This window comes from Plecotus auritus (genome assembly GCF_963455305.1).
Source record: "Plecotus auritus genome assembly, chromosome: 6".
NCBI classification, from domain to species: Eukaryota; Metazoa; Chordata; class Mammalia; order Chiroptera; family Vespertilionidae; genus Plecotus; species Plecotus auritus.
The window spans coordinates 5,318,171-5,601,375 of record NC_137773.1 but is presented as its reverse complement, the minus strand read 5'-3'; the positions used below and the strand labels follow the sequence as shown (position 1 = coordinate 5,601,375).

Here is a 283,205-nt window from a genome sequence, read left to right as displayed (position 1 = left end):
GGCGCTGACTCAGCCAGGCGCTCTGGGAGTCTGAGAAGCTGGGTGCGAACGCCGTGCATGGATCCGGCCCCGTACCCGGCAGGAAGAACTCGCTGTGTGGCCAGGGCCGAGTGCCCCAGGTCCCTGAAGCGGATGGGGTTCTGCCCATTGTGCAGATGAAGAAACTGAGGCTTCGCACACCACCCAACCAGAGCAGGCAGGGCTGGGTGAGGGGACCAGCCGGAGGACCCTGACTTTGTTTAGTGTGCCCTCTGCCGGAACGGCTCCAGGGGCGTTCGCTGTAGCATCTTCGCCGTAGGGAGTTTTGCCGCATAACTAACTGGCCAAGACAATATGTTCCAAAAAGAAGATACCATAACTGGCTGGCTGTTGGTTGGTTGGTTGATTTCATTTCTCCATTGACGGGAACCCATCCACCACCTCCGGCAGACGGGATGTGTCTAAGCTGGCTGTAAGTTTGGTTTCCTTTCTCCATGGGCAAAGTTCTCGCAGTTACCCCCATTTTTTATTATCTATAAATCTCGCCCTAGGCGGTGTGGCTCAGTGGATAGAGTGTCGGCCTGCAGACCAAAGGTCCCGGGTTCGAGTCCAGGTCAAGAGTACATCCCTTGGTTGCAGGCTCCTCCTCGGCCCGGGCCCTGGTCAGGGCTCGTGCAGGAGGCAACCAATCAATGTGTTTCTCTCACATCGATGTTTCTTTCTGTCTTTCCCTCTCTCTCCCACTCTCCCTAAAAAAAAAAAAAATCAATGGAAAAATATCCTTGGGTGAGAATTAACCAAAAAAAATTTTTTTAAATATATAAATATAAATCTCTGCCCTCAGGATGGTCTGCACAGTGACAAGTAGGCGTGGTGGCAGGGATGGCCTTGAAATCGTTCGCATTTCTTCCAACAGCTGGTTTCTGGTTTTGAAAACCAATTGGGAGGAGAAAGAGAAGCTAAGGGTCTCTTTGAGGGCACAGAGTGGAACCCACATTTCCCGTAGAAGGTACAATCCACAAAACAAAATCAGTTCTTTGCACAGTGTTACCATAAACCCACACACATTTTTAAAATGTATTCATGTAGTTTGCATTTTGCAATAAAGTCTTTTTAATTTTGTTACGGCCTTTTTAATGTCCCTCTTTTATTTTGTGTGATTTTTTTTTCCTTTCTTCTTTCTTTCTTTCTTTTTTTTTTTTTGGCACAATTGCATTACCTGTTAGTTACATGGCGAAAACGTTTGCAGCAACAGTGCTTGCGACAGAGCTGTTCACGGCAAAGATGCCACGGCGACGGGAGGGGACACTACCCACTGGGTCTTCAAGATGCAGCTCTGGCCTCGGGAACAGCACAGGCCCCTCCCAGCGGCACCCCCGCTGCTGTGGGAGGCCGCCCCGCTCCCCTCCGCTCCAATTACATGCTAAGCCGCTCCCCTCCGCTCCAATTACATGCTAAGCCGAGCTCCATCGTCAGAGCAATTACCACAGGTAGTAATTACCTGGTCACTGGTCGGCCTCCCCGACTAGACTGAGTTCCAGGAGGAAGGCTTCCTGGCATTCTCCCCCGGGCTGCAGTGCCAGGCACAGCACCTCGCTGGGTCCTTGCTATTGGCGGAAGGAGGGCAGAGGGAGGGACACAGGATGCAATGTTTACATCATTTTGTCGAAAAGCTGGGGCAGCAAGGAAGCCTGGAGGGAAGGACCCACACCTCACTCCGTGGTGCGTTGACCAGTTTTGCTAAATCCGCGGAATACTTGTGTTTAAACTTAATCTTCGTTTTCCACCGGCGCGCTGAACTCAGTGAATCTTAAAAGGAAATGTTGTGTCCGTATCCTGAATGGAAAACTTCCCATCAACAGAAGCTTGTCATAAAAATGGATATCACTAGCCCTGGCCAGAGCCGAAAGGTCACAGGTTCAATCCCCGGTCAGGGCATGTACAGCAGGCAACAGATCGATGTGTCTCGCTCACATCATTGCTTCTCTCTCTCTCTCTCTCTCTCTCTCTCTCTCTCTCTCTCTCTCCCCCTTCCTCTCTCTGAAATCCATTTAAAAAACATATAAACATATTTTTTAAAAAAGAAAGGACCTGGCTGGCACGGCTCAGTGTGTGTCAAACTATGAACCAGGTCATAGTCCCAGTCAGGGCACAGGCCCAGGTTGCAGGCTCAATCCCCAGTGTGGGGCGTGCCAGAGGCAGCCAATCAATGATTCTCTCTCATCATTGATGTTTCTCCTTTTCCCTTCCTCTCTGAAATCAATAAAAATATTTTTAAAAAAAGAAGAAGAAAGGAGGGAGGGAGGGAGAAAGGAAGAGAAGAAATGATGAGGGAGAGAAAGCTCTTCCTTACAGAAGAATGCCAGGAAGATGATGGGGAAGTGATGAATTTATTAAATCCTTTGACAACCATCATAGTGAACACTAATTCATTTGTCACCAGTGGATGCTGGGGAGTCACCCTCCAGGGATGACGGAGTTCGAGAACCCTTGGGCTCCACAGCGTGCACATTGATTTAGGTAAGAATCACCAGTGCGGGGAGGCTTGCTGGGGGTGGCAGCATTTTCACACAGTCTCACAAGGTCAGCCTCCCTGCTCCCGTTAGTCCCCCTTTACAGCAGAGAGATCTGGCTGACACCAGCTCAGCCAAGAGGTCATTTGGGACCGTCTGAGGTCACGTGTCTCCTGCTGTGATGCGCCGAGGACTCGCAGCGCCACGGGGCCATCCCAGCCAAAAACCCAGGACCTGACTCTGATCGTGAGCAAACGGCCTGGCAGACCCGCCAAAGGATGAGGATGGTCTACAAAACAGTGGGCCCGTGTCCCGCCGAAAGGTCAAGGTCATGGGAGACAAAGGGGGCTGAGGAACTAACTGTTCCATATTAAAGGGGAGAATAAAGACGGGGCAACTGGATCCAGGCCCAATACTGGGCTGGATTCCAGATGGGAAAAGAAATGGTCTCAAGGGTTACATCAGAACAATTGGCAACATCTTACGGAATGCATATATTCCATAAGTAAGCTGTATTGTAGCAATACGGTATATAAGATAATCGTATGAACTGTACATAAGATAATCGTGTTACGTCAAATGCAGATTATGATTATGTGGGGTGGGTACTGAATATTTAGGGGCAAAGAGTCATAATAGCTACAATATACTCTCAAAGGTAAACAAAAGAGAGGAAGAGAGGGGGAGGGAAAGAGGGGGAGAGAGGGAGGGAGGGAGGGAGGAAAGAGAGGGTGGCGATGAGCAATGGGGTAGAGCCAGAGGGAGGAAGGTGTCATGATTCTAGAGTAGTGGTTCCCAACCTTCTACCAGGCATCCTCAAACTACAGCCCGCGGGCCACATGCGGCCCGCCGAGGACATTTATCCGGCCCGCCGGGTGCCGCTGCCTGTCCTACTTAGCAGCTGACTCGTCCCGGGCCCGCAGTGCTCATAGGAATTTGTTCATAGTTTTTTTTTTTAAACTATAGTCCGGCCCTCCAACGGTCTGAGGGACAGTGAACTGGCCCCCTGTTTAAAAAGTTTGAGGACCCCTGGCTAAAACCCGGATGCCCCCCTGTGACATAGAATTCTTATCATTCAAAAAGTGAACGGCTATTCACATGGAGGAAGCCTGAAAGGCCATTCACTTGGCCTAAACAAGCTTCCAAAGAACATGGCATCCGTGAAAGAGAAAAATAAACCAACGAAGGGACAGTTGAAGTACCGAGGAAGAAATCACTAAGAAATAGTTAAAAAATAATAATAATAATATGAAGTGATACGAAAAAATAGCAAATAACGTTTCAAAACATGTAACAGAGAACGGAAATGCATAAATATGTCACAATATATATTTATATGCTGTATATGAGGCCCCTAGGACCATAAGAAATGTGAAATATTCACTGTTAATAACTCACTCTCCAATGGGCCCCCCCCCCATGGGCCGTGGGCCCCACGCTGGGAACCACTGGGCTAGATGTATTTGAAGGGGGAGCCGACCCGGTTTCCTGGGAGTCGGGTGTTGGGGTGAGAGGAAAAGCAGAGTCAAGGATGCCCCTGAGGATTTGATCTGAGCCCCTAGAACAGCCGTGGGCAAACTAAACAAAAGTTTGCCCACGGCTGTTCTATCCGGCCCGCGGAGCAGAAAGAGCGGAGCTCCTTTACTTTGAATTTATATTAGTTCACACAAACACTCCATCCATGCTTTTGTTCCGGCCCTCCGGTCCAGTTTAAGAACCCATCGTGGCCCTCGAGTCAAAAAGTTTGCCCACCCCTGCCCTAGAAGAACGGAGGTGTCCCCTTCTCTACAGACAGGAAAGGAAGGCGCAGCGAACCGTGTAGGCTGCCCGCGCTCACACAGCCGGCCATGGACTGAGCTGAGAGCTGAACCCCGGCCTCTGGCTTTGGAACCTTTGGGCTCAGTCTGCTGTGCCGCTCAGCAAAGGCCACTGTGAAGGAAACATTTGGAGAGAAAGCGGGAGAGAGACGGCGCCTGGATTGGCGTGGAAGGCGTAGCTGCGGAGCACCCAGGCCGGGCTCCGCGGGCACCCGTTCGCTGGGCCCTGGGAAGGCCGGTGTGCAGAGGCCCAGCTGCTGTGGTTTCCGGTGGGTGGCATTGGCCGTGCCAGCCGGGGTGAGCGGCCTGCTTCCTGTCGTGTCCCAGGGACAGCACCTGCGGGTGCCTGGCACAGGCACTCCCTCACCCCCGTCCCGCTCAGGGTGCTGTCGCCATGGAGAAGCACCCACAGGCCTCCGCAGTGTTTGGGCAACACGGGCTGGAAGGCCTCCTCCGGGGCCCAGGCCCAGGCCCAGGCCCAGGCAGGTCGGTGTGTGGGCCGGGGTGGGGCCTGGGGAATTCTGGCGCTGGCTGAGCCGGAACCAGGCAGGGCTGCACCTCCCCAGGACCCAGCACCTTTGTCTCAGCGCTCCCTCCTCCAACCCTGCCAACGAGCAGCTGCTAATCCCAATGTGCAGACGGGGAAACTGAGGCTCAGGGAGGCAAGGTCACTTGGTCAGAGTGAAACAATCAGAAGTGGCGGACAGGCTTGAATCCCGAAGCTTACGTTCTCTCTTTCTGTCCCGGGCCTCTCTCTGGGCCCAGCCGGAGCGCAGTTCATCCCCGGAAACGAAAAGGTTTGTTATAAATTGGATCCCAAAACTCACTTGGCAAGTCCCAACCCCACCACTTGGCTGTGAGGTCCTAGGCAGGTGATTTCATCACCCTGAGCCTCAGTGTTCTGTAAAACGTTCTGTAAAATGGGCGAGTGACCACGCCCTCCATGGGCCGGAGCCGCCGTGTGAGGAGCCCAGTGGCCCGTGTTTACCCAGCCCGCCCGGGGATGCTGATGTCCGCTCACAGGGGGCACCACTTTCTTTGGGCGTCAACCTGACCGTGTCACTTTCCTGCTCTGGAGCCTTCGATGGCTCCCCATTACCTCCTGGAAAAGTCCAAGAGCCTTCGCGTGACCTGCACTAATGGGAAACTCTCTGTGAATAGTCTTTATTATCTGTACGGACTTTGCGTATGCATACACTTCGATGAGAAGCATCAGTGTGCTTGTTTCTAGAAGATCCCCTTGTGGGAGATGTTGTGTGATAAACGGTGTAATTCCTTTTGAAAATCTTTCAGAATCCCAAAACCTCCAGCCCCAAGAGTTCGGGGTCAGGAACTGTGGACTCTTGCTTGAAGGCCATTGCCAGGCAGCAGGCTGAGCGTTTGCACGGGTGACTGTGTTTAACCCTCTCGGTTACTCAGCAGACAGTGTTACTGTACCCATTTGACGGGTGAGGACACTAAGGCTCTACCAGGGGTCCTCAAACTACGGCCCGCGGGCCACATGCGGCCCGCCGAGGACATGGATCCGGCCCGCCGGGTGCCGCTGCCTGTCCTGCTTAGCAGCCGACGCGTCCCGGGCCCGCAGTGTGCATAGGAATTTGTTCATAGTTTTTTTTTTTAAACTATAGTCCGGCCCTCCAACGGTCTGAGGGACAGGGAACTGGCCCCCTGTTTAAAAAGTTTGAGGACCCCTGCAACGGTGAAGCGACTTGCCCGGTTTACAGTAGAAGAGTGAGGGCCAGTACGTGAACCCCAGACTGCCACTGGGAGCCACACCCGTAGTCAACGCGTGGCATCGTTTCTCCTGCCCTCTGCCCCGTCCACCAGCTGCTGGGGGCCAGGCACACAGGCCCCAGGCCCGAGTCATCCCACCGGGAAACAGGCTGGGCCCCTCCCGACACTCAGGGCCACCTGGGGCGGGCAATGAACCCAGCAGAGCCCTTAGGCTGGATCCAGAAGCCATGGGGAGCCATGGGAGGGTGTAGCACAGGAAAGTGATACAGGCGGGTTGATGCCCTCAGAGAATGATGCCCAAACCTGAGTGATTGGGCACCCCCCAGAGGGCTTGTTAAAACGGGGACCGCTGGGCCCCACCCCAGAGTCCCTGGTTCTAGGTTGGGGGGGGGTGTGGGGGGCTTGGGAATGTTCATCTCTAACAGGTTCCCCAGTCATGCAGCGGCTGGTGGTGTGGGGACCCCACTTGGAGAACTGCTGCTTTAGAATGACCCCGTGGTGTAGAGGGTGGCAGGAGCAGCCGGGATTTGCCGTGTGTGGGTACCAGGAACGTGCCGCCTGGGTCACTCACTCCGCGCAGCTCTCAGGTGATGAGGCACTGAGACTCGGGAAAGGGATGACCTGCTGGGCCACACAGCTGCTCGGTGGTGGTACAGGGACTCCATCCTGGGTGCTTGGGGTTCCCCAGGGACCCCCACTTGGAGAACAGGGTGGGTCCTCCGTAAGCTGCTCTGACAGTCACTACGTCAGAGTCCGTGGTCAGCAGACCAGACTGGGGGTTGCGGCGTCCGCAGGCCCTGCCAGCCGCCTCACGTCTACCCTAACCTCCTGCCCCTGCGGCTGGGCAACCAGTCCTCCAGGCCAGGTCCTACCGGGCTGCTGCGGAGAGACGGGAAGGGGCACCTTGGCGAGCCCAGAGCCCCCTCCCTGGGAAACCTCTGCCTCAATTGCCCCAAATGACTGCATCAGGGAAAGCAGGGCGACTCCCTCACCGCCCCTGTTGGCCAGGGGGTTCTTGTCTTCAGCACCTGTTGGAGGGGCCCAGCCTGGTGATGGCCCTTCCTCCTGCACCCCCAAAAGGGACGGCACTGGGGGACCAGTGGCTGTCCTCTCTCTGCTCCCAACGAGACTCGTCGTCCTGGTCTCTTTCCTGGACAAGTGGCCTCGAGCCCCATCTGGCCTTCTCTGTCCTCAAGCCTCAGACAGCCTGCCTCTTAGGGTGGAGATGGGGATGCAACCATATCAGGGGAGCCACTGCCTCCTGGGCACCTACTATGTGCAGGACTGTCACCGCCACCTGCCATGGCTGTGCTCACACAGCGGGGACACCCGTCTTATTCTGAGAGGAAGTGAAAGTTCAGAAGCAAGCGAAGCAGAAGGGGCTCCACAGACAGGAGTGGGCCAGGGTTTGCAGTGTGAGTTTCTGGACCTTTCCACGCCGGAGACATCTTGCTAGGATCCCGCTGGCCCAGCGAGTGTGAGGCTGGCCTGGAAGGAGGGAGGCGGGATGGAGGAGCTGGGGCAGGAGCGGGCCAGGCTCCTGCCGTCCAGATGTGATGGTGGAGAAGCCCAGAGGCCGTGACGCACCCAGAAATGCCGGGATCGTTGGAATGTTTCTACACCTCTGAGGTCCCCCGTCCCCTGGCCAGCTCCTGCTGAGTGGGCCAGGAGGCCCGAGGCGGCTGAGCTTGGGGTTGCCCATCAGTGGTTCTTTCTCGGGCTCCCCGCAGAGAACACAGGGGGAAGAGGGGGGAACTCAGGCCATTCTTGGGGACCCATGTGGTTCCACACCCAGCGTGAGCACACCAGTCTCATCCTGACTGCCAGTGGGGTGACTTTGGGCCCTGCAGACCCGCCAGGCAGCAGAGCCCATTCCCAGCTCCCAGCTCCCAGCCCCCAGCCTCCAGGTCCCAGTTCCCAGCCCCCAGCTCCCAGCCCCCAGCCCCCAGCTCCCAGCCCCCAGCCCCCAGTCCCCAGCCTCCAGGTCCCAGCCCCCAGCCCCCAGCCCCCAGCCCCCAGTTCCCAGCCCCAGCCCCCAGCCCCCAGCCCCCAGCCCCCAGCCCCCAGCTCCCAGCTCCCAGCCCCCAGCCCCCAGCTCCCAGCCCCCAGCCCCCAGTCCCCAGCCTCCAGGTCCCAGCCCCCAGTCCCCAGCCTCCAGGTCCCAGCCCCCAGCCCCCAGCCCCCAGCCCCCAGCCCCAGCCCCCAGCCCCAGCCCCCAGCCCCCAGCCCCAGCCCCCAGCCCCCAGCCCCCAGCTCCCAGCCCCCAGCCCCCAGCCCCCAGCTCCCCTGCGGAAACCACCGGCTGCAGAAGTGGGCTGGCGATGGCTTGTTGTGCTGTTGCTAAGTTCTGAGCGGATCAGTGTGGGCCTCGGGTTTTTCCTCTGGTTTCATGTTCTGACGGGAACTGTGCAAATCCGGAGGGAGTTCATGGAGCCACAGCATTCCAGGGCGGGTGACGCGAGCGCTGGCCCCGGATCCGAGTCCACGCCCGCCCGCTGCCTAGGAGGGTGGTCGGAGGGCGGCTCAGAGGACCAGGCCCTCGCTGGCCTTTCTAGAAGCACTTGCCTCCAGGGAGAAGGAAGAGGTTTTAGGGGCCAACCTGAATTCTGCTTCTGGTTTTCACACTTCCCTTTTCTGGTTTTGTTAGTTCTTTTTCCCAGAATTATTCCCCAGCCCCAGTGGCCACAGTGCCTTGTTTCATCTCTCTGAGCCAGACCTGCCGTCCGAACATCCTCACACCTGAGCTCACCTGTCCCTCCCTCCTGCCTCAAATCAGCAGATCCAACCCTGAGTCTTTCTCCCTCCCTCCCTCCCTCCCTCCCTCCTTTCCTTACTTCCTTTCTTCCTTCTTCCTTCCCTTCCTCTTTTCCTCAGGCAATGATTGTGCTCCTGGTGCTTGCACTTTAGAGACACAGATGATATTGTAGAAATGTAAAATTATTATACACTAGAGGCCCGGTGCACGGATTCGTGCACTGGTGGGGTCCCTCAGCCTGGCCTGCGCCCTCTCGCAATCCGGGACCCCTTGGGGGATGTTGGACTGCTGGTTTCAGCCCAATCCCCCTGAGGAGTGCACGAAGCGGCAGGCGGCCAGGGAGGAGCTCAAGCCTGGGCAGGGCACCACGCCGCTTCCGCTCATCCAGGCCCCGCTGCGCCTGCTGCCGCTGTCCCGGTAGCACTGCCCCGGTAGCACTGCTGTGGGGGTGGGAGAGGCTCAGCTCACACTGCTGCAGCTGCCCTCGCCAGCCGTGAGCCCAGCACCTGGCGCCGGTCGGTCAGCAGAGCGGCTCTCCCGCTGTGGGAGCTCACTGACCACCAGGAGGCAGCTCCTGCATTGAGCGTCTGCCTCCTGGTGGTCAGTGCACATCATAGCGACCGGTCGACCGGTCATTCGGTCACTTGGGCTTTTCTATATATAGATTTCATAAATAAAATTAAAATGTCATTTCAGGTAGAAATACACACTATGAAAAAATAAGGCGGGAAGGGGTGAAGAGGAGGCCAGGTGTACTGTCTGACAGAGCTGGGGCTGCAGGTGGGGCCAGGGGCGGCTCGAGGAGGCGACATCTGGGCAGAGACCTGGAAGGGGCAGCGTTGCCGTGGAAACTTGTGGAGAAGGACATGGGGAGGGGAGGCGGGTGTGCAGGCTCTGAGGGAACCACGAGGAGGCCTGTGTGGCTAAAGCAGGTGAGTGCCACCGTGGAGGGGCAGACAGGAGGTGGGTGGGGCCCTGGCTGGTGGTCTGGGGCTCGGGGCTGTAAGGATTTGGGGTTTCCTTGCAAGTGTGATGAGGAAGCCACTGGGGCGGGCAACACCAAGAGGCGCCCTATCAGAGAGTGTGGCTGGGCCAAGGGTGCACACAGAAGCAGGGGCCCAAGGGTGGAGGCTCTCACCCCAGAGACAGCAACGGGCCCGGCTGGGGAGGGGCCGAGGCAGGCCTCGGAGGTGGTGGGGTGAAGGACACATTTTGGAGGGGCCCCAGGGATGCAGGCTGTGAGTATGAGGGAGCCAGCCACAGCGCCAGGGTGTGGGGCTGAGCCGCTGCGGGGGGCCTGGGGTGGTGGGGCCGGGGTGGGGAAGACGTGAGCGGAGCAGGTTTGTGGGACAAAATCGAGTGGGTAGCTCGGGTCCCAGACGACGTGGAGCCTCGTGAGCCATGGAAACAATAAACAAGCCCGCGCTGGTCGGCTCTGAGCGGCCGGAGAATCCCGGAGCAGCCGGATGCCGCCTCGGAGGAGCCGCCCTGCGAGTGGCCCCCCCCCCCCCCCCCCCCCCCCCGGTCATCCAGTTTCCTCCTCTTACAGCCCTGACTCGGTGTCCCTGGTGTTGTGCGTCACCCTGAAATCCGTGGCTGTGTGCTGGGCTCTGGGCGGGCTGCTGCCTCAGCTGGGAGGGGGAGGAGGAGCCGGCACAGAGAGGCCGGGAACCGGGCCGCGGTCACACAGCTCCCAGCCCCCAGCCTCCAGGTCCCAGTTCCCAGCCCCCAGCTCCCAGCCCCCAGCCCCCAGCCCCCAGCGGAACGGCTGGGACTCAGACTCCGGAGTCTGCGTGTGAAGCCGCTGCGCCCACCATCCGACCTCCTGTTGCCCACCCCCCACCCCACCCCACGGACCGCGCAGCCACGCACGTCCAGGCCGGACCTCCAGGAGTACCTGCGGCGGCGGTGGCCCCGGCCCGGCCCGCTCTTCGTGTTTATGAATTCCCTCCATAAATATTTACACGTGGAGGCCAGGCTGGGCCTCTGGGAAGCCGGTGAGGAGCCTGCGGTCCAGCCAGCGCAGTGGTGGAGGGAGGCGGGGAGCGAGGAGGGGAGGGCGGAGGGGGCTGGGATGCAAGTAATGTATCCTGCAGGGATGCTCAGGGCCTGGAAAGCCGGCCAGGAGGGCAGGAGGGCAGAGGGGTGCACAGAGCCTGTCCTACAGTCACCCCAACCCTGTGGGACCGCGGACAAGCCACCTGTTCCCGCCTGGCTGGAAGGGGGGCAGTGATACCCACGTCCCAGTGCTGTCACGAGGGTCTGAGACTATTCACAGCGCCAAGCCTCTCCTGGTGGCGCCTTCACGTCGAGCGTGTGCAAACTGGCCACGGCCGCGCCGTCGGGAGAATCGGCCCACGTGGCCCAGGCGGGGGCAGTGCTCCGCGTGTCCGCGTCCTTTCTCGGGGAAGGTCCTTGCTCAGAGAGGCTGCAGGGTGGCGAAGGCTGGGGGTGGGTCTCGGCTGTCCAGGGCCCTCCCCCATGTCCCTCTGGGGCCTGTGGCAGAGGACACTGGGCCGCGGGATTCTCAGCTGTCACTTGACACAGCAGATTCCAGGGCCTGATTTAGAACCCTTGCTGGGGTGGGGGCCCACTCCCCCCACAATAATTCACCTGCCTCCACCCCCCACCCACCCCGGTGAGCAAGGGCTCAGGTTCTGGAGCCAGCCGACTCCCCGACCTTGGGCACCGTCTCAGAGACCTACTCCCAGGCTTCCAGAACCCTCCCCGCCACCGGGCTGGCAGGCTGCGCCCCAGGCACCCGGGGTCAGTGCCCACGATGGGGTGAGCTCGAGACCGGAGAGGAAGAGCATCAAGGCCTCCCCCTGGGGAGAAAGGTGTGGAGACTTCATCCTCCGAAATCCCCAGGCCCCTACACTAGCATCCGAATCACATACGGGTAAGGCTATGTGTGACTTAACAAGAACATGCGTGCTATTGCATAGCGCCGGGAGAAAGACCAGCAGGAAAGAGCAACAGGCAGACAATTCCTGTCTCTGGGCAGCGAGATTGTGAGCAATTTCTACTTATGTGCTTCTTCCTTCCATTGTTTCTAAATAGTCTCCGTGGAAAGCCCACTGCCATTCAAATCATGAGGGGAAAAGGCTTTTTAAAAAAAGATAAAATGTACTTAAAAAATGAAACTTGCCTGGCCAGTGTGCCCAGTGGTGAAGCACGGACCCACGAACCAGCAGGTCAGGGCTCCATTCCCGGCGGGGCGCATGCCCGAGTTGCAGACTGGAGCCCTAGTTGGGGGGCGTGCAGGAGGCAGCCGATCAATGATTCTCTCTCATCATTGAGGTTTCTCTCTCTCCCCCTCTTCTCTCCTCTCTCTGAAATTAATAAAAACATGTTCTAACAGAAAAAAAAAGAAACTCAACAATATAGTAAAAAGCCATGAAATATCTTTTTTTTTTTTTTTTTGATGAGCCAAGTCCAAGTGTAGCATTGTAAAGCAAAAATAACATATAAAATCACATATAACCCAGACAAGAGCAGAATGTAGGTAAGATGTGTGACTAAAATAATCAATGTGTGTGTTTATTATGTATTCTACATGAGAAAATCGTATGAGGTAATAAAAGGCATGCACTCCTTGTCCAGCCCCCATTCCAGCACACGCCCGGGGCTCTGTCACTTCCTTGTCTTTCTCTTGCTGGATTTCGAGGCACTCAGGGCGGACACAAACTTGTACTTGTCTCTGAGTCCCTCTGAGGACCTGGCACATAGTAGGTACTCAGTAAATGTTTACGAACGAACAAATATAAAATAAGGATACACATTAACACTCTAAGAACATAAGGAGCCCTGGCTGGTTGGGCTCAGTGGATAGAGCGTCAGCCTGAAGACTGAGTTTGATTCCGGTCAAGGACACATGCCTGGGTTGCCGACTCGATCCCCAGTGTGAGGCATGCAGGAGGCAGCCGATCAATGATTCTCTCTCATCATTGATGTTTCTATCTCTCGCTCCCTCTCCCTTCCTCTCTGAAATCAATAAAAAATATTTTTAAAAAAGACAAAAGGGAAGTATACCAGGAAAGGGTATGGGAACGTGTCTGACAGTGGTAACACACAGAAGGTTGTAGCTTCTCAGACAGGAGCGCCAGGCCAGTTCCCATGCCAGAGGCCCCTCTGAGTGCTCGCCTCCCTCTGGGACCCTGTATCTTGCAGACCCGGCGCCCAGCACAGCCTGGACTGGACTCAGGAGTCCAGGGGAAATATGTCAGATCAACAATCAGAAAAGGGCAACAGGCGAGATGCTCTTTATTCCAGAAAAGGTTCTCAATATCAGACAAGGAGACAGGAGCAGGGATGCCCCAAGGACGGGGCCTTAGAGGCAGGTCACAGTCAAGGTCCTCCTGCAGGCGGAGCCTCCTAGGCCCACGCTGCCTCTGCCCTGGGGGCCAGGGGAATCCCACACCTGGAGTTTGGGGGACGTGCCGTTGGCTCCGGGAGGAAGCCCGGCGGTGACAGGGGACAGAAGAGTCCTTTCTCTCTTCCTGTGCCATGAGCGGCATCCTCCCTTCTCGGCGGAGCTCCACAGCAGGGCTCGGAGCTTCTCCGTTTTGTCCAGGAAACTGGAAACAGTTGGTTAAACTCACCCTGGCCGGTTCGGCTCAGCTGATCGAGTGTCGGTCTCAGGACTGAAGGGTCAAGGGCACCCACCTCAGTCATAGGCTGGATCCTGGGCTCGTGTGGGAGGCAGCCAATCGATATGTCTCTCTCACATCAATGTTTCTCTCTCTCTCTCTCTCTCTCTCTCTCTCTCTCTCTCTCTCTCTCTCTCTCTCTCTCCCGATTAATGGGAAAATATCCTCGGGTGAGGATTAACAACCAGAAATAATTTAAACTCAAGCGACATTTAACTGCTATGTGCTACTATATTTACTGAATGTACGACTAGCTCGAAACCCATTTTTGTCCCATTCCCACCCCTGAGCCTTCTCGCCGAGGACACCAGAATGAGTAAGGATTTGGCATTCATTCAAACATATTCACCGGCTCCACGGACGTGCCCGGCACAGCTGTGCTCATGGAGTTACTCGCTCTGCAACAGCCACGGGGGACATTTTAAACCCCCTCCACGCTGTATGTATCTTGACCTGGGGAGTTTTTCCTTCGAGAAGAAAGCAGATTCTGCTCCTAGCTATCTACCCAAGTAAAACGAAAACATATGTGCACACAACACTTGTCCATGTGTGTTCGCAGCAGCATCATTCATAAGACCCGCCCCCCGCCCCCCCCCCCCGCCAATGGAAACCACCCGAGCCCATGAACCGAGGAATGAATAAGTAAAATGTGGTACTATAGCCACACGGTGGAATGTTATTCAGCCGTAAAGAGCGATGAAGGACAGATACACCCTGTAGCAGGCACACATCATGAACCTGGAAAGCGTCATGTTACAGGGAAGATCACAGATAATTCATGTATGTTGTGTCCCAAGGAGATAAATCAATACCAATAGAAAATAGATTCGTGGCTGCCTAGTGCTGGTGGGGAGGGTGAATAGGGGGTGTCTGCTAATGGGGAGGGGGTTTCTTTTGGGGTGAAGACAATGTTCTCAAACTGATTGTGGCGATGGTTGCCCAACTGAGACTATATGAGAACCACTGAGTCGGACATCTTACCCCGGCCGGCGTGGCTCTGTGGTTGAGCATCGACCTATGAATCAGGAGGTCACAGTTCGATTCCCGGTCAGGGCACATGCCCGGGTTTTGGGCTCGATCCCCAGTGTGGGTGGGGCGTGTAGGAGGCAGCAGATCAATGATTCTCTCTCATCATTGATATTTCTCTCTCTCTCTCTCCCTTCCTCTCTGAAATCAATAAAAATATATTCCTTAAAAAAAAGAGTCTGTACATTTTAAATGGGTGAATTGGCATGTGAATTGTATCTCAATAAAGCCGTTATAAAACTGAAAAGAAAGGAGAGAATTTCCCCTTTCAAGCGTGCAGAGTGTCATGCAAGGGATTGCACAATCGAGTGGTCTGCTTTGGTTTATGAGTGGAATTTTTCTTTTTCAACAGCTTTCAGCTCATTTTTTTAAGGCAACTTTTCTCAACATTTGTGCTCAGAAGTCCCCGCTCCACCCCGCCCCCAGCCCTGACCACTGCCTGTCCCCAGGCCAGGAGACCCTCTCCACCCCGTCCGTGGCCCTTGGCCTAGCTCATGCCACACTCCTCCCCGCCCGCTGCGCCCTCTGCGCCCGCAGCGCTCGGCTGCTGCCAGCTCCCAAATGCCAGAGCTGCCACCGGGGGCCCTGGCGACGCGGGCCGCAGTGTTGTGATGTGTTTGGATGGGGCGTGTGCTCGCTGCCAGCGTTGCCAGGCCCCGGGGTGACTCATCCCATCTGCATTTCTGCTTTCAGATGCCTGGGCTGTTCAGCCGGAGCGCCTCAGACCGCTCAGCTGTTTCTGGAGACGCTCGCCTCCCCTTCGGCAGCCCCCTCAGCCACGCTCGCACACGTATGTGTCCAACGACTCTTTATTGAGCACCTACTGTGTACTGGACACCATTCTGGGGACACAGCAGTGACAAGACAGAGTTCTTGCTCGAATGGAACAACAAACAATACGCAGTTTTTTTAAAAGGAAAGAAAAAATTTTAGATCATGTTAGAGGTGCCGTTCAGACACATGAATGGGCGTGACGTGGTTGTGAGTCCTCAGAACCGCTCCTTCTGGTTGTGGGGGGTGGGGAGAGGGCTCCTCTGGGGAGGTGGCTGAGAAAGAGGCATATGTGTGAGGAACTGGAAAAAGAATGGCCTAAGCAAAGAGACAGCATGTGCAAAGGCCCTGGGGCAGCAATAGCAAGGAGGCCAAGGTGAATAGAAAGAACCCAGACTATAGAGTAGATGGCGTGGGCCGGAAACCTTTCTGCCTGTGGGAGCTAGGGCCATGGCTTCCCTCCTCGGTGACATGGGAATAAGGTACCCGCGGGTGAGAGTGAAGGGAGACGCTGTGACTGGACGGCTGGGCACAGGCCTAGCTCACAGTAGGCACTCAATGCCAGGCTTCCTGGCTCTGGCTCCCCCACCCCCACAGCAGTGACGGTAGGAAGGATCTCCCAGTTGGCATGCCCGGCCCAGCCGGTACCCAGACGAGACCGGGTGAGCCAGCCTGCCCTTCCCCTGCCCCGCTCTGCCTTTCTCCACACCCAGGACTGACTGGCCAGGCCTGACCCAGGGAGGGAGGCCATGGCACATGAGGTGATACACACTGCCCAGGACAGCCGGGTGCCCGTGCGCTCAGGGCTCAGTGCACACAACCCCCTTTCCCTCCTGAACATGCAGACGAGAGGCCCAAGGTCGCGAGGTCGCACAGCAAGATCAGATTCCATAGTCCTTTCTCTGCCCCCTGGGCACACATTGCCTGTGTCTGTGCGTTTTAGTTCCCTCTAAGGGGCCCCCACCTGCTCCCCACTTCCTCCCACACTCCCTGCACCCAAGTCATAGGAACCACTTTCAGTTCCTTAGAGGGCCTGCTTATTGCACACCGTGTGCTTTCTGCTGCTGTTCCCTCGGCTTGAAATATCCTTCCTCCCCCCTCCCCCTTCTCCTACCTGGCAAACTCCTACTCCTCCTCTGAGGCCCAGCCAGCTGCCTCCTCCTCCAAGAAGCCTTCCCTGATCCTCAGCCCAACAGGGTCAGTGCAATCCTCCTCCTTGATCACAAGGTGCCTCTCAGTCCCAGTGACTGAGAGCCCTGGGAAGGGGGAAGACAGCCTCTCTCTCAGCTTTAATAATAGTTTCCACTAATCACTTCTTTTTGTTGTTGTTAATCCTCACCTGAGGATATTTCCCATTAATTTTTTTGGGGGGGAGGGGGGAAGACAGACCCAGAGAAACATCGTTGTGAGAGAGACACATTGATTGGTTGCCTCCCACACGCATCCCAACCGGGGTCGGGGATTGAGCCTGCAACCGAGCTATATGCCCTTGACCGGAATTGAACCCCACGACCCTTCAGTCCAAGGGTCGATGCTCTATCCACTGAGCCAAACCAGCTAGGGCTACTAATCACTTCTTAATGAACACACGAGGGAAAGAATCCCTGAACCCTGGCTTGCCGGTACGTGCTCTTCAAGGCCGCAATTGTGGTCAGTGATCTTGTTGTTGGGAGCAGAGCGTGGGCATCCCAACAGGGTTGCCACGTGCGGCTTCACGGGCTGTGCGTGCACAATGCTGGGATGCCGCGCACACCGACGGCGGTGAGAGTGGAACCCTCTGGCGGTGCAACACGCCGGCCTGAGCCTTGGCTGTTCTGGAAACATCTGCAGCCTTTCAGGTGGTGGGGAGGAAAAGACACAGGCTTTGGATTCAGGCTCATTTGGTTCCAATCCCAGGTTTGCTGTTTACCCACTGTGTGTCCCCAGGCAAGTGACTTAACCTCTCTGAGCTTCTGCAGTGACATGGGACTCGGTATCCCCACCCCCAGGGCTGCTGGGAGAATTAAACAAGGCAACATGGAGATGCCTGACCTAGTGAGTCCTTGAACACCTGGAATTCTTGTTCCCCTCATCTCACTTCCGAACGGTTTGCACCTCCGGCCGGGATTCTCCCCCACTGGCTGCAGACCCTTTCTGTCTCTGTCCCAGAAGCCGGGACACTAGGACCAGCTCTGACACAAACCAGGAAGGTCCCTTCTCCCGGGAATTAGCTCCCATGCTTTCATGGGGACGCACCCTGAAGCATCAGGGATAGAAGCAATGACTGGAGACCTGTGTGCTCATCCGAGAGGCAGATTCGTGAATTCCGCGTATCCACATGGCGGGGTACCAGCCAGAGCAAAGAGGTAGCTCTCAGCATCCTAACAGCCGAGCCACCTCCATGATAAAGCAAGGGGGGGAGAAAGTATCGAACAGGTCATTAACTGGCCTGCGGGGGGTCAGGATCTGAACCACAGGGCACAGAAAATGACACGAGGGACAAATTCTCAGTTCGCCCAAGGATGGTGCATAGCTGGTTCCACTGGGGATGCAGGGGAGAAAGACTGATTCGTGATACACAGTGACCCGGGGTCGGGGGGCGGAGGAGGGGAGGGCGCACAACCTAGGGGAACCACTGGGAATGGCTCCAGCCCGTCTCTGATAGGACACATATCCGTTCCTCACGTGGAGACTTGGGAGACCGGGGGTGGGTTTGGAAGGAGACACTTATCACCGTTCAGATCTCGGTGCTCTGTAACTTTCGCCATGGACACGACCTACCGAGTTAAAATGACAGCAAGCCCTTTGAAGAGTCTCGTGCTCCACCCACTGAGCAGCCGGGCCCCTGTAGCAAGCCATTCTGAGTCAGAACGTTGAAAGCCGATCTGCATGAATTAACAGTCGTGATGACTAGTTGTTTGACCTTGGGCAAGGCCCCTGGTGACTCCATGCCCCTGTCTTTAAACTGGAAAGACCATCCGGGGAAGGGAACAGGGCCCAGCACGGCGATCCAGGCCGAGGGCCACCCCTGGGTCTCCGTGGGACTGTCCTCAGAAGTGTGGGACCTCACCGTCCTGGGCCCCCCAGATCTGGGCTCACACCCTACGTCCTGACAACTGGAGTTTGCTGTTTATGCCACTTCCCCGGGAGCAGGCTCCCAGCGTCCCTGGCTCAAGGGGTCTAATTTTAAACACGGGGCTCTGGGCGGACAGATCCTGGCTCCCTCCGAGATGGGTGCACTAAAAAAAGATGCCCCTGAGGACAGAGGACAGAGAGGGAAACCTCTCTCCCACCTCCCTCTCTCTCTCCTGCCACCGAGTCCAGTGAGTGGCTGTCCCGGGAGGCGGCAGGATCAGGGCCCTGGGCAGGTCCACGTGACCCTGTGTCAGTGGTCTCCACGCTGTCTGACCCCGGGAATCGCATTGGGAGCACGGGTTCAAGATAGATCACCCGTGCCCAGCCCGTTGATCCCTAGGGATCTAGTCAGATCTCTCCTTTCATCCATGGTTTTCATTTATTTGGAATTTTCTGTTCGTTTTACTATTTGTTTATATCAGAATCCCAAATGAGATCTCTATCTGGCGGCTGGTTGTTATATCTCCAAACCTCCTTTACTCCATGGATTTCCCTTCGTCTGTTTATTTATTTATTGACGTACTTCGTTGATTTTCTCTCTCTCTCTCTCTCTCTCTCTCTGAATTTATTTGCAGAAGAAATCAAGTTGTTTTATCAACAGTTTCCCGCGTCTGACGTTGGCTGGCTGCATCCCGAGATGCCCTGCACCTGTTCCTCTGGCCCCTGTCCTTCTGCCAGTGGTGGTGGGATGAGGCGCTTGATCAGGTTCAGGTCTGCTTTTGGGGTGAGATGGCTCCCTGGCGCCTCTTCCCTCAGGGGCTCGACCCGCGGCCTCTGTGTGACGTGAGCAGCTGGCTGTCCGTCCATTCATGGGCAGCTGGGGGTGGGGGCCGGGATGAGTCGCTGCCTCTAACATTCCTACAGCTTCAAGCAGGTAGGCTCTATAAAGAGGACCTTCCCCTCACCGCCCGTCTGATGCCCCCGTACCGTTGGCAGAGGCAAGGTGGACTTAATTATGACCCTTCCCCTCCCTCTATGAGCTGAATCCGTTTGGTACAGTACCGAGCGCCAGGTCCTCCGCGCACGGCACAACCTGGGCACCCGCAGGCCTCTCAGCCTCTCCCGCAGCCTCAGCCCCATCCCCTGCTGGAACCGCCCTGGGCTTCCCTAAGCAACGCCCGGACGCCTGGCCCTGCGCCGCCTCCTGGACCCGAGGGTGCCAGTGCCGCCCTGCAGGCTGGCTGTGGGCACGAAGTAGGCGAGTTTGGCCATGGGCCTGACACGCCCATAAACCAGGTTCTCCCTGCTCTCTCTGCCTCACAGCTCCCCCCGAGTGTACACACACACACACACACACACACACACACACACACACACACACATGCTGGGTATACACACGCTGGGTACACACACACACACTGGGTACACACACATATACACACACGCTGGGTACACACACACACTGGGTACACACACACGCTGGGTACACACACACACATATACACACACACGCTGGGTTACACACACACATGCTGGGTATATACACACGCTGGGTACACACACACACATACACACATGCTGGGTATACACACACGCTGGGTACACACACACACACTGGGTACACACACATACACACACATGCTGGGTACACACACATACATACGCTGGGTACACACACACACACTGGGTACACACATACACACGCTGGGTACACACACACACACACTGGGTACACACACACGCTGGGTACACACACACATATACACACACACACGCTGGGTTACACACACGCGCTGGGTACACACACACGCTGGGTATACACATGTGCTGGGTACACACACATGCTGGGTACACACACACATATACACACACACGCTGGGTACACACACACACACACGCTGGGTACACACACACGCTGGGTACACACACACACATATACACACACACACGCTGGGTTACACACACGCGCTGGGTACACACACACGCTGGGTATACACATGTGCTGGGTACACACACATGCTGGGTACACACACACATATACACACACACGCTGGGTACATACACACACACACATGCTGGGTATACACACACGCTGGGTACACACACACACACTGGGTACACACATACACACGCTGGGTACACACACACACACTGGGTACACACATACACACGCTGGGTACACACACACACACATATACACACACATGCTGGGTTACACACGCGCGCTGGGTACACACGCGCGCTGGGTACACACACACACACACACGCTGGGTACAAACACATACATACACACACGCTGGGTACACGCATGTGCTGGGTACACACACATGCTGGGTACACACACACATACACACACGCTGGGTACACACACACATGCTGGGTACACACACACACACACACACACACACACACACACACACACGCTGGGTACAGGCTCCAGCAGCTCTATTGTTCGGCCACTTCCCCAGCCCCAGGGGATGGCTGGGAACCAGGCCGCCCTTCCTGCGGGGCTGGCTGACGTGAGGGCTGCGGAAGGGACAGCGTGTCTCCCAGGCCCCACTTGGGGCTGCGCATTCCATTCGTGCCCGGGGGGCTGCACGCACGTCAGCACCTCCTCGCCCCCTCCCCCGCCTCCCCCAGCCTCCCCCAGCCGCCCACCCCCGCGGGTGCCATGGGCTCCGCACCTGAGCGGGGAGGAGGCAGGTCCCAGGTGATCACCCCCGGAGAGAAGAGCGGACTCCTTCGCTCATTCTACAGCGAGGAAAGTGAAGGCCAGAGCTCAGCAAGGACACTAGAGGCAACGGCAGAACTGGGCTGGCGGCTCCAGGCCTGTTCTCTCCCCCACACCGCGTTGCCCCCTCCCTCCCTGCCCGCCAGGGGGCCAGGGGGCCAGGGGGCCAGGAGGGCAGCAATCTGGCCACCAGGAGCCAGGGCGATGCCTATGAACAGGGCTTGCGTCCCCAAAGGGCCGGCCGGAGCAGTGGGGATCTGAGCCAATGCTAAGCACCTGCTAGTCTAGTGTCAGGCCTGTGCAAGGACACTTGCTCATTTAACCCTCGGGCCATTTGGGCCAAATAGGCATTACTTACCCCAAGTGAAGCGGCTGGCTAGAAAGTGACTGACCCAAGTTTCCCTGGGTCCAAAGCCACCCTTTTCGTCCCAGCACCATAAAAGGGGGGGCTCTCCCCCAGAACCACCAGGTTCAGATCTGGCCCCAGCACTCAGCCAGCTGTCCCACAATAGGCAAGTCACTCCACCTCTGAGCCTCAGTTTCCTCACCTGTAAACTAGCGGGGGGAGCAGTACCTGCTGTGCAGGCCGATGAGGAGCAACCTGAACGATAATGCACGTGGCTCAGCTCTGATTCTTCTTACTAATTTCACTTCTGGAACTAAAAGGCGCTGACATGGGGCTCGGGGACCAGGCCTCCCCATTAGCCTGGGCCTAAAGGGTGCCCTGGCTGCCAGACTTTTGTTGCTAAAAACGGAGACACCTCAGGCAAACTGAGAGGGATCGCCACCGGCAGGGATGCTGGTGTTTTCAGAAGCCGATGCTCGTCTCCGAAGGGCAGGCACAGGGCCATGTCCTGCTCCCGGTGCTGGTGAATTTTCCCAGAAGCCCTCGGGCCCCACGCCCTTTGTCCCCGTCTCCCTGCTCTGCCCTTGCATAGCCAAAGGGAAACCAGACATTCCTAACATGAAAATTTTCCACATCCTTCAGGGCGATCTGGTGCCAGAAATAGTCAGCAGGATTTGGGAGTCAGCCCGGGCCACTAAAAATAGCTCCCCGGGCCCCCCTGGAAGGCCTGCGCCATCTCTGCCCCGGGTGGCCTGCCACCCAATAAGCTGCCCGCCGTGGCCAGCACCTTAAATGACCATGCACTCCGCTGGGCTGGCCGACCGAGGCCAGGGGACACGGAAAAGGCTGCTCCACTCGGCCTCCAGGCCAGCTGTCCGGCCTGCCACCCAAAGATGTCCCTTCCCCTGCCCCATGGCAGCCTGCCCCTCCATCCAGACGGGACACGGGCGCTCACACCTGGCCAATCCCGCGAGGGCTGCGCAGGGCTCCCGCAGCTGGGGCACAGCTGCTCCGTCCTGCCCACCTACACCTGCGCCCCCAGAGCAGCCGCACCCACTCTCATGTCAGACTTCCCATCTTCACAACCCGAATGTCTCCACGTTCTGAAGGCAGTGCTTCCAAACCTTTAATACCTTCGCCTCCGTTTCTCACAACCCCACCCCACCCCCAAGACGATTCTTGTCCAACTTGCTTTGTGCTGTTGTACCTGTCGGGGGACGGGGGGAGGAGGGGGGGGTGGGAGATAGAGGTTGAATATGTACGTTCAAACTACTTCCAAGGCCTGATAGCTGGCCCCTATCTGCCTCCCATCAAGTGGGTGCGAACGCAGGGCCGACAGACAGGGAGGGCACCTGGGGAGCAGTTGGGGGCTCCCGATGCCGGCCCCGCCTCCTGGCCAGAGCCTCACAGGCCTGGTCTAAGGTAGGAACAGGCATAATGGTGCTTTGCCCGGGGAGAGGGCTCAGGGCTGGGGCCAGGACCCCCCGGGGGTTATCACCACACGACATGTGTCCCCGATGCCCGCATCCCAGACTAGCCCGCCACCGGCCTGCTCTCTGTGGGGAAATGGAAGCGGAAGAGGGAGTGTGTTTCAGAACCAGCCACCAAGGAGCAGAGGCCACATCCTTGTCCCACCTGCTGGGGTCTGACTAGACCCGAGCACCGAGGCAGGAAGTGGGGTCCCAGGCAGGCACCCTCATTAACACTCGGACCCGGGCCAGGTCCATGCCCCTCGCTCACCCTCAGCTCCACTGGTGGTGGTGTGCCCAGGGTGCCTTCCCGACCAGACAACCTGTGGTCTGTTCACTCATTCATCCCCCCAAATATTTCTTGAGCACCTACTACGCGGCAGACCTGTGCTGGAGCTGGGGGTGTGAAGAAGATCGGCAGGGCCCCTGCCCAACAACAGGTGTTTTCAATGTGTGTGGGGGGGGAGGGGCGGCCTGGGGAGCAGCAATAAACCACTGTTCCCCTAGAGCAGAAGCCAGGACCACCCTGGTGGTCTCGCTGCTCAATGAATGGAGCGTGGTGTGGCCTCAGTGAGCAAGATGCCAGGGAGGAGAAAAGGCAGGCGGGCAGGCCCTCTGGAGGGGGGGAGCCAGCCTCACAAGGGAGTGAGTGTTGGGGGGGCCGGGGTGGGTACGGGTGTGACGGGGGATTTGAGTTCCAGGCAGAGGGAAAGCTCCGTTTACTGAAATAAGAGAAATCTGTGTGGTTCGTTGCGGAGGCTGGGGGAGAGGCGGATGCCGGTGGCGGTGTGTACTGAGCACTGCCCCGCGCTCAGCACCGTGTTTACCGGAGTCACTCACGTGACCCTCACACGCAGGAAGGTAGTCCTTCCGTTGGCCCATGGCACAGACGAGGGGCCTGAGTTAAACAGCTCCCCCCGCTCACAGACACAGGCAGCAACCGCCAGAAGTTGAACCCCAGGGGCCTTGCTCTTAACATGCTCCCCCATCAGGGACGCGACCAGCTGGGCCCATAGAGGCCACACAAAGGGCTGACGTCCATTCTGGGTGTGAAGGGAAGACACTGGAAGGTTCTAAGCAGAGGTGTGACTTCATGTATTAGTGAAAACTGGGTTCCGTTACTGTAAGGTCTGGGGCTGGGAAAGCAGGAACTTTACAAACTTTGCTTTCTAGCCTGCTTTAGCCTGCTTGAATAATGAGGAAGATAAACTTAAGCTGTCTGACCTTGTAGGCCAGAGACTAGATATGCCCATAATTTCAATGCCATGCCAGGTGCATTTTTTAATTGGATAGAACTGTGTTGTTTTCAAGGCCAGCAGCGAGATAACCACTAAGTGCACATAGGGCTGGCTCTTTAATAAAAAGGGAAGTTCTGCTTGTAGCCTTGCTTAGAATTTGAATTCATTTTCTCTAAGCCCACCGGTGAAGCCCACCGGTGAATAAAGTGTGACTCCCCCGGCCTGTGCTCTCGGACCGCGGGACCTCACCCGAGAGCTTTCAATAAACGCGATTTTTCGCTTTACCCTGCTTGTCTTGGTCAACTTATTGGCTTCGGTCAGATTAAGTCTTACATCTCTGATTAAACCTTACAGTTACAAGAAATGCCCAGCGTTCACAGTGGTTTAAACAACATGGGAATATAGAAATATAGCTTTTCCTCGCCCCAAAATGCCCACCAGATTCCAGAGAAAGAGGAGGCAAACCACAGACGGGGAGACAATCGTGACAAAAGGCATATGTGAAAAAGGACTGTTATCCAACGTATACCAAGAACTCGTAAAACTCAATGATAAGAAAACAGACGGCCTGATTTTAAAAACGGGCGAAGGATCGGAACAGACACCTCACTAAAGAAGATGTAAAGAACAAACAAGCACATGAACCGATACTCAGCCTCGTAGTCATCAGGGAAATGCAAATGAAAGCAGCAATGAGCTATTGTTCTGTACCTATTAACACGGCCAGAACCCAAACCCGACCCCACCCGGTGAATGAGGATGTGGAGCGACAGGAACTCCCATTCATTGCTGGTGAGAACGGGACGCCACTCTGGAAGAGTTTGTCAGTTTCTAACAAAAGTAAACACGCTCCTACAATACCATCCAGCAATTGTACTCCCTGTTACTTACCCAGAGAAGCTGAAAACGTACGTTCACACAAAAACCTGCGCCTGGATGTTTATGGCAGCTTTATTCATAATCGCCAACATTTGGAAGCAACCAACGTGTCCGTGGGTAGGTGAATGGAGAAATAATACCCTTGGCACATCCAGACAGGAATAACATTCAGCACTGAAAAGAAAAGAGCCCGGCCTGGGTGGCCCAGTGGTTGAGCAGTGACCTAGGATCCAGGAGGTCATGGTTTGATTCCCCATCGGGGCACATGCCTGGGTTCCGGGCACCATCCCCAGTAGGGGGTGTGCAGAAGGCAGCCAAATCAGTGATTCTCTCGCATCATGGATGTTTCTATCTCTCTCTCCCTTCCCCTTCCTCTGTGAAATCAATAAAACATTAAAAGAAGAAAGAAATGAGCTCAGGTCATGGAAAGACAACGAGGAACGTTAGATGCATCATAGTACGTGAAAGAAGCCAATCTGAAGAGGCGACACATTGTATGTGTCCAAGTTTATGACAAGCTAGTGTCTCCCAGTCTTCCTTCCCTGGGAGTCATGTCCTGGCCTCAGGGCACCACAGTGCCCACACTCTGAAATGCCCACGCGGGAGGCACAGGGCTCTGGTCCATTTGCATATGAGTAGGACACCTGCAGGGACTCCCAGGAGGCCTCTGGGAAATTCAGTTCTAGAGCAAATAGGTCTGGCCTCCAACAAGTCCTGGGGCCTTTCTTCCTTCTGTAAAATCTACTGAACAATAAATTGGCTTCAGAACATCGCTCATCACCTTGGGAGCAGGAGTCCTGGCTGTGCCACACTTCTAGGGACCCAGGGCCACCTTCCCCAGAAGGCCTTTCCACCTGTCCTCCCCTCTACTCGCTCCTCCCTGCATCTCCCCATCCCCTGGCCCTGCCCACACCTCGCAGGCTCCCAGATCACCACACTAAACGCATGGATCAACCCATCAGTCTCCACCACTTGCCAGGTTTACCACCACTGTCCTTTCCAGAATCTCAGCCAAGGTCAGGGGCCGTGTCTTCTCTATCCCTTTGTGTCCGGCGCAGGGCCTGGCACCAGTTAGAGCTCGGTAGGAGCTGGTTTCACGACTGGGCTGTGGGCTAGGGCACCCATCTCGACCAGGACCATCTGCCTTAGCCTCTCTAGTGTCATCCACAGTGGATGCCAAACCCCAAACCAGCTGGCTCTGACAACACACACACACACCACCACCACCACCACCACCACCACCACCTCCACCACCTTGAGACTCTATCAGGCTGGCATTATCCTAGAATGAGGTCTCAAGATAACCTCCAAGAATTTCATTTATTCAACCATTCAGTTCCCAAACTACACTGAGTGGCCAGATTATTATGATCTCTGAACGCATAATAATCTGGCCACTCAGTGTATATGCCAAGCTGTGCATTGGAGATTGGGGACCCAGACATTGAAAAGGCATGAACCTGCCCTCAGGGGTTCACAGTCTGATGTCCTCTCTATCCCCTCCCTCCCTCCTTCCTCCCCACCCCTCACTTCTAGCCTCCCTGCCTCTGCCCTTTCCATACATACTTATTGGGCAACGACAGACATACAATGACACAGAGTGATGAGCGCCAGGAAGGTGCTGTTGAGCACTCCGAGGGAGAGAACCCCCAACACTCACTAGAGACTGTGGCCTAGGACATTTCCAGGAGATTCAGCACGGATAGCTAGGCCTCCTCTAGAGGAGAAGCTGTGAGTCATGGGCCCCAAGCGGCCCCACAGACTTCCCCATGAATCACCCACTGCCCCATTCTTCTCATTAGAGGCACACGCCATGAGGAATTCTCCTTCGGGTGGGAGGGGGAAGTATGGGGGGAAGTGGTAGGAAAAGGGGGGTCAGAGTGGAGTCCCTGAGCAGGTTTACCACCACTGTCCTTTCCAGAATCTCAGCCCTGACCCCAAGAACGGAGCCCCAGGATGGCAGGCCTTGGGCCGCCAGGACCCTCATGTTGCTTCCTGCTTACAAAGTGTATTTATACACTTTACTTGCACACGACTGTGTGTTACGGGAATGTGTCCAAGGGAAATTGCCTCATGTGGAAGGGAAAGAAGTTGGTTAAGCAGAAAAGAATCACTTCCCCCTTGCTGGAGTACAGGACCTACCCAAGAAAGGGGGAAATTGTTCCACATCTTCAAAGTGTTTTCATGGATTCATCACATTTCTTGAGTACCCACTACATGCCAGGCACTGTACTAAGAGCATGAGATCCGCCCCCGTGAACAGGACAGACAAGGTTCCTGCCCTCAAGTCTTATATTCGAGTGGGGATATAGACCACACACAAATAACGTCAGTGGTGAGCAGTGCCATGTTGAGAAATAAAGCAGGAAGAAATGTGGGACAGCCACGGCTGGGGCAGGGTGGTCGCTATTTTAAGTGGTTGGTGGTCAGGGAATGGCCCACTGATGAGATGACCTTTGAACAGAGAGCAGAAGGAAGGTCAGTCCAGGCAGAGGGGAGAGCATGGGTCCCTGAAGCTAGAGGGAACTTTGCCTGGGCTAGAAAGAGCAATGGGGCCAGCTTGGCTGGAAGAGGTGCATGAGGGGGAAGAGTGGCAGAAGATGTGGTCAGCGACATATCAGCAAGACAAGTCATGTCAGGTCTTACAGCCTCTGCGAGGACATGGCCTTCTTTTCTGGGTGAGGTGGGAGCCATGGGAGGGTTTTGAGTAGAGGAGAAAATGATCTGATGCGTTAGACGTTTCCCTCCGGGTTTTTAAAAGCCAAGCTCCCTTTCAGTCATGGCTGACCACATAATTCAGAACCACCTACTGATGAGGACTAGGAAAGTTGGACCAACTATTTAACAAATATTTCCGTTTGAAGGCATTCAAGCACGGAAAAGGCAGTGGCGAATTATAAAATCAAGACCTGGAAGAAGAAAACCCAGAGCGAGCGCACAGTAGGTGGGGCCTCTTTTCCCCAAAGGGCGTCTGCCTTTTGGATACCTGAAGGGCAACTGAAATAGGAGACTGGACGGCTAAGAGGTGGAGCAGAGCTTTTAATAGACTCATGAGTCTAATGGGACAGAAAGTAGAGTTCAGGCACACCAAGGGGATCTACTACATCTCTAGGATTTTATGCATAATACCCAAATAAGTAATCCAGACTGAGGTGGTGGCGGGGCGGAGGGCTGGTAAATTCCCAAGCTTTTAGTTGAACCTCCTTAAAGGATACAGCCAAAGCAGTCATCACAGGGCCTAAAGCCCACCTTCAAGTCCCCTTAAACCAACTCAGTATCTGGTTGGATTAAGGTGACCTGGGATTCCCAGGCCCCCTTGCCACCTGCAATAAAGAAAACCCTCTTTAGAGAGGATAACGCCACCTTAAGGTAAATGATCTCTAAAATTTTTTATATGCGGCGCCTGACAACCAAAAATAACCAGGCATATGAAGGAATATGTTTTGTTTTATTACTAGTAAATCATCTTTTAATTTTTAAAAGCAACAGAAACAATGGGCAATAAATATACACACAAGAGGATCCAGATAGCTATTGGTCACAGGCATTAAAATAACTGTTTAAAATAAAAAGGATAGAAATGGAGAAATAACTGAGGATTTTCTAATGAAAGACATCAAGCCACAGATTTAAAAGCACCACAACTCACAAGCAATATAAAGATGAATAAAACTACAGACACATTCATAACGGCTAAAGAAAAAAATAAAAGACAAAGCAAAAATTCAAAACAGCCAGAAAATAAAAAATATTACCCTCACAGGGAGAGCACTAAGATAGTCAGCTGACTTCTCAAAAGACACAACAGAAGTCAGAAGACCTTGGAATGCATCTTCCACGTGGTTTTAAAAAAATTAGGTTGAAACTAGAATACTTTGCCCAGTGAAAACATTTTTTAATAATAAAAGTAAATGCCGAAACCAGTTTGGCTCAGTGGATAGAGCGTCAGCCTGCGGACTGAGGTGTCCCGGGTTCAATTCCGGTCAGGGGCATGTGACCTTGGTTGCGGTCACGTCCCCGGTGGGGGGTGTGCAGGAGGCAGCTGATCGATGTTTCTCTCTCATCGATGTTTCTAGCTCTCTATCCCTCTCCCTTCCTCTCTGTAAAAAATCAATAAAATATATTTTAAAAAAAATAAAATAAAAGTAAATAAAAACGTGTGTAGGGAAGCAGAAACAGAGACTTTGTCCTAGATGCAGTGGCAAAATGACAGCTTTGGCCTCTGAGGTGGCGGGTGCAAGAACAGAGAGGAGGACGGCCATGGGACTGCTGTAAGCGACACGTGATGGTAGCTGGAGCAGAGATGCAGTTCCAGAAGGGATGAGAAGTAGGTATATTCTGAAAATGAACCTGCCTCAGTTTGCAACTAAGTTAAATATAGGTTATGAGAAAATGGGAAGAGTGAAGGATGTCTCCAAAGTTTTGTGCCTGAGTTAATGGAAGGATGAAATAGCTGTTAACAACGGTGGGAAGACCGCAGGAGGTGGTTTGGGGGTAAATGAAAGGGTTTTGGAATTGCCAAATTTGGAAGTTTATTGGAACAACAAATCGATATGTCAAGGAGGCTATTTGGATATACAAGCCTGCAGTTAGGGGAGAGGTCTGGGCTAGAGAATAAAATTTGATAGCTTCAATATACATATGTCCTTTTTGGCATTTTTCCCTTAGAATGGTGCTGATGATAAAAATCATTAACATTTATTGTTTGCTGTGTGTGGGATACTGTGCAAAAACACTTATGTACATTATTTCATTTAATCTTTTTATTTTTAATTTAAATTCTTTATCGTTTAGAGTATCACAGGAGTCTCCTTTTTCCGCCATTGACCTCTCCCCGGACCCTCCCACCGCAGCACATGCCCTCACCCCCCTACTGTCTGTGTCCATGGGTTCTGCTCATTATTTCATTTAATCTTGACTGCTATCTAAAGCAAATACTTTCATCACTCTCTTTTGAAAGCTGTGAAAATGGAGGCTTTGAAAGGAGAAGTGATCCATCCAGATCACACGGATCTTAGTTGTCTATCAGTTTTGTCCCAGGCCCTTGGAACAAGATCTCAGAATTGCCTTTGTGTGACTTGAACATCCACCGAGCACCTTCTAGGGCAGTGGTCGGCAAACTCCTCAGTCAACAGAGCCAAATATCAACAGCACGACAATTGAAATTTCTTTTGAGAGCCACATTTTTTAAACTTAAACTTCTTCTAAGGCCACTTCTTCAAAATAGACTCGCCCAGGCCATGGTATTTTGTGGAAGAGCCACACTCAAGGGGCCAAAGAGCCGCATGTGGCTCGCGAGCCGCAGTTTGCCGACCACGGATCTAGGGGATTAGGACTTGACTTTTCTTCAGAAGGCATAAGCACCTGCTGCTCACTAAGCCCTGGGCGGGGTCCCAGGGGCTCAGAGATGCCGAAGGGTGGATCCTGACCTTGAGATACTCACAAACAGGTGGCCAGCAGCAGTCACACACTCACAGTCACCCGGCTGGATCACAGCCAGGCTGCGGATCTTTTGTTTGGCCCGCACAAACTTTCTGAAATCAGGCGATTTTAAATAAAAACACAAATTCCCAGCTTCTTTTAAAAATAGGAAGGACGGGCAACCCTGGGCTTACATTTCCACCTTGAATGGCAGCTTCCCTGGGGTGGACTTCCTTGGTCTCCAGTGGCCCAGTTCTCAATGAGGTGACCTGTTAGTCCAGGAGGTGGCTGACTTTCATTCCCTTGGGTTCGGCAGTGGGATGTCGCTACATGCACAGACAAGGAAGTCTTCATGGTCAAAGCAGGCTTCACTGATTGGCTCATATTTAAGCCACAGGAATAGCACGTACAAAAGGAAGGGTAGCCAGAGAGAGCGTATTGTACTCTGACAACTGCGAGTCTCGACGTGCATGAAGGACAGCAGTGGTGACAGGGAGAGTGATGCTGGAAATGATGGCAGTGGTCATATCCTGGAGGGCCTTGGATTAAGTGCCTGAGTGGGTCTGGTCTGGAGAGTATAACAAGTTCACAGAAACACACACACACACACACACACACACAGAGGCTGGAAGAGGTAGATATTGAGTGTTTTGCAAATCAAAGGTACGCATTTGTTGAATGAGTGAATATATGAATACATGAATGAATACACAAAGAATGAAGAAGGAGGCAGCCAACCACAAGTGTCCATTGGTGGCAGCCTTGATGAAGCTTTTAAACCTGAATGTGGCAGTGTGGTACACAGCAAAGGACTTCCAGAGATGGGGTGAAGGGTGGGTGGGTGTCTGTGACGGGCCATTTGTGGAGGGAGCAGTCACATCTCCATTACACCAACCCGCCTTCCAAAGGTCCAGGACCCCTGGCTGCCCTTCCCCAGAAAGTGTCTTATTTCCTCTCCCTTCTGTCTCCCTGAACCAGCCCTGATGAAGTGCAGACATTCCAGAGCCTTCCCAGGCGTGGGTGAGGAGGGGGCTTAACGCTGACCGTGGGCAGGAGAGGCCAGATGGTCACTTCTGGTGCTTCTTGCAGAAAACTGAGGCCGAGACAGGAGCACACTTTGCAGTCGATGGGGCAGGGCTGGTGGTCTCCAAACAAAGGCTACTACCCAGCACAGCTCGGCCCCACAGCGGCGCAGGCCTGGCGTGTGTGCCTGGGGTGTGTGTCAGGATGGAGCAAGACAACCCACTTCTCCAGGGGGGAAGGGCGCTGTTGCTCAAGGGACCAGCTGAGTCACAAGAGGACAATGAGCCTTTCCAAGCCTCTCTGAAGTGCTCAGAGGTGACCTCCTTTCATTTAATCCTTCAAGAGCCTTTAAAGGTCAGAGGTTACGGACCCATGTTTAAACGGAGGTTTAAAGAGTTTGGTAGCTTCCAGTAAGTCACACAGCTAAGAAGTGGTAGTGGCAAGACTTGAACTAAGGAGGACTTGAACTCAGGTCTAGCTGACCCCGAGTCAAGTGCTCTACCCACCAATCCACAAAGATCCCTCCCACACCCCAGGTCTTTGCTGCCTGCCTCGCCTGGATCCCTCTTCCCAGGCCCCCCCCTTGGCCCGGGAGGGTGGCTCAGCAGGTCGGACCGTCCTCCCTATAGGCCAAGCTTGGGGATTTGATTCTAGTCAGGGCACATACAACGAATACAGAAATAGGTGGAACAACAACTCGATGTCTCTCTCTCCCCCTTCCTCTCTCAGATCCATCCATCAATCAATAAACTTTAAAAATAAAGAGCCCCCCCCTTTTTATTATCCCACCTTTAGAGTCTTCACCCTTATTTCTTGACTTATTTACATGCCCTCCCCCACCCCCAAGGTTAGCTACTAGAGTAGGAACTTTGCATTGCACTTAAGCATCCCTGGGCCTATGGAGAGTCAGAAAATATTGGATGAATGAATGTATGAGTGAATGAATGGGCCTGATGTTCAGCTGCAAAAGCCACAGTCTGGCCCTACTTGGTTTGGCTCAGTGGATAGAGTGTTGGCCTGCAGACTGAAGGGTCCCAGGTTCAATTCCGGTCAAGGGCACATGCCCAGGTGGGATGTGAAGGGGGCAGCCAATCAATGATTCTCTCTCATCATTGATGTTGTGTCTCTCTCTCTCTCTCTCTCTCTCTCTCTCTCTCTCTCTCTCTCTCTCTCTCTTCCCCCTTCCTCTCTGAAATCAATAAAAATATAAAAAAAAAAAAAAAAGCCACAGTCCGGTAAAGGGTGGGGGCTTCAAAGTATGTTCCTTAGCAGAGCAGTTGTGGTTCACTGCGGAGCCAACAACGTGGGTTACCCTTTGTTCTCAGAAGAGAGGGGCGCAGATGCGGGTCTGGCCCCAGAGGCTGTTCTCCCACAGGCCTGCCCCGCAGAGTCCCAGGGAAGTCCCCAGAGGTGGGCAGCCCTCCCACCTGCTCCCCAGAAGGCGACCTGCAGAGAAAACCAGCGCGGGATGACCTGGACCCACGGGCGGGGGGCAGGTGTGGGGGGGGTGGCCAGCCTGGAGCGCTGGGCGGGGCTGCCGCTCGGCTTTGTTTGCCTCTGTGTATGGCAACCAGAAACCACCAGCCAGCCCTTCTGCAGAACCCGTCCTCCCCACCACCTCCCTCCCGGCATTTTAATCTCCTAAACTGATTTGTCAGCAGCAGGAAGTGACATGACAGCTTTCCTCACAGAAGGGAAACTCCTCCGAGTTACCATGGGGATGGAACCCACTGTATAATCACAGATTTATATCATCTTAAAGGTGTACACACAAGGATGGTATCCTCCGTGGGCGGGGGCGGGAGGGAGGGAAATGGACGCTGGAGGCTGGAAGTTCAAGGCAAATTAGCCCCGATTTGCAAAATTCCAAGGAAAGGAGAGGATGCTGTGGAGGCGTTTGGGGTTGGAGGTATCCTAATGGGATAATGGGTGCCTGGAAACCACAGAAAAGCATTTTGCATTGATGCATTTTCCATGTCCTCGAATTTGAGGGCTGAGAGGAGCTTTACCTATTAGACCCAGGGCATCCTGGTCATTTTATGGGGAGGAAAACTGAGACCCGAGCTCGCAGCAGGTCGCTAGGAGCCGGGCAAGGGATCTAGGTGTCTCTCCAGGGCCCACTCCTTGCCAGGGACTTACATTCATAAGGCCTACTCCTCCTCTCGAGGGAGCTGGTTTTATTATCTTCATTTTACAGGTGAGAAAACTGAGGCCCAAACGCATAAATAGATTTCCCACCCCAAAGTTACACGTGAAGACCAGGGTGATGTCTGGTTGGCTACAAAGCTCATCTTTCCCCTCTCCCTTCAGCTGTCTTCTGGACTGAACTAGGACGTGGGTCCCCATTCCTCTCACAGACCCACGTTCCAGCCTCTGCAATACCCTGTACTTGCTGTACGGCCTTGAACTAGAATCCAAAGGCTGTCCTCGCCCGCTCCGGGCCTTAGCTTCCTCCTCTGCACAATGGGTGCTGCTGTGAAAGGTTTGATGGAAAGCTGTGCAAAGCAGTTAGCCCAGGGGCTGGCACACAGCGCCAGCTCTAAAATCGACAGCTGTTGCCGAAACCGGTGTGGCTCAGTGGATAGAGCGTCGGCCTGCGGACTGAAAGGTCCCGGGTTCGATTCCGGTCAAGGGCATGTACCTTGGTTGCGGGCACATCCCCAGTGGGAGGTGTGCAGGAGGCAGCTGATCGATGTTTCTCTCTCATCGATGTTTCTAGCTCTCTATCTCTCTCCCTTCCTCTCTGTGAAATATCAATAAAATATATTAAAAAATAAAAATAAAAATAAATAAATAAAATAAAATCGACAGCTGTTATCGCCACATTATCAATATTAAATGATTGAATTGTCTCAAATGTTTTAATAATATAAGCATCTTTTTCTTCTTTTCTTTTTTTTTTCCACTGAGGTACATTTGCCCCCTAAGAAAAGCAGTTTCAGGCCCAAAGTGACATTTTCTGGAGGGCCTGAAGACGGGGAATCAGATCTACCCGGAAGGAGGTTGTCACCCCGGCTCTCCTGGGGTGGTGGGAGGTGGGGTGGCTTGTGCTGGGAGAAGTGAGTGAACTGTTTTCACTGGAGGATCCCTGAGGCAGCCGCTGTATTTTTCCACTGCATGGATCACAGTGGAGATTCATTTTGGTTTAACCAGTGCCTGCCAAGCAGAAAGTGATGGCCCGAGCCCACGGGGACGTCAGCCACGGCATCTGCCACAGACTCGGAGCCGCTGGTATATTTCCACGAAGGGACATATTGGCAACAGCCAATTTCTAGAGTTTGATAAAAACACTGGGTAAGGTTTGTTTTGAAAGGCGTGAACACGCTTGAAATCGGAAGCCCAGCCGAGGAAATGAGCTTGCCAGCCCAGAGTAAGTTCTTAGAACTTCAGGGAACACAGGGATCTCTGGGGCCCTGGGAATCGGGTGGCAGGTAGTAAACTGATGAGGAAAGGTCTGGGGGTGGGGGGGGGAGGGCGGGGGGCGGGGCAGGGGGAGAGGGTGCGGCTGCACCAGCCACTGCACAGGGGGCTACTGGACAAGTCGAGGAGGAGGTTTCCTTTCCTGCTTCCTACAACGCTTGGTCTAGAAACAAGTGGTGGGGGCGGGAGCTAAGGGGTCAGTGAGCCAGGAAGTTCGCTGCTATTTAATTCAACATTATAGACTGGATCATGGGTTAGTGGTTGATTACACCTTCTCTGTTTTGGCCTGTTTGGCAAGAGAGAGTAAAAATCCAGAATGTTGCCCTAGAGCAAGTTGGATTTAATAGCCTGGCTTCTTCAACACAATTATGAAATCCGAGCAAGTGACCTGGAAGCAGCCACCGAACATGCTATGTACCCAGGCTGGGGTTCCGGGGTGGATAAGCTCCAAAGCCTTCATGATGTCAGGGGGCGGGGAGGCGGGGGGAGGCTTCAGGTCATTTGTTTATGTTGTATTTGCTTATAGTGCTTGGGTTTTGAACCATCTGAGGTATTATTTTCACAATAAATGTCTTTTCAAAGGCAAAAGCGAGAGCACGTGAGAGAGGCAAGTGCAAAGCACAGGGAATTAGAAAACAAAACAGATGCAGGCCCAATTCCCTGGCTCCCCGCCTCTTAGCTGGCTGGGCTGGGTCTCGGCGTCTTTGCAAACGATTTGGCTGGTTTGTTTTGCAGGGGGCACACGCTGACCTGCGTGTAGCAGGAACACATTTCTTTACGTGAAGTGTTTGGAAAACCATCCCCCTCCTAACCAGCACAGCTCGGAGAGAAGGGAGGCCTCTTCTATGATCTTGGAGAAGGCAGTAAATGAGAAAGCAACGCAAGCAAATGGCCATCTCCTATTAGCGCTGGCTTCTGGGGACACGGGCCCCCTGGGTGGCGTGGTAGGGGATCTATGGACACTGGAACCCAGCAGTTCAGCTACAGCACCTGGTTTTTCATGATCGATCCCACTTCTCTACCTACCTTACAACTCCCGTATCTCGTGGGACCGAGGCCACCAAGGAGTGTGGCATCAGATCCCAACGTGCATTCCGGAGGCCCCTGCTGATTCGCCCCTATTTCTTCACTAGCGGGACAGGGGGCGGGGGCTGCCCAAGAAAGCAAGCATGTGAGAGTTCCATAGAAATGCCATAATTTATTCTGTCGTATAAAAAAAAAAGTCATCCTTATGTAACAAAATGTCTTCTTAGAAGAAGAAATATATTATTTCAGGTCATAAATAATCAGCAAACAGACAACTGTTGGCAACTGAAAACAACACCACCGGCGCCTTCTTCCCGCCAGCGCCGAGGACAAACCTGCTCAGGCTGTATTTACAGGACGTGACAGTACTCAACACAAAAACTGAGGTATTTGGTTCTTCTAGGAGGCGACACTGACCTCTGTGACGGCGGGCCGCCCACACAAAAATAAATAAGGTATATTCGCATATGCATGTGTCGTCAGGAATGGTAACACTGGTACGTATGTCAAGCATGAAGTGTCTACAGAAAAACGGGGGCAAGCGAAAAGAAATCGGCTCGCACGCGGAGTCCTTTCTCTTCGGCCCCTCTGTGTCAGGGGGACTCGATGTCCCCACTCTACGTTGGTCCCGAACGTGCCGAGTCCAGCAAACGCCTTGATGCTCAGCCATCGCTGCGACTGCTTGGAAACCCAGTGGAACTCGGGGGAAATTAATAAATAAATAAGGACCAGCCCTCAGGAGCCCCTCCCTGGAGTTACTGCCTTTTCTCTGCAGGAGGAGCCCGGAGTCCCGCTGGGTGGTGGAGATCGCCTCCCGTGGCCTTTCAGCAGCTGGGAGAGGTCGTAATGGGGCTCTGAAGGTAGCTCAGCGCACTGTTCGTGGAGTGGACGGGGATGGAGACGGGGAAGTTGAAGACGGTGGTGGTGGAGGTGCCCCGGTCCAGCACGGACATGGCGGGGCTCCCCGCCTCTGCCGAGCAGTGGGGGGCCAGGACCTGGGACTCAAACTGCAGCAGCTGGCCCATGAAGCTGAAGTTGGGGGAGATGATGCTTCTCCGCTGCTTCACAAACTCAAAGGCCTCGTCCAGCTTGACCCGGTTAGTCCGCATGAGGTACGCGAGGCAGATGGTGGCCGAGCGGGAAATGCCCGCCTGGCAGTGGACAAACACCCTCCCTCCGGCGTTCTTGATGGAGTCTGCAAAACAAAGGGGGGGCTGGTTACCCGAGAGCTCCGGAGCACGGCCCTGGCCCCAGGCACCGGGTGTCTAAGAAACAGCATGCGTGTCCCGTGCAGAGATGCTCAACATGGACTCCTGCATCACTAAGACACTGTCCGTGGACCAAGACACTGTCCGTGGAGGCCATGAAGCCAACTGTGCAAAGCACAGGGTTTAAACCGAGACTGGCCATCCACCAATCAAATGGATGCTGGGCAAATCAATTCAACTTTCTAAGCCTCGGGCTTGCTCATTTGAAAAGTGGGACGTCAAACCCGTAAGTTTGCAGGGATGTTACCCACACCGGACTGCTATTTAATGTCCGGAGGAGGAAGGAGTAGAAGAATGTCACTCAGGCCCTGCCGTAGTGTCTGGGCTCAGTGGCTAAGCTGGGGGGAGTGAGGCAGAAGTCTCAGGCATCGGCTCCATTTACCTATGAAGTCAATGGCCTCGTTGAACCAGGAGCTGATGTCCGCCTTGTGGTTGTCTTCCACTGGGATGCTTTTGTATTGGTAGTGACCCTCGAAATGGTTGGGACAATTGGCGGAGACGTTGATCAAGGCAGTGATGCCCAAGGCATCCAGCATGTCCTTGCGGGAAGCATGGTAGGCACTGCCCAGGTACAGAAAGGGCAGGATCTCCACTGGGCCACCCTGGAATGCAAAAACATCCAACACTTGTCAAGCTTTGCTCCAAGTCAATGCCGGTGCCCACACCCACAAAACTCCCTGCTGGAAGTCAGTTTCAGATACCGGGTGAACTTTCTCAGCACTGTTGTTGGGGTATAAATAGGTAGGGAACTAATCCCATTTGCCTGGGCATCCCATTTGCCTGGGCACGGCCAGTGGTCATTTCTGTGGTGCCAGTCTTAGAGGCTCAGCTCATCGGAGCACTTGACCGTGGAAGAAATAATACCCCCTCCGTCCTAAACAACAGTGCAGGTCACTTTCTATATTCTCTAGCACTGCTCTCCCAGGCCTGTCAGCTGTCCCTTCTCCCCTGTGGCACGGCCCCCTACTAACCTGATCGTAGAGTGGGGTGCTGCAGGAACTGCACCCCGACTCGGCGCTGTCAGGGACGTTAGTACTCAGGGGAAGGCTGAGCCCCATGGGGGTCGACTGTTTGCTGCACAGCTCCGGGCAGGAAGCTGAAAACGCTTCATATCCTCCTGGGAATACAGAGACATTTTTCCCATTAGTACCGCTGGGATAGGGCCCTTCACACAACCCCACACCCACCAGGGCTGGAAGTGTACCCCGAACCATTGTTCTGGCGCCCAGAATACTGCTCCAGCTGAGGCAGGAGCTGAGGGCCAGTCCTCCTCCCACCACCTCCCGCCCCGGCAGGGCCCCGAGTTTCCCTGAGGCCGTACCTTTGAGGAAGAAGACTTGCGCGGCCGCGCGCGCCTCGCGGCTGAGCGCGCCCGCGGCCAGGGCCAGGGTGCCGTCGCGCTTGGCGGCGTCCAGGGCGGCGCTGCGCTCGTCCAGCAGCACCACGGCGTGGTAGGCGCCGGCCAGCAGGCGGCCGCGCAGCTCGGCGTTGGGCACGATGTGCTCCAGGCCCATGGCGCCCTTGGCGCGGCGCCGCACGATGGTGCTGAAGCGCACGTTGACCGAGCCGGCGATGTGGCCGGCGTTGAAGGCGAAGAAGGAGCGGCAGTCCAGCAGCAGGCACTGCGCCGCGCGCTCCCGCAGCAGCGCCCGCAGGTCCCCGGCGTCCAGCGAGCCCACCTCCATGACCATGGCCGGCCCCAGCGCCCCCAGCGTGCGGGTCTTCCTGTGCTCTTTGTCCTCGGGAGCAAAGGGCGGGGAGGCGGTGGCTTTCGGGGTGAAGTCCGACCCTGGTGGCTTTCTTGGCGCGGAACCCAAAACTGCCTTTGGACTGAGCGCGGGGCTGTGGCGCGGGTTTTGTGGGTGCTGCCCCTAGTCACTAGGGCCTAGTTCCTGCCCCTCTAGCCCCGGTCGTACCTCCTGCACCGGCGTCCGCAGCGAGCTGGGCCCGCGGGAGAGCTTTTATAACTCGCAGCTCCTGGGAGGAGCCGAGCGAGCGCGGAGGGGGAGGGGGTTTGTTTATTTGAATGGGCATCACGTGGCCTGGTGGTGACGTCACCGCCCTGCCCAGCTTGGCGCCGGCGGAGCCAGAGGCGAAGACGTCATCGGCCTCGGAGCGAGATCCGCTGGCTGCGCGCTGGCTCGGACCCCGGCCCCCGGCCCCCCGCCCCCCGCCCGCCGGCCGGCTCGCTCCTGGCGGGTCCCCGGGGACCTGGCCCGCGCCGCTCCGGGCGCAGCGGCGAGGAGAGGAGGAGGGCGTGCTGCCAGCCAAGGGCAGGCAGGGAAGCGAGCGGCTAGGAGAGGGAGGGTGAGGGGGGGCGTGCCACTGGCCCCCTCCCGCGGCCCCTCCCTCCTCCTCTCTCCCCTCCCCCCTCTTCCTCCCCTCTCTCCCCTCTCCCCTCTCCCCTCCCCTCGCCCAGCCGCGATCCGGAGCGGCAAGGGGCTTCCTGCGCTGTTGCATACGCGTTGCCCCTTTCTCGCAGTTCCTCGTCCCCAGCGGGGGGTAGAGGCCCAAGGAGAAGCGTTTTACTTGCCCGGCATCACAGTGGGGGGGGGGGGGGAATGAACTTGTCCATAGTGTTCCCACCAAGAACAAGGGAGTTGAGTTGGGGTGGAGGAGTTCAAGAAAATGTTTTCCTGTTTCCCAGACTTTCCTGTGACTTAAAAAAAAAAAAAAGAAGTACATTTAATAAGTTCAATGCCTTCCAATCAGACCCCTGGTGGGGAAAATGTCCTTCACGGTGAGGGGTCGCAAGGCGCTCCTGCGGATTGAGGGGTTCGGCGGTTTAGGGGGAGGTGATAGCGCCCCCCAGGGGCCACCAGGCACTGCCTGTCGCGTTTGCTCTGTCGAAAACCAATGGAGCTGCCCCCTCTCCATTCCGTGAATGTGCGCTGATTGGGAGCCTGCTGTGCTCTGGGCTTGGGGGCTCCACCTAGGCACAGGAGCCCACCCCGACCCCCTCGCCCTGGCTCTCGCCATCTGTGTGGGCTGAATTCGAAATCCAACCCTAAGGCGCTTAAGGAGGAACCCCAGGACCTGGACGAACATTTGGGAAGACCCCACTGGGTCACCGTGCCCTGAGCCCCTCGCTAGACGCCCCCCCCCCCCCCCCGCCGGGGCTGTGGAGTCCCTTGCGGTGGCACCGACTTGCTAGGTACACAAACATAAACATTGCGCCACCGGGGCCGGGGCCGAGTCAGGAACGTTCTGCGGTTTGGTTTCTTCCCGTCTCCTCCGGGGAGGGGGCATTTCACGGCACCCTGTGTCCCCTATGTCGTTGATCTGTGATTGTAGCACAGAGGCGACTTCTGCATTTGCCTCGCTTAACTTGTGTTTACGCATGCTCACCCTTTCTGCCTAAGTTCTAGAAAGATTCAGGGCTGAGTGCCTTTTTTTTTATCGGCGTTTTCTACCTTCAGATGAATATTGGCCAAGGGCAGCAAAGAGGTCCTCAGAAAATGGCAACACCCACCCTGTATCTTAAAAAAAAAAAGGAAAGAAAGAAAAAAATTGTTTTGTTTATACTACTTATTCAGCTGGGGAACTGTGCATATTTTTTGCATTGAATCATAAAATGTTACAGCTGCTGACCTTTCACAGCATACCAATTGGATGTGCCCCGTTTTCTTTTACCAAGAGCATTTATTATACCTCCCCCTACCTACATTTTTAAAAAAGAAAACGTTTGAAAATTAAAAAAGAAAATTGTCTGCTCAGCACTGTGGGTTTCCCCTCTTTATCCCTTTCTGGAAAGAGCATAGATTGAACCCCATGTGGTCATTTTGCTGCTGGCTGATCCTACGCGAATCTCTTTCCCCAGCTGAGCCTCTGAGTGCACATCTGTACAATGGGCTCACAACTGCCTGCTTTGTGGATGGTTTGAGGCCCAGGTGGGAGATGGTGGGTGTAAGGAGCCCAGGCCATTCTACCCCCCTTTCTCCTGTGAGTCACTAAATGCCTTCCAGCAGAGCAGGCCTTACATTTTCATGCCTCTGTGTGTTTTAGGCTCTGGCACCAGGACCTGGAGAGAAGGTCCCCTGAAGACACCAGAACGTGTGGTAGGGACAGAGGCTCAGCTCCGGGAAAGGTCCCTCCTTCAGACCAACTAACACACAATGGCTTGGGTCAGGGAGTCTGGTGGCAAAGGTGTAGCCACCGAGTGCAGGCATCGGAGATGCTGCTTCTTGCTGGAGGTGGAGTCAAAGAGGGGCCCCACACATCTCCTCTGCGGTGACTGCAGAAGGAGCGCGAGGGGCCGGAGTCGTGGGCCCCCAAGGAGGGTGAGTCAGTGGACATTGCCTCGGGAAAGAACTGGACTCTCCAATTTTAGATATGGTAGGAATAAACCTGGGGGCAGTGTGGGGTCGGGGGACGGGCTTGAACGCAGAAGGCCTGGCCTGGACTCCCCACCTCAGTGTGGGGTCTTGAGGAAGTCACTCGCCCCACTGAGCCTCCACTCCCTCTCTCCAGAGATGGCGATAATAACGCGCCCCTCTGGCGCCTGTGGGAAGACCCAGTGTACCGGGGGTTGGCATTACTAGACAGTTGCTGTCCCAATCCCGCCCTTCAAGCCAACTCTGGATCTGTCCCGGGGTCACAGGAGGAGGAAGGGTGGCACTCTCACAGGTGACAGGACGTGGCCCCAGCTCACTGCTCTGTGACCTTGGGCAGGAGGCTTTGCGATTCTGAGCCTTGGTTTCCCCCATGTGTGACCTGGGAGTACGATCCGTGTTGGACTGAGACCCCCTGTGAAGAAGGGCCTGGCGGGGGGTGCTCTGGAGAGGGCTCTGGCTCCCACAGTCGTGTTCTTTCAGAACCCCCAGCTCTTTCACTGCCCCCCACTCCCCCGTGCTGTGTGGGGGTGCCTCCCTCTGCTCAGGACCCTCCATGACTTCCCTTTCCCACAGCCCACCACCGCTCGGCCTCGCCCAGCCAGCCAGCCCAACCCCCCACTATGGCCATCGACGCTCTGCTGCTTGCGAGGCGCACTCTGTGGGCCCGAGTTCCCAGTCTGCTTCTCACCCTTTCCCCACGCACACCTTTGCTCACGCTGCTCCCTCTCTCCCCTCTCAGGGTGCCGTCCCCGCTGAGCCTGGTCAGGGTCTGTCCTCATCCTCGCCGACCCACCCAAAGCAGTCCTCACCCGCAGCCTTTCCGGCTCCAGCTTCTCTGCCCCCGGGCGGGCCCTGGAGACTTCATCCCAACATTCCGATGGTATCAGCTCTCTCAGGTCCTGTCTTCCCCTCCCTGAGTTGCTTGAGGGCAGGGTGAGGTTTTCACCTCGTGGACCACCCCACCCTCCTACCTTGGGTGCAGCCCTGGCACACAGTAGGCCCATAATTTGCCCACATGGTGGGAGAATTTTTTCAAAGTGCCCTGTTGGAAAGTACCAGAAGAGAAGAGGACAGAAAAGGCCATCTCTGCCTCCTCTCTGCCTTGCAGGCATCATCTCAGGAATGGGAGTCACAATGGGATTATGGACAATCCTGGTGGGATTATGAACAATCCTGGGAGGGGGTCCTTATCCCCATTCCCCAGGCAAGGAGGCGGGCTCAGGGAGGGGACGGTCACACAGCTGGTACTGGTCAGATGCAGGTCCAGCCCCGGGCCTGTCTGACAGGGAGATGGAGTGGACCCAGCCATCCTGCTGTAACAGCCTTAGCCAGCCGAGGCCTCTGCACCCCAGGCAGTCTCTGACCCCCAGCCTGTCCAGAGCTCTGCTCTCAGGGCAGAGTGGCCCCTGGCATCAGCCTTGGAAGGCGCCTGAGCTTCCTGGGACCCCCCCTCAGAGAGTCAGGAAGGACAGCAGGCCCTAGTGTCCCTGCTGCCTCTCCGAAGTCGCTCGGTGCTTGGGATTTGGGAGAGCCACAGGCAGGGAGACTCGGCAGCCACTGGCGCATCCTGAGGGGCTGGCAAGGGTGACTTCACCTCCACACCCAGGCAGTTAGGCCAAAGCCAGCGGTGGTTGCACAATCCTTCCAAACAGATCTCCTGGGAGGGCCTGTGTCATCTTGGCAGGCCCCGCATTTGAGACGAGGGCCCAGAGAGGTTAGGCAACCTATCCAAAGTCACACAGTGTTCAGAACTTTCGGATTCTAGCCAGGGTTGTGGTGAGCTGTTTGTTTGAACCCTTAAGCATTCATCTCTAGAGGGTGGGGTTACTTTCATTTTCTTCCTTATAACTGTATGGTTTGAATTTTTCAACACAAATGTGGGTCGTTTGTAATCAGGAACAGAAGTTTGAAATATGAACAGGCAACCACATTCAAGCTAAAACATATTTATGTTTAGGGTAACTTAAGTTACAGCGTCAGACTGTGTGGGTTAGAATCCCCGCTCCAGCACGCGCCTGCTGTGTGTCCTCTGGCCAGTGACTTTATCTCTCTGACACTCGTTACAGGCACATTTTTTTCGTATTTTAACATTCCTCAAAGTGGAATATCATGGTTCATGGTCAGCTTTTTTCTTTCTTAATGGTGCCTATGTTAATGAGGGGCCTTAGAATTGCTGCCATCTGCAGTCCAGTAGAATATAGGAATGTAAAAAAGTTTAAGATGGACAGGAATTAAAACACTGCAGTCGTTCAATTAAACATTCTGGCAGGGGACAGATTGGTAATAGACAGGTACATCCCAGGTGCTGAGGGCCACCGTAGATATTGGGGAGGTCAGAGAAGGGGCCCTCACTCAGCTGGGAGGGGGTTATGAGGAGGGGATGTCTGCCTGGAGACCAGGACTGACGGAGAAGAGAAATGTGTGTACGAAGTACATCTGAGAAACAGGCCTCTGTTATCAACCGCTTTCCCCCTGGAAGCTTTCACTTTCTCCCCTATCAAGTGGGACAGTAATAACCGAAGAGACCAACTCTCAGATTCGCTGTGGGACACGAAGCTCAGCAGGCCACATGAGCGTCCCTGTGGCTGACCGTCCCTGTCCGTCCCACTAGCCTGGGAACAGAGGCTTGGTTCCTGGCCTCCCTTGGTCCCCAGCACAAATCTCTAAGCAGGTTTGTTGGACAGACGCTGAGGAGCCCAGGAGAGGGACCAGGAAGTAGCAGGGCCCCCATGACTCAGGCCTGTCCCTGAACCCAGGACACAGCCTGCCAAGGGGCCTCAGGCCACGCCCCTGCTGCCCGGGGCACGGACTCCCGGAGGGAAGTGACAGCTTTCTGTTGATGGTTCATTTTTTCTTTTTTATATAGCCAGAGTATAAATTGAGAAATAATTGCATTGTCATCATTAGGGAACACTAATCAGTGTTGGAGGGAAAAAGTGAGGTCATTGTGTGTCTATTCCCAGCTCCTTCCCTGAAGGGAGGAGGAGGAAACGGTATTGGGGAGGGGGGCGTTGGGAATTGTGGTTGAAGACTCAGAAGTTGCGCATCCCAATTTCGCTTTTGTGGGTATGTTGCTTGGGGGGCAGATCTTACTACTAATAATTGAGCACGTGCTCTGAGCCTGGCACTTTGCCAAGCGCTTTATGGCCATGTCCTCTGGTGTGATCATGACAGCGACCCCCATGTGAAGCGATGAGGTGAACTGAAGCCCAGAGAAGTTAACGAACCTGCCCCAAAGCCAGTAACAGGCTCAGCTGGGTGCCCGGTGGTCCCTGCCTCTGTTCGCCAAGTCCTTTGTGCTAATCTCTCCACAGCACACAGTGGGTGTGGCACGAGCGTTGCCCCGTGAAACGATTTCTTGGGATATGCTGGCTTCTAGGGGGCTGCTTCTCCGTCCAAAAGGAAAGGGAAAAGGAAATAGGCCCCTCACTCCTGCTCTCCGCCTCGCGCTCCCTGACTCACGGAGCTATACTGCACAAGTGATTCATTCACTGGCCGGACCTCAAAAGCTTTGGCCACCCATTGAGAGTGTAGTCACACCTCCAGCTTTCAAATGCATTCATTGGCTCACTCATCCAACCTCAGGCAGGCCAGAAACAGGCCTGGCTGTGCTTGCGGGGTGGGGGTGGGGGCTTGTCAGAGACAGGATGGCACACAGATGCCGCTGGCTGTCCCAGAGTCGTGGCTGACTGCTCACTCCTAGCCCACGAGACCCTCTCTGGGGCTGCCGCACCAAAGTACCACCAACCGAGTGTTTCAGCCACAGAAATGTGCTGTCCCGCAGGCTGAGTCTGAGACAGAGGTGTCTCCAGGGCTGGCCCGGGAGGACTGGGAGGGAGAGTCTGACCCAGGCACCGCCCCCCCCCCCCCCCCCCACTTCGGGGGCTTCGCTGGCGATCTCTGGGTTCCTCGGCTTGTAGGGTCTCACCCAGCCTCTGCCTCCACCTTGTGTGTGTGTCCAAATTTCCTCTTTGTATAATGACACTAGTCATATTGGAGTAGGTTCCACCCTGATGACCTCATTCTAACTTTATTACCTCCGCAAAGACCCTATTTCCAAATATGGTCACACTCTGAGCTGCTGGTGGTTAGGACTTAAGCATATCTTTCTGGGGGGACATAATTCAGCCTTTAACGGGGCCCATAAGTCAAAGATGGCCCCCTGATAATGACGAATATGCTCAGTGCCACAAAGATGTCCATTTGGCCCAGGTAAATACGCCCATTTAACATGATTCTCATGAAAGTGCTGTTTTTCTGGAGTTAAACAAATTGATTCTGAAGTTGATAGGATATAATAAATAATCAACAATAGTCAGAAAAATGTAAAAAGAAGGGCAGTGAGGTGGGCAGGAGGGGGTGCGAGGCGGAGAGGAAGCCCTACCAGACATTAAAACATGCCACAAAGCCTCGATGACTTAAAGTGGTGTTAGCTGGGAGCGTGAATAGCCCCAGAGACCAATGGAACAGAATAGAAAGTCCAGAAATTTGCCCAGGTACACATGGCGATTTGGTGTATGATGAAGATGGCACCTCAAATCACTGGGGCATGAGGGACTTTTTAATAAGTGACCTTGGGCCCTGGCCAGGTAGCTAAGTTGGTTGGAGCATCGCCCTGATACGCCACCGTTGCGGGTTTGATCCCCAGTCATGGCATATACAAGAGTCAACCAAGACATGCATAGATGGGTTGAACAACAAATCCATGTTTTTCTCTCTCTCCCTTTCTCTCTCTAAAATCAATAGATTTTAAAAACTTTAAATAAATAAAAAATAAGTGGTCTTGGGACAATTGGACAGCCATGGGGTGGTGGTGGGGGATTAAAAGTGGACCCACGCCATACTCCAAACACCTAAGTAAATACCGAATGGGCCAGAGATCTAGATTTTAAAAACGAACCTTACAACCTGTAGAAGAAAACGTGAGGGGACCCCTTTATTATCAGGAGGGAGGAAAGCCTTTCCATGTAGGACTGAATATGCAGAAATGATAAAAGCTTGATAAATTCAACTTAGAGACAAAGCTAATTTCACCAATATTTAAGAGGTTCTTAAAAATAGAGATAAAAAAAAAATGATTCTAAAATGGACAAAAGCCACGGGCAGATAGTTCACAGAAGAGGAGCTGCGGAAGGACCGTGATCATGGACAAAGATATTCATTTGTGCCCTAGCCGGGTTGGCTTAGTGGATGGAGCATGGACCCGGGTTCGATTCCCGTCAAGGGCCTGTACCTCAGTTGCAGGCTTGGTCCCCGGCCCTGAAACTCACTGGGAAAATATCCTCGGGTGAAGATGAGCCACCACCACCACAACAAAAAGATGCTCATTTGTAATCACAGCAAGAGAAACACATTTAACTGCGTCTGACTGGCAAAAATGCCAAAATTTGACAGCACCCTCTGGCGAGACAAGGGCTGTGTGAATGTGGACCGGATGTTAGATGATATGATGGACCTGTTAGCTTTGGTGGTGACTTAGGAGACTGTCTTGTTCGTAGAAGATGCACGCAGAAGAATTTAGCAATGAAAAGTCAGGATGCACACAAAGTTAGTCAATTAAATATGGCAGAACATTAACAATTGCTGTCTATGTGGTGGCCGTAAAGGTGCTCTGGGATGGTATTCTTCTTTCAGCCTGTCTCGATGCCTGAAATGGTTCATCATAAAATGTGGTTCAGTCACGTGGCCTCAAGGTGAAGCCTGGGTGAAAGAGAAGCTGTCGGCAAACGCAGCTGGCTCAGCTGAGGTGGCCACTGTGAACACCATCCAGTGCTTCCTGGGGGTGCCGCGCACCATCTCCACAGCCCATTCATTCACCTGCATGCTGTCCCCACGAGGCGGGCCCCAGCCACAGACAAGGTAACCGCGGCCCCAGCAACCTGCCAGATCCACGGAGATTTGTCCTCTCCCAGCTCTGCTGACTGGTTTTAAGCAGCTATGGGAGCCAGTCCCTGGGAACCAAGCATCTAGAGAAACAGCCTTACATTGGACTAAGTTATTAAATTGGACCAAGTTCTTTTTCTTAATGATCCACCCAAAAGATGAACAGGGATCTCTCTGATACATCTTGTAAGCACGAGCCATTTATAAGGGCTATCATTCTGTGCTCTCATTTGCACTCAATCATTTCAGACCCTACTTAAGGCTAGAGAACAAGAAGATTGTAATGGAGCCCTTGTGCATTCGATCTAATGATATAGCTAGCAACTGGGCAATGGAAAGTTATGGTATTCTTTATTTCTTAAAATTAATTTATTGTCCAATTACAGTTGACGTACAGTATTAGTTTCAGGCGTACAACGTAAGTGATTAGACATTTATATACTTTATGAAGTCATCACCCAATAAGTCTAGTCCCCATCTGACACCATACATAGTTACTACAATATTGACTGCATTCATGGTCAGTTGGTTTTTAACAAAAGTGCCAAGGCAGCTCATTAAAGGAAAGAATAATCTGTTTAGCAAAACAGTGCTGGGACAGTTGGCCACCCATCTACATGCAAAAGGAAGACTTAGACCCTTACCTCACACCATACATAAAAATTAACTCAAAAATGGTCATTGATTTCAATGTAAGAGCTAAGACAATAAAACTATTAGAAGAATTCATAGCGGGGGAGAGTCTTCAAGACCTTAGGTTAGGCCAAAATTTGAAAACATGGTTTATAATAGAAAAAATAATCAATTGAAATTAATCAGGATTCAAAACTTTTGTGCTTAAGGGCTACCATTAAGACAATGAAAAGATAAGCAATAGACTAGGACAAAATATTCGCAAACCAAATCTCATAAAGGACTTCTACCCAGTATTTAACAAGAACTTCTACAACTCAATAGTTGGACAAACAACCCAATCAAAAAATGATATGAACAGCCCTGGCTGGTTTGGCTCAGTGGATAGAGCATCAGCCTGTGAACTGAAGGGTCCCAGGTTCAAATTCCGGTCAAGGGCACAATGCCCAAGTTATGGGCTTCTGGGTACCTGCAGGAGGTAGCCAATCAATGATTCTCTCTCATCATCGATGTTTCTATCTCTCTATACCTCTCCCTTCCTCTCTGAAATAAATAAAAATATCTTTTAAAAAAATGATATGAACAGATATTCCTCCAAAGAAGACATACCAACCGCCACCCAGCATGTGAGCAGATTGCTCAACGTCATTAGTCATGCCAGAAATGGAAACGTGCAGTGTGATTTATGTCATACTCATGAGAATGACTATGCTCAGAAAGCCAGATAATAACAAATATTGGCTAAGATGCGGAGAAACAAAACGGGGAATATAAAACAGGGCAACATCTTTGGAAAATAGTTCAGTGGCTCCCCAGAAAGTTAAACATAAACTTAACCATGAGGTCCAGCAATTCCACATGGAGGTATCAACCCTAGAGAAAGGAAAACATATGTCAACACACAGATTTGTGAGTCAGTGTTCTTAGCAGCGTTATTCATATTAGCAAAAAAATCAAAACAAAACTGGAAACAACCTAAATGCCCTCCAACTGATGAACAGATAGGTGAAATGTGGTAGATCCATACACGGGAACACCATTCAGCAACGCAAAGGAGCAAACGTGAATCACAGGGGCTGACTTACGGATGACTCTCAGAGATGCTATGATATTGCTAGAAGTCAGACACAGGAGACCACACAGTGTGTGATTCCAGTCATATGAAGTGCCCAGAAAGGGCAGATGGGTAGAGACACTAAGGAGATTGGTGCTTGTCTAGGGCTGGAGTGGGGACAGGACGTCCTGTAAATGGGCGTAAGGGAGAGTTCGACTAGGGGACCAAGTGCATGTTCTAAAGTTGATTTATGGTGATGGTTGCACCACTTGGTAAAGTTACCCCCCCCAAAAAAGTGGGGGAGGCCTTGTATTGTATACTGATAGGGGGTAAACTTTGTGATATTAAAACTATCTATACTAATAAAAGGGTAATATGCTAATTAGACTGGGAGACCTTCCAGATGTCCTTCCAGACAAAGCCATGATGGTGGGGCTGAGGCAGAGGTGGTTAGGGGCGATCAGGCCAGGAGGGGAGGGCAGTTGGGGGTGATCAGGCTGGTAAGTGGGGGGGGGGGCGTCAGTTGGGGATGAGCAGGCCAGCAGTGGGGAGCAGTTGGGGGCAAGCAGGCTGGCAGGCAGAGTGGTTAGGGGCAATCAGGCAGACAGGCAGGTGAGGGGTTAGGAGCCAGCAGTCCCAGATTGTGAGAGGGATGTCCCAGATTGGAGAGGGTGCAGGCCGGGCTGAGGGACACCCCACACCCCCCATGCACAAATTTCATGGACCAGGCCACTAGTACCTCAATCAAACTATTAGAAAAGACCCAGGTTCGGGTGGAGATTCCTTTTACATCTGGCCCAGGAGACCTTCCTGGGTTGTCATAGCTGAAATAGACGCCACCCTTTTCTAGCCACAGAGCGCCGTGGGTCACAGTACCCCGCAGGGCCTTGGTGGAGGGTCAGGACTGGCTCACATATTGGGCGCTCCACTCAATAGAAGCTTCCCAAGGACAATACCTAGTGTTTATTCGGGGAACCCTAGGAAAAAGCCCCGTTCGCGTGGGACTCCACCAAGGCTCGCCGAGTGGATGAATGAGGGGGCGGAAAGGCAGAGCCCAGCCGGCAGAGAACCTGAGCTCGTTGGTGAGAGCTGGGATGGAGGCCCACACGAGGGTGAGAATAACAAAGAAGAAAGTGACAGTGTGACCAAGCAAAGCACAACTTATTTAACGTGTTGCGATTTTATCCTGTGAATAAGAATGCCGGTCCAAAGCGGGGAAAGCCCACCTGCCTGTGAATGAAGTGCGGAGGCAAGTTAATCTTTCTTGTAAAAGGTTGACCAGGAATAGGAAGTAAGAAGAGAGGAAACAGAGGCAAAGGAAGCCTCAGTCCTGGAGTCTTTAGAGAGAGCAGGCTGACACTCTGAGTCTAGATTTCCAGCCTCCAAAACTCGGAGAGAATCCATTTCTATAGTTTTAAGACAAAAATAATCAAATCAATGAAAACCTCGGGTGGGGACATGGAATGTACTGATGGTAAAGATATGGCCGATAGAAAGGAGAGGTGGGGAGGAGGGAGGAAGGAAGAAGGAGGAAAAGGAGGGAGGAGGGGGAAGAGAGAGGGAGAAAAGGGAGGGAGGAGAAGGAGGGAGAGAAAGCGGGCATAGCCGAAGCTGCCAGACTCCTGGGGCCTCAGGCACTGGGCGGACCGGGCTCCTGTGAGTGGGGCAGGGGCAGGGAGGATGTGTGTCAGCAGCATAAGAATAGGACTCGCTTCACTCGGGAGGAGTGAGGAAGAGATGAGTTCACAGCGCAAAGCTGAAGCACAATGACACCTGGTAAGCTCCAAACCCACCAGGGAGTCCCGATCACGTTTCTCGCCTGGTCCTGCCGGCCTCAAGGTCGCAGCTGGCCGGCTGGTAGCCCGTGGGAGGCTCCTGGAGGACGAGGGTGTGGGCAGTGAAGGACAGGCGGAGTACAGGGTGACCGTGCCACCCACCACCTCGGCTCCCTTGGCCTCAGAACCTCCGTTCCTCACCTGGGGACGGAGAGCCAGGGACCTCCAAGCCCAGGGCCTGAGCCCGTGTCTCCCATGCCGTGCTGCCTCCTCGGCTGCCTTCCCGTGGAGATGTTTACTGACACGCGTCACGGTGTTGCCGGGGACAGGAGGAGAGGAGGCCAGGAGGCCTCGGCTCTTGTCTTCGTGAGGGAAAGATTCCAATCAAGAGACAAAGTGTAGAAAAACAAGCAAGAATTGACTGAGGGCAGAGAAAATACCTTCCAGAGAGGGAAACAGGGAAGGGGACAGAAGCAGCCGCAGGAGAGGCCAGGCTGGGCTGCCCCCGCTCACCGGGAAGCCAGAGAGTGGGACCCTGGAGACAGGTCAGGGGTGAGCCCCGGAGGAGCTGTCACTGCCCACTGCTCCCCTGGTGGCAAGCCTCCCGGGGTCCCTTAGAGGCGAGGGGATACACGCCTGTGGGGGAAGGGGAGGGGGGAGGGGAGGGCACAGGCGTGCTCCCTGGAGGGAGAACGCCCTGGATCAACAGCATAGTCACCAGCTTTACGCGGATGCACCAACCTGAGATTTATTCTCTTGATGTGTCTGTCCTTGGGTGTGGGCGCAAACGGCGCTCACTGGATTCCTGTTATCTGTCTCCCTGAGTAGAGTGATGTAAGCTTTTCACCCGCTGTTTGGGGAGGAGAAGTACAAACCATTTTTACTCTAAGTGTCCCTGGTTTAGGGAAGATGGGATTTACTAGGCGGTTGCAAACTGCTGTTTAACCACCTCAGTTTCCCTATTCTGCTCCTCCTGGACTTCTCCTGGCTTCTGGCTGTTCTAGAACAACGGGCCACATCAGTATAGGACACAAGATGAACAAGAGAGACCCCTCCAGACCATACACACACACACACACACCCCATTGGTAAGCTACCTGTCAAAACCCCCAATTCCAGCATGGGGGTGAGCGCTTATAAGATTCTTGCTGCAGCAATGAACACGGTAGGAGACACGTGGCCTTATTTGCTCCAGGGTAAGCCTCTTCTGTGCCCTTCCATGTTTCACTCTCCTAAGTGTGCTTTTGCTGCGGTCAGTAACTTCTTGCTTGCTTCTCTACACGCTGTCTCTCTTTTTTTTTTCAATTGATTTTTTTACAGAGAGGAGGGGAGAGGGATAGAGAGTTAGAAACATCGATAAGAGAGAAACATCAATCAGCTGCCTCCTACACACCCCCAACTGGGGATGTGCCCGCAACCAAGGTACATGCCCTTGACCCGAACCTGGGACCTTTGATTCCGCAGGCCAACGCTCTATCCACTGAACCACACCGGTCAGGGCTACACTCTGTCTCTTGATTGAAACGTTTCGCTCAAGAAGACAGACTCCTCACAGGACAGACCATCGGTCCCTTCTTGACAGCTTTCTTTGACTCACAGGAGCGGGGAACCTCCAACCCCCGCAGGTCCGGGCCCTGGCAAAGTCACCTTCCCAAAGAGAAAGAGAGAATGGCCGAAACCGGTTTGGCTCAGTGGATAGAGCGTCAGCCTGCCTACTGAAGGGTCCCAGGTTCGATTCCGGTCAAGGGCATGTACCCTGGTTGCGGGCACATCCCCAGTAGGAGGTGTGCAGGAGGCAGCTGATCGATGTTTCTAACTCTCTATCCCTCTCCCTTCCTCTTTGTAAAAAAATCAATAAAATGTATTTAAAAAAAAAAAGAATTAAAAAAAAAGAGAGAGAGAGAGAATGGCTGCCTTAGCTCCAGCCCCCGGACCACGTGGCTGCCGCTCCCAGCAGCTGGCAGGCGGCCAGGGCAGCCAGAGCGAGGCTCTCTCAGAACCAAGCCACCTGGGCCCCACCCCCAGAGCTGATGCAACTCACCTGGGGTGGGGGTGGGGGGGCCTGGACACGGGGACTTTCAACCTCTTCCCAAGGTGCAATGTCCCGCCAGGGCTGAAAGCGACCTCTGACAGGTTATCTGAAATGTCCAGCGTATGTTGTGGAGGGAGAAAAGCGAGTTGAGGGATCCGCCCAATGCTTGGCACATAGTAGGTGCTCAGTAGATGTTCGTGGCAAGACTGCTGTGTGTGGAGTGGCTTCCTGGCCGTTTCTAAAGGCTGTGAGTGGGCCTGGGGTCCGTCAGCGGGACAGAGCGGGCGGGGGCGCTGACCCTGTCCAAGGCCTCCGCTCCTCCAGCGTGGCCACTGGTCACACCAGCGCGGAGCATTTTAACAACGAATAACGAAGACAATGACTGGCCAGCTGGTAAAGAAGCCACACATTGAGCTTCTTTCGCTTCCTTTTCCTTACCTATTCAGGGGACAGGAAACGCCCAAAAATAGCCCCGTGGGAAGGAAAGGTCAAGGTGGAGGCCGAGCCAGTGAGGCGAAGCCAAGGGGGGTGAGTGGCACCGCTCAGCCCACCAAAGTCCCTTCAAAAGTCCCTGGGCCCCTTCTGAACACCCAGAGGCAGCCTGGCCCCCGCGGGCTGGGGTGACTGAGAAGCAGGAACAGGAGCAGGCTCTGGGGGTGCAGGTGGGGCTGGGGGGTCCTGGATTCCCAAGCAGCTGCCCTCAGGAGTCCAGACTCGGAGCTCCAATGGGTCACGGTCCTGGGTGAGTCATCCAGTGACCTCACTCTGACACAGACAACGGCCTGCCTCTGGGTGTTTCAGAGAAAATTCCAGGCTTCTGGGTAGAGAGCTCACTTACCCAACATAACCTCTGCACGGGACTCCGAGGGCTGTGTCAGGGGCCCTGCTGCTCGGAGGACTCTGGGGCCCCGCTCAGGGCCCCGCGCTGCTCCTGCGCACCCCGCGGCCTGCAGAGCCGGCGGTGCTCAGGGACTCTGCCCCGTGGCGCCCTGCTGGACCCAGAGTGGGGCCCTGGCCATGTCTGTGACTTCAAGGAGACATGAAACCCCCTAAAGCACAGAGCAGCACTGAGAACCCCCCACCCCAGCCCTAAGGAGGCCGAGTCCCAGCACCTGTTTCCCACCCGCGAGAGCAGGGACTGACCGTCAGTGGGACACCTGCGTCATGCCAGGTGCTCAGAGAGTGAAGGCGGGCGCCACCTGCCCCCAGGTGGCATTACCATCATTTCCCCCATTTGCAGACAGGAACGCCGGAGCTCAGAGTCATGGGGCACATGACCAGGGTTCCCACAAAAGAAAGCAGAGCCAGGCTGACCCCAAAGCGCAGGCCCTCCAGTGCTCTCGAGGGACCTGAGGGGTACAGGGGACAGAGGGCTTCCTACCTGGCCCGGCCAGCCCTCTCTGGGCATCTCCCGAGGAAGGCCGGGAGAGGCCAGCCTGGAGAAGGCTCTGCATGGAGGCAGATCTAACCTCACAGGCTTGCCCTTGGAGGCCGGTCTTGACCACGTGCGTGGGCTGAGCCACACTGGGCCGCAGGCTGGGCCACCTTGAAGGCCAGCCTCTGGGCCAGCAACCAGGCTGACCTCTGGAGCTCAGGCTGGGCCAAGTGCATCCCTTCCCGCCTCCCTCTTTCTTAGAAGTCCTCTCACTGCTTCCTGAAGTTTCTGCTACAGCGCCAGCAACCTAGGGCCTCTCCCTCCCTCTTCCTCCAGGTGGGGATGTGGGGGCACTGGTTCCTGCCAGGCTGGCCCAGGACCAGAAAGGAAGGGTCCCAGGAATGCAGGTGCCCCGGGGTGTGAGGGGACGAGAACGCGTGCCTGGGACCCTGGAGGGTCCGTTTCGGCTTTCCCTGTTACTCTGCGGCCTTAGAGACAGGGCCCCTCAGAGCCTCAGTCTCTTCCTCTGTCCAGTGAGGTGACCATGACCACAGCTTTGCAGAGCATGCTCCGGTGGGAAGTGGACGGACTCTGACAGCGGCCGGAGCACCTTCTCTGGGCCGGGCACTTCCTGATTACTCCTTCACAGCAAGCCAATGAGGCAGAAATGAGTATCTGCCCTTCCCCAGCCATGGACAGAGGGAAGGTCGGTGCCTTAGGTCACACAGCTGGTCGGTGGTAGAGCTGCGGGAGTTGAGCCGAGGCAGAGAGATCTTTCATTTTGCCTCTGATGAGTGCTAATGCCACCGTATGGGCTTTTTACGGACTGTGACCCATGCAGGGAGCAGGCCTGGCCTGTTCACTGTGTGCCCCAGTGCTTAGTAGGGGGCTTGGAACAGAGTAGGTGCTCTGGATGAAAGGAGAGCCAGCAGTACGGATGCCGGAGAGGAAATTACCTGGGCTCATATGAGACAGCCCCGGCTGTGTCATTCCCAGTCGTGGCCTTACGTAACTGCCTGGCCACATGCCCGGGAGTGGCCAGCCCCAACCCTGATCTTACTCGCCCTCTTGCCTGCCCCAGCTCAGCTCTGGCACGTGGAAAGGTTCCAAAGTACCTGCTGAGTGAATGACACCCTCCTTGGTGTGGAGCCGAGGCTGGGACCCTTGGAGCCTCAGCGGGCTGTGCGGGAGTTGCCCTTGAGTTCCTAGACATGAAAAAGGTGTGAGGCAGTGAGGAGGGTGATACGGGCAGGAGGCATGCCCATCGGGGCAGCAGCGAGGTCGTGGAGGGTCACAGGCCCTGGGCCACACAGCCTAGGTTCAGGTGGACTCGCTGGGGGCCTGGACTCGCTGGGGGCCTGGAGCAGCTCCTTCGCCTCCCCGTGCCTCGGTTTACTGGATGGAGAGCGCTCACCCCGCAGGGCGCTGCGAAGACTCCCGAGATGCACACACTTGGCCCAGGGCTGGCCCACAGTCTGTGCTCACCAGCGGTGGTCATTGTCATCGTCCGGAATGGCCATCTCTGAGCCACACGCTGCGCCCGCTCGCCCGTGGGCTGCTTCCGAAAGCAGGGCCGCCCCCTTGACTCACCAGGGCATCCCCCTGCTGCTACCCTTCGGTTCTTTCTGGATGAGTCCAGTTTGCCTGCAGCCCCGTGTCCCCACCCTGGGCAGCCACACAGCGACTCCTCGGGAGGGACGGAGGCCTGTGAGTGGGGCTTCACTCTAAATGGCCCCAGTCTGCTGGGTGGAGCAGGGTCGGCTGAGAGCACTGGCCGGGCAAGGTTGAGCTTGTGGTGACCTTGGGCTGGGCACGGGCCCCTGTGGGCCTCCACATCCCCTGAGGGAAAATCAGGGGGTGATCTAAAATGAGGTGGGTTTCTCCCTCCACTGGCCCTCCCACGGCTAATGCCCCGAGATTCTATTTTTGTGTTTTCTGATCCCGGCATCAGCATCACCACAGTGACCAACACGGATGGGACACCTACTGTGTGCCAGGAACCCAGTCAGTGATCGCTGCGATAGCAGCTATCAGTTATCGGATGTGACGATCCGCCCGCCGCCAACTCTTCACTGATTATCTCGTTTAATCCTCACAGTGACCATCTCACCATAAGGATGAGCAACAAGGTTCCACGTGGCAAGATAGCCTCCTGCTGCTGGGATCGGGCCCCTAAGCCAGGCTCACCTTCGCTGGGTCATACCCCAGTCCCTGCAGCGCTGGGAGGTGGAATTATTATCTCTATTTTACTGATAAACACACACACACACACACACACACACACACACACACACACACACAACCTGCAGCCCAGAGCGGGGACGTGACTCAGCCCACGTCACACTGTGTGAGAGGAGGCCTCCGAGGAGATCCCGCTTCACCTCCCTGTATTCCCATGGTCTCATCCGGTGGGACCGATGGGACCGATGGGACCGATGGGACCAAGAAACGCGCTCGGGCTTGGTGACTCTCCATCACCACCCAGCATTCCCGTCGGCTACTCAGGGACACCGCTGAGCTCCAGAGAGCCGAGGGGCCAGCCTTCGGCAGGTCTGGCTTCCCGAAAAGCAGAGCCCCCACGTGGGGACACAGACACGAGTCACAGACGGTCCCACGGGTTCCGCGCGGCGAGGGGCTCCTGCGTCACAAGCGCTGGCGTCTTTGTGGCCCAGGACGACATTGCCGGCTCCGTTCCGCGACCTTCGCTTTGCAGGAAATCCAGGTCTGCGGTGGATCTCAGATACCATCTGAGGGAGCCAGTGCCTGGTGCCCCGGCCAGTCATAGCATCGAGGACACCTTTAAAAATTCCAGTAGCCGCCGAAACCGGTGTGGCTCAGTGGATAGAGTGTCGGCCTGCGGACTGAAGGGTCCCGGGTTCGATTCCTGTCAAGGGCATGTGCCTTGGTTGCGGGCACATCCCCAGTGGGGGGTGTGCAGGAGGCAGCTGATCGATGTTTCTCTCTCATCGATGTTTCTAACTCTCTATCCCTCTCCCTTCCTCTCTGTGAAGTATCAATAAAATATATTTAAAAAAAAAATTCCAGTAGCCTGTGGAGGGTGGGTTGCATTTACACTTTGGGGGAGGAAATTCGGAGGGGCAGCCAGGCAGAGACCCAGCTGGTGATGAGGGATGCTCCTTGGCGGAGAAGTCTGTCCCCTTGGGGTGGCCACCGTGGAATGAATGGGGTTTAATTCCTCCTCGTGGTCTCCCCTTGATACACTGCCCTTCCCCATCCCCGCCACCAGGAGCAAAAAGAAGGGGAAGCTGTTTGACTTCTGAGGGCCCAAGCAGAGCAAAACGGGAGCATCTTTGGGAGCGGGGCGGGCGGGGGAGAGGGGGTGACTCATTCCCCCAGGGGCGGGGCCTCGGGAAGACCTGTGCTTTTGTTCCCTTTGGGACCAAAATGAATCATCAAGTCACATTGGCCAGTCCCAAACTTTCCCAGGTAGAACCGGCACAAGCATCGAGAATGAGTCAGGTGGGGCCCCATCCCGGGGCGGGAGAGGGCAAAAGGCTGAGCTCATCCCTCGTGTGCAGTTGGGCGCGTGGAAGGGGCCGGACGGGTCCTGGTTCCCCTTGGGGGCCAGTGGAAACTGGAACCAGGAAAGGAAGGGCAGGCACGATGCCTCCACCCAGGGAGGTGGCAGCCACCGCTGCACCTAGCACCGTGCAGGACGCCTTTCAACACGGCCGCTGGCTCGGTCATCGGCTCGGTCATCGGCTCGGTCATTGGCTCGGTCATTGGCTCGGTCATCGGCTCGGTCATCGGTTCAGGTGGTAGGAGCGTTGCCTGGATGCCCACCAAGTGCAGGCATTCTGCCTGCTGTCCATCCTCCAGAGTCGGCGAAGGAGGAGGACACCGGGGCGCTGGTCGGGGTGGCCCAGCCAGGAGCCCACCCCAGGGCCTTGCTTCTTTTGACCCCGTGTCTGCGGGGCCTGGTCTTCATCGCTGGGTGAAGAACGCCCGCCCCACGCTTCACTGCCTAAGCCAGTCCAGGGGAGCCTCGACGGCCCGAGACGTTTCCCCACGGACCTGCCTGGGTTGTTTCGGAAAGGAGCCCTCTGCAAGGAGCCGCAGAACTCGGGCCTGTCCTCTGGGGCCTCAGCATTCCAGAGGCCAGATGTGTGAGCCTGACGTCACCCCCGCGTCGTGGCCCCGGTCCAGGCTGCGCTCGGCTGGCTGTGACCCCTGCTCCGCCTGCTCTCCGCCTCCCTTCTCAGCATGAAGGAGGCTGCGTGGTGCTGGCAGCTGTTCCTCTGCATCTGGCAGGACATTCTGCCCCGGAGCTGGGCCCCTCTCACTCCCCAGCCATCCCCGGGGACAACCAGTGACTCATATTTCCATTTTCAGGGCAGTGCCAGGCGCCAGATCTTTCCATGGCCTCCAAGACGGGCCATATTGGAATTGGGATTAGGGACACAAGCCATGACATCGGACAGGTCTGGTTTCAAATCCTCTTGCAGTTTATTGGCTGTGTGATTTCAGGCAACTGGCTTACCCTCTCTGAGCCTCTGTTTCCCCATTTGCAAATGCAGATCACGCCTATCAATGCCGATGTCTTCTTTATTGGGAAAGTTTCTTCCCTTTCTTTGGCTTGCAGCTCTGAACAATGAATCATTCTCTTCTATCGGTTTTCTTTTTCGTGTACTCACCGTTCGTAAGCCAAAGAAAGAGGAAGCTGATGTTAGATTTCTCAAACCGGAACAGTCATATTTAGATACCGTTTACCATGTGCTGGGATCTATTACAAGGTGCTGTCACCAGCCCCCTTTGAAAGATGGGAAAACAGAGGCCCAGAGAGGTAAAGTAACTTGCCTAAGGTCACACAGCCAGTCAGTGTCGGAGCTGAGATTCACAGCCAGGCTGTCCGGCTTCAGAGCACACGGCGTGTCTTCCTTATTGGGAAAGTTTACTAGGCACGCGATGAATTCTGAACAGGTGTTTGCTGCCGGTATTGTCACGACTGTATGATTGCTTTGCCATCAACAGGTCTGAGTGTCATCCTTGAGCTTGAGAAGAAACGGGTCAGGGCTCCTTGCCCTTCTGGCCAAATCCAAGAGTCAAGAAGCTCTCGCGTTAAAGAGGGTCCACCGATCTATCCAAATGTGTGGTTCCCTTGGCATGCCAACTAAACGTTCCTTCACGGTGCCCTTGAGCAGCTGGCTTCATGTGCCTGGGCCTCAATTTCCCCATCGTCTCTGCCTATGTTTGGGGAACAGCAGGGAAAGTGCCACGTGTGCGCTGAGCATCCCGTCAAATATTGGCAGGGTAGCAGCGGACCCCCTGGCCCACGCAGGCAGCCGGCACTGGAGGCCTGTGTTAACCACTGGGCCCCACTGCTTCCCCGACAGAGTGCTCCTGCCCCAAGGCAAAGCGTGCAATTGGGGCCCCACACCCCAAACCGAAGAGCCAATGGGATGCTGAAAACAGAAGACCCACCCGAGACAAAGAAGCGTCTCCGTGAGGCTGTAAGAGAGAGGCTGTGCACAGGAATGTCCGGGGACGACAAACAGCCAGAAAGGAGAGGATTTGAGGGCAAAGCCCTGAACTGAGTGATAAGGGCCCAGGGAAGGATCATGTAATTGGCATGCCAGGGGACCACACATGTGGGTAGAGCAATGGGCCCTCGTTAACTCGCTTTGCCTCCAGGTGCCATCCCTGATTGGCTTCTTGTTTTCATTAGCCTCCCCGGACCTTCCCACTCGTCTCTTCTTCCACGGCCACCTCACGGTCCGGAGGGCTGTCTTCCACTTCTTTTCTTTTCTTTTTTTAAAATATGTTTTTATTGATTTCAGAGAGGAAGGAAAAGGAAGAGAAAGATAAAAACATCAACGATGAGAGAGAATCATTGATCAGCTGCCTCCTGCACGCCCCACACTGGGGATCGAGCCCACACCCCAGGCATGCGCCCTGACCGGGAATCAACTGTGACTTCCTGGTTCATAGGTCGAGGCTCAACCACTGAGCCACACCGGCCGGGTTCCAAGGCCCTACTCTTGCCTGCTCTCAGGGTGATAGGAGCTTGTCTCCCCGGAGTGGAGGAAGGTGGGCACCCACAGGAAGCCACCTCCAGCCTTAGCCTGTGAGCGCAGGCCTGGCCCACACCCATCAGAGCGGTGTTGAGTGAACTTACAGGGCACCCTTCTGTAAGATTTTGTTAGTTCAGCCCGAAGAAAAGTGACGAGGGGGTCTTGCCTGGCAGCATCGCTCCTGAGCTACAGAAAGGATTTTTATTATTTTTTTAAATTTCCTATAGAAGTTTTCAGCTAGGAAATCTGCCCACTGGAATCTTCCAGGACCGGACGGTCCCTTACGTCCTTCATTCGATGTGCATTGAGTGCGTTTGCTACCAAGCTCCTGATGTTGTAAGAATGCAAAGTTGTGTAAAGCTTCGAGCGGCGAGCACTGAGGAAGGGACAGGAAGTCCTCCAGCCACGGATCAGCGTCTATGGAACAGCAGCTCCTCCGTGCACATGTTGATTGCGTACCGTGCGACAGGGAACAAACACTTCGCGGGCCTTACGGTCGGGGAGTGGAGGGGGGGGGGATGGACATTAACACCTTCATCACAGCAGAGCCAGGCCGCCCCATGTAAAAAGCTACCTTTCAAGACACTCACTGTGTCCATATTCACATTCCTGATTGTCTAAAATGTCTTTTATAACTTTTCTTTTTTTTTTTTTTTTTTTTTTTTTTTTAAATATATTTTATTGATATTTTACAGAGAGGAAGGGAGAGGGATAGAGAGCCAGAAACATCAATGAGAGAGAAACATCGATCAGCTGCCTCCTGCACACCTCCCACTGGGGATGTGCCCGCAACCAAGGTACACGCCCTTGACCGGAATCGAACCCGGGACCCTTCAGTCCGCAGGCCGACGCTCTATCCACTGAGCCAAACCGGTTTCGGCCTTTTATAACTTTTCTTAACCGGTAAATAAAATATTCAACTTTCATGCATTTAAAAAAAAAAAAGACGCCCACTCTGGAGTTCAGCCAGACTGGCTTAGCACCTCAGCTTCTTCACTTACTTCGTGTGATCTTGAGCAAGAGGTGAAGGCTCCTGGAAGCTCCGTTTCACTATCTGTAAAATGGACATAATAACAGTAATAACTACTTTCTCCCAGGGTCATCATGAGCATTACAGGAAACAACTCACGTGGGCGGCACGTCCTTTCTATCGTTATGCTAATGATGATGACAATAGAATAACTCCAGATGAGTGGTGAGGGGAGTGAGGGGCATACTTCTTCCTGGAGGGGGCGGTGTGAGGAGGATCATTTTCAGAAGGTGGTTACTGGTGCCGAGTCTTAAAAGGAGGAGTTGGATTTTTTTTATACAAGGAAGTGGCCGGGAGTGAATCAGCTCAGAAGTAGAAAAATGAATGATTCAGAAGGTCATTAAAATAAAACGAAGAATCTAAACCAAATGACTGGCTTCCTTAAAAATAGCCTATGGCATGGCCAGGCTAAGAAAGCATTCGTCAGGCGAGGGAGGGGGTTACTGGGAAATTTCCCCCAGTTCAGCATTATTGAGAAGTGGCGGGTTCCTGGAGCCTTCAGTGGGTGTTGCACAACCCCGTGGGGTCAAGATTGGTCCGGGGACTCAGAGGGAAGCATTCAGGATGGGATCAATACTAGAAAAAAAGAAGCGACTGGAAAAGCAGAGCTGTCTCCAGAGGAAGTGGCTAAATGTGTTGGAGGGGTCTGGGATGGGTCTACAGGCCAGCAAACCTCTGCCCTGGGGAAGGATGACATGAGACAGGTGGGAGGCAGGGTCGATGCAAGCCCAGGGGCTGGGTCTGATCTGAAGGGCAGACATACCTTCTCCCCCACTTTCCCGCAGCCCCTCCTCACTTTTCCCCACACCCCCACACCACTGGGACCCCTAGCCTTCTCCATCTAACGGATGGAGGTAGGCAGGTGGGGCTCAAATCCCTCCTCAGCCACTTGCTTGCTGTGTGACCTCAGGCAAGACACTTCACCTCTCTGTGCCTTCATTTTTCTGGTCCCTAAAAAGGGGATCATCATATTTACTGCACTGGATTATGGTAGGGAGTTCATGAAACAGACACCTGGCACACACAGGGGCTCAGGAAATGTAAGTTCCAGCACCTTCTCCCATTCGGTCCCTTCTTCGGACTTCTTCCTTCCCTACTTTTCGGATGATTTCTTGCTGGGGGTGACCATCGATTCTACAGGCAAAGGAAGCGAACACCTCCTGTCTGTGTGTCAGGTCCTGGATCCACTGGTATCACACAACTTACATGTGTAACCATCTATAATACAACGCACATTGCTCTTGGCATAAAGGCAAATATCACATAAAGACAAAGGGATGAGGGGCGTACAAGAGACCAAGTGCCACAGTGCCAAGGAATTGAGAGGGAGAGCCTGACGTTTATAGTGGTCCTACTATGTGCTGGGCATGGAGGCGGACATGCAGGATAAGGAGGTCAAAATTCACAGCCTGGGCCTTGGATGGGCCACAGCTCAGGGGCAGACAAACACACAAACCCCAAAGGATAGCTGTGAGGGCCCACAGAAGGCAGCAATTTCATTGTCTCAGGCAAGATAAGGTAGGCTTCTGAGAGGGAGTGACAGAGGAGCTGGGTGCTGAAGGGTGTGTATTCACCAACAGGGCACTCTATTTTTTGTTTATTTTAATTTTAATAGAGTTTATTGGGGTGTCAGTGGTTAATAAAATTACATAGGGTCCAGGTATACAATTCTACAATACGTCGCCTGTATATTTTATTGTGGGTTCACCACCCCCAAGCCAACCAGCAAGGGCATTTTAAACTGAGGAACAGCTTGTGCAAAGACGCAGCCACATCAAAGGACAGCGTGTGGGGGACAACTGGGTGGTACTTCTTTCAAGGAAGTGAAATAAAATATTTTCATTTGGCACAGGTGCTGGAACGGAGTAAGGGCTCAATAAAAGGACTTTATTGCCGTCAGATGGTCCATGAACTTGACCCCCAGCAATGAGCTGATCCTGCTCAGACTCACCACAGAGAGCCTGATCACCCCTCAGGATGAAGGCAGGCTCAAGGTCAGAGGTGGAGAGAGGTGACCTTCAGACCAGCAGAGGCTGTGGCGTGGGGCAGCCCAGGGCCCACTTCCTACGTTAGGGGGCCGGGAAGTGTCCCTCCTCCCTGGAGCTGCGTGTTCTGTTCCCTTCCCCAAACAGAACCTCAGAGTCCGGCCAGCTGCTGGTCAGTGCTCTGCTAACGGGAAGGGGGGCCGTGCTGGGCCCCGAGTTATCTGCTCAAGCTGATGAGCCAGGCGCTGGGGATTCCATCGGCCTCAGAGCATTTAGAGAAGTACCCAGGGAGTCATCTTCCCGTGTGGTCACTGCCTGTCAGGGCTGCGTGGGGCAGGCGGGGAAAGGAGCGGATTGCGGCACCCTGTGTGGGAACCAGGCGCTGGATCCCCGAGCCGCCTCCCCGGGCCTGTGGGCAGGTTATGTCATGGGTGCGCTCATGCCCTCAGCGTGTGTGCGTGGAGTGCCAACTGTGTGCCAGGCGCTGCTTCAGGCTCTGGGGATACTGCGGGGACAGACACAGCGTCCCTGCTTCAGCGAGTTGACCCTCTGGGGGAGGCATATGTCCCCCTAATGATGTCCTCTGCGTTTATTGAGGGTGGTGAGACCTGTACCATGCACTTGCCAGCAAGATCTCGCTTCATCTCCACAGTCGCTCATGGCTCATCATTTTTATTCCATTTTCCAGCCCACATTCTCCCACTTTGAAAGCCGGCCTGGAGGGCCCCCTGCCCCAGATCCACCCATCACTGCCTCTCCAAAGGGGGTGAGCTGAGGTGAGGTGCAAAAATGGCACGGAGCCCTGCTCTGGGCTGGCCACAGTGACTCAATGGGGCAGGAATGAGGGGCCTGGCATGTTCTGATAACAGCGGCCCCGCCCGCCCTGGCCACTCTCCCCAAGCTTTCGGATGCTTTCAGAGCCTCGTAATACTCCCCTTTCCCACCATTCCTGAATCATCATTACTCCGGGCTCAGGCATTTACTTGCTCATCTGTTTCTTCATTCTTTCGTGAATGGAGGATTTATTTCACGATTGGATCAGCCAAGAGCAGCCTTGGGCCAAGTCGTGCCGTGGATGAGTCCCCAAAGCCCTCCTCCCCCAGGGATTGCCCTTCTGCCCTTCACTCACTCTGCACCCGAGAGCGAGCCCTGCCGGGTGGGGGGCCGGGGCAGGAGCCCCGGGGGCAGCAGAGGCAGAAGCAGGCCTCTGGGTGAGGGTGGCAGATGGAGGCTGCTGCCAGAACCCAGTCAATGCACCTGTGAAAAGGTGACTGGGTGCTGGCAGCCCCTTCCGGCCCCTGACGCCGCCCATGGACGCGAGATCTCGTCCACCTTCAAGAATGTGCCTCCTTCCCGGCTGGTGTAGCTCACTTGTTGAGCTTCGACCCAGGAACCCAGAGGCTGCCGGTTCAATTCCCGGTCAGGGCACAGGCCCGATTGAGGACTCAGTCCCCTGTGTGTGTGGGGGGGGGGGGGGCGGGGGGGGGCGGGCATGCAGCAGGCAGCCAATCGATGATGTTTCTCTCTCATCGAAGTTTCTATCTCTATTTCCTCTTCCTTCCTCTCCCTCTAAAAAAAATCAATAAAAACATTTTAAAAAAGAAAGAATATGCCTCCTAACACTCTCGGCCTTGGATAAGGTGTGATGGGTGATCGTGGCTGGCAGCTGTCGGAGAGATAGTGTTGAAGTTAAAAATTAGGTTGCTTGCCCTGGCTCATTTTCTCAGTGGTTAGAGCGTTGGTCTGCAGACCGAAGGGTCTCAGGTTCCATTCCCAGTCAAGGGCACCGATCTCGGTTGCAGGTTCGATCCCCACCCTGGTCAGGACATGTGCACGAAGGCAACCGATCTCTGTGTTTCTTTCACATCAGTGATTCTCTCTCTCTCTCTCTCTCTCTCTCTCTCTCTCTCTCTCTCTCTCTCTTTTCCTTCCTCCCTCCCTTCCACTTTCTCAAAATCAATGGAAAAAATATCCTCTGGTGAGGATTAAAAAAAAAATTAGGTTGCAGAAAAGTATAATCCATTTTGTGCAGGAAAAGTGAGTAGAGATAGATAGATAGATAGATGGATGATAGATAGATAAAAAGGAAGGGAGGAAAGGAAGGAGGGAGGGAGGGAGGGAGAGAGGAAGGAATAGGGGAAGGAAGGAGGGAGGGAGGCCATTGTAAATAACTCTGCAATGAGCATATGAATGCACAGGTCTTTTCTATTTGAGACTATGACATTTCCCACTCTTTTGAACAATTCATTGCTTCCCTGGATGTTTATTAACTTTGCATTTAAAAAGCAATTATACCCGCATCAGGCCTGTCCCTAATGTGGCAGCGCCCAGAGAAAGAACTACTACCTGCCCCTCCCCTTCCTGCCCCTGACCCAGCCCCTGGGCAGCTGTGGGGGCAGCCCAGCCTGCATTTGCTCTGCCCACTGCCCCACACCCCAGCAGACACTTGGTCATGCCCAGCCTACGTCCCCACAGGTGGGCCCTGGAAGAGGCCTGTGTAGGCGCTGGAAGTGGGCTGGGAACCGCGAGGCCGGGGGCGCAGGGCCCGGGTGCCCTAGCGTGGAGAGGGCTGTCACTACGCATCCAGCCGCGGCAGGATTGCCAATGTCCTTCTCCTAACCCGTGGCTGGAATATTCCACTCTAGCAGGCCAGTTAGGATCTTTATGGGGCCCCCAAGTTACTCGGCTACAGTTGGAGGAACCAAAGTGATCGCAGAATGACGCCCTGTGAGGGCCCGGCAAGGGGGAGGGGGCACCAGGCAGACCTGGCACACATTTTGGATTTTGGCACGTCTTAGCTGAGAGTCCTTGAGCAAGCCCCCTTAGCTGTCGGAGCTTCGGTTTTTTTCTCTATCAAACAGGACCTGTAACAACCACTTTCCAGGGTTATTGGCATGACCAAAAGGCCAGGCAAGCGCGTGGCACAGAGAATTCTAAAATGCAATTATTATTACTATTTGTAAAATGTTAATCGATGCCAGGAATATTTTGATGATCCTCCTGGGGTGGTTTCAGCATCTTATTTCCTGGTCCTACTCACTTCCTCCATCACCCCTTCGGTCATCTTCAGCCCTTACCTCACCACCCTCCACGCTCCGCCCCTCCCATTAGCCACCTCACTGGTTACCCCTGCCCCGAGGCTCCCCACCTCCCCCAACACACACACACACACACACACACACACACACACACACACACTCACACTCACACATACACACATATACACACTCACACATACACACACACTCACACACATACACACTCTCACATGCACACACACATACACGCACACACACATGCAAACACACACACACACACACAGGGCGCAGCCTTAGATGTAAAGGGTGAGGGGACACACTTTCTCTTTTATCTTTATCTCAGGCTGTTCTTTGACCTTCGCCCTCTCCCTGATCTATTTCAGGCCCCTTTATCACCTGTGTAGAATGAGCTCATTTGCATGTTACACACATTAGGCTGAGACTTTGGCTCTTGGTGAGAGGCGGGGATGGGGCGGGGAGTGCGGAGTGGTACAGGGGGAAATAAACTGGCCCGGGAGCCAGAGGCCTGGCTTCAGCTCCTGTGTCTGTACCTCCCAACGGTGGCTCTGGGTGGAGTCATTGCTCTCTCTGGGCCTCAGCGTCCTCATCTATAGGAGGGAAGAATGATTTTTAAAAAACATGTGTTTTTATTGATTTTTTTATAGACAGAGAAAGTGAGAGGGATAGAGAGATAGAAACCAATGACAGAGAAACATCATGGACCTCCTGTCTCCTGCACTCCCCTACTGGGGATCAGGCCCACAACCTGGGCATTTGTCCTGGCCGGGAATTGAACCAGTGACCTCCTGGTACATGGGTTGAGGCTCAACCACTGAGTCACACCAGCCTGGCGGGAGAATGATTTTTACCCAGCAATTCTGTACCGCAGGTCACCGACAACGTGTGTAAGTCACAGAATAGGAGTTTGGTCAGTGATGGCGATTAGGCGGCAAAGCAGACCAATGAGCCTGGGCTTCATCCTGAGGGCAGTGGGGAGCCGTGGAAGGCTCTAGGCGGGGGGTGGCACTACCAGGTGGTGAAGGTACAAAGTGGAAAGGCTTGCTCAGGTGGCAAGATCGGGGAAGGCAAGTGGCAGAGAGACCAGGGAGCAGCCATGTGACCTGAACTCAGGCAGCGGGGGGAGAATGGGGAGGAGGATCAGGTTGGAGAGCTAGCCTGGACTTGGCATCCTCAAGGGAGGAGGTGTCCTCGTTCTCCACTCTGCTGTCAACTACAGGGTCTGAGAGCCTCTGGCCAACACTGACCACCTGGATTCAGCCCTTGAGGGCGGAGCAGTAGGGTAGGAATAGGATCAGTGTGAGAGGGACAGAAGGTGACATGGACATCCTGATCCTTGCCCCTCCCCCTAATCTTTCAAACACCAATTTCAACTAGAGTCATCAATACCTAGCAAAATGGAAGGAAAGTAAAAACTTGTGTTGGGGGGGGGGGGAAAGCTATTTTTCATTGTGTTCTTACCATGTCCGGCTTCGTTCCAGGCACCTGTCCTGGCCAGGTGGCTCAGTTGGCTAGATACCACGGTTGCGAGTCTGATTCCCGGTCAGGGTACATACAAGAATCAACCAATAAATGCATCAATACGTGAAACAGCAAATCGAAGTTTCTCTCTCTCTCACTCTCTCCCTTTCTCAAAGCAATTGTGTTTTTTTTTCTTTTTAAGAAAAAATATCTTTAAAAGTAAATAAAAGAAACACCTTATAATTCTTAAGTGCATTATTTAGCCATAAAAAAAGGAGGAAATGCTGCCATTTATGACACATGGGTGGATTTTGAGGGTCCGATGCCAAGTAAAATGAGTCAGACAGAGAAAGGCAAATGCTGCATGATCTCATTTATATGCAGAATCTGAAAAATACCGAACTCATAGAAACAGAGAGGAGAATGGTGGTTGACAGGGTTTGGGGGTGGGGGTGGGGGAAATAGGGGGAGGTTGGTCAAAAAGCACTAATTTCAGACAAAGGGAAATAAATTGTGAGGGTCTAATGTACAGCATGAAGACTGTATTTACAATATTGTATTCTATACCTGAAATTTGCTAAGAGAATAGGTTTTCAATGTTCTCACCACACACACACACACACACACACACACACACAGTAACTATGTGAGATAATGACTGTGTTAACTAAACTTCGTGTGTTAATTAGTTCACAATATGTATGCATATTAAATCACCATGTGGTACATGTTAAACTTACACAATGGTATTTGTCAATTACATTTCAACAAGCCTGGGGGGAAACTCTAAGAAGAAAATAGAGACTATCTTTATGATCTCAGCGAGAGACAGAGTTCTTAAGCAAAATACAGAACGTACAACCACAAAGAAAAAGATGGACACATTTGATTAAATTCAAATGATTTCTGTTCATCAGCAGAGATGAAATGACACACCATGAATCTGGAAAAGATATTTGTAATGTGTAATCAGGAAATGATTAGAATCCAGGATAAATAAAGAAATCCCACAAATTCGTACAATAAAGGCAAACAATCTAACTGGAAAATGGGCAAAAGACTTAGGGCAGATAGTTTACATAAGAGGAGACAAATATGAGCAAGAAGCCCATGACAAGATGCTTAATCTTGTAATTACTCATAAAAACGCCAAATAAAACCACAGTGAAATATCATCTCCCACCCACCAAACTGGTGAAAATTACAAGACTGGTAATAATAAGTGTTTCGATGTGGAACAACTAGAAGGATCATCTACTCTTGATGACGATGTACATGGGTAATATTACATTGGAAATTAACACACGCACATAGCTTCTGACCCAGCAATTCCATTCTTAATTATATAACTGGAAAAACTCTTGCACATCAACACCAGGATATATGAACTAGAAAGGTCATAGCTGTTTCGTTGGTGAAAAACCCGGGAATAATTTCACACACACACATTAGGATGCCTATTACTTAGAACAAACAAAAACACCAGGAAATAACAGTGTTGGTGAGCGTGGAGGAACTGGGCCCCTTGTGCACTGCTGGTGGGAACAGAAATGGTGCAGCTGCTGTGGAAAACAATATGGTGGTTCCTCGAAAATCTAAAACAGAATGACTCCATGATCCAATGATTTCACTTCCGGGTACAGACCCCCCAAATAACTGAAAGTAGGGCGTCTAACAAATATTTGCACACCCATGTTCGTAGCAGCATTATGCACAAGAGCCAAAAGGTATGAACAACCCAAGTGTTCATCAGCAGATGCATGGATGATGTTGGGGAAGAAAAATGGTCATCTCTTCTTCAAGGCTCTCTTGCTGGCCTAATAATCAAAACGACAGGAGACAGATTAGCAGGAGAAAAACAAATGGAGGTTTAATAACGCGTGAGGGGGTTCAGGCCAGGCCTCCCTAACATGTGACACTTTGGCGTGTGGATTATTTTGAGATGAAGGCAATTGAGACCCTGTGGGCTCACAAGAATTTTTTACCTCTCCCTTAAAGGCTTTAAATTGGAGGCCTTGCCCATAATTAGAGTTATCACTAGAGATAACTTTTTATGACCTAGCTCTAGGGCAGGGCACACTTCTATCCACAGAACATCTGCTCTTCTCATCCTCCTGCAATGGCCTCCTCCCCTCGGAAGCCCCGAGGTGCCTGACCTCATCCTTAGCTCAGAATGCCATGTACACCCCATTTTCCCTGTCCGTCTCTGAACCTCTCACGTATGGGGTGGCCTCTGGCTCGCTCATGTATGTGGGGTTCCATACATACATATGTAATTAAATTGGGTTATTTTCTCTTGTTTGCCTCCTGTAGATTTCATTATTAGACCAGCAGAAAGAACCTAGAAGGGTAGAGGGAAGATTTTCCTCCCCCACACATGTACGCCTCCTCTGTACACGGGGGAGAGAGACCCAGGAACACTGAGGAACTTGCCAAAAGGGCAGAGGCCATTTCCTAAAATATTACCTGCAGCTAAAGACAAAAGATGGCCCTAACCGGTTTGGCTCAGTGGATAGAGCATCAGCCTGTGGACTGAAGGGTCCCAGGTTCAATTCCGGTCAAGGGCATGTACCTGGGTTGCGGGCACATCCTCAGTACGGGGCGTGCAGGAGGCAGCTGATCGATGTCTCTCTCTCATCGATGTTTCTAACTTTATCCCTCTCCCTTCCTCTCTGTAAAAAATCAATAAAATATATTAAAAAAAAAAAAGACAAAAGATGTTGGGGCAGGGGAGTCAGCTATGGGAGGTGACCAGTAAGAGCTCAGCAAACAAGAGTAGGGTTGTTCTGCAGATTTAGGTTCATGCCATCGATAACCTACCTCTTCATGTGGGTCACCCCCTCTTCCCGGGACAGTGAGGGAAACCCCCTTACAGATGGAGGTTTCCCTTGCAAAGTAAATGCCTTTTACAAAGGGAAGCGTCTCCTTGGTTTTCAGAGCATCTCCCATGTCTCCCACTTCTTAAAATCACCCAGCCTAGAACAATCAAGTTCTCAAAGAGGCATGTTTTGGGGTAGCGAACTCTGCTCCCCTTCCATAAACAAAGTGTGGTAGATATACACGATGGACTATTATTCAGCCTTAAAAAGGAAGGAGGTTTTGACACATGCTACAACATGGATGAACCTTGAGGACATTATGCTAAATGAAATAAGCCAGTCACAAAAAGATAAATACTGGCTCTGGCTGGGTAGCTCAGCTGGTTAGAGCAGTGGTCGGCAAACTTCGGCTCGCGAGCCACATGCGGCTCTTTGGCCCCTTGAGTGTGGCTCTTCCACAAAATACCACGGGCGCGCACGTACAGTGCGATTGAAACTTCGTGGCCCACGCGCAGAAGTCGGTTTTCGGCTCTCAAAAGAAATTTCAATCGTTGTCCTGTTGATATTTGGCTCTGTTGACTAATGAATTTGCTGACCACTGGGTTAGAGCATCATCACGATACGCCAAGGTTGCCAGTTCGATCCCCAGCCAGGGCACATACAAAGAGCAACCAATGAATGCTTGAATAAGTGGAACAACAAATCAGTCTCTCTCTCTCTCTCTCTCTCTCTCTCTCTCTCAAGTCAATAAATACATAGCTAAATTTAAAAGATAAATACTATATGATTCCACTTATCTGAGGTACCTAGATAATCAAATTCATAGAGACAAAGATTAGAATGGTGGTTGGGGGAGGAAAGAGTGGGGAGTTATGTTTAATTGGTGCAGAGTTTCAGTTTGGGAAGGTGAAAAGAAGTTCTGGAAATGATGGTGGTGATGGTTGCCCAACAATGTAAATGAACTATATACTTAAAAATGCTAAAAATGGTAACTTTTATGTTTACATATATATTTTTTTAAAAATATGTTTTTACTGATTTCAGAGAGGAAGGGGGAGGGAGAGAGAGAGATAACAATGATGAGAGAGAGTCATTGATTGGCTGTCTCTTGCATGCTCTACACTGGGGATCAAACCTGCAACCCGGGCATGTGCCCTGACCAGGAATCGAACCATGACCTTCTGGTTCATAGATTGATGCTCAACCACTGAGCCATGCCAGCTGGGCATGTTTACATATATTTTATCACAATAAAATTATATATCCTTAATCATTTTATTTAATAAAATGTTTTAAAGATGAAGAAAATCCTGGAAGCCATCCATCCACCTGCCCATCAGGAGAAGAATGGCCAGATGCAGGGCGGAGAGTATTCCCACACCACGGACTACTGTAGAGCAGTGGGAATCAATGGCCTATCCCAGCTCAGGCCAATACAGACGAATCTCACAGGCATAGTAAGGGAAAGGGACGCATTGCAAAATAATGCTCTCCAATTATATAAAGGTCAAACACAGTGTTTGGGGATTATATATAGTAAAACTATTAAGAAACACCAGGGGAATGACTCACACAAAGTTCAAGGTCATGGCTACCTCTGGCTGGTTGGGCGGAAAGGACAAATGGGAGCTTCTAAGGTATTGGTGACGGTCTATTTTCTTAAGCTAGGTGATGGATACATGGGTATTCCTGCCATAATTCTTTAAATTATACATATGTGTTATATACACTTTTTGGTATATATGTCATGTAATTAAAAAAGACACCTCTATGTAGAACAAAGGCTGGAAGAACTCTAAATGAGATGGTGTCTCAGTAGTGGGATTCTTTTATTTTCTATTTTTCTGTGTTTTTTTTTTAAAGATCCCTTTGTACTTTTATAGTAAACGCAGTATTACATTATATTAAGAGGAAAAAAATGAAGAGAGATTTCCCTGAAATTTGTTCAGGGAAAAAGGAAGTGAGAGGAAAGGGTGAAAGCTCTGGGCACCCCCTCATTCCAGTAATAACAGAAGATGACACTGGGATTTTGAGCAGCATGCTAATTAAGAGAGAACCAGTCTTCACTGCTGTCCTGAAGCGGGGAACAGTTCCTCCCAAGAGTGAGCTCCAGGCGCTCTCCTCAGGAAATCCCTGCCAGGGTCAAGCGTGGGCGGAGGGTTTTGATTCTCTTTTGAGACAAGGATGTAACCACGGAGATGAAGCCCTTGGCGGGATTGATTTCAGCTGAAGACCTTGGCTCGCATCTCTTTCACCAGCTTCCAAGACCAGATGGAAGAGAAGAAAAAGGGGAGCATCATGTAGCTGAGAGAACTGGTTGAGCCAGGAGCTGGTGAGAGTAATTAGGACCCACGGGTCACCATGCCTTTGGATAGTACGGTTGCTGTTTGGGTGAGTTAGCGCAGAGATCTTGGGTCTCTCTTCCCAGTACCGTCATGCTATCTGTCTAGTGCAGCCTTGGGCAAACTACGGATCCGGCTGTTCTATCCGGTTCTCTTGCTCTCCCCTCTGCTCCTTTACTTTGAATTTATATTAGTTCACACAAACACTCCATCCATGCTTTTGTTCCGGCCCTCCGGTCCAGTTTAAGAACCCATTGTGGCCCTTGAGTCAAAAAGTTTGCCCACCCCTGCCTCTCCCATCATCACGGCAATGCCCACCTCCGGTGGATGCAGTGGTTCACGCTCTGGAAGAAGTATTCGTTGTGTTCACAATCATGGAAGCCACCCACCGGTGTGTGCAGGGTTTGTTTGGGGCCTGGAGTCACAGGTGAAGGAGACAGCAGCCTCCCCTCAAGGAGCTCACCCTCAAAAGTAGGAGGCAGATATAATGGCAATGAAAATGGGATGAGAGACTGGATGGTGTGGCTCAGTGGTTGAGCCTCAGTCCAGGAACCAAGACGTCATGGTTCCATTCCAGTCAGGGCACATGCGGGTGGGGGGCATGCAGGAGGCAGCCAATTGATGATGTTTCTCTCTCTCTAAAAATCAATAAAAACTTATTTTATTTATTTTTATTTTTTATTTTAAATATAGTTTATTGATTTTTTACAGAGAGGAAGGGAGAGGGATAGAGAGTTAGAAACATCGATGAGAGAGAAACATTGATCAGCTGCCTCCTGTACACTCCCTACTGGGGATGTGCCCGCAACCAAGGTACATGCCTTTGACCGGAATTGAACCTGGGACCCTTCAGTCCGCAGGCCGACGCTCTATCCACTGAGCCAAACCGGTTATGGCAATAAAAACTTATTTTAAAAAAATAAAAGTAAAATGGGACAAGAAATGCCTTGGTAAGAATACGAGTACAAGGCCTTGTGGGCCAATGGAGAGACATCTAACCCAGCCTGTGGGTGACAGGAAGGACAGCCAAGAGGGGATGGCCCATGTGTCAAGTCCTAAAGGATGATTTGCAGTTACCAAGGCAACGAGTAAGGATGAGGAGCTGTCCTCCAGGCAGGAAGGAGGTGTGGGCAGGAAGGAAAGACATGGAGGAGGAAAACGTTGGCATGAAGGCAGCCATAAGTGGCTTGTCTTTTCTGAAGTGTGCTACTGTGATTTATGATAAGAAATATATATATCCGGTCTTCCTCCCACTTCCGGCACAGAGCTTCTAAAACCCTTGGAATTGTCTAAGTGATGAAAGCCGTGTCTTTAACTACACCTGAGTTTATGTGAATGAGATGACTTTTGGAAGGGGGATGGTTGCCAGGGGAACCAATCAGGCGATGAGAGAATTGGACGTTAGTCCCGCCCTCACCTCCAGCGGGTGGAGAGGAGCTGGAGATTGCCTTTAATCAATCACCACTGGCCAATGACGCAATCCATCAGGCCTACGTAAATGAGGTCTCCATACAATTCCAAAAGGGCAGGGTTCGGGGAGCTTCCAGTTGATGAACCCGAGGAGATGTGAGGAAAGCCGCTGCCCATACCTGTGATATGTTCTTCTGGTTCTTCACCCTTCATCACAAGTTGGTTAAACACAAGTAAACGTCTCTCCGAGTTCCCCGAGCTGCTCGAGCAAATTAGTTGACCCCTAGGAGAGGGTCCCAGGGACTTCCCATTTAGAGCTGGTCGCTCAGAAGCGCAAGTGACAACCTGGATTTGAGAATGGCCTGTGGAGGGTGGGCTGGGGGGTGGGGGTCTCGTAGTACTGAGCCCCTAACCTGTGGATCTGACGCTCTCTCCAGGTAGGAAGTGTCAGAACTGAGTTAATTGCCTGGAAAACACAGGCTGGATGGAGCTTTGACCACGAGGCAGGGCCTGGCCAGGGGAGGCTGGAGAAGTGACAAGGAGCCCTGTCTAAAAGATCTTTATAGAAATATATATATATTGATTGATTTCAGAGAGGAAGGGAGAGGGAGAGATAGAAACATCAATGATGAGAAACACAACCTCCTGCGTGCCCCCTCCTGGGGATCGAGCCTGCAACCTGGGCATGGGCCCTTGACCAGAATCAAACCAGGGAGCCTTCAGTCCGCAGGCTGATGCTCTATCCACTGAGCCAAACCGGCTGGGGCTAGAAGATCTTTTCTTACGGGCTTGAGGACTTAGACCGGTCCCTTGGGTATGGGGAGCCATGGAGGTATTTTAACAGGGAAGGGAGGTGGCCAATTTGTCCTTTGCTTTATGATGAACGTGCTGCCATTTAAATGGCACATTTGATGATATCATAAGCCAAAGGACACGTAGGGCACAAACCAAAGGCAGATTAGGTAAAGGGCAGGTACAGTTCAAAAGTGGAGAGAGGAATCCACGTCTGAACCCTGCTCCACGCTCCCTGGGCCTCTGCTCGCTCCTCGCCGAAAGAGAAATCTCCCAGAGACGCTCCTCACCCAGAGTCAGTGGCCGAGTAATCTGCCTGCGCTATTCCTCTTACCAGACAAACACAAACAAAACATATATATGCACGAGAAATGCAGACAACCAGGTGGGAATGACTCACACCGGCTTGAACATGGGACGTAGCTCTGGCGAAGTGGAAGGAGGCCAAGAGTGGAGCCAGAGATCCGAAGGGCTTCAGGCCAATCTGCAAAGATTTTGTGTTTTTTTTCACACGGAAAATGGATTTTTAGACTCATCGTGTATTTCAACGTTACTTTTAAAATAACCTGACAACAGCCCTTGGCAGACAGTGGGTGTTCGGTGATCTCTCCCTTCCGCTCGCTGACAGTGGGGTGCGGGGTCTCCCAGGGTCCATTTCCTCATCCGCCCTAATTCCAAGGCCAGGCCAAGGCCAGAGTTATTTCTGGCCCTTCGTAGTCACGCAGTAAGTATGTGTAGAGGACCTTCCTGACAGGGTCAGCGGGTCTCTCGGAAGTGGGTTAAAGGTCTTTGTCGGACCCCTGACCCCAAGGCCACCCCTGTAGTGTTCTGGCGGAACCTCAACTCTCTGGGAAGCGCCCACTCTCCTCCCTCCCTTCCGGCCTCAGGGCTCCTGGCAGGAAAGGTGGAGAGATGCCGGCCCCCCCTGCCTTCCCAAGGAAAGGCTGGCTCCCCCCGCCCGGCCCACCCAAATGCCCATTCCCATGGAAAAACCTTCAGTGGTGGTCGCCTTTGCTGGAGGTGCGGGGGCAAGAGAGAGTTCGGTCTCCATTGTGGACCCCAGTCCCCGTCTGAATGTCTTTTTAATGTTACATTTTAAATTAAATAATGACTATGGCTTTAATGAAGAAGTTCGTTCATGAAAACAAAAAAACTAAGTTTCACAGGAGCTAATCCTGTTTTAATGACTGATTACCTAGGCCAGGTTAGAGCTCTTACTGAGCGGGTGATCTGGGGGAGGGGCGGGGCAAAGAGAGCATTGGTCTTGTGATGACTAAACACAAGATTGGGCGGCGACTCTGGAGGGGAGGGTACCGCTGATGTCTGTCCATAACACCGAAATGCTTCCTGGATTCCGGGAGGATTTGAATCTAAGTCACATAGGAAGCCATGTCTAGGGTCTGCTAAAAATGCAGTTGTTTTGTCACGGAGGAAAACAAAAGTAAAAATGGAATGGAATGAACTCCCAGAGCGAGGGTGGGCTGTTCTGACAGATCTCACTTTACCAATATGACCCTGAGACCAGAGGGCGTGGGATGTGAGATCCAGCTAGAACTAGATCCAAAGCAGTGGCGGGGGGGCTCCCATAGGACCATGGAATAAACGTCTGGCCCTTCAACTACCCCGTGAACTGCGCATGACCTCCGTGTTGCAGAGAGGAAACTGAGGCTGCTGTGGGGAGGGGACATCCCCAAGGTGACACAGACAGAAATCGACTGAGCTTGGCTTAGGACCCCAATCTCTGACCCCAGAGTTTTCTCTCTTATACCCTTGACCTCACTTCTTGGGCATTTCTTGGGGTTACAGTGAGCCAGGTTTTCATTGGCCTTTCTCCATCTGCAGGCACCTAGGCCACGTGGATCTAGCCAGAGATACCTAGAACATATTGTTAGTAGGCTTATCTATACTTACTAGAGGTCTGATGCACTAAGATTCGTGCAAGAATGATCCTTCTTTCCCTGGCTGCCGGCACTGCCTTCGCTCTGGCCAGAGCCACCTTTTTGCTGCGGCCCGGAGCCACCTTTCTACCTTTCCATGCTGCCCAGAGGCCTGGAGCAGCTGGGGCAGTGTGGAATGCCTGCGCCATCTCCATGGCAACAACGCAAGCATCTTGCCCTGCCCCTGGCTGCTCTGCACCTGTGTATGCAAATTAACCCACCATCTTTGTTGGGTTAATTTGCATACTCACTACTGATGGGCTGGTGGGCATCGTGAAGGTATGGTCAATTTGCATCTTACTCTTTTATTAGTGTAGATCATTATTTATGTATGCGAAGGGAGTTGCTGTCCTGTTCACTGGTGTATCATCAACTTGCAAATGAATGAATGAATGAGTGAATGGCCTCTCATTCCTGCCAATGACCAATTTCCAGAGGAAGAGGTTGTGGCTCAGGGAAGTGAAGGGACTTACTTCGGTGACACAGGAGTCACACCCAGTGCCACCCAGGTCTCCCTTTTCTGTTTCCTCCTGGGAGTCAAGGTGGGTTTGACACCCAGCCAGTCCCAGCCGACTCTGAGGAAGCCCAGCACAGTCATCAGCAGGAGGACAGGCTCACTGCCCCTGGATGTCAGTGCTGTCACCCCTCGGCGACACCCATGCACCATGACACAGGCTCAGGCTGAAGCCCCAGGAAGACCTGGCCACGCACCCCAGGTCTAGCCCAGGAGCAGGAGGGGAGGGAGGAGCCGGTGGAGAAGGGGCCGCTGCAGAGCCTGCTCAGGAGGAACCGGGTGCAGGCCCTGCCCAACCCCAAGCCACACCACAGACAAGGGAGGAACAGGTCCAGGTGAGCTCCAGGTCGGAGAGAAGGTGAGCGGGAGGCACTGAGTCACCCAGCCTGTGACGCTGACTGCTGGAGGCAGCAGTTCGCACTGTCTGGGTGAGAGACCTCACACTCATGAGCTTCACAGCTCTTAGAAAGCATGGATAAGCGGCCAGACCCTACGCAGGGCACAGGTGCACTAGCTAAGACAAAGGCCCCCTTCCTGTGTGGGCCACATGCCACTGCTTTTGCATTAACCTTCCCTGGTGTTCTCCCCAGACTGGGAGGGTGTGGACAAACTGCCATTTAATTGAGCAGATACTATGTGCCCCATTCCATGCTGAGCTCTGGAAATACATCAAGTCACTTAATATGACACAAGCATTACGAATCCCAGCTTAGCAATAAGCAAACCAAGGCACAGAGTGGTTCAGTAACTTGGCCAGGGTCACACAGCCAGGAGAATGGAGGAGCCAGGATGGAAACACACCTCCACATGTTCACCGACCTGGAAGCTCTCCGAACCCTGTCCCTTTGAGTTTTTGTGGGTTTTAATTTTAGGGTAATTTCTTTTGCAGCAATCGATAACCAAGGCCCCCGCCTGCCTTCCTCCCCCTGACTGATACCTACTTGTACTTCAGGTCTCAGCTCACACTCTTCCTCCTCCCGGAAGCCTTTCCTGACTCCCTGTTGTAGATACCTGATGGGTTAGCCTCCCAACATCCTCTCCACCTTTGGCAATGTTGCCCTAACTCTCTCTCTCTCTCTTTTTTTTTTTTTGGAAATCACCCTTCTCCCATCTGAATCCCTGTGTGTAGAATGAGGCTGATTCCACTCCAGGCTCTAGGGCAGTGGTCGGCAAACTCATTAGTCAACAGAGCCAAATATCAACAGTACAACGATTGAAATTTCTTTTGAGAGCCAAATTTTTTAAACTTCTTCTAACGCCACTTCTTCAAAATAGACTCGCCCAGGCCGTGGTATTTTGTGGAAGAGCCACACTCAAGGGGCCAAAGAGCCGCATGTGGCTCGCGAGCCGCGGTTTGCCAACCACTGCTCTAGGGCAAGCATGTCAAACTCAAAGGCTAACACGGGCCAAATAAACAAGGTTTACGTTGATGTGGGCCGCAAAAAAACAAAAGCTTCCATTTTCATAGAAACGTAGGTTTGTTTCGATAGAGACGTGCTGAATACAAAGGGCTGAAATAAATGAGTAATCGTTAACATAAAATAATAGAACATTTTAATAACAATATTTTTCCTTCAACATTCACTTGCCAGACACTGAATAACTGCACAAATTAATAAGCATAACGCAAATAAACCTATTTTTCTTATTCTCCGAAAGCGAAATATTTCCTGTTGTGCACACCAAACAAGTCAGTCCAAGACTAATGACGTGGCCATCGGCTGCTAGAATATTCGCTGCTGGTATTAGTGGGGGGAAATGGTGCACCTGCGCGTAAGGGAAATGAATGCAACACGATTATAGTCATCAGTCCTTAGCAAACGTTGTAGTTCGTTATTAATGATTATGCATAACAGGATGTTGTAAAAATTAAGTTACACAATTTTTATTAAAACGTTTCTTACATACCGTTAGATTGGCTAGGCCGCAAAAATATATGTTGTGGGCCATATGCGGCCCGCTAGCTGCGAGTTTGACATGCTTGCTCTAGGCCTGGCCAACCAGCAGGTCCCATTCTCCTGGAGGCTACCATTCAGGGCTGTGACCTAAGCCAGGCCCCTGAGGGTCATCCCAGGAGCCTTTGCTGGAGGTATCAGGACACAGTCGACTAGACGAGCCTCGAGATGGTGAGAGAGATTCCACACACAACTGTGGGCTGCCTGGATTCAACTGTGCCTGAAGCCGGAGTCCACCTCTGGACTTTTCTCTTTTTTTTTGCCTCAGACAGTGTGTGTTGATTTGAGATGCTTTCTGTCACCTTCAACTGAAAGAGTTCAGACTGACTTATCCCCATGGGTAGAATTAAGGGTTACCCCCCCACCCCTCCGGCCTCCTAGAACCTCTGGTGCTGCCCTCACCACTGCACTCACCACCCAAAACTACAGGTGCACAAGGAATTGGCCCTGCCCGTTTTTTAACGGCACCACACTTCTGCTCACCACCTTTTTGCGAACAGGGAGGTATCATGTTTATTTCTACATCCAGAGGACCTGTCATAAAGAGGTGTTGGGTGAATAACTGAATGAATGAATGAACGGACGAATGAATGTCTTCTGGCTGGTCATGAGACTTTATTAGAACAAGAAAAGAGACTTGTTTGGTCAGAGGCCTACCTTTTACGAGGCTCAAGTTACCCTCAAGACCTCTCTGAACTAACAAAGAATTATTATTTCTTAATCTCTCTCTTCATCCAGACCACAGTGGAAGCAGCCACACCCATGGAACACAAACCCGTTTCCTATTACAGAAAAACAAATCTGACCCGGCCATTCCCTGCTTAAAACAACTCCCTGTGACGTGTTTGCAGGAGGGGGTGAAGGGGAGTGAGCATTTGGATCCAGGGAACATTCTACCCTATAGAACATCGCATTGTTTATTGATTGGTTGATTCAGCAAGCATTTCATTATAGCACCTACTATGCGCTGGGCACTCTACTTCATCTTCTCAGCAAGCTTTGAGGACCATGTTTTTGTTTCTGCAGGACTGCAGACACCTCAAGGCTGAACTGGGCCTGACGGGTCCATTTCTAAGCTCATTCAAACAGTTGTTGTCAGGCCTGCGAAGAACCACTGGCAAGCTGGCCCACATGGACCTCTCGGGAGGGCCGCTGGCTTGCCCAGGACCATTGATCTGAGCGATAGAAAGAGCATCCGAGACAGAAGCCACATCTTTTCATACATCGTCTTAGCAGCGACATGCCATCACTTCCGCCGTCTTCTGTTTTTTAGAAGTGAGTCAACACGTCCAACCTACACTCTAAGGCAGAGGATTACACAAGGGTATGGATGCCAAGAGGCGGACTAATTGGGGCGGCGATTTTAGAGGCTCCCTGCAACAGGTAAGGTGTTCTTGTCCTTCCTTTTATCCTCAGACACCCAGCTAGTTAAGCGGCGTGTCCAGGTCGCCCAGCTAGTTTTCCACTTCACTAGCCTGGCTGGGAGACAGAGGCTGTATAAACTGTCTCCCGCCCTGAAATGATTACCCACAATTTAGCGGCTTAAGATCGATGTGTGTTATCTCACATCGTTTACGAGCCTTGGGAATTCAGAGGCGGCTCAGCTGGGGCCGTTCTTGCCACACATGCCCCTTGTAAGGGTGTTTGAGTTCTTTTTTTTTTTTTTTTTAATATATTTTTATTGATTTCAGAGAGGAAGGGAGAGGGAGAGAGAGAAACATCAATGACGAGAGAGAATCGTTGATCGGCTGCCTCCTGCATGTGCCACACTGGGAATAATCAAGCTTGCCACCCAGGCATGTGCCCTGACCGGGAATCCAACCATAATCTTCTGGTTCATAGGTCGACACTCGACCACTGAGCCACACTGGCCGGGCGCTTGAGTTCATGATGCAGAAGGTGGCTTCTTCTAGAGCAAGCGAGTAGGCAGTGTAAGCAGAAGCCTCAATGCCCTTTACGAGCGGCCCTCAGGGGTCAGACACTGTCAATTCTACAATGACCTCTCGGCTCCCCAGGCCAGCCCTAGTCACTGTGGGAGGTGACCGCACGAGGACATGAGAATCTCAGGAAGCTGGCCAACACAGGGAGCCACAGCTGTGATGCAGTCTCTCCCCTGGCCAAAGAGATCCAGAACTTTCCTACTTACGCCTTAGCTCCATCTCCCACTGTCTTTTGCGAGGAGGGACCGTTGGGACTGGTTGAGTACAGTCCCCACAGAGATCCTCATTGGTGTGCCCCACTCGCCACCCTCTGTTCTATGGGAAGACCTGCCTCCCTGAGAAGCCTCCATTCAGCCTCCCACACCCAGTTCTTACACCCCCTCCACATGCAGGCTCTGCTGGGACGCGGGGATACGAGACACCCACCCACCCTGGAGAGCTTCCAGCCAAGATGGAGGGGTAGACATTAGCAATGGCAATAACCTAACCACAGAAGGTGACAAGCTCTCCCGAGGAAAACTGGAGGGTGCCCTGAGAGCATATAATGGGGCCCCTGACCTATACGGCATGTAGTATTTGAGCCGAGGCTGGGAAGGTGCTCTAGCACCTGGTTCAGGTGTAAGTGTCTGAAGCTACAAAGTAACAGTAGCTGAAGCAGGATAGGTGTTTACTTTTCTTTTGCTAAGACGTCTGGATAGGTGTTTGAGAACAGGTACTGTGCCACTCAGTGACAGGGACCCAGTCTCCTCTATCTTATAGTTGCTCTGCACCGTGTGGCCTTCACCGCAGGGTCCAGGATGGTGGCATCCATACTTTGGGCATCTAGATCAGGGGTCCTCAGACTTTTTAAACAGGGGGCCAGTTCACTGTCCCTCAGACCGTTGGAGGGCCGGACTATAGTTTTAAGAAAAAACTATGAACAAATTCCTATGTGCACTGCGGGCCCGGGGCCAGTCGGCTGCTAAGCAGGACAGGCAGCGGCACCCAGCGGGCCGGATAAATGTCCTCGGCGGGCCGCATGTGGCCCGCGGGCCGTAGTTTGAGGACGCCTGAGATGGAGAAAGGGACACAGAGAGTAATATACACCAACTCTCCCAGAAGCTGCCACAAGCCACTTCCCCTGACATATCAATGGCCAGAACTTAGTCACCTGGCCACACTTAGCTGCAAGGGAAGCTGAGAAAGGAAACTTTCATTGCGAGCATCCACAGACCCAGCCAAAAATTGGGAGCTCCATCATCATACAAAAATAGCAACTACAGTCAACCATTGCACTGTGCCAGGCACGCACCTAAGCCCTTGACATACTCCAACACATTTCATCCTCACAACAGATCTATGACACAGGTATTCGTATTGCTCCCATTTTCCAGATGAGAAGACTGAGGGAAAGAGGTAAAATAGGTTGGTGGATAAGCTGGACCGTGTACCCATGTCGTTTGGCTCCGGTCTGGGCTCTGTTCACAGTTATGAAGGAAGGGAGAGTGGCTATCGGGAGACATGGCGTCCTCTGCCCATATGGCTGAGCGGAAGAAGGAAGGAATGCCCTCCAGGTAAAAGGATCAGGAAATGCAAAAGCTCCCCCTGCACCCCCACCTCCAGAAGCCAGGTCGTTTAGCACAATGCCTCTCATACTTCAGTGTGCCAAGGAATCTCCTGGAGGTGACGTGAAATGCACACTCGATTCCATAGGTCTGCGCTGGGGCCAGGAATCTGCCCCATGACCCCCCAGCAGCTGGCACGGGGACCACGTGTGGTCAAAGGCCCACCACGGCATGGCTCCCTCCTGCGAAGCGCCAACCAACAGTCCTTTGGGCCCAATGGCTGCTCAAGGCCCCTTCACCCTTCCTGCTGCCCTCAGGTTTCCCGTTCAGTCTGAGATTCCTTTCTCTCTCCCAAATACCAGCCCCTCGTTGAATGAATGAATGAATGAATGAATGAGTGAATGAATGAGAATGCCAGAGGTCAGAGGGTAGGAGAGGCAACTGTGAGGTCCTGTGTATGCTCCAGGGGGGAGAGTTTGGTTTTCAGCCCCACCCTATCCCAGCCCCTCCGCACCCCACCCCCTACACCAGCTCCTACGCACCCCACCCCCTGCTGAAACGGCATTCGGAACCCTCCCAGAGGAAGAAGTACCACCATTTCCCTCTATTTATAGACAAAGAAACCGCCTGCAGGCCCTGCTTTTAGACATGAGCCTCTATCTCCCTCCCCCCTGGGATGTTCAAGTTCCCTGTCACCTCGTCCCTTGTCCCTGGTCCTTGGCGGTGGGGCAACGACAGAAACCCGGGGGCGGGGCGGGGGGGGGCGGGGGCGGAGTTCAGAATGGGTCTTGTGTCACCTCAACTATCATCTCCTCTAGACCAGGGAGATGCTGATTACCTGTGAGTTTCCCAGAAGGAAACTGCGGCTCAGAGAGGCCTCCGGGGCCAAGGCACAGACCAGGCCACCGTCTGCCTCCGAGACAGCCTGCATGTCCCGAATGCAGCTGGGATGAAAGCGGAGCCCGCTACCAGGCCGACCACAACAGCTTCAGGGCCTGAGCCCTTCCTAGGAGCCAGGCACAGCACGCAGCCAGTCGCCAACCAACTTTCTCATTTGATCCCCAGGAAAAAGCCCTCCAGGAAGAGTCCACCTCCTCCGTGCAGACTGTGGAAAGGGGTGAGGCTCAGCGAGGCCAAGTGCCTTCCCCTGAGAGGCACAGCAGGGAAATGCCTTTTTCTAAAAATGTGCCCCTTGCAAACCTAGGGCTGCCTGACCGCCCTTCTCACACAGACGCTGTGCAGGGCCCAAATCTGGACCATTTCATGGAGTCGTCACACGCAAGGAGTCTGTTTTACAAACCCAAAGGCAGACGCTCAGAGAGGCAGAGGGGTGTGCCCAGAGCCGCACAGAGAAAGAGAAAGAAGGAAAACACCGTGGGGGGCTGGCGAAGGAAGAAGGCCTCTTTGGGGGCTCCCTTCTCCTCCGAGAGCCTATACCCCAAAAGGCCCGCCTCTCCCCCTCCCCTTCCCGGCCCGCGGCGTCCAATGGGCTGCGCGGAGCGTCACTTCCCGGCGGCGGAGGCGAGCGGCGAGCGCCCGGGTGGGGGGCGGCCGGCGGGGGCGGGGCGGCCGGAGGAGGCGTTGGCAGCCGGTAGGGACCCACGCGGCGCCGCGGCCCGCCTGGCCTGCAGCGCTCCCACCCCCGGCGGCGACGGCACGATGCCCTTTGACTTCAGGAGGTGAGTGAGGCGACCCCGGCCCCCGGGAAGCCCCCTCCGCGGGCGCACGGGTGCCTGGCGCGCCGCGGATTCCTCCTGCCTGGCACGCAAAGCGGCTCCCGCCCCGTGCATGCCTCGGCAGGCCCTCGGGACCCCGGGCCGGGCCGCCCGCTGCACACAAAGCCTGCCCGAGCCGCGGAGGCCCCCCCTCGTGCAGCCCTCACCTCTGTGGGCAAAGCTACCCACCTCGGACCGCCCCCTCCTTTCCTCCCTGGAGCCCCCTCCCCAGCCTGCCCGCTCCCAGGCCTGTCCTCACACTTCACAAACATGCATCCTCCTCCCCCATCTGGGACACAGATTTGCCCCCCTCCCCGCCCCCAGTTGGGAGCACACAGCCTGCCCCTTCCTCCCTCTACAGAGCCTCTTGCGTGGACCCCACCCCAGCTGGCAGGTGCGTCCTGGGCACCTTGAAGGAACCCCCAGGGACCCTCAGGGTATGCAGCGCATGCATCCCGCCAGCGGGGCAGCTGGGGGGTTTTAGGTTACCACAGGCTCAGGCTGCCCCCGCTGGGCAGAGCAGGAGACCTGACCCCCAGCCAGTCCTGGTCCTGGGCTCTGGGTATGGGGGCGCCATGGCGAGGGGCAGAGGCCCTGGAGCCTGGGGCAGTGCTGTGCAGAGGGCCCAGAGCCTGTGGCCTTGGCTTCCTCCAGACATCACAATGGACCCTTTGTGGGTCCAGCGCCTCCTGGTCCACGTTGTGCAGGGTTAGGCCTTCTGAAAGCCTGCCTGGGCAGGGGTCTCCACCAGACTTCCCCTTGGGCCATGGAGCCCCAGGGGAGGCCCTGGCCTGAGGCAGCCACACCATGGGTGTCAGGCCAGGAACACAGAGGGCTAGTGTGGGCAGGAGCTGAGTTAGAGGCCGGCTCTGCCCCCTCCGCTGAGAACCTGGGCGCATTCTGGAAGTTAGGGAGCAGGCTTCGGAGTGCAGACCTCCCCTGGCTGCTCAGCTGGATGACCCGGGCTAGTGTCAGCCTCTCAGCATCTCTGTCACTACCTGCGGTTTGGGGTTAAGCACAAAGTCCCCCCTGTGAGGACGGAGGGCCTGGGAAGCTCATACTGAGCCTGTACTGTTTAGGGCCCAGAAGTGGGGGTTGGTGGGTGAGAAGCTTCTCCACCAGCCCATTTCCTTGTCCACAAAACAGGGGTTCCGCTGCCCACTTCCCAGGAGGGAGCCCTCCCTCCCCGACTGCCCCGTCCCGCCCCTCCCTGCAGGTGTGAACGAAGTCAGGGCCAAGTAGACAGCCTTCTCTGGAAGACAAACCTGGCAGTGACCCCCATGGCAGGTGGCACGGTGGTGGTTCGGCCTGGAGAGGTGGTTGGCCTTGGACCTCTCGCACTGGCTGAGGTGGTACCCCAGCCTGTCCTGGGCACCGATGCCATCTTGCAAGCATCTGCCAGCTTCCTGGCCCTTCCATGCAGCCCTGAGGCTGGCACTAGGGTCTCAGGCAAACGCTTGCAGACGCAGGGCCGTTCGGAACAAGGAAAGCCCCCCTCATGGAACCCAGGGTCAGTCCTCATGCTGACATGAAATCCGGGGTGTACGATCTGGGATTGGCATGTGGATTCCTGGCCCCACAGAGCCTCCCCTTACCCAGGCTGATAATTCCTGGCCCTCCTCCATCCCCATGTGATTTGGTGATGTTTGACCTTGACAGCATCACTGCATTTGATCATTTAATCTCTTCTCTCTGCGCCTACTGCCCCCATCTGCAGATGAGAAAGTTGCGGTTCCAGGGCTGAGGGTCTTGCTCTGCACCTCACGGGTGCTAGACTGAAAGGTGGGCCTGGGGTCCCAGGTCGCACCCAGCTCCTGACCTGGTGTGGCCCTTGAGATGCACGGTTCAGGGCCAAGGGGGCGGTCCCAGCTTAATGCAGAGCTTCAATCGATTCCTTGAGAGCGTGGGCTCACCACCTAACGGGGAAAGTGGGCTCAACACTTTACATTCCCACCTCGGAGGATGAGCATTTGGGCCCAGGAACCTGCAGTTTTTAAGATCTGTTACCTCCAGGGCTCGGGTTCTAAAGAAGGTCCCAGTATCCCAGACACTTCCTCCTCTTCATGTTGATTCATCAAATGTTTACCGTGCTCAGCCCTCTGCCACATGCCCCACGTGCGGGGCCTGGAGACACGTGGCCCTGCCTCTCAGCACTGGAGGGGAGAAGGGAGGCGGGCGTAGGGCATTCACCCAGAGTAGGGGTGTGTATGGGGCAGTCACCGCTGTACAGGCGCTTGACATTTGTTCCTTTGTCATCTGTGAGAGGGACTTTTAATCTCATTTTAAATCAAAGAGCGGAGAGACCATTTGCCCAGGGCCCTGGTGAGCTGGTGGGGCTGGGATTTGAACTCGGACTGTTAGCTCCGAAGCCTTAGTTCTGGGAGAGGGGGGAGGGTTTGGAGGGTCCCACAACCCTGTCACATCTTTTAAGAGCCGTGGGGAGTGGAGAGGGGCTTCCTCTGATTGAACCCTCACCCCCACTTCAAGGCCTGGGAGAAAACCAGCTTCCTGCTCACTTTGCTCTCCTTAGACAAAACCAGGCGGAGGCTGCCCTCTCTATCCCTGCACCTTGTTTTCTTTTTGTCGGTGGGATCGTGTGCAACGTCCCTCCTGTGTCTTCATCTGGGAAATGGGGATGAGAGCAGCTGAGAGGATCAAATGAGATCATGTATGTTCAGCATTTCTACCCCGAGTAAGCTCCCAATACATTGTGGCCGCTGTTTTCATTATTTCTGTTACCGAAGCACCTCTGTTTCCTAACACTGTATCATTCACTTGATTATTATGCTTACTTTCTTCCTCCCGCCCATTCAAACATGAGCTTCCTAGGGCAAAGATTTGTATCTGTTTTATTTATTGGTAATTCCTAGAACCGTGCCTGGGCCAAGCTGGTCTCTTGTAAATGCCTCACCAGGAAGCCAAAGGCATGGTTCGGTTTGATAGCCAATTCTTCCTCCACCGGCAGGTTTTCAGCTGTTGGTGATGTCTACCCCTTTTTTCCTTGAATTTGCTTGAAATTGTTGGGGGTGGGGGAGGAGGCAGAGTGCAGAGGGAGGATCCTGGGCCTTCAAAGGTTACTTGTGTTTGCTTTGCTCTGTTGCATTGTTTCAGTAATGGCTGAACGCTGCTGGTGTGGAACTGGGCTTGTGACCCAGATCCGGGGCGTTGGCCCAGACCGGACCCAGTTCCTGCTGGCGGGGGACGGGTACACCTGCTGCCTCCCCCTCAGCCTAGGGTGAGCCATGTAGGCGGGTCCTGCAGCCCAGGCCCAGCATGTGCCCTGATGGAGAATGGAACGGTGACCTCCTGGTTCACAGGTCAGTGCTCAACCACTGAGCCACGCCGGCTGGGCACCCCCCCCTTTTATTCCCCCCCACGCTAACCTCATGTGGTCTGACACCCGATTCGGAAATGGCCTTTAAGGACCCCCACTGCGGTCTCATGCCAACATAGGGCGTGTCACTCTGGACGGTCATGTGGTCTGACACCCGATTCGGAAATGGCCTTTAAGGACCCCCACTGCGGTCTCATGCCAACATAGGGCGTGTCACTCTGGACGGTCCAGGCTTCCCTGCTTCGGCCTCTGGGACCTTAGAGCGAAGAGCGTGTGTTTCCCTGCTCATCTGGACACAGAATGAGATGGAGACTCCCCTCCCTGGGCAGTCTGGGCCCCTGGCCGTCATGCCCTAATATCTTGAGACGGGGCTTTAGCCAGCTGTGGCCTGGTCAGTTCCTGTCCCCATCTGGTCATCCTTTCAGACTTTATTTTGGAGTGGCTGTAGGCAGTTTTCCGCGGGCATTGATTGGCCAGGCAGCCAGGGAGAGAGGAGGGCATTTGGGGTGAGGCCTCCCCGCCATCTGCATCACTGAACCTCGACTCTGGCTGTACGGGAGCCACCGGAGGGGCTTTCAGAGTCCCCCAACTCAGGCTGCACTCCAGCCCCAGTGGTCAGGACCCGAGGGAGGGCCCGGCGTCGGTTTCTGTAAGCTCAGGGCATAACCGAGACTGAGAAGATTGTCCCAAACCCAGGGAACTGACAGCAAGCTGGGCCTTGGAGCCCGGTCCCACCTGTCACTCCTGGGTGACTTCGGGCAAGCCAGTTCCCTACTCTGAGACTTTCTCACCGGTCAAGTGCTCAGTGAGGGGTCTTCCCTCGCACTGAGATCCTCATCTTGAAAGTGTGGTCCCCAGATCAGCAGCTGCAGCATCGCCGAGCTTCTGAGAAGGGCAGTCTCCGGAACCCCCCCCCCCCCACCCCGAGCCTGCACCGAAGCTAACGAGGTTCCCAGGTGATTGGGGTGCCTCGCTCCGTGGGACTGACTTGACTTAGCATCTCCCGGTCTGTGCTTCTCCATAGCGTGTCCCCCGCTTAGCGTGTGCGGACGTACTAAAGGCTCTGAGAAGTCCTGCATGGAAGGAACCAGAGTCACTTGGTTCAGCCCCGCTCTTGCCAGACTTATTGTCTAAGTCACCCTGTTGCTCATAGGGCGCTGGGTACCATTTCTCAGCCCTAATTGATCCTTTCAGGAAGTGGTAATTAGCCTAATTGTCTGTTGTTAACTTTTAACATTTAGGTCTGTGGATCTAATTACATTGGTTGCATATGCAGAAAAAGTACAGGATGGGACAGAACTTCCAACACGACTATGTATTCGGTTTTAAAAAATCCTAACCTTAGGGGGAGGCAGGAAGAACTCGGGGTTGTACTGCCGACAGCGAGGGCATATGCAGAGTGCTTTCTAAACCCTCTGGCCTGCTGGGTGAACATCACTATTGCGGTTTTAAGCGCAGGGAAATAGCGCCTCAGAGATGCTGGGTCACACCTCGGGTTCATCCTAGGGCCCTGGGGACCTGCGTACACCTGACAGTGTCATTCACCCCTTTGAACCTGGCGAGCGGCAGGACATCCGTTGGAAATGGACTGAATATTCTCTTAGACCCTATTGGAGACGAGAGGCCTGGCTCGTAGTAAACTTCAGTCTAGTCAGGGGTCCCTGACACACTGGGGACTGGTGTTGTGACGCCCCTGCTAGAGGTTAACTGTCTCTCTCACGGGCTGGCCTGGGGCTTGCGTCTCAGGGGGAAGGAGGCAAGCTGACCTCATTAGTTAGCCTGACAGTCCCCCTGCTCGGGGTGTGCTGGGCACTGTGCCGGGATGTCATTGGGCAAAGCCACCCTGCCAGGCCTGAGAGAGAGATATGATTATTGGGAACTTATTTTTATTTTTTTTAAATTACCCTACAGTAGATCTGACCTTTTTTGGGATGTACTCATCTGTGAAATTTCAGACATTATATCATGTAACCACCCCCCGATCTAGATATAGGACAGTTTCAGCGGCCCAAGAAACATTATAGTCACACTATTTTTAAAAAATATATATATTTGTATTGATTTCAGAGAGGAAGGGAGAGGGAGAGAGAGAAACATCAATGATGAGAGAGAATCATTGATTGGCTGCCTCCTGCATACTCCCACCCTGGGGATCGAGCCCACAACCGGGATATGTGCCCTGACCGGGAATCGAACCTCAACCTCCTGGTTCATAGGTTGATGCTCAACCACTGAGCTATGCCAGCTGGTCTATAGTCACACCATGGCTTCAGTTTAAAAAAACTGTAGTAAGAACATTAAGATCACCCTCTTAGCCAGCGTGTAAGTGCACAGCAGTGTGGTTAACGCGGGGCAGAGTTGGCGAGCAGGTCTCTGAACTGACGTGTCCCGTGTAACCGAAACCTCATAGTCGTCGGAGCAACTTCCCTCTTCCCCCAGCCCGACACCCTCTCTTCTACTTTCTGTCTCCGTAAGCTTGACTGTCTCAGATGTGTCCTATCAGCGACATCATGAATATCGGTCCCTCCATCACCCAGCACGACGCCCTCCAGGTTGCTCCCTGTTGTAGGTGGAAGGGTTTCCTTTGTCTTCAGGCCGAGTGTTACCCCCCGGTATGTGCATGTCACAGCTTCTTTATCCGACACAGACGGTTAGGTTGTTTCACGTAATTGTGAATAATGCTGCACTGAACACGGGCTGCCTTGCCTGCCTGTCTTCAAGGTCCTGATTTCAGTTCTTTTGGGTAAAAACCCGGTCATGGGATTCCTGGGTCCTATGGTGGTTCTATTTTTAATTTTTGAGGGACCTGCAGACTGTTCTCCACCGTGGCTGCACCGGTCTGCATTCCCACCGACAGTGCACGAGGGTTCCCTTCTCTCCACATCCTCGCCAGCACTTGTCTTTTTTGTTTGTTTTGACAGCAGCTGTCCTAGCAGGTGTGGGGAGACATCTCATTGTGGTTTTTATTTGCTTTTCCCCGGTGGTTGGTGACGTTGAGCGTCTTTTCATATCCATGTTGGTCATCTGTGTATCTTCTTTGGAGAAATGCCTATTCAAATCCTTTGCCCGGTTTTTTATTGTTTTTGTTTTGTCTGTCTGTTCTTGCGCCATGCCGTTGAAGGAGTTTCTTATATATTTTGGATAGTAGTTTCTTATATATTTTGGATAGTAACCCCTTTTCAGATATGTGGGCTTCATGAAAAACAGTTTTTCACTCTGTTCATTGTTTCCTTTATTTATTCCGTTTTGAAGCACGGAGCCATGGCTGGGAAGTGACTGGCCCAGGGCAGGCCGCTGGGGAGGTCAGGACTGGGACTGGGACGCGGGGATTCCTGAGCCGGGTGCTTCAGCAGGTGTGGTCCTGCCTTGCTGAAACCTGCCTCGCTGATGCCTCGCCATGACTGATTGTTATGGTGCCCCCCCCCCCCCCCCAGGCCTTCCCTCCCCGCCACCAGCCGCTGACATACAGAATTTTACCAAAACGTCCCTTGAGAAACTGTGTGGGCCACTGGTGACTTGGCTGTTGTGATGTTTTGCTGGGTCCGAGCGTACCTTCCTTGTGTGGAGAAAGTGTCTCCAGATCTTCAGGGGAACGTGCTCCGTGGTGGGCTGACCCTGGCCACCGTGGAATGGACCCTCACATTGTGCTTGTTCAGCCAGTCTGTCTGGATTCGGATCCCTTCCTGTGTTTGCCTGCCGTGGGATCCTGGACAGGACGCTGCCTCTGTGTGCCTCGGTTTTCCTCATCTGCATATTGGGCGCTCATCCTTTCCTAGCCTGGTGCCTGTGAGCCCGCATGTGCCGGACGGATGTGCTTAGAAAACGGGATTGAGTTTGGCTCAGTGGATAGAGCGTCGGCCTGTGGACCAAAGGGTCCCGGGTTTGATTCGGTCAAGGGCACGTACCTTGGTTGCAGGCTCCTCCCTGGCCCGGGCCCTGGTTAGGGCACGTGCAGGAGGCAACCAATCGATGTGTTTCTCTCACGTCGATGTTTCTCTCTGTCTTTCCCCTCTCTCTCCCACGCTCTAAAAGGTCAATGGAAAAATATCCTCGGGTGAGGATTAACAAAAAAATAAATAAAAATATTTAAAAAAAGAAAAAGGAAATGGGACTGTGTTTGCCTCCTCCCGGCCTTGCCCGGCAGCACGTGCCCGAGCTCCTCACCTGGGGGACCTCAGCAGGGGCCTCGGGCACTGGGCATGCTGAGACCAGGGCCTCTCAGGTTTGCAGGGCCAGTGACATGCTCACGTGGGGTCCCCCGGGAGGTTAGACCTGGAGCCAGGCTCCCCTCTCTAAGGGGCACCTGCCTGGTGACTCCAGACAACAACCCAGATGCCCCAGGGCCCAGGGAGGTGCCTCGGTGGGCAGGGGGGACGGCTGCTGTCCAGCTCTGTGGCTGGTTGCCTGCCCTGCAGGGTCCCCAGCTTTTCAGGAAATGTGACTCTGATGGGCAGCTGCTTCCGGTTTCGTTTCTGTTGAACATCATGTTGGGCCAAACCAAACCTGGCTGAGGGCTGACGATGACCCGTGGCGGGCGGAGGGCTGACGATGACCCGTGGCGGGCGGTGGGCGGCCTGTGTGTCACAGGCTGGCCACGTGCACAGGACGTGGGGCAGACCTGTGGACGCTTGGGACGGGGCTGTGGGCATGGACTTAGAGCCGGAAGCAGAGGAGTGAGGGACTCTCAGGTGTGGGCAGAGGCAGCCTGGGGCTCCCCTCCTCCCGATGGCGCTGGGATGGCACCGCCAGCTCTGCCCCTGGACCTGACGTTCCTCTTCGGCCAAAGCCCAATCTGAGTGACACTCCCTCGCTCCAGGTCCTCGTACACCTTCAGCCCCCGGGGCGTCTCTTCCAGGGACTTCAGCCATGCCCACCCCTAGTGCCCACCTGTCCAGTGCCAGGCTAAGGTCCTCCTGGATTCCCTCAGTCCATCCTCGCATCAGGTAGGACCCCGGTGCTATTCCCATTAACGTGATGAGGGCGCAGGGCACAGAGAGGGGACGGGACTTGGCCAAGGTCACCCAAACCGCGGATGACATCACTGAGGCCCGGGCGCTTGCCAGTGATGCCAGAGGCTTTCTTATTAACCACACGTTCGTGCCCCGGAGCCTTATCGCCTTGATTTTCTTGGGGCCCCTCCACAGATACCAGCTGCCACCTACTTAGCTGTGTTTCTAGTTTGTTGACCCTTTCCTGTGTCGTGTGCGTCTCTGTGGGCAGCGCTTCCCGCCACGTGCCTGCCGGGGAGCGGGCAGTGGGGTGCAGTCCTTCCTGTGGGGAGCGGGTGGGGCTGCCATCCTGCCCTTTCTCTGCCCGTCTCTGGTGCCCCCATCAACAGGCCAGGCGCTGGCAGTACTGTTGGGGTCCTTCGTTCATTGAACATATTTATTGCGGGCCTACTGTGTGCCAGGCACTGTTCTAGAAACTGGGGATGTAACATTGAGCCAAACAGGTAACTCCTGCCCCCAACCTCATGGGACTTCTGTTTTAGTTTCAGTATTTTCTCTCTCTCTCTCTCTCTCTCTCTCTCTCTCTCTCTCTTTCCCTATTTTAAAAATTAAATACAGTTTTAATTTTGGGAAAACTTAGATTTACAGAAAAGCTGTAAAGATAGTACCGATCCCCCATCCAGTTTCCCCCGTGGTTCACAGCTTACGTCCCCATATCTGCCACAACTAAGAAACGGATGTTGGTGCATTATTACTATTATTAACTGAACTCGGACTTGATTTGCATTTTGCCTGTTTTCCACAAATCAGATCCAATCCAGCAGCCCCACTGCGCTCATTGGTCACGTCTCCCCCGGCTCCTCGGGTCGCGTCGGGGAGAGTTCTGGTTCTTCCCGGCCCTGGCATCTTGGGGAGCACTGCCCAGGGATCCTGCGGAATGTGCCCCGGTCTAGGTTTGTCCAGTGTTTCCTGATAATTAGGCTGGGTTGTGGGTGGAGTGCCCTTCTCAGCGCATCCCGACACCCACGTGACCTCCTTGGCGGCCTTGACCTTCAGCACCAGGTTCAGGCAGCCTGGCCAGGCGGCCCCCTGTATCGGTGCTCTTCCCCCCACCTGTAAGCTGGCCGCCTCCAGGGAAGGGGACCGCCAGCGTCTCTAGTCCCTGTGCGGTCTCATGTGACTTAACTGCCTCTTGCTGCTCCGCGGGTGCAGGACCCACCGCGGCGGGCACCGTGTGTCACTGCTGAGCGGCCACCCCCCTGGCTCTGCGGTCTGACTCCCTCCCCACCCCATTTTCCCATTGCACCCCATGCCTGTAAAAGAAGAGGCGATGGCCAGGCCCGTAGAAGCCTCTCGTGAGAGAAGGCTTGACAGGACTGGAGGTGTTTCACCCAGCGCGGGGAAGTGCTTTAACGAGTGTTCGCGAGACCTGTCCCAGAGTCTCTTAGGCCCCGTGGGTAGACAGGGCGGTGGGGCCCTCCGTGGATCCAGGAGGTGGCTATTGGCTCTGGATGAGCCAGCATCTCCCCACCGTCTCCTTGTGCTAAAATCCCTCCCGCTCTCGCCAGCCACAAGTATCACCTCCTCCGAGAAGCCCTCCCTGTTCTCCCTGACCGTGCTGCCTCTCCTGGCTCTGTGCCATGCACCTCCCTTGCCCCCTTCCTGTCTCACTCGCTGGGCTCCAGGCAGGCCATGAGGTCACAACCCAGCCAGGGCCTGGCACACAGCCAGGGCATGGCAATCCCTGGGTGAGGTGCTCAGTGGAGGCTGGGTGGCACTGAGGCAAGCAAGGGCTGTGAGCGTGCTCCACAGGCCTGGGTTCAAGTCTCAGCCACTGCTTCCTAGCTGTGGTGCCGGGTAAGATGCTCTGCCGCTCGGGGCCCCGGTTGCCTTAATGAAAGTCAAGCCGAATAATAAACATGCCTGGCTCCCAGGACTGTCATGAGGATTCATTGAGCTCCTCGCTGCAAAGCCCTTAGGACTGTGCCTGGCATCTGTTAGGAGCTTCGTAATGATTGGTTACAGAATAAAGCACCAGAAATCATAGAAGATTTCTGGATTGGCCGGAAATTGGCCTCGAGATGCCTCCTTAGATTAGCCCAAGTCAGCTAAGCCCCATAAATCTGAAAATCTAAGTGATTTAATGCAACAGAAGTTCACTTCTCGCTCACGTACAGGTCCAAGGTGGGCAGGGATACTCTGTCCGTTGCCTGTACCCAGGGACCCAGGTTCTGTCCATCTTGTGGCTCTGTCTGCCTCCAGGTGCGCATGGCTTGGCAGAGGGTGGGGAGGAGAAGGGAGGACAGAGGGCTGGGTGGAGGGTTAGAATGTGGCGCCATCGTGTCTGTCGTGGAGCTGGGACCTGGCCTCACCCTGTTCCAGGCGCGGTCAGGAGACGTGGTCCAGGAGGAAGAGAAAAGGTGGGCTTGATGCGTGCGTCCCTGTCGGTGCCGTGGCAACCTGAGTCCACTGTCAACCTCCCGGGACCATCTTCAGACTTTTGGGGCACATTCCTAAACAAAGTGGGCTATTGACTTAGTCATTTTTCTTTAAATGACTCCGGTGTTTGAAGTGAACATTTTTATTTGGAAAAGATCACTTTATAACAACTTTGAAGATGAAAAAGTAGCACCATCTGCTGCAAATAGATACAAATCATGGCGCGGTTGTTCAGTTGCCGCTAGCTGGTGCCTGCTGGCATCGCTGGGGGTGTTTTAAAGGGATACCAGCCAGCGCTGAGAGCCGAGAGGCGAAGACCGGGTCGTACCCTCATATTTACTGCCTGAGACTTCCTCTCGGATGTTCTCCGAGTTCTCAGATCAGAACCCGACAGGGACGCCCTCCTCACTGGGAAGCCTGATGTCATTTAACCCCCAGGTTCCCGTCCTGCCCTGAAATCACCCCGAGTCCCGCCGGCGGGTGGCTTGGGTGCCTGCGTGCTTTGGGAAATGCTGGCTTAGGGAACACCCAGCACGCCGTGTGTGCACAGACAGATCCAGATCCTGGTGCAGCAGGGAAAGGGGGTGAAAAGCACCCTTTCCCCTCGTAGCCCTCGTCACTTTACAGTTTGTACCTTGACCTGCGAGGGAGGAATTAAGGGTGTCACTTTACCGAAGGGGAAACGGAGGCCCAGAACAGGGCATGCTGTGCCCCCTTGCCCCAAGGGTGGTGCACCGCAGACTTGAGCGTTCTTTCCACTGTCCCGGCTGCCGCCTGGTCTGGGAAGGCTTCCTGCCAGGGGTGCGACCACACTGGACATGGTCCTCCGTAGTCACGCCGCTCCTCCCCTCGTTCTGTCCCTGTTCCCATCACCTGCCGGGTACCCAGGAATGCCAGCCGCCCAGGTCTGCTCCGAGGAGCCAGGAAGTCAGAAGGCGGTCCTGGGCGTGCTTGGGAACTCGCTGCCTATTTGCTGGCCCCGTGGGTGACACGAGATTGTCTGGTGACAGCATCCGTGGGACTCCTTGGCGGGCGCGATCGCAGGGAGGGCTCCCCAGGTGTCAGGTCTGTCTTCCTGGCATTGTTTTGTGCTTCTTGACTCTGGGTGGAGTCCACCAGTGATTTGTTCTCCTCTCCTGCACTTCCCTGCCCCAGTGTCCCACCCACCCCAAGGTACACCGGCACCAAGCCCCACCCATTGAAAATACGCAGGAGGCCCCGCATCTAAAGGTATTGTCATTCCTGTTGTGGGGACAAAGAGGTTGAGGCTCAGTGACGCGGGGAGTTTGTGTGTTCATTCATTCATTTAAAGATTTATTGGGGAGGTTTTCAGGGAAACAAGGAAGAAAGAGGAAGGGAGGGAGGGGGCCAGTCAAGTCGGAATCAGATCCGGAGTCTGTGGGTGTGGGGCTCCTGCCCCCCCCCCCCCCCCCCCGCTTCCACCTCCTAAAAAACAGTTTGGAACCCCAAGTGAGATGAGACTCCGCTCATGATCTGGCGAGCGGTGCAACTCCACCCAGATTGGGGGCTTTGTTGCCATCCCTCCATGTTTGGAGAATGTTTCCGGATTTCTCCTAAGGGGTAAAGAGAGTTGTTTCTTTAGCAGTGGGAGTGGGAAATGTTCCCCCTGGACTGTGTCCCAAGGAATTGGGACATCAGACGGTACTCGGGCCCTCACCACAGGAGCAGTGGGTGGCCAGCTGCCTGTCCTAATGGGAGTGACCAAGTCACCCCCATCCCCGCTAGCTCCACTTGCTTGAAATGGCACGTTAGCCCCAGAATCGGAGGAAGTTGAGGGGGAGAAGACACCTGACTTTTCACCCGCAAACCCAGCCTGGGGTTTACGCCTGATTGTTTTCATTTTGAGGAGACAGAGGCTCAGAGAGGGTGAGGGCCCGGCCCAGAGGCACACAGCTGGCAAAGTAACAGCGCCCAAGCCTTAGACTCCGGACGTTCTCACCCCAGCGAGTGATGCGCTCCGGTGGATCACCCCTCCCTGGCAATCCAGGTGTGCCCGTTTCTCAGCTTTAGTTGAGCAGGTGTCGTCTCTAGAACCGGCAGGTTTGTTTTCCTTCTTACCTGGGCCCGGAGCTGCCCCACCCTCCACCCCCCACCTGCAGTCCGTCCAGGTGGCCTGAGGTCGGCCTGGGAATCACTGAGGAAGTGTCAGGCGCATGGGGGAACCCTGAGCAAGGGCACCCCATTATGACTCAAGTGTAACTCTGGGACCCAGCACCACAAACCTTCAATAACTTAGTAAGTTGCACGAACGCATCATATGGGACTTGAGTTGAGGAAGCCTTTTGAAGATGTGTGTGTTGTGGGGTGATGGCTTTCTCTACAGATGAGCAAACTGAGACTCAGAGGGTCACACAGCTGGAGAGGGGTGGCAGGAACGCAGCGCCCGCACGTGAACCCCATACTTTTTCCTGGTTCACCGCAGGGCGTGTTTGCATCCTGGTGCGTGTCAGGTCCTCAGAGCCCTCCCGTGACACTGACACGGCGGGGGGTTGGGGCCCTTTGTCCTGGAGGCAGAGAACGGGACCTGACCCGGACTCCTCGCTCGGATGTTTCCGGAAGGAGGGAAGTGAGAAGCTGCAGGTGCTAGGCCGCAGGGGTGGTGATGGTGGGAGTCACGCATGGAGCACCTCGTGGGTGTCAGGCACAGGGCTACGCCGTGTAGGAACCATCCTCAGATCCCACAAGACCGTGGAACGGGGCTCACTGCCCGTTTATGGAGGGGGAGAGCGAGGGGGAGGCGTTCCTGCTAGTGTTGGCGTGTGTGAAGGTTCGGGGCTGATTAGAGTCAGTAAATGTGGGAGCCGGAAGGGCCTCGAGGTGGACGGAGCCAGCCCCTTCCTCTTGGCGCCAGGGCACCCCCTGCTCCGAGAGCTGAGGCCCTGCCCACGTTCACCCGGCCAGCCAGGTGGCAGCCGGCTCTTCCCGACTCGTTTCAGTTGGCCGAGAGGGAAACTGGGTCATTCTTGAAGCCTGGTGGTTTGTCAGAGCTGAGTTCACCCTGAGTCAAGGAGGTATGAGAAGGTTCACCCACCGCCTCCTCCCTGCCCCGCCCCGCCCCGCCCCACCCTGGATCAGGTCCCTCCAAGTGGGGCCACACCGGCGCGTCACCCACCTGGACCTCCGCCTGCCTCACACTCACCGGAGGGTGACGAGTCGGCCGCCCCAGCCTCACCTTTCCTAGGGCTGCCTTTGTGTGAGGCCGGGCAGACCTGGCACCCACGGCCTCTGGAGGCTGGCGGTTCTGCACACTTGCTGTTCCGCCCACCTCTCTGAGCCTGCTTCCCCAGGTGGCCGCACTGCGTGAAGGAGAGAGCCTCCATCAGCTCCTGGCTCCTAGTCGGTTAGTCCAGTGTCACGGCCCCTCCACTGTCTTGTCCCCATGCATGCAGCTTCCTGGCAGACTTGATCAAAAGCAGAGATGGTACACTGGTGGCATGGGGATTGGATTCTGCCCAATCACAGATGTGATCATCTGGTCCTCACATTTAAACACGTTTTCCTTTTAAATATGTTCTTATTGATTTGAGAGAGAGAGAAAGGGAGAGGGACAGATAGAAACACTGATGAGAGAGAGACATCGGTCAGCTGCCGCTTGCACGCCCTGAACTGGGGAGTGAACCCAGGAACTCTTGGTTCAACCACTGAGCCACACTAGCTAAACACATTAAAAAATATATATATATATATGGCCCTAACTGGTTTGGCTCAGTAGATAGAGCGTTGGCCTGCGGACTCATGGGTCCTGGGTTCGATTCCGGTCAAGGGCATGTACCTTGGTTGCGGGCACATACCTGGTGGGGAGTGTGCAGGAGGCAGCTGATCGATGTTTCTCACTCTCTATCCCTCTCCCTTCCTCTCTGTAAAAAATCAATAAAATATATTAAATATATATATATATATTTTTTTTTATTCATTTCAGAGAGGAAGGGAGAGGGAGATAAACATCAATGATGGGAGAGAACCATGGATCGGCTGCCTCCTGCACGCCCCACACTGGGAATCGAACCGTGACCTCTGGTTCATAGGTTGACGCTCAACCACTGAGCCACACCGGCCGGGCAGTAGGTCTCTCTTTGGAAGGAGCCACGGCCTTTGGGAGACGGGAGAGACCAGGGTGAAAGCAAGCGTGGTATCCCACCAGGCTGCCACTGCCCGGCTCTGTTCGGTCACTGCTGGCCGCCCTGGGCCTAGGACAGTGCCCCGCACACTGGGAAACTGTCGGATAGCGACCAGCAGAGGGTCCCGGGGTTTTAGTTGCAGCTCTGCTCCCACAGGCCTCTGGTTCACTGGCACCTTGTCCGCGCCATGAGCGGGGGTGGTGAGGTGCCTTCTTCCCAGGGGGCAGTGCAGATCCAGTGAGGTGGAGCGGGTCAGCGGTCAGCGCGGCACTGCCAGGGGAAGTGGCCGTTCCAGGGGGGGCTGTGACGGTCACTGAGTTTTCACAGGTATTTCTGTGTTTGACCCCTGATGCAGACCCCCACATGGGACTCTGGCCCAGCAGGTAACAGGTGACAGCTGTCATCTTGCATCTACCTGAGCATGCCGGTGGTACCAGCCTCGGAGAGAGAGGGCACGCAGGATTGGCCGAGGGAGAGGGCCTCTAGGGGGAGCCACGCCTGTTTGTCGAAGGAGCGCCTGTGTACTTAGGCGTGTGTACGTGTGAGTGTGGACACGTGTGGAACTGTGTGTTCGTGCCGTTGCTGAAGGCCCGCGGGGTGGCTGTCAGTGCCCCAGCCAGTGCCACACCGTGGGGCTCGCTAGTGCGGGGACGTGGGCTGTGGAGCTGGTGTCCACCCCACACCAGCTGAGCCGGTTTGCCGTGTGTGGCTCTTGCCCGGAAAGGTATTGCACAGGAGATGCAACGTGGAGGAATGTGCTCTCCACCCAGCACCCCGGGACTCGTGAGCTGCTCCCGCTCTGCTCCTGCCTCTCGGCTGTTTCTAGAACACACACCCAGCATTGCCCTTGCTCGATCTTTGTGAAAAGCTCCCTTTGGCTAGATGGGGGAGCGTGGAGCAGTGGGAGCCTCCTGGGGAGCCGAGTGGGGGGGTGCCTGCGTACGGCACGTACCAGTTCCTTCTCTAGTCAGGGCCCGGGGAGAGGCTCAGAGCTCGCACTCAGCGAGACCAGATCCTTGTGTTTATACAGAAGCAAGTCCCGGGCACCAGGACTGTGTGTCTGGGAAAGCTTGGGGGTGGGGCGGAGAGGCCTTGGCTGGATCGCAGCGATCATGTGGCCACGATCATGTGGCCGCGATTATCGTCCAGGACAGCAACCCTACTGTGCGCCCAGCAGATCCAAGGTCATAACCTCGCAGGGCACTGGGGTGGGGTGGGGGCGCCCTATTTTCCAAAGAAAGAGCAGCATTGGGCGCTGGTGCGGCTCCTGCCTGCCACGTGTTTGGGGCCAAAGTCCTGGCTTCCCTGCCCCGGAGGGAGCACCTGCAGGTCGGCACGTCCCTCCCTGCTGCTGAGGCCCTGGGGACGGATAACATCAGGGCAAGGGCTGCCCGAAGCCCACAGAGCCTGGGGCTGCGGAACTCACTCTGAGGACGTGACTTCCGAGGCTGTGATGCCACCACCTTCCTTCACTTCGTCCAGGCTCCTCACCTGGCTTCCTGGGAAACCCCCCCCCCCCCTCAGGCCTGGGTGGGCACTGGGTGGCCTTCCCAGCAGGTCAGCGCCCTGCATGTCTCCTCGGTATCCCCACCCCCCAGTTCATCCTCAGGCCTTGGGTCCAGGCAGGGCCGTTCCTGTAAATACCAGCTCCCTGACATATGCATTTTTCCTCTATGATTTTTCCTGTTTTGATGAAACACTGCGCTTGGCTGTGAAGGTTCCCAAGAGGGGCCTGAGGCCCTGGCCCAGCCAGCCGGTCATTCAGGAACTCTGCTTCCAGGCCCAGCCCCACACCCTGCCGAATTCCAGCGGGGCCGTAACCTTCCTGCTCCGTCTGAATGGGCCTCGCTTGTCCCTCCCCCCCCCCCCCCTCCGTTCCCAGGGGTCTCAAGCTCACCTCCTTATCGCTTTTCCCAGCTGACTGAAAAAGGCTGCATTCCAGCCCCAAGTTAGACTCGCCCCCCTCCTTTCTGTTTTCTTCCAGGCCGGGGATGGGAGAGTTTGCTCAAGTTCATGGTCACGCCTGCCTGGGCCTGAGCCCACCGAGTCCCCTTTTACGGGGAAAGGACGGGGGTTAAGCGCGTTAGCCCGTCCATTTGTTCTTTTGTTCATTCAGCAAATGCTCTGAGCACCTACTATGTGCCAGGCATTGCTCCAGGCACTGGGCGTACAAAGAGGGGCAGTTAAAAAGTGTCACTGTGTACCAGTGCTGTCGGCCTCCCCGTGAAGTGTAGTTGCTCCCACCGGCTCCACTTTTCAAGGTAGAACGGACGCTCCTGGAGCCCATACAGGTGCCGGGACTGCTGGTCACCTCTCTGCCACCTCCGTGGGGGTCACTTGGAAAGGTCCCCTTTTTTGGGGGTCCCTGGAGCCCTCTGCAGTCCTGACTCCCCCTCGACTGAGTTGAGCTAGAGTCCCGCTCTTGCTTCTGCCCGGCCAGGTGCTCTTGGGCAGCAGACAGCCTGCCTGGCATCCACGGAGGCCACAGCATGGCCCAGAGGAGGTGGCCCGGGATCTGGAGGCCAGGTGTCGGCAACCCCACACTCCAGGGTCAGTTCTTGGGGCTCCCAGGAGCTCCTGGGTTCTCCCTGCTGGGTTTCTGGCCTGTAAGCTCTGCTCTGCCCGAAGCGCTTTTGTTGAAAGGATTTGTCCTGAGGAACTCCCAAGTTTTATTTATTTATTTTTTAAAATACATTTTTATTGATTTCAGAGAGGAAGCGGGGGAGGGGAGAGAGAAAGAGAGAGAGAGAACCATTATTGGCTGCCTCCTACACGCCTTCCACAGGGGATGGAGCCTGCATCCCGGCCATGTGCCCTGACCAGGAATTGAACTGTGACCTCCTGGTTCATAGGTCGACGCTCACCCCCTGAGCCGCATCGGCCTGGCAGGAACTCCAAGGTTGAGGTCTCACTGACCTGTCTACCCAGCCCACCATCCTGCATGTTTGTTCCTCACTCATTCTTTCAACAAGCAGCCTGTATTCAGTGCCAGGCCCCTGCCAGGGACGGGAGGCCCAGGGGAACCAGGTGTGTGTGCTCCTGTCCTCAGGGAGCTCACAGGTGTAAGAGGCGGTGGGAGGGTGGGAGAGGCTCGAGACCCGATGGGAATAGCCAACCCCGAGGTGGCTTTCTCAGGGCGCCCGGGCTCTGCTTTCTCCCGCCCATTAACTCACGTGATCCTCACGGCGGCACCTAGGAGGTGGGTAGCACCTGTTAGGATGAAAGTTTGTACATTGGGAGGCGGAGGCACAGAGAGGTTAACTACCTTGCTGGTGGCTGAGCACCTTGCCCAGGGTCAGTGAGCTGGTGGCTGAGCTGGGATTTGAACCCGAGCATCTGGTTCCCAAGTCTGTGCCCTCCACCCCAGCAGGGTGCTGCCCGACTGTGAGCTTCCTAGATAGAGAAGTGGGAACAGCACGGGTAAGCCTGAGGACTGCGGACGAAGCAGACGCTCCGAGGTGTGTGCGGCAGAACCGAGGCCAGCGGGCACTGGGCGGAGCAGCCCTGGGCTGGTGCCGAGCACAGGCCCCGGGGTCCGGCAGGGTTGTCCGGCAGGGAGAGGGCCCGGGTGGGGGGGGGCTTGTGGGTCATCTCGCTCGGGGAGGAAGTGAGCCCTCCAGGGCGTTGCCGTGCCGTGTTTCTTGTGAGCACAAAAACATCTTCCCCGGCCAGGCCCCGGGTTCCACGGGGCTTGGAGCTCTGCCTGAGGCCGAGCCGGTGCCGGGGGAAGAGGAAGGGCCTGGCTGGGGTGGACGCGGGCGAGGCCAGCCTCGGCCTGAACCCGGCTGTCACTGGCCGCGGGGTCACTCTGGGTGAACCGAGTCCGCCCTCCTGGACGCTCAGCGCAGAGAACAATGCAGAGCCCTTGCCCCTGCCTGCAGGGCCCTGCGGTCCGTCCTCCCCCTCCGGGCTGACCTCATCCTGGGCCCCCTCCCCACCTCCCTCCCTGGGCTCTGGCCGCTCAGCCGTTGCTGCGCCCTCCGCAGGCCAGCCTCACTCGGAGCCTTTGCTGGAGCCTTTGCTGAGCACTGGCCCTTCCCTCCATTGGCATGCCCTGCCCTTCCTTGCGGCTCTCCTCCGAGGGGCCTGCCCTGACCGATCAGCCTGCAGCGTCCCCGTCACGCCCTGTCAGAGCCCCCTCTGTGCTCCTCGTGGCTGTTAGCACGCTTCAGAGCAATCACATCTCCGTGTTTGTTGTTTAAAGCATTCATTAACTGTCCCCTCCGTGAGAACGGAAATCCCTCCATCCGTGGGCCTCGCCCCTCTGCTTCACTCCCGTTTCCCCAGCACCGTCCATGGTGCCTGCCACGGGTGGGCACGGCACGGGTGGGCCCTGAATGTCGTTGGCAGACAAGGAAGGATGTCGTACGGTCACGGATCGGAGGGGCAGCAGCTAGAGGCGGTGCGGGACCCCGGATCGGATCTGAGGCCAGAAAAGGATGTGAGCGACACCCTGATGAAACTTGTGGTTCCCTGGTCATGTTGCACCCAGGTTAATGTCTTCGTTTTCAGAACCTTTCTGTGATTCTGTCAGATGGGCACCCTAGGGAAGCTGGGTGGAGGGGGCGGGGGGCTTTCTGTCCTTTTTTGTTCGCTCCCGTAAGACTCGTGCCACCGCCGAGGAGGGTGACGTGAGAGGAAGGGGACAGATAACGGGCAGAAGAGAAAGCGGCGAGTGGAGACTTTGCTGTGACATCAGGGCCACACAAAGGAGCGTGTGTTTGTAGAAAGGCCTGCTGATGGTGACGGGAGACACCTTTCGGTTATAAAATCCTGTCTCTGTGAAGAATGTTTAGCAGCTGGTGGGCTGGCTGGCCCGATGCGGCTCTTCCTTCGGAGATGTGGTCCTCGCCCCTGAGCTCTGCCCCTGGGAGTGTCCTTCTGTGACGCCACCGATGCCGGGCTGCGCAGAGCCGTCCAGGAGTCCCCAGCCCAGCGCCCTTGGCAGCGTTTACAAATGTCAACACTCCCCAACCCCCTCCCCCCCGGCCACGTTCACACTCTTTGCCATATTTACCTCTGCCCACACTGTTGTAAACTTTCTATTTCATTTAAACGGGCCCGCTTTTGAAAACTCGAATAGGTGAGTTTAAAAACGGTAAACGTGTGTTACCTCATCCATCCTTAGAACTGGAAAACCAGTGTCACCTGCCAGGAATTCAAGGTATCCATGAACTTCAGAGCACTGAGCCACGAGTTCTAGCTCGGGGCTGTTGGCAGTAGACGGTGCTGAGCCTGAAGCCTGCTCTTCTCTTTATTAAAAAGTGAGATCATTAGGCGATAAACCACCTACTGGTACCTCAGGCGACTTTGTCCTCCGCTCATTCACGAGAATGGCGGAAGTGGAGCAGGCGGATCTCCCTCCCGACCCGCCATTTGCCGTCCCACCTAGGCCAGTGGTCGGCAAACTCATTCGTCAACAGAGCCAAACATCAACAGGACAACGATTGAAATTTCTTTGGAGAGCCACATTTTTTAAACTTAAACTTCTTCTAACGCCACTTCTTCAAAATAGACTCGCCCAGGCCGTGGTATTTTGTGGAAGAGCCACACTCAAGGGGCCAAAGAGCTGCATGTGGCCCGCGGGCCGTAGTTTGAGGACCCCTGACATCGTGCGCAAGGCCACTGCAGAGCCCGCTGGCCCTCCTGAGGGACAGGAGACTCGGGGCCTGGGCCCAGCTGTCCACGCTGTGAGCCCCGCGTCCCCCGGCAGCCGGCGGCCTGGCCCACCTCTTCCAGCCCCAGAATTCGGACCTGACTCTGTAGCTCCAGGTCTGAAGCCACTTCCTGAGGGCAGTTGTCCCTCATCTCACCAGCGCATTCTGGCCTTAAAAACATAATCAGACGGCTGCCTTTTTTGGAAATACTAGAATTATCATCATCGTGCATTACTGTTCCTTCCTCATTCCAAGCAGTGGGCTTCGTCCCCTGGAGCTGGTTCCTGCTCTCTCACAGCGCTGTGTGGGGTTCCATGAAACAGGGCCTTCATTCGCTTTAAACATCTGCCCTTTGTAAGAAATACATTGTATCTCACAACCCAGCGTACACTGTATGAGATCACAACATGCTGTTTCCTTTATTACATTCAGGGCAAGTAGATATCCTCTCTTCTGTTGTAGTCAAATTTTTTTATTTTATTTTTTTTTAATATATTTTATTGATATTTTACAGAGAGGAAGGGAGAGGGACAGAGAGCCAGAAACATCGATGAGAGAGAAACATCGATCAGCTGCCTCCTGCACACTCCCCACTGGGGATGTGCCCGCAACCACAGTACATGCCCTTGACCGGAATCGAACCTGGGACCCTTGAGTCCGCAGGCCGACGCTCTATCCACTGAGCCAAACCGGTTTCGGCTAATTTTTTTAATGGCAATTTGTAACCCACTGACGTGATTTCTCAACCTCACGAATGGTGATAACCTGCCGTTGGTGAAGCGTCGCTCTACAGGGTGAAGGCATGAAGCATGATATCCGGGCCCGTGTTTTTGAGCACCTAACGGGGTCGAGGCACAGTGCTGAGCACCCTCTTGTTTAATCCCGACCACGTTGGCACAGGAGACGATAGTCCCAGAGCGGGCGTCCCTCAGCCAGCTCACAGAGCAGCCAGGGCGGAGCCGGTTCCCACTGGTTGCCATGTCCTTTGGGCCTGGGGACACTTCCCTTGTGTATCTGCGGCGGCACCTCGCTCACGGCTGCCCTGCCCGCAGAGGAGGTGCCGACAGGGAGATACATGAGGGACAGAATCAACATCCGGTTGGCATGGAAAGAAATTCAAAAGCAGTCCCTTGACTATGACCCTGAGCCAGTGCAAGGGGTCCCCACACCTGGCCCAAGATTTGTTTTTCTCCTTCACATTTTAATTAACTTTTAAATTGAGGGGTGGTTGACCATCAGGTGCTGTCATCTTGTGTGTAGCTGGATGGCTCTTCACATACATACACACCCATGTGGCCAGCGCCCTCCCCCCCAATCCAGACATGAATTTCCAGGACTCTGAAAAGCTCCCTGGGCCCCATCCCAGTCAGTACCCCCAACAAGAGGGAGCCCTTCTGACGTCTCTCACCATTGATTAGTGTTGCCTGCCCTTCCGTGTCACACAAAGGGAGCCCTACAGTATGTGGGTCGGAATTCTTTCATTCAGTGTGACGTCTGTGGGGTTCGCTCATGTTGTAGCATGGACCAGTAATTCATTCTTTTTCGTTTCGTAGCTTCTGATTTCTTTCGGGTGCTTATGAGCTTTTTTAGGAATTTTCTCATGGAATATTATAGACACATCAAATCGCATAGGGAATAACCTACACCCAGTGAAGAAACAGACGGTCAGCCCCATATTCTCTTCCGCTTTTACAGTTCTGATGCACCCCACTCCCACCCCCACTATAACGAGTCTCTCCGACGTGGCGCTAATACTTCCTGTGCATGTTGGTAAAGTTTTACTACTTATGTATGAATTCTTTTTTTTTATAGTATATTTTTATTGATTTCAGAGAGGAAGGGAGAGGAAGAGAGATATAGAAACATCAGTGATGAAAGAGAATCCTTGATCGGCTGTCTCCTACACACCCCCTACTGGGGACCGAGCCTGCAACCCGGGCATGTGCCCTTGACCAGAATCGAACCCGGGACTCTTGAGTCCACAGGCCGACACTCTATCCACTGAGCCAAACTGGCTAGGGCTGTATGATTTCTTAATGGATCCTTACTTGGAGAGAGAGTGTGTGTGTGTGTGTGTGCGCGCGCGTGCATTGCTGAGCACAGATTAAAAAAAAAATAGTTTTTTGGAATGTTCCAAGTCTTTCTGGTATTCAGAACCTCAGCTCTGTGCTATTGAGGTCAAGAGAGTTGGAACGGAGTCCAGAAGGAAAGGCCAGGCGGGGAGAGGCAGGAAGAGGGCTGAGTGGGGGCGGAGGCCGGGGAGCGGGGGTGAGGGACGGGAGGTGATCAGAGGAAATGATCCCGGACTGTGTGAAGCAGCTGGAACTCGGGGTCCCTGAGGCCCCTGCCGTCATCTTGGACTTATGGGGAGCTCAATGTGCCCCTCATTCTGACCCAATTTCCTGGCTCCACTGGTGCCACCTCTGCCGAGCCAGCCCTCAGAGGGACTTGTGGGAGAAGACAAACTGGTGGTCCCCTGTACCTTGCACCCTGCAGCCTCGCAGTAACAGGCCAGATGGTGAGGGCTCACTCCCGGGGCCAGGCGCCGTGCTAAACGAACGCTTTCCAGTAGTCACACTTGGACCCCATCAGAGCGGCCCGGCGAGGTGGGCCCTGTTTGACAGGCTGGGAAACTGAGGCCTGGGGCAGTGAAGTAAATTCCCTAAGGCCACAGCTAGCCAGTGGCTCTGGGCCACTGTGACCCATACACTCGCCAGCCTCCATCGTAACAGGGCAGGCAGCCGTGCCTTCGCTTCCTGCCGCCTGTCTCCTGCGATAACCACACGTGTGTAACAGTGTCCTTGATTCCAGCTTCAGGCAGGCAGGCGCTGCCTTGGTCTGGTTTACGTTGTGTCTCGGGGGCCTGGCCCAGCGTCCAGAACAGAGTAGATGCTAGTTTTATTGGTGGAATCTGTGCCGAATGAATGAATGAATGGGTAACAATGCGGATGCAGAGCTGTGGGAAGCGGTCAGGGAAGAGACCCCCAAGTGGCATCTCTGCAGACCCCACGCTTGGCTCAGAGGATGGGGAATCTGAGAGCCAAGGATGGGAGGCCAGCTTCAGTGCTCCCTGGCAGTGACCTTGAACTTCCTCATCTGAAAAGTGGGGACCATGATAGTCCCTCCCTCCCAGGGTCACTGGTACCACATGGTTAGGATGTGACACCTCCCAGACCTTTCTGGGTACAGGTGGGCCTCCTGGTGAGTGGACCCCAAAGACCAAGGTCGTTCTTCTGGAGAGCACGGGCGTCACAGTGAGGCCCAGCAGGTCCACGGGATGGCCTCGCTGGTGGGCTCCCTCGAGCTGACCGACTGATGCTGCCCCTGACATTTCCCATGTCCCTGCCTCTCACCTTGGAGGCCACAGGAACAGTGCTGACTGGCCTTGGCCACTGCCTCCGCCTTTCAGCTCTGCTGTCATTTGACACCAAGAAGACGGCGGGCCAGGCCTTGGCTGGCTGCAGAGGTGTCACAGTCCCCCGTCCTGGCCGACCTCTGCTGTGTCCTGGCTGGGCAGGGTGGCACTCGCCTGTCCCCGCACCCACTCTGCTTTGAAGCCACCCTCCTCGCTGGCAGCAACCACAGGCTCTCACCCCTCCCCTCACCTACCCCGCTGTTCCCTGCATCCTACACTCAGAAGGGCTGGTCGAGAGCCCTCCCCTCATAGCCTGGAACTGACCTTCTGGGGTTGCCCCCTGGGTGCTGGGGTCTCTCTCGGAGTCCCAGCTAGTGATCGCATTTATTCCTCAAAATCGTGCTAGGAGGGATGTGTAATTCCTCCCACCCCCATTTTACAGATGAGTAAACTGAGGCTCCAGAGCGGTCTGGCCAGTTGCCTAAGCATGGTCAGGATTTAAAGCCCAGCCTGTGTGAGCCCAGAGCAGCCATGGGCAAACTACGGCCCGCGGGCCGGATCCGGCTGTTCTATCCGGTTCTCTTGCTCTCCCCTCTGCTCCTTCACTTTGAATTTATATTAGTTCACACAAACACTCCATCCATGCTTTTGTTCCGGCCCTCCGGTCCAGTTTAAGAACCCATTGTGGCCCTCGAGTCAAAAAGTTTGCCCACCCCTGGCCCAGAGCCTGACGTGCCTCCACTTCCCTCCGTGCCGCTTTGTAGAGAGAAGGCAAAGCCCATACACGTAACGGCAGCCGCAGTCCTGGTGATAGACAGCGATTGCAGCCAACATCTGCCGCCCGCCTGCTCCGTGCTGAGAGCTGTAATCAATGCCTTCCCTGCGCTTCCGCGTGTAATCCTCACTCCCGGAGGCTGGCAGTCTTCTTATCCCCGCTTTACCAAGGAAAGACGCCAGAGGTTCGGAGGACAATCTGGCCGCAGGCAGGCAGCGCCTGCGTGGGGAGGCAGAGCCCTGCCGGTCCACACCTGGGGGATCGGGGCTCCAGGTGCGCGGTGGTCCAGCCGGAGACCGGAATATTACTCAGTGCTAACAGGCGATGAATGACCTCCAAGCCCTGACCAGACATGGAAGAAATTCAGATGCATCTTACGGAGCGAAAGAAGCCACTCTGAAAAGGCCGCATACCATATGGTTTCTAGCGTACGACATTCTGGAAAAGGCAGAACCGTGGAGACAGTGAGAGTGGCGGCTCGCGTGAGGGCTGGGCCGATGCGTGGGCAGCGCACAGAGATATTTAGGGCGACTGTGTGTGATTCCATAAGGGCGGACGCCTGTCATTACACATCTGTCCAAACCCAGAGAATGTGCAGCTCCAAATCGCGAGCCCTAATGTCAGCTATGGACTCTGGGTGACAGTGATGTCAACCTAGGGGTCACCCACCGGAGCAGATGCCCCACCCTGGGGGGGGAGGCTAGGCATGTGAGGAAAGTCTGTGTACCTTCCACTTAATTTTGCTGTGAATCTAAACTGCACCCATCAAAAACCTGTTTTTTAAAAAACCAGACAGGTAGCCGAAACCGGTTTGGCTCAGTGGATAGAGCGTTGGCCTGCAGACTGAAGGGTCCCGGGTTCGATTCCGGTTAAGGGCATGTACCTGGGTTGTGGGCACGTCCCCAGTGGGAGGTGTGCAGGAGGCAGCTGATCGATGTTTCTCTCTCATTGATGTTTCTAGCTCTCTATCCCTCTCCCTTCCTCTCTGTAAAATATCAATAAAATATATTTTAAAAAAACAAAACAAAACAAAACAAAAAAACCAGACAGGTACACAATGTACGGGGTGCTTGAGCCCCCACCGGCCTGACCCCCTGGCCTGTGCTCTCCCCAGCAGTGATGTGAAGGGGGCGTGGCTCTGCAGACTCGGGGGGCTTCCCTGGCTGGATTTCTGGGAGCCCCCCTTGTTCGGTTCTTCCAGGCCTGCTGGCAGGCGTGGTTGGACGTCCCATCCACCCAGGAGTGTGCTCGGTCGGGGGCGGGGGGGGGAGTCAGCGGGCGGCAGTGGCTGCAATGAGGTGGCCAGGGGAGGCCGAGGGCATGGATGGCCGGCACACCGGGGGCTCTGCCAGCGGGAGGACTGATCCTCCCACTTGGGGAGCAGGAAGGAGGAGGTGAGGGAGGCGATAACCACATTCTTGGGTCCCCACCCCCCGGGACAGCGTGTGCTCAGGCTGGCCTGGCCGCTGCCAGAGCATTGCAAAACTCAGGCTCCGTTGAATCGATGTGCTTTGGAAAAATACATTTTGCTCAGGAGCCAAGAAAAACCGAAGACTCTGCAGCCAGCGCGCTGAAATCGAGAGCCAGGCGTGACTCACGGAGTGGGAGGGAGGCGGGCGGGCTCAGGGCGGCCGTGGCCTCGCCTGGGCTCAGGCTCCCGCTGCTGCCAGGCCCCTCGGCCAGCTCAAGGCCCTTCCCGGGACAGTGGTGCGCCCTGGGCAGCGCCCCCAGAGGGCTCACCAGGGCTCAGACCCCTCGCGGCGTAGAGAAGGTGCTGTTCCTAAGGAGCTGTGGGTAACGTGCACTGCCCTGTAGACCCGTGTCTCGGTGACCTGCATGGCTGGCTCGGGGCTCACTCTCAGCTCCCAGAGCCCCATTTCAGGGCACCTGGGTGCCCTGGGAGAGCCCAGCTGGCCCTCGGATAGTTTTCTCTCTTGACGCTAGGAAATGTGGTGTAGCTTCCTGGACCTCAATTTTTCTGCCGTAAAAATGGGCCTGGACTAAAGCAGCCTTGAGAACGCCCGGGAAGCGTGTCACCAGGGCCCCCCGTTCCCACGTCCTCGGCAGACATTGCTGCTCCGTCCCCGCGCGCGCACACCGAGCCCAGGGTCAGCCTTACGGGCGGAATCTGGGCCCCAGAAGTGTTTTCTTTGATTTGCATGTGGTTTTATTTAAACAAAAACTAGTTGCTATCATTTTTAAGTTGGTGATTTCCCATAAGACCCCAGGTTTCTGGTTTTCGCTGATCTGGCCGCCTTAGGCCTCCTTGTCCCAGCCGTGGGCCACGCAGGGGGGCTTTCTACCCCCATTAGATGGGCTCTGGACCCTCCAAATTGCCACAGGCCGCAACTGGCCCATGGCTGTCATTTCTGGCACCTGCCTGGTTGTCTCTCACTGGGTGAGAGCAGCAGGTGGTCAATGCCCAGGTCCACTCAGTTATTTGGGATGCCCAATGCTTTCTGGAATCTTTGAGTAATGACTCCCTGGTGAATTGGCTTTATATTTTCATTTTTCCGTGTGGGTGTTTCTTCTTCTTTTTTTTAAATATATATTTTTATTGATTTCAGAGAGGAAGGGAGAGGGAGAGATAGAAACATCAATGATGATCGGCTGCCTCCGGCATGCCCCCTACTGGGGATCGAGTCCGCAACCCCAGCATGTGCCCTTGACTGGAATCAAACCCGGGACCCTTCAGTCCACAGGCCGATGCTCTATCGTGTGGGTGTTTCTTAAAGCAAAGGCATGAACTTTGAGGAAAGCTTGGGTTGAGACAGATGTTGGAAATAGGGGGTAGGGAGGAGGTTTCTGCCCACCGCCCTCCCCCCCCCAGCCCCCACTCACTCCCCGCCTCTCTCAGGTCTTGTCTGTGAAGTCCCTGGGGGACTCAGCTGCCCATCTCAGGTGACTTCTTGGCCGGGAAAGACCCATGGGCTTCTGTGGCTCAGTGGGCCTCTGGTTGCTTCAAGATGATGCTCCCTGCTTGAGACTGCAGAGCCAGGCGCTGGGGACCCCAAGATGCAGAAGACCCGTTTCTACCCTTGAGGGGTTGGTTCATGGCTTGAGGGGAAGACACCAATAGTATTAATGAGCCAGCGTGGGCCGCGCTGTTCATTCAGTGATTGTGGTCCACACATGTTCATGATACACACCGTGGGCAGATGATGACCGAGAAGCTCAGGGTCTGTGGCAGCCGGGAGAAGGGTTCCTCCGCCAGCCTGGGACTGACGGTGGTGGCTTCTCAGAGCAAAGGATGTGCCAGATGAGTTCTAAAGACCAGGGGCTTCTCACCTAACCTCCCATGCCAGCTGTGTCAGCCTCCTTGCTATTCCAGGAACCTGCCAAATATGCTCCCTGCCCCAGGGCCTTTGCACTTGCTGTCCTTTCTGCCTAGAATGCTCTTCCCTGGATGTCCACGTGGCTGCCTGTCTCGTGGAACTCCGATCTCTGTTTGCATGTCACCTTGTCAGATAAGCCCTCTCTGACCCCCCTCGCACCCCACCCAAAGCAGCACCCACATTCCAGTCTGTCTCCTTGGCCTGCTTTATTTGTCTTCACGGCACTTGTCAGCAATGACATTACGTTAGTTCATTTGTTGTTTGTCTCCCCCACTGGGCTGTAAGCTGGGCGAAGGCAGGGAGCTTCGTGTCTGACCACCATTGTATTCCTCGCACCCAGAACAGTGCTTGGTCCGCAGTAGGCACGCAGTAATGACAGGAAGAGCGGGCGAGCTGGCGAAGGAGAGACAGAGAGGGCACGATGCAAGCAAAGGCACAGGGCTGGGCAGAAGGGGCCTTTCCGGAACTGAGTGCTGGCGGGGCTGTGGGGGGTGGGGGGCAGATAATACACAGAGAGGGGCTGGCCAGCCCAAGACAGGTCTCCCACTGTCCTGGTTTATTGTTTATAACCTGTTTATTATAGAAGAACGGAAAAGTCCCGAGACGTGCCCACACGAAAACGGTGAACGATTCACCGCCCACCCAGGGCGAGGAGAGCCCTGAGACCCCTCTCCCTATGCCCTTTCCCATGGGCTTGTCTGAAAAAGACCTCGCCTTTTAAATGCAGGCCAGCCCTCACTTTCTTTTTTAAAAAATATATTTTATTGATTTTTTTTTACAGAGAGGAAGGGAGAGGGATAGAGAGTTAGAAACATCGATGAGAGAGAAACATCAATCAGCTGCTTCCTGCACACCCCCTACTGGGGATGTGCCCGCAACCAAGGTACATGCCCTTGACCGGAATCGAACCTGGGACCCTTCAGTCCGCAGGCCGACACTCTGTCCACCGAGCCAAACCTGTTAGGGCCCTCACTTTCTGAAGCACACAGCTGGCCCCAGCGTAGCCTAGCAACTTTCTGCTAGGGCCTCGGAGGGAGCACACCGCCGCTTTGCCACGTGCTGATCGAGTGACCTTGAGCTTCGGGAGCCGTGAACCTTAGCAGGGGCGGTCACTGTGCCGCAGACGCTGCCCACCCTTTCCCCGGCCTCCTTTCTGCTTGTCTTGCTAGACTCAGCGTCTCAGCTTCAGTCTCAGGGTCACCGTCTCACACAGTCTCCTCGCCTCAGTGTCTCTTCCTGTAAAAATGAGGGTGAACATGGTTTCTGTATGTTGGATGGCTTTGCGGGGACAGTGAGACAGCAGGAGCTGAGAGCTGGCTCAGCAAATATCCCCCTTCCCTCTCCACACCAGGCCCCTCCCCAGCTTTCCTCCATTGCACTGGCCTTGCCCTGCAAGCTCCTCACACCCAGTCCCGGCCTCGGCTCCCAGCCACGGGCCTCGCCAGGACTCCGCCTTGACTTTGCAGGACGGCGAGGATGTTGTCCAAGGGGTGGTCTCACGGCCCAGAGTGGACTTGAACCCCATGGACAGGTGTGGGTGGAGATCAAGGGATCTGTGTGCGCCCCCCAAAGGCAGCACCTTCCTCAGGTGTGCGGGCATGCCTACCTTCCCCCCACCTCCCACCTTCCACCCCACTGCTCTCCTCCTGTACTTAAAGCACCCACCCCAATAGCTCCTTCCTTTCAGATCTGTCGAAGGCTGTGCCCTGGCGGGGAGCCACGGGCATGAGAACCCAATCCCCGAATAGCTGCTGCCGCTCAGCATTTAAATGCCGTCTGTATTTTTATCCGATGATGGGTCACTTCTGACCCCCCCCCCCCATCATCTGCCCCTCTAAGAATACATTTCCATTTATAGCATCTGCTCGCTGATGTTGTGTCCCGCTGTGGGGCCGCGGCTGTGGCCCGGATCCAGTGACTTGGAAACGCTTTGGGGCCCTTGCCGTCCCTCAGCCGCGCCCCCTGTGGCCTTGACAGCGGGAAGCCTGACTCCCAGCCAAGCCCAGGCTCCACAGACAGCTTTCCGCTCTCGACAGATGACTCGTCATTCAGGTGGGGGAGGCAGCTGCGGGTGAGGGGACGCTGTCCAGCTGCGCTCTGCCAGGGCCTCGGGGGGCACCGCACCGCACTGGGGACCCTTCCTCCTCCACTCGCTCACCGGGTGCCCACAGCCTGCGGTCCCACCAGGCCCTACTCGGGTGCAGGAGGGCAGCTGGGAGCAGGGACAGTCAAGGCCCCCAGGAGCCAGCGTGGAGCTGGGGGGCGGCTGCAGAGAGTCAGCATGGGGGGCAGCCTCCAGGTGAGGCTGACCAGGGTTCCAATCCTGATTCTGCCTCTTGTTGGCTGCGTGAGCTCAGGCAAGTGGCTCAGCCTCTCTGAGTCTGGTTTCCTCCTTCGTTGCTGGTACCTGATGGCTGGCAGGGAGGATGCAGTGGGGGAGGTCCAGGGTGTAAGTGGTGCTTGGCCCATCGGGTAGGAGCCCAGGAGATGCCAGTCCCCTTCCCCACCCCTCTCTTAACTCAGGTAGGTACAAGTTGAAAGCGTGGGGAAATCCATGATTTGAAGTTGGAAATAAACGCACGGCTTCTGCCTTAGCGGTGCCTTCCTGCCTTCCTGCCCCCACTCCGGTTCAGTTTATTCTACAGTGGGGCCCTGGGGTCTGCAAACTTCACCAGTTTCCCCGTGGATTCTGACAGGGCTCTCTGAGGAGGTGACATTGGAATATAGACCCACATGAAGGGAGGCAGCAAGCACACAGATATCCCGGCGAATAACGTTCCAGATAGAATGGCAAGGGACAGGTGGCATTAGGATGTAGGGCTGGAGGTGAATGTATTTGATGTGTTTCAGTGATGACTATCAATTACATTTCCCCCCAACAGTTTATTGAGGAATAACTGACATCAAATAAACTGCCCACACGTAAAGTGTCCGCTTGGAGAATCTGAGAGGTGTACACACCCGTGAAACCACCATCGCAGCCAAAGAGCGTGAACGTATCGTATCCCTCACCTCCCGGGCTTTCCTCATGCCCCTTCCTCCCTCCGTCTCCAGGCAACCGGTGGGCTGCTGTCACTCTAGTTGGTTTGTACTTTGAGAATGTTATGGAGATGGAGTCATACCGAAGATACCCGGGTTTGTCTCCCGTTCAGCATTCTTATTTTGAGAATCGCCCATATTGTGGCTCATGCCGATACCCCACTGCTTTTGATTGCTGAGCAATAGTCCATCGTGGGGCTGCGCTGTCATTTGTCCAGCCCTTTGCCCGTTGATGGACATTTGGGTTCTTTCCAGTTTGTAGCTATTACAGACTAAGCTTCCATGAATATTCATATGCATGTGTGTGTGTGTGTGTGTGTGTGTATTTATTTATTTATTTATTTATTTATTTATTTATTTATTTTAATCCTCACCTGAGGATACTTCTCCATTGATTTTTAGAGAGAGTGGAAGAGAGAGGGAAAGACAGAGAGAAACATCAATGTGAGAGAAACACACCGATTGGTTGCCTCCTGCACGAGCTCCAACCAGGGCCCGGACTGGGGAGGAGCCTGCAACTGGGGAGGTATCTGTCTTTGATGCGAATCGAACCCAGGACCCTTCGGTCTGCAGGCTGACGCTCTGTCCGCTGAGCCAAACCCCCTAGGGCCATATACATTTCTCCTGGGGTGGAGCGGCTGGATGGCATGCTGGGTACACGTTTAACGTTGGGAGAAACTGCCACTCCCTCCTCCCTAGTGGTCGGGCAGCTTTGCTTTCCCACCAGCAATGTCCGAGAGTTGCCGTGGCTCCACACCCCCGCCAGCACTTGGTGCGATCACTCTTTGTACTTTCCGCCATTCTAGTAAGTCCAGAGCAGCGATTTCCACCCCTTTTCATCCTCTGGCACACACAAGCTAATCACGATACTTCTGCAGCACACCGGAAGATAGTTTTTGCCGATCTGACAAAACAGTAGGCATCTTTTTTATTCATTCACACTGCACGGCTATTGTTGTGCTGGCTGTTGTCCTTCATTTATTTGACAGTCTAAGGGAAAAGAGGCCAGTGGCCCTGCCTAAATAGTCAGGTATTGCAAGTTTTAAACGTTATTGCGGCGCACCAGGGTACCTGCCACGGCACCCCGTTTGGAAATCTCTGGCATGGAGTGGTATCTCTTTGTGGTTTTAATTTGCATTTCCCCGATGACTTTGATGTCAGCATCACGTCATGGGGTTATGTGCCATCGATAAATCTTCAGTGAAATGTCTATTCAGATCTTTTGCCCAGTTTTTAACGGGCCATTTCTCAATGCTGAGTTTTGAGAGTTCTTTAAACTGCATATGAATCCTTTATCAGACACGAGGCTCACGGTAGTTTTCCCAGTCTGTTGCTTGTCTTTTCATTCTTTTAATAGTACCTTTTGAAGAGCACACGTTTATCATCTTGATGAAGCCTTCCTTACCAATTATTTTTATGGATCCTGCTTTACTAAGAAAAAAAACACACAAACCTTTGCCTAACCTAAGATCACAAAGATGTTCTCGTTTTCTTCTGGAAGATTTGTAGCAGGTCTGGAGTGGGATCCACTTTGTTCTGCTGAAGAGGGGTTTTTCCTATTCGAAGTCCTCTGCACTAACATATGCATCTTAGAATCAACGTGGCGATGTCTAAAAAAATGCTTGCTAGGCGTGAGTTGAATCTGCCCATCAATTTGGGGAGAAATGCCACCGTAACAATATCAAGCCTTCTGAACCATTAACACGGTCTATTTGTCCATTTATTTAGGTCTTTTTAGATTTCCCTCTTCCATGTTTTATAGTTTTTCATATGCGGGTCTTGTACTTTTGTCAAAATTACCCCTAAATATTTGATAGTTTTTATGCATCTCCTAAGAATAATGGAAGCGCCGAAACCGGTTTGGCTCAGTGGATAGAGCGTCGGCCTGCGGACTGAAGGGTCCCGGGTTCGATTCTGGTCAAGGGCATGTACCTTGGTTGCGGGCACATCCCCAGTGGGGGGTGTGCAGGAGGCAGCTGATCGATGTTTCTCTCTCATCGATGTTTCTAGCTCTCTATCCCTCTCCCTTCCTCTCTGTAAAATATCAATAAAATATATTTAAAAAAAAAAAAAGAATAATGGAAGCCACCATTCGTGTTAGCTTTTGGTTACACCTTCTATTGTTTCTTTCTGAAGATACAAGCAAGGATGTACATTTATTTTTATCCCCCAACCCCCCCCCCCCACACACACACACGGAATGGAACAGAACACGGTGTTCCGCAGTTTGCTTTTTTCTCTTTCTGTGTAGAGACCTCCTCCTCCCCCTTTACAGCTGTGCACCCTCCGCTCCACGGATGGTCTGCAGTTCACGAACCGGTCCCCTCGGATGGACGTGTGGATGGCCCCTAGTCGCTTGCTGTCCCAGCTGGTGCTGTAGCGAATGGCCCTGCGTGTACACGTCCTTTTCGGGTCTCACCTGGAATTCACTGAATACCTTTAGTGGGCCGAGCCCTGCACGACCCACAGGAGGCTGAGGGACAGACCTGACCCGCCCAGCCCAGCTGGAGTAGAGGGCCCTGCAGCCAACGTGGGGTTTGCCAGGAATACACATTCACAGAGCCCGGGGCGGGGGCGCGATGCCTGCCTGGGGAGGGGCCTTCCAGTTCAGGTTTATTCCTCCTCTGTGGCCAGATTTGGTGGCTTTTGTGGGAAGGAGGGGAGAGGAGAGGGTAGGACTTGGTGGGCAGAGAGCGTATTCTGACATGGGAGAGGTCACAGGGGGAGGTGATTGAAGCTGGAGGCTCCCCTGTGGAGAGAGAGACCTCCATGTGGGCAGCGAGATCAGGGAGAGAGCCCCAGCGACGGGCTGGAAGAGGACACTGTGCATGTTGGAGGTGTGTGCACAGCGGGTCGTCACCCAGACCTGTGGATGCAGGAGGCTGTCCCCGTCCCGGGCGGGCCAGGGGCGCAGAGGTTAGACGTGGGTGCCCTGGAGCAGGAGTGTGAACCCTAATCTTGCATCTTGGGCAAGGGAAAGGCGAGAATGGTGGCAGCCACCACGTAGCGGGCGGCAGCAGCCTTGCCGTGGTTGGTGGCTGTTGTCATTAACGTGACTCCCCCAAAGCTCCTTCATCCCGGCTGGAGAGGAAGACAGATGTTTGTACCCTTCCTTTTAACAGGGGGAGGAGAAGGGTGAGCTTATGTTAGCTGTTTGAATGTCAAGGCCAGGGTGGGGGGGGGGGCGTGAGAGCGATCCTGCAGGGCTCAGCTCCGGGGCGTTCATTGACCTCTGTGGGCACTCTGGCACGCGCACATGCGCACGCGCACACACATGCACGCACACCGGTGGGTCTCAGGAAGGTGAGGAAACGAAGGAGTGAACAAACAAGCACACTTTTCACCTAACCCCCTGGCACTTGGCTCCGAGGGCCTGGAGAGGCTGGCGGGCAGGGCCGAGCAGGCCCAAGTGCCAACGAAAACCCTTGCTGGCTATTTTTGGGCTGAATGACCCACCACTTCCAATGACTTGCTCCTAAATGGCGTCTCATGTCACGAAGCCTTGGAAACAGTGACATCACGCGCGCGGCCCGGTCGCCGCCCACATATGGCGAACCACAGAGCGAGCCGAGATTCGTGTGCAGGAGCCGGGAGAAGCGAGGGCCCGGCAGCAAAAGTTAAAATAGCAAAGCTGAGGCGTTCTGCTATGAAAAGAAATGACAGAAGAGGCCCGTTAGTCAGACGTTCCCGTGGCGGTTCCCTCCGCCTGTTTATTTTCAGGGGAGGTTAGGCCGCCTTCCTCGCCCTGCAGGCGGCATGTGGTCCGGAAAGCGAATCTCTCTGAAGTCAGTCCGATGTGCTCACTGCCTCCCGGTGCGGATGTACGTTTTCTCCGAAGGAATTGGTTTTATCCTGAAGAATAACAACGTTAGAGGCACTGATTCAGCATCTTTTAAAGATATATATATATTGATGCCAGAGAGGAAGGGAGAGAAAGATAGAAACATCAGTAATGGGAATGAATCATTGATTGACTGCCTCCTGCACGCTCCCCACTGGGAGTCTGTGCCGGCTTGATCAGGAATCGAACCAGGACCTCCTGGTTCGTAGGTTGATGTGCTCAACCCCTGAGCCACACGCGGCTGGGCTCAGCACCTTTTGCATTAAACTAGTGACCCCTGTACTCACTGGACCACTGGAGTGCATCAGCAAATGCAGATCGACTTCGTTTTCCCCCTGCTGGGTCCTTGGCCCAGTTCTTCCCAAGTGAGTTCTGTCTGCTCAGCTCAGAGCAAAAGGGAGAGGGGCAGACTGCTTCCTCCAGGCCCTCGGGCTCCCAGGGAGGCGATCAGGGCTGGAGCCCCGACTTGGGCAAGAACACAGGCTCCACGGAGCATGAGCTTCCCGCAAGGAAAGTTTTGCTCTGCGAGCGACGGGGTCTCCCAGCGTCAGTGGGACATTTCGGGCCCATCATCCCTTGTTGTGGGAGCTGTCCTGTGTGCTGTAGGGTGGTTATTAGCATCCCTGCCCTCCCCCTACTTGGTACCAGTAGCACCCCCCAGTGTGACAGCCAAAAGGTCTCCGGACATTGCCAAACGTCGCCTCGGGGACAGCATCGCGCCTGCCTGAGAACCACTGGCATGTGACTTCGAGAGCGTGAGAGAGGCCAAGGATGTCCCTAGCTTTTTGCTGGCTGGTTTTCGTTTTAAATACTCTGAGTTGAATTACACCCTGAACTGGACAGTCACCCCTCTTCTTGGGGCTCCCGCTTTCTCATCTGGAAAACGAATGGGTTTGGACACCATGACCTCAGAGCCTTCCAGGCCGGGCCGTGGAGGGCGTGCAAAGCAGGAGGCCCCTGTGGCACTTCATAGTCGAGTCACCAGCCCCTCTGAGCCTCACCTGTAAAACGGGCTCACAGTCCCCAACTCGTAGGTTGGCCGAGATAGTTGGATGGGAAGGAGCTCGTCAAGGGGCTAGAGCAGCCGTGGGCAAACTACGGCCTGCGGGCCGGATCTGGCCCGTTCGGCTGTTCTATCCGGCCCGCGGAGCTGAAAGAGCGGAGGGTTCTCTTGCTCTCCCCTCCGCTCCTTTACTTTGAATTTATATTAGTTCACACAAACACTCCATCCATGCTTTTGTTCCGGCTCTCCGGTCCAGTTTAAGAACCCATGGTGGCCCTCGAGTCAAAAAGTTTGCCCACCCCTGTTCTAGCGTGAGCCAGGCATGCACTGGATGTGCAGTCAGCACCCTTTCCCCTCCCCCGTTCTCCGTGCCCTTTCTTCCACATTCTTTTCACAATGAGTGGCCACCGCTAATCTCATCGCCGCATCACCACAGTGAGGGGCTGACTAATGTGAGCCAAAGAGGACGGCTCACTTCCCGGTCTGTCACATGCCTGGGTTCTCACCATCTTCCCTGTGGCCCATTTTCTTAGTGACATTTATTGCTGACTCACTTGGCTTGTGGTCAGCTCTGAACCCAGGGTCTTTTTCAGCTCTCCCTTTACCCCACCACCACACCCCAGCTCGGATTTTGTAGCGTGGGAATGGGGTTGTTATTAGAGAACGTTCTGTCCAGGTGGCCCTAAACAGGGAGCCAAAGCCACTGGTAGACAGGCAGCTTCATGGGGGAGGGGCTGTGTCTACCTGGCCCTCTTTCGTTTTCCCACTGCAGTGGGTACTTAGTAAAGGTCTGTTGAATGAATTAATGTATTTTGAACTGGCCCCTGTCTTCCAGGAGGCTCCCACTTGCTCTGAGGCAGCATCTCTGGAAAAGCAAATAAACGAAACCTTAAGACGTTAATTTACCAGCAGTTGAGCTCTAAACAGATTCCCACGGGTCCAGGGGAGTGGAAGGACCATGGCCTCTGGGCTTAGACTTGGTTTGAATCCTGCCTTTCCTAACCGTGGGCTTGGTGACTTGGAGCAAGTCGCGGCCAGGGTTCCTGTGAACATTAAAGTCAAATACGTATGTGAAAGAGCCTCGTACCAGAACCGCATCACTCCGTCTGTCCGGAGCACATCCCTTTGACTGCTATTGCCTCCTGTGGTTTGGTCCAAGTCTAACCTCCTCTCGTAGACCTTTGTTCACCCAGCCTTCCTCCCGCTCCCGCTTCCAACAAAGACATACCCTACCTAACACCAGAGACGCTCAGCAAGCATTAGCAAAGCCAGCTCTTCACAGTCAGATGCCTACCGCTTCTAATTCAAATCCCACCCATTGCCCCACTGATGCCCTTTGTCCAGTGCGGGACATCATCCGCGGGATTGGGTTGTCACGTCTCTTTCGCCTCCTCCCGTCTCTGAGAGTTCCTTAGCCTTCACTTGCCTTCCTGACCTTGATATTTGGACAAGTGCTGACCCGTCATTTTGTAACCTGCCCCTCGGTGTGGATTTGTTTGTGTTTTCTCGTGATTCACGCGAGGTTGTGCGTTTGGAGCAAGATCTCCACAGGCGTGATGGTGTGGGGGACCATGACGTGTCTCCTGCTGGTGACACTCAGTCAGTCACTTGGATGCTGCTATGATGTCTGCCAAGTTTCTCCACAGTCAAGTTACACTTTCTCCTCTTGCAGTTCACAAGGATTTGTGGGGAGGGACTTGGAAGGTGCGTCCATGTCCCGTTCCTCCTCAGACTTCTGATGGATTCATTTCTTTGTGTCCATAGAGTCTGGGCTTCCTGTCTTACCCAGTGGGTTATGGTCTCTTACTGTGGTCACGGACTTCGGGGTTCCTGCTGTCCTCTCTGGCCAGTGGGAGCCCCTGTAAGCTGGCCTCTTGTCCTGTTATGTCCCCATCATTCGTTGGGCACTTCCTTGCTTTCTGACATAAGGTGATGCTCCCAGTTCATCTTGCATTTTCCCTGCCCAGCCCTAGAATTAGCCATTTCTCCAAGAAGCTGGTTTCTTTGAGGAAAGGATGCTATTACAAGCCAGTATGTCAGTGCCAGAGGCACCCGTTGCTCTCCGGCTGCCGGTTCCTGGACCCTCTCTCTGGAACGAGCTGGGACACACAGGAACGTGTGATACGCATACATCCACATGGCGATGTGTGTATTGTGTATGTTGGAAATCACGACTTCACAGCAATCCCTCCGTCTCCACGCTCATAGCACAGGGTTTTCCTGCTTTTCTCTCTGTGCGTACCTCCCTGACAGTGAGGCCGCGGCCCCGTCATCGCACAGTGTTCACTTATTTAATCAGTCCCCTGTGTGTAACCCTCCATCCCGCCCTCCTCACCCTCACCCGGTTCTGATACTCTGCCCTGGGCCACCCCCACCTCGTCACCCTGAGCCGCCTCTGCTTCTATAAAACGCCCAGTTTTGAGATGATGGTTCATATGTTTTTTATATTTATTTATTTATCTTCATTGATTTCAGAAAGGAAGGAAGAGGCAGAGGGAGATAGAAACATCCATGATGAGAGAGAATCATTGATCGGCTGCCTCCTGCACGCCCCCTACCCGGGCACGTGCCCTTGACTGGGAATCTAACCGTGACCTCCTGGTTCATAGATCAACACTCAACCACTGAGCCACACCGGCCGGGTGGTTCCTATGTTTTTAAACTGTAAGGTCCAGATTCCGCCTGTGGGCCCTGGATGGTGACTGGTATTCACTGGACCAGGAAGTGGGATTGTAAGGGCCTGCCTGGTAGGTACCACGTGCAAATGAAGGAAGCCTCCAGCACTCCGGGACTGACCCTTCGCGTGGCCTCGGCTGTTGCTGTTCTCATTATCCGGGCTGCTCCTGGTCTGCACCCACCTTCCTCCCGTCCTCCTGCTCTGCTCAGACATCCCCTCCTGTAGGAAGCTTCCGGATTCGCGGGTGCCCTTTCCGGCCTCTCCCAGGCCCCAGCTGACCCCGTGCGGAAGCACCACTGCCTCCTCCTTGCATTTCCTTTGTCTCTGCTGCAAAAACACAGGCACATGGGGCCCATTTTATCTCCGTGTCCTAGCGCCTAAAAGAGGGCCCAGCACATAGTAGGTGCTCATAAATGTCACTCAGATGAGCATCAATAACAGTAACAGCAGTACTCAAAGAGCACTTCCTGGGCCCCAGGCCGGTTCTAAGTGCTTTATGTGCTCACAGCCCTCTGGTCCTAACCCCGATCTGTGAGATAGTTAGGATTGTTGCCCCATTTTACAGATGGCGGGGCTGAGGCGCAGGGAGGTTAAGTAAGTGACGTGGCCCAGGTCACACAGTGGCAAAGTCACCTTTGAACCCCGACAGGTAGACTCTGCAGTACCTGCTCTTATCTCTCACATGTCTCTCACGGGAAAGGGGCGAACATTTTCAGCGTCAGGGAGGTGAGTAGGTGTGGGTGGTTGAGTCACACGGTCCCCACCCCTCACACACACTCCTAGCCCCAGTTTCTAGTGCCCTTAGGGGCCCTGGCACCCGGCTGAGCAGGTAGGGAAGAAAGTGGTGCCTTTTCATTTGGCGGCCGACAGGACCTGTTTCTCCCCTGAGGTCTCAGGACACCAGGTTCACGTGCTGTTGGAGCGAGCACACGGGAGGCAAGTATCAGATCTTAGGCAAGACTTGTAAGTCATGGCATTGGGTTAGCAGGGTGCCACCTCTCCCGGTCCCCGAGGGGCGTCCACGCCAGCCCGTCACCCAGCAGGGCCAGAGCAGCGGCTCTTTACCAAGCTGGGCCCCAACCAGAGAGCCTGGGAACGTCGCGTGTGGACTTAGAGCCCCATGGGTAGAACACGGTGTGCGAGAGCCGTCTGCCCAGGGTCAAGGGCGCGAAGGAAGCCAGGTGCGTGAGGAGCCTTCCTGTGGATGCTCCGTGTCAAACCTGCCGGACACGGACGTCCCTCACTCCTCAGTCGCCTGGCGGGTCTGGTCGTAGGAGCCCTATTTTTATAGACGAGGAAACTGAGGCTCAGAGAGGGGAACTTATTTGCCTAAAGCAGGGGTCCTCAAACTATGGCCCGCGGGCCACATGCGGCCCGCCGAGGACATTGATCCGGCCCGCCTGGTGCCGCTGCCTGTCCTGCTTAGCAGCCGACGCGTCCCGGGCCCGCAGTGCGCATAGGAATTTGTTCATAGTTCTTTTTTTTAAACTATAGTCCGGCCCTCCAACGGTCTGAGGGACAGTGAACTGGCCCCCTGTTTAAAAGTTTGAGGACCCCTGGCCCAAAGTCACCCAGCGAGGAAGAAGACCAGCCATGATTTGAACCCAGGGCAGTCTGACTCAGGGCCTTATGTCTTCAGCAGCTGGCCAGATTTAAACCCAAGAAGCCTGTCTGAGGCCCAAACCCCAAATCCTTCCGCCCACAACCCCTGTCTACGCTGATGGGATCCCTGAGAAAGAAAGGCGAGGGCTCTGTGCCTGGGGCCGAAACCCACAGGAAACAGCCAAAGCCGAGCTGAGGCTGAGACCGGGTCCCGGGCAGGGTTTCTGTTGGACTGAAGAAGAATCTCTAAGGTCCTAGCCAGTGTTGCTCAGTGGGTAGAGCGTTGGCCCTCGGACTGAAGGGTCCCGGGTTTGATTCCGATCAAGGGCATGTACCTCGGTTGCAGGCTCGATCCCTGGCCCTGGTTGGGGTGCATGTGGGAGGCAAGCAATCGATGTGTCTCTCTGTCTGTCTCCCTCCCTTCCATGCTCTCTAAAAATCAATGGGAAAATATCCTCAGGTGAGGATTAACAATAACAACAAAACAACAACAAAGAAGAATCTATAAGAAGCGGGCACAGGGCCGTGGAAGCCGGGGGTGGAAACTGGAGGGTGAGGTGGAGAGGTGACGCCATAGCATCCTGCTCCCTTTAACGTCAGAGAAGCCCCTTGGGGTTCAGTTCATTCCTGTTGAGTGCCTACTCTGTGCCAGGCCCAAGCTAGGGTCTGGGGATGTGGCAGGGTGACAAACCTCACCAGGCCCCTGCCCTCAGGAGGGCGACATTCTGATGGGGAAAGACCAACCGAGAAACACAGCCAAGCCCGGCCGGCGTGGCTCAGTGGTTGAGCGTTAACACCTGTCACCTGGAAGGTCATGGTTCGATTCCCGGTCAGGGCACATGCCCGGGTGGCGGGCTCAACCCCCAGTCTGGGATCCTGCAGGAGGCAGCCAATCAATGATTCTCTCTCATCATGGATGTTTCTATCTCTCTCCCTCTCCCTTCCTCTCTGAAATCAATAAAAATATATTAAAAAAAAAAAAGAAACATAACCAAATGTGGGTCAAGGTCCTCTCAGGTGCCAACATGTGTCCTGAGGAAGTGAGACGGGTAAGGGCAGTGTGGGGGCCCGGGGCCCATCAGAGGCGGTGTCCTGCAGGCTCTTGGGGGAGCTGGTCCTGGGAGAGCCGAGGTTAGCCGAGCTATGGAGCACGCCAGCCACACCACGGCCCCTGCTGCCCCAGACCAGCCCTCTGTGCCCGTCTCACCCCGTCCCCTTTGCTCTCTGCAGGTTTGACATCTACAGGAAGGTGCCCAAGGACCTTACGCAGCCGACGTACACCGGGGCCATCAGTGAGTAGCCCTTCCCGCCCTTCCCCCTCCCCCACCCCCATCCCACTCTTGTGCCCACTCCCCATGCAGAACTGCTGGGCCAGAGGAACGGAGAGATGGAGGCGGGAAGCAATGACGGGCGTCTCTCCAGGCCCTTCCTATAGTTCCTCGTCTCAGCTCTGTCCTCACCCTCACCTGTGAGGGAGGCAGCATCTGTTTCCGGAAGGGGACACCAGAAATCATTCCTAGTCGCTGCCCTGGGAGATGACACGGGGGCTCAGCGGTCAGGAAGAGATTTCCTTTTCTCTCCAGACCTTTTAAACGAGTTGCATTTTTGACACAAGCATGGTTTTAACCATTTAAAAAACATAAAAATCTCACCCCGATGTTGGGTTCTAAATGTCATTCGTTAATAAAAGGACGCAGGGCTCCCTGGAGAAGTGGCTGATGTCAGGACCGGGCAGGAGGGGTACAAAGGGAACCTGGGGCACCGTGTAAGCCAGGAAGCAAAGAGCAGCCCGGAGAAGAAACAAAGGCTGGGGTGTGTCGGCCGGACGCCGGCAGTTCGAGGGACAAAACAAAAGATGGTATTACCGGCTCATCGCCCCAGGAAAAGGTTCCTGAGTCCATACCGATGGGGGAGAAGGGGTGACGCTTCCTTACAGAAGAATTCCAAATACTATGGGAATATGTCCCCGTCCAGGAGTCAGAGCTCGGTTCTCTTCCTGTGGAGTGTGGGCTGGACTGAGTGCCTCGCTTGTGAAGAAATGAGGATGGTCCCACCCGGCGTGGCTTAGTGGTTGAGGGTTGACCTATAAACCAGGAGGTCACGGTTCAATTCCTGGTCAGGGCACATGCCTGGGTGGCGGGCTCCATCCCCACTGTGGGCGTGCAGGAGGCAGCTGATCCATGATTCTTTCTCATCATTGATGTTTCTCTTCCTCTCTGAAATCAATAAAAATATATTTTTAAAAGCGAGAGAGAGAGAGATGAGAATGGAAAGGAAATAGTCACTTTACTGTGGATACATCAGTGAGATGTCATGTGGATGTCACAGCGCCCCCCTCCCGCCCCCTCTCCCTATAGGATGCCCTGGGGCACACTGGGAAGGGCACCTGATCGCTGGGGATCTTTCCCCCCCAAACCACAAGCCAGTGTAATTGTGAGAAAGCATCAGACAGCTCCAGATTGGGGGGCGTCTTACCCATTTAGCAGCTGGGTGACCTTGGGCTGGTCACGGGTTGACAGTGGCAAGGTCGGGGAGAGCAGGCCAGTCTGAAGAGCTGTCACAGGTCCAAACCACGGGCACGTGACGACTGTGTGTAAGGTGGGGCCTGGGCGGGTTCCCGGAACAGGAGGAGGTCACTGTGGGAAACGGGATCTGGATAAGACTATAGCTTCTTTGGTAATCGTATTGGACAACGACAACTAAGCCCTTTTGACAAATCTGCCAGATGTTAACTAACACGCGGGGAAGCTGGGAGAAGGGCGTGTGGGAACCTTCTGTACCATCTTTGTATCTCGTATTCCTCCACAATAAAAAAAGTTTGTTTAGGAAAAATAAAAACACTTCAAAAACACTATGCAAGCAGGAATGATGGAGCCTCATTTTCCGGAGAAAATGGGCTCAGAGAGGTCAGCTGGCTCGCCTGATGTTTCACAGCTTGCAAAAGAGAGAGCCGGACTGGACTGGGACTCAGCGGGCCCCCCTGCCTTCCTCCCCTCCCCACCCGCACCCCCACCCCCACCCGCGGCCTCTCCAGTGCTTGGTATAGGAGAGGGACCTTCCCCAGGGACTGTCCCCTGGGGTCAGACCCTCAGCTTGGAGCCCCCCGTGGCCTCCCAGGGCAGGCCGTTGTCAGGTGATGGATGACCTCAGGAACCCCCTGACCTTGGCTGGCCCCGCCCAGCTCTCCCTCCCTCCAGCTCGCCTCCTGGAAGCTGAGGATGCCTTCTTGAGTCCTGAGTCCCCACGCCCCCCGGGGAGGGGAACAGGCTCTGGGGTCCGGCAGAAATGGGTTCCTCCTCCCATTTAGCAGCTGGTGACCTTGGGCTGATCACTTCACCTCTCTGAGGCTCCGTTTCCTGATCTCGGGGTGAAAGGACATCACGCCTGTCGCGTGTGGGGGGCGTGCTAAGTCCTCGGTGCACAGATGACACTCCTCCGCTTGTCACCATCCTCCTGGAGCCCGCAGCCCATGCGGGTCTGTGACCCCGGGCTCGGTGACGCGTTGTGTCTGATCCCCGCGGAGAGGATGCTCAGGGACGTGAGAGGGAAGGGGCTTGTCTTCTCCCTGCTCCGCTGCTTATGAACCTGGGCCAGAAACGTCCCATCAGGCCTGCGCCCTCCCTGCCCCCAGCGGACAGCTCTACCCTCTGCTCCGTCTCTCCAGTCTCTCCCGGGTCAGCAGGGTTACTATTGGCGTGTATCCTTCTAGAACAGCCGTGGGCAAACTACGGCCCGCGAGCTGGATCTGGCCCGTTCGGCTGTTCTATCCGGCCCGCGGAGCCGAAAGAGCGGAGGGTTCTCTTGCTCTCCCCTCCGCTCCTTCACCATCAGCAGTGTTAACCTGGCAACGTCGGGAAATGCGGCCGCAGCTCCTTCTTCTGAGTGGGCGGATTTATATCCCCATTCAGTAGAAGGAACAACCTCTCAATCTTCCAGAGGCTCCTTGTAATGCCCGCGGACGCATCCCCCGACATCACCCTGGGAATGCGTAGACACGTTATCATGGTGATGTAGGGAGACACGCTCCTGGAGAGCACAGTATCAGAGCACAGTTTGAAATGAATAAAACTATTGAAATAAAAAAAAAAAAGACCGTACCCTTTTATGTAATGATGTTTACTTTGAATTTATATTAGTTCACACAAACACTCCATCCATGCTTTTGTTCCGGCCCTCCGGTCCAGCTTAAGAACCCATTGTGGCCCTCGAGTCAAAAAGTTTGCCCACGGCTGTTCTAGAGAATGTTTTAACAGTACAGCGAGGCGTTCATATGCGTTTGTCTTTGTTGTCAGCACAGGCGGGCACACGCTGTGCACACCATCTTCCCGCCTTTCTCCCTGCTGGTTTGTCCCGGATGCCTTCATTCCAGCACATAGTAGGCCACCACGCCCTTCTCTCCAGCCGTGTCATATTGCATGAGCTGGGTGACCCACTGTGTGTGTGACCAGCCTGCGGAGGGCGGACATGGCTGATCTCATGGTATTGCTGTCACAGACACCCTCGGTCGTACCTTTCCTGACATAAGCGTGTGTGTCCTTGTACGGTTATTTCCGTAAAGTAACTTTCCCAGAAGAGGAATGACTGGGTCAGAGGGCCTGCGTGGCGTAGAATTTAGAAGGCGCTGCCACGCAGCCCCGGCGATGCGGTCTCTTCTGCCGCCCCAGTCACAGCGCGCCGGGTAGCAGGTCCCTCCCGCGGGAGGAAAAGCACGAGGCCTGGGAAGCCAGCCCTCAGCTACCATTCAGTGAACAAATATTTATGAACCGGGTCCTGGGGCCGGGCCCCGTGCCAAGACCGGGACCCCGCTGATGAATGGGCTCTGGGCTTTGTCTGGAGGAGCGCACGGCCGAGCGGGGCTGCAGACGCAGAACCATTTCCTGACGTCGCGGTCGATGCTATGAATAACCGAGGAGACGAGCAAGGGCGCCGGGGCCTCGCAGGTCGGGCTTGAGAGTGGCCTCCTCCCTTCAGCGGCCGTGTGGCCTTGGACGATTCACTGACGTCCCGGCGTCTCGGGTCTCGGGTCCAGTGTCCCCTTGACTGGCTGCCCACTGGCCAGCATTCTCCTGGGATCACATTCCTCCCGTCCGATCCCTGAGTCAGTCTCAGAAGAAGCCTTAGCGTCTTGCCCAAACATGGATTGAAAAGCCCTCGTCCAGCCTTCGCACTTTTCATTCATTCATTCATTCATTCATTCATTCAACAAAGATGTGTTTCATTACCTCCTCAGAGGCAGGCACCGTGCTAGACCCTGAGGCCGCCGTGGTGCTGGGAGCCTGTCTCTGTCCTCCCAGTCGAGGGGGGGGGGGGGGGGCGGGGAAGTGGACACCGCGTTCGAGTGACCAGGAGTGTTGGGTCCTTGGTGTCCGCCTGCGGTGTGGCCAGGCTTCCTCAGAGCCTTGAACAAAGCACACAGGTCTCAGCGAGAGGCTTTGCCGGCCCTGTCTCTCCACCTCCAACCTGGTCCGAAGGAGGACGTGGGGGTCCGGGTTGCAGGCTTGAGGCCAGGAAGGCAGCGAGGAGACCTGGACAGACCTAAGTCAGCATGGACCTTCACAAACGCCTGCTTGATTTGGGCTTGTTCATCGCGGCAGCGTCCTAGGGGGTGCTGGGGCTGGAGGGTGGAGGGGAGCGGCGGGGTGGGGGGGGGGGAAACGATTCTGAAAAGTGGGTGCCCTGTGAGGTGATGCTGTTCAAGAGGGGCTGTTTGGCCCGCTCATGGGGGTTCTTCTCCTGGCCGCATCCTCCCTGCAGTTTTCAGGTGAGAAGGGGCGGACGGGAGCCGGGGAACTCCGACTGTCCCCTGCAGTGGCGTTGCTCAGCAGCGGGAGAAGGCATTTGAAATTCAAATGCAGTCCCACGCGGGCACTCCGTATAAACTGATGTGGCACCTGCTTAGCCTGGATTGCTGGGTGAGCAGAGGGTACCCCCTGCACTGCCGTCTGCTTAGAGAAAGAAAGGACTTATACGTCTGTGCTCCCATGACCGGCAAGGACACAAGGAATCAGGGAGGCAAGAGGGAGTGGCGGGGCCTGTGGCAAGCTGGTGAGCTCAGACCCCATGTGGGTCCAGGGCTTAAGTGCTCTGGAGTAGCCAGAAGCTGGACTTTTACACGCAATGTCCAGATTGCTCGATGCTGCCTCCATGTTTAAAGTATGTACCACTCGCCCTAACCGGTTTGGCTCAGTGGATAGAGCGTCGGCCTGTGGACTGAAAGGTCCCAGGTTCGATTCCAGTCGAGGGCATGTACCTTGGTTGCGGGCACATCCCCAGTGCGGGGTGTGCAGGAGGCAGCTGATCGATGTTTCTCTCTCACCGATGTTTCTAACTCTCTATCCCTCTCTCTTCCTCTCTGTAAAAAATCAATAAAATATATATTTTAAAAAAAATAAATAAATAATGTACCACTCAAGCCAAGCAACCCATTGGTGGGCCACCACCGGGCTCCCCGTGTTTCCGCCTGACCTCTGCGTTGAACAGCTCTTGCGGAAGAAAGCTGGGCCAGCCCCTCGGAGGGGCTGCCCGTTGTGGGGGTTTGGTCCACACCGGAGGGTCAGGTCGGTACCAGCGCTGTAGACTTGGTATCCGCCGTATCAATCCACCTTTTTTGGGAGTGGGGCTGCTTCATATGGAGATCAAGAGGAGGAAGGGGCGCCTGGCTGGCGTGGCTCCGTGGTTGAGCATCGACCTGTGAACCGGGAGGTCAGGGTTCGGGGCACATGCCCGGGTTGCAGTCTCGATCTCCAGTGTGGGGTGTGCAGGAGGCAGCCGATCAGTGATTCTCTCTCATCATCGATGTTTCTATCTCTCACTCCCTCTCTCTTCCTCTCTAAAAGAAAAAAAAAATATTTTTATGTAAAACAAACAAAAAAAAAGAGTAGGAAGGGGCTGAGGGGATGCGGGGGGTCTCTCCCACTCCCTCTAAGCATCTCTTCCTTGGAGGCAGGGGAAGGAAGGGGAGGTGGAGGGGTGTGGCCTCCATCGTGTGTGCCCTCCACCCTTACTGTGCGTCTCTGTTGTTTCTTGCAGTCTCTGTCTGCTGCTGCCTCTTCATCCTCTTCCTCTTCCTCTCGGAGCTCACCGGATTCATCACCACAGAAGTGTAAGTTACCCCCGTGGGGCATCCCAGACCTCCCCTACATGAGACGAGGGCGGGGCTCTAACCCGGAGAGAAACCTCAGAACCTCCCAGCCCTCTTTCCAAGCCCGTGGCACTGCCGCTCCTCTGATTCTTCAAGGGATTTGAAGTTTGAGCAAAAGGGAACGCTGCTGCGATAAAGCAGGAAAGGAAACCCGGGGCCCGTCCTGTGGGGGCCTCCTGGGTCCCCAGATGGACAGAGCTCGGTTGCCCTCTTTGCCGTCCCTCTGGTTGGCCAGGGGGCTTTTTCTCCCGCTGACTCATCCCGGGGTCATTGGATGCTAAAGCTGGAAGGGGTCAGAGAAAGGGTGCCGCTTCCCACCCGAGGGGGCGAGGCTGCTGCTGACCTCAGAGCCCGGCCCCTCCGCGGAGCCCCGTGCCCTGCTCCCAGGCCCACACTCGCTGAGGCATCGGTGCGGGCTTCCAGGCAGCAGCTGACGCATTGCGAGTCCATCCCCGATTCCTAGTAAATGCTCCGGGCCACATGCAACACAGATGCCGACGGAAGGATTTAGTCACGGCCTCGGCCTCGGCCTCGGCGGACGCCCCTCTGAGAGGGAATTAGCCCCAGGATCTTCCTGCCCTGGCCAGGGGCTCGAAGCTTCCAGGCCTGTTTCCGTGTTTACAACCTAGAAAGACAGCACGGGCTAAGCCCTGGCCGCTCCTCCGTCCAGCTCTGGAATTTTCTTTTTCACTCATGGAATGTCTCGGTTTCCTCTGCCTCCCGCTCAGCCACAGGATCATGGGAAGCTGAAAACAGCTGCTTGGGTCCGGAGGGGCCTTGTTGCTGTATAAGCATGACCCCCTCTAAGCCTCACACAGCCCTCCAGGGGAGGAGGTGAGGCTCCGGCAGGCGGGGACTTGCCCACGGTCATGCAGCGAGGAGGTGGCTGCTCAGGCCCGCTGGCCTCACCTCCCCTTAACTTGTTTCCGGATGTAGCTTCCTGCCCTCCACTCCCCTTCCCTGTCCCCCTGATCCTTTCTTTAGCCCAGGGTCCTCACAGAGTGGTGGAAAATGCACAGGACAAAGCCAGGCCGGCGTGGCTCGGTGGTTGAGCCTCGACCCGTGAACCAGGAGGTCACGTTTGATTCCCAGTCAGGGCACAGGCCTGAGTTGCCGGCTCAGTCCCCAGTGTGGGGCGTGCAGGAGGCAGTTGATCAGTGATTCTCTCTCATCACTGATGTTTCTCTCTCTCTGCCCGCCTCTCCCTTCCTCTCTGAAATCCATAAAAATATATTAACACAAAACAAACACAGTACCCGTGAAGCATAGTAAACCGAGGTTTGCCTGTGTTTTCCTGAAAGGACTTAGGGTGACGTTTGATACCAATAGACCCATATCTCCATGCATATACCCTTCACGTTTCCCCCAGGTAACACTAACACGGCTGTCAGGCGCTCAGCACCTGGCATGATCAGTGGCCCGTGAAGGTGCATTTCCTCTCCCTTGAGTTAAGAGCCGGCCCCCCTCGCCTCCCTCGCCTCCCTCGCCTCCGGCTGACATTGTGAGGGCGGCTTCTGAAGCCCATCACGAGGTAGCTGCCGAGGCAGGGGTCCCGGCAGGTGAGTTCTGACGTCAGAGCTTGCGTCTGGAGCAGGTGGGGCCCCAGCTGCTGGGTGAAAGGCGGCTCTAGCAAGCCTGGACGGCTCCTGTGTACCCAGGGCAGGGCTTTCCTTCCCAAGAGCGCACTGTTCCCACCGCCCTGCCCTTCCACCCCCCGCCTGCTCTGACTTCCTCTTCCTGACTCGTGGGGGCACCCTGGACGCACCGGTCCCACCAGGTCCCTGGAGAGGAAGCCAGATGAGGGTGAGGGAAGAATCCAAACAAGAGGCTATTCATCGAGTGAGCGCCCGCGTCCGGCCCTGGGCCCGCAAGCACTTCCCCGTTCACAGCGTGAGCGGCTGGAAAGGGAGGGAAGTGGGGACAAGAAGAGAGAGAGGCCTTTCGGGCCGAGCCTCCATTCAGGACGATGCAGTGATGCTAAGGCCCCTCACTCCCTGTTGCCAGGTAACCATAGTACAGAAGTTGCCCACAGGGAGACTGAAGGGTGAGGACTGAGGGCAGCACGGAGAAACCAGAGGGGAAAGGCTGCTCCCGTGGGGTCTTCCCTCTCTCGGAAGCTCGCCTGACCCCCGGGGAGTCCTGCCGATTCTTTTCCTTTTCGGAGCAGCCGGCCCTCCCTGGCAGTTGTGTGCCCACAGTGGGTCAGCCCCTCCCCCAACCCCTCCGGAAATGAGGTCACGGGGGGTTGGACCCACACTGCTCCAAGCCTGGCCTGTGGTTATCCGTGACATAAGGCGCTATTCTGGCCTGGCCGGTGGGAGAGAAGAGGGCCTGTTTGTTTGGGTGGTTGGACTCCGACCTGGGCCCTGGACAGGCGTTAATTATGCTTGGGAAGGGGCCCCCCAGGGTGCTCTGAGGCCTGACTTTCCGGGGCAGCAAGCACCCCCCGCCCCTCTACCTTGGAGAATGTGGCCACGGAACATTCCAGCCTTTGACTGCCCACCTCTGGCTGCTCTTAATTATTAACCTGATGAGGATTTCTAGTAAGAAACGAGCAGCTGGACCTCTCCGTTGACAATTTGCAGCATAATACAACGCCTCGTAATTTCCAGTTCTGAACGTATACCGTAGGCGACCCGGTGCCAGCCACCCAGGTTAGCAATTTACGATGATCAGCTCATTCCGTCTCACAAAATCCCTCGAAGTGGGCACTACGGTTCGCGTTAGCCCCACTTTACCGCTGGGGAAACTGAGGCACCGGGAGGCTAAAACCGCAGGGAGTTAGTACGTGGTGGAGCCAGAGCATCGCCTGGCCTGTCTCCCACCCTTTTCCGCCCCGAGCATTTTGGCTCCCCGGGCGCCTGCAGCCGCTGCTTCTCGGTCAGAATAGTTGACTGGGACTTGGATGCTCCCTCCAGGTGAGGTGGCCGAGCAGTTGGCACTGCAGGAGGCCACCGCCCGCCCAGTGGGAACTGGCAGGTTGCCGTGACCCATGTCCTCGCAGCTCCCCTGGCAGGCCCAGAGCGAGGAGGCCAGTAGCTTAACAGGAGGAGGATCTGACTTTTCCCTCGGAGCCCAGAGACCCACCCTGGGTCCTGGCTGGGGAGCCGGGCCGGGTGGGGAGCCACGGTAGTCACGCGAAGGAGCAGCGGGAGGCTGCAGGCCTCAGCCCAGCGGCAGGGTCAGGTTCATGCCTCTAAAGCTCACCTCTTCAGAAGAGGTGACCCCGGAGGCCAGGGCCCAGGTGAGGAGGCTGGCGATGACCCGGGGCAGAGGGGCCGAGGGGCCTAGCACAGCGGCTGTGGAGAAGGCGTGGGGGCAGGACTGGGTGTCTGCGAAGGGCTGATTTGGGGGGCATCATGACACCTGGGATGGTCAGGGCGTACAACGCTGCGCGCTCGCTTGCATAACCTGCGTCTCTCCCCTCCCCTCCCACCCCAGCCCTTGCTTGGGGCCTCACTGCTGTGTAAGTTTCCATTAAACCCACTTGTGAAGCACGGAGGTCAGGGACTTTGGGCAGGAATCCGAACTATTCGAGTGCTCTTTTAAAAGCAAATAAAATTGTTTTCCAGAGATGTCATCGGACTCACGCCTCAGCCGAGAATCTCAAGGCCCTCCATTACATTCCGCCTACGCTCCCACACACACCTCCCCAGTTCCGCTCTCCTCTCCCTACATGGCTAAGGCTCACCCCCCCTCCACCCCCCACGCCATCCGCAGACTCCCTGACGCTGTCTGGTGTCCCCCACCTGGAATGTGCCCCCCACTCCACCCTTGCCGCTGGTTACCGCCCCCGTTCATTCCGTCTGCAGGGACGGCGAACCCCTGCTCTGTGCTGGCGGCTCAGCCCTCGTCTCGTGGGGGAGTCAGCTGCTGCGCGCGTGGGGAGTGGCGGGTGGTGGCAGAGGGAGGCTTTGGGGGCACAAAGGGAGTGGAATCCCTGAGCACCCCCAGACCCTGTGGCTATTGGGGCCGTGGGTGGGGGTGAGCCCCTGACGATTATCAGTAAGATGGTGACACCTGCATCACAGGTCTACGTGGGCGCCCCTTGCGCCTCAGTTTTCCATTGATTGCTGTCCCACCCACCCTGTGTCACTCAGTGGAAAGGATATGGCACTGTGGTTTCGTCCTGTGAAAAGAAAATGTAACCCCTATTGAACCCGGGCTAGTCCTGCGTATTAAATGGGATACGGCCTGGGGGAGCCCCGCACCTTCCGGGAGCCCAGGACGGGGACGTCTCCTCTGATCGTTATAAGAGAGGCCAGCTTTTACGCGGGCCTGGAACTTACCAGGGCTGTGCTCGGCGCCCTACACACGTGAGCACATTTATTTATGTATTTATTATTTTAAATATATTTTTTATTGATTTCAGAGAGGAAGGGGAAGGGAGAGAGTGATAGAAACATCAATGATGTGAGAGAATCATTCATCGGCTGCCTCCTACACACCCCCCACTGGGGATCAAGCTGGAAACTTGGGCATGTGCCCTTGACCGGGAATCGAACCATGACCTCCTGGTTCATAGGTCGGCGCTCAACCACTGAGCCACGCTGGCCGGGCCACACATGAGCACATTGAATCCTCACCACAGCACCCTGGATACTGTTGCTATGCCTGTTATTATCAGCTCAGTGAACACTGATGCTAATAATCGCAGTAAAAGTAGTAGACATTTATGGAGCATGTGCTGTTTACTAAGGTTGTGCCACGTCTGTGGTTGCCCCCGTCTTACATCTGGGGAAACAAAGGCTGATGGCAAAGCCCCTTGGCCAACGTCAGTCAGCCAGGAGGTGGCAGAGCCAGGATTTGACCCCAAGAGCCTGGACTTCCACCATGATGCTGTCTACCAGAGTTAAGTGAGTGACAGACACCCCTGCGCGGGCAGCCTGCCACCTTATGGCCAGCCCTCACACAGCCCTGGAAGTAGCTGGAATCCATAGCCCGTTTTTGTCTGTCTGTCTTTCTCCTTCCCTCTTTTCCTCCCTCCCCTCCTTCCTGTTTCCTTTCCTTTTTTTTAGTGAGGCGGCTATAGCCTAGAGACGGCAAAGTGCACAGATCTTGAAGATGAGACTTGATGAATGTTTGCCTATATTTACATGACATCCACGTCACCATCACCCCACGTCCATGTCACCATCACCCCCACGTCCACGTCACCATCACCCCACGTCCACGTCACCATCACGTCCACATCACCCCCACGTCCACGTCACCATCACCCCACATCCACGTTACCATCACGTCCACGTCACCATCACGTCCATGTCACCCCCACGTCCACATCACCCCCACGTCCATGTCACCATCACATCCACGTCACCATCACCCCTACATCCACCATCACCCCTATATCCACCATCACCCCTACATCCACGTCACCATTACTCCCACATCCATGTCACCATCACCCCTACATCCACGTCACCATCACTCCCACATCCATGTCACCATCACCCCTACATCCACGTCACCATCACCCCTACATCCACGTCACCATCACCCCTACATCCACGTCACCATCACTCCCACATCCACGTCACCATCACCCCTACATCCACGTCACCATCACTCCCACATCCACATCACCATCACCCCTACGTCCACGTCACCATCACTCCCACGTCCACGTCACCATCACCCCCACGTCCACGTCACCATCACCCCTACATCCACGTCACCATCACCCCTACATCCACGTCACCATCACCTCGACCAGACAACACATTTCCATGAGCTGGGAGGTTCCCTTCCCCCCTCTCAGTCAGTAGCCACCCCACCACTATTCTGACTTCCGCTACCATAGATTAATTCTCCCTGTCTTTATGTTTTTTTAGTATATTTTTTTTATTGATTTCAGAGAGGGAGAGAGAGAGAAACATCCTTGATGAGAGAGAAGCATTCACCAGCTGCCTCCTGCACGCCCCACACTGGGGATTGAACCACAACCAGGGCCTGTGCCCTGACCGGGAATCGAACCGTGACCTCCTGGTTCACAGGTCAAGGCTCTCACACGCTGGCCGGGCTAATGAGGCCTGTCTTTACACTTCATAGAAAGTTCTACAGGCTCAGAGAGGTGAAGCAACTTGTCCCTGGCCCCCCAGCTTCTCAGTGGCAGAGCCAGGGGGTGAGCCCACATCTGCCTGTCGCTGCCCCAGGGTCTTCTCATCGCCCTCACCAGTGACAGGAAGAACCAGGCCCACTAGAGTCCCCGAACGTCGGTGAATCCATACAAAGCTAATTTTCGCTCCAAATGGGCTTTTAAAGTCACCTGTGAAAAGCAGCTCAGCCCCGGCAATGCCAATGCGGTGAGCCAGCCGGCAGGCCCCTGGGGTGACACCGTGGGTGGGCTTGCGGCGCCGGCTGGGCGGCAGGAAGCCCGCAGCCTGGAACGTTGCCTGGGACTCGCTCGGAAGGTGGCTGTATTGACCTCATCGGGCGGCACAGGTGGCCGTGCCGTTCATCCCACAGCCCCGGGCCCTTCAGGAAGGCGCCTGGGAGCAGCCAGCTCCAGCCTCACGTAACCACACTGGCCCGAGCTCGGCAGGGAGTGGGTTTTCCAGCCTCCCCGGCCCCTCGGCCCCTCGGCCCCTCGGCCCCTCTGTCTGGGGAGCCGGGGCCCCTGGGCTGGGAGGGGCTTCCCGCAGGGGCCTCCAGGGCGTGCTCACCTCGGCGCCACACCTGAGGCTCACCTGGCTCTGGGAGCTGAGGTCACCTCCCGAGCATTGCCAAGGAATGACATCACCCCACAATCCCTCAGGGCTGCTGGGGCCCCGCCTCCCAGGTGGGAGAGGCGAGCAGCTTCAAGGAAGAGTCTCCCTGGGCTGGGAAGGGAGGCTGGGGCTCTCCCTCGGTGACCGGGTGACCATTCTGTTAATCACCCCAAAGTCTCGTTATCCAACAACCCCCCTGAGTTGCGACGTGAGGCTGGGGTGGGAATCGGGCCACAGGTGACTGAAGCATTTGGCCCTGAGACGTCCGTCCGTCCTCCCGCATCACCCCCTGCGATCCTGTCCGCTCCTCCCCCTGGCTCATTGGTCCTTCCTGTTCTTTGATGCGGGCCAACAAGCCTGCCAAGCACAGGCCCTTGTCTCGCCACCCCACACGCTGTGGCCCCAGAGGACCAGGGCCCCCCCCCCCCCCTCGTTTTCCCCGTTGACCCTGGATGCTGAGGACAAGGAGGAGGAGGCCGAGGGAGCCCTGGAGCTCGGGCAGAAGGCAGACCTGGCCGGGTTGGGGTTGCAGCTTGGCCATTTCCCGCTGTGTGACCTTGGGGAAGGGACTCACCCTCTCTGAGCCTCAGTTTCCTGCCTGTGGAATGGGGATCAGGACATTCCGCAGGGGCAGGCGGGACCACGTGAATGCCCACAGACCCGACTGGGCCGTTCCCGGCTTGATGGGCTGGAGGCCCAGCCATCTGAAGGCTGAGCTGTGCCGGCCTCGCTCTCGTTTCTGGGAACTCTCGTGGCCCCGGGTGTGTGTTGTGAGTGAGCCCACCGTTTCTTATTAATTGAGCGCCCACCGTTTCACACTCGGGGCTGGGGCACAAAGGCAGGATCTTCGTAAAAACAAAACGCCCTCGCCCTGGCCTGACTCACTCTTTCCCCAAGAAGTGGCCACCGACGAGGCTCTCTCAGAGTCGGACTGGTTAGAGCCGCAGTCCTTTATGTACAGCCTGTGCCCAGGACCCCAGGGGCCGCCTGGCACTGCCCGTAGCTGCCCACGAGGCCTGTAGATTCGGCTCCCTCCCATGGAGGGCGCTCTCTGGGAACCAGGCGTCCGACCCGGCTCCCCAGGGATGTCTTCCAAGGCACCTCGAGCTCAGCAGCCACATGGAACCCAGTGCCTTTCCCTCCCACCGCCCGCTTCTCTTCCTAGGAACGGTTCCAGAAGGAGACGTCCCGCCCTGTCCATCAGCGAGCCCGCCTGCTCTGGCACCCCTCCCCACCTCTCCATCCCCACCACACCCGGGCCAGGCGCCCTCCATCACCTGCACCGCAGCAGCCTCCGCCGGGTCTCCGAAGGCATGGCGGCCCCTCGGTCAGCCTTCCTTATGGCAGACAGAGGGAGGCTATAACGTGCAGCCTAACCGTGACGCTGGGCTCAGGTTCAAGTGCGAAGCCTCCGCGTGGCCTCGGAGCCCGCCCGACCTGGCCCCCGCCCGTCCTCTGGCACCCCTGCTTCCCTCTGCTCCACACTGCAGCCAGCGACCTCCATGGGGTTCCCCAAGGAGCCGTGGCCCTCTCCCTCCCAGGCCTCTGCCCTGCTGTCCGAGAGACCCCCTCCCTCCTTGTCAGGACAGCTCCTCACCCGCAGGTGTCCGTGGCCACCTCCTCAGAGCAGTCTTGCCAGCCACTTTCCCCAGGGCAGCCACGACGGCCGGCCCTGTCTTTCCATCAAGGCAGTCCCCTGGTTGGCTGTTTACCCAGGAGGCGGGGGTGTCTGAGCCCCATGAGGGCCGAGACCACGGCGTCTGGGTCCTCTCTCACTCCAGGGCCCGCCAGGCCGGGTGCTCAGACGTACAGGTTGAATGGATGCGCGTCGCTCACGGATCCCAGTGTGTGGCTGTTGTCCCCAACAGCAAGGTGTCACGGCTGTCCTTAGAGCCACCTGCCCTGACCCTATGCCTCCCCCCACCCAGAGTGTCCCATCCCCCGCCCTGAAACTGGTGACTCTTACCTCATGCGGCAAAGGGACCTTACAGTGTGATTACTCGTATGTTGAGGGTCTTGAGATGGGAGGTGACCCTGGGTTGTGCAGGGGGGCAGGGTGAAACCACAGAGGGCTTCTCGGAGGAAGGGAGGCGGTGAGAGGGGAGGACATGCCACTGGCCGGCTGGGGAGAGAGGAAGGGGCTGCGGGCTGAGCGGCCTCTGGACTCCGGAAAAGGCAGGAAAATGCCCTCTCCCCTGCAGAACGCGTCTAGACTTCTGACCTCCGGGAGCGTCCTTGCCTTTTAAGCCACTAACTTTCTGACAGTGGTTGCGGCAGCCACGAGACACGGCGACATCGCTCCGGTGTTCTCAGACCTGGAACCCGCCCAGGGTTTGTGACAGTCGGGGTGGGAGGGGCGCTCAAGAGAGGAGGAAGGGCACAGCCAGTGTGGCTCAGTGGTTGAGCATCAACCTATGAACCAGGGGGTCCCGGATTGACTCCTGGTCAGGGCACATGCCCGAGTTGCGGGCTCGATCCCCAACAGGGGGCGTGCAGGAGGCTGCCGACCTCTCCATCTCCCTTCCTCTCTGCAATCAATAAACATATATTAAAAAAAAAAAAAAAAGGACAGAGGAGGCAAGAAGGTGCCGTGTGCCTGCGGGGGCCACGCTCTGGTCCCTGGGAAGGCCCGCAGTTCTCACTGGCGTGTTCACACGGCTCCATTCACACCCCATGTAACAGCCGTGTTCACAGAGGGGACAGCTGCTGAGTTCCCACAGGGAGAGGCCGGGCCGGGATTGGAGCTTGAATCCGACTCCTCTGCTCTTGCCTCCAAGTGCTAGGCCAGCTTTTGGGGGGCACCTGCCATCGCCAGCCGTGGGACGGCAGCCCCGCTGGCTGTACCTGAGCAGGTGCAGGCTCCCCGGAGGGAGTGCAGGCCCTCGGAGCAGGAGTCACCACGCCAGGTGGTCCCGGCTGCCCTGCCCCATCTCAGCCAGGGCTTCTGCGCTTGTCTCCCTCAGTGTGAACGAGCTGTACGTCGATGACCCGGACAAGGACAGCGGGGGCAAAATCGACGTCAGCCTGAACATCAGTCTACCCAACTTGCACTGTGACCGTGAGTATTCCCAGCAGCCCCCGCGCACCCCCTCCCCGTGTAGGCAGAGCTTGGGTGCACAATTGGTGAGACAGCCGGGGCCAGCTAAGCGAACGGCGCAAGGCTGCCAGCCACAGGTAGCATGGCATTCTCCCCACTCTTGCGGGGAGAATGGGATCACATGTGGATGCACTTGGTGCATTCTGGGATAAAAAGCAAGAAATTGCTAACGGGGGTTACTTCTGGAGAGTAGCCATGTGTGTGTGGCGGGGGCGCGGCGGGGAGGATGTCTCTCAGGTCAGAGACGCAGAGTTAGGTTCCCTGCAAATGGCTGATTGAGGGAGGGCTCTCAGAAGGGCGTCAGGGAGGCGAGGGGACACCCAGAGAAGTGTGGCGTGTGATTGTCCCTCCTGGTAGCAAGAGGCCGGGCTGTTATTATCCGCATCCTTGATATCTTTGACGAACGGCTGCAGGGTGGTGTGTGGGTGATGGGTGGGGGTCCTTTAACCCCCCAAGCATCTCAAGGCCTCCAACCAGCCAGGAGTAGTCACCTGGGAAGGGATGCAGCTCCGAGCTGTCAGCAGCTGCCGGGAAGCTTCCTTTTTTTACTTCACACTCTTATTTATTTATTTTTTTAAATATATTTTATTGATATTTTACAGAGAGGAAGGGAGAGGGATAGAGAGCTAGAAACATCGATGAGAGAGAAACATCGATCAGCTGCCTCCTGCACACCCCCTACTGGGGATGTGCCCGCAACCAAGGTACATGCCCTTGACTGGAATCGAACCCGGGACCCTTCAGTCCACAGGCCGACGCTCTATCCACTGAGCCAAACCGGTTTCGGCCACACTCTTATTTTGTCGGTTTCGTTTGTTTCAACCAAGAGAATGAATTATTTGTATAAACAGAACTCATTGGAAGAGCGGTGTGTGTCATCAGATTCTGGCTCTTTTGGTCAGTAAAACTGTGTGACGCTGGCTAAGGCAACCTCTCCCGACCTCAGTTTCCTCATCTGTAAAATGGGCTTGGTGCTATCTATTGCCCGAAGCTGTGGAGAGGATGTGGTAAGCTGGTTCTTAGGCTTGTGGGCAAGTGGACTGGGTGTCCCCTCCGGGACTGGGGTTCTAGAAGTTCCTCTGTTCCAGCCTGGCACGTAACCCCCTGCGTTCCTATTGAAGGGCAGCACCCTGGGCGGGTCTGCAGGCAAAGATAGGGTGTCAGCCCTGTTACTGCTTTTGCTGAGAATTGCATCACAACCCTGAATCCACAGTGGGCCCCGAGCCAGGGAACCTGTTGAAATAGGTCGGCTTTATTTTTGTTTTATCCTCTTTCTCTTAGAAAAATAACTCATCTGGCAGCTTCTCATTCAGGAACTGGTCATGTCTCTGGAACAAGGAAATTCTTAGGCCAGAGGCCTGGGACCAGTGGGACAGGGGAGGGGAGGGATGTGGTTCTAGGCTCCATCCCAGCTCCAGGCAGCGGCCCAAGAGGGGCCAGCGGCCTCCAGCGGCGGCCGCGCTGGCTCCTGGGGTCCCGCCCCTCTGCGGGGCCAGCACCCGACCCCCGTGGCTCCTGCTTGGAGCTCCACACCCTGGAATTTTTCAAAGAGAACTGCAAGTTTATATTATAGGAAACAAATGTGTGCTCGTCATTGTACCTCGGAAAACCCAGAGCCGCAGCGAGCGGAGAAATGGCCCATCCTTCACCCCCACGACGGCCTCGCTGACGTTCCAGGCCGTTCCGTCCCGCTGGCTCTCCCTTCCGTACATTTCTAAACCGGCTGAGCTCATGCTGCCTGTGCAGTCTCATATCCTGCTTTTCACACGATCGGCTTTTTTGGTTACACAACTAATACAGGAATACATTTTTTTTTAAATTTCTTAATAAGGTACATGTTCAAAATACAGAAATAGACCAAGAAAAAAAGTAAAAGAGGCCTCTGCCAGCAGTGGGGACCCCTCCCCCCACCCCTGTGTCGGTCTGTCTGTCTGCCGGCCTGCCTGTCAACGTTCTTTCTTTTCTTTTTCCGTCATTGAGACCCAGCGGTATGGGACCTTTTGGGGTTTCGTGTTCCAGCTCATATCTTGGAGCTGTTCTTCGATCCCTCATAGGATTAGCGAAACAAGAACCACAGCTGGCATCGATGCAGCTCGGAGTCCGGGCCTGGCCCCGCCGCGAACACTTTAGCTGTGTTAGGGCGAGAGGTGTTCTGAAGGGCATGTGGGCCCCATGGGTTCCGATCCAAGCTTCATTTCTTAGCTGTGAGATCACAGGCAAGTTACTTAACCTCTCTGTGCCTCAGTGTCTCCCCCCACAAAGGATGGGTCTGATAATGTGACTTTCCTCACAGGGATGTCCAGAGGGAACATTCTTACCTAAAAGGCACCTCGAAGAGAGTCTAGCGCAGCCGTGGGCAAACTACGGCCCGCGGGCCAGATCCGGCCCGTTCGGCTGTTCTATCCGGCCCGCGGAGCCGAAAGAGCGGAGGGTTCTCTTGCTCTCCCCTCCGCTCCTTTACTTTGAATTTATATTAGTTCACACAAACACTCCATCCATGCTTTTGTTCCGGCCCTCCGGTCCAGTTTAAGAACCCATTGTGGCCCTCGAGTCAGAAAGTTTGCCCACCCCTGGTCTAGCGCCTAGTAAGTGCTGTTTTAATGTTTCCTCATCCTCAGACACGTAGGCTGGAGGAGGACCCCGAAGCACAGAGAGGTTAGGTAACTTGTCCGAGGTGCAGCCCCACACTCGTGGCCACAGCCCTGCCCTGCGCGGCCTCTCCCACGTCCCTGCTGCCCAGCATTCCCGAGGAGTCTGTCCCATTGACCAGGCGCCGTCGACGGGCAGCTGGGTTGCTTCCAGTTGTCACAGTTTCAAATAAGGTTGCCCGGAGAGCCTCCTGCACACGCCTGGTCACGTGGGCATCTGGGAGACAGGCTCCTGGGATGGAACTGCCGACTCAAACGGGGACCCGCTGCGCGAGCCTTACGCCCATGTCCTGCAGACCCAGGAGCATCCTCGTCAAAGGCTGCATCCCATTCTCTTCTCTGGATGGGCCCTGGTCCGCGTCTCCGTCTCCACGGAGGAATCGGGGCTGTTCCCTTTTAAGATGAGCTCACTTAAAACGTTGCTTCCGGCTGCCCTTTCTCTACATGGCAACCTCCGTCCTAGAATTCTCCTCAGGGAAATTCCTGCATTTCTGTAGTTTATGGGGACCCCCCCACCACCACCTTGCCACTTGGACCCTCTCAGGACAAGCAGTTGGTGTGCACCTGCCCGTTTTCCAGGCTGGGAAGCTGAGTCACAGAGGTGGTGGAGTCACACTGGAGTCGAGGACCTGGACTCCCCAGGTTTCCCATCCAGTGAACTGAGCAACCCCAGCAAGTGCCTGAGCTCCTGCAGGGCGGGCCTGGAGGAACAGGCATGGGGTAAAGGAAGGGGTGAATGAGTGAATGGATGAAGAATGAGGAATGAATGAATGAATGAGCCGGTTTAACCAGGGAACCCAGAGACTGACGGAGGTCCATGGAGTGCTAAAGTTCATTAAGCACTTGCCACTCCTGTGCGTTGGACCCTGTTCTAAGCGTTTTCTATGCATATGAACCGTCGGAGCCTCGTGATTCACCAAGGAAGGCTTAATTGTTATCGCCCCATTTCCCAAGGAGGAAACGGAGGCCTAGAGCGATGAAGAGCCTCTGCCAGGGTTGGTAAAGGCTGACAGGGCCAGGCCTCCAACCTCCTCCTAACCCTGACCCTCTGCTGCCTGCCTGCAGCCTCTACCTAGCAGAGTGTTACCCCTGCACCCCACAGTCCTCCATCACTAGCCCCATTAGCAGCTGCCCCCCTGCACCCACAGTCCTCCATCACTAGACCCATTAGCTGCTGCCCCTCTGCACCCCACAGTCCTCCATCACTAGCCCCATGAGCTGCTGCCCCCCTGCACCCCACAGTCCTCCATCACTAGCCCCATGAGCTGCTGCCCCCCTGCACCCCACAGTCCTCCATCACTAGCCCCATTAGCTGCTGTCCCCCTGCACCCCACAGTCCTCCATCACTAGCCCATGAGCTGCTGCTTCCTCATTTATTTCCCTCGTCCTTTCCAGCCACAGACAGGGCAGCAGCGGGGGGGAGTATGGGGGGCGGCTAGCTCCCTCTTAGTCCAGGGTCACTTTCTCCTCTTCCGATGGCTGACGTCCCCTCTGTGATTCTGGGCCCCAGACCTTGAGCCCAGCCCCGCCTGTCCATGGAGTGGATGGAGGAGGGGGCTGGTCCTTCACCCCGTTTCTCTGACGACTGTGACTCTCCCCTCCTTGGCTCTCGCAGTGGTCGGTCTGGACATCCAGGATGAGATGGGCAGGCATGAAGTGGGGCACATCGACAACTCCATGAAGATCCCGCTGAACAACGGGGCGGGCTGCCGCTTCGAGGGCCAGTTCAGCATCAACAAGGTACAGAGACCCAGGGCCCACCCCTCGGTCCTCTGCCTCCCTAGAAACCGATGGTAGAGCTGTGCACCCACTCGCCTCCCCCAGGCATTCCCAGCGAGTGGGGTTAACACCCAGGTCTGGCAATTCCTGCTGAGAGTCTGTGTGGGGGATCCAGGCTCCCTGGGGTTCAGGGTCCCTGCTGGCTGGAGCAGGCGGGGGTTTGGGGGCGGGGGGAGTAGGAGAGGTGAGAAGACGACAGCATTGGCAGCCCTGAGCCCTGCATTTGCATCCCAGCTCCATCCCCCTTGGCCAAGCAGCGCCCTCCAAGTCACTCAACCCATCTTAGCCTCCGTTGTTTTTATTGTTTTTTTTCCCCCAAAAAAATTATTTTTATTGATTTCAAAGTGGAAGGGAGAGAGAGAGAGAGAGAAACATCAATGATGAGAGAGAATCACTGATCAGCTGCCTTTTGCACGCCCTACACCGAGGGTGAAGTCTGCAACCCGGGCACGTGCCATGATGGAGAATCGAACTGTGACCTTCTGGTTCATAGGTTGACACTCAACCCTTGAGCCATCCCGGCCGCTGGGCTTAGCCTTGGTTTTTACATCTTTAGGTTGAGGGTGGGGTGATGATAATCATCTAATGATACCCCTCCCTTCACAATGTTTGTGTGAGGAGTAAGTGAGCTGTTACACATTCATTCATTCCAAAAACTTTTATCAAGCACCTTCCCAGTCCCAGGGGAGGTTATCAGCTCAGGGGCAAAGTGTGGAATGGGTGGGCGGAGTCCCAGTGCTGGTGACCTTCGGTTCTGGTGGCTGAAAAGCGTTCTGACCCTGGTATCCCAGCACCCGACTCCCGCTCCTGCCCCTGGTCCCCCGTTGCTTCCTCTTGCCGACACCTCGGCCACAGGTGGCATGACCAGCGTGTCATTCACTGCAGAGCACAGCTCGGGCCAGCCTCTGCCCCCACCCTTGACAGGTGAATGGTTCATGCTTTTGAGGGGCTCACAGTCAAGGGGTGCTCGGATAAGAAAGCCCGCCATGCTGACGGGCGGGTGAGGTTTACAGCCGGCCCCACCTTTATCTCGCAGCATCAGGCTTACGCTTGCCGCGTGGTGTGGCCTCCTTATCTCCCCATCAGGAAGCTGGCCAGCAGCCAGATGTCAGAGGTCACATGTTCCAAGCTGCACCGGCAGCCCAGACTCCCCGCTTACTCACCCGGCGCCCCAGGGGGCTGGCAGGATCGGCGGGGGCTTGGGGCCTGGCCTCTTCTCTATATTTTTAAAATCCATCAGAGGCACTGACGCAGGTTCCTAAGTCACGGGCTCTGAAAACGTCAACTTTTCTTTCTCCGGCCCAGTGTGTGCTGGCATGAGTCAGCCACCTGTGATGGATTCTGTGTGGAGGGGCGCGGGTCACTGAGTCACAGCCCGAGGGGTGGCAGCGGGTGGCAGATGCGCAGGGGCTGGCCTCCTTGACTCACTTAACTCTGGGACGTGAGGCCCCGGCCCCAAACACGATTCTGAACTCTGCCCACGTCCCCGGGGCCCACGTCACCGTGCAGAGAAGCCCTGAAGGACACGTCAGACGCCACGGGTGTCTTATTTCCGGGGGTGGAAGGTGATGGGGACTGTAGTCCTGACTACATCATGTGAGTTTTTTATAATGGGGATGTATCCAGGTATTATTTACAGAAGTAAAAGTGATGTTTAAAGTATGTTTTTAATACATACATATTTTTATTGATTTCAGAAAGAGGAATGGAGAGGGAGAGATAGAAACATCAATGATGAGAGAGAATCATTGTCCGGCTGCCTCCTGCATGCGCACCTGCCCCTCTTCCCCACTGGGGATCAAGCCCACAACCCGGGCATGTGCCCTGACCGGGAATTGAACCCTGACCTCCTGGTTCATAGGTCAACGCTCAACCACTGAGCCACGCCAGCCGGGCACGTTTAAAATACGTCTAAACGCAGTGGCTCTTGCCCAGGCCCTGGCTGTGACATGCTGGGCCCTCTTCGGGAGGGTCCCCTCTCGGCTCTGACGACAAACACGTCCGTCCATCCTGCGAACCCAACCCAGCGACACCCGCCCTCGGCTTGCACTCGTCACCTCATTGACTCCTCCCAGGAACCCTTGTGGTTATCATCCCCATTTTGCTGATGGGGAAACTGAGGCACAGAGTAGCTACTGACCCTGCCCAAGGCCCCCAGCTAGGAAGTGGGGCCAGCCTGGCCCCTGTGTGGAGCTCTGTCACGGTCCCTGGGCCCCTGGAGCGGGCGATGTGCCCCTCCCAGGAGATGTGACCGAGCTGTCATTCCCGCTCACCCAGGACCCCTGGCTGCCTCCACCTCCTCCTCCCAGCTCCCTGGGCCCAGGGCCCAGGCTCCATGCTAGCCACTCCACTGTGAGCTCGCCGCGGCCGGGCCACGTCCTGTTGGCCAGGTTCCTCCCATGTCAGCCCACAGCTCAGGCCCCAGCGAAGACGGGCCTTCCTGAGAGAGAGCCACGTGTTTGAAACAGGCGTGATTGCAAAAGAAGCGACATTTCCTCCTCTCGTGGGTGACAGTGTTGCTTCGGAGTTTGAGGGAGCCCCCCTGGGCTGCAAGCCTGAAGGTCGTCCCCTCACCCACTGTGGCGCCAGCAGCCAGGGAGGTGATGGTGATTGGAGCCGCGGCCTTGTGCCAGGTGCCCAGCGGGCATGCGCTCCCCCAGCCCCCAGCAGCTCTTCGGGTAGCTCTGTCACTGCCGCCGTCTGCAGACGAGGAACCTGGGGCTCAGATGGGGGGCTGTGGCTCCTCAGAGTCTCGTGGCCTGACCGACCTGTGTCCATATCCAAACGTGTCCAACTCTAGGGGGAAGCCTTGCACCCCCCCCCTCCTTGGGGGCAGCCCACCGACCTCCTGGCACTCGCCTCTCTCCCCAGGTCCCCGGCAACTTCCACGTGTCCACACACAGTGCCTCGGCCCAGCCCCAGAACCCGGACATGACCCACGTCATCCACAAGCTCTCCTTCGGGGACACGCTACAGGTGAGCAACCACACCACAGTGGCGTGGCCCGGGATGGGCACACGGGCTGTGTCCCCGGAGCCATCTGTCCTTCCTGGGCACAGAGCGATGCCCTCCGGAGGGGTCGCCCCCTTCGATCCTCTGCTCCATCCACAGCCTCTCCAGTTCATTTCTCTTGAGCACGCGGCTGCCACAGCGCGCTGGCCTTGGACCTCGGGTTCAGACCTGGGGCCTGTGGAAAGGGCCTCACTTTTCCTGAGCGAGTGCTAAGCGCTAGCGCTTCCTGTCTGTCCGTGCAGCCTTAGGAGGTGGGAGGGGGGCCCACATTTGACAGACATGGCGCTGGGGCCAGAGAAGCCACTTGTCCAGGGTCTCCCAGCAGATCTGTCCGGCTCCACGGACCAGCCCGCCCACTCCCCTGCACGGCCCCCTCGGCCTGACTGCTCGGGCCCACGCCGTTGGATAGGGTGAGCGTGGTGAAGGAAGTGTCGAGAGTCCTGGCTGCTGATCCAGAGGCCCCTCCAGCAGGCCAGCCCCGCCCCGCCCAGCAGTTTCTTGCTCATGGCAGCAAACACAGAGACCACGAGGTCCCTGCACCCGGTGGCACGTGGCCGTCCCTCACAGCCAGGGCCGGGCCTGGAGGCGGCGGCGGCCTCCTGAGGCCTCCTCGCTGTGCTTCTCCGCAGGTGCAGAACGTCCACGGAGCCTTCAATGCGCTTGGAGGAGCAGACAGACTCACCTCCAACCGTACGTATCCGCCTGGAGCCGCCTCCAGCCCCCGGACCCCGAGCAGCCGGGAGGGAGCGGGGAGGGCGGCGCCGTTCTCGGCCGCACGGGGAGCCAGGCTGCTCGGCTTCTCCCCACGGCGGGCCTGGGGGAGGTGGCATCACCCATCCCACAGGGAAGGGGAGAGTGGCCTGTTCCCGGGAAAGTGTGGCAGCCCCAGGCGCACCGGGAGTGTCAGTGAATGCCAGCCGCTGTGTCGTCACTGCCGTCCTGACAGCTGTGTAATTAATTGTCCCTAGTTGAGCTAGTCACCTGACATCCCACAGGGAGTGACGGCAGAGCCAGAATTCATCCCAGACCACGTGGCACCGTGGGAACAGGTCTGTGGGCAGCTCAGTCAGGTCTGGCCACCCGGGCCACCTCCCCCACCCCCTCTTCCTGCTTGAACCCCTCCCACCCACCCACAGATGCCCCCACCCCGAGCCCTCTCCCGCCTCAGCTCCCCGGCACTTCGGCCCTGATTAAAGAGCGTACCGCGCCTTCACACACCGGCCCAAAGCACGCACACCTACACGCAGGGGTGCGCCCTCGCTCGGGGCCTCGGACACGTGCACAGCACCAGCCTGGGAGGCCTGTCCCCCGCTGGGTCCCGCAGGACAGGTTACCTGGCCTTTTCTAATGGCCTCACCTGAGCTCACCTTTTTTCATCCACACGGCTTTTCTTATCGTTTCTTTTTCTTTTTAAATTGATCTCAGAGAGGAAGGGAGAGAGGGAGGGAGAGAGATAGGAACATCAATGATGAGAGAGAATCACTGATCGGCTGCCTCCTGCATGCCCCCCACTGGGGATCACCCCCACAACCGGGGCATGTGCCTTGACCAGGAATCGAACCGTGACCTCCTGGTTCATAGGTCATCGCTCAACCACTGAGCCATACCGGCCAGGCTTCTTACTGTTTCTTACTTTTAATCGTCAGAAATCTAAGCAAGAGAAGGCACCCCCCCGAGCTGCCCCCCAGGAACTGCCCTGTTCGCTCTCTGTGCCCCGTGAGTTCTTGTCCATCCACACACAGAAGCCATTTCTTCAGAGCGCCACGTGCTCCGCCTATTGCGTCCCCGCATGTGGTACAGTGTTCCCCGCGGTGACGGAGGCGGAGGCCCGGTTGCCGCCGGCCAGCTCTGCCAGGCTGGATTCAGGCGTTGTCTTTTCTTGGGGAAGGTCTGCCTCTCGTTTTTCACCCTGACGGTAACGGCTGGTGTCTGTGGCATCGGCTCTATGTTGCCCAGTGGCTTCCCAGCGCTCCGTGCGCATGGGTACCGCCTCCAGCAGCCACATGCCCCTTGTGTTCATGCGAGGGTCACGAACGGTGGGGAGTCATCATGGGTCTGTGTAAGGGCAGCGTGTTGTCTCAAGGGGGCCCCAGGGGTGCAAGGCAGAAAACCTTGCAGTTAACGAAAGCTACGCTCATGGCAAGAAAAATGCCTTAGGTCGGGCAGCAGAGGCTGGATTTTATTTCCTCAAACTGGGCCGCCCTGCTGGGCCTTTGCCTTTGAGGGTCCCTGTTTCCCTTGGGTCTTCCCGCTGGGGCTGCTTGTTGTCATTCAGGGTCAGCGCAAATGCCGCCACCTCAGAGAGGCCCTCCCTGATTACCTTATCTACAGTAAACCCCACTCCTCCTAAGGAACAAACCTGTTTTTCTTCTTAGCTCAGCCCACTCTCTTTGAAGATACTGGTGGTTGATGTTTGAGCTGTAATGGTGGCATTGTGGTGGTGGTGGTGGTGGTGGCGGCGGCTGTTTTTTTTCCAGGAGTTCTTATGTGTGGATGACTTGACGTGATGTCTGGGATGAACTTCAACATAAAACGGGGGCAGAAGAGCAGTGGGGAAGAGATGAAGCAAAACTGGCCACTGTTAGTTGCTGACTCTGGGGAATGAGCACGTGGGAGTTCGTTACACGGTCCCCGGCTTTTTACGTGTTTGCGCTTTTCCTTAATAAGATGTGTGAAGGGCAGGAGGGTGGGTGGGCCTTCGCAAGCCCCTAGGAGGGGTCAGCCGAGAGGGAATCCGTGTGGGAGCGTGAGGTGCTGTAGCGAACATTGGGCAACTTGTGTCAAAGGCCTTCAGAAATGGTCATTGCGTCTGCATCATCAATGGTGCACAGGAGAGAGTAAGCTAAGGAAATAAGAACCAAGGGAATAATTAAGCGTGTCCGAGGACTTAGGAAAACGGTGTTCATTAGGTCATTGTTTACAGGAGGGAAGAGGAGGAACAGCGTCTGTGTCTAGCCGGGGGGCTTGGTTGAGTCCATCGTACGTGGCCTTGCCGCGGGAGGCGGGCCCTCGCTGACCCTGACCGCAGTGTGTCAGAGCCTTGCTGGCATCCAGGCAGCAAACATGTACTGAGCGCCTACTATGTGCCAGGCACTGTGCCAGGGGATACGACAGTGCGTGGGTCCTGCGCTCTGGGGTCTGTGGTGTCCCGTTCTTAGACAAAGGTACAGCACGGTCCTGTTTCAGGAAAACATAAACAAACTCTGTATCAGTCCTAGTTTCTACACCAGAATGCCAGTCCTCGGTTTCCCGTGCTGGTGGCTTTGTGAGTGGCTTTTCTGTCTTTTCTGTATGACCCTCTGTTTTAACAGAACCGTTTTCAACGTGTTTGTACCTTGTTTGTGTGAACATTGGTTAATGACATTATAGGACATGTCAGGTCTGCGGCTTTATAGGCCAATATCTGTACTCCATTGACGGCTCACCCCCCCGCCCGCCCCGAGTCCAGTCTCCTTCCATCACCTTATATCCGGCCCCTTCACCCTCTTCCTCCTCCCACCACCCCCCCACTCCCCCCCCCCCCCCCCCGCGCTTTCCCGGTGACCTCCCTTCCTTTTCGTGGCACTACTGCAGGTGTGATTTCCAGGCCTTCAGGGTTTTAACCCCAGGTGGTGGGCATCGGAGCACTGTATTCCAAGTGTGGGCTCCTGGTTTAAAGTGCAGACAGGTTCTGAGCCGCACTCTAGGCCAGCCATGGGCAAACTACGGCCCGCGGGCCGGATCCGGCCCGTTCGGCTGTTCTATCCAGCCCGCTGAGCCGAAAGAGCGGAGGGTTCTCTTGCTCTCCCCTCCGCTCCTTTACTTTGAATTTATATTAGTTCACACAAACACTCCATCCATGCTTTTGTTCCGGCCCTCCGGTCCAGTTTAAGAACCCATTGTGGCCCTCGAGTCAAAAAGTTTGCCCACCCCTGCTCTAGGCCCACTGAGCAGGAATCTTTGGCGGGGGTGGGGGGGGGTGGGGGAGGCAAGGCAGATGTCTGCCTTTTCTGGGTGACTCCAGTGCTTTGCTACCTGAGGACCACTCGGGGTTCAGCCAAGGACTCTTGGGGTCGTCATGCGCTTAGCCCTGAGGCTGCAGAGTTCTCCCCAGATTTGCAGAGGCGTCAGGTCTGAAGACAGTCCAGGCAGCGCTGTCCCTTCCTTCCTTCTTTCCTTCCTGAGACTTGGCGTTAGCAGGAAAAGGCCGTGCACACCATCTGCACCCCCCCACACCCCACCTCGTACAGAAGATGAGTGCAAGGCTCAGGGCTGACTCAGCCAGGAGACCAGGGTTAGAACCCGCGGGTCTGCACTTCTGTGTTGTTCCGGCTCCAGGGGCCCTGACTGGAGGTTCCAGAAGGCAGTAATGGACGGGTCCCTGAGCTGCTTCCCTCAGCATCCCAGAAGGCCCAAGGAAGTTCATGCCTTCCCTGGGTGCTACTTGGCAGCTTCGGGCCAGCGCTCTGCGGCTCCTGTTGGATTCCGGTTACCTCATGCTTATCAGAAGCTGATTCATCTGCTCTCCCATTCATGCCTCTGACCAGTCATCCCTCCATCCGTTCATTCATTCAGTAAGCATTTGCCTCTGTCCGCTCCGTACCAGGCCCTGCGCCGGGTTCTGGGGACGCAGAGATGAGTCAAGCTGGTCTCTGGCCCCTGCGGCCTCCCCATCCAGGGGGTGGAGGTGACAGTTACCGTGAATTCTGTGACAGGGCCTGGTGGAGGGAGCATGGATCTCCCATTCACTGAAAATGGGGAAAGAAATTTAATTCTTCATAGATGACGTTTTTCTAGTGTGTGGGCTCTTTCTTTTTAAAACCTCAACCCGGTTTGTGTCAAAAGTAACAATATTCAAACAGGACCAGAGGGTGCAACAGGGAAATGCGATCTTTATCACATCCTGCCTCCTTCCCCGGAGGCGAAGGCTGCTAATCGTTCTTTGGGTATCTTTCCAGAAAATGCTTCTGTGTGTTTTTGCATGTGGAGAGCGTGGGCCTTCCCCGCCCCCCATGCACGGAAACACGTTATTCGCCCGGTTACGTAACGTGGTTCTTTTTACGTAACAGTTCCTCTTGGCAAATGGCCTGGCCCAGCACCCACCCCATAGGCTGCCCTGGCAATGGGCATTGCGTTGTTCCCTGGATTTTAATATTAAATACAGGAGTAACCATCCCGACAGGTGGAGTCTTCCAGTTCCTGGTGTCAGAGGGAGAAGAGGAAGCGGGGTCACCCGTTCGGGGATGAAAATGTGGAGGCTGAGCCCCGACCCAACCCCCCAGTCACCAGCGATGCCAGCCACGCTGGTGGAAGGTTGAAATGACCTAGAGCTGCCACCAGCTTCATTCTGCTGTGTCCTTCCCGCAGCCCTCGCCTCCCACGACTACATCTTGAAGATCGTGCCCACAGTTTACGAAGACAAGAGTGGCAAGCAGCGGTACTCTTACCAGTACACAGTGGCCAACAAGGTACGGGCGGCGGGGCCTGGCGGCGTGCAACAGCGCCCTCTGCTGCCGAGAGCAGAGGCTACACGTGTCGGGGGACAATTTGAGAAAGAGCAGGCAGGCGGCCTCCCACCAAGGTCCAGGCATTACAGCCGGCTCCACAGCCCTGCACCTGGCCCCTGATTGGTCAGCACATGACAGACGCTTTGGCTCTTGAATCACCCCGATGGCCTGTTAACATTCCAGGTTAACAGGAATGTCCCAGGACCCCAACACTCAAAGTCCCAGAGAAGCAGGCAGGCCTCGGGGAGGCAGGGCGTGGTCAGAGCCAGCGGGATGGGGTGACCAACAGTGGTTTCCAGCCGAGGGCCGAGGGCTGCCCGGGAGAGGACCCTGCCTGCCAGTGGGCCATGAATGCCTGAAGCTCATTGGTTGAGGTCCCCCCACGAGACCCCTTTACCACCAGGACTCTCCTTTTTCATCTGGTCCAGGGCTGCCCAAACCCCTTGTGAGTGGTAAGTGTTTCGCTCAATTAGTAATAATAATAGCGTAGTCGCTCTCATTTATTGAGCACCTATAATGGGTTGGACACGATGCTAAGCTCTCTACCGCCACCATCTTTTTCAGTCATCATGACAGCTCTGACATCGGGACGATTATTGTCCCCATTTCACAGATTTGGCCACTGAGACACAGAAAGGTAGTCCAGCTACAAAGTAGCCACGTGGGGTTTAGAACCGGCTTCTCCTCGGGCTCCAGAGCCTGGCCTCCTGGTCCCATCGCCGTTCCTTCTGGACAAGGGGCAAGAGTCTGCGGGGCCGGGCATTCCTCCATCTGTGGGTGACCTGAGGTCTCTCTGCTCTGACCCGCCCGTGCTGATGTTTCTTCCGTTGTCTGCTTCTTGGAGGGCGTGCCATTGTCACCCTCAGGGGCTGACAGCTGGGTGAACGTGGGGGAGTCTGAGCAGAAGTCGTGAGCCGTGGTGGAGACAGCCGGTCCCGACCCGGCTCAGTCCCTAAGCCACATCACCACCTGGTGCCTCAGTTTACTCATTTGTAAGATGAGCCCCCCCCCCCCATCAGACCACTGTCAAATGAGGCGATGCCTTTAACGCCAGGCATTGGATAAGGCTTTGGACACATGCTGCTGTTTTTTCATTATTTCTCTCTGACCCTCAGCCCCAGGCTATGACCCAGACAGTCACCCTGCCCCGTCCGCTCCCCTGGAGAAAGCTGATCTTGTTTTGCCCAAGGCTCCTTCCCCTGAGGGGTTGGCCAGGGCCCAGCGCCCGGAACAGCTTGCTCAGCTCCCTCTGTGGCCTTGGCCCCAGCTTGCCCCAGAGCGAGTAGGGCTGTGCCAATCGGGGATGGTGAACAGAGAGGTGGGGCTCGGGCTCATCCCCAGGAGAAGCCTCAGATCCGGCCCAGCGTTTGGGGTTGGGGGTGCCCTGGGGGTCCAGCTTGGTCTCCAGATGTTGGAGATGACTGAGGGGAGCCCAGAGGTTTTCGGCCTCCCAAGGCACCCAGACCAGAGAGGGCCCACGGCCCACTCAGGCCCTTAGCATCCTTTCGGCCCCAGCGGTGCCTTCCTGGGAGGCAGGTTGTGGGCCGAGCCCCCTGGCTTTCCAGTCCGTGTGTTCCTTCTTCCCACGTGGTCTCAGACGCACCCCTCTGTGTCACACACACACACTCCTCAGGATGTCACGTGTGGCATGGAATGTGCCCTCCTCACTGAGCCTTCCGACGCCCTGGGGAGACTTGGTCACTTGTCCCGTGGCCCCTGCAGGACTCCGTGTCCCTCGGTCACAGCGTGCGTGGTGTCGCAGTATTGCACATTTTTTTTAAAATATATTTCTTTATTTCAGAGAGGAAGGGAGAGGGAGAGAGAGATAGAAACATCAATGATGAGAGAGAATCACGGATTGGCTGCCTCCTGCACGCTCCCCACTGGGGATGGAGCCCGCAACCCAGGCATGTGCCCTTGGCCGGAATCGAACCTGGGACCCTTCAGTCCGCAGGCCGATGCTCTATCCACTGAGCCAAACTGGCCAGGGCTGCACATATTGTTACATCTGCCTTCCCCAGACAGTGACACCCCTGGGGATGGGGCAGGGCTCGCTCCCTTGGGGTCCCCAGCCGCCAGCATGGCGCCTGCAAACAAGAGAGGCGCTTAGGAACTTGCTGAATGAATGAATGGATTTTGCATGGCCCAGGAAGCGGGAGAGAGGCCTTTATTCAGAATGAGCCCAAATCACACTTACCCTTTTTTCTTTCTGCTCTCAGATTCTTACTTTTATTCTGGCACTGCTTCTGGGATCAAAATATGGACAGTTTCCAGGCAGCCAAGGTCAAAATGCCCCCGGCAGCGATGCCCGTCCAGACCAACGCTGACGGCAAAGGCTCTGGGGCAGGGGTGTGAGAGGAGGGGCCGGTGCATCTGGCTCCCAGGGAGAGAGAGGGAGGAAGGCCCATTCTCGTGGGTGGCAGGGGGAACCCCTGTCATCCACCCCCACCCACTGTGAGATGTGGTTTGTGTGCCTGAATCTCATGCCCTCCGCACCTCCCCCCCTCACCCCCCGTCTCTTCTCCCACCCCAGGAGTACGTCGCCTACAGCCACACGGGCCGCATCATCCCTGCCATCTGGTTCCGCTACGACCTCAGCCCCATCACGGTCAAGTACACAGAGAGACGGCAGCCCCTGTACAGGTTCATCACCACGGTGAGTGGGCGGGGCGCCTGCCGTGGGGGGTCCTGCTCCTGGCGCCTCCACTGGTTCTTACGGAAGTGGCACAGCCCCCAGGACCGGGTGCGCGGGCTGTACAACAGGAGGCTTTGATCCCTGCCACGTTCAGAACTGTCATCAGAATCACATCAGTATCGTTGGTGGTTCATCAAGAAAATGTTTTCCAGCGGGGAATGCCACGCATCTCATTTCTTACGCAGATCTGTATGCGGCTCCATTCGATGTTCCTGGTTTCCTCCAGTTTTTCACTTTTATGGGTATTAGTGCTGGCAGGGTAATTTCTCCTTTGCTGGGTAAAGTTGGCAGTGAAGACTTAGGTAACTCGCTTTCCTTCCTGTGGCTGTTTTCCAACCAGAGCTGCTGATAGCATAGGGTTTTTCTTTCGTTCCTTCCTGCCTGTCCCTTTTTTTTTTTTTTTTTTTTTCCTTCTTTGCCATTGTCTCTGCCAGTGGAGACAGCTTCAAGGTGATGTCATTCTTCTTGGAGCCTCATTACCGAGTGTACGGTTTCCTGGGCTCTCATTCACAATGTCCTTGGGGGACGGCAGCAGGGTCACGGTGCCCTGCTTCAGCCAAGAGGCCTGGAGGTGTTTGGTGTCAGCCAGAGGCGGCTGAAGTGAAGCGATGGGTGATTACCCCTACCTCCCAGACTGGGAAACTGAGGCCTGAAGGCCCTTATGCGCTTCTGCAACTCTTCACACTTGGAATAAGGAGTCAGGGTCGGGGGTCCAGTCCTGGCACTTGCATTTCTGGCTCTGACTCAGCTACAGAAGAGACAGGACCCCACAGCGAGCTGGATTGAGGGGGGTCGTTAGGCCTCGGGCGTGGCTGGATCCAGGCATAAACATGGTCCACAATAGGCCTTCCTTCAACCCCTGTTCCTCGGCACCGGCTTCGTTTTCAAACAGAATTTACCAGTAGGAAGTGCCTCTTTCTCAGTAACTCCACCCCCGTCCTGGGTAGGATAGTGCTGTCATTGGCCTGGCTCAGGGCCCATGCCATCCTTGGGGCCTGGACAAGGATGAATGGAGTCTCCAGTTGGCCAGCCCCACTCAGACCCCAGGGACAAAGACTGCAAGGAGTGGGTGCCAGGAGGCAAAAAGGCCTCCGTTTCCTAACCTACGGAATAGGAATAACAACCCCCACTCCCCCAGGGCCGCGTGGGACTCAAGCTCTTCGCGGGTCTAGAAAGCCACGTGGATGAGAGGCTGTCAGACATCTGGTTTCTCTGAGCCTCAGAACAGCCCGTTCTGTTCCCTGACTCCATAAGAAACTTGAACTTCTAGTCAACGAAGGGCATTTGCCATACTTAAAACACCAGACCCAGACAGGGAAAGGTATTTGCCGCACATCCAATGAAGGAATGTGCTTAAGAATTTACATGTAAAGAACCCCCACAGAGCAGTAAGAAAAAAGTGATCAGAAGGAAAATGGGTGAGGACTGGCATTCACAGAGGAGACCGCACTGGCAGTGGGGAGAGGCAGCAAGTCCAGTTCGGTCCTGTCAGACTGGCAGATGGGAAAGGTGGGCTGCCGTGGAGATGGGGAGGCTGTGCAGTGAGCGGGGGAGACCTGCGTGCTCTCCCCGGTACACGGGCCACGGGCCACGGGCCACCCACTTGGGAGGGAGACGCGCAAACCCTTTGACCCGAAAGTCGGGATGTGTGAACAAGTGATTCTACCCGAGGCCCCGTGGAGCGGCCCCTCCGGGGGGAGGTCTTGGCTCTGATTCAGAATAAGATGTAAACGAGGGTACCAGGAGGTGCCTCTGCAGGTGTGGTCTGCGGCCCTGACAGTGGCAGGGAAACCCCGTGCCCACACCTGGCTGTAGGGCCGAGAAGGATCTTCATCCCCCTTCCTGTTTGCGCCTGTGATGCCAGACCGCTGAGGCTCTGAGGGCTGCAGCCCCTGGCAAGTGGCTGAGCAGTGAAGCCGCTGCGTTTATTCGCTGAGCATGTGCTAGAATTTTCCACGTGCCGGACAACCAGGTGGATGAATGAGACATCATCTCGGCCCTCGAGCTGCTCCCCGGCTGGTGGGCACCAGGCGCGGTGGGGACAGAGGTGGGCACAGGCCCCCTGGGTGGGAAGGTGCTGAGAAGGAAAGCCGGGGGTGCGTCTGAAAGGGTGAGGAGATGCGTTCTCGGCTGAGTGAAGGAGAGAGGCTTTCAGCAGAGTACCTGCACAGTGCCCCACACAGCCCGTCCTGCGGGGGCCAGGTGGCCTCCTTCCATGGGGGGGGGGGTTGCGTCCCAAGAGGGCGCAGGGGAGGAGCCTGTCCTTCATTACCCAGAGGCCCCCCGCCTCCAGGACTCTGGCCACCAGCCCCTCCTCCACCCCCACGTGAGCCGTGCTGCAGGGAACCTCCTGACATCATTAGGCTGGTCATTTTTTGCTGAAGGCCCCATGACACCATCCTGGTTGCCATGGCAACCAGGGTCTGGCTTGAGCCAGCTGGCTGTCCCTGACAGATGGCGTCATTGTGCAGCTCCAGTCGCTCTTGTCACGGGACAGGGACAGCAGATGGGGGGATGACGTTCACTGGCAGACACACGGCACAAAGACCCCGGCAGCCCTCGTGGGCAGGGCGGGGCGGGCACCTGCTGTGACTTCTCTTTCTCTCTTTTTAAAAACCAAACACTTGTGTGTAAAGCCCCGGACTCCAAGTGGGGGCCTCTGCAAATAGCTCCTCAGAGAGGCTGCTGAAGAGGGGCGTAGGCCAGGATGTCGTCATGTGGCGGCTGCAGAGGCAGCTGTGGGTGGGCTGGAATGAGGGGTGGGTCCAGCCGGTGGGGGGCGGGTGAGGGGGGTCTGAGGGTGTGGAGGGGAGGGGCGAGGGGGCCTCCCCAGTGCAATTCTAAGGATCGAGTTCCTGGCTTATTTGGAGTTGCCCCTCCAGGATCTCGTGGTCAGGAAAGGACCCGCTCTTCCTGAGCCTGGACCCAGGAGGGTTCCTCCTCCTGCATGTCCACCGGGCTGCCCCGCGCTCCCCTCTCCGGCCACCCAGGCCACCTTGCTCAGATTTCTGCTTTGTGCTCTTCCAGAAAATTCCACTAAGGGAATAAACAGATGGTGTTCAACAGCGTGCAAGTGTGAAGTGCCCCCTCCTGCCCACCCACGCACATTTGTCCCCTGCCACTTGCCGAAGCCCCTTTCCGAGATGGCCTTCAAGTGGGTGGCGGTGACAGATTGGATGGCTTCAGGTGTCGCGTTGCTTTCCTCGTGTGTTTTTTTCTATTTGGGGGCAACAGCCAGAAGTCACAAAGTGGGCCGGTATGGCCGTGAGTGTTCGCCCACCGGAAAGTCCGGCTGGTCCTGCCAGGCTCCCGATGGGCAGCAGGCGTAGCTGAATTAGACGTGATCCCTGCCCACCATCTAGCATAGGGTCTGGCTGGCACAGAGGAGCTCAGATACAATGGGACAGCCGCTTGAAGAAGTGATCACATAGCTACGCTTATTATAATCGGTGTGCGCCGGGTAATTTTATAGTTACCTCTTTTAACCCTCCCCGGGGCCCTCCGAGGTAGATGATGTCATTCCTATTTTATTTTATTTTTTATTTTTATTTTTTTAAATATATTTTATTGATATTTTACAGAGAGGAAGGGAGAGGGATAGAGAGTTAGAAACATCGATGAGAAACATCGATCAGCTGCCTCCTACACACGCCCCACCGGGGATGTGCCCGCAACCATGGTACATGCCCTTGACCGGAATCGAACCTGGGACCCCTGAGTCCGCAGGCCGATGCTCTATCCACTGAGCCAAACCGGTTTCGGCTCATTCCTATTTTATATATGAGGCCCAGAAACCTGTCCAAGGTTACACAGCCAGGAAATGACAAGGCTGGAACTTGACCCCAAATCCCACCTCCGTCTTTTAAAACAATGGCTCTCAAGGATGTTCCAGCAACAGAGACCCATGAGGCCATGGAGCCCCGGGTAGGACACCAGGATCCTATGATGCAGTGACTTCTGTCCTGGGAAATCAGGGAAAAATACAGCAGGAAGCACGTCTGATAAAAATCACAGCCACGTGCATGCAAACCATAAAGAACACTAACTACCCAAATGTGTGGTTTGCACGTTTTCTTGTCCTTATCTGATTACTTTTCGCTCATCGCTCATCGGTGTGGGCACCTGAAGGGATCTGCCCTAGACCAAAGGCGTCAGGTGCCGGGGTGTGGGCAGGTGGGAAAAGGGACAGTGAGGAGACAAGCCTGGGGCGGTGTTACCTGCTGAGATTGTGAGGGACGGAAAGACCAGCTTTGTGGCTGGACTGGCACAGCAGCCTGTGCAGAGCCTCGATTCTCTCCTTCTCCCACGTCCCTCCGTGTGCCTCCCTTCCCGGGACCGTGCGCTCCAGGGCAGGCCTGCGTCTTGGCATCTCTGGTCTCCAGGTCTTCCATGGCGCAGGCGGGTGATACCATGTCAGACGGAGGGAGGGGTGTCTGCCTTGGTCCACCCCCAAGGCAGTTTCTAAGGAGCAGAACAAACCCGAAGTAGCAGCTCAGTTACTCAGTTGGCCTGGAAATGTGCAAACAACTTCAGTCCAGATCCTTCCAGACGGCTGAGGGGAGCTAGGTCTTCAGGAGGCTGCGTGCCTGGGGCAGGTGGCCCCAGCCGGCCTGCACGGATGCCTCTGTTGGGACGGGAGCTTTGCTCAGGCAGCTTCTGAGCCGGAAGGAACATTAGAATGGGGTGGGCTCCCTTTGGGACACTACGCTTATTTTCACAGCCTCACCGCTTCTTGCTTCATAAACGTGTCTGAGGGGGACCCCTTCCTTCAGGACATTTGACAACAGAATTGGGAGAAAACAAAAGATAAAGAAACCACCTGAGCATGAAGACAGGGACCGAGGGGAGCTGCGGGGGGGGGGGGGGGGGGGGGTCACTGGAAAAAGTGGGCCCTTTGCAGCCAGCCTTCCAGACCCAGCACCTTGTTGCCCTACGTGGCGGCTGTGTGACCTTGGATAAGTCAGTCCCTCTCTGCGCCTCTGTTTCCCCATCCGTGGAATGGGCACCACCCATTTCCCCCAGCACTTTCAAGGACTGAATGAGAAGGCAGAAGAAAGTGCCATCTCAGACCTAGCACATAGTAGGTGCTCAAGTAAGGTGGCTTTTTCCTGAGGGGGAGGCCGGTATTTTGCAGCGGCAACCATTGTAAAAATGGCAAGGGGAGGATTCCTGCCCGCCCCCCGGGCTCCTGCACTAGAGGGTGGGCATGGGCCCTCTGACACCCCTAGGTGGGGGCACCACCCCCACTCCTCCTCCACCCCCTGCTCCTTCCCAGGGCCCAGTCATCGGCTTCCCTTGAGACACCCCCCACCTCCGCCTCGCCAGCTCCGGCTCCGTGTTCTCATCCTCGGCTCCAGCCTGTCTGCCGCCGCCAGCTCTGATGGCACCGGATTCATTATTTATTTCCTCCTCCTGTGCTTTTCCACAAGCTTTTCGCGCCGTGCTGACTGGGCCGGGGAAGGGAATGGATGGCTCCCGGCACTTAGGGCAGCGGGCAGCCAGACAGGGGGTCCGCTCAGTCCTCACGGTGGGCCCCATTTTACAGATGGGAGAAACTGAGGCTCAGAGGGGCAAACTGGTTTCCCCGGCCAGAGCCACAGAGCTGGGATCCGACCCTAGGAATGTGTCCTCCGGAGCCCACCATCGCCCCCGCCCCACGTGGCATGTCTGTCATACTGGTTCGATGCACGCTACAGAGAAGTAAATGGGGGGGGAGGGGGTGCGTGCCCACGGACGGGGGAGGGTGGGTGCTGGTGGGACAACGGAGGGATTCAGCCCCAGCCAGTGCAGTTGGAACATGTCCTTTCCATAGTATAAGGAATTAAGAGCCGTAATTAAAACGAAAGGGAAACACAGCGCGCGCACACACACCCCTTCTTTTCAAGGTAGACAGGCTGACTTCATTCTGGCCAGAGGAGGCCGGGAAGCTGGCAGGCCGCAGGGAGGAGGCCCCTGCGGGAATAAAGGGGTGTTATTGAGGACTTCTGCCAGAAGCTGAGCGAAGCGCTTGCCTCAGACTCTCTGGGGCCTGGCGATCGAAGGGTCCTTGTTTTTGGGTCTGGAGCTGGGGCTGCTGACCAAGGAGTTTGCAGGTGCTGGCTGTGGCGGCCCTCCCTGACTCAGTGGCCCTGCTTTTCACCCCCGTCCCCTGCGCCACCTACCCCTCCCCCCCCCCCCCCCACACACACACAGAGGTTGTCCCACTGTCCTTGGCCTGGTCAGGAGGTACAAAGCCTGGCAGCAATGAGGGACCAAGGGAACAGGCATTCAAGGCTGGCACGGACACTCAATACCACAGCAGCCCTGACCAGTGAGGAATAGCCTCCTCGTTTGTAAAAGTAGGGAAACTGCCGAAACCGGTTTGGCTCAGTGGATAGCGCGTCGGCCTGTGGACTGGGGGGTCCCGGGTTCGATTCCGGTCAAGGGCATGTACCTTGGTTGCGGGCACATCCCCAGTGGGAGGTGTGCAGGAGGCAGCTGATCGATGTTTCTCTCTCATCGATGTTTCTAGCTCTCTATCCCCCTCCCTTCCTCTCTGTAAAATATCAATTAAAAAAAAAAGTAGGGAAACTGGGGCACGGGGAACTTGGGCGATGCAAGAGCAGGCAGTAGGAGGGGACCCGACCGTCCTGCAGCGCCTCCACCCTGCGAGAGAGTCACCTTTGCCCCCTGGGAACCCTGCTCCGTTTCTGAGCAAGTCAATCATTCGTTTGTTCATTCGTCCATTTACTCTCCCACTCGATCACTGCTTGACCCACTCAGTAAACGTGTACTAAGTACCTACTGCGCGTCAGGTACGTGTGCTGTCTTCCGTCCCTCGGGCTTTTAGGGGATGGGAGTTTAAGCAGTAGGCTTGAGGTGGGCCAAAGAATGGAAGCTCCCCGAGGCCTAGGTGCTTTGCCCCTAACCAACGCTGTTCAGCACAAACACTTCTTGGCGCTTACCTGAGGAAACACCGTGTCTCCGCCTCAGCTCCCCCGTCTGTAGAATGGGTCCTCCAGGCAGCTGGAAGAATCTGCCTGTCTGCCTGTGCTGGCCTGTCTTTCCATGAGTCGACATGTTCCTTTAAAGAGCCAGGTAGAAAACGGAAGTGGAGACCCCGAGGCCTGATCTGGGGGATACGCAACGTTTGATCCATTGTTCTTCTTAGGGAGGTTTAGAAAATCTCAGGTCTAGCGACAAGGTTGGAGCCTTTCGGTCAACCAAAAGGGGATCTTTTACTGAGCACCTACTAAGCGCGAGGAGCTCCAGAGGCATTTCCTGCAGTGCAACAGTTGGCAAGGTAGGGGTGGTCTTCCCATTTTGTAGATGGAAAGACTGAGGCCCAGAAAGGCTCTCCCATGGCCAGAGTAAGTGATAGCCAGCACTCTGCTTCCGGAAGCCACCAGCTCTGTCTGCTGTCACGGTGGGGATGGCCCCAGTGGACTTCCCAGTCCTCACCTCACCCCCACTCTGCCCAGTCCACCTTCACCACGTCCAGCGAGGAGGGTCTCGCCTCCCAGCCTCTGTGCCCATGGAGGCCTGGTTCTCCTCGCTCTTCTGCGTGCAGAGCGACGGGCTGTGGGAACTGAGTGTCGCGACTGTGATTCGCTGTATTTTCACTTGCGGTCACCCTGGGCCTGTCCCCACCGGTCAGGGAGATGCCGTGTCCCCCGCCCCCTGTCGCTTGCCCTTTCTTTTATTTTTCTTAATATATTTTATTGATTTTTTACAGAGAGGAAGGGAGAGCGATAGAGAGTTAGAAACATCGACGAGAGAGAAACATCGATCAGCTGCCTCCTGCACACCTCCCACTGGGGATGTGCCCGCAACCAAGGTACATGCCCTTGACCGGAATCGAACCTGGGACCCTTCAGTCCGCAGGCCGACGCTCTATCCACTGAGCCACACCGGTTAGGGCACCTGCCCTTTCTTCAGTGTCTTCTTGAGATCCGCGTCGGCCTCCTCAGGTCTGCGGCTGGTCACCCCCCATCAGCCACGGAATCACAAAGGAAGCCTGTCATCTTGCCACCTCCCGTGAGGGCCTGCGTCCAAGGACAGGCACACCATCCGTGCAGCCTCGTGGCTCCGTTTATTTCCCCGTGACCTTCTCAGGACGAGGGCTGACCATGGCTGACCGCCTCCCTGGGCGAGTCCAGATGTGTTTACCTGGTGCTGGGGGTTCTGTGACCCCCAGATGGCAGCATCCCGGGCCCCTCCCAGCCCCGCTCATACCAGTTATCACCTCTGGGTGAGCTAGTGGGGGGCTGTGGCAGCATGGGGGGGATGGAGGGGGCTGTGAGATTTCTTTCAGCTTTTGAGCCTCCCCCCCCCCCAAAAAAAAAAGTGTCCGAATTTCCCCTCCTCAGTGGCCAGTGTCCAGCACCTTCGGCAGATGTAGGGTCGCGGGGACAGGCTGCTGAGCTGGGGGCATCAGTGGGTTCCTGCGGACTCCCGGCAGGGCCTCCTCAGGTCCTAGTGCCCAGGGCCTCAGTTTCCCCACCGCTGTGTGTTTCCTCGTGCACCTCAATGCATGCATTGTCTGCTGCTCCGGGCCGGCCCAGTGAAAGGAGCCTTCAGACCAGGCGCCAGGTGTATGTGAATCACGGACGCGCTCGGGGTCCAGAGTGTGTAGATGAATATAGATGTGTGTGTGTGTGTGTGTGTGTGGTTATTTTTCATTTTTTCATTATTTGCTCCATTGCACTTAAGTCACATTTTCCTATCCTCCGATCCAAGCTCTAAAAGCATTTTGTGGTATAAAATCTCGCATCATCTGACCCACTGTACCGAAATAAGCCAGCTCCCTGCCGTCATCTGCCTCGGAAAGTGCCCCTTCGTCATGCTCTGGGGCTGGCAGGGAGAGGCCGTGCCCGCTGAACCGCTCCACGATAATCCCCCAGCGCCCCCAGCCTCTGCGCTCCCTGGGGCTGCTCCGGTTTCTGGGCTGTTATTACTGGAATGCCAGCTGCCCCACTTCCAGCCCATCCCACAGACCCACTCTGTCTGCCCTGGGCCTCGGGCCTCTGCTGAGCTCATCTCGTAGAAATATCATTTTAAAAATAAATGCTGGTTCCATCTGCACTTCCCTCTCGCCTCCGCTGTGTCTCCTGGCCGCCTCCACTTGGCACCAGAGGGTCTGTTAAGGCTGCCCTCTCCCAGAGTCCTCCAGTGGCCGAGTGTCATGCTGGCCGGCCACCCAGGGGTGCCTCGCAGGCAGGCTCAGGGGCCCTCTGGGGCTGCCCAGCATGTGGGGACGCGTGAGAGCTCTGGTGGCGGACAGACTCGGCCCTGCCACACACTTGCTGTGTGGCCTCGGACAAGTTATTGCCCTCTCTGGGCCACGTGGGTACATGAGTGAAGAGGTGCCTCCCCCAGGTATACGGGGTGGAGGGTGGTATTGGTTCTTACGGACAGCATGAGGTTTGTTTTCAAGAGGGAAACACACTTAACGTTCTCTTGCAAACCTGCTGTGAACTATTCTTCCTCATCGTGCATACTCCGATTCTCTTTCGGCACCAGAAGGCAACTCATAGGTAGGTCAGAGAATTCCGAGTCACCCAGTTCCGACAACCTCACAGCGAAGTGAGGAATTCAGCTGTGGGCACATTTCGTGCCTGAGAGGCAGCCGTGTGGGGTTCAGAGACAGACTCCCCAGAGTTCTGTGTCCCCACGAATCACCGTGGCTTTAGACAAGTGATTTGGTGTCTCTGTGCCTCCGTTTCCCTGGCTATAAAGTAGGCATGAGGATTCTACTTAGCGGGCTGACCGGGGGCTCCGTGATGGGAGGCACGAACCCCCCCGGACCGTGCCCGGCACAGAGAAGGCGCTGTGTGAGCCCTGTGTGTTTTGTGGTGGCCATCGGGCGGCAGGAAGTTCCGGAGTACAGACATTCAGGTGACACTCATGAGCATCCCCCGACTGTAGCGGTTCTTAATCGGGAGCAGTTTTGAGCTCCAGGGGACATTTGACCCTGTCTGGAGACATTTTGGTTGTCACAACAGGGAGAAGTTACTCCCGGCATCTTGTGGGTGGAGGCCCGGGATGGAGCCAAATACCCTTCCGTGCACGGCACAGCCCCACGGTGACTTCTCCGGTCCCCAAAGCACAGGGTGCCCTGAGCCACCTCGCCCTAATAGGAGTTTCTGGTGGCACCACGGGCCCCTCTCCTCTGTTGCCTTGGTTGTAATTTTGCATTTATCAGTATGATTATTTGATGACTACCCATCCCACTGGTAGCATGCAAGCTTGCGAGAGAGAGATGTGTTTCTCGCTGCAGTCCATCCAGGACACTGCTGCCTCTGCAGCCCACCCCAGATCTCAGTCACAGGCAGCACTGCGCCCGGACCTGTCAGACACGGGTTCAAGTCCCAGGGTTGCCACTTGCTGGCTGTGCGACCTTGGGCCAGTGGTGCCACTCTTCTGAACCTCCTTTCCTTCATCGGCAAATGGGATTGTAAATCGCTGATAAATTAGAGAAGACCACAGGCTCCAGGGTCCAGCCATACCTGAGTTCAAGTCTCAGTGCAGTTACCTAACTAAGCCTCAGTTTCCTCACCTGTGAAATGGGTCCACTGATCCCCTTCCTCAGGAGGTTAATATGGGAGTTTAAGGAGCTGCCGCTGATTACTTTTATTATTATTATTATTAACTTCATCATCCAACAAGTGGGCTTTTTGAGCCCTGAGTGTGTTCCAGACCCCACTGATTGCCATGGGGTAAGTGTAACGGGGCAGAGCGGCTGTGCTTGCTGAGCTCACTGTCTTGTGATGTGGATGGGGACTGGCCCGGCACGCCCTGCAGCGCTGACCTCTGACCTCTCCCGCTTTCAGATCTGTGCCATCATCGGCGGGACCTTCACGGTAGCTGGCATTCTGGACTCGTGTATCTTCACGGCCTCGGAGGCCTGGAAGAAGATCCAGCTGGGCAAGATGCACTGACCACCTGCCCGCCTGGCCGGCAGGGACCCAGGGCGACCACCAGCCCCGCCTCCAGCGCCCCGTCTCCTCCTGCCCTCTGTCTGGCCTAGGATCTGGCTGCATCCCAAAGTGGGGGGGGGGGGGGTAGCAGGTGGCTCATGGTTCCACAGCTACCTCTCTTCCCCATGTTTAATGTTAGACGAATTACACTGCCTGAAGTTGTGGTGCCCTTTTTCCTGGGGTCCCCCAAGACCAGAGTCAGGCAAGGGGTGCTCGGGGATGTTGGGGACCACTCCTGGGAGGGCTGTGGTCCCTTCTCTCTCGTGGGACCAGCCCAGAATCCTTGTCGACCGGCTCTCAGCCAGGCTTTGACAATCTCTCAGCCCCCACCTCTTGGACGCACGAATCCCTCGGTTTCCCCCTTGGGCAGCCACCCGCAGACCGGGACTCGGCTCTGGATCAGGCTGCCCAAAGGTACCCCCCACCTGGAGCCTTCAACAAAGGATGGTACTTCCCAGGCAGCCCCCTGAGCTGTGGCGCTGTAGGGGAAACCCTCGCTTCTGCCGCATCCTCCTCGCCTGGCCCAGAGCCCAGGCCTCGAGGCCTCACCCCCACGCCTTTCTTTTTCTCCTGAGAAGCAGATGTCCAGTCACTGGGGGGTGGCGGGTTCCCCTTCCTCAACTCACCGTGTTCCTCTGGACCCCCCACCGATGTGCCTCAGCCCCCCGCTGTGTGACAGCAGCATCCCCAGGTGGAGGGGCTGGTTGTGACTGGGAATCACCCTTTGAGAACCAGAAGGGTTTGTGCACTATGTCAGGCGGGGAGCCTCTGTCTCTGCGGCCCTAAAACAATCATGTCGGGGCCTCTCCCAGCGGCTGCCGTCAGTCCCAAGGCCTTAGGTGGGGGAAGCAAAGCTGACCCACCCCTCCCCGGTCTGGATGTCCACCTCCAGGCTCCTGAGGGACACACGCCCATGGCCCTCTCCGCAGCCCTCAGGTTAGGCCCCTTCCACTGAGCTTCCCAGGGGCTGGCCACACACCAGCACGTTCCTGGTCCCTGGGGCGGTTCCATTGTCCCCCCACTTGCTCCTGCGGTGGGTACCTACCCCTTCCTTCCCCCCTCATCCTTCCCCTTTAGTCCTAAAAGGGAGGGGCAGGGGTCCAGGCGCACGTGTCCCCCCCTTACCCCCCCCCCGGGAATTTCAGGTATGCCCTGTCCCGGGAAGACTCTGCTGGCTTCCCATTTAGATCAAGATTGTTTGCATACTTTTGTAATTAAGGGGAGTGCCGGGGAAGGAGCTGTAACTTATCTGTAGAGATAGCTCGAGTCCCTGCCATTTGTAATTGTTGGCTCTGAATTCCAGTAGAACAGCTTCCCCGCTTGCATATGCGTTGACTGATGTGCGTTTGGTTATTTCTGGTATCTCTGGCCACTTAGATGGATTTTTTTTTTTTTTTTTTTTTTTTTTTTACATTCTGTTCCCCAGTGACAACAAGGAGTCCCTTTAGAGGGTGGGCGGGTAGGGCGAGGAAATGTGTGGGGTGCACAGGCCTCGAAATTCCACTTCGATGCATTTAAAGAAACAAAACCCTTGAGGACGTAGGGGATGTCAGTTTCCTATGGAAGACACGCCTCAGACCCATTATTATAAACAAACATCTCAAGGGGGGAAAAATGGTGTCGTTCTTTCCCCCCTCATTGGGTTCAAATAGATTAAAGGGCTGATTTTCAGAAATGTGGCTGTGTGTTTCCTTCTACTTGATTGTGGCTGGCAGCCCGGGGGCTCGGTCCCAGGAGGGAATTTAAATCCATAGGAGAGGAATTGGGAAATGCGGAAGGATCTGTGAGGATGACCCAGCGCTTCCTTTATGGAGTCCCTCCCGGACGTTCCCGGAATCTGCCCTTTGCTAGCTGCTTAGCCTCGTTCCCCTGCCAGTGCCTCAGTTTGCCCAGGTGGAAATGGGACTAATAGTAACACAACCTTGTAGGACTGTGGCAGAAATTAAATCTACAGTACGTGCAAGTTACCTAACTAAGTCAGTTATCCTGGGTCAGAACGAGCTCATGTATGCAGGCAAGTGGTACCTGGTGGCTTTTCAAAATTGGTAGTAGATCCGTATCGGTATTCCCAAGGGAATGGAATGTCCTAAGAGCATGGCTTTCCAGCCAAGGGCGGCATAAAAGCAGGCATTTCATACATTCTCGATTCCCAAGGACCTGGCATTCCCAGTTCAACCTCCAGCTCAGCAAAGGGAGACCGTCATCAGCTCTGACAAAGGGACTTACTGGCTGTGTGCCATCCTGCTGGCCAGCCCTTCAGAGTCTCCATTGGGACAGCACGAACGTGGACAAACACATCAGGGATGAGTGTGGCAGCCAGCCCGTCTGCTAGATGGTCCTCTTTGACGCTCCCCATCTCTCTTTACCCGCTTGTCTGCTACTTGAGCTGTGGTGACACTCACAGCGACCGTCAACAGCAGCCCACCCGCCAGCAGGCAGTCATGCGTTCCCAAGCCGTTCGCGCCAGCTGAGCTCTATGCTGTAATGATGTGACTTAGTCAACCAGTGAAGTGGGATTGAAAATGAAAGGATACCTTGGAGAGAAACGATAAAGGTGTATTACCACTGCCTCCTCAAAAGGCTACTGAACAAGACCGCTGAAAAGATTTGGGGGAGGGGGGTGGGGACATGGCCGGAAGTCCTTGAGGATTCCCCATTCCCACGCAAAGTGTCTAAGCTCTCACGCCATGTTAAAGAAAGCAAACACTGCCCGACCAGCGTGGCTCAGTGGTTGAGCATCAACCTATGAACCAGGAGGTTACGGTTCGATTTCGGGTCAGGGCACATGCCCAGGTTGCGGGCTCGATTCCCAGTGTGGGGTGTGCAGGAGGCAGCCAATCGATGATTCTCGTCATTGATGTTTCTATCTCTCTCCCTTCCTCTCTGAAATACACACACACACACACACACACACTGAGTGGCCAGATTATTATGATCTCTGAATGCATAATAATCTGGCCACTCAGTGTGTGTATGTGTGTGTGTGTGTGTGTGTGTGTGTGTGTGTGTGTGTGTGTATTAGAGGCCCGGTGCATGAATTCATGAATGGATGGGGTCCAGCCAGCCTGGCCAGGGGGAGGGGACATGGGCAGTTGGCCGGCCTGCCTGCTGGTTGAACTCCTGGTTGAGGGGACAATTTGCATATTAGCCTTTTATTATATAGGAGATACACTGAGTGGCCAGATTATTATGCGTTCAGAGATCATAATAATCTGGCCACTCAGTATGTATGTGTGTGTGTGTGTGTGTGTGTGTGTGTGTGTGTGTGTGTGTATATATATATATGAAACCAAATACTGAAACCCTTGGGTTGGTTTGATGTAAAGAAAACGAAAAGCCATTCCAGGTTTCTCAAGGAAGGAGCCTCGCTTCTGGGTCGAAGGGTTGGCGAATGCGTTTGTGTTGACGTAACATCTAAGGCATGCATGTGTCGTTTTCACGATCTCTCCCTTAAACCAGTCCTTTCAGTCATCTAACCAGGCGCAGATGACTGTTTTCCCATGAGAAGGGTTCTCGATCAGGGATTACAGCACAGACCCACGCCGGGGAGGTGGTAGGCCTGAGGCTGGGGTGGTCGGGTAGAACTGGCTCCTCCCGGGGAGGTGGCAGGAGAGGTGACCTAGGGCCACATCAGTGAAGGGACAAGTGTAAGTGCCACAGCCCATGCTGCCTGGGTGGGTGGCGCGAGGAGGGGGTGCGAGGCCTGGGAAGAAGGGCGTGCATGGTGCTCAGACACGGTGGCTGTGGTTGGTTGTTGTAACTACGTGTCACAGATTAATTTTTTAACAACATCCTTTTGGAATTCCTGTTTTCATTTAAATTGTATTTTTCATTTATAGTTTACATTCACTATTGTTTGTATTAGTTTCAGGTGTACAGCATAGTGGCTGGTTAGACAATCATATACCTTACAAAATGTTCCCTCCGATATTCCCAGTCCCCACCTGGCACCGCACACAGTTATTACATCATTACTGACTATATCCCCTATGCTGTCCTCACAAATCAATTATTTATTTATTTATTTTAAATATATTTGTATTGATTTCGGAGAGGAAAGGAGAGGAGAGGGAGAGAGAGAGAGAGAAACATCAATGATGAGAGAGAATCATTGATTGGCTGCTTCCTGCATGCCCCCTACTGGGGATGGAGCCCGCAACCCAGGCATGTGCCCTTGACCGGAATCGAACCCGGGACCCTTCAGTCTGAAGGCCGACGCTCTAGCCCCTGAGCCAAACCAGTTAGGGCCACAAATCAATTTTTGGTTCTTGCCAGAAACAGACACATGTTGTCGATGGGGTGGGTCACCAGGGACCCCCATCCCTTCTGAAGAAACTGACAGCAGCAGCTCCAGCCCTCCACACGGCAGGAGGTCCGGGATGGGAGGGGACTGTCAGGAGGGCTACCTTCACCCTTCACCCGAGACCTTGTCCCCTCCCCAGCAGTTGCCTTCTGTCAGTTTTGTGGTGATGAGGTCACGCACTTCATTCTCACCCAAAGGAAGTTTTATTGCAACCCCTGTTACCAGGGTTGGGAGTTCGCCAGGGGCCAGGCAAACGGTGGTTGTTCAGGCCTCGCCTGTCTTAACCCTCACGGCAATCCTATGAGGGTGTTCCGGCCTTTTCAGGAAGAACAGAACAGAGATGCAGCCCTTGTCTCTCTGGTCACACAGCTGGCAGGGGCTGTGGAGGGAATGCACACCCACGTCCGCCTGTCTCCAGGCTGACGGAGAACTGCATGGCTCCACCTCATTCCCCAATATCTGATCTGTGTCAAAAGGGTAAACTGCGCCCCCCAACCCCGCAAAAAAAGGGGAAAATTGAAAGTAGTGAGGGTACTTTGGTTTTTTCCTTCCAGCAGAGGAAAGCTAAATTGAGCACTGGGGATTTCCTTAAACAAACATTTAAAACATGAGTTTAATTGCACAAATAATACATTTTCATAGCCCCATTTGAGGGAAATCAGAAAAGAGCAAAAAGTTAAAAAAGGAGAAATAAAGGTCACCCTTAATCCCAGTAACCAGAGATCATCATTATCAACGTTTTAATGATATTCTTCCATAAACAAAATGGGATAGTGTTGTTAATACTATTTTGTAGTTTACTTTTTCCTCACTTAGTAGACACCTTTCTAAGTTAATAACTACAGATCTCATCATCTTTACTGGCTGCAAGGTAACAGCCATATTGAATGTATATGCTGGCTCATGTTCACCCATCATTCCTATCTCATTCAGAACCTGCTTTCTCACCTGTAAAAGGGACAGCTCAGAGGGTTGTTTACAGATTAAATAAGGGAATGTGTGTAAAGCTGTTAGCACAACACCTGACGGTAAGTGCTCAGCCTAATAAAATTAGCCTATACTATTCATTCATTTAATAAACAGTCATTTCTATCAGCATTAAGTGCTTACTTTGTGCCAAGCATTGTGCTAAGGGTTTGTTTAATCCTGACACCTAACCAATGAGGTAAATACTATCAATATTCCCATTTCTCAGATGGGGAAAGTGAGTGGCCTTTCTGGAGGCGTTTGTGGAGGTTATAAAACAAACAATAACAAAAACAAAGAGAGACCACAACCCGAGCTCCCCCAGTGGGATGCATTGCATGTACCGGTATTTACATCAAACACCGAAAACTTGCGGTTTGCATCATCTAGAGTTAATGGGGAAAATCTGAATGCTAAGACAGTGAATGTGAGGCCCGGTTTAGGATTTTCTGGGAGATTAGGAATATTGATGGCTGTAATTGAGCGCTGTGTGCCAGACACTGCTCTAAACACCGTAAACAAATTAACTCATTTAGCCCTCATAACTCCATGAGGCACTTACTAAGATCATTCCCATTTCACAGATGAGGAAACTGAGGCTCAGAAACATGGAGGCGGCTCCCCAAGGGCCAGCAACATGAAGAGGCACTTGGGTCAAGGTGTGACTTTACAACCCCAGCTCTTCCAAACAGGGCTAAAAAATCGGGGGGCAGTTTTGCAAAGCCAGGTGGTTGGTTAGCCACGATCTTCAAACATCTGGTGGGGGGAATGTTTGCTTTAAATTCAGATTCCCTGACCCCAACCTACCACAGTCTGGTTTTGCCGAGCTGTGGTGGAGCATGAAAATCTGCATTTTGAACAGGCTTCTCAATGATTTTAAGAAGCAAGTCAGCAGATTGCATTTGTAGCATCATGCACCCCAATAATATGCCTAGACAACTTCTGCAAAGAAAGAGTTTGGGGTAAGAAAAAGACTATTGATGGTGTACCTATTAAAAGAACATCAAGCCCAACTGGCATTGCTCTGTGGTTGAGCTTCAACCTATGAACCAATAAAGATATATATTTAAAAATAAATAAAAGGACATCAATAAGCCTATATTGCAGGTCCTACAAAAATAGGCCCCTTCTCCCCAGAGGTGCCATTTCTCCGCGGTTCTCTGCAGGGCCGCTTACCCATCCAGTGGTCCCTAGAAAGGAGGTACTGCGGTTCCACCCCAATCCGCATGGGGCGCCATTCAGCTTCATTTCGAAGGAATAAGGCACCGCTTTTTTTTTTTTTTTTCTGCGCTTGCGCGGCCAGGAAGCCTCACTTCCTGCCCGGCGAGCGCACCATCTGAGCACTTCCGGCGCCAGGTAGGTGAGCGGAGTGGTGGTGTTTTCTCTCGGACTGTGAAGCCCTCCGCCGCATAGGACCCTCCCCCAACTGCCCCGGGATACCCGGCTCCCCAAAGATCTCTCTGCGGGACCCCAACCACGCATTCCTTTCGATCCCTAGCCTCCCCGCTTTAGTCAGCCTCAAGGCGCCAGTGCCTCCTCTCCCCGCGACCCCTAGGATCAGGCATGCTCGCCCCACCCACGCCCTGCTCGGTTTTTAAACAACATATTTTTATTGATTTCAGAGAGAAAGGGAGAGGGAGAGAGAAATGGAAACGTCCATGATGAGAATCATTGATGGACTGCCTCCTGCATGCCTCCCACTGGGGATGGAGCATGGAACTGTGACCTCTTGGTTCATAGGCCGATGCTCAGCCACTGAACCAGGCCGCCAGGCAATGCCCTGCTCGGTGTTAACACCCAAACCCATCACATGTCCCGCTCTCCCGCGTTAGTCGCCTCCTTCTGAGGCCACCTCTTGGAGAGCACTTGCGCGGAGATGGGGAGGAGTGCCTGATGGGGAGCAGGCCCTGCCTGGTACTCCCCTGAACGCCGCTTCCATCCCTCCCTCGCGCTCTTTGCAGACGGTCACCATGAAGTTCAACCCCTTCGTGACCTCGGACCGCAGCAAAAACCGCAAACGCCACTTGAACGCCCCCTCGCACGTGCGCCGCAAGATCATGTCTTCCCCGCTCTCCAAGGAGCTGTGGCAGAAGTACAACGTCCGCTCCATGCCCATCCGCAAGGACGATGAGGTCCACGTTCGGCTCCCTCGGGCTCTAAGGACCCAGATGCTGAGCACGCAGGCTCCGCCTTTGCCTCAGAATGTCGTGTGTGCTCGGACGTGAGGGAGCCCTAGCCTTCACTTGCCCTCAGCACCTCCAGTACTGTGACCCTGCCGAGGTGTTAGACCGGAGATGGGGGCCCAGAGCCACCAGAGAGCACCTGCCCAGCCTAATGAACAGCATTCAAGTTCAATTCTCTATTAATAATTTATTTTAAAAAGTAGTGTGTGCGCCCAGCAAGCTGTTTTTTGATTAGCCCCTGGCTGCTAGTGTGCCAGGCGTTGCTTAGGGTGGCTCTTTGCACCGGGCTCTGCAGGAGATCCCTCCCAGGCCTTCGTTTCGGATCCAGTTGGCCGTCTTGCTGTTAATAGGATTTTTCACTAGAATGTATGTCTCCAGGTGCCAACCATTCAGCATATTTTCTCTTAAAATCTGTTTCCTCCCCCATGCTCCATGCCTCTGGGGAAGAAAGGCATATCCATCCATCCATCCATCCATCCAGTTGCCCAACCAGACTCTGGCTGCCATCCTCACCTCTTCCTCACCTTTTCAGTCCATTCAATTTAGCCTTACCCACCTCGCTGGGTGAAGCGTTGGTCTGCTTCTCTTTATCCCAGCTGTTCCTTTGGACTCGCTTTATCAACACCTTCAGTCTTTTTTTTTTTTTCAACACCTTCGGTCTTGATCATGTTCATAGGGGCTTCTTCCCAGACCTCGGTGGGAGAGGCTCTGGTCATAGAGAGTGCGGTGGGCTTTCAGAGAAGCAAGGCTGTTCTCTTTTCAGCCTGAGCCTCGCCTTGGTAAGTAAGCTCTGAACAACCTGGGTAGACATTTCAGGAGTATTGAGATTCTCCAATTCCTTTTTTTTTTTTTTTAATTTAAATTCTTTATTGTGGAAAGTATTACAGGAGTCTCCTTTTTCCGCCATTGACCTCTCCCCGGCTGCTCCCACCCCCCAGCACATGCCCTCCCCGCCCTACTGTCTGTGTTCATTGGTTTTGCTCATGTGCATGCATACAAGTCCTTTGGTTGATCTCTTACCCCCTCACCCCTCACCTTCCCTCATAGGTTGGACAGTCTGTTGGATGCTTCTATGTCTCTGGTTCTATTTTTGTTCATCAGTTTACGTTGTTCATTATATTCCACAAATGAGTGAGATCATGTGATATTTCTCTTTCTCCCACTGGCTTATTTCACTTAGCATAATGCTCTCCAGGTCCACCCATGCTGTTGCAAATGGTAAGAGTTCCTTCTTTTTTACAGCAGCGTAGTATTCCATTGTGTAGATGTGCCTCTCCAGTTCTTTATATGAGGTATTTCCTCTATGCTTATTAATGAACGTCACCTATTTGTCGCTACTGTTTAATAGGCTCTTGCTTTCAGGGAAACCTAATCTGGTTTATTTTTTATTTATTTATTTTTGGGGTTGATTTTTTAATAGAGTTGGAGTGTGAGCAGTTTTTCAGTATGCAAAAATAGCCCACAAGATTTTAATTTAACATTAAAATTGTCTTGACTATAAAGTATTTGTATTAATTGTAGAAATCTTAAAATTTGGAAGAATTTAAATTTTAAAAATAGTCATTTGTAATTCTACTCCCTGTCTACTGGCAGCCATTATGGACATTTGGATACATTTCAATTTCCTCATGTTATGTACTATATATATGAAATATATACATACAAGATTCAGATTCAGACTATGTTCTATATGTGTAACTTTGTATTCTTTTTTCTCTAAAGCATTTTCCTAGGTCATCAATTATGTTTTGAAAACATAGATTTTAAATGGTTGCATGAGTCTCAGTATATCTTTAACCGTTCTTTGTTTAGGACTTCAGAGTGATTGTATTTTTTATATAGCTGATAATATAACATTGTATTCGTTGTAGGTGTACGGTGATTATATCTTTTACTCTAAGGATTAGTTCTGTGATGGCCATCCTAGTTCAAGGAATTTTTTGTCCTTCAGATATGAAAAGAAAAAAATTCAGGTAGAGAAATTCCACCTGACTTAGAAGAACACAAAGGAGATTTATATCTAAAAAAAGCTGACTTTTGACTGCCTGGATTAATCTGTTCTGTATAAAGTATGTTAGCCTGTGTGTTCCTGATAGTGTCCTCACTAATGTCCATGCATTGGAAATGTGCGGGTCTCTTCTGTATTTTCTCTCAGGTGGTTTGAGGACACTACAAAGGTCAGCAAATCGGCAAGGTAGTGCAGGTGTACAGAGAGAAATACGTCATCTACATCGAGCGGGTGCAGCGTGAGAAGGCTAACGGCACAGCTGTCCACGTGGGCATTCATCCCAGCAAGGTGTGGCCCGGGCCTGGGCAGTGGTGGTCACACAGCATGGTGTAGCTGTGAGAGCTGTTGACGTGTTGGTGCAGTTTACACAGCTGACCCTGGCAGGGCCCTCCTGGGGGAGATCAGGAAGGCTTGATAGAGTCACTGGCTTATGATATCAAGGACCCAGATTCGTTTCTTGTCTGTTTTGTCATCCTTGGTGAAGGCTCTGTCTTCAAGCAGGTAGCAGGGGGTCCCTGGCATTCCAGACCTCACTTCCCCACTAGATAATGTCCAGAGGAGAAGAGAACATTTCTTCCCGTGGCCCTCACACCCACCCTGTGGGATATAATGTTCCTCCTTTGCACTCCCACTTTACACACTGTATTGTAGGGTGTCTCCCCAGTTTCAGATCCTTAGGGCAGAGAGGAAGGGAGAGGGATAGAGAGTTAGAAACATCGATGAGAGAGAAACATCGATCAGCTGCCTCCTGCACACCTCCTACTGGGGATGTGCCCGCAACCAAGGTACATGCCCTTGGCCGGAATCGAACCTGGGACCCTTGAGTCCGCAGTCCGACGCTCTATCCACTGAGCCGAACCGGTTAGGGCGGAATGCAGATGTTTCTTAATGCATTTGCCAGCCAAGGGAGGATAGGCAAACCAGAAAGATGCTGGTCATGTCATTTTTCCCAACCCGAATGAAATTTCCTATCACTAAACTATCTAAATGGTGTCCTAGTCCTCAGGAATTAGAGGGGTAGGAGGTTGGGTGGCAGAAAGAACCTAAGCTGCTATTGTTGAGGGGACCTCTGCTGGGCAAACTAATCGTGGTTATAAATCCTTCACACCTAAAAAACAAAGATTTGTTTGTTTTCTCACTCCTAAAAGGTGGTTATCACCAGGCTAAAACCGGGCAAAGATCGGAAAAAAATTCTTGAACGCAAAGCCAAATCTCGACAAGTTGGAAAAGAGAAAGGCAAATATAAGGAAGAGCTTATTGAGAAAATGCAGGAATAAATGTTACCCGTTGTGTAACCAATGTTTAGCTGTAGGTTTTTAGCCTGGTGTGTATTCCTTTAAAATCATTCAAGATGTCTCTGGAATATATTGTTTCCTTCCTGGTTTGTTATTGATATGTGGCTCTGTACATCTATCGTTGCTGTTTGGGTTAATTTTATGGATAAAAATTGGAAATGTTTCTTAATTCAAGCAGACCTTGCGTTGTTTTATAGATAAAGTCCATCTCACTGTAAGTCCCAGTTGCCATCCTTTCATAGGTTTACTCTGTGGAGCAGCAGAACAGCTGGTGAGATGGCCCTGCTCCTGCCGGGACCCTCACACTGATGGGGTGGACAGCATAGGGCTGCTGCCTGATGCAGGGGTTTGTTCCACTCAGTGGCCATCACGAAGTGAATTGAAATACACGGCCCCAGCGAGCAGCTGGTGCTGTTTTGCATACCCACGTCTAGGGCCTGACCGATGGCCCTGTAGCTCCTCTCCCTCATGCGCCCACCAAACCAAATGGCCTGCAGCTCCCTAGCCAGGCTGCCCTGCCCTAAGTCTTGACTTCGCAAGTGCCATTTCCATGTGACTGAAACGTCCCTCCTCTCCCCTAGGGCTAACTCGGAACATAGATGGCCTGTAGGCAAGGATTAGCGCACAGATAGATTTTGTTTGCCCTGTTGCTTTTCGTGATTTTTAAAAATTAATTTCTAACATTTGAACCTTAAGAGATCCATAGAGAAACCTGGGTCTTGTGCTTCCTCTGGCTGCAGGGGTCCCTGACGCTGCACGGCATCAGCGGGGGAGCCAGGGGCTGGCTGCTCCCTTTCCAGCTCACTCCATTCATGTCCCCGAGTGCCTGGCCCCCGCTGGCATCTGAGTTTCAGATTCCACATCTAACTTAAAATTACTCCTCAAGATTTAGCTCCAGGGCCACATCTGAAATCCTGCCTTTCCCCTGTGATAAATGATCTGTTTATTAAAATGCATCAGGTAAGATTGGGGAATTGTGGATTAGAATATCCATAATTTACACGGCATATGAAATAGAGAAGGTGCCCCACACAGCAGCTATGTTATTAGCATGTTGAGCTATATGTCTAGTCAGTATAATGAGTAGGTCAACCAGTAAGGTCTGTAGTTTGTATTTGAGATTTGTCTTTATTCTCTTTTTTAAAATTAATATTTTTAATATTTTTTTTATAGATTTCGGAGGAGAATGGAGAGAGAGATAGAAACATCAATGATGAGAATTATTGATTGGCTGCCTCCTGCACCCCCCACACTGGGGAGCGAGCCCACAATCCGGGCATGTGTCCTGACCGGGAATGGAACCGTGACCTCCAGGTTCATTGGTCGATGCTCAACCACCAAGCCATGCCAGCCAGGCTGTCTTTATTCTCAACCAACATGTTGTAGAACCCCAAAAATTGCATGCAAATCAGATATCATACTAGATTAAGTTTAAGGATGACATTCTTTTTTTAATTGATTTTAGAGAGAGAGAAGGGAGAGAGAGAAACATTGATGTGTTGTTCCACTTATTTATGCATTCACTGGTTGATTATTGTATGTGCCCTAACTAGGGATCAAGCTCACAACCTTGGCCTATCGGAATGATGCTCTGACCAACTGGGCTATCCAGCTAGGGCACGACAACATATTCCGATGCCTGGTCTGAGCCCTGGGCTCCAGCCAATACTGATAAAATTGTATTTTTTAGTAGTCAGACTTGGCTTGTTTTCAGCAACTTGTTCAATACAAGTGATACAGAGATAAGAGCTTGGGAGCTTATTGCTTGAGATACTGCATGCAAAGCACCGAGTTGTAGCTATTGTCTCTCAAAGGAGAATGGAAGTGGGTTTGTCTGCAGGCGCAGAGGGAAAAGTTTTTCTCAAGGAAGTTCAGACAAATGCTGGTTCTTGAGGGAAGGGGCGGGTTCGAGGGCAGCAGTATTGTGCTTTGGCTGCAGGAAATGGGACTGGAGAATGCCAGCTGGGTGGGCCTGCCTGTCAAGGTTCAGGCCCTGGGCTATTAGCATGTTTTCTGGAATGACTGAATTAAGCAGTTTCCCACTGACCTTTTCATCAAATTTGCACATGTCCATTCCCTTGAGCGAGTCCCCTTGTGCTATTTTGGGAAGACGCCAAACTGAAACTTCAGACAGACGCTCCTGAATGCCTGCTTTCATACCGCACTCAGGCACGAGATGTTCAGCCACCGAGCTGCCCGGCGAGCTGGGGAGGCACGAACTGAACCCTCCGATGACCAGACGGAGCTCTACTGACCGAGAGTCCACGGGCTCTGCCGATGCTGCAGATGTCGAGCCGTTCCCATCGGGTGCTAACTTGGGTCGTTGGTCATTGTTCCTTTAAATTAGCATTTTTTTTAAAAGAATACTTACATATGGCACAACATCAAAAGGTACAAAAGGCATACGGTGAAAAGTAAGCTTCCTCGTCACTTTGACTCTCAGGCACTCACGTCTCCCCAGGAGGAGCCACTGTTTCCCGTGCCTTTTGCGTCCTCCCGGAAGTAGCCTGCATCCTCCCGGAAGTAGCCTATGCACACACAATTGGGTGCTTACTAAAAGTTTGATCTAGGAAGAAGTCTGATGAGACAGGTAGGCCATCCAGATTGAAACAGCGGTGTGAGGTTGATTTATTGCCTGAACACCTTAATTAAAATGGAAACATGCAGCCCTGGCCAGTGTGGCTCAGTTGGTTGAAGCATCATCCTGTTCGCCAAAAGGTGGCGGTTTTGATGCCTGGTCAGGGCACAGGCAGCTTTGATCCCTGGTCCAGGAGCATGTGCAGGGGTGGGGGCTAGGGGCAGCCAATCTGTGTTCTCAAATCAATTCATATCGATGTTTCTCTCTTCCTCTCATTATATATAAATATGCACAAATATTAAATAAAATATTCTTTGTCCTTTGGAAATAATAGACTCAAGCACACCCTAAATCTGGAACAGGGTTCACAGGTCTCATGCAGTAAAGGTCTCTATCTCGTTAAGAAGTGTGTGCTTTAGGGGTTTTTGCTGACTTACTATTTGAACTAGGAGGGGCAGCATGGCTTAGTGGGAAGAACAGGAGCTATGAAGGCTCACATTCAGATCTCAGTCTGCCAATAAAACAGCCACCCTGCCCTAACCGCTTTGGCTCTGGATAGCACGTCGACCTGTGGACTCAAGGGTCCCAGGTTCGATTCTGGTCAAGGGCATGTACCTTGGTTATGGGCATGTCCCCAGTAGGGGGTGTTCAGGAGGCAGCTGATTGATGTTTCTCTCTCATCGATGTTTCTAACTCTATCCTCCTCCCTTCCTCTCTGTAAAAAGTCAATAAAATATATTTTTTAAAAATTAAAAGCAAAATGAAAAATAAAAAAAAACAGCCACCCTTTGGGCAAGTTACAAATATGAGTCTCTCTCCCTACCATGTAAAATGGACTTCACAATCTCTGTGTTAGGTGTTGTGAGCCCTGAATGAGGCAGGTAATTCAAAGCACCTAGTTCAATGGCACATGGGTGTCACTCACATGGTAGATGCTATAATCATTGGTGGCTGTCCACAGCACACACTCCATACATATGTGCTGAGCAAATGAGAAGTGAAACATGCTGGGCCTTCAGCTTCTCCGGTAACTTTGGGCCTTCCAGGTCAGCTTAGGAGGAGCCTTAGGACTCCGTGGCTAAATCCCAGCTGGCTTTCCCTTTGGACAGTGTGATAAAGTGTTTTTGACAGATTCACTGGTAGAGGGAGCTATTGGCCAATGCTAGGTCACAGATACAATGCCGAGATGAAGAATTTTTCTCATTTCACAGAAGATAAAGCGGACAGAACTGGTACCTGACAGTCACCTCCCTGTGCACCTCGACATCTGCTTCTCAAAAAGGCTGCCAAAAAGGAAGACACAGTTAGGCTTACCAAGATCAACTTAAAAATATATATATCTGCATCGACTTAAGAAACAGGAAAAAATTCACAAGAGTCAAAAAGTGAAAGCAACCCAAACACCCATTGACAGGTGAGTGGAGAAACTAAGTATGGTCCATACATAGCAGCGGAATATTGTTCAGCATTGCCACCTGGGCTACAAACGGATGAAACGTCAGGACCTTACGCTAAGTGTCTCAAGCCAGATGTGTGTTAAGACAAATGCTGTCTTAATGATTCTACTTATATCAGGTATCTAGAGGAGTCAAACTTAACAGAAACGAAAATCAGAATAGTGGTTGCCAGGGCTTGGGGAGAGGAATGGGGAATGGGGAGTTGTTAAATGGGCATGTAAAGTTCTGGAGATTGTCCGCACAACAACGTGAATATACTGAACACTACTGAACTGCACACTTCAAAATGGTTAAGACAGTCAATTTTATGTTACGTATATTTTACCACAATTAAAAATAAATTTAGAGATTTGACTTGGGGTAGTGAACACACAATATACAGTTGATGTGTTATAGAACTGTACAAGAATTGTATACCTAAAACTATATAATTTTACTAGCCAATGTCACCCCAATAAATTCAATTAAAAATAAATTAATAAATAATTGAGTAAATTTTAAGAAAGGAAATGGGAAGTAGCCTGGCTTTTTCTCTAGTTTTGGCTGATCTCACCCCTTCTTCACTATTCAGTTCAGTTGCACTAGTGTTTATTGAGCACATTCTATGTATAAGGTGTCCCTAAAGGGCATAGATCAGTTAAACAGTGCCTGTTCTCAAGGAGTGTGCTTTCTTTTAGAGGGTTGGTTAAGATACACATATAGCTGTAGCTGGTTTGGCTCCGTGGATAGGTTGCCAGCCTATGGACCAAAGGGTACGGGGTTTGACTCTGGTCAAGGGCACATGCCCGGGTTGTGGGCTTGATCCCCAGTAGGGGGCGTGCAGGAGGTGGCCCATTGATGTGTCTATCTCTCTTCCTCTCTGAAATCAATACAAATATATTTTTAATTAAAAAAAGACACACAAACAAGTACAATGCCACAAAAGGTGCACTAACAGAATGAAACGGGTCGTGGAGAAGGAGGTGCTCGGACTGGAACTTAAGGACAATAGAATGTCTACGGAGGCTGAGTTTTGGGGGAGCAGATAAAGGCTTGGCATCATGTCTGAAGAGTTGGTTCAGAGTTAAAGACTGTCGGTCCAACTTCCCATTTAACTCAAGAATCCATTCTAGTTGATGAAGAAAGAAATCAGGAAATGAGGTGAGGGGCGCAAGTGTGAGTTGCAGGGAAACCCTGGATTTGGTTTATAGATCTGCTTTCCTCCTAGCCTCTGCCCATGAGCTTTATCAAGCTCCTTAGCCTCTCTGAGAATTGGCTTAACTCCTTGTTCCAAGGTTGTGGCATGCTGTAATTAACCCATGTGAGAATCTGTGGCAAGCAGTAGAAACTCCAGGTTCATCTTCTCATTATCCTGGCTAATCCCTACTCCTCTTTTAAGGCTCAGCTCGGGACTGGCTGGGGTGGAAAGTCCGACACTAGTGTCCACTGTACCTTCCACTGCCGTTGAGTGGCCCTTGGCAAGTCCATCTCCGCACCAGCCTGTGAACTCCCAGAGGGGGTTCTGATTGATTTCTGGAACCCCAGGACCTGGCACGGTGCACATGACGCACAATAGTGCAGTATAAGAGCACTGGCTTTGCCCTGGCCGGGTGGCTCAGTTGGTAGGAGCTTTGTCCTGTACACTGAAAGGTTGTGGGTTTGATCCCCGATCCGGGCACATATAGGTGGATGTTTCTCTTTCTCTCTCTCTCTTTGTCTCTCTCTCTCTACCTTGATCTCTCTAAAAATCAATGAACATATCCTCAGGTGAGGATTTTTTTAAAAAAAAGCACTGGCTTTGAGTATCACACCATGAGAAGGTGAATCGTGGCTCAGCCACTTACCAGCTTTGTGGTTTGGGGCAAGATCCTGAACCTCTTCCCTGACCCTTAGTTTCCTCCACTGCAAAGTGGGGATAATAACTAAAACTTCCTCATAGGCTCTAGTGAGGTGCTTAAAACGAGTTCAGTGATGTTTCCTAAGTTACAGCTCAGACAGGAATTTCTGAGCTTTAACGGTAACTTAAAATTGTTAAGGTTTGTTGTGTAAAAAGAAGATAAAGCCCGGCCTGCGTGGCTCAGTAGTTGAGTGTCAACCTGTGAACCAGGAGGTCACGGTTGGATTCCTGGTCAGGGCACATGCCCGAGTTGTGGGCTTGCTCCCCAGTGGGGGCGTGCAGGAGGCAGCCCATCAATGATGCTCTCTCATCAATAATGTTTCTCTCTCTCCCTCTCTTTGAAATCAATAAAAATATATTAATATTAAAAAAAGATAAAGCTGTAAATACGTAACTACACTCTTTTCTTAAAAGGGCCACGTTCTTAATGAGAAATATCTTGCTGAGCTCCTAGTGACTTGACCCTCGGGTGAGTGACGTCCCTCCGCCAGGTGAGGGCGGAGCCTGTCTCTCCAGACCCCCCGAGGGGCGGAGTCGGCGCGCGGGTCACGTGAGGACGCGGGAGGCGGGCCCGGCGCGCGCTGGTCACGCGGCCGGGTGTTGACACTTCCGGGTGGGACCCGAGTGCGGCGGTGGGGCACGGGCTGGCAGCTCGGCGGCCACCATGGCGTACAGCGGCCTCACGGTGCCTCTGATCGTGATGAGCGTGTTCTGGAGCATCGTCGGCCTCCTGGTGCCCTGGTTCATCCCCAAGGGTCCCAACCGGGGGTGAGTGCGCCAGGCCCGCTGGCGGAGGGGGGAGACGCGCGGCCGGGAGCGGCGGCCGGGAGGGGGAGGGGCGACCCGCACCGCGGAGATCTCGCTGGGGTGGCCCAGACCCCGAGCTGGCCGCGATGAGCCGGTCGCAGCAGCGTCGGTGACTCCCAGCCGGAACGCGAGGAGGGTGACCTCCGGCGGGCCATTCTTGGGAAGCAGTTTTAGGGGAATTTTTTCTCGTCACCGTCCTGGGTGGGTGGGTGTCGTCGGAAATGGGTTTATACCGACCCAAGAAGAAGTTGGGGCTCGGTCTCCTGCTCTCCACCCACATGAGGCCTCGTTGCCTCAAGGAAGGGGTCAGATAAATACAGCAGACATTGCCCTTGCACTTCACACGCTGTCGCAGTCGCACAGGGCAGGCTTGTGCAGCGACGTCCAGCTCAGGCCTCGCCTCCCGTGGGCGCCGGGAGGTAGTTGGGGCCCGATCCACAGCGAGATTCCGACCGGAGAGCAGGAGGTATTGTTTAGAAACCCCTGCGTCATACCTTCTGGAGGGCGCTCCCCGCGACCTTGTGTGTGAGTAACAAGTTCTTAGGGTGATTGGTTAAGAAATACACCCCCCCCCCCTCATGTCAAATAGAGCTTCACCTATTTTGTAAGTAAACTTTTATTGTATGAAATAGAGGCTTATCTTCAAAGGAGCTTTAGCACACTTTTTTTTTTTTTTGCCTTTTCGTTCCTCTTTTGCCTCTTAGTCATTTTTTCTCTGCAAGATCATGTGGGGTGAAACTTAGACTGAAGTCATCGTTTGTCAGAAACACCATTTTTCTTTGAAATTAATTGGTGGCTTCACAGTGCTTTGCATGCAGAGCAAGCATTCAATCAATGTCCCTTGAGTGGATAATTCTATGGCCTTTAGTAAAGAAAAGAAAATACTGTTACTTCCTTAATATTTTGTGACATGAACCCTTTCTGGCTCTCTTAAATAAACGTGTATTATTAGACATGTTACTTCCAACTAGTTTAAAAGTAAAACATAATGCAAGAAGGAGAAATGGTACATGAATTTCTATCATTGGTAGCATCAGGTCCCCCTTACCTTCCTCCCGCTCATCTTCCCAAGCAGTAATAGATGAAATAGTGTCAGAATTCAGGGGTAATGAAGGCAGTTTAACCAAATGTAAGTTCTTAGACTTTTTTCTCCTCCTGGAGTTAGTGTTTCTGCCTTCAACTATGTCATTACACCAGCCATTGTCAACCGTTGTGCCACAAGCATTTTTAAAACATGAATACCTGACTCTTTAGTCACGGGCACTGACCTCTTCCCCTGGGATTGTCAAATAAAAAAATGACAACAGCCAACACAACCATAGCCGTCAGTTGTGAATGCCCTGTCACGAACCATAAATATAGGTCATATAATCGAGTTGCATCTTATTGGTCAGGTTGAATAAGGTTACATCTGATTGGTTCATTCTTGGTACCAAAAATCTTTAGGCACCTGATTTTTTTTAAAAAAGTCATTTTGGAGCAAAAGGGGTAGGTAATTACTATTATTTATTTATTTGTATTTTTTTGTAAATCAGAATTACACCTATATTTTTGTCAAGATCGGCAAAAAATATATATTTTGGTGTGCCACAGAATTTTAGTAATTAGTTTACATGTGCCATGAGGTGCAAAAGTTTGAAAATCGCTGCATTACACTACTGTCTGCCTTTCCAGCCTTCATACTCAGAAAAACATTTATTAATGTGTTGGTAGCATTGACCACTCCTTTCTTAAAGACCCCCATGGGGGTCCCACCCCCTCCCCCCAACCTCGGGACTTGATGCCCATGCTGTTATCCAGGGTAATGAAATGCCTCCTAATGTGCATGGCTACAAAGTTTCTAGCCCTAGTGTCATGATTCAGGTTTGACCTGCTAGTGACATGTTATCCGGGTCTAAGCCACAGCCTCCACCCCAATCCTTATATTTCCTGCTCTTGGCAGGATTGAGCAGGTCTTAACACACAGTGCCTCCTAGGATTTACTGTATTACATTTGGGGAAGCACTGGCCCTAGCTGGATGATCCTTGTGACCTTGAGCAATTTAGTTCACTTTTCCACATTCCCATTTCCTCATTGTAAAGTGGAAATGTTAGTACGTAATTAGTACTGGTTTTCCTTTGCCTCCTGAAAAGACTGCAAATTAATTTTTAAAAATACATGAAGGGGATGAATTGCTTCAAGGACTATGGTGAATTTTTAAAACAGGAGAGCCTTTTTTTAATATATATTATACACACACACACACACATATTCTCGTGGCTCGGTGCATGAAATTCGTGCACATTAAAAGGGGATTAATTAGAGGAAATAATTTAATATTGCTATTTGCCCTTTCTCTATAATAGAAGTGTCAGAGTTGAAAGAAAATTAGTAAAATGTATATGAAAACCTTCCTCCTGTCAGAGTCTGGGGCACACCAAGGGACCCAGAGTCAAGTTCCTGCCCACCCACATGTGCCTCAAAATCGTGTGAGACCCAGACGCGCCAGCCCCCGCCCCCATTGGGCTAGATCCAGACCCGGCCAGTCCCACCCTGTCAAGCCCCTCTGGGCAGGGGGCGTAGCCTCAGGTCCCCTGGCCTGGTGCCAGGACAGGGGGCGTGGCATGAGGTCCCCCAGCCCAGACCAGGGCAGGGGGTGTGCCCTGAGGTCCCCCCGGCCTGGTGCTGGGGTGGGGGATGCAGCCTGAGTTCCCCCAACCCAGCATTGGGGGTGCACCTTGAGGTTCCCTGTCAAGCCCCGCTGGGTGGGGGGCACAGCCTGAAGTCCCCTGTCAAGCCCAGCCAGGCAGGGGGCACAGCCTCAGCTCCCTTGGCCCGGTGCTGGGGCAGGGGGTGCGGTCTGAGGTCCCCCAGCCTGACGCTGGGGTGGGGGGCGAGGCCTGAGGTCCCCTGTCAAGCCCCACAGGGGCAGGGAGGGCGTAGCCTCAGGTCCCTGCTGATTGCTCCTTAAGGCTCCTTATGGGAACTTGGCCTCAGCTGTGCGTGCAGCCATCTTTGTGATGGAGTGATGGTCAATTAGCATATTCATAGGGAGGCCAAGTTCTCTTAAGGAGCCTTAATGAGCAATCAGCAGGGACCTGAGGCTACGCCCTCCCCCACCCCCGTGGGGCTTGACAGGGGACCTCAGGCCTCGCCCCCTGCCCCGGCGTCAGGCTGGGGGGCCTCAGGCCACACATCCCACCCCAGCACCGGGCTAGGGGACCTGAGGCTGCACCCCCCTGCCTGGCAGGGCTTGACTGGGGACCTCAGGCCATGTCCCCCACCTGGCAGGGCTTGACAGGGTACCTCAAGGTGCGCTTCCCATCCTGGTGCTGGGCTAGGGGACCTCAGGCTGCACCCCCCCACCTTGGCACCAGGCCGGGGGACCTCAGACCGCACCCACCGCCCAGTGGGGCTTGACAGGGGACCTCAGGCCATGCCCCCTGCCCCAGCACTGGACCAGGGGGCCTGAGGATGGGCCCCCCATGCCTGGCTGGGCTTGGCAGGGGACCTGAGGCCATGCCCCCCACCCAGTGGGCTTGACAGGGTATCTCAGGCTGTGTCCCCCCGTCCTGGTGCCAGGCCAGGGGACCTGAGGCTATGCCCCCTGCCCAGAGGGGCTTGACAAGGGTGGGACTGGCCGGGTCTGGATCTAGCCCAATGGGCAGGGCCGGCTGGGTCTGGGTCTCACGCGATTTTGAGTCGCATGTGGGTGGACGGGGACTTGACTCTGGGTCCCGTGGTGCACCCCAGACTCTGACAGGAGTAAGGTTTTCATATACATTTTACTAATTTCATCTCTGACACTTCTATTATAGAGAAAAGGCAAATAGCAATATTAAATTATTTCCTCTAATTAATCCCCTTTTAATGTGCATGAATTTCATGCACCGGGCCACTAGTGTGTGTGTGTGTGTATAATTTTAGAGAGGAAGAAGAGGGAGAGAGAGAGAGAAACATCAATGATGAGAGAGAATCATTGATGGGCTGCCTCCTGCATGCCCCCACTGGGGATTGAGCCCACAACCCAGGCATGTGTCCTTTGACCGGAATCGAACCTGAGACCCTTCAGTCCACAGGCCAATGCTCTATCCACTGAGCCAAACCAGCCAGGGCCAGGAGAGCCTTTTTGAGTTGAAGCATTAAGACATATTCATTAAGGAGACAGTAAAGTAAAGCACCTTCATAAAGGTGCCCCGTGTGAGGGGAGGAAGACTTTGATGTTACATCCTCTTTCCTGCCAGACCCCTGCACATCAGAAGACAGAAAATTGGGTGGTGAGGTTTTCAGGACCTGGTGAGGCAGGGAGAAAAAAGGGATAAAGGAAAAACGCCTGAATCTATGTGTACCTAAAGCCCCTTCCTCACTCTCTTCTACGACTGAACAAGTGTAGGATAAAGGATGAAATCAAGTCTGAGCCTGAATCAGCTTTCCCGGCCATTCCCGTTTTCAGGATTTCCCTTGTTTCTCTTTAGGAATCCACACATGGGAAAAAGTTTCAGGTTTTTCACGGTGGCTCCCTTAGCAGTAGGTTGGGGACGGGATGGGGAGGAAGCACAGGAATTGATGTGCCAAGAGTTATAAGCTCATTTTCTTTTTTCAAACATGCAGGACATTTTCAGACATACAGAAAAGGAGGAAGAGTAGTATGACTACTGTATACCACCACGTAGATCCAGTGATGGTTAGGTATTCACATTTGCTTTATCTCTGAATAAGTGAGTGTGTGTGTGTGTGTGTCCACGCGCGTGCGCACACATTTCATAGCACCTTTATCTCAGACTCCCCTGTACACCCTATCGTCCTTTCCTGCTTTGTTTTTCTCCATCTGCACTACTGACCTTCTGGCATATACTGGTAGATAGATAGGTCGATCTTGTTTGTTTATTGTTCCACTTGTTTGTTGTCTGTCTGCCCCTACGGTCACGTAGACTGCACCAGGGCGGGGGTTTCCCCGTTTCCTTCACTCCTGTCTCCCCAGAGCCTTGTACATACCAGACACTCAATGAAAATCTGTTGAACGAATGAATGATGTGCCAGTATAATAACCATAGAGAACACACACCCACAGCACTTCTAAAGGATGAGTTAAAAATATCAATAGGAGTTCTGATCTTTGCTTCCCACCGTCTAGGAGACTGTCCTTAACTCTGTGGGGTGTGGAGACCTTGCTGTGGACATGACTTTTATGGATGGGGGGGCACTGAGAGGTGTGAAGCCGCAGGGTGATGCGATGAAAGGAATATTTTAGAACGATGAATCCAATTCCATCGGTGATTGCCCATAGAATGAAAGGGAAGGAAGGCAGTTTTGACTGTGCCACCAGTTGCTAGACCAGTGGTCGGCAAACTCATTAGTCGACAGAGCCAAATATCAACAGTACAACGATTGAAATTTCTTTTGAGAACCAAATTTTTTAAACAAACTTCTTCTAACGTCACTTCTTCAAAATAGACTCGCCCAGGCTGTGATATTTTGTGGAAGAGCCACACTCAAGGGGCCAAAGAGCCGCATGTGGCTCGTGAGCCGCTGTTTGCCAACCACTGAGCTAGACGAACTAGATAAATTTCCGTGCTAAGGTGGGAACGGAAAGGAAGAAGTCCACATAGGGAAGGATGCTTGAGAATGACTAACGCACAGCATTTGGTGACTCTGAGGGTGCAGAGGAGGCATGAGCAAAAAGATGACAGATATGAGGGTAGGGTGGTGGGTGGAATGGCAGAGCTGCTTCTGGGGAGCAGGAGATTCAGAGGAGAGCCTTTGGGAGGCGAAATGGGAAGAGATTAGCATGGAGCCAGTTTTAGAAGTGTTGACATTCACCAGATTTAACTGTTTTTCAGAGAGGAATGGAGATGGGGAGAGGTCAACACTAGAGAGACACATTTTTAGAAGTACAGGTCATTTTGTGGCAGAATTGCCAAATGGGGTAGTTACTTGGATGTCAAAATGAATTGTCACTGCAGCCTTTGCGTTCAGTTTCAGGTGGGTTTGGATTAGATACTAAGCTGTGGCATAAGTGCATATCCCTTTAAATACAAATAATGTTTAATTATTTACTCTAACTTCTGCCAAATGCACCCCAGGGTGCAGTGCAGTGTGGGTGTTGGGGCAGATTCAAGAGCCTTTTCTGGGTGCACAGCCCCTGCTTGTTTGTACTTGGGGAGGAGACTTGAACCATCCTGCAGTGTCTGCTTCGTTTGCACATGACCTAATTTTTTGTTTGTTATTTTTTTAGAGTTATCATCACCATGTTGGTGACCTGTTCCGTTTGCTGCTATCTCTTGTAAGTATGTTTCTCTTGTAAGTAATTTTTCCTAAAATAATAAGCATTGTTCGTGGCATTTATAATGTATGTGATGGGAAATGAAGTAAGTGGAGCATGGTTGTTGTGAAACTTTACAGCTTTGTTTCATTGAAGCTTGTCCTCATGTCTGAAGAATAAAATAATGTCTGAAGAATAAAAGTAGCACACTTTTAAAAAAATTTTAAAAACCCTACAAAACGTAAAAAAGAAAAAACAGCACACATTTTCTATGTTCAATATTTATATTTACATAATTTTGTAATTATGTCATTACTTACATAATCTATACTAATAAAAGGGTAATATGCTAATTAGACCGGGAGACCAGACATCTTCCTACCTTCCTTTCGGACAAAGCCACAGTGGTGGGGGCTGAGGCAGAGGCGATTAGGGGCGATCAGGCCAGCAGGGGAGGGCAGTTGGGGGCCATGAGGCCGGCAGGGGAGGGCAGTTGGGGGCCACAAGGCCAGCAGGGGAGGGCAGTTGGGGGCCATAAGGCCGGCCGGGGAGGGCAGGTGGGGGCCACAAGGCTGGCCGGGGCGGGCAGTTGGGGGCCACGATGCCGGCAGGGGAGGGCAGTTGGGGGCCACAAGGCTGTCCAGGGAGGGCAGTTGGGGGCCACAAGGCTGGCCGGGGAGGGCATTTGGGGGCCACAAGGCTGGCAGGGGAGGGCAGTTGGGGGCCACAAGGCTGGCCGGGGAGGGCATTTGGGGGCCACAAGGCTGGCAGGGGAGGGCAGTTGGGGGCCACAAGGCTGGCCAGGGAGGGCAGTTGGGGGCCACAAGGCTGGCAGGGGAGGGCAGTTGGGGACCATGATGCCAGCAGGAAAGGGCAGTTGGGGGCCATGATGCTGGCAGGAGAGGGCAGTTGGGGGCCATGAGACCAGCAGGGGAGGGCAGTTGTGGGCCATGAGGCCAGCAGGGGAGGGCAGTTGGGCGCCATGATGCCGGCAGGGGAGGGCAGTTGGGGGCCATCAGGCCAGCAGGGGAGTGGTTAGATGGCGATCAAGCCAGTAGGCAGGCAAGTGGTTAGGAGTCAGCGGTCCCGGATTGCGAGAGGGATGTCCGACTGCCGGTCTAGGCCGAAACCGGCAGTCAGACATCCCCCAAGGGGTCCCGGATTAGAGAGGGTGCAGGCCGGGCTGAGGGACTCCCCACTCCCCGCATGAATTTCATGCACTGGGCCTCTAGTTCAATATAAGTATATTTACATAAGAACTGCACAGATACTCTCTCCCTCTGCCAACCCAAGTACAGTTTATACTCACCAGAAATTGTCATTGTAGTGCTTTGTATTTCACTGTTGTGAAATATTTAGGCCTCATTTCACTTAAATATCTCACCATCTCACTCAAATAAAGCCATTCTTTTTTGTTTGTTGTGTCCCTGGACTATGCATATATGTTCTTTGGTTAATCCCGCCCCCCCTGTAAAAGCTATTCTTTATTATGACTGTTCATCTACTGAACCGAAGTTGAGCTAGAATTGTAATCAAGTAGAGTAAGAACAATTTTTTAAATTAAAAGAAAATTTTCAATTTATTTATTTTTGTGAATCCTCACCAGAGGCTATTTTTTCCATTGATTGTTTTTAGAGAGGGTAGAAGGGAGTGAGGAGGAAGAGGTGGAAGAGGAGAGAGAAAACACATTGATGTGAGAGAGAGAGAGACATCGATTGGTTGCCTCCTACTCTCACCCTGCCCGGGGCTGGAGATAGAACCTGCAACCCAGGTAAGTGCCCTTGACCAGGAATTGAACCCATGACCTCCAGTGCACAGGCCAACGCTCCAACCACTTAGCAATCCAGGCTAGGGCAAACATTTTAAAATTTAAAAGTGTAATAATTAGCATCTATTTGAATAGATTATATTCATTTACATAAACTGTTGAGTAAATACTATTTTAAGGTATGTAAGGTAATCCTCAACATATATTTTTGGGATACTGTTATTTAGCCTCATGAGTGGCAGAACTGCAGTTTAACTGTTTAAAAGATGTTTCCAGCTCTTGTCCACATTCTCCCCTTCAATGGGGAGTGGCACCAGGCAGGCCCCGGGAAAAGTCTAAGTATTAGTCAGTTCATGGAGAAAACTTCAAAGCAGCCGAAGCCGGTTTGGCTCAGTGGATAGAGCGTCGGCCTGCGGACTGAAGGGTCCCGGGTTCGATTCCGGTCAAGGGCATGTACCTTGGTTGCGGGCACATCCCCGGTCGGGGGTGTGCAGGAGGCAGCTGATCGATGTTTCTCTCTCATCGATGTTTCTGGCTCTCTGTCCCTCTCCCTTCCTCTCTGTAAAAAAATCAATAAAATATATTTAAAAAAAAAAAAAAAAAAGAAAAGAAAACTTCAAAGCATTCAAAGGCGAGCTCTTACCTCTTGCTGTCTAGATTTTAGACCATTTTCCCCTTCGCACCAACGTGCTTGTGACAGCTGTGTTGACTAGGTTCATACTGTCACCGGTGTATTCACAGCGGTAGTGCACAGATTTCCAAAATTATTGTTTCCTTTTCCTTGGAACCTGATTGTATGTCCTACTTATTAGCAAGTTATCTGTCTAAACGTAGGGGTGTAACTTAAACCCCAAATATTTTACATACCTGCTTCCACAAAAGGGTGGGGTTCTGCAATAAATCAGAAAGTCAAAGAAAGCCTCACTGTTTGGTGCTAGTAGGTACCAGTTATTTCTTGAAAGTACCTCTCCTGAAGGAAGACACACCCAAAGAAACTGGTTTTCTAGACAAGGTCATGTTTTGAAATACATTCATGGACTTTTTAATTGCCTTCTGTTTGTGGCAATATTTTCCTCTTCCCAGTTTGTTCTAGTTTGAAGGTTAGATTCTGTGGGGCGTGACGTGTCTGAACTCTGAATAAGCCAGGATCTCTGCCAGTGTGACCAGTTTGTGTTCATAGTTCAGCAGAGGAAAGTCGATTTCAAAACAAATCCAACTGGGGCCCGGCCATCGTGGCTCAGTGGTTGAGGGTCGACCTATGAACCATGAGGTCACGGTTCAATGCCCAGGTTGTGGGCTCCATCCTCAGTGTGGGGCATGCAGGAGGCAGCCGATCCATGATTCTCATCATTGATGTTTCTATCTTTCTCCCTCTCCCTTCCTCTCTGAAATCTATAAAAATATATTTTTTAAAAAAAGAAAAAAGAAATCCAACTTGGGACAGGCCAAGATTGCTGGTGAAACTTCTAAGAGATGTCAGATGGGAAACTGGATATAAGGACAGGTAGTTGAGGGCCTGAGACTGTCATTTCCTCAGGCAGGGGTTGTCTACTGGGGCTGCTACTGGCATCCGGTGGGCAGAGGCCAGGGATGCTGCTGTACTTCCTACAGTGGACAGGACAGCCCCCTCCTCCCAGCAAAGAACTGTTCAGCCCCAGATGTCAGTACTGCTGCCGTTGAGAAACAGGCCCTAAAAAAGAGAGGCCAGGGCCAGAGCTCAGGAATGCCAGCATTTAGGTGCACAGATGAGGAAGGGCCAGAAAACGGCACCCTTGAGCCTTCCCTGTTGAAGTAGGCGGAGTGGCCAGAATGTATGAAGGAATCAGAGGGTAGTAAACTCAGCAGGCGTGCTCCCCAAATTGGAAGTCAGTATTCCATACGAGTGGGAGAGAACTCTCTGGAGGCAGCATGGGAGGGTGGGGGTGGGGGGGGGGGCAAAGAAGTTTGTACTCCCATCGCCAAGCCGGAGCCATCTGGTGTCAGCCTTTCTGATTGAGAGAGCTTCCAGGGAGCCAGGTTTCAGGGCAGCTGGAGGCAACCTAAGTGTGAGAATAGGAGGAGGTGTGTGAGTGAGTGGCCGCTCTTGGAGCAAGTTACAGAGAACCCAGTGGAAGCGGGTGGGAGAGGGGAAGGGCGGGACGTTGGATCAAGTTGTGAGATGAGCAGAGCAGTCTGGGAAGGAATTTAGATCATGGTAGATGGTCCTGGGAGGTTTGGGGAAAAATATTTTTTCTGGCAAAAATTGAGATAAAAGAAGATAAGAGATTTGTTGAGCTTAGTTCTTACCGTTCCTGTTGTTGGGCGAGAACTGCACCTGAGGCTTTCCATAAGCGGGCAGTCGAGAGGCCTGGCGGTTGGGCACGCTGCTTGCCAGTCGCGGCACTAGGATGTTGGGGTCGGGCTTGGTTTTGTTTCTGTGGTTTTGTTTTCCAATACAACTGCACCATTGATTGAAGAATTTCCTTTCTCCATTCAATTGCTTTGGCATCTTTTTTCAAAATGACTTGACCACATACATGTGAGTCTATTTCCAAACTATCTGTTCTGATCAGTGATCTCTTTGTCGAGCCTTATGACATACCATGCTGTCTTGGGTATTGTAGCTTTGTATTGAAGTCAGGAAGTCTGAGTCCTCCCTGTGTGTTCTTCAACTGGCCCATCAGAATCACCTTGTCAGTTTCAGAATCACCTTGTCAGTTTCTCCAAAAAGGCCTGTTCACTATTTCTTCTTTCATCTCCAATCTGTTAGTAGGCCCACCCAAAGATTTTTTTTCAGTTTGTGTATTACACTTTTTAGTTCTAAAATTTCCACTGGGTTCTTCTTTTTTATTGTTTTAATTTATTTTCTGAGATTCCCAATCTCTAGTACCATCCAATAGTTGGTTTTCACATTTTGTTATTAGAGTTTATTAATATACCGTCTGTAGGATGAGTTTGATACTCTGCTATTACCGGAACCAGAACCTCACCTACTGACGTTTTTATTTTCACGTAGTATAGTTTTTATTTCCATAGAAGTTCTTTTGTTTCTTTTACAGTTTTGCTTCCCCCTCCTTTTTTCCTTTCCTTCCTCCTTCCCTCCCTCACCCTCTTCCTTCTTTCTCTTTGCACATATTTTAAGCTTATCTTATTTCTTAAGACATAGTTTATTTATAATCTGTATCTGATCATTCCAATATCTAAAGCCCTTCCATTTCTGTGTCTGCTCTTTGCTGCCTTCTACTCATGGTACCTTGCTTCCATATGTGTTCAGTTATGGTTGACTGCAAGCTGTTAATTTTCCCTATAATTTTATATGTCTCCCTTCTTCGAGGTCTGGTATGAAGGTGGGCCCCTCCCAGAAAGGATTCACGTGGCTTCTGTTAGATGCCTAACGCCATCATCAGTGTGGCTTAAATTAAGTAAAATTCTTGATATGTGTTTATTTTTTAGCAACCACAGAAGGAATTTGAGTTGTAAACCATCATGATAACCAGTTCTTCCTTCTTGGTACTTATATTTAAGACAGGTGATTTTTCTAGCATTTCTCTTGAGGGGGTTCTGTTTGATTTGTCTTTACCTTGGGGTCTTGGTTTCTGCGGGGAGGTATGTGAACATTGTACTAGATTCTTTGCCTTGCATGGGCCCTGGGCTTTATCTGCTGTTCCCCATGTCCTGTGAGGTGTCCAGTTCATCTGTTTCAGTGTATAGTCTCAAGGTACGGAAAGCTATCTGCAGTCACTTTTCTTTCCTCTCTGGGTACTTGCCTTCACTCAGCTTTTTGGTCTGAGAATTACTTACACTTCTCTCATGGATACATTGAAAATATTTGGCTATCTTGACTATTTATAGTGGAAGGGAAATCTGCTGGATGAAAAAGTTTATTCTTCTTATTCTGATTGTATAATTTTTCCCCTTTATAATTCGGCAGGTAAGAGTATTGTTACAGACTTTGAACTGAAAGGCCTGATATATAGAAAGTATGGAGAAAAGAAAGGAAAGATATTTCAAGAGCTGGCAAAAACAGGGCATATCCCTGCCGTATGAAAGGGTCATTAGAGATAGGGTTGGCATAAGGTTAATGAAAAATCATGTTGTGCCTTCTCATCTGGAGCTTGGGGTCCTCTTCTAAGCTCCCATGGCTGTGGCAGAATTAAGTTCCTTGTGGTTGTAGGACTGAGGTCCTACAACCTGCTGGCTATTCGTTGCGGATCATTCTCAGCTCCTAGAGGCTACTCACATTCCTTGTGGAGCAGCCCTTCCAACTTCAAAGCCAGCAATAGAGTCTCCTTGTGTAAAACCCTTCTCATCCTATAGCAGTCTGAGTCTAATAAGGAGGTAAAAACCACACAGTAGGTTAGGCAGAGGAAGTGTAACAAAATTATTATAAGCTCTGACAAAAGAGTGTAAGATATAAGGAAACAATATGATCCTCGGGCTGAGGGAGACCCAAGGAAAGACGAACTTGTAAAGGACTCAGACCTCGTTGGAGAAGGTGTGGCTCAGTCCATCCGACAGCAGAGACAGTTTGTTGGTGTGGCCCAGCTGGAGTTGGTCTGGAGTTGCTGGGCAAGCAGTATGCCACCTCCTGAGTACAGGCAGGGGAGCAGGTGGCCAGGGCCTGGGTGTGTAGCCACGTTCCTGTGCCAGTGCAGCAGGCCCCCAGAGCCTGCGGCCATGCAGGGACTCTGGTTTTGGGGTCAGAGGGTTGCAGGGAGCTTATTTCCAGGCTGAGGCTACGAGACCAAAGAGCAACCATGTCTGGGCCTGAGCCTGTTCGGGCTTCACCAAATGTCCTCGTACCCACTCCGCAGACTCCCTGTCCCCGCCTGCAATTTCCCTCCAGCTCCCTCTACCGAGACAGCTTATCACTGTGCTCTGTTTAAGGAGAGAAAAAGGAATTCAGTTGTTTATCTGAGTGCGTACTAAAGGAAATGTTCCGAGCTAATCACTCATAAGTGATACACACGCTCCACATGCCTTTTGTCAGGGAGAGCCCTGTCCCTTTTAGGAACTCTCCCAAGTAGGTCACGTCCACCCAGGATGACTTCCCTTTCCTCAGGCCAGCTGTCTGTTAGAAACTGATCACAGGCGTGCCCGTCATCGTATTCACTGTCTTGGGTTTAGACAGGGTGTACATGCCAGGGGTTGGGTATCTTGGGGAACATCCAAGAACTCTGCCTGCCACAGAGGGGCGGGGTGGGAGAAGAGGCGGAGACGAGGATGACTCAGTGCTGCGTGAGGAACTCCTTTGTGCAGTACACAGGTTGTATTTCATTCCGGGCCTCAATGCGCGGTAGCTGTCTCACGAGAGAGAGAAGGAGTAACTGGTATTTATTAAACGTCTGTTTGTCAACTACTCCACAGAGCACTTTCATATACTAGTATTCTCTCTTTATTTCTTAACATCTGGAGGCAGGGATTATTATCTTCATTTTACAAAAGGGGAAACTGAGGCTTGGGGTTGTAAGGCCACTTGCCTGGAGACAGTCGGCTAATATTTATGACTAGTGACCCAGTGCACGGATTTGTGCACATTGAAAGGAAATTAATTAGAAGGGGCTGGTGGGGCGGGACTGGGCGAGATTGGCCAGACACGCCCTGGAGCCAACCTCTCATGGTCCCTGGTCCCCTCCCTGGTGTCGGTGGAGTGAGTGGGGGTCCCTCTGGCAGGTGGGGTCCCTTGGCCTGCCTGGCCTGCGGGGATCGGGCTGAAACCGGCTCTCCGACATCCCCCGAGGGGTCCCCGAGTGCGAGAGGACACTGGGCAAAGTTGTTGTTGTACAGTGTGTGGAACGCAAACGCGATAGTGCAGTAAGCCAGATTGGGGGCCGACAGTGCCCCAGCAACAACATAACCCACGGCCGAAGGTGAAATCGCAAGGCCTCATGAGGAATTGGGCTTCCTCTTCTCTGGTTTTGGGATGCGTCAGCCGAGAACCACCGCTGCCGAGTCACTGCAGCTCAGCAGCTCCTGCGTTGAGCGTCTGCCCCCTGGTGGTCAGTGCACGTCATAGCGACTGGTTGGCCAGTCAGACACTTAGCATATTAGCCTTTCATGTATATAGATAGATAGCTGGAATTAAAACCCAACCCTACCCAATACTGAATCCATATTTTCTAATAGCATCCAATAATATGTGCCTTTGAACGGGTTTGTGTCAGTGGATTGGGATGAGGGCAGATAATAGAGATCATCTCGGTGAAGATAGTGTAAGTCACTCTTCTGTGTCTCTGCTGTCTCTTAAGAAAGCCACTGATAGAGGTCACTCATGTCATCGCTCTGGCTGGAGGGACAGTGGATCAGAAGAGAAGTCCTTGCCAACAGGGAAGCTAGGCATTTATCCGCCTGATCTATGCGTCACCGGGAAGTAACCTTGCCTCTCTGTTCCCTGTTCTCATATCTGAATGTGAAACAAAGAACAAAGCAAGATTTGAGAGAGTTGGGTGTAGCCTTATCTGTGGGGGAGGACATACCGTCTGGCTGGAGAACCCTAATAATCCAGAGCTGAGCTCGTGACAAGTGGCCAGGGAGTGTGTGTAGAATGAACCCTCCCAGAGCACAGCCCACTGCTGTCCTGGTTTCTCTCTCACAAGCTCATGGGCCCCACAGGGCTTGCTCCCTCTTCTCATTCCTCTTTGCATCCCCAGAGCTGACCTGGAGCACGGCATTGGTAACGATTGTGGGATAAACCAGGACCTTTGTGTCAGCTGGTACAGTGCGACTCCAGAGCCCTGGTCCCATCCGGCCCTTTCTCAGATTCACTGGGGGGATTATGCTCTCTAGGGCGTAGTGTCCTGTCTTTAGAATAAGGAGCGTGGACTTGACTTCTGGCCCATGCCTGCTCTGCAGACTTACGTCACCGCACCATAGCTGCCCCAGGCATTTGAATAATCTCAGAGGGTTGGGTATGAGGCTGGACTGAGGTTATGGGGACATGTGGAACAGTTTGGCAGATTTGAAGGGTACATTTCGTTCTCTCTTCCTGGACACATGAAATAATAGGATCATTTGAATATGACCTCTTCCTCCACCCACTTCCATCAATTCAGACTGGATTTTCCCCTCCCAGCTCTCCACCGTGTTTGTGGAAATTTCAAGTCGGGTCGGAGTCGGAAGGGCAGGCACAGAGCTCAGCTGGTCAGAGGGGGACCATTCCCTCATGAAATTTCAGAGGAAAGGCCTGGGCCATTTCCTAAGGAACTTTTTTGAGCTGTGGTTTGTTGGGGTTTTTAAGTGAGATGTTTTGCTTGAATCAAAACATTAAAAATAGTATGGGAAATTAAATTCAAAAAAAGTTTCTCAATATGACCTGAGCAAGCAAAGTAGATTTTGTTCTCGCTTCTAGATATTTCTTCCTTACCTCAGGTACCGAAGGCTTGTCCTGGACTTAATCAATAATCAGCAGATGGCTTCTTTATTTCCTTATCCCCCAGATCAATTTAGATTTTGCTAAATGGATGCTTTCGAAATGTCAGTACCTCAGGTAGCTTTGGTGGTGGGAACATTAGTCCGACTGGTTTCTGGTTCGGGAGCTGCTGCCACCTACTCAGTATTGTGAGCACAGGCAAACCATTTAGCCTCTGCCTGCCTCAGTTTCCTTAACTGCATTAGGGGAGGGTTAAAGGAAAGGTTCCAGGTGAAGCAGAGCGTTAGTAATCTCACAAGCTCTCTGGGTCATTACAGTGTGAGGCCAGGAGGGAGATCCCGCTGCACAGCAGCACGGAAAGTGCTGGGAGCTGGTGTTGCGTGTCGTACTAGACATTTTGGTGAAGAAAGGGGACAGTCCAGTGTAGGCTCTAACATGCTTTTTAGTCAGGTGTCCAAGCATCAGCCAGTTGCTTCAGTCTCTGACGAAAGGGCCGGCGGCTGCTTTTACAGTCAGCTCTCTTGCCTGCTGGGCTTGGGGAAGTCCTGGGTCTGTGTGGAATTTTCCATGACTGAGCTCTGCACCATGAGTGAGTGTTCGCTGCAGTCACAGAGTGTTCCAGTGTGTCTGCCTGTGCTGTCCTCCCCTCTTTTATCACAGTGTCGGAGAGATGTTACACCCCAACTACATGGCATTTTGTTCGTGTTTAATACTCTAGTTCTCAGGACAGATCAGAGAACCGCATCTGAATTGGCTGTTTGTTTATAAAGTGAGTCAGCTGGAGGTACCCACTCTGGCCCCATCTTCTCTGGTGTCGTGTTACCTGTCACAGAACCACCTTTTGTGGGGTGGGTGGGGAGGGCAGGTGCACTGTTTCTGTGGCGCAAGCTTGTGTGCGGTGCTGGGCATAGGTGGTCAGAATGGCCTTTGGATCCTTTGGTTGGAAGATTCTAAAAATGACAGTAAATGGAGGAACAGAGACGCAGCCAGATAACGGCCCGGTTGGTTGGGCTAGTCCAGGGGTGGGCAAACTTTTTGACTCGAGGGCCACAATGGGTTCTTAAACTGGACCGGAGGGCCGGAACAAAAGCATGGATGGAGTGTTTGTGTGAACTAATATAAATTCAAAGTAAAGGAGCGGAGGGGAGAGCAAGAGAACCCTCCGCTCTTTCGGCTCCGCGGGCCGGATAGAACAGCCGAACGGGCCGGATCCAGCCCGCGGGCCGTAGTTTGCCCACGGCTGGGCTAGTCCCCCTCTTACAGGGGAACTCAAGGTCCTAACACCTCTTTGCTTTGGTCCTAACACTTCTTTGCTCCGTGGTCCTCAAACGTCATTGGGTATGTGAATTACTCTACCAGCTGTAAAACCGCTGTGAACAGTATGAGAAAATGTTAAAGACAGTTTGTGCTGCTGTTCATGTCTGACACCATGGCTTCCTGCATGAGCAGTCCATGATCCAGAGCCACTCCTTGTCACTACAGTCTGAAGTGAGCCGTTGTGAAAGCCAGCCACTGGGTTCCGCTTTCCTGGGGCTCATCTTAGGGGCGATGGTGGTTAGAGAAGGGGCACTCAAGGGTTACAGCCTAACTGGGAGATGGTGGGCCGAAATTTAACCTGGCTGTACCAGCACAAATGGGTGTGGCATCTGGGCTGTGCGTTTTAGCATTTGTGGAATGGATAAAGGAATACCGTTTTTCCTGAGCTTGAGATTAGGTAAAAACAGCCGTGGGCAAACTACGGCCCGCGGGCCGGATCGGCTGTTCTATCCAGTTCTCTTGCTCTCCCCTCCGCTCCTTTACTTTGAATTTATATTAGTTCACACAAACACTCCATCCATGCTTTTGTTCCGGCCCTCCGGTCCAGTTTAAGAACCCATTGTGGCCCTCGAGTCAAAAAGTTTGCCCACCCCTGGGTAAAAACATGCTGAGGGGCAGCGGGGGTGGGCTGGGGCGGGCCAATGGGGAGAAAATGTAATACTTTCAACAAGAAAGAATAAAAACAACACTCTGAGGTAAAGACATATGAATTCAGGAAATCTTAGATACTTAGATTAGGAATTGAGAAACTGAGAAAAGACGAGCTGTACTGTGCGGAAGCCTCACTGCTTTGAGATAAGTGTCGAAACCAAGGCCAGGCGTGTCCTGTGAGCCAGTTTGTTGTAAGCTGTCAGCTGGGCTCCCTAATTTAGCACGATGTGTTATGAACTTGTACTGAACAGAGTCGACTTGGGTCTTATTAAAGCTCCTTTCCCCCATCCTCATTGAAAATGGGCCTGTTCCCGCATGATTTCACCACTTTGTTGTCATTCCTCCCCCGTTATTCTTTCAGTTGGCTGATCGCAATTCTGGCCCAACTCAACCCTCTCTTTGGACCACAGTTGAAAAATGAAACCATCTGGTATCTCAAGTATCACTGGCCTTGAGGAAGAAGACCCGCTGCCCAGCCATCGAGGTGACTATACCCTTGACCTTTCTCATCAGTGTTGTCAGTCACTCAGCTAGAGATTGCCTTGACTTTTTCTCCGAGTTTTGTGGCCACTTTAACACTTGGCAAGGGCAGGCACTGAAAGCAAACATGATATGATCTCATGAAGAGCAGAAGTGAATTTGGGACTTAGGTCATTTGCTTTACCAAAGGATTTATCCACAAGATCCTCTTAAATTCTCCTGTGACCCTGCCGTTTAAAACCCAGTTTGACGTACAGGATTGACTTGGCATGCCGTCTGTTGGACACGGTTCAGGAAAGCGACCACTGGTAGTTGCTGTTACAAGACCCAGCAGCTTCAAGAAGTGGCCGGCAGATTTGACATTAGCATTTCTGAATGCTCTGGGTGGAGAGAGACAGGTGTTTTTTGAAAACTGGCCTTCAAACTGCAGCTTTTATTTGGTTCTGAGTATTGGAGGTCAGGAGTGGGAGAGCGGAAAGATTGAAACTCCAGCGGAGAGGCCGGAAGCCTGTTCTGTAGGGTGTTCCTCTGTCTCCATCGCTTTGATAAAGTGGAGTTAGCGCTACATGTTGGGGTTCTGGTGCAGCTTTGGGGCAAGGGCTCCTCTTCGGTGGTACCGTGCTTGTCAGGAGACACGTGGTGTCTGGCTCCCTGGCTTTAGTGATGCTAAATGGGCTCAGGTAACGGCGGCCTGGTCCTCCAGCCGTGAAGTTCTCTGTCGGCCTTTCACCCAGTGGTTTTATCCATTAATGAGTGTAGTCTGAATTGAGTGTTACCGTAGAAATCGCAAAACGGTGAGTTTCTAGTTCTGCATTTGATTCGATGACTCTTTCTATAAGAACTTCCCCTCATCCATGAGGATTATTGAGTAACCTTGAAATATAGATCATACAGGAAAAGCAGAATACATATTTAATTTAAATTTTTAAAAATTTTCAGACTACAAGTTGTTGGTGTTCAAGTTTCTTTGAGGGTACCCAGTGAGGTTTCTTTTTTCCCCCTTTTTATTGTAATCAATTACATTTATTGTCCTTTTTATGTTCAACGAGAGGCCCAGTGCATGAAATTCATGCAAGGGTTTCGGCCCTCGCAGCCCCAGCTTCGTCCGGAAGGTCCTTCGGCTGTCCGGTCTAATTAGCATATGAACGCTTTTGTTATTATAGGTGGTTCCTTCTTTGGCCTATGGGAGCCTGTCTAGATGGGCTTCTGTGTCCTTTTGATACTACTCTTTGTTCGTCTCCTTCCTTTCTGGCAACATCAAGATGTCCCAGACCCCTCTTGTATGTGTCCTGGCCCAGGCTTCGAACCAATTGCTCCTCCAATTGCTTTCTGAATTTCCCACAGAAAGAATCCTGGCTCACTCGTCAGTCCTCCAGCCCAGCTGGCCCTGGTTGCTTTCAGTGGCAATGGTATTTACAAGTCAGGATCTGATTGCTAGGTGCGCCTGTTTCTGCTGGTGTGTTGTTGCTTCTAAGTCTTTACAGTGGGCAGAGCCAGAGGTGTGTACTTTTAAGAAGAAAAAGGATCACGAGTTCATGTTAGCATTTCTAATTCAAATTTGACATTACAGGTTTTTTACTTCTTTGGTTTTACACTTGAGTATCATTCACAAATACTGAAAATCTTAGTTCCTAAAGACAGTAACTTAATTATTTACTTTCCTTATCCTACAGTACATATAAAATAGTTTCAAAATAACACCATTATAACTACCAACTATAACTTTATTGAGTGCAGTTTAGGATATCTTTTCTGCTTTATTTATCCTTAGAACAAATAAAGAACAGAATGCTGTTTTCTGAAATCCTTGAAATAATTATTTTTTCTGGGGGTTATCAATTTGATACGTAGTTAGATTAAGTTTTATTTTGTGTTTAATTCATGGTAATTTTTTTATTTGCTGCTATTTTGAATATGTAAAACATATTTCCAAAGTCAAAATTATAAGCAAGATATATTCAGAGAAGTCTATCCTTTGGGTGTTTCATTTTGCTTAGGATAAGCAAAAATACGTGTGTGTGTGTGTGTGTGTGTGTGTGTGTGTGTGTGTGTGTGTGTGTTTTATCTCCATCCTTTCCCCCCTCCCCCTCACACACAGCTATTATGGAAAACATATCTATACTATTCTATAGCTTGCTTTTTCCCTGAACACTGAAGCCTAGAGCTCGCTCCTATCAGTGTACAGAGATCTTCCTCAAGTCTTTTCATAGCTATTGATGTCCTTCTGGGTTTTTCTAGTCTTTTGCTATTGTTAATAAAGCCACAATAATATCCTGTGCATAAGACATTGTATTTTTTTTTTAATCATCACCCAAGGACATGTTCATTGATTTTTTTTTTTTTTTTGAGAGAGAGGGGGAGGAGAGAGGGAGAGAGAGAAAAAAGAAAACACATTGATATGAGAGAGAAACATCAATAGGTTGCCTCCTATACACACTTAACCGGGGATCGAAACTGCAACCTATGCCCTGACTGGGAATTGAACCCACACCTTGCAATGTATGGGACAGTGTCCCACTCAACTGAGCCACATTGGCCAGGGTGACGACGTATATTTTTGCTGGTGATCTTTGAGTTAGATTCCCTGAAAATGAAATCTCTGGGTTAAAGGTAAAAATACTTTTTTTAGATATTACACATTCCCTTCTCTAGGGATTGTGCTGTTTTTGCATTCCCACCAACAGTATAGCCTGTTCCTCAGCTGGATTTGTGCCAATCTGATAGGTAAATAGTCAGTTTTTTTCCTCTTTGCCCAAAGGCATTTTGATTTCTCTCTGACATGGATTATTTTTAAAAGATCGGATTCATAACATTTTTTACCTGCCTTTTTTCCCCGCAAGCTCTCCAGTTTTCTAACCTTCTTAACTATAGTGAATGTTAGGTAAGGATGCCGATGGGGCTTTAAAGCCGAGAACTTCCAGCACTGCCTTCATGACCTCTCCGAGCCTCACCTCCTTCCCTTAGAATTGGGCTCCCTGGCCCTGAATACACTGGTGTGTGGATCTGAAGGGTTCATTGGCCGTGCTTGCATTCTCGTGTGTGGGTAACCTAATTGATGAATTCCTCACGTTTGCACTCTGGTCCACAGCACCAACTGGGGCTGCTGCTTGAAACCCTTATATTAAAAGGTGGTTCCTTTCAAAGCAAAGTGCCAGGAAGCAGAAGGGCACAGCCAGGCGAACCCTAGTTACGTTTATTCCACGTTTGAGGTGGTGATTATGGCAGTACCAGGACTCTAGGCCTTTGGAGTGACCACATCAAGAGATCTAATGTGTGTGGTGTGTGTAGCATTGGAGCAAGCAGAACTCTTAAGACAGGACTTCACTTTTCTTGGCGGTAAACTCAAAAGATTGAGCTAATTTTAAACTTTGAACTTTGATGATGAAGTGGGATGATGAAGAGATGCAGAACCCGGATGTAGGCCTTCTTCATCTGGTGAGGAACAGTGTTGGATCTTGTGCATGACTTGTTTAAGAACCCAGGTTTGGAAATTAGCAGGTGTAAGTTAGACATGGTATTCAGCAAGAGGAAAATGAGAAACAGTTGTGAAAGCTTTAGAGAAGTTTTATACAGGTGAAGTCGGCTTGATCTGAACAATACAGTTGAACACCTCATTCACCTTTTGCTACTTTCATCACTTTTCCTGCCGTGATTGTCTTCCATGTATCGATAGGCTGAGTGCCAGCATGTTATACTCATTGGCTGGAAGTTTTGCCCTGAACTGGTCAGAACAGTGCTCTCTCCATCTTCGCCCCTGCCAGTCTTGTCCCCCTCACGATGGAACTGTCACAGCAAGGCTGCTGTTTTTGTTGATGTCCTGTTTTCCTACAGTCTTGGGGTGTCATGCTAGTATGTAGTCTCCTTGGAGTGGATTTGGCTTCAGCCCCAGTGTCCTGGAGTTAGTTGGTTTGCCACGTCATTGTACTATGTTAGATGAGCTAATACAGTTTGCCATGGTCCTAAAGGGCAGCAATTCTGTTTTAGTCCCAAGTCTGGACAGGAGGGGAAGAAAGGGTATTGGTAATTAGGCCCCTGCCCTGGGGGATCTGTTTTTCTGTGCATTCCAAAAATATCTGAGTGCTCATGAGGCGCATAGCACTGAGTGGGCATTTCAGGGAACCCTGTGAACAAAGCCATGCCTGTGGCAAGCGAAACAGTGCGAGCTGCTGTGGGTGCAAAGTGTGTCTTTGATCCGATCTCTGCATATTCTGCTGCCGCTTCAAACTCAGCCACGTCTCCACTTCTGTTCCTTATGTCACAGTTTTCTCTGTCCCTAAGCGTCAGAACCTATCGACCACTTCTTTCTCCTCTTCCTCGAATCCAGTTGATCCTGGTGATGTCTCTGTGTCTGTTCCCTCGGACACCCTAGTTTCTGACCCAATCACTCAGCTCCGAGTCACTGCCGTTACTCCGGTCTCCCTGTTCCTGCAGTCGGTGTATCCACAAACCGTGCCCTGTGTGTCTTCCTGGGCGGGCACTTCCTGAAACAGCTCACGGCCTGCCCGGAACCCTCGTCCTTCTCCTTGGGCTGTAGCCGGGGCTTTTTAACCTGAGGCCCCTGGGTTCACGGGTACAGGCACCTTGAGATGCTCTGTAACATGTTGTAAGCTCAGCTTTGTCAGGGTCACCAAAGGTCCCTGAGCCACAAAAGATAAGAAGGACCAGTCGGCAGGTAAGTCCAGCTTTCTAACTTGGCGGTCCAGGCCTCCCGGTCTGCCCCCAGACCACCTTGGCAGCTTTTGTTCCGCTTTCCTCCGTGACCTATGGTTCCAGCCCCACTGTTTTCATGTTCTTGACCTACTTAGCTTTACTTCCCCTTTCCTGCCTCTTGCTACCTACGAAGTTCATTAATTAGATAGCAGGTTAGTAAACACCATTTTTCATTCTTCTGTCTTATTCTACGCCCCCGTCCTCTTGCGGTTCTTCCTGGTGCTTCTTGGTGAGTGTCCAGCCTGCAAGGCCTTGCACTTCTTTCCTGGCCACTTGGTTTCAAAGTAATGTCTTCCCCCTAAATGTGTTTAGCTCCCCAACTTTTGCCATTCCTTTGCCTTGCTAAATACTAGTACACACCCTTCGTTTGCTTGAATACCTGTTGTTGTTCATCTCCTGCAGTAAGTACATACATTACACATAACAATAGACAAGGAATTATTTGGTGAATTTGTGATATCTATCTTTGAATAAAAATATATTCAGCCCTAGCTGGTTTGTCTCAGTGGATAGAGCATCGGCCCTGGAATGAAGGCTTGTGAGTTCGATTCCGGTCAAGTGCTGTGCCTCAATAGCAGGCTCGATTCTCTGGCCCTGGTTGGGGTGCATGCAGGAGGCGACCAATGGATGTGTCTCTCTCACATAGATGTTTCTCTCTATCTCTCCCTTTCCCTTCCACTCTCTAAAACACAATGGAAAAATACCCTCATATGAGGATTAACTATATATATATTTTCACTCATCCTTCCCTGAACAGATTTCCTGGTCTGCCTTGGTGTTTTGGTGTTGTCTTCATTCTCAATTTTATCTGAAAGTAGCCTTAGTGATCTCCTTACCAGGTGTCCCGGTTAATAATGCAGATTTTATAATCAAAACACCATAATTTCAAGAGAGACATCAAAAGTGCTTTATTCAAAGTAATGTCCATCGCTAGCTACACATTTCCCCATCTTTCAGGTAATTTGTGGATACCATCCCAATAGAACTTTTCTTGTTTTGAGGCAAACCATTCAGAGACCCAATTTTCCACTTCTTCGTAAGTTTTGAAGTGCTGCTCAGAAAGTGCATGTGCCATCGATCGGACAAAGTGGTAATCTGAAGGAGCAAGGTCTGGTGAATAGAGCGGGTGGGTTAATACTTCCTAGGCAAGATCTTTTAACGTGTCTTTAACTGGTTTTGAAGTGTGTGATGGTGCGTCATCATGAAGCAAAATTACTTTGCTGTGTCTTCTGGAACATTGTGGTCGTTTCACGATCAAAGCGTGGTTCAAATTGATTATTTGTTGTCGGTAGCGATCAGTATTAATGGTTTCACATGGTTTTAAAAGCTCATAATACACCACACCTTCCTGATCCCACCAAACGCAGAGCATTGTCTTCTTTCCGAAGCGATTTGGCCTTGCAGTTGATGTTGATGGTTGACCTGGATCAACCTATGATTTTGTGCATTTGGGATTCTCAAAATAAATCCACTTTTCATCGCCAGTCACAATTCAATGCAAAAAAGACTTTCTTTCGTGCCGTTGAAGCAACATTTTACTGTTGACTTTTCGGTTTTCCATTTGTCTTTCATTCAGTTGATGTGGCACCCATTTTCCTTCCTTTAAAACCTTCCCCATTGCTTGTAAACGATCGGAAATTGTTTGCTGAGCAACGTTTAATCTTTCTGCAAGTTGTTTTTGAGTTTGACACGCATCTTCATCCAATAATGCTTGTAATTGTTGGTCTTCAAACTTTTTCAGTTGACCTGGACGTTCTTCGTCTTTCACACGAAATCATCACTTTTAAAGCATTTAAATGAGCGTTCATAAGTATCTTGAGATGGAGCATGCTCACCATAAGCTTCCCGAAGTATATGATAACTTTCAGCAGCACTTTTCTTCAAAATAAAGTAATGAATTAAAACGTCCAGCAAGTGCTCTTTTTTTGGCACGAAATTCGACATTTTTAAGTGTAAAAATATCTATGATGTTAACACCTTCAGAAAATTTGACATATGAAGTTTTCAAGCTTGTTATCAATACAACAAAATAGCATACATATCAAATCGCATATATATCAACATATGTGGAACTCCATCTATGGAAAAAAATCTGCATTATTAACCAGTACACCTGGTATTTTATAAAATGAGGGTGTGGGCTCTTTGTCAAGTTCCCTTCCCCCATCCCAGTCTAATCAGAGAGAGAATTAGAATACCGGCTCCCTTAATTCACTCCAAAAGCAAACCATAAGTGTATGCTATTTAACATAACCCTCACTCACATTTATCTTAAATTGGCTATCATTGAGCTTGAGTGAAAATTATTCCCGGATTCTCTGTGGTTTTTCAAAATTGAAGACCTGCTTTTTCATTTTGTGATTATTTATTTGTCCAAAAAAGCCTAAACGATGAGGAGTCTAGCAAGTATGGTCTTCCTAGAAAATGACCAGACAGGACATCTGTGCCCGCTCTTCAGTATCAGTATGCTCAAGTAAATTCCTCTGGGCCTGGAGCTCAGGTCTGTGCAGAGGAGCCGTGCTGCTGGCCGGGGGAGGAGAGAAACGCTCCTTAGATGGGAGAGAATGTTTATGAAGCTGGGGGCGGGGGCGGGGGGGGGGTGGCCTACAAGAGCCACAGGCTCTGGAACTGCCCCTCTGCGCCTGCTGTGGTTCTTTCCTGCCACATTGTAAAACTGGTCCTCTGATTCCATCTTGGGGTGAATGTACCTGCCCTGGGGTGTCCCGGCAGCCTGGTGCTGGCCACCACCCAGGGCGGTTGCGCTGCCCCAGCTTGCACCAGTCTCTTGTCTGCTTCTGGGCGCCTGGAGCCCCGGGCCTTGGGAGCCTTTTGCCAGGCTGCTCTGTGGATTCTCCTGGCTCTGCCCACTGACTTGCAAAGCCTCAAGGGCCCATCAGATCTCTCTGTGCGCAGTTTGACCTTCAGTCTTGTCAGACCTGCCTGCCACAACCGTGTCTCATCCAAATGTAACTAGCCCCTCCCACTTGTGCTTACCCTCAACATCCTGGCAAACTGTGGTCATAACCAGCTCGTTCTCTTACCGCCAGCTCAGCCGTGTGTGGAAATTGCCTTCGAAGGACATTTTCTCTTCCTTGGTTATTTAACTTCAGAAGTAGCATATGTGGCTGTATTTATATAGTGTTATAAAACACGCTTTACATAAAGGCGTTTCCGCGACCACGTTAGCAGTTGGATGTGCGAAGGTGCCTGGTCTGGATGTTTACTGGCTCTGTAAAGGTGGGGTTGCAGCTTGAAGCTTCTAGCAAAAAAGACTCGTATTTGTCACCTACACTTGTGGTGGCGAGGACAGGGAGTCTGCTCCGAGGAGTCTGACCGAACAGCTTGCGGGAGCCTCGCTTCCCTTGCTGTGAGAGGGGAAGGGACACAGACTCTTGAAACCGAAGTGAACTCATTAGATTCCAGTACGATCAGTCTTAGTCACTTCGCTCTTTCTCTTTCTGTCACATGGTCAAACCTACTTGTGATTCTCCGTGTAGCAGTGTCCTTGGTAATGGGACCTCTTGTCACAGCCCTGCAGCGACTACCCACATTTGCAGGTTAATTGAGCACCTAGCTATTGTAAGTGACTGGCCTGATGGACTTGGTTGATGTCAGCCTGTGCCCTCCTGCGGGTGGGGAGGGGACCAGTGACTAGCCCGGCTTTGTTTTGCAGGTCATGACGAGAATTCCTCTAGATGCGCAGTCACCTCCACACCGGGCCGCCTTCCTTGGCTCGCCTGCTCTGGCCATCCTGCCTTACACACCCACAGCACAGTTGACTCTCTTACTCTCCAGTGCAGTGTTTTTCCTATTAGCCTTTTTACACTTTGATGAATGATGTGCCTCCTTAATCTAAACGGAGCCGATGCCATCAAATGTTTATGCGCTCCTCTGAGACAGAAGGTGCTCTGGGAAACACGGCACTCTCCTTGGGACTGTGGACCTGAAGATGGCTCCTGCCTGCTCATGACACGGGGACCAGTGACGTGTGCAAACGCCGTCACGAGACAATAAGACTCCAGTGCAGCAGCCGTAGGAGAGCATGTTCAAGGGGAGATCTGTCCCGACAGAATTACACCAAAGTCTATTTTCAGGATGAATTTCTTACTTCTGCCATCTTTTGGAATAAATTATTTTCCTGCTTTCTATGGAAATCTGGTGTTTGTGTTTGTTAAGCTCATTTTTACAAGCTTCTGTGTCTCTAAACAATGCCTTTAAAAAAGGCCTTGCAGTTCGAACTGGATAGCAGTGGCCATGTAGTTTGAGGTGCCTGAAGAGACTGGTAAGTACTTTTCTTAATTGTTCAGTAAGCATTTGAGGGCCTACCCTAGCCAAGGCACTGGAGGAATCAAAGATGTAGAATCTGCGGTCTGTGCAAGTTCAAGAGCTGTTATGCTATTTGGAGAGAAAGATCAGTCTACGTAGGGCCTTTGTGCATCAAAAAGCGGTTATGATGGTGAGCAGGTAGCAGGTCGGTACCAGCCACAGGGACAACTTGGAGCCAGTGGTTCATTGTACCCTCACACCCTCAGACCTAGGACTGAAGAAACCCGGAGTGAGTTAAAAAGCCTGGCACGGGGGCAGTAGTTCTTAATAGCAAGCATCTCCGTAATGCACTATTTGGGGGCTTTATTCGTTTTAAGACATTAAAGTGGATCTAAGTTTTCACCAGCTCACGGCTTTTTGACAGCCAGCCAAGAGTGGATTTCCTGTTCCGCAGTTGGTACTTTTCTGTTCCTCCCAAACTCTGAACTCAGTGCTTTGCTAGTCTCACGACCAAAGACAGTTTCAGGTTGAAATGACTCTTCTGCTTTCATTTTTTTCTTTGCATTCTTTCCTTTTGAACATGAAGTTTTCATGAGCGTTAGGCAATACCAGTACTTGACATTTCCAGCAAAGGAGCCTGTTTAGCTAATTTCATGGAATCCATAAAACTGACGATTTGATGCCAAAGGGACCATCGTGGTTATATGCTAAGCCCAGTTTTATAGGTAAGGGATCTGAGCCCAGACAGGGAGAATCATTCGCTCAATTCAGCGCAGCTGGTTAGACGCAGATGGGGAGGGGGAGGGGGAGGGGTGGGGGGTAGGATCTACAGCATTTCCCACTTGCCACCCTGCCTCGCTCAGCTGTGGCCAGGAACCAGCTCTGTGTCTCAGTCCCATCAGAGCAACTTACTGACCCTTAATCAGTCTTTGTAATCTAAGAAAGCAGTGCTGGTGGTTCCTGTGGCCACACAGGATGCCGCAGTCTCTGAGCCCTGACCTCGGAGGGAAGTGTGACCAGCACAGCTGTGCACCTGCATTCTCAAGTCAGTGCGTTGTGGCTGGGGATCCGTCTGAAACCTTCCCAGCTCCCACCATGGTTTTGGATCTGAGCCTCATGCTGTCCCTCACGTAGGGGCACTTCCCTTGAGTGTTGCTTTGGCCTCTGTTGAGTTCAGCATCAGCGGTAGCGGCTAGGGAGCCCACAGGGTGTGGGAGGGCTGCTGGGAGCCTCTTCTCAATCATGATCATGGTTTGACACATTTCCAGTTCAGTGGCGCAGTTGAAGGCAGAGGTCACAACCCTGGCTGATCCAAATCCCTGCCTTTGCCTCATTCTGTGCTGATCTGTTTTTCTTACCTTCATCTGCTCTAAGCTACAGAGTGGGAAGTAAACTAGATTACATTGCTTTTTGCACTCGGGCTTGCTTGCCATTGGTGGAATCTGGTTCCTATGAGCGTGTTGACTACACGGGGACGGGAGCACTGAGGGCCTGCTGTTGTGCCAGGGAGGTTTGATCGTCCCCCAGAAGGGACATTGGGCTCCGTGAGCTTGCTAGGGAGGGAAAAGGCCCTAAGAAGGCAGCCGTTCAGGCCCGAACCTAGAGGGTTCTCTCCAAACCCTACTGGGACTCCCAATGATGTCCTAATGGTCTCAGCATAAAGCCTGTGAAGAAGAGCTCATTTTCTAGCCAAATTGGAGATCAAAGCCCCTCCAGGAAGATCGGTTGCAGGTCCCTAGAGGCCAGGTACTGTGTCTGTCACCACCTAGCTACATTGCTGTTGTTGAAATGAGGGAATGATGAAATCAACTCAGCTTTTGGTGGGAGATGCAATAAAATGTCCTCCTCCTCCCCCACCCCCAGGGTCATTTAACCCTTAAGCCTGTTTCCTCCTTTAGGAAATGCTTGAGAATATGAAATGCAATGAATAGGTAAATTCAGATGTGTATTTGCTCCTCACATAATCCCTCATAACTGACCCATTCGTTACAGTATGGCCCAGCATCTGAGGCGGCTGGTCGTGAATCATTTTCTTGGACAGTTCCCTTGCTGGTCCGGCTGGGAGGGAAGAAGCTCCATCCGGTCCTTGGAAAGGATTCTGGAGAGGTCCCTCTCTGCAAGGCCTGTCCAGGCGGACTTGGCGTGGCCTCTCGGGGTGATCGTTAGAGTAGGAGAAGCCGTAGCTTTGCAGTCTTACTCCGTCACTCGCTAGCTATGTAACGTGGGGCAAATCATTTCATTATTGAGCCTTAAGTTTTTTCATCTACAAAATGGGGGTAACACCTGCCCTTTCCGCTGGATGAGGGTGTTACCCAATGAGATGCTGATGGTGAAGATGATTTGTAAATTATCATCATACTCAACGGGTATTTTCCAAAGAAATGACAAAATCCTTGGCACCTACTGACAGTCCTTTTCTTTCCTTTTTAAGTTTTATTCTTGTACTTTTCTATAAAGATATGCCCCAGAGGGGCAGCCGGCTGATTTCTTTTCTTCTACTTCCGGTTTCCGTTTTGTTTGGGGTTACAGAAAAAGTAAAGGCACGAGCCAGGCTCCGGGCCTGAGCGCTGACAGGGAGGTGGATCTCTTAGAAACAATCAGAGATTCAGTGTCGGGACCATGTCCTCCCGGTTCCTCCAGTTCCTGTACGAGAACGGGAGTATTCCTGGCATGCTTTCTGAAGATGCAGTTTGCAGAGTCATTGTTTTTGTTGTTTTCTTGAAACATCTAATGATGTCTACACCCTGATCACTGACCTAATGATTATTTTCAGTTATGCTACATCCAAGTGGAGGAGTATTGGGGTGCATTTCAGCATTTCCCCCCGCCCCAGAATACATGCCTAGGAAAGAGATTGAAAAGACAACAAAATCATTTACGCTGCCTCTGGGTGGTAGTTGCAGATGATTTTAATATTTTTTCAGCATTTTCTCCAGGGAAAATGTAACACTTCAGTAAAAAGAAGAAACAATAAAAGTTACTAACGAAAGATAATAGAACATTATGTTAAGAGAGAAAAACACCCACAAGATTTTAAACTTATGTACATAGCAAAAATCCTGGCAGGAAATGGATCAAAATGTTGATAATAATTATTTCTTTTACAACTTGGTGTTTTTTCCAAATTTTCCACAAAAAGTATGTGTTAGTATTATAATCAGGGGAAAAAATGGTGGGTTTTGTTTTTTTGTGGGGGGCGGGCAGGAAGCAATAATAGTGTTAGTACTTTCTTCAAACATATAATACATACCCCCTTAAAAGAGTAATTCAGGGTCAGGGGAAATGAAGTCAGATTTATTTATTCAAACGCTGAGGCTGTTCTCAGTCGATGAAAATGAGCGCGTTCACACAGCAGTTCTGATGAACTGTGTCCATTGTGGAGGGCAGAGGGCAGAGCGCCCCGCTTATACACCTGACCTCCTTTTGTGTAGGTGCTCAGCGACAGCACCACGAAGTAAAAAGGGAACATTGATCTGGACTCAGCCCACATAGACAGGTGGGAGCCCGGGGCGTTCACGTGCTGGGGTACTGCCTGGCTTAGGAAAAGCCCGCTGCTCTTCCACTCCCAACTGCTCCGGTGAGAACCTCCTCCCCGTGTAATGTATTTCCCCAACTCCTCCTCCCCGCTCCCAGGCGGCTCCCAGCAGGAGTATGCTAGTGGCTGAGGATGCTCTGCAAGTTGTAGCCCGCAGGGTTCCCACAGCATCCTTTGCTTTTTCTGCCATCACGACTGTGTAATGTACAGGTGTGTTTCCCTCCCCCCCCCCCCCGAGATTGCAGAAACCTTTGCCAGACAGGATCTCCGGCTTATTCAAATGTGTGATCCCTGCAGCTTTGCACAAAGTAGGAAAGTAGGTGCTCGGTAAGTTTGTAGTGAGTCCGGTGGGAGGGCAGCCTTCCTGTGGCACTGACTGGGTGAGGGGCAGCGGGAAGGAGCTGCAGCCGCTCACGGGACTCCCGCAGCCAGAACCCTCCCGGCTTGAGCCTGAGTGACACCACCCAGGTTGGCAGGGAGCAGGTGCCCTCAGGGTGTGGGTGGAAAGGCAGGCGGCCCAGCAGGAGTCAGAACCTGAAGCTCAGGTGGGCACTGAGTCGTGAGGACCCCCTGGTACCGCCCCTCCTACCAGGATAGAATCCACAGTTGGCATGCGGGTTTGTGAATGTGCTTTATGCTCACTGTGACTGGAGTGTGAATGCAGGTGCAGCCTATCGCACCCACTTACACATCCCACTCCTGGCCGGGCTGGGCTTTGTGAACACAGGATGACACCTCAACGCTGGTGGGCACCATCCCTGGTTTTGCTGCAGCATGAGGGAAATTTATGACCTTGTGAATTTCTGGGGGGATCGCCTTAGGTACAAAGGACCCTCCAGCTTCACCTCCATTCTGTGCATGTTTTACTCTTCGCCACTTCGGCCCTCGGTCTGAGCGGTTTGCTGCCTGTAATGGAAACCTAGCTTCACAGTTTCCCCAGATTGGGTCCTTCGGAGTGTGTGTCCAGTTGTAGTTCGCCACACTGTTATCATGGCTCCGGGCCTTAGTTCCTGCTGCTTATCAGTCTGTTCCTCCACTTTCTGTTTTATTGTCCTACTTCTGGCCAAACCAACAAGAATGTCTCATTGTACCTGTCCTTCGGAGTCTTTCCTACAACAAACACTACATTGTTCTCACTCCCCTGGCTTCCTGCTTTCTATCAGTTAGAGCTGCTGATGCCAACTGTACATTAAGCTCAGCACTGACCAGACACCAGCCCAAACCAAGGAACAGCCCCCCACAGAAACCATTAGTTGTCCTAGAAGTTTGCAGTCCTAGTGAAACAGACGAAACAACTTGGAGAGGAATGCTGAAGACAGTGGACCAGCCGTGGGCAAACTACGGCCCGCGGGCTGGATCCGGCCCGTTCGGCTGTTCTATCCGGCCCGCGGAGCCGAAAGAGCGGAGGGTTCTCTTGCTCTCCCCTCCGCTCCTTTACTTTGAATTTATATTAGTTCACACAAACACTCCATCCATGCTTTTGTTCCAGCCCTCCGGTCCAGTTTAAGAACCCATGGTGGCCCTCGAGTCAAAAAGTTTGCCCACCCCTGCAGTGGACCCTAAAACAGTCGGAGGGCTTGCCACCTGCTCCGGCCAGGCTGCTTTCCCTTCTCTGCTGCTTCTCTTCTCAGAAGCTTCCAGGCGCATCCCCCCTGGGAGGGAGAGAGGGATGTAAGGGGGCAACCCATACTGCTGAGCACCCGTTATGCAGCAGCTCCTGCATTTAGTCCTCAGAGGCCGGTTAGGACCGAAATCAGGGAACAGCCCGGTTAGTCACTTACCCAAATACATTGGGAAGAAAATGGCCCTGAAATACACGTCACGTTCTTGACAACCGCCAGAGCCTCCCCTCTTATGAGCGCTCTTGTGTTGTCGACTTTCCATGTCAGTCTGAGGTTCTGAGTCCCTCCGGGGCCAGGACTGTGGCTTCATATACTATTAGACACTCAAGAATGGCCGTTTCCTTATTTCTTTCACGTCCCTTCTCCTGTTCATCACTTAATGCAGGCTTGCACATGCTGTCTAATGATGCACCTTCCCCATAATCCATTGATATATTAGTGTTTAGGCAAGTTGATTTAATTGAGGAATAATATCAACATACATGATGTGGATATTAAAGCAATGAGTACATTAAGGGCTCAATTGGATGGTAGAAGAAAGGAGATTAATGAGAGCAGAAATAGATGTAGTAGCAATAGGTTTTGTGAAGGATGTGGTATCTCAAGTCATGGAGGGTGAATAGGATTTGGATGTTAATCTGCATTTAGATCACAAGCTGTTATTAAGCTCCTGTCCCATGGTGGGCCTAGTTCTGGAGAGTGAGGAATCAGGTTAAATAAGTACATGATAGACTAGGGAAAGGCGTTTGGGACTGAACGTGGTGCTTTCTGGGAGAAGTAAGAACCTGAAGCTCGGAGCTGTCACATAAAGAATACTGTTTCCTCTTGGGACATTAAGGCAATGGGAAGATGCGATCTTTCTCCTTCCTCAACGAATATCTTCTAGGAGAGATGAATGAGGGATGGGTGCCAACTGTGAGCCATCCATTAGTATGTCTTTCAGACTCACCCTCAGCAAAACCCCAGTCTGCTCAGGAAAGAAAGCAGTTTTTACAAGTGTCAGAAGGCCACAGCTTTTCCTGGAGATCTCAGTTTTAATTAATCTCAGTTCTGAAGCTGTGAGATCTTAATGTATCACACCGGCCCAGCAGGGCCTGGAAAGAAGACACTGAGATTCAAATGGATAGCACTCATTTAGAAGACATGTGCGTGAACAGTAGGTAGGGCTTAGTCTGGGTACCAATGAAGAATGACATGTAAAGCGCAAACTCCAGGTCATAGAAAAGTTAGGACCTGTGGCAACCATTTTAATTTTTTTCAGGAGAGCTCAGTGTTGGAGTTAGAAGGATTGGAGAGAACATTCAGTTCTAGCCCAGATTCCTGCTAGTGAAGAAGCTAGAACACAGAGAGGGCCAGCCCCTCACCCTAAGATCTCATAGTTGGTCAAGCTCAAATTGGGGTCTTGGGTCCAAGAACAGTGTTCCAAATACATCGAGGTTTAAAGTGGGTCAGTGTCGCATATACAAAGAATATCTCTAGAAGGATACAGAGTGTGGGCAACTGTGGTTGCTTTGGAGAAGGGGAACATGGGTGGGAGGGAAATTTAATATTCACTGAATACCTTTTTGTACCCTTTGAATTTTGGGGCATGTATATGTTACCTAATCAAAAAGAATTAATTTAGTTTTAAGAATTCAATGGAGTCCTAAGTATTGCTTTGTTTCCCCATTGTCTTGTGTTTCTGTGAAGCAGTTTCCTGACTCAGGCTATCGCAGTATGTAAACGATTCTACAGGAGCAAGGTTAAGCGCTTTGGAGGTGGTGATGGCAGTTGGTTACTGCTTTGTGGTTAGAACAAGAAGAGCCTCCTGAACCTCCAGCCAGTGCTATTCCAGAGTCCCAACTTCCTGCCAACTTTGACTGTGGCACAATCTGGCAGGATAAAACCCAGAGAAACACAAATCAATGAGCAGTCAGTGATTTCATTCACTTCAGAGCAGGATACAGTCATTAACAAACCTTGATGGAGAGGTCTCTGTTAGCCAAAACTCTGTCCTTTCCAAGACAACGGGAGATGCAAAGGCGGGAATCCACTGTAATTCACTAGTAAGCCCATTCAATGTGTAGCGCCTTGTGCTAGAAGCACCGAGTGGCTCCTTGACTCAAGGAGCTGTTGCCCAATAGGGGCAGTGAAAATGGCTGTGTCCAGAGGGCAGTGTGACAGTGGAAGAGCTAACCATCTGTTGGGAGTTTTTCCAAAAATAGTATTTACGCGAGAGGATAGTATGTGATGTATTCCAAGGAGATTTAATGCATGAATCTCATTGAATGAGTAAGATAACCTGGCTCAAACTTTCCAAGCTAGTTTTTCAATTGGAATTTCAATTGAAACTCTAGATGATATGGAAAATTAGAATGTATATGTAAGACTTAAAATACTACTTCCTGGGTAGTAGTGAAAATACTTATTTTCTCATTGGGTATTGACAATCTATGGCATGTTGAAGGATACAAAGGTGAGATTAACTTTCAGGTTTCTACATATACCTCCCTATTATTGTGTACAAAAGCATTATTTTAGTGGCTGTTAACTGCTAAATCTAGAGCTATCCTTACTTGCTATTTAGCCCAGAGTAGATCTTCTAAATGATGTCCTTGAAACAATCTAGTAATACTGTCATTTATTAGTTGCTCACCATATGCAAAGCACTGTGGTGCTTTATATTACGTTTTTCACTCAATTCTCACTTCAATCCCATGAGATACTTACATGGAAGCCTCACAGAGACCAAGTTATTTGTGCTGGTTCACACATGGTAGAGCAAGGATTCAAATCCCAGGTTGTTATTCAACCAGTATTTAATGACTGCATACCTGCCAGGCATGAAAGGTAGCGGATAAACAACACAGCTAATCCTGCCCTTTTGAAGCTTGTGATCTATAGAAGTCTTTCTGATTCCAAAGCCTGTAGTCTTGACATCGACATTATACTACTTCCCTAGATCGGTGCAAAGATGAGCCACATTTCAAAGGCAATTACTCCTAAGAGAAAACTGGCATCCTGAAGGAATATGGCCAAGCATTTCTGCTCCCTAATCCAACATTCCCTATGCTTACTAAAGTCAGATTTCTGGTCTGAGACCTTAAGAAGTCCAAAGAGCAGTCTGGAAGCAAAGCTGTGATAGCTGGATCATTTACTAGCTTCCTGACCTTAAGCAAATAAGTTAATCCCTCCGAGTTTTTATTTCTCCATCTGAAAGTTGGTATATTACCAGTACATGTGCTTGTAAGGATAACTAGATAAGGTGATAAGCCCACTCCATAGGACACGTTCAATTATAAAGGATCGCTGTTGTTATTATAGGATTAGGGAGCCCAAGAAGACCGCAAGCCACTATGTTATAAAGACTTGAAATTGTGTATAGTTCTCTCCCTCTCTTAAAGGTGCACACAATCTGATCCCTGTGTCTGGGACAGCCTTACGCAATGAATAGTAGTTGAAGGAATGAACGAACGAACAGCTGAAGGCAAGGTCAGTCTCTCAGTGACTTTAGTTCAGATGGATAGGGCATTTATAAAACAAAGTCGATACAGGCCCCCTTTAAATTAATGCCCACTGTTCCCGTGGACCCCTTCAAGTTTCAGTGAACTTAAACTGTAAAATGGGCATGCCGACACTTCAGGCCTAACCGCGTAGTTTGAGATCAGAGAAGACACTGTACGGGAAAGCTTTGTAAAGGAACATCCACAAGGTGAGTGTGGCGGGTGTCGGAGACGGCCCCGCCCACGCTGCAGTGGCCGGCGCCGAGCTCCCGCTCCGCCCCCTCTTCCTGGTTTTTCCCGGCAACCCGCCCCTCCGGCGTCATGTGACAGGGGTGCCCTGCCAGGCCGAGCTCCTGATTGGCCTGGCTGCAGAACGCCTCGTGATTGGCCCGAAGCTGGCGGGCCCCCGCCTCCCTCCTCCTCCTCCTCGCCGCGGCCCACGTGAGGGGGGCGAGTCACGCGATTTCCGGGAACCCGTCAGGAAGGACATAAACAAAACAAACCCGAGGCAGCATGGAGAGGGGCCGCGGCCCCTGCAGCGGAACCGGACCCAGTCCCTGAGCCGCCCCACACCCACAGGTGAGCACCGCTGCCGGCCGCCCGGACCCCGCAGGGGCCTGGGCTGAAGGACGAGCCGGGCGGGGGGCGGAGGAGGGCCGCCGGCCTAGGAAGCAGCAGCGCTGGAGCTCCGGACCGGGCCGGCGCGGGGCGGGGGCCGGGACCAGGGCCGAGTCTGGGGCGCGCGGGCCGCAGGCTGCCGCCTTCTGGTCACGGGGGCTCCGGCCCCCTCCCCCACCCCCGGCCCGGGACGGTTATATAAAAGCGCGGGGCGGCGGTGGAAGGGACCCCCAGGCGGGAGGCAGGCTAGGTCAGGGGTGGGCAGCGCCGGGCGTACGCCCTGCCGGGCCGCCCGGCTCTTCACTGCTGCCTCGGAGCCCGGGGTCGTGGCTGCCGGCAACCGGCCTGTCAGAGAAGCGAGCGGGTGGGAGGGGCTGGGGAAGGGAGGGGAGGCGAGGCTGGCGGGGGAGGAGGAGAGAGAGAGGGGGGCGTGTGAGGAAGGGCCGGGGCCACGAAGGTTGTAACCGGGCTGGCAGTAGACGAGGAGGCGCGGGCTGGGAATGTGGGGTTCAGGCAGGGGTGTCTCGGGGGTAGCCGCTCCCCCTTTCCGTCCCCGCCCCAGCGACAGGCTAGAGGGGCCTCCCTCCGGGGATTTGTTTATATGTCTTCTCAAAGCAGCTTGAAGCGGCTCGGAGGCGGAGCCCGCAGCTCGGAGTGGCAGGCCATGCCGTCCAATGGGGCAGGCGGACGGAGGCAGCCTCGCCAATGGGTGTGGGAGAGGCGGTGCCGCGGGCCCCCCCAATTTGTTAGGCTGTGCCGGGAGTGGGCCGGGCGGTGCGGCCATGTTAGATGGGAGGGGACCAGTGGTGGTGGGTCACTGAGAGGGGAGGAGACGGGGCAAAGGGCGAGGGAACCGGGCCGGGGGCGTTTTCGGGTGTCCGAAGGCGAGTCCGATTGGACCGGGAAATAGCTCAGGGGAGCCTGACCCTGACCCGCCGCTCTCCCCACCCGAGCGGAGGAGGCAGGGAAGTACCGAGGGCAGTCCAGCCGTCCCTGGGGGTGGTTCCTGGGACTAGATGGAGCTCAGTCTCCGGATTCTCCCTCTTTCTTGGCCCTACGCTTCCTGACAAACTCAGCCGCCAAACCCCGTAATTGCCCTCCTTTAATCCAAGAAAGCAAACCTTTTGCTGTTTCTGAGCGGACTTGAGCGTTAAGACTACCTTAAGAAGGTACTTGGCTAACCAGCGGTCTGAATTTCTGCACCAGGCCTCAGATAGAGGCAGGCAGGGAGGAGGAAGTTCTGCTTTTCTAGATTTTGCAGAGAAGACTAGGACTAGAAAAGCAAAGAAAGTTAAGGGCGGGATTTCCATTCCCCCCCCCCCCCCCCCCATCAGAATACCCTCTAAAGATCAGGCCCTCCGGTGTTTGCTGCTGCTCACATTGGTAGCTCATGTAAATGAACCTCATGAGAAAACTGAGCCTTGAGAAAAGTGTTTATGTTTGAAGGTTCTTTAGGATTTGTCTTGTGAATGAATACAGGTGAGAAATAGGATCAAGATCTGACTTTTTCTTTTAAAAAAGCAGAATTAAGACGTCTATATAAATCTTGCGATCTGTGGTAAACTGGTTGTCTTATACTTTTACATATTTTCCCTTTTGCCTTTTATTCCAAAATAGTCAGGAAAAACACCAAAAAAAAAAAAAAAAAAAGTCAAGGGGGAAATGGCATGTGTAATTAGAAAATCACTAATTTTAATTTTTGTCGTGGTTATTTTGGCATCATGTTGGCCTTGTGAAATGCTTAATTTGGCTTTATGTTAACATCAGCTTACAAGCTGTGACTGCATTGGTATTGCCAAGGGTACCAGGCTGTTGATGCTGCTTTGGTTAAGCATTTAGGGGTGGTGGGAACACACCTTAGATATATTATATCTTGAATAGCAGGGTCTATTCAAGAGTTGACTGTATTTATTTAGGAATTTGCATTATCTCCTATTTTGTTAACTGGAGAACAACAATAATTGGTAAATAAATGATTTATTGATGTCTATATTAATTTGACATGATTGACTCTGTTAAGAATATGTGAAAATATAAACTGATTATTTGATAGACTTCAGTTCTTAAATACAACAGCAAGTAAAAAATATTAGCTTGTTTTTTCTCTTATTTTAAGAACGGCAAGTATATCCAGCAGGAGTTGTTTGGGTGGAATTCTTTAATATGACAGATACAGCAGCGTTGGCATTTTTAGGCTAGTAAGCATAGAAGAGACTAAATAAATCCAGAAGAAATTTGCTTCACTCACGGTCCCAGTCTGCGTCATAACAGGTGAAAACAGACTTTTACAGAGACTGTGTCCTACTTAGTCCTAGTTCAGTGGTCGGCAAACTGCGGCTCGCGAGCCACATGCGGCTCTTTGGCCCCTTGAGTGTGGCTCTTCCACAAAATACCACAGCTTGGGAGAGTCTATTTTGAAGAAGTGGCGTTAGAAGAAGTTTAAGATTAAAAAATTTGGCTCTCAAAAGAAATTTCAATCGTCGTACTGTTGATATTTGGCTCTGTGGACTAATGAGTTTACCGACCACTGACCTAGTTCATGGTGGGTGGGTTCTTGGACTTCAGCGTAAGGAGTAAAGGAGTAACTAATATGGTTCCTGGTGGTGCTTAACTGAGTACACATGACAACAAAAGTACATTGAACTTGTATGTTGATTCTACGAACACGGCACAGATGTTAAAAGATTAAGAGAACTAAATTCACTGTTTGCCTTTAAAGTTCAGTTTTTAGTTAAGATTGACAGTGTGACTTTGAATGAATTAGCAGAGATGGTTACATGTGGGTTTCTATTTGGATGTTTTGGGGAATAATTCTTTTTCACTGTATTCAGTGGTTCATCTTCTGAGGTAGATAAACTCTTAGACTAGACATATATTTGTCAGATCATTGATTCTGCTGATTCTAATATAAGGGATCAACAGACTTTCCTGTACATGGTCAAGTAGTAAATATTTAGGCTTTGTAGGCCATATTGTTTCCGTAACAAGGACTTAACTCTGCGAACTGTAGCATGAAAACAGCCATAGACAGTATGTTTGGGGCTATATTCCAATAAAACTTTATTTATAAGAACAGCCTGTGATCAAATGCTGTAGTATGTCAACCCTTGTTCCAAGACATCAATCAGTCATTGGGTTTTGAGAACTTCGATGTTCAGAACATGACTTGCACTAATATTTGCGCACTTGCAAATGTACATATCTTAAAGCACAAGCTTGGAGAGGTTTCAGAATTAGAGCACATGGCAATATTGTGTTCTGTTTTTATTTCCTTTGCAAATAGTTGTTTTCTTGACAAAACATTTAAAGCAAATATTGGAATATTAAGTTATAATTAAGAAATGCATACTGATTGAAAAAACTTAGTCTTTAAGATAGGATATCTAAGAACCTTAATATATTCAAGCGTATGGTCCTATTGAGGTTTAAAAGTGCATTTAGCATATCATTCCTTACAAAACCATGTATAGCTGTTTTAACCATTTGTACACCATAAGCGTCTACAGACGCAAGCGGCGGACCTCTTTTAATTCAAAATATCGTGGCAGTTAATTGGTTAAGGGATGTTAGTCAAATGACTAGTCAACACACTTGGCTCATGTAAATGTCATAAAGTTAATTTGGCAGCCACATTGATTGTGCCAGTGCCTGAGATGTTTGTAGGCTAGGATACTTTTTCAAACAGAACCTAAAAAGACACTGGTTGCTCCCTTCCCCTCCCTTGGAAAATGAAGCAGAGATACACCATAACCTAAAAATATTACACAGGCAATACTTTTTCACGGGTAGCTTTCGGCTTTGTTTTAATGTGCTATTTTGCCAGTTTTGTTGACGTGAACTGGATTTCAAGTTGCAAGCCTGAGAGTTTAGAAAGGAGACTATGATGACTTATTCATTAAAACTGTTTCATCATGTGGCCTTTAACCTTGTTTCTAGTTTTAGTTAACCTACTGTTGGCTGGGGGACTATGAGGAACTCAATTTGTTATGGTAGGGATTAATGGTGATCTCTAGCTCACAGATACTGGACAGTTGCTTGTTATTATACTTTGAATATGCTAATACTTGGGGCTGTTTATACTTCAGTCTGACTGAAACCACCTCTGCAATCTGGATTCGCTTTTCTCTTAGCTTTTACTGCCTCTCAGTACTAATCGTTTTAGCATTTGCCCCACTCTACAGTATTTCTCTACCCATTTAACTTGGGCTTAAGGTCAGAGTCAGCTTCTTATTTCTATATCCCCAGTGCTTACCACTGTGCCTGACGCTTTTTAGTGCTTCCGAGCAGTTGAAATAGATGATGCTAAAAACTGCTTATCTGGAAGGTAACAAAGTCAGTCTGCTATTAGTAGAGATGTTGGACTTTCCTTGGTGAGAAGGGAGGAATTAATCACCATCTGCTCAAATAAAATAAAAAAGTTCTTTGAAAAATTGGCCCTTTCTTTTAAGAAGGTTTACGTAGAAGCTATTTTGATGATATCTAAAAATTCCTCGAATTCTTTCGCTAACTTTTTTCAGTGTAATTCCGTTGGTTAGGTTTGTTGAATACTCCTTCCAGGCACAGAAAACCTTGTCTTTTGTCCTTTGGATTTGTCCTTAGCTCTTGGCACACTGGTTCTCCAGGTGTTTGGCAAATGTGAGCAGAATCTCATTTCTTAGAGGTTTGGGGTTATTGTTCATCTACATATCAGACACTCTTGTGGGTTAGCACTGTAAAACCATTCTTGCTAATAATCCTGATTCACTGCCGTGGGGAGGGCTGGAGTTTGATGCAGGTGACTTCAGTGGTACTTTGTGACTGCTACCCATTCATTCCATCTCCAGCCAAGCCTTGTGTGCCTTTTCGCCAGTTCATGACCTTCCTTCTAAAGTCGGGATGTATTGGAGCTGTCCTCCCTAAACAGCTTTCTAAATTAGTCATCTCCCTGCTAATTCACAGCAACTCTGCTCTTCCATTCATTCTGTCCTTTTAGCACCAAAACCACCATCACATCTTTTGTTACAAAGTCATGTTGTTGCTTCTTTATCTTTGGGTATTGTTGACTTTGTTTCCCTTGAAAGCTTCATGAGCTTGCTGACTTCTTGTCCTGCTCCAGTTTTCTTCAGGTTCTTGTGCATTTATTTTCTTCAGTAAGATCTTCCGTGAGAGTTTAAGGAGCTCCTGCTATTTATAGAGGAAATTCCTTCTTTGACTGCTATATGCCATTCCTGATGCAATTTGCTTTGTTCTCTATTATGTGTGCCATTCACTGAGAAATTTAAAGCATTACAGAAATCAAACTTTAAGAAAGGTAGGGCAGATGTGCTCTTGTTCAAACAATTCACTGTAGAATCCCTTCCAACAGCAAGGCTTCTAGCATCCTACTTGAGTTGTATAAGGTGAGGAACTCTACAGGTTTGGAACTGCTTTTTAGTAAGGGTTTTTGTTCTTACTATTGAATCTTCTATTGGAGTTGCTTGTGGACTAGCAGAGGAGAGAGACATTGCAGTTCAACATTATGATAATATTTGGAACAACATATTCTGAAAATAAAGAAGAGGGACTACTAACTGCATGGGAAAGCTGGGAAAGCTCCACAGAAAAGGCAGCATAGGAACGGGGTTTGAAGATCAGTGGAGGAAGCATTCTGTGCAGGATGTGTGGGATGGGGTTAGGAGTGAGAGGGCTTCCCCTAAGGCAGGGGCGGAGGTGGGAAGCACGTGGGAGAGGAGGCGACTACTTTGTGCGATTTAGGAGAGAAGAACTTCCTTGCCTTCCCCTTGTCCTCTCCTTCTCCTGGGCCCCTGTCAGGTCGCTGGTCTCTTCTCTGTAGCTCTGACTTTGGTTGGTTGGTCTCTTTTTTCCTCGTTTTCAGTTTTACTTTTAGTCTCTCATCAAGGTCTGATGCAGCTACCTCCCTTCTCTCTTCTAATCTGTCAGTGTCAACATACTTTTGATTCTGACCCAGTGCATTTCTTGCCTCCCTTTCACCTCCTTGTTTGACTTTTCCTTTCATTTTGCTTTATTAAAAAAAAAAAAAAAAAAAGAACAAAAATTCTTTCACACTGCTTATATTGCATATGAACAGCAATATATATCTGAGTTGACTCCCTCTTGGAAAATCTTGTAAGTTCAACTTGTCTTTGATACCTATCCAAGTACAGTACTAATTATCCATCTCTATGAATTTCCTTTGGTGAAGCATTTTCCTTTGTATTCAGAGATACCACTTCTCATAGGCTACAGTGCAGAATATGACTATTTATATGCTGTTTTCTACTTCTTTTGCACCGTAAAATTGTTACTGTGGTACAATTCAAATCTCACCTTTTCCCGAAGCTTTCCTAAACTTTCCCAGGTGGAGATGGTAGTACTCTTCTCTGTAGTTTTAAAGTATTTTCTAAATATCTCTTTTAAAAATCAGCTTTATTGAGGTATAATTTACATAAAATAAAATTCACCCAATTTTTTAGTTTTGACAAATGTATGCAGTCATCTAACCACCTCGACAGTCATGATGGAACATTTCCGTCAGCACAGAAAGTTTCCTCATGCCCCCTTCACCCCGACCCCAAGTACTGATTTACTGTCTATCTCTATAATTCTGTCTGTTCTGGAATTTCATATAAATGCAGTCACAAAATTGTTGTTTGTTGAGTCTGACTGCTTTTACTTAACAGGATGTTTGTGAGATTTATTCATGTTGTTTTGAGTATCAGTTGAGTACTTGTTATTGTATGGATGTGCCACAATTTGTCTATCCATTTACCAGTCATTGGATGTTTGGGTTGCTTCCAGATTGTAGGCTATTGTGAATAAAGCTGCGGTAAACATTCATGTGTAGGTTTTTAAATACCTCTTTTAACATTAACTACCTTTTATTTGGAGGGCAAGAGTGAAAGTCCTGGAGTTAGCTATAATCACAAAGGGGCTTTTTGCTTACTCTGGTTTTGAGAATCTCTAAACTTAAATTCCCCATTTGTAAAATGGGACTGGGTGGAGATTGGAATAGTTGGAGAGCACAGGCCAGTTAAAGGAATAACTGATTTAAGTGCAAGAGATTCAGTTCAAGTGATCTTGCCAGGATTATGTACCCAATGTTATCAGGTCTAATTTCTTTCTCCCTAAGACAGTGGCATTTGATAATAGGATTTAGAAATTTTATATGAAATTTCCAGTTTAAGTACTGGCAGTTAAAATTTAATGTTTTAGAAGCACTAATGTGTGACTCGAACAAAAATCCATATGTAGGCAATTGATTTGTGGCTGCAGGAAGTTTGAGACTTTTGCTTTAAATCTTCAGCTAATTTTGTCTTTAGTGTTAAAGTGTGCATACTTCTAATAGAATGAACTTGAACTTGTTAGGATTGTGTTACCTTTGTTTTATAGTTAGCATCATAATTTGCTGGTTGTCTAAACTTCCAAGTTGAAAACTAATGAATTTCTATAAGTGAATTTTATTCTTTCCTTCGATTGGAGGGATATAAGAATTCTGAGTGCCTGATGGGAGGGTGGGACCAGGTTCTTGTTACACTTTGTACTTCTCTGATAGCTGTTGATCCTATTCCAAGATATGTTTTCCCAGCATTTGGGATAGTCAGCCGCCTTTGTTTGACTTACTCAGAACCCCGTTGAGACAAATACGGTATACATTAAACTATGTGTGTGCGTGTGTCTATTAGAAACTGTGTAAGCTGTTATGGATAAAAAGATAAATTTTGTGTAAGTGCAGTCTCTCGAGTTGCCCAGAATCTCTAGTGAAGCCAGTATAACTATAAAAAAAGATTGTTTGAACAGTAATAGCAATAATCTCTCCGGAGAAGCCCTTTCCCCTTGTAATGTACCTGCCAGTTCTTTATTGTGTATAGAGATGACTAGTTTGCAGCTTTATGAATTAATTACTCTGTGAACCCAAAGATCTTTTGCTGATTAAACCAGCATAATTGACATTCACCCATTTAAAGCTGGGTGTTAAATGACCTGTGTTGCCTGCATGTCCCTTATTCACGCTTGTTCCAGATGGTTGGGTTTTTGTGATAAAGTTTGGAATTTAGATAACCTAAGATTCTGAGTTGAGTTTGGATTTATACTGTCAGTAGCAGCAACATCCCAGAACACCTTATTCCAAGGAAGAATTCTGAGAATAAAAAACAGCCACCATTTATTGTCTTTTTTGTGCCAGGGCTAGATACTTTACACACTACCATGAATCACAGTATCCCTACAAAGAAAGAAGTGGAATTCTTGTATTTACAAATAAAAGAAGGCAAGCAAGAATCAGGAATGAAGTTCCAAATATTCAGTTACAAAGGAGAATCTTCTATCCTGAATCTAGAGTTTTCTTTTCACTGAACAAGCCTTTTAGGAGTGTTGGAGTCAAAGAGGCAGCCAGCTTTTCTCACTGTTGAAAGAAATGACTTTAAAACGCTTTTAGTAATCTCTTTGTGTCCCCAGCCCATAACCTCTTTATCAGCTGTTCTATATAGTCTTGGCTGGTGGTATAGCCCCGTGGTCGGCAAACTGCGGCTCCCAAGCCACATGCGGCTCTTTGGCCCCTTGAGTGTGGCTCTTCCACAAAATACCACGGCCTGGGCGAGTCTATTTTGAAGAAGTGGCGTTAGAAGAAGTTTAAGTTGAAAAAATTTGGCTCTCAAAAGAAATTTCAGTCGTTGTACTGTTGATATTTGGCTCTGTTGACTAATGAGTTTGCCGACCACTGGATAGCCCACTTCACAGAATAGGGGGGAATTTTAAGGGAATTTCAAAATTGTCTCTAGTCTATATTCGTGCTACTTTTGAAAAGTTCAAATCTAAGAAAGGAGACAGTCCATCTTGTGGAAGAGCCCAGATCCTTGCTAACATGAGTACCGAGGTTGTTAGGGTGCGTCCAGGGTGTCCTGTGATGGACATTTCCACAGAATCTTGCTGTATGGCTCAAATGAGTTTCCACCTGCACCGTTGTCTTTCTGTGCTGCTGACGGTCATTGTATTGTTCCCATTTTACATTTTGTAGATTGCTGCAAAACAGCTCCTGAAACAAAATGATTCTTTAAAGCTCCAGTCTTCAGCTGCATTGACTATTTTGTTTTAATTTTAAAAATTTGTGTGGGGGCCGGGGGAGAAAGGGAGAGTTGGGGAGGGATAGAGTGTAACTTGTGGATTCCATAAGTAATCCTCCTCCTTCCTCTGCCCTCTGCTCCCTAGACAAGAATTATCTCAGGTCTTTAAAGTTGAAATTCAAATAGCACTCTCTCTGGAAATTTAAAAGAAAACTAAGGGGCACAATTTAAAATATGATACTATAATGTTTGAAGCCTCAAATTAACAAGCTACTTATAAGATACTACAGAGCACATAAAAGATGTTCAGTAAATATATATTGAATGACTGACTTATTTGCAATGTCTTTGTATATGAAGGTCGTCGAACCTCCTTATCCAGAAGGACTTGTGATCTTAGGGATTTCCTATTTATTGTCAGTCAGCTTTTGTCTGGGCAAGGCATTGCTTTTGGCTTTGTAGTGAAACATACATGAAACATAATGGTCGTCAAAGATTTTACAATCTGGTAGAGGAAGAAGAGGGAAAATATATATATTAAAAAAAGCAGCATGAAAGGCTAGAGTCTCATTGTTTGAAAGCCTTAGTGAAGTGGGATTGAAGTACCTCAAGGATTTGGTGGAAATTATAAGATCAAGTGAATATTAGTGGTACAGTGATCGAAGAGTAGTAGAAGATGGGGTTGGAAAGATAGTTTCATTGTGTCTGAGTATCTTGAACATTATCCAAGAGATGTTTGAGAGTTGCTGAAAACATGAGCCCAGTGCCAACATGATGTGTGAGTTTAGGAAGAATAATTTTATAATGGGACATAACTGAAACAAGGGGGAGGCTGGAGGCAGGAAGATAGATACATAAGGTCAAATATTGGGTCAGTAAATATAAAATGAGGAGGCAAGTAAGCATTGAGGAAGTGTGAAGGGCTAAGGGAAACATACATGTATCCTTGCTACAAGAGAGCCAGCATGATTTAACAAAGTGAGTGGGGAGAAGGAAGACAAAGTCAAGGCTGAGATCCGTGTTCCATGCCTGGATGGCTGAGAACGATGGTACTGTTGACAGAATAGGAATGTTTGTATGGGGAGGTAGCATGTTGTGTCTGAGGTATGGGATGTGAATGAACATGGAAACACCTGGATCTCAGATGGCAGGGTTTGTGCACTTCGGTGTTTAACTATTTTTAAAATATATTTTTACTTACTTTTAGAGAGAGAGGGGAAGGGAGAGGGATAGAGAGGTAGATGACAGAGAACATTGAGTGGCTGACTCCTGCATGCCCCCTACCAAGGATTGAGCCCGCAACCCAGGCATGTGCCCTGACCGGAATCAGTCTTGTGACTGGTTCATGGGTCAATGCTCAACTACTGGGCCATACCAGCCAGGCTGCACTTGGGTGTTTAAGATGAAGATGTAGATTTGGGTGTCCTCTAGATAGGATCTTTGAGACACTGAGCGTAGAGATGGTCTCTGTGATGATAGGCTTGCACAGAGGCATCCATTTACTGAATGACCTTGGGCAAATCTCTTATCCTTGCTGAACTTTTTTATTAATATAAAAATGGTTAGACAGAGGATGGGGCATGGTAATGATACTAATACTCTACTTTGCCAAATATGAAATGACAAGGTATAGCAATGTGCCTTAGTAATCTATAAACAGCTATACAAATATAAATTTGTGAATATTTTATTGCCAGTGGTAACCAAGTGTGACTGGGGTTAGAAATGCATTCTTTGGTTCTGTCTAAAACTGTCCCATGCTTTTATTCTTGTACTCTGAACAGCTTAACTGACAGGTATCAAAGCTTCAGAAAGCCCCTAATATCTTACAGTGGATAGTTTTCAGAATAAAAAGTAGCTCTTCCAGAAGCCCTGCTTTCATGGTCTTTCCCAAAGCATTTTAACCAAGCTTCCATATGTTACTTCTGTAGCCCAAAGATTAAAGTTGGGCAAAGCCTTTGGAAAGGAATCGAATAAAATTCTGAGAGGTCTTGTGTCTACCTCCAAAACCGCATTCCAAGGAGAGATCGCCTTTGAGATTTAGTGTCTTAGCTCCTTAGGATTCTCAGTAAAATTACTTTGTTTAACTAAGTTTTTGTGGCAAAACCAATTGAAGCCCCATATTTTTTAAACTCACGCAATCTGAGGATAAAAGGAGACTTTGGACTGACCCAGAGGCAGAGTCCACTAGGTGGGATGGTGGAAGGCTCACATCTGCTCACGTCGTAAGTACTCCTTGGCTAGGGAAATGCTCTTCCTCACCCAACCTGAGGGGAGAGCTATGCCTTCTCCTTCCTTCCTTACCTTTTCCCCACTTTCCCTCCTTAAAGACCAGCAGCAGCAGGATTGGGAAAATAAATAATGCAGGTCTTGTGCAAATAATTCCTGACATAAACTATAACCATCTAGCTTGAAGTTTACTTGCCTGCTTTATAAAATTGGGAGTTCAGAGAACTGCTGCTGAAGGATAGATAGTCCCTCTTTGCCTGCAGTTGTAGTCACAGGATTTATTAATTTTTATTATTATTAAAAAACATTTTTTTATTGATTTCAGAGAGGAAGGCAAAGGGAGAAGAGAGAAATAGAAACATCAATGTTGAGAATCATTGATGAGCTGCCTCCTGCATGCCACACGCCCCCTACTGGGGATCGATTCTGCAACCCGGGCATGTGCCCTTGACCGGAATGGAACCCGGGACCCTTCAGTCCGCAGGCCGATGCTCTATCCACTGAGCCAAACGGGCCAGGGCATAGTCACAGGATTTATATTACATAATGAAGGGAGAGCCAGGCCCCCACCTTTCCTCCAGTGTGCTCCTTGCATAAGCAGCCTCCGCTTCCTCAGTGGTTTGGAGATTTGGGGATCTCTGATTGCTGCTGCACCATAGAACAGGTAGTAGCTTGATTCAGTAAGCATCAGAAGGACTGTTTGGTTCAACTTTTGCTGAATCGTTTTCAAAAGGAAAGGAATTATTGAATGGGACATATGGAGTTTAGCAGAATGGATGGACTGTGTGGTTGATGGGTCCTGGACTGTTAAAGAGCTTGGGCAAATGAATAACTGTCTTTCTTGTCAAACAAGGGAATCCCATGGGGTATACATATTGTGGAAACGTTTAGATTACCAAGTCAGTGGTTCTTCCTTTGTCCCCGTCTCTCACCCTCTCCCTCCCCTTTCTTCCCTTTCTTTCAACTTTACTTGGGGATTAAGCTTCAGATGATTTATTTAAATTGGGGTCAGAACAGTTGCCATCTCTTAGAATTTTGAATCTGGCACAGTTTAAAGACAACAAAGAAAGAACCCAAGAACTCTGCCGACATGAAAGAAATGATGAGCATGAACCAGCAAAGATTACGAAAGATCAAAATAAACCATGGTATATGAATTATAAAACATTGTAAATGTGTCGGCATTTCTTACCTCAAAAAAACTTTTATCCCTGGCTGGCGTGGCTCGGTTGGGCATCATCCTGTGCACCGAAAAGTTGCTGGTTAGCTTCCTAGTCAGGGTATATGCCCAGGTTGTGGACTTGATCCCCGGTCGGGGGCGCGCAGGAAGCAGCCAATCTATCGATGGTTCATTTTGGTAAAATAAACAAATTCTGCCATTTAAACCATTTTTTAAGTGTACAATTTAGTGGCATTAAGTACATTGACATTCTTGTGTAACTATCACCACTGTCTATTTCTAGAACATTATCATCATCCCAAACAGCCTCTAGTAACCTCTATTCTACTTTCTCTCTGAATTTGCCTATTCTGGTACCTCATATAATTGGAATCATATAATATTTGTCCTTTGGTGTCTGGTTTATTTTACTTGGCATAATGTTTTCAAGGTTCAGCCATGATACAGTATGTATCAGCATTCCATTCCTTTTTATGGCTGAAGAATGTTTTGTTGTATATGTGGGCCACATTTTGTTTATCTGTCCATCTGTTGATGGCCACTAGGGTTGTTTCCACCTTTTGCCTATTGTGAATATTGTTGCTGTGGACATGCGTGTATCTGTATCTGTTTGGATCCCTACTTTCAGTTCCTTTGGGTATCTATTCAGATGTGGAATTACTTTATGAGGAGCTGCTAAACTGTTTCCCAGCCGCGCCCTTTTACATTCCCACCAGCAACTCGCACAAGGTTTCCGCTTTTTCCATGTCCCCGCCAACACTTGTTATTTTCTTTCTTCTTTTTTTGATAATAGCCATTCTAATGGGTGTGGCAAAAATTTTTGACAGTCTACTCTGATGAATGTTGGATGACTCATAGTGCTGTTTGCCATTGTGAGGATCCAGTTACCTCAAGTCACTAAAGGGAACAGTGGCCTAAGCCAGTGCCCTCTAAGAGGGGAGCTGCAGGGAGATACTGGCCACCCTAGACAGTATCTGCTTATTCATAGGACATTTTCATTAACAGAGAGGTTGGTGTCAACCTTTTTTCTCTCTGTGGGTCAGGGATCAGCTGAAACTCTCCGATTCAGAAGGGGAATAATTTAGGAGTTCTTGGATATGTGTGACCTTCCTGGGGCATACCAGGCAGCTTTTGGGTTTGGCTTTTAAAGATTGCATTAGTGGTTTGAGCAGTCCCAGGGAGGAGCTTTGTAAGAAGTCCTTTGGCTTTACTTAACACCTTACTGTACCTTTTGCCTTGCCTGATGTGCATAGTAAGCCTCAACATACTTTCAAATGGAGGATCAAAAAAACCTAGGCTAGGACCTGGTGGAAAAGGGCTATTATGAAAAAGATGGAAACACTGGGTGTCTTCAAGTGGTACCATTGCTGCTCATAAATCAGTCAGTTCCCCTTCTCATTGCTTCAGAGTATTCTTCTTGCACCGAGGAGCTGCTGTTGAATAGCTTTGAATGAGTCCTGGTATAGAAAATCTGTTGGTAAATATTATATCTGATGGATCACAGTCTTCTCTTCCTTGAAAAACAAACCTATACTGGGAACTGGTGAGACAGAGTTGTGAATAAAAGAAGTAAAGGGAATTAATTTAAGTCTTTCCCCTAGTTTATTTTTTTAAGAAACACTAGTCTTGAGTTCAGCTTGAGGATAGGGTGGAGGATTTTATGATCAAGTAAGTTTGGGATGTGGCATCTGTTCTATTCACCTATTGGTGATTAGCACCCAGCACCCTAAAGTTTCCAGGAAGTCCTGCATAAAGGCAATATAACAGTTTTGTTTAGTATGGTGTTTTCCAATACCACCCTTCTGTTGAATAAATATCTGACACTCCTTGGAACAATTATTCCTTAGGTCACACATTAAGACTATTACTTTTTATGGACTTTACTATTAAAGCCTTGAGTAGAATAGAGATTTTCTTGAGCCCAACGACGTGTGAAGGCATCCAGAAAAGCAAGTTACTATACCTTCCTCCTCATTGTCACTCTGCCATCTAAGCATTAATGTACCCTTTGTATCTGGCTCCCTGGTATAGGAGTTAGTTTTGTGTCGTTATGGAAAATTCTGTGTAATGGTAATTACTATAGAAGCTTTTTTCTCTGTAATGGTAATTGCAGTAGAAGCCTTTTTTTTTTTTTTTTTTTTTTTTTGGTCCCCTTTCACTTTTGGGTGGGAGATTTTGTTCTTCATGTTGTTTCTCAGTACATATTTGGAAGGGTACCAAGCATTTCTGGGAAATGGGTGCAAAACTTTGGGGATGAGGGTAATTTGTTGTGAACTTGGGTCATTAGTTTTAGAGACTATAAGAGTTTATCACTGAAAAGAGGTTCTACTGCTTGGGGTAGAGTTGGCCTTTCCCCCTCATCCTGTTTGCCGCTACCTGAGAGACTAGGAGAGAGGCTACTAAGGACCTTGATGTATCCCAGGTGAATGAGCTCAACCCTTTACACAGTGGATGCCCTCTTTTGGGAATGGGTCTCTTTAATACATCCAGCCTTGCTTGCAGTAGCTATTACAGATGTTGAGTTTCTGAGCTGGATTAGCTGTGGGACAAAAGAAATCATTGGCGTAATATACCTATTGATGATAATCATCTTTTAGATTTGTTTTATTACTACATCCTAATTTAATACCTCATTTAATTCTCATAACATCCCTATTACATGTTAAGGGAGAATAATTATAATTCCTCAGTCTGCGAGCTAAGAAAAAAAATTAAGCTCTAAATTCCTAAGTCTGTTTTAAGTATGGGATCAAAACTGGAATCCAGGTCTCCTGTCTCCCAAACAAGTGGTCTTTTGCTAACTGCATTGACTGAAGTTTTATTTGAGGCCAAGTGTTTAAGTACAATTTTAAATAAATACTTGGTATTTGTATGAAAGTATTATGGCATAGAAAATTCAGTAGCCAGAGAGATGAGAAAAATGAGGCTTAGAAAGATTGATCTATTCAGTGTTGTATAGTTTGCAAGTGAAAGCTGCAATTAGCATTTAGCCCTTTTTTAATCCAGTGTTTCCCTGATAAACCAAGCTATTGAAAGATATTGTCTTTAGTACATGCTAATAAATATATGTTGAATACAACTCAATCTCTTCTTAAGTCTTCGACCCTTGCTAGGAAGGTTAAGTTTCAGGTTTTACGGAGTATCAGACTTTTCTCTCAGATCCAGGTTGTAGACCAGGATTACACTGGTCCACTTTGTAGAATGCATCACTTGAATCATATCCCTTTTGGGGGTCTAAGTAATAGTTCTAGATAATGCACATGACCACCTCCTCACAGGAATCGGGGGAAGAGTTAGGACTGAGAATACATATCAGCAATAGGACCAACCATGAAGCCACAAAAGGAGAAGCTGGGCCAGAACTGGCCTTTGGCAGGAGCAGGGATCAGCCAGTCCAGTTAGACTGTAGCACTGGATTGAGATGCCTAACTGATTGTCTTTGAGGCCCAGGCTGGGCACTTGATGGTGTTTCTTAGGCTGGAACAAATAGCTCAGAATGACAGCCCACCAGAGGGGAGAGCCCAGTGAGGAGCCAGGAAGTACAAATGGCAGTCAGTGTTACCAACCTGATTGAGAAGAACAGTGACTGATGCCTATCTCTTACTTATTCAGCAAGATGTCTTTGAAATCATGTACCACTCTACCTTTTAGTTTAGAGAGTTTATTAACTATAGAGGGCAGCTCAGCTTAATACATTGTGGACCAGTAGTTCTATTGCTAGCTTTACCCAGTGGCCAGATAAGTTTGTATTGAACAAGTACAAAAAAACGTTTTACATAAATGTTAAAGGGACGCTTTAAAATTAAATGCCCATTGCATTTTGAAGTTATTTATTACATGTTCTTACAAGCTAATATCTTTTTAAAGAATTCTCGTGATTGGCCACAAGCCTTAGAACAGAAAACACAAGAATTCTTGTGATCCGTCCGCAGTGTGTTAAGTTGACTCTCAGTCTAAGAAATGATACTGTATCTAGACTGACTGAGAGCAAGGACTTTATTGTAGGCAGTGGTTCTCAGCCTTTAGGGAGGATCAGAGTCACGTAGAAGAGCAGGCTGGTTAAAACATAGAACTGGGCCCCACTTCCAGAGCTTCTGTTTTAGTAAGTCTGGGCTGCGCCCAAGCTCTTGCACTTCTGACAAATTTCCAGGTTGATGCTGATGGTGCTGTGCCTGGGATCACACTTTGAGGACCACTGATCTAGAAAAAAATGATGAAATGGGTATAGCTGTTTAGTTCCAATTAAGGCCTTCACAGAGGAGGGTTAAGGGAGCTAACATTTAAGTCTGCCACAGTCAAGACCCTGTGCTGAGTGATTTGCAAACATTGTTTAACCCTGAAAACCACTCTGCAAAGTACTCCTTACTTCCCCCTAGAGTAGCGGTCACCAGCCGTTGGTCCGCGGACCACTGGTGGTGCCCCAAGGTCTGAAAGGTTGGCGACCGCTGCCCTAGAGCGCACACATTTAAAAACTTAAATGAATAATTCTGCAAGGACAGCTTTTACTGACAGCTGAAAGAATAATGTTACACATACCACTCCATGAATATGATCTTATTTCATGTAGAGGTATGTTATATTGCATCGTTCACTATTCACTGCTTTTCTTGTAGCTTTATGAGTGATGTAAATGTAGATTAACAGTAATGATTATACAATAGATGGAATTAAATGTTGCAGTATATTTTCTCATACGGAACAGAAAGTGAATGGGAGCTTTACTTTAACATTAAGTATAGTACATCTTTTATATCACAAGAAAAATCAGCTTATGAATTTTTTTAATGTCACTAGTTGTTAATGACCAATTCTATTTTTGAGTAAATAAAGGAAAGAATGGTGAATTTCAGAATAGTTGGTACTAAGAAAGTACCAAATTCTTGATATTGCAACCACAAGACTTGCTACTTTAAAGTGTTCTTTGTTAAGGTTGTTTTGAAAGGTCAACTTGTTTCTTCACGGTGCTCAGTGAAGTTGCTGTGTGTTGCTGTTTGACAGATTCGCGTAGAAAAGAAAAGCAGGGATCTCCGCAGTTGAACTGATCTCCGAAGGCACTCCAGGGAAACCTGCCGTTTATTGTGAAAATCATCTTTGATCCTGAAATTAAAAGTAAAGCTGGAAAGGAATTTACAAACAAGAAAAAAAAGAAGTTTGGGATCGGACTTACAGGATCTGGGCTTGGAAATGCCTCAGGTAAATCATCCAGAGCAAGTGTAAGGTTTTCTGTTTTCCCATGGCAGAAAGTCAATGTCATTGCTTCTGTAAGTTCTCCAGTTCTTAACACAATTTGGCACACTATCTTTTTAAGACATTTTCAAGAGTAACTATATCCATTTATGTTACTACTTTGAATTCATCAGTTCTGGTTTCAGGCAGTCACTGAAACAATAAATGAAGCCCTGTTAGGGGTCCCCACTCTGCATATACAACGTCTTCCCTTCCTCCTGTCATTATCTTTTACCCTCTCCCCTCTTTGTGTTCAGTGCTGAGGAGAGATCTAAAAATAATGAGAGGGCATGGGTTCTTAGGTGGCTTTATGTGAGGCCAGGCAGAGCTATGCCCTGAGCGAAGGAAGTCAGAAACTTGCTGGGACTGTGCAGCGACTCGGAGGCAGGCAGCAGAGGCAAAGAAGGGAATTTGCTGGCGGACGTTAAAAAGACCAGCGGCCTGCCTCCACCCCAACCTCCCTGCCAAGTGGGTCGCACATACCCATTCAGAGTTCTTTCCCATTCAAGTTTTAATTTGCTGTTTATCAAATACTTGAATTTGGGACTATAAGACACTTATTTTGAGTTTGCAGTCTGGTAGGGTTGGGGAAAATCAGAGAAAGAAAAGAACGGGGTGGGATGTTCCAATGAAGGAAATCATGACGAGAGAGTATGTATGATAGTGTATAAAGGTATATGTATACAAAAGTGTAAACAAATAGACTAATAATTTTTTTATGTTTTAGCAGAAACTTAGTGAATAAGAACAAAAAGGCAAAGAGGGAATTTTTATTTTTTCCCATCCTCTTCCTTTATGCAAGTTCAGTCTCAGAGGGAGGCCTTTTACTTGTTTGGACCAATTTAGGCGTGTGAGCCCCGCCTTCACTCTAGAGTGCTTTATAGAGATGTTGAAATGGAAAAGGAGGATGGATTAACTCTAGGTGCCGAGGCTTTTTCCCTTTCTTATTTATTATAGAATGAGTTGCACACTTTTCAGGAGTCAGGATTAAAGCTGCTGAGCTCCAAGTCACTGGTCTCACCCAGGGGATTTTGGGATATTTGACTGGTTGTATCTCCATCATGTTCTTGGAGGCATTTGTTGACTAGAGATGCCCAAGTTCTCTTCCAGCTTGTTTTGAGGACTCACTTAGGAGTACAGAGTTAGACTGACCCGCTACCTCCATAGACCCCAGGAAATGGTAGTTCTCCTCTTCAGGGAGTTAGTACAGGGAGTTAGTAATTAGAGATGGATTTGAAGAATATTTATAGCCTAATAAAAGAATTCATTAGGTACTGTATGCTGACTGGTGGTTAAATAAGCTTTAGTTTTTAGAGGTTAAGTATTATGAACAATTGACACTCCTCTTTTTTTTTTGTTTTTATGCATCTTAGTTATTTTCCTAATATAAGCCCACAGCTAAATGCTAGTTAAATGTCTTATATGTACTAAACAGTAGAAGAAACACAATTGTTTTCTGAAAATAGTAGGTGTGGGGATGGGGCAAATGTGTAATAAATTGGTCTTGAGTAGTCTTCCATGTTCTAAAATTAAAACCTCTCTGTTGTAGCCTAGTGTAAGCGGAATGGATCCGCCTTTTGGGGATGCCTTTCGAAGCCACACTTTTTCGGAACAGACTCTAATGAGCACAGATCTCTTAGCAAACAGTTCAGATCCAGATTTCATGTACGAACTGGTAAGTAACATTTGCTTGTATTCTTTGATTGGTGGTAAAAGTGTTGTGGTAGAGTTTTTTTATTTATAAAGGCCAAATTTGATTCTTGTGATTGTGAGTCTAGTAATTTTAGAAGGACATGAGCCCATTGAAAATAGTAAGAGGAATGGTTTTCTGAATATCCTTAGTCTGGTTTTGGTGAGGAGGATGGGAAGCAGTCTTTCTTTAATATATCTAAATACTAAAAGACTTTTCAACTGGAAAATTTACAAATGGTAACATTGAGCAAGGCATACGACACAGAGAATGTGAGACAAAAATTAGCAATTCCAAGCAATATCTGCTTTTTAACATAAAAGTATATGACGAAGCAGCCTTTCATGTTAGTCCATTAGAGCTTAACTGAATTCTTTGTAATGGCTGCATAGTCTTAATCACATTTTAAAATCACATCTCTACTCATGAGGAGTATTTTATTTGCCAAGCCTAAAAGTTGTTACAAGGTCTTCCAAAGAGCTTCTTTGTCTGTGGCTGAGTTCCAACTCTCTTTGGATTGCTCTTTGCCTCTAACTTTAAGTCCTCATTTAAGAAGGCATATTCTTCTGTGATGAAGGTAAGGTCTTCACTGTTCGCTTTGTAAATGATCTTGTTTCTAAGGAGGTCCCAATATCCTTCTAGGTCAAAGATCAGGAAATATAAACTTTTTTTCAGGAAGAGTGTTTATAGTAAAGTTTAATAGGCCTTGATATTTGCACCATACTTCAACCTCTCAAGGGACATGTTTTCCCTCTTTTTTTTCTTGCCCAAGGAAATGATGTTACGTATATGGAATGGTAAAGTTTCATGTAAGTAGCCTTTATCTTAAAATAAAACAGAGCAGAGTTCAAGCACTTGTTTATCAATTTGATATATGAACGTGGATGGAGGTGAATATTTCTTTCCTAAAATATGGTGTGTAATTTTTTTAAACCTTCCTCAGGATAGAGAGATGAACTACCAGCAGAATCCTAGAGACAGCTTCCTTTCTTTGGAGGACTGCAAAGACATTGAAAATCTGGAGTCCTTCACAGACGTCCTGGATAATGAGGGCACTTTAACTTCAAACTGGGAACAGTGGGATACATACTGTGAAGACTTAACGAAGTACACCAAGCTAACCAGCTGTGACATCTGGGGAACAAAAGAAGTGGATTACTTGGGTCTTGATGATTTTTCCAGCCCTTACCAAGATGAAGAGGTCATAAGTAAAACTCCAACTTTGGCCCAGCTTAATAGTGAAGACTCCCAGTCTGTTTCTGATTCCCTGTATTACCCAGATTCACTTTTCAGTGTCAAACAAAATCCTTTGCCCTCTTCATTCCCTGGTAAAAAGATTGCAAGCAGAGCAGCTGCCCCTGTGTGTTCTTCTAAGATTCTTCAAGCTGAGGTCCCTTTGTCAGACTGTGTCCAAAAAGCCAGTAAACCCACTTCAAGCACACAAATCATGGTGAAGACCAACATGCCTCATGCTGAGAAGGTGAACGTTCATGTTGAATGTAAAGACTATGTTAAAAAGGCAAAAGTAAAGATCAACCCCGTGCAGCAGAGCCGGCCATCGCTGAGCCAGGCTCATGCAGACGCAGCAAAGGAGAACACCTGCTACTGCGGGGTGGTAGCAAAGAGGCCAGAAAAGAAAGGGACGGAGCCTCTTCAGGGTCACGCCACTCCAGCTTTGCCTTTTAAAGAAACCCAGGAACTACTACTCAGTCCCCTGCCCCAGGAGGGTCCTGGGGCAATTGCTGCAGGAGAGAGTAGCAGCCTTTCTGCCAGCACATCGGTCTCAGATTCATCCCAGAAAAAAGAAGAGCACAATTACTCCCTTTTTGTCTCCGACAACTTGGGTGAACAGCCAACCAAATGCAGCCCTGAAGAAGAGGAGGACGACGAGGAGGATGTCGATGATGAGGACCACGATGAAGGGTTTGGCAGTGAGCACGAACTTTCTGAAAATGAGGAGGAGGAGGAGGAGGAGGAGGAAGATTATGAAGATGACAAGGATGATGATATAAGTGACACTTTCTCTGAACCAGGTATTATAATGCTTAGAGGCTTACAGACTGATCTGTCTCCTCCTATGTGGAAATAGGAAGTTTTGCTGTGGATGCTTTCTTTGTCTTAGAGTGAGGATTAAATGACTTAATATCTTGGCTCGGATACGTAAGTGCTTTTTATCTATTCAGACAGCTCTAAAATAATCACTTTTGCTCATATTGTGGCTCATACGCTGATTCCTCGAGGGCTACTTCTAAATTTATTTTATGCTAAGTGACCTGATTTATCACTCTCTTGAGCAGCTGTGCAACGATGCCAAGAATTGATTGGCTTAAAAATATTCCCTTTTTATGCACGAGTCCTTCTGTTATTGTTGAGGTAAGTTAGGAGTCCCTAGAATGGGGAACCAAGGGATGATGGTTTGTGTTACTCATGACTATAACCAACAAAGCCTACTGAGTGAATAATGTAAAAGAGGGTTTTTTCTCTGTCTGCTGCATCTTTCATTTGCACAGTGTTTTTCCACTTAAGAAAAATACCTGCTATAATTGAATAAGCACGAAGGAGAGTGTTTTATTTATATGTAGCGCTTACAAATAGAGGGAGAAAGAAAGTGAGACCTGTGGGGAGCTGGTCCACTTCAGCATTTGCATGCTTGGGCTGTTGCTGCTGTTGGCTTGTGCAGTTTATTTATGAAAATGGCATTGCCAAGTGGAACACAGTTAATACACAAAGAAGTGAAGATCTTCAAGTTTAAGCAAAAGTTACTTTCTTCAGAAATAATGTTGATACTGTAACACCTACATGAAAAATCAAGTTATTAAAAAACTTTAACATTGTCAAAGAAATCCCTTCCCATTTGTTATGATGATTGCTGGACTTGCCAGCAGTATAAACATTGGTATTTAATTTTTGGAAGGGTTTTTAAGGCATAGTAGCTGTATTGTAGGCACTGAAGCACTGTTATTACTGAAAGACTCCTTTTAGTGCAATCTTACTATGACACAAATGCTTAGCTTGATGTATTTGATTCAACCAAGTTGTTTGACTTGGGTGGGGTTGCAACTAAGGAAAAGGTACATTAAGTTTAATGCGGAGGAAAGGAGGTTTTGCCTTTTCTTTGGTTTACTTTAGAACTCTGTATAGTCTAGATAGAACAATTGTCTTTCCTCCTTAGCAGGAAAAATTTTCAACAAACTAATAAAATCTACTTTGAAATATGTCAAGGGAAGTTGTCTTTGTAGCTGGTGGTTTACTTAGCTCCCTCCCATAGGAAGACCAGTGTGGTCCTCAAGTCTGGCAGGTCAGCCCTATTGCTTGAGTACATATTTAGAATTAGGATAGGAGGGTAGGGGAAGGGAGACCAGCAGGAGACAGGTAGTAACTAAGGGAAATGGAAAGTGTGGGGAAGGAAATGCCTTTGCCAGCTGGTGTTTAAAGGAATAGATAAATCAGTGAGTAAATCCCACCACCACCAACCAGGCAAGGACCTATGCTACCTGCCCCACTTCTGGTTTTAGCTTTGCTTTTCTTTGACTTTTAACTCCACTTTAAATTCATTCTTGAGCTTTTGACTTGGTTTTGTGTTGGGAGGTGAGTGGGTCCATGAAGAGAGGCCATTGGTAGATTGACCCTCATTTCCATTGTCTCAGCCTTGGACTCTGATAAGGCCGGGAACAGTGTTGGAGTGGGTATTGTCCTGGTAGGCCGCATTTCCTTGCTGGTGTTAAGAAGCACCCAGCGCTGCTCTAAAACAGAGCTGGGTTAGCTGGCGCCCTGCAGGGTGGCTCTCCTCTTGGTGCACCTTAGCAGTGCTGAGTGTTTGGATGGCATTGACTTCACTTACTTTCATTTGACTTAAAGTACAACCTCCTTGGCTAGTATCGCTTATTCTCACAAATGTCAAAGAATGATAGTCTTAAATCAGCACAATTTCGTGGTTGTAACTGGGCTTTATTCATATTTGCTAATGAAAATTTCCCTTGTTCTTGAAAGAAAGAGCTAAACAAGCGACTTTAGGGGTGCACAAGTGAATTATTGGTGAGAAGCAGGAAGGAATTCTTTGAAGCTGAAAAGTGGGAATAGTTATAGTTTCTTCAGAGTGCTAGTTTTAGAGTGGGTTGATTGGTTTAATTTGCAGCAGACAGTTTATAAAGGCCCTTTTGTAGTGACTAGCTCCCTGGATGCTGGTTCTTGGCAGTCCGCTGCTACAGTGCCCGAGCCTACAAAGCTCTAGGAGAGGTGTAAATGGAGTTTCAGTCCCGACTCTGGACTGGCTCCCAAGTTTTAATAGAGCCTATTCTGTGGTCAGGCTACATTGCTTGGGGTCACGGAGTTACATGGGGTAAGATTAAGAATTGGGCCCCCAGAATGAGAGTTTATTTTGTAATCCCTACTAAACATTTTTACGATTGACTTTACTAGCTTAATGGCAGTAATCCTCACTAACTAAAGATGTGTGATTGGAATTTTAGGCAATAAATAATCCTTTTTTATTTTCTTTTGATAATCATGTCAGGAAGGAATGAGATCAGTGTGGTGACCCATTAAATGAAAAAAAAAGGGAAAAGGCTGGTGGGAAATGTTGGAGTGCCTCCTTTTATGTCTGGCACTGTGTGTATTAGGCATTGGCTGTACAGAGATGAGCAAAATAGGCATGATCCTCTCTTCATGGAGCTCAGAGTGGACTGGATCTATTTACTGCTGTGATTTCTGTCTTCTAATACATTTATGTGGCTGTGACTTGGCAAGAGAGAGGTGCAGGATGAGTTTCTTACAACTTCTTTGACCGTAGAACTCACTTGGGGATGAAGGCATATCTTATAGTAACAGTGTTTCTCAGAACATACTTTGAGAGATATTCACAGACATTAAATGCTAGACCAGTGATCTGGGAATATAATATTTCTACATTTTACTGGATCATGGTAGTCTCTGTATTAAAAGGTGGATGATTTTAGCTAACAAGTCCATTTGTGTGTGTGTGTGTGTGTACATGTGTACTATGGTGTATGCTGTTAGAAAATGTGAAAATACTAGGTCAGAGAAAACTGATGATCCTTTAAGTACTTAAAAAAAGACAACATATATAAAGTAAATAAAACTGGTAACTAATTTGGATGGGATAGAAGAAATAAAAATCTTCATGACTCTGAATTTAATGTGGATTGTATATGAAAAAGAAATCCGTTTAGACATTTTAACTGGAGAGGCACAGGGAAAGTGAGACATTCAGTTGGAGCTAAACTCCTTGAGTCATGGGGCCTCAGTCAGCCCCAGGCTCTGCCCAATCATTTAAACCCTCCATGAGTGTGATTCTTTGTGAAAAGGGGGCTAATGATCTTTTCCTATCAGGTTCTTGTAAGGCTGGACTGAAGTGTCTGTGAGTGAAATATGTGAGGACAAGTTGCTAGCTAAGGGAGCACATCATACAGTGTTGCGGACATGGGCTCACCCCTTTAAGTCCACACTTCTGTGAGCTCTCACAAGTGCACGTAACCACCACCACCGAGGAAGTTGTATATAAAAATGTCCGCCTGATGCTTGGGGCTGGAATAGACTTAAAGGTGGACTACCAGTTCTTGATGGTGGGAAGATGGGAATGTTTGGGTTGGTCCATCTGCCAGTGTTAGGTGTTCGTAGGCATATGAGGGTAATCCCTGCGAGCCGGTAATTTTTGGTTGGCCTGGGCAAGGGCCTTTTTAAAAAGGCCATTTCAGGTGGCACAATGTGGCCCTTGCACCTTTTCCAAAGCTACGTGGAAAACTGGGAACAAGATAAAATCCTTCCGTTTGACATAATTAATGTATAATATTGTAAATAAACTGCATGGCTTTTATGCAGCTTTAATGTCAAGTGATACAGATTCAAAAGAAAGTAAGATATCCATAAAAATAAAATAGGAAATGAAATTCAGAAACCTATAGAATGTTAATATATTTCCATTTACATATTAGATCAGGGTAAAGTAAACTTTAAATAAAATATTTTGGTGCTCCATTTCTTTTTTAATATTGCTTTTCATACTAAAAAGAAGATACTTTTCATAACTACTAGGTACCCAAATTATCAATTTTATGAATGATTTGAGGTAGGAATTCCTTTGGTTGAAATTATCCAAGAAATCCTGTCAATGAATGAAAGTGGCTATATCAAAATAAAATCTATATTATGCTTTTAAATATTTAATAACTTTGCACATCACATGGATATCATGCCTCTAGCAGTTACATTTTTAAGGTTTTCTACTTTTGGTTTGAATTTTATTTAAAATTGTTTTCAAGTGTAAATTATTGACTTATTCACTTTGTTGTTTTATACTTTCAATACCACTTACCAACTGGGCTTTTTTTGCCTTTTTACTTACTAAGGTCTAAGTACCTTTTAAATACATACCACTGAGTGTAGGGGCTGACTATGCTATTCAAAAAAAGAGGGAGGGGGCGACTTAATATCTTTCTGTTGCCTCGTAACAAGAATAAGGCTCCCCTGGCCACCTCCCCCGAAGTGTCTAACTTAAGTCTGAAACATTATTATTAATCAGTCTGACTCAGTTCTGAAACATGTTGTATTAAATTATTTATATTAATTTAAAAAAAATCCTTTCGTTTGAAGCAAAGCATTCACACAAGTAAAAAGGCCAAAGCTATATAACAATTTTTAAAAATCGGACTTCTAGAAATTATTGTGTCGCTGAACTTGTGCATTATTTCTTATAAAAGAACCTAAGGTTTGCTGTCCCACTGCCTGCCATAGTGTTCTAAAGAACCCCAGGAGCACTTTAATGCTGTCCAGCACTTGTCCTGACTGTTGCCTCAATCATTTGCTTCTTCCAACTGATTCTCTTTTTAAAGGTCATGTGTATTGAGGCATAATTTTCACACAGTAAAAACCCATTTCCTTTGTGCATACTTCCGTGAGTTTTCACAAAGTGCATGTCATAATGTAATCACCACATTCAAGACAGAAGAATTTGATCACACCCTCCCCCCCCCCCCAGTTTCTCTCGTGTTCCTTTATAGTTAGTCCCTCCTTCCACCCCCAGCTCCTGGCAATCACTTTGTCCCTATAATTTTGCCTTTTCTAGAATGTCATGAAAGTGGAATCATATTCTTAATTCTTAATCTGAACAAAACGTGGTAAAATTCTAACCTCCCCCCACCAAACGCTCAGATGTCATCACTTTCTTAGTATCAGTTCCAGAGGACTCACATTTTTAGTAGGGAAAGTGGTCATTTTGCTTGGCCAGTGCAGCCCAATTTTTTCTGGCTACCTTAGGTTTAGGGATGTGGACATCCTGTGCATGGCCCATCCCCACTACCCCAGGTACCTAGCCCTGGTTCATGGAATACATTACACGGTGGGCATTCTCTGAGGGTATGTGAGATTGAGAGGTCAGCCTGTATTGGGACTGACCAGTTGCTCTAGCAGCTCAGAATTACGTATTTTCTGAAATTTCCTATTAGTAAGGAAAAGAACTTCTTGAAAAATGAAGTAAATACAGATCGTTTCCAGTAAAATATTAGAATAGGCATATACGTTTTTTGTGTTTTAATATGGAAAGCTTCACGAATTTGCATGTCATCCTTGCGCAGGGGCCATGCTAATCTTCTCTGGATCATTCCAATTTTAGTATATGTGCTGCTGAAGCGAGCATGGCATGTACGCTTTTAATAGCCTATGTGAGAACTGCCGTTTGTGTACTTCTACAAAAGGGGTGGGGTGGGAGGCACAGAATTCTGCTGGTAGGGTATCACCCCGGAAATGCACACAGCTTTCTGTAGGGGTGTTGCAGAGACATTGCTATTAAAAAGAAGACATTTTAAGATCACAGTATAGTGGCTAAGTACCATTGTCTCATGGTGCTTTTGACATTTCTGTAGCTGTATTTCATTATTCTCTCAATCCTATGTGAAGATACAGAGTGTTATATACTAACGTATAAAAACCAAAGAGAAACACCAAGAAGATAGTGTAGCTATCTATGTTTTCTTATCTCTATCTGAATATTTTATGAGTTAGAGATTTCTATATGAAAAGGAATTTTATAGACCTGGTTTATAATCTCTGACATGCCAGTGATAAGCAATGATGTTTTCAGATGAAAGGAAATGTTTCAAGTGACAAATAGAAGGATCTTTTTGTTTGTCCTGATTGGTTTATTGAAATCTGTGGCACTTAAAAATTGGGGTGGGGGACTTTCTTCTTTTTAAGGCTATGAAAATGATTCCGTGGAAGACTTGAAGGAGATGACTTCGGTATCCTCTCGGAAGAGAGGTAAAAGAAGGTACTTCTGGGAGTACAGTGAGCAACTCACACCATCACAGCAAGAGAGGATGCTAAGGCCATCTGAATGGAACCGAGACACCTTGCCAAGTAATGTGTATCAGAAAAATGGCTTACATCATGGTAAGAGGGTATTGTGATCAAATGTTTTGGGTCACTTTACACAGAGACACTAAACCACGTTTAATCATTGTATGTAGGAGTTCAACCCTTCCTAGCAAACGGGAGAGCGAAGCAGTAGAGCTGCTGTGTTTGCACAAACAGCTTTACCAGGGTTGAGATCCATTACCTAAACAGGGAGGCAAGCCTGTGCAAAAAGATTTCATTTCTGGTTACTTCCAGGAAATGGTTAGGAAACTCTAATTCCTAACCTGTCACAGTTGCTATAAACCACAGGGTTGGGAAGAAAGAGAACGGGCTGCAGCACTCACTTTCATTCTCATTCAGTCTCCAGGCCTAATATCAACGGGAGATTGGGATCCACACAGTGGTGGGAAGAAAGGAGGGGGAGGAAAAGAAAGGAAAAACAGTTGTATGAAAAGGAATGGAGAGAGAAGAGTGGAAAATAAGGGTTGAGAGAAGTTTATAATCTTAGGTAGGTCAGATTTCGAATTGTGAACCCAGGGCGATGTGATTAAATAGAATTCCTTCTGCAAAAATGTGATTTTTATGTTAATCCAAAATCTGTTCCATACTTTTACATTAACCCATAGTGGAGGGCATTAGTAAGATTGGTGCTCAGTACACAGTTTAATAATCACTCACGCTGCAGACTTCAGTTGCTAAGCATTTTTGACACTGGAATTGGATCAGAAGTATGTGTGTGCCTCATTTTCCCTGGTACCCAGGCCTGTACTTTACTGTCTCTCAGTGAATAAAAACCCAGTTTTTGCCTTCAGATCAATTTTTCTACCTCATTGAAAAGACAGGACCAGTAAATAGGTCTAGAAAGCATGTGGAGAGCACTAGGAAAGTTGTGTGGTGTACGTGGTTCTGAGGACAGAGCCATCCCTCATGCCTGCAGTGATAGGCAGGAGCCCTGGAGTCTTCTGTGAGTTATAAACCAAACTAACCGAAGAAGACCTTTCAAAAAAGGCAGCCTTTACTTGATGGACTTTTCAGTCCAACACAAGACTCTGTATAATCTGACACATTTTCAGTCAGAGCATCAAAGCATCTAAAATCTCCAAAATCTTTTTCTGACCATATAGGGTATTACACCCTAGCCCTGATTTTTCTGTGCAGATGAACTTGCACTCCAGTCCTAAAGTTTGAGAGGCTTTTCCCTACCATGCAAATAATAAGAATCTGTCATACTGGGGCTGGAAACCTAGAGGTGAGAAGGAATGGAAAAGCCTGGAGCTGCATCATATCACCCCCATTTCTTGCAGTCAGAGTGGGAAAGAGAAAAGGCTAGTGGTTCTGAGACTTCTGAAACATGCCAAGACTTCTGAACAAGAAAAGGGTGGTGTGGGAGATGTGGTTTTAAAATATGGCTGTAGAAAATGTATCCCTTGTTAAATAAGGTGGTGTAACTTAACCTTCTTTTAAACCATCTATAGGAAAATACGCAGTAAAGAAGTCACGGAGAACGGACGTAGAAGACCTGACTCCCAACCCTAAAAAACTGCTGCAGATAGGCAATGAGCTGCGCAAACTGAACAAAGTGATCAGTGACCTGACTCCAGTCAGTGAGCTCCCCTTAACTGCCCGGCCACGGTCAAGGAAGGAAAAGAACAAGCTGGCTTCCAGGCAAGTGCTGGTCATGCTCATTCGTGTGAGTGAAGTCCAGGAGGTGAGGCTAGCCTTGCAGCGAGCTTGTGTAGAAGCTCATGGGACCCTCAACCAGTTATTCAGAAATGGACTTTTATAAATACTTTGAGAGAATTATAATTTTTTCTTGAAAGTAAAAGGCACTATTTATGCTTGATGGAAAAAGTTTTTAAAGGGGAGAGGTAAATGGACTCAAGTCTAGTGTAACAGTGAAAATTTTTATCCTAGCCTCGTGCTTTGTTGATTTTGTAGTAATTAAAATTCACCCTTTTTAATGTACACTTCGATGAGTTTTGACAAATACACTGATTATATAAGCACCACCACAATCAAGATATTGAACATTTTCATTACCTTAAAAAATGTCCTCATGGTCCTTCGTAAACCCTTCTCCCGCCCTTAACCCCTCACCACCACCCATCTGTGTTTTATTTGTAGTTTCTAGAATGTCATATAGGTGGGGTCATACTACAGATAGCCTTTTGACTCTATGAGTTCTTTGGTTCAACATGATGCATTTGAGATTCATCCATGTTGCTGTGCGGAGTAATAGTTTGTTTCTTTGTATTGCTGAGTAGTATTCCTTTGTAGAGATGTACTACAGTTTATCCATTCACCAGTTGAAGGACATTGGGGTCGTTTCCAGTTTGGGGCAATTATGAGTAAAGCCACTATAAACATTCACTTAGAGGTGTTTGTGTGAACATAAGTTTTCATCTCTCTAGGGTAAATACCCAGGAGTGTATGTTTAATTTTATAAGAAAAACTGTAGTTAATAAAGCAAATTTTTTAAAAGTTACTACTTTCCAAGTAGCTATATGTCCTATTTTACATCCCCACCAGCAATATATGAGGGCTTTATTTTTTAATATGCTTAAAATTTTTTAAAAATCGGTTTGGATAAATATTATATTGTGGGTTTTTGGTAAATGAGTTACTATCGTTAGGCAGTGGTTTTGGTTACTATTAGAAAATGCCTCACAGCAATAAAGAGAAGTATGTTCTGAATGTTCACTTAAAAGTGAACTAATGGTTTCTTCCTTTCACAGGGCTTGTCGGTTAAAGAAAAAAGCCCAGTATGAAGCTAATAAAGTGAAATTATGGGGCCTCAACACAGAATATGGTAAACCTACACCTTTAAGAATTTGATTAACCTCCTGTTACTTTGCTGACTTCTCTTTTTCTTAGGTTTTTTGCTTTCCCTGTATTCTGCCCAGTTTTAGGCCAGCCTCCTTTTTGTTAATCCATTCAGTAAGCTACCTGCTCTTCTTACCCATTCCTGTCCTAGCGTGAGCGTCTCCATCTGGGGTTTCCCAGTCAGATCTCATCTCTGCCCTGAGGAGCTCATTTACTTGTGAGCATAGTAATTTCTTACTTTTATAGTGGTGTTGCTGGGTTAGCCACATTTATTGACTACTGTTTATTTTAGCCTTTGAATGGATAGTTTGGATCTCTGGTTTACAAGGTTGACTGCTCATTGGACGTGTCTCTGTACATGTTGAAATACAGATTCCTAGGCTTCTTCCCAGATCCTCTGGATTGTAATCTGTGCAAGGAGAACCAGGAATTTACATTTTTAACACCATCTTGGTTACTCTTACGCAACCTTCCTAGCATATTTTGGGAATCGTTGGTTTAAATCAGTACTTCCCAATCTTTCACATCATGGCACATGTAGAGAATTATCATCTCTAAGGCATCCTGGAATATAAGAGGGTATCCTACTCATAGGAAGAGGCCTCTGTGGGTGGAGAGGACCATTCTCATACACCTAGAACCCTTGATAGCTCACTAGGTTGTTAGAAAGCTCTGGCTTGGGCTGTGTTCCTCCTTTCCCCCTTGCTCTGTTACTGTTCCTTAAGCTTGGTATCAGAGTTTGCATGTTCCTTTGCCTCTAAAATTGTCAACTTCATTGTGTAGCTTTTTGACTAAGTTGTATCAGAAAGTGGAACAGTGGCAAAATGATTAATTATTATTTGTGTCTTGAGATTTTCTTAAGTCTAGCTTCATGTCTGGCACATAGATGCTCATAAACTTTGTGTAGTTTTTCTTAATCCTTGATCTTGATTATCTTGTTTCCATTTGTGAGGGCAGAAAGAGGATTTCCAACTGTGAAGTTTATAACTTGTTAAACGAACTGATGTTATTTATTAACTAGTGGCCCGGTGCACGAAATTCGTGCACATTAAAAGGAGATTAATCAGAGGAAATAACTCAATATTGCTATTTGCCCTTTCTCTATAATAGAAGTGTCAGAGATGAAAGAAAGTTAGTAAAATGTTTATGAAAACCTTCCTCCTGTCAGAGTCTGGGGTGCACCACGGGACCCAGAGTCAAGTCCCGCCCACCCACATGCACCTCAAAATCACATGAGACCCAGACCCAGCCGCCCCCCAACCATTGGGCTAGATCCAGACCTGGCCAGTCCCACCCTTGTCAAGCCCCGCTGGACAGGGGACATAGCTTCAGGTCCCCTGGCCCGGCGCCAGGATGGGGGGCATGGCCTGAGGTCCCCCAGCCCAGACCAGGGTGGGGGGGTGTGCCTTGAGGTCCCCCGTCAAGCCCCGCCAGGTGGGGGACACGACCTGAGATCCCCCGTCAAACACCGCTGGGTGGGGAGCACAGCCTGAAGTCCCCTGACAAGCCCCTCCAGGCAGGGAGGCACAGCCTCAGGTCCCCTGGCCCAGTGCTGGGGCGGGAAGTGCAGCCTGAAGTCCCCTGTCAAGCCCCACTGGGTTGGGGGTGCGGCCTGAAATCCCCTGTCAAGCCCCACCAGGTGGAGGGCGCGGCCTGAGGTCCCCGGCCTGGCACTGGGGCGGGGGGAGCAGCCTGAGTTCCCCTAGCCCAGCACCAGGACAGGAAGCACACCTTGAGGTCCCCTGTCAAGCCCTGCCAGGTGGGAGGCGGTGCCTGAGGTCCCCTGTCAAGCCCCACGGGGGTGGGGGAGGGCGTAGCCAAGGGTCCTTGCTGATTGCTCATTAAGGCTCCTTATGGGAACTTGGCCTCAGCTGTGGGTGCAGCCATCTTTGTGACGGAGTGATGGTCAATTAGCATATTCCCTCTTTATTAGATAGGATGGCCACTCTAATCAAGGTAAATGAATTAGATGAAACAATAGTTGGCTTCACTATTCTTTCTTACTATTGAAGCATTTTGAGTTGAGCTCTGTTAATATGTATAGATGTAATTATTGTAATGTCATGGCATTTGTATGTCTTTTAGAACCCAGCTGGCTCACACTGCAGGGGGATGTGGTGGGCCACTGGGAGCTTTCTGGGTCTATGTTTCTTTGGATACATGTTGGCATCTATCTCTGTGTTGTTTGGTTAATGTATTTATCCATAATTATATACATCTCTGTGGCTGTATATTTTTGCATTTGTTAAATCAATTGACCAGGTATGTATGGGTCTACTTCTAAACTCTGTATTCTGTTCCATTGATCTATTTGTCTATCTTTATTTTATGTAAACGACCTTGATTACTGTATTTTTTAGTAAATCTTAAAGTCAGGTAGTGTTAGTCCTTGCTAGTCCTCCAATTTTGTTCTTTCCTTTGAAAGTTGTTTTGGTTATTCTAGGTCCTTTGCATGACCATATAAACTTTAGAATTAATGTATCACCTTTTTAAAAAAAGCTGGGTGAAATTTGATTTGGATTGCTTTGAGTGTGTGAATCAATTTGGAGAGAATTACCATCTCAACAAAATGGAGTTTTCCAGTCCATTAACTTGGTATCTCTTTCCATCTAGTTAAGTCTTCTTTAATTTCTCTCCACCTTCTTTTATCATTTTCAGTATAGAGTGCTTGAACATCTTTTGTGAGATTTACTTCTGGATATCTTATTTTTTTGGTACTGCTGTAAATGGAATTATTTTTGAAACTTTATTTTCAAACTCTTTGCTGATTATAAATGCATATTAAATGGATTTTTAAAGTATTATTCTTTTATCTTGCTAAATTTGTTCATCAGTTCTAGTAGTAGATATGTAGATGCTCTGGGATTTTTATTGAAGCAATTATCATTCTCAAATAGGAAAAGGTTGTGTGTTTTTTAATCCGCATATGTTTTTATTGACTTTATAGAGAGGAAAAGGGAGAGAGAGAAACACATTGATGTGAGAGAGAAATGCACCTCAATCGGGGATCAAACCCTCAAGCTTTTGGTATATGGACGATGCTCCAGCCAACTGAGCCACACCAGCCAGGGCTAAATAGGGAGGTTTTATTTCTTCCTTTCTGATCTTTATGCCTTTTATTTATTTTCATTGCAATGTCTAGGACATTGAATACAAGTGGTGATTACTTTGTTTGCAATTTTGGGGTGGGGGGGTGAGGAACTTTTCACCTTTAATTATGATGTCAGCTGTAGGCTTTTTTTGTAGATGAGATGCCTCTATCATTTGGAGTAAGTTGAATTTTTTTCCTAGTTTCGTTGATCATGAATAGGTATTTAGTATTGTCATATAAGGGATTTTTTTTGCATTTATTAGAATAATCATGTTGTATTATCCTTTTTTTCCTACTAATATATCACATATTCACCTGTTAATATGGTGAATTACATTAACTGATTTTTAAATATTAAGCCAACCTTGCATTATTAATAAACTCTACTTGGTTATGGTGTATTTTCCTTTTTATAGTAGAGTCTATTGCAAATAATCTGTTAAAGATTTTTGTGTCTATATTCAAGAGGGCTATTAGTCTATAATTTTTCTTTTTTATAATGTCTTTGTCAGGTTTAGGTTTTGGGCTATACTTGCCTTATGGAATGAATTGAGCCATAATCTTTATCTTTCTAAAAAACTTTAAGATCAAAAATTTTATTTCTTCATTGTATGTTTGATAGAATTTGCCATTAAAACCACCTGTTTTTTTGGGGGGGGAATATTTTTTGATAACTTCATCTCCTTACTAGAAATAGGCTGTTAGATTTTCCATTTCTTCTTGTTTTCAAGAAATGTGTCCATTTCATCCAGGTTGTTAAATTTGTTGGCATAGCATTTTCTTATTATCCTTTTAATGGCTCTAGATTCTGAAGTAATAACCCCTTTTTCATTCTAGATATAGATAATCGATCAGTCTAGCTGGGGATGGGGATTGGGGGTAGGAGGAGGTATCCATTTTGTTGGTGTTTTCAAAGAACCAGCTTTAGGCTTTGTTAACTTTCTCTGTATTATATGTTTGTGTTCAGCTTCATTGATTTCTGCTGTTTTTGTTATTTTCCTCCTATTTACTTTTGGTTAATTCTGCTCTTTCTCTTAAGCTTTTTTAAGATGGGGAAAATTGTTCTTAAAGCTTTAGTCTTTGAAGGACTTTGATTTATTTAATAAACATTTACTAAGATCTTATGAATCGATATAGCAGGCACTGTCACAGGTCTTAAAGCTATGAGGACAAATAAGACAAGTTGCTTACAGGATAGTGGACATTGATACATGTCTGCAGTGTTTTATCAAAAGTGGCACATCAGCCCTAGTTGGTTTGGCTCAGTGGATAGAGCATTGGCCTGCAGACTGAAGGGTCCTGGGTTCCCTTCTGGTCAAGTGCACATGCCCGGGTTTTGGGCTCGGTCCCCAGTAGGGGGCATGCAAGAGGCAGCCAGTCAATGATTGTTTCTCATCATTGATGTTTCTATCTTTCTCTCCCTCTCCCTTCCTCTCTGAAATCAATAAAAATAAATTTTAAAAAAAGTGGCACATCATTTGAAATTAGTCTGCTTGGGTAAGAAAGCTTATAACTATCACTGCTTAATGTTTTCTTAAACATTTTCCATTTTTAATTGAATACTGTTATTACATAATTAAAAGAAAATTCTTCTATGTCAGTGACACACTCCAAGTATCTTGTTCTGTCTTACAGATAATTTATTGTTTGTAATCAACTCCATCAAGCAAGAGATTGTAAACCGAGTACAGAATCCAAGAGAGGAGAAAGGACCCAACATGGGGCAGAAGCTTGAAATCCTCATTAAAGATACTCTTGGTAAGAAGAATATTGGATAATTAATAAAAATAACAACATGTAGTGTAAAATGTATGCTTCGAGAGGATAAGAAACAACTCAAGGGATCTCATTGTAGTTACTCTGTTACAAGTAGTTTTGTCTCTAATTTAAATACATATTTTATTTTTAAATATATTTTTATTGACTTCAGAGAGGAAGGGAGAGGGAGTGAGAAATAGAAACACTGATGATGAGAGAGAATCATTGCTTGGCTGCCTAGTTTTGTCCTTTGAGATTTACCATTCATCAGCACCGACTGCCCGTTACCACATGTTGTACTTAGATCTCATCACTGAACTATGTGAACTCTTAAGGAAGAAAAACTTCTAGCAATCTTAACTGTTTCTGGGGAAAAGGAAAATAAAGATCTCTGAGCTGTCAGGCCTGCAGTTTATACTGTAGTCGAGGTGCTTACCTATTCGTTTTACCCCAGTACACTCCACAGGATTCTAACAAACTAGACTGCCTGAGTTCCATTCCTGAACAGATTTTACAGCATGGGGAGGAACAGAGGTAGGCATCCTGAAGTCAGGCACAGCTACCTGACCGGGGAGCAGGGGTAGCTAGCGCAGGCAGAGACGTGAGAAGGCTGGCACCGGAGCAGATCACTCACAGATCAGGAGCATCCCTAGGGCTTGAGGCAGTGAGGACCCTGAGGCATCATAAAATTGCTTCGGCGACATTACGTGTTCTTTGTTTAACAGCATTTGTTTCATATTCTTTCAGTGCATTTCTGTCTTCTGTTTCTTACGCTCCAAAATGCTTTTCAGTCTTTGATAAGTAAAGGGAGGAATTTAGTACTATAAGAAAAATTTCTTTTTGCCTTCTTATTTTTTAATTTAAAGGCCTTCTATGTTGATAAGTTTGTGTATTCCCTTTACATCTAAAAGTCAGTTGTACCAGATACAAAATCCTTGACTCATATTTTCTTTTTTTTAAAAAATATATTTTATTGATATTTTACAGAGAGGAAGGGAGAGGGATAGAAAGTTAGAAACATCGATGAGAGAGAAACATCGATCAGCTGCCTCCTACACACCTCCCACTGGGGATGTGACCACAACCAAGGTGCATGCCCTTGACCGGAATCGAACCTGGGACCTTTCAGTCTGCAGGCCGACGCTCTATCCACTGAGCCAAACCGGTTAGGGCCATATTTTATTTCTTTGAGTATGTTAAATATGTTTCTCCATTTTTCTCTGGCACTAAGTGTTGCTATTGGAAAGCTAATAATTGCCTAATTTTTTTCTTTATAAGTGATTTGCTATTTTTGTCTAGAAGTCGACAGGATTTTTTTCTTTATCTTTAAATCGCAGTAGTTTTACCAGCCTGTATCTTGGCATTGGTAATTTTAGGTTGCTATTCTCGTGTGCAGTGTGCTCTTTCAGTATGTAGTTTCCTATCTCTTTATTTTTTTTTTCTCTTTAAATCAGGCATTTATAAACAAGAGGGCATACATTAATTACATGAAAATAGCTTTCGAATCGTAGAGTAGGTCATATTGTCGTTAGCAGCAGCAAAGGAGAGAACGGGACGGTGGTGGGTGCTCCTGGGGGTGGGGACAGAGGTAGAGCTGTGTTTTTTTCCTTAGTTGAAGAAAAGGTCGTTTGTGACTCCTGACTTTAGGAAGGACAAGCTTTCTCCAGAACCCACGGGCGGGGCCGCGGCCCAGCTCAGCGCCCAATCTCTTTGGTACTTACTCCTGTCCTTGGCTTTCTGCTTTAAGGACTTATTACCTGTGGGTTGGTTCTTCTTTGCTTATTTTTGCCTGTTTTTAATGTTAAAATTCTTTCTCCCCTTCACCTCTGTTTCTCTTAAAAGCATTATCTGTTACATTATTTGCTCTTGTGTTCCTTTTAGTTTTGCCTTAATTTCGAGTTATTTTTTTTTAATTTCTAATTCTTTTCTGAGTTCTGTCATCTTATTTCTGTTTTTCTATTTCTCATTATGCTGTTCTTTCATATTTTGTATCATTTTCTTTAATGTCTTCTGGTTCATTTTGAAATAATAATGGGTTATGGTTTTCATCCTTTTTATGGTTATTCATGCCTTTTAGGCACACTTTTATTGTTTGTAGCAATCTTCTTATTTTCTTCGGTCTTACAGTAACTTTTTATGGGATTTTGACCTTGATACTTTTCTGTTATTTATTTGTATGTGAAGTTAGTTTTTTTTTTAACTTGCAAAAGAAAGTTTTGTTAGTGATAGCTTTTCTAACTTCAAACTTCACAGAATCCCCTGTTTTTGGTTAATGTAAAACAAATGGCATTTGTTCATGAGATGGTCATTCATGTCCAGCCACAAGAGAGGACATAGGAGAGGAGCAGGAAAAGAAACTTTCTCCTAGAGAGACAAGTCACTGCATGCCACAGTGCGGCCACATGGCCGGAGTCTAAGGGAGCACCCAAGCCAGCAGGTGGGGAGGAGACAGAGAGAGAAGCAAACCAGGGAAGTGCCTTTCATGGGGGTCAAGGTGGTACAAAAGCAAAGGTGTGAGGGGATTTATTTGATTCATTTGAATGTCACTAGGCCACAGTCACGTGAGGGCAAGAAGAGGAACTCTGGTAAGGCCAGCCTGTCCCACTAGTGTACACGGCAGGTTTCTTCTTGAGATTGCTTGTTCTGTATCCCTCCCCATTTAATTTGGACTATTTCTTTCTTTCTTATCTACTAGTGGCCCGGTGCACGAAATTCGTGCACATTAAAAGGGGATTAATTAGAGGAAATAATTTAATATTGCTATTTGCCCTTTCTTTATAATAGAAGTGTCAGAGATGAAAGAAAATTAGTAAAATGTATATGAAAACCTTCCTGCTGTCAGAGTCTGGGGTGCACCACGGGACCCAGAGTCAAGTCCCCGCTCACCCACATGCGCCTCAAAATCACATGAGACCCAGACCCAGCCGCCCACCACCACTGGGCTAGATCCAGACCTGGCCAGTCCCACCCTTGTCAAGCCCTGCCGGGCAGGGGACATAGCCTCAGGTCCCCTGGCCGGGCGCCAGGATGGGGGGCATGGCCTGAGGTCCCCCAGCCCAGACCGGGGCGGGGGCATGCCTTGAGGTCCCCCGTCAAGCCCTGCCAGGTGGGGGACACAGCCTGAGATCTCCTGTCAAGCCCCGCCAGGTGGGGGGGGGGTGCACAGCCTCAGGTCCCGCAGGCCGGCACCGGGGGGTGGGGCACAGCCTCAGATCCCCCGTCAAGCCCCACCAGCTGGGGGGTGCAGCCTCAGGTCCCCCGTCAAGCCCCGCCAGGCAGGGAGGCACAGCCTCAGGTCCCCTGGCCCGGTGCTGGGTGGGGGGTGTGGCCTGAAGTCCCCTGTCAAGCCCCACCTGGTGGGAGGCGGGGCCTGAGGTCCCCCAGCCTGGCACTGTGGTGGGGGGAGCAGCCTGAGGTCCCCTAACCCAGCACCAGGACTGGAAGCGCACCTTGAGGTACCCCGTCAAGCCCTGCCGGGTGGGGGACACAGCCTGAGGTCCCCTGTCAAGCCCCATGGGGGTGGGGGAGGGCGTAGCCTCGGGTCCCTGCTGATTGCTTATTAAGGCTCCTTAAGGGAACTTGGCCTCAGCTGTGGGTGCAGCCATCTTTGTGACAGAGTGATGGTCAATTAGCATATTCCCTCTTTATTAGATAGGATTGTCCCTGTCTTGGTCAATTTTCATTCTTATCCATCCTGGCTCCTGTCCTGCCAGGGAGTCATGGCTGGTCAGTTTTCTGAGTTCACACGGGCTACACACTGCAGCCCTTTCTCATCTTACTGCGGGCTCCTTGCACTCACCCCGTACTCACCGTTCAGTTGGTCTAAATCTCTCTTAGCTCCAGCTGTTTTCCGTGGGCCTCCTGTGCCTTCCAGTGATTCACCTGTTGGCTGTTACAGACTTCTTTTGTTCTCGGGTCCATTACTTCCTTTTGACTCATCCCGAACAAACATTGATACTGTTGATACCACATAGGTTTTATAGCTTTTTGTAGTTTCTTCCCATCCTCTTGAATTTTGGGTTCCTGTCACTTGTTTAAATTTTCCATGGGCTTATCGGGTTTTTGTTTGTTTGTTCAAGTATATTTTTATTGATTTTTTTGATTGAGAGGAAGGGAGAGGGAGAGAGAGAAACAGTAGTTGGTTGCCTCCTTCCTGCATGTCCCCTATTGGGAATCGAGCCTGCAACCCGAGCATGTGCCCTAACTGGGAATTGAACCCGTGACCTCTTTTTTTAAAAATTAATTAATTTTTTTTGTTAATCCTCACCCGAGGCTATTTTTCCATTGATTTTTAGGGAGAGTAGAAGAGAAAGGGAAAGACAGAGAGAAACACTGATGTGAGAAAAACACATTGATTGGTTGCCTCCTGCACGAGCCCTGACCAGGGCCCAGGTCAGGAGGAGCCTGCAACCAAGGTACGTGCCCTTGACTGGAATCAAACCTGGGACCCTTTGGTCTGCAGGCCGACGCTCTATCCACTGAGCTAAACTGGCCAGGATACAGTTTCTTTTTCTTAAAGGTTTGGTAGAACACTCTTTGAGACTATCTGGCCCAGTGTGTTTTTTGGTGATTAACTTTGAAACATTCTGTGTCCTCTATGATAATTTGTCAGTCAGATTATAACCTTCTGGACTGTTTTGATAATTTATATATTCCTAGAAAATTATTCCCTTCCTCCAGGCCCTCCAATGTATTAAAATTGCCTTTGTTTTTTAATTTCCTCTCTATCTGTGGCTAGTGTTCCATTTTTTTTTATTTGATACCTATTGTGCTCTTTATTTCTTGAGTCAGTTATAGTATGTCTTAATCTCCCAAAGAACCAGCTCTTGAATTTATTAGTTTTTCTAATTTCCTCAGTTAAATGCTTAATTTCTTCTTATTTTCTTATTATTAACAATTAAAGGCCTTTGAAATTTCTTTCAACCTCTATGTTAGCTGTATTTCATAAATTTTGATGTCGTATTTTAATTGTTTTCTGAATTCTTTGTAATTTTAGGTTTGATTTACTCTTTGACCTAAGAATTGTTTGAGAGAGATTAAAAATTTTCCAGAAGGTAGGGATCATTATTTCCTAGTTTTATTGTTAACTTCTATTTTTTGTGATTTATTGAGATTCTTTAGCTACCTAATATATCATAATATATCATTGCAATTTTAAATGTTTTGTAGGCTTTTGAAAAGATGATGTATTTTCTGTTTTATAGCAAGATTCTAGTACATGTCGATGAGATATTCATAATTAGGTCGTGTCTTCTTTTCCTTTTTATTTCTGTAGGGGTGTCCATCTACATTATGTAGCACGGAGCAAAGCCCCTCTAAGGTGCTTCAGTGTCTTCCCGTGTTTTCTGTGTTCTTGCTTTTGGATGCTGGGCCATTTGAATAGGATTCCTTACGGCTAGATCTTAATGATGGAATATAGTCTTTATCATTGTGGATTCAGTCTTACCTGATACAGTCATGAATGCAGCTTTCTTACTGTTTATTTGTATATGCTTGATATCCTGTTGCCTACCCTTTTAATTTCTATCTTTCTGAATCACTGAACATTAGATACATCTCTTTTAAAAAAACATTTAAAATTTAATTTAATTTTTGATTTGCATACCATAAAATTCACTCTTAGATTTTTATGTATAATACATAGTTGGATTTTTTTGGTTAGTGAATCTGGCAGTTTTTCTCCAATAGGTGAGTTTAGCTCATCTTTATTCTTGATGTATGTTCTGTTTTAGTTCTGTTATCAAAAGATCTGTTAGGATTTGGTCATATGGCTTTTTTATTTTTTTGCCTTTTCCATGTCATTCACTGTATGATCCATTTTTATAGTTTCATTTTTGTATGGTCTGATAATTTGCAAGCTCTGCATTTTTGTCTTTTGGGCTGTTATTGTCATCTATCCCACTTTAAAATGTTGATTAACTATTCTTTATGGTCATCCTTGATTTGACCCTTTTAATCTTAAAATTGTGGGTTCCAATTTTAATTGTGGAATGATTTTCTGGGCTGCAGTAGCAAGGAGCAGAGCACTCATCAGGGACCCATGTCAGCTGAGGGCCAGCACACTCCCACCAATGCCCTCTCCTTTCTGTGTCTAAGTGTGCCTTTTTGTTCTTTTCCTCAGGTCTCCCAGTTGCTGGGCAAACCTCAGAATTTGTTAACCAAGTGTTAGAGAAGACCGCAGAAGGCAACCCCACCGGAGGCCTTGTAGGGCTAAGGATACCAGCATCAAAAGTGTAATCAGCCTCAATGGACCACTGGTCAGAAATGTCTGAGTTTGTTATGTTATTCATTGTAAATTTTCATTCTGTTCTGCATGTCAGTTTGGCATTATGTACACATTTACAATTAGGTTACATTGTTTTAAGAACTAAGTAGCATAAGTGTGACGCATGATCCAAAATACTTGATTATTGCATTTTCAGAGCATAAACCATGGTTACAACTGCTACTGGCGTCGGAATTGAAACTCGTATATTTAACTAAATGTTTAGATGCAGATTTCAAAAATCTGTTAAAGAAAAACATTTTGGATGGGTGAAGATATTAGTAAATGCCATATATTGTGGCAGGTTTATGCTCTGAACCACACAAAAAAATCGAGGAAGCATTTTTAAAAAACAGTTTAGATTGTTTTTAGAATTATTGCTTTTTGTTCTAATTTTCCACAACCATTAATGTCACTTGTACATGGCACAACCCAGCACTCATGCCGTGTGCCATATTAGATATTCATTTTCTGAGCTCAATATGGTATATATAAATATATATATATATATTATATATATATAATGTCTGTGCAAGTAAGAAAAAAAAAGCATATTCTTTGTGCCTTGTATTTTGGGGAAACTATAAAACTGGTAATATTTTGTATGATGAAAACCCTAATGAGGAAAAACAAGATATATAGATGGAAAAATTATGGGGTTTAAATGTTTTTTTGTTGCAACTCTTTTTCAGATTTTTTGAATGTATATAGGACTATGTTGAAATGTAGATATATGCCACAGAGTCTATGTATTGTATAAAAAAACAAAACAAAACAAAAAACAACAAAAAAAAAAGATGGCTCTAGAAAACTCATATTTCGGTACTTGACCGGAAGAAGACAAATACTTGCACATTATCGCGATTGTTTTATTTTTTGTACCAAAGACAAATGCAACTGATATGGCAAACTGCCAGTCTAAGTAAAGTTTTGCACAGCTTACATGATACTGTATGAATGTATGACTAAAAGGAGAAAAAAAGAAAATGAAAAGGTCAGGGTTAGGGATCTTACTGAACTGTGAATTTTATTTCTGTTTGGGTCCAATTATCTACAGAAGGAGCATCTACACATACAAATATTATTTTGCTGTTCCTCTAGTTCGCTTCCATAGTAGATAAGTTGGTGGCCATTTAGGTGTCTGTCTTTTTATTTCTGCACTTACTGTAGGAAATTTTAATATATTTCATTTTAGTAAGCTATTGATAAAATAGTTTTTGACCTTGAAAATTTAAAAGTTATTTAGCTTATTGTAGTATACTTCCACCAAACAACCAAAATACAGATTATTTTTATTGTATTATGTATATATATATATGTAAAGAAAGAGAAAAGCTAAAAATATCTAATTCTTTAGTTGCCACTTTTCCAATTGATGTATTATTGTGCATGTAATATTTTCAAAGATCAACACAAGCTTAAAACAAAAACAAAAAATTTATAGATTTTTATATTTTTGTACAGGTATTTTCAAACTAGCTTCAGACTTACATGTGACTTCTTTTATAGTTTCTAGAACTGAGAAATATTAACACATTTAGTTTTTAGGTGCTCTGTTTTGCTCACATAAAACAGCTTCATTAGTCAGTGTTTTAAATGTTAAAGCTTTACCTCTTGAGGAGAAATTTCTTTGTCAAGGCAACATTATAAACCTTTCCACAGATCTTTCCATCCTGTCTCTCTCACTGTTTTATTCTCAAATCTTGTGGTTTGAACTCTGAAAAAACTATACTTAAAAAAAAATCCCTACCTAGCCAGAAAAAAAAATAATACCAAAAATTTCAGACCTAGCTGCTGGGAGAGTATCTATTTCTCCATTACCCGTCGGAGAATTTATTCTTTAGTTATGTTTTTGTCTATATAGTGTATTTCGTTTTCTTTTACTCACCACACCCCCGCCCATTTGTAAGTGACAGCACATGAAGCTGTAGCTTATAAAGGTTTGGATCTAAAACACACAGCAACATCTGAGCAATGCGTAACAAGCTGCTTTGACATTATGAACTGGGATGCACCGGATTTCCCGTGTGCTTGGTGGAAATGTACCTGCTTCGTGCATTCACACTGAACAGATGATAAGCTCAGATCGAGGGTTGAATAGAGTATATAAGTTCATTGTTTAAAGGTTTTCCTTTTTCACTGGGAGAAGGCAAAGCACAAGTTTGTAACTTGGGAGTATATGAAGTTTTGACGGAGTGTGTCTGGCAAGTTAAAATGTATTACAAAATCTGGCAGTTTTGCAATCAGGTGAAAATCACTTCATGATAGAGATTCAACTGATGAGGTTTATAAAATTGCCCCTTTCTAGCTGCTTTGTTAGAAATTCTGGTTTTTGATACTTTTTTCCTCTCTGCAAACCAGAATTTGATTTTTTGGTCTTGCATTTCAAAAAAGACTTTGAATCTGTTTAGTAGATTCCATATCCTTGCATTTCAGTGTTTTATATGTACTACTTAAGTTAAATAGTTAAAAGCTTTTAAATAGTTGAGCTTTTTAATGTTGACACTTTATTTTGTACCTATTTATATATGTATGTATATCTTAGAAAAGCACTTTGTTAAAAAAATTGCATTTTATATGATTCCTGCCATTTGCTGCTAAATCTGGGCTGGTCAGAATGCTGCAGCGATACTTGATCTCAATAAAAACCTGGCAGTAAAATGTAGAGTGAAAGTTAAATCCTCTTGCTGTTTAACTTTATCATAAAGATGACATAGGCAAGCTGTGCAGCTTTACATTTTAACCAGGGGACTCTGTGGCATTTAAAACCGTCTAGAAATGGTTGTACTTTAATGCCAGTAATAATCTGCTTCCTCTATTGTCATTAAATATATCCGTTTAGTGTATCACACAAACAGATCTTATAAGGGTAATGTAAAAACCCCAACAATTGTACATGTTCTGTTTTTGAAATTGTGGCATGTGTTTTTGGGTGAAGACAGTTAGAGAAGAGCTCTCTAAAGGTCTTCTGTGTTCATACATGGTATCCAGATAGTCATAATGAAGTCCAGAATCCTACTTTCAGTGAAGGCATTGTGAACTCACCTCCAATGAACCCCTTGTTCCAAGAGCAATGATAGGAACGTTGACTCTAGTACTACTATGATTTAAAAACAAAACAAAAAAACCCACAAAAAACGTTCTTCCTCGTTTTCGATACACTGGATCTTTGTAGAGTTTGTCTCCATATGAAAGCATGCTGTCAGTTGTTCTTGTTAAGATCTTGTCTGAGTTTTGAATTGGGTGCCACACTCTTTCAGTCAATACGATTGCTTGTTCTACTGTACCATGTATGATTCTTGTCCCTTCCTATATTCTTCATGACAGATTATGATGTGGCTTTATATTGTGCCTTACTTGTACATGAAAACAAAACGTCTTCATTCCCTCCACTTCCTCAGTCTTTCACTTTGACCTTTTTGGTAAGAGAATCAGAGCTATTACAAAAACATCATGAAGGAGTTCAGATGGGTACGGTTTCAAATTCCCTCTCTTTAGAGTTATTTTATATTTGTATGAAAGACCAGTTTTGAATGGTCTTTGAATATGAGGGGGAAAGATCAGCGGTAATTTCACTACATCCCTTTTTTCTGACTTTCATGAATTTGTCATACATCTTCTTTCTGATGCTTGACTTTATTTGCTCCTTCGCAATAGTCTGCATTTAAAGAAAGGTGTGTTCCGTTCATCAGCTTGAAATTGACTCTTTCATTTTTCCAGAATTTTTTAGAAGAGTACCCGTTTTGTTTGTTTTATAAAACAGATGACAAGTCTCTTTAAAAGAAACAGAAGTGCAGTACTTTTGAAATACAATGCTGTTCGTTTGGATTTCTTTTTTATATATAATATTCATACAATTATCTGATGTTTGCCTTCATTAATAAAGCTGTTAGTTTATTCACCAAAATGTCAAGAATGGATGTGCTTTTCTTTATTCCATACATTTAAAAATATTTTAGCTGCTAAGATTTAGTTCACTTTCTAAGAGACGGATTCAAGTTGCCTTCAGCAGGAATTAACAAAAACTTAGGTTCCCTTTCTTTATATAGTCTTCCTGAAATTCTGTCTCTTAAGTATTTTCTAGTTCATTATGTAACAGAATGTTAGCATCTCTCCAAATCTTGAAACTTGAATTTTGAGAATGCATTGAATTAAGCTTTCAGTGTTAAAGTAAAAGGTTTCAGTTATCCTTCTCGTGAAGTCTATTGTGGAATGCCATTTCCCATGGAACTGAGGCCATTTCCACAACTTTGCACAAAACTCCAGTCTTGTTCTTCCCTTGAATCATGACAAATATGTCTCACACAGTGCCGTAATACTTGTGGATTCTTTTGTAATCTTTGTAATCTTAATAAGGGCATTATGAGAAGATGACTCCATGTTTTTTTACTCTCTCAAACACATTGGGATGTAACGATGACTGTCAGCTGTCGGGATGGTGGTTTCGTTTTAAGGAACGAGCGTGTGGGGGAAAGATGACGAAATGTACTACTGGACGCGGGACGCTTCCATGGGCAGGCGGGGCTGTGTGTTGAAGCATAACCCTTCACCCTCATGCTCAGTAAACGGACTGAAGTCGTAGACATTGCACCTAGGAACTGAATGCTGCCAAACTGCCGTTTTCCTTCAGAAAAGAAAGATTTGGGGGTAGCCGTGAGGGAACAGAACCTTAAAACTAGTTTCAAATAGTATTCCGGAGACTTGTTGGTGACGAGTGCAGAACCTGAGTCGGGTATCTCCGTGTGCCAAGTTCTAGGTGAACGAGGTTTGCCTCTTCCATAACGATGTGAACACAGCGGTGTAGTTCGTTCAATTCCGGGTGGATGGGAGCGGGACTGATGACTGTGTCTTGCCCTTCGCCCCCCCCCCTTTTTTTTTCCAGAACCAAATAACAGAAATGTGTATGTGTGTACTGTATCTGCCTTCCCAGCACATTTTTATGACACTGTATTCCACTGCCTGCCTTTTTTACCTTCTGTCCCTACGGTTTGTCCTGTAACTTAGCATTGGTGGTTAAGTGATGATGCTAGGGCTGACCGCGTGCGTAAGAAGTCGCAGAGGAGCGGAAGGGCAAGAATTCAAAGCATTTGTTATGCCATGTGGCCACCTCTCTTGCATAGCCACATAGGATCCTGTTTGTAATGCTCTCATATTCTGTTGTTTTGTTCCCCTGTCCCCTCCCCCCCCCCCCCCCCCGCCCCACAACTGGAGCTATGAAACTTTATTGGATTCAGTCTTGTCTTTTGTCTAGAAAGAATTTTATCTTGTTGACGCATGAGCTGTTTAAAATTTATTCTATTAAATGTTGGTTAATAGTTGTGCAGTTTTTCTTTTCAGAAGAAAAGGCAATTCCAATGTTGCCTTTGTTCTCTGTCACCTTCCAACCCCTCGGCACTTCTAGTCAGATACAGACTCATCTGTGTATGCAACATCCTTTGTAATTTAAAATAAAAAAAAAAAGAGATGAAAAGGTTTTGAATTGTTGGCCTCATGTTTTCGCCCTTCCTGTCTCTGTGGCTTTTTCGAGGCTTACCAAGGTAACCGTGTCCTCTTCAGGGCAACCCACTGCAAGGGAGTTCCCAGCTAGAGGCAGCGGGGACCTTGAGGGACATCGAGCTGTTATGCAGATGTATTGATAAACATTTGCATCTTTCATAGCTCAGAGCATCGTTTTGTTGATACTTATTTCTCTTCGATTCTTTGGGCAAGTGATTTCTCTGTGGGAAATAAAATACTTTGAGTCTCGCACTCGAACATTTGTATGTTTAGTAATCTAAGTAAGAATACACGGAGCCTGAGCCGGGACCGGAGTGAACACCACCATAGCGGAGTGTTCCTTCTGCCAGGGCCTGTGCTAGGTTCTGGGCTCCAAGGAGACTCGAGACCCCAGGAACTTGCGGTCTGCTGAACGGGGCAGCTGTGAACAGGATCGCAGAACAACACAGGAGTTGTTACACGCGCAGAGGGCTCTAGGCATGTCACCACCACCCAAGTATTTGTGAGGACGCAGGTGCCACGTCCAGCGGGGTGTCAGAGAAGAACTGACAGGCCTGCGTGCCTGGGCCCTGGAAGAAGCCCTCTGCTCCATGAGAGTGACACTGAGGCTGTCAGGAAGCAAATGGACATGGCCTCGCACGGACTCATTCTGCTTCAGGACTTGACCTCTTGAGACCGCCCCTCACGGGAGCCTCTGCCATGGCCCAGGAACCGGGCGCTGGGGGAGCCAGGTCAGTACAGTTCTCAGGACACTAACCCTCCTGTGAGCGGCCTGCAGTTCACCGACATTGGGAACCAGGAGAGCTCCTTAGCCACCAAGGAGAACGCTGGTTGGGAAATACTTTAGTGTCTCGACTGGAAGGTTCAGAACAGCAAGGAGGAGTTACAGTCCTAGAAGGCTAGGCTGGTGCCCATGAAGCCCCCGGCTAGGTGCTGTCACATCAGGGAACCCAGCGGCTGCTCTCAATGGCCCAGCGAGGTGGGTAGTCATCAGACTAGACTTAGAGGAGGGGACTCACCCAGACCCGGCCGATGTGAGACGATTCATGTTCATCTCTAAGGGACCAGGCCGTGTCCCAGGCACTGTTGGGAAATAAAGGGCTTAGAATCTATAAACCAGGAAGAGCCAAAGCCCAAGCATAGCCATTGGAGAAACCCAAAGCTAGCCTCGGGATCAGTGGGGGAAGACGAAGGGAACAAAACAGCGTTGGCAGTTTTACTGGGACTGTGGGTCCCCAGATCGCATACCTATGCCTCAAAGAAGGCTTCTGGCCGGCGGGCTTGGAACTGGATCACTTGGTCAGAAGGGCCTGTGTGGCAGGGTGGAGAAAAGGGGAGCTGTGTTTTGTTTACTTGCAGAGAGATGCAATTGGAGACTGTGGATTGCATAGGAATTTCCAGCAAGAAGCAGGGTGTGAAAGGGGCCCAAGGTCACGCGGGCAGATGTGCTTGCCAACTTCGGGCTGCTTCGCTGTCCTAAATAGGGAGCGTCTGTTTGAGGGTCCAGAACGTTTGACCTGAAAAATGCCAACCTCCATCTCTTTAAAAAGTTTTAATCTTAAAATAACAGCCAGGCATTAACAGAAAATGTACAAGGCCCAAAGAAGTCTTGAAAATACTATGAAAGACACAGAAAACTTGAACAAATGCAAAAATAGACCAAGTTCTTGAACAGGAGCAGTCAGTAACACAAAGCTGTCGGTCTTCCTGCATTAAATAGAAAATTGAATGCCGACCCAGTAAGGACATTAACAATGGGGTTAAAAAAACCAAATTGGAACCCGAGTTCACATGGAAAAAATTATAGGGGGGAGCTACTGGGGGCAAAGCAGCTGGTATTCAATCCCCAACAGATATTAAGACACACGAAACTATAATAATTAAAAGTCATTTTGGTGCATGAATGACTTGGTAGGCCAACAGACTAGAAATACATTCAAACTCAAGAATTTAGTATGCAAATGTGGCATCCCGAACCAGTGAGAAAAAGATGGATTATTCAGAAAACAGTGTTGGGTAACCCCCCTGGAAAAAGTAAAGGCTCCATACCTCACACCAATAAGCCACCATACATTTCAAAGTGGGTAAAGACCTAGACGTAAAAAAGAAGAAAGCATAGAAACAATTCTTGTTGAGGGGGGTAGCGGGGAAGGCCTTCCCTAACTTGGACCCCAAATCCAGGAGTCATAAAAGAAGATTGGTAAAGTCTATGTGAAACAAAAATGAAAAATCACGGTAAAGATGCACTAAGCCAATTAAAAATTCTATAGACTAAGAAAAAAGCTCATAGGTTAAGAGCTAAATCCTTCCGTAAATAAAGAGCCCCCGGGAGTTGAAATGAGCAGACAATGAATACAAATAACTCCCAACCGCATTTTTGATAAGAAATGCAGATTTTAAAAAATGGCATTTTTCACTTAATCAGATCGGCAAACATCCCAGTGTTGAACACACCATGTTGCCCAGGCCGTGGGAAGCAGGCATGCTGCGGGAGTGTCAAGCCCCACAGACAGGACCTCTGTGGGGAGCGGTTTGTTGGCCGGGGTCAGGATTGGTACATGCCCACGTCCTTGGCCCTGGCGATTCCGTTTTGCTCTGGGCAAGTCGTCCTTCCCGGTGCCGGTTTCCTTGCGTGTAAGGCGGGGATAATTCTACCTCCTGGGGCTGGCGTGAGCGTTAAGTTAGATGCACACACATAGCACTTGGTACAAAGAGCCTGCCGCGCAGGGAGCGCTCCAAATGTCGGTATACTCTAGCAACAGCAGCCAGCGCGCCCTGTGCTCCGCTCCGGCAGAGGCCACTTTCCCACGCTGTGCTGGGTGCTTTTCCCATCTTATGCCACGGAGTCCTCCGGCCAACCCTGCGCTTACCTCCAGGTGGCCTCTGAGGGGACTGGGGCACAGAGGTGGGATGTGGGTTCACTGTCAAATATGAAACATACGAGAAAGCTTAAAGAAATAGAAAACATTGTCAATGCCACCTTCCAGGGACATCCCAATGGATACTTTTCCAGTCTTGCTTTTTCCCCCTCTCTATGCAAAAAAAATCTGTAATCCTTAGAATGGCTCTTCTGCGGGAGATGGGGAGAGGCCACCGTGAAAGTGTTCTTGATGTTCCCTCTTCTCTCCTCTCCGTTTTGTTTTTCCTTAGGACCACACGAAAAGGCCAGGCTGAATTCCCCCCACGTGTTGAGAGTCCTTGACTCAGCGCCGCCACCCTCGCTGGCCTCGGGACGGCCTCTAGGGGGCGCTGTCGCAAAGACCGGGCGGCACGGAAACGCGTTTGAACTTGGCCACCGCCGCTGCCCGTAGCCGGCGTCTCCAACATGGCGGCTGCCCAAGATGTCCACGTCCGGATCTGTAACCAAGAGATTGTCAAATTCGACCTGGAGGTGAAGGCGCTTATCCAGGTACTGGTTCCCGGGGCCCCTGCTGGGCTCCAGCTGCTCGAAACCCGAGCTCCGCTGGCCTCCTCTGAGCCCGCGGGCTCCCTCGCGAGCTTCCACCGCTTGGTCTGGTCTCCCTCTCTGGTCGCTGGCCCCGCTCTATGGCCGGCTCCTTTCTCTCTGGCCCCCTTTGGCCCCTTCCCCTTGACTCTTGGTCTTGAGCCTCCATCCGGGTGACGTTGGCTTGCCCTTTTCCGGGACCCCCATGTCCCTCGCCCCTGCCCAGGCTTCCCCTTTGTGGCCCCGCTGGGCCCCTCCCATAGGGAGCCTGGCTGCCGCCTCGCCCTGGACCACCTCACCACGTACCTGTCACCCTGGTGAGCCCCGCCTCCCGACCCCGCCCTCCCCGCCGTTGGGTGGCGTTCCGGACGCATTAGCCTCGCCCCCTGCTGGCCAGCTCCTCTGGGTCTGCGGCCCGTGGCTCCCAAGGCCGCCTGGCATGGGAGGCGCCGGGGAAATGAACGTCACCTGGACCGTAGATGTGATTTACGAAACGAGGAAATCGAGTCAAGTGGCAAGGCCTGAATCTGAAGGCAGGTGGTGGCAAAACTGGGACCCGGACCGGCAAAGTCAGCCTAGAGAAGGGACTTAGGGCACCGAGGTGCTTTAGCTTAGTTAAGCCATTGAAGGGTAGAAGGTGATAGAGCAATAAACCAGTTGGCGTAGACAAGAGGTAGGAATGTACAAACAGTTCCTCACGTTTAGCAAAAAAGAAACCAAGAGTTTTAAACCTGGGTTTTGGGCAAATCCTTTCCATTTCCAATAAATGTTACTAAACATTAGATGTAGATTCAGAGCTTGCAACTAGCTGGGACAAAAAGTGAAGAAAAGTAGCCCTCCCCGCCCCCCCCCCAAACCAGATGCAAAATAAACCTAATGAGTTGCCAGGAAGTGTGATTTAATGATTAAGCCAGAGAGCAAGTGAGGAAATTTTAATGCAAACATTTACACTTCCCTTCTCCCGAGTATAAACTACAAAATGCTGGGCCAGTTCTGAAATCGAATGAGAGCGAGTGGTCATAGCTAGATTCATTGCATTCTTACTGTGTTTCAGTTCCTCTGCTAAATGCTTCCTGTACATACATGGTCTATGCGGTAGGTAATATGATGAGGGACAGAACTGAGGCTCAGAACTCAACTGATTTTTTTTTTTTTTGAGGTTGCACGGCTAATAAATACACAGCCAGAATCTGAATCCGCGTAGTCTGGCTCTAGGGCAGCCGTGGGCAAACTACGGCCCGCGGGCCGGATCCGGCTGTTCTATCCGGTTCTCTTGCTCTCCCCTCCGCTCCTTTACTTTGAATTTATATTAGTTCACACAAACACTCCATCCATGCTTTTGTTCCGGCCCTCCGGTCCAGTTTAAGAACCCATTGTGGCCCTCGCGTCAAAAAGTTTGCCCACCCCTGCTCTAGGGCCTGCTCTAAAACCTGGCTCCACTAATTCTGACCAGAAACGAATTCTAAACCTATCCTTGAATCTGTCTATAAACACTGCGCTCTCTAATAGATGGTTTGTAGAATCAGATTGAAGCTAATCTTGTCATCTGATGCCAGGAATTCAGGACCCCGATTTCCAAAGATCTGAAGTTAGTAGTATCTGCTTTGGATTTACATTTGAGTTGAATACACAAACTACTTTAAGGCTTTCATACTTGCCAGGTGGCGTTTTGTTAAACTTTAGGAACTCATAAGTCAAGACAGAGTTGTGTTTCTCTCTATGCTTTTATGTTGCCTGTTCACAATCAATTTAGAGAGGGATGAGAAAAGTGTAAAGTATAATGTGTTAGCTGGTGTTGCAGAGGTAAACAGCCAAGACCGGGCCGAATAACGGTCGGTGGGCCAACCTTAGTTGTGGCGTAAGCCAACTCGCCCTGTACTGATGGTGTCATATTCTTTCCTTGCCCTGAGAAAGGCCCCTTCATCTCTTCAATGTCTCCTAGGATATTCGAGATTGTTCAGGACCATTAAGTGCACTTACTGAACTGAATGCTAAAGTGAAAGAGAAGTTTCAACAGTTGCGGCACAGAATACAGGTGAGCAGCGCAGAACTGAGATGCTAAGGGAAGGGGGAACGAGGAGGGGGGCTGGGTCCCAGTACTGACCTCTGCCTGAGAGCTGTCCAGGTTCTTCCTAAACGTGTAGGCAGTGAGGGAGCTGTACTAACCGGCTACCCAGGTCACAGCTAGGAACTTAGGCACACAGCGCACCGCCAGTTGTGATAGACGGTGGCAGGGACGCCATTGTTCTTGGAATTTTTCAACTTAAAAACTCTGCGGTGCCAAAACCGGTTTGGCTCAGTGGATAGAGCGTCAGCCTGCGGACTGAAAGGTCCCAGGTTCGATTCCGGTCAGGGGCATGTACCTTGGTTGCGGGCGCGTCCCCAGTGGGGGGTGTGCAGGAGGCAGCTGATCGATGTTTCTCTCTCATCGATGTTTCTAACTCTCTATCCCTCTCCCTTCCTCTCTGTAAAAAATCAATAAAATATATTTAAAAAAAAACAAAAAAAACTCTGCGGTCACTTGAACTACTTTCTTTTCTCTCCCACCCATTTAGCCCAGTCCATCACCAGTGTCTCCTGGGTAAATTTTTGAGGCTGTCGCTTTGCCCAGCCTCCTCCCCTCTGTCTTGTCATCACCAGTCACACCATGTGCACATATATGCTCCTGAATTCGACTATGGTATATGTGCCGTCTCCAAAACACAACAGCGAGAAGTACCGGTTTGGATAACGTAGGCGTTTCCATGCTGTGCCTTCAGTGAGGGTGGCAGAGAGCCCCCCACCTCTCAGAAGGTGTGGGGCACCTGCTCTGTCTGCATGTGGTGCTGGGGTGTAAAGCCTTATGTTTTTCATATTGCGAGGCCCCAGATGCCAGCCAACAATTGAACCCAAGAAGACAGTCTGTTCCAGAGCTGGTGGAAAAACTGGCTGTTTGGACCCTCAGAAAGAGCATGTCTGCCCTGTGTGTTGTCTTCCGAAGGAACTTCCAAGGGCAGTTTCTAGAATGTGCGTGCTTTGATATTCCCGTGATGTCTAAGTGGGGTCGGGGTTAGGGTTAGTATTTTTGTGCTGCATAATGTGTTAGCCTGCACCGCTCACGGGCTGTCTGCGCTGGTCTTGGTTTTCGCCTCACTGTGGGGTCTTAAGATTGTCCTTATTTTCTTTCTTTTTTTAAAAAAAAAAATACATTTTTATTGATTTCAGAGAGGCAGGGAGAGGGGAGAGAGATAGAAACATCAATGATGAGAGAGGATCATTGATCAGCTGCCTCCTGCACGCCCCCTGCTGGGATCCAGCCCACAACGGGCATGTGCCCTTGACTGGAATTGAACCTGGGACCCACCCTTCAGTCTGCAGGCTGACGCTCTGTCCACTGAGCCAAACCAGCTAGGGCTGTCCTTATTTTCTTACAGACTCGGCTCTGTATCTAAAAGGATATTTGGCATTCCGTAGTGCCCTGCTCAAGGAGGGTCTCCCGGTGCTGTTGATGGCCTGGCTAGAACCAGGAGTGCTCTCTGGTTTTCGTGTTGGCTTTACAGTGGATTTCACACAGAGCTGCTTTCCCCCATAGGAGCTGGAGCAGTCGGCTAAAGAGCAAGACAAAGAGTCAGACAAGCAAGTTCTGCTCCAGGAGGTGGAGAACCATAAGAAGCAGATGCTCAGGTAGGCGGCCTGGCCTCCCTCCAGGGTCCTGTGCTGGTCATGTGCTCCCTCGGAGACTCCCTGGGTTTGCCTAAGACACCTGAGGTTAATGACTTGTGTCATTTATACACGGACTGAATGTTCTCTCAAGGTGAGTAATTCTCAAAGGGGAGGGCACGCAGGGGCTGTTGGGTAGGCGGAAAGGGCACAGTTACAAAAGCATATTTGTACGTATTTGCTTTGTTACACTGTATTTATATTTTTAAAACAAAACCAAAAAAAAGTTTGCTATTGTAAAATAGGTCCTTTTTATCTAAGGAGAATTGGTACCAGAAAAAGTCCGCTGTAAGTGAACCTATTTAAGATGGACCAAAATTTAGAAAATTTTGAAGGGGACTTTATCTTAAAAGTGAAACAAGAACATGTAAATAAGCTCATCTTATATAATAAAAGCCCAGTGACCAAATGGCAGAATGACCAGAATGACTGGAGCAACTGCAGCCCCTCGCCCTGGCCGGCCCTGCCCCCTGTCGTCTCCCATCGGGGCGGCCGACTGGACCCCACCAGTGCACAAATTTGTGCACCAGGCCTCTAGTGTCATATTGTGTCTGTGTGCTAATACTTGATTCTGTAATTGAAGGTATGCACTATTTCTTGGTATTGAATTGGGGGACTTTTCCAACAAAATTGTCTGAAACAGTACCTCTCCCTTCACTTTTGACTTTGGTACCATAATAATAAGAGGGATTTTATTGCGAAAGTATTTGAGGGTGCCCTCGCCGGTTTGGCTCAGTGGATAGAATGTTGGCTTGCGGACTGAAGGGTCCTGGGTTCGATTCTGGTCAAGGGCACATGCCTGGGTTGTGGGCTTGATCCCCAGTGCAGGGAGTGCAGGAGGCAACTGATCAATGATTCTCTCTCATCATTGATGTTTCTGTCTCTCTCCCTCCCCCTTCCTCACTGAAATCAATAAAAATAAAATTTTAAAAAATAAAATAAAAGCCTTTGTGAGGGCTCCATCACCTTCCCCAGCCCTACGGGAGCCAGTTCTTTCTCTCTGAAAGCCCCTGCTGGGCCCCTCCCGAGGCGTTCCCTTCATCCTTCGTAGGTGGTCGAACATCCATGTTTGTCTGCGGCTTTGCTTCTGATTTGAGAGACCTCCAGCATCTTCCCCGCCAACAGCAGCTGTTTGTGACACCCAGCGATCAGGAGGCCGGCTCAGCTGGCTGTGGGTGTGCAGGCCGTGGGTGTGCCGGAGGCTGATCTAAGAGGGGAGGGAGGTGCCTTTTGCTTCCCAGGGCCACCAAGGGCACTAGATTACAAACGTTGAATAGAGAGGATCGTCCTATGATGTATAGCAAGTTATGCCAGACAAAATCCCTGAGCGTGGGTTGAAAGTTGAGAACGGCCATTCATGCTGTGGAGTCGAGGGCAGAGGCGCGAGCAGTAAATCAAGGCTTTGGCGACTGTGTGTGGGAGCAGCGGCTGGGCCTGCCTGGGTCCCCGTGCTTGTCACACTGGACAGTAAATGTTGCCTTGCTTGTCTTTCTTCGCATAAATGTGAGTCCCTCGAGCGGGCACTGCTGCTCGTTCATCTTGCATCACAGGGCCCGCAGGCTGCCTTGCTAATAACAGTTTGAAAAGGTCACTGATTTTTTAAAATATTCGGCATGAAATGGCATAGCAGCCGCTGGTCAGGCGCCAGGGACTCATCTGAAGACTCAGCCTCGGGTGCTGGTAGAGGACCGCCCTGTCAGTTCACGCACTCTCCGCTTGACTGGAAGGGGGAGCACAGTGGGTGTGAGCCAGCTGCCTACGCGTTCTAGCGCATGCGCTTGGTTCTCTGAGGGACCCAGTTCGCTTTTTGTGGTCCACCCACCAAGGCTGCCCTGCTGACTCCCGGCCGCCGCTCACCAGATCTGAGTTGTCCCTCCCAGAGAGAGCGGGGAAAGCATGTAAATAAATCATGTCCCACCAGCCTGCTGGTTCACTGTGTTTATGTCATCCGTGATCTGTCTGTGGTACCTAAAGTACAGCAGACCTTGGAGAAATGTTGAGGAAAATTGCCTTTTGATGATTTTTTTACTTCTTACAATATATACTGGCTAAACAGCTGCTGGGCCAGAAACTGTCAATTTGGTGCTGGTAATGCAAACATGGGTGAGGCATGGTCTCATGGGGCAGAGCCCACCGCATGCAGGGCAGAGCAGTGAAGTGTGGGGAGAGCTGGGCAGAGGACCCGGCTGGGGATCGGAGGTTACCCTGAAGTCTGGAGCCATATGGGCTGCATAGAGAGCTGGGCCAAGGCCAGACTGCTCCCTCGGGCTGCCCGGGGGACAGGGGCAGTGCAGGCAGTAAGAGACTATCCCGGAGGCGGCCGGCGTCCAGGCAAGAGGTGCCGGGGCCTGGGCTGCTGCAATTGCTGGGCCAACAGGAGGAGGAAGCGGCGGGCGGTGGGGATGGACTCCGTGGGCCACCCCTGCGAGCCCTCCCCCGCCACTCCCTGCCGGAGGGAAGACCTGCTGTGACTGGAACTGTCAGCCCAGCAGAGTCAGCAGAAACTCACACGTGCCCCTTCTGATTCCAGCAATCAGACGTCGTGGAGGAAAGCGAATCTCACCTGCAAAATCGCCATTGACAACCTAGAGAAGGCAGAGCTTCTCCGGGGAGGAGACCTCTTGAGGCAAAGGTATCTGTGTCTGCTGCAGCGGGCGGCACCGGACGCCCTGCTGGCCACTCTAAGAGGCTCAGCACACTCCTGGGCACTGACCAGGAACATGTGACAAATAGGCGCGTGCACGTGCGGAGAGCTTGGAGCGTGGGTCTCCTTTGCATGCGGGCTGCCCCGAAGCCAAGCTTTTGTTGACCTTCCTCCTCCTCCCCTGGACTCCTAGGAAAACGGCCAAAGAGAACCTAGCGCAGACGTCCAGCACCATCACCGAGAACCTCATGGGGATCAGCAGGGTGATGTCCCAGCAGGTGCAGCAGAGCGAGGAAGCCATGCAGACGCTGGGTAACGCCGGGCTGGAGGGGAAGCGCTCCCGCGACACCGGCACCTGCCCCAGGCCCCTCCCGCCTGCCTCCCGCCCATGCTGCCTGCCTGCCCACGGTTCCCAGTTCTTCTATATCGTTCTGCCACCTCCAGCACGGATGGCACCGCAAATTGTTATCCATCTGCCTCTCTCTTCCATGAGGGGAAACGTCTCACACGCCTCTTTCACGCCCCTCTGTCCACGTAACAGCACGTTTCATTCTGTGGCTGTTCCAGTGATGCTTTGTTTTACTTTGTGGGGGAATCTTGCCAGGCAACCTTCTTCCCCAAGTGGCAGGCCCAGACACCCATGCTCAGCGGTCAAGTCGACTCCTGGGCACAGCCACCCTGAGGGGACAAGTGCCTCCTCGTCGGTGTCACTCAGTGTCCAAGCACAGGTGCCCCATCTTTAAAGCTACAGCCGTGTCCCGGGACCGAAGGACTGGCTTGTGTGAGGGCTGTGACAGGGCCAAGCCCTGCCTTTCTGATCCCACAGAGAGCGACCTGGCCGTCAGGTGTCCTGGCAGGGCGCCCCTCACAGATGGAAGGCCTGGTGCCCTCCAGCTTCCGTCCCCACATGGCCCTTGTGGGGCCCGTCCCCGGTCACGGGATTGGCTTTGTGGCGGGTGGTTCTCAGCAGCGCCCGGCGGCTGCAGGGAGCCGAGGTCGCGGTGAGGAAGAGCCCTCTGCCCTTCTCCCCGGGGGTGTCCACCCGGGGCTCCCCGCCGTGGCCTGTGACGCTGTATGTAGGAAACGACGGCTCTCTGAGCTGGTGCGGCCCAGGGGACTTTTGTCCCGTTCTCCACTCTGGTTGTCTGTGTTCAGCCTCTGCTCTGGGAACTTGCTTCAGAGCGCAGTGTGTGTGCTGGCGGCGGGGCCGGCTTCGGACTCCGCTCTACAGCCTCTGAGTCAGGCTCCCTCCCTCTTACGTTTCAGTCACCTCTTCCCGGACTATCCTGGACGCCAACGAAGAATTCAAGTCCATGTCGGGGACCATCCAGCTGGGACGGAAGCTCATCACAAAATACAATCGCCGAGAGCTGACGGACAAGCTGCTCATTTTCCTGGCCCTGGCCCTTTTTCTTGCTACGGTTCTCTACATTGTGAAAAAGCGGCTCTTTCCATTTTTATGAGAGCCGAGAACTGCCAGCGTCTGCCCTTTAAGCTCCGGTGCCAGGACCCAGGCGGGCTCCTGAGCTCTGGCCCAGCTGCCAGCCGACCCAGCTCCCCGGGGGTCCAGGTGCTCAGCAGGTCGGATGGAGACGCTTCGCTCCGGGTTTTGCAGGCGGCTGCCTCGTAAAGGACGACAGAGCAAGGGGAGGCCTACCGGCACAGGGATCCGAGAGCCACCGACACTGGGGGGCTGCTACGTGGGGCACTCAGAGCCCACCCTCGGGGATGTGATGTTCCTCTCTCTCCCTCTCCCGCTGTGGCCTTCATGCCCGATCAGGGGGAGGGAAGAGAAACGGGGGTGGGAGGAGGATGACTTGGGTCCATTCCTGAATAAACTTGACTTTATTGAATAGAGTGAAATGCATTTGGTTTTACAAGACCTCCCCCCAGGAACTTGTGCGCCTCCGTTTTTGATGTCCAGGTTTCTCGGACATGAACTTCGGTCATTTATTTGTTCATCCAACAAAGCAGCCTGGAGCCCCAGGCACACACCGTGTTGTAGACACGGCTGACGGTTACAGATACAGTGATAAGCAGCCGTGGCCCCTCCCTCAGGGAGAAGGAGACAACCTCTTTCCACGCACAGCAGCCCGCCTGGCCTGGGTGCCGTGTCGCAGGGGCTGGCCCACCTTTCTCTTTGAGGTCCAGAGCTAAATATAACCCAGGAGCGTGAAGCTGGTGATAAGCTGAGGCCTGTCTGGGCCTGAGTCCTGGGGAGGCCAAGGGGATAGGCCCAGGCCAGGCCAGGCTGGGGACGTCAGTGTCTCTGTGCGGTGGGCCTGGCTAACCTCGCACACGCACCCCAGCCTCCCACTATTTATAGCCCAGAGGCCCCGGGAGGGGGACGTGGAGGCAGAGGGGAAAGTGGGAAGAGCACGGACTCTGAAGCTTGGCTCTTACCAACGGACCACATGGCCATGGCAAGTGACCTTATGCCACTAAGCCTCAGTTTCCCCGCTTGTACTGAGGGCCGTCGTCCATATAGACGCGTGTGGAGTCCATTTGAGAATCAAACGAGAAGGCCAAGGAGCGAGCGCAGTCCCAGGTGACAGCGATGGGAGTCCTGGGTGCAGAGCCCTGGGCCGAGGGCCTGCCGCGAACAGCCGGGCCGTGGGGGAGCTGGCGTGCAGCTGCGGGTCTGTTTAGATGTGGCTGGGCAGCGGGGCCACAGTTAAGGCCTCAGCTCTGAAGTGCCAGGTGGTCACGGGACCGAGCGATGAGACTGGCGGCACACTGCACGCTGACTCGTTTAATGAGTCGCTTTTGAGTCAAAGTGTGGGCATGCATTTAGACTTGAGCGCTAACATCCTTAAACACATGTGTCTTATTTATGGTTAAGCTAAAGCTGAGAGTGAAGCACAGATGGGAAAGTCCCGCTCAGATTCCAGCTGTAAGAGCAGCAGATGGATGTTATCAAGTTAGGATTTTCTTGTCTTAACATTTTTCTCTACTGCTTCCCACAAATTGTCAACATCCTCCTCACAATATGGAAATGTGTGGGCTCTGTACTCCTAAAAATTCTTTCTTTGACACTTTATTCCTCTTTTACTTGCCTTCTGAAAATAGTGTTGAATTTGATCCATTTTGAAATATCATCAATAACATTTATCTTACAACTCCAGTCAGCCACTGGGGTTGAAAGTCATCCCCGCCCATCAGGAAGTAGCTGCCTCCACTTTCAACCATGAGGGGGCACTGTTCACATTCGCTCTATGGTCTTGGAGAATGTAGGACTAACCCGGTCAGTCCATATGAAATGCTCTTACGGACTTTTTTTCTTTTAAAACATCAGGATTTTTTTTTTTAAAAGCAAATGTTCAAAGCTTATATATCTTGTTTTTGGAGGACATTTCATAAATGACTATTTTCGCTGTTAAACAGTAAGGCACGCTTGTATTCTGCATTTTAATTGGCTGACAACCAAAGAATTAAAAGTATAGAGCCGTCAAGAGGGCTTTCATTCAAATATTTACTCAGCACCGACTGGGTTAGGGTACACAGTGCACAAGACAGATGCCCTGGGGCATGGAGCTTACAGTATGTGGGGGAAGGCTGGCAGATGACACAGTTAACATACCAAGAGCTCATTTACTGTGTGGGAAAATAAGCGTTTGGGGGAAAGTGGAGCAGGCTAATGGAGATCTGGAATGTAGGCATGGCCGTTTAGTAGGGTGGTTAGAGTCGGCCTCATTGAGGAGGTAAGATTTGAGCAAAAACTTGGGGGGGCGGGGACGGGGAACACCATACACACAGACACACACACACACACACACACGCACATTTAAGGGAAGTGGGTATCACACAGGGACCAGCTAGGCAAAGGCCTACGGTGGAAGCATCTGTGATATTGTGATTTATAATAAGAAGAAATTCATACTTGGCCTTAGTCCTGTTCCTGCCCAAAGCCCCTAAAACCGTTGTATTTCCTGTGAGGAGAGGGACCACCATGCCTCGTGCTATGTTAGTGGGGACTTTTGCAGCCACCGAGGAGGGGGCTGGCTGCAGAGAAGCCAACCCTGTGATGGGAGGGCTGGGCTGTCGGGCCCACCTCCGACCTCTGGGGCAGGGAGCGGGACTGAAGATGGGGTCAGTCTCCATTCCTTTGTGCTGAGGCCTCCACAGAACCAAAGGGCAGGTGCGGAGAGAGTCGGGTGTGCGCTCGGGGAGGGCATGGGAGCGCCACACCCACCCCTTCCCCATACCCTGCCCCCTGCGTCTTCTCCATCTGGCTCTGCCTGAGTTGCATCCTTTCGTTATAAACCAGTGACCTAGTCAGTACTACCTCTGACTTCTGTGAACCCCTCTAGCAAATTAACTGAACCCAAGGAGTG

The 283,205-nt window shown here is 51.2% G+C and overlaps 6 protein-coding genes across 8 annotated transcripts; 5 read left to right on the top strand and 1 right to left on the bottom strand.

Annotated features, from left to right (window-relative positions):
- Positions 1–35,997: 35,997 nt before the first annotated feature.
- On the bottom strand, positions 35,998–39,108 carry DUSP1 (dual specificity phosphatase 1). Its single transcript, XM_080672196.1, has 4 exons — positions 38,441–39,108; positions 38,091–38,236; positions 37,502–37,721; positions 35,998–37,046 (listed from the first exon to the last, which is right to left on the bottom strand). The coding sequence occupies exons 1-4, from the start codon at positions 38,808–38,810 to the stop codon at positions 36,676–36,678; spliced, it is 1,107 nt and encodes a 368-aa protein (XP_080528322.1). The 5' UTR covers positions 38,811–39,108; the 3' UTR covers positions 35,998–36,675.
- A 45,445-nt stretch (positions 39,109–84,553) lies between these two features.
- On the top strand, positions 84,554–170,080 carry ERGIC1 (endoplasmic reticulum-golgi intermediate compartment 1). Its single transcript, XM_080676861.1, has 10 exons — positions 84,554–84,701; positions 126,113–126,174; positions 131,912–131,984; positions 141,697–141,791; positions 146,094–146,218; positions 149,129–149,233; positions 149,899–149,959; positions 154,616–154,716; positions 157,289–157,411; positions 168,262–170,080. Exons 1-10 carry the CDS (start codon positions 84,682–84,684, stop codon positions 168,367–168,369), a joined length of 873 nt encoding a protein of 290 aa, XP_080532987.1. The 5' UTR covers positions 84,554–84,681; the 3' UTR covers positions 168,370–170,080.
- A 4,909-nt stretch (positions 170,081–174,989) lies between these two features.
- RPL26L1 (ribosomal protein L26 like 1) lies at positions 174,990–179,233 on the top strand. The gene is made up of 2 exons (XM_080676860.1): positions 174,990–175,033; positions 175,639–179,233. Exon 2 carries the CDS (start codon positions 175,648–175,650, stop codon positions 175,900–175,902), a length of 255 nt encoding a protein of 84 aa, XP_080532986.1. The 5' UTR covers positions 174,990–175,033; positions 175,639–175,647; the 3' UTR covers positions 175,903–179,233.
- Positions 179,234–185,647: 6,414 nt separating this feature from the next.
- Positions 185,648–212,545, top strand: ATP6V0E1 (ATPase H+ transporting V0 subunit e1). The gene is made up of 4 exons (XM_080676859.1): positions 185,648–185,842; positions 192,097–192,144; positions 203,569–203,691; positions 212,071–212,545. The coding sequence occupies exons 1-3, from the start codon at positions 185,739–185,741 to the stop codon at positions 203,660–203,662; spliced, it is 246 nt and encodes an 81-aa protein (XP_080532985.1). The 5' UTR covers positions 185,648–185,738; the 3' UTR covers positions 203,663–203,691; positions 212,071–212,545.
- A 9,200-nt stretch (positions 212,546–221,745) lies between these two features.
- CREBRF (CREB3 regulatory factor) lies at positions 221,746–263,911 on the top strand. Of its 2 annotated transcripts, none has more exons than XM_080676853.1 (9): positions 221,746–221,881; positions 239,366–239,560; positions 241,143–241,268; positions 242,227–243,316; positions 249,492–249,686; positions 251,126–251,315; positions 252,386–252,459; positions 257,200–257,322; positions 263,444–263,911. In XM_080676853.1, exons 2-9 carry the CDS (start codon positions 239,552–239,554, stop codon positions 263,557–263,559), a joined length of 1,923 nt encoding a protein of 640 aa, XP_080532979.1. In that variant the 5' UTR covers positions 221,746–221,881; positions 239,366–239,551; the 3' UTR covers positions 263,560–263,911. The 2 variants fall into 2 exon arrangements, with proteins under 2 accessions (XP_080532979.1, XP_080532980.1); XM_080676854.1 differs by lacking the exon at positions 221,746–221,881 and adding an exon at positions 222,694–223,399.
- On the top strand, positions 263,529–280,731 carry BNIP1 (BCL2 interacting protein 1). Of its 2 annotated transcripts, XM_080676858.1 has the most exons (7): positions 263,529–263,579; positions 272,234–272,492; positions 274,471–274,563; positions 276,100–276,191; positions 278,758–278,859; positions 279,065–279,183; positions 280,138–280,731. In XM_080676858.1, exons 2-7 carry the CDS (start codon positions 272,409–272,411, stop codon positions 280,332–280,334), a joined length of 687 nt encoding a protein of 228 aa, XP_080532984.1. In that variant the 5' UTR covers positions 263,529–263,579; positions 272,234–272,408; the 3' UTR covers positions 280,335–280,731. The 2 variants fall into 2 exon arrangements, with proteins under 2 accessions (XP_080532984.1, XP_080532983.1); XM_080676857.1 differs by lacking the exons at positions 263,529–263,579; positions 280,138–280,731 and having other exon boundaries at positions 272,393–272,492; positions 279,065–279,750.
- Positions 280,732–283,205: the final 2,474 nt, after the last annotated feature.

What these genes read in the sequence shown, in the direction of transcription:
- ATP6V0E1 (XM_080676859.1), top strand. Translation starts at nt 185,739, where the DNA reads ATGGCGTACAGCGGCCTCACGGTGCCTCTGATCGTGATGAGCGTGTTC. An exon ending in CCCAAGGGTCCCAACCGGGG is followed by an intron (nt 185,843 to 192,096) that starts GTGAGTGCGCCA and finishes TTATTTTTTTAG; the next exon opens with AGTTATCATCACCATGTTGG. An exon ending in TCCGTTTGCTGCTATCTCTT is followed by an intron (nt 192,145 to 203,568) that starts GTAAGTATGTTT and finishes TTATTCTTTCAG; the next exon opens with TTGGCTGATCGCAATTCTGG.
- DUSP1 (XM_080672196.1), bottom strand. Translation starts at nt 38,810, where the DNA reads ATGGTCATGGAGGTGGGCTCGCTGGACGCCGGGGACCTGCGGGCGCTG. An exon ending in GCAAGTCTTCTTCCTCAAAG is followed by an intron (nt 38,237 to 38,440) that starts GTACGGCCTCAG and finishes CTGTATTCCCAG; the next exon opens with GAGGATATGAAGCGTTTTCA. An exon ending in GCACCCCACTCTACGATCAG is followed by an intron (nt 37,722 to 38,090) that starts GTTAGTAGGGGG and finishes TTTGCATTCCAG; the next exon opens with GGTGGCCCAGTGGAGATCCT.
- CREBRF (XM_080676853.1), top strand. An exon ending in TGACACTTTCTCTGAACCAG is followed by an intron (nt 243,317 to 249,491) that starts GTATTATAATGC and finishes CTTCTTTTTAAG; the next exon opens with GCTATGAAAATGATTCCGTG. An exon ending in AAGAACAAGCTGGCTTCCAG is followed by an intron (nt 251,316 to 252,385) that starts GCAAGTGCTGGT and finishes TTCCTTTCACAG; the next exon opens with GGCTTGTCGGTTAAAGAAAA.
- ERGIC1 (XM_080676861.1), top strand. Translation starts at nt 84,682, where the DNA reads ATGCCCTTTGACTTCAGGAG. An exon ending in GACGTACACCGGGGCCATCA is followed by an intron (nt 126,175 to 131,911) that starts GTGAGTAGCCCT and finishes TGTTTCTTGCAG; the next exon opens with TCTCTGTCTGCTGCTGCCTC. An exon ending in AGACAGACTCACCTCCAACC is followed by an intron (nt 149,960 to 154,615) that starts GTACGTATCCGC and finishes TCCTTCCCGCAG; the next exon opens with CCCTCGCCTCCCACGACTAC.
- BNIP1 (XM_080676857.1), top strand. Translation starts at nt 272,409, where the DNA reads ATGGCGGCTGCCCAAGATGTCCACGTCCGGATCTGTAACCAAGAGATT. An exon ending in AGTTGCGGCACAGAATACAG is followed by an intron (nt 274,564 to 276,099) that starts GTGAGCAGCGCA and finishes TTTCCCCCATAG; the next exon opens with GAGCTGGAGCAGTCGGCTAA. An exon ending in CATAAGAAGCAGATGCTCAG is followed by an intron (nt 276,192 to 278,757) that starts GTAGGCGGCCTG and finishes TTCTGATTCCAG; the next exon opens with CAATCAGACGTCGTGGAGGA.
- RPL26L1 (XM_080676860.1), top strand. Translation starts at nt 175,648, where the DNA reads ATGAAGTTCAACCCCTTCGTGACCTCGGACCGCAGCAAAAACCGCAAA.